Source organism: Myotis nattereri, assembly GCF_964212035.1.
Source record: "Myotis nattereri genome assembly, chromosome: 4".
NCBI classification, from domain to species: Eukaryota; Metazoa; Chordata; class Mammalia; order Chiroptera; family Vespertilionidae; genus Myotis; species Myotis nattereri.
The window spans coordinates 103924279-104128788 of record NC_138079.1 but is presented as its reverse complement, the minus strand read 5'-3'; the positions used below and the strand labels follow the sequence as shown (position 1 = coordinate 104128788).

Sequence of the window (204510 nt, the reverse complement as noted above, 5' to 3'; positions counted from 1 at the left end):
GGAGAAGCCGCACGGTGTGGCTGGGAGAGGAGAGGGGAGTAGGGGCCTGAGGGCGCTAGGCCGGCTGGGCTTTGTCAGGCGCCTGTCTGGGCTCTGACGCTGTGCAGCGGGACACGGTGGGCCGCACGGGCCTGTGGGAATCAGGAAGTGGTGCCCTGGGGTGGGGGGGTGAACCAAAGAAGCTCCTGCCCCCAAACCACAGGAGGTGCAGCCCAGGGCACGGCTCGAGGGCTGCGGTTCCGCTGCATCGCCCCTTCGCCTGACTGCGGGCAAACCGCACGGCTGCTCCCGTGGACGGCCGGCCTGGGTCTGGGGACAAACAGCCGCGGGGAGCATCTGTCGGAGGAAAACCAATCCTCGCGTGGGATTTCCTGCGTGGACAGACGGGAAAGCACAGCCGACCTCTGCCCTCCCCCACGCCCCGCCCCTGCCACCCTGGCAGTGCCTCCCGGGCCACATTCCATCCTGGACTGACACTGTCCGAGCCTGGCCTTGGGGGAGGCTGGCGGCCAGAGGCCTGGCCAGGACTGGGGGCGGCGGGGCCGGCACCGCGGAGGTGGTGGGGGCTGGACTTGCTCCGGGCCGGCCAGCCCGGGCCACGGCCCCGTCACCGGCGTGCTGGGGGGAGGGCGCCTCTGAATGAGGCCCCCGTCCAGCACGATGTGCACCTTCAGCGGCGACGCCCACAGAGCACCGCCCGGGAAGGGCTCAGTGTTTGGTGGCTTCATTCGTTCTGTTGTTATGATCACAAATATGGCTCCACAGGCTGTCCCCTCCGCAGGGGCTGGGAGCCTGGGAGTGGTGTCATCAATGCCACACGTGTCTAGCCATGCAGACAGCCCCACGGCTCACGGGGACACGTGGCCCATTGGGCACAGGCCCACCTGCCTCCTCCAGACCCGACCTGGGCCTGTGGCCTGACTCGATGCCGGGCTTGGGTCCCAGGGCCCGGGAGAGCCCTCTGCATGCCCGGGTGGCTGGGGCCTGACTCCCAGGGGCACAGTCCTACCTACTCTGGGCCCCACAGTGTCACCTCATCCCCTCCTGCTCCCCATTCATCACCTGCCTCGGTCTTAGGGGTGCAGGCTCAGGTGCATGTGGGCTGTGAAGGCAGGGCCAGCGAGGGAAGCAGGCCAGTGTGAGAAGTCGGGGCTGGTGGGGACTGCGGTGGTCTGGGCTCAGGGAAGTGGGACTCGAGTTGCCAGACCCTCCAGTTTCTCCAGAGACGTGGGGGTGGGGGAGGGGGGGGGACCTGCACAGACCAGCACAGCCTGCGAAGGCGGAGCCACCAGACTGTGGCCTGCCCTTCATCAGAGGCTGGATGGGGCGCAGCCTCAGAAAGGGACCATCCTGGCCCCAGGAGGGATGGAGGTGAGGCCTGGGGAGGGGTGTGGGCAGCTGCCACCTGTCGGGCTGCAGAAACGGCTTGGCGGGCTCTGGCTCCTCTGAGCTCGGGGTGCCAGTGCAGAAACCGTCTGGAGCCAGACAGACAGACAGAAGCAGGCCCTTCACACTGCTGGACAGAGAAAGCAGGCCCCCAAGGGGACAGAGCCTGGGAGAGGGTCCTCTGGGAACCCATGCCTGCTCTTCCTTGACCTCTTGTCCGCTGTGGCTGGTTCATCCCCAGGAATCCACGCTGGGCTCGCTGGCACCCAGGCCCGGCGGCTGCAGCTCTGGGCTAATTTACACGGTGCTCATGGCTGGGGCGGGATGCAGGTGCGGCGGGGGAGCTCGGCCTCCCACCAGGGTGAAGGTGGGCCTGCCACCTCGAGCACGTGCACATCACCCACTGACCCCCGCCTCTCTGGGGCTAGGGGGCAGGGCGAGGGTCCAGGAATGACCTTCCTCCTCTCACCCCCTGGAGAGCCGAGGAGGGTGAGCCACAGGCGGGGCTGCAGCCTCCGGGGCCAGGGATGAGGGCAGGTGGGAGCTGGGTGGCGGGCGCTGCACAGGACTTGCCCCCAGTTTTGTGGGGCACCCGGCGTTGGTTTGCTGGGTTAAGTTGAGCCGACATTTAAAAGTCAGACCTCACACTAAAAAGAAATGAAACACCGGTGTTTCTGGCTTCTCTCAAAAACCTCGAAGGCCCGACATTGCTGGGCCCTTGGTGTGTGCTGCCCTGCGGACCAGGCCTCCCAGCGAGCTCTGCTCCCCGACGCCCGGGCCAAGGCACTTGGCTTATTGTGCCTTACTGTGCCGAGACTTACTGTGGCTGAGAAGTGGGCGCCTCACTCGCCTCCCTCCCCACAGGAAGCGTCTCCCACCTACACAGCCCCGGAGGGAGGAGGGGGGCTCTCCCACGCCAGGTCTGGGCAGAGCAGGCCCCGCTGTCGCCCTAGGAGCTCAGAGGGACAGCGGGCAGGAGCGGCTGCAGAGCCCCTGCCATCGTCTGTCCATGGGGTGGGACGAACCGAGGGACTCCCCTCACCCTGGCACAAGGAGCAAGGCTTCCTGAGGGCCTCTTACCCTCGCCAGGCAATTGTTGGCGCCCACGCCACAGTGCAGACGCCCACCCCTCACCGGAGCCTTCTTCCCACTCAAGCGCTGCGCTACCCAATGCCAAGAGCTGCCACAGGCAGGGGAGGGGGCCCCAAGTAGGAGGCCGCGAAGCAGCTCTGGTGTGGGCTTCCAGCACCGCGCCGAGGTCGACTCTGCGCCAGAGGCCGGCTTCACCGCCGCCTCGCTCTCCCCTGGCTGTCTCGGGATTTGGGCCGGGACTAGTCGCCTCAAGGCTGTGCCTCTGTGCTTCAGGATCCTCATATAAAAGGAGGGCCCTGCAGTGCCCACCAGGGAGCTGCTCCATGAGGTGGACGGTTAGAGCCAGGCACGGAACACCGCTCCCCACACACAGGCTCCTATCCCCACACACGCACGGGCTTTTCTCACCCAGCGCCAGGCCCAGGGCCCCCGCTCGCAGGTGGGGAACGACGCTCAGAGAGGGACATGCCCGCGCCACGGGCCAGCCTTCCGTGGACTCCGGCTCAGCTCCTGGAGGCAGCATGGGCCACCTCCGACCCCAAGCCCAGTGTGCCAACGTGTTCTTAATAACATCTCTTATTGATTTTGCAAGAGAAAAAAAATAGAAATTTATTTTAGAGCTAATGCCTGTCACAGCGGTTCTTTCCTCCGAAATTGCATGGTGCACACAATTACTATAAACATCAGCTGAGGCCCAGGGCGAGTGTGCCGGGTCTGGGCAATGTTCCCGGGAATCTGACCTGTGCCCGTGCCTCGGGCGCGGACGGACGCGGCTCCCTGGAAAGGCCTGGCACGTCTCGGGCACTGAGAGCTGGACTGATCAGCCCAGCGGCGTCAGCTCTCCTGGGAGCCCGGTCCCAGAGGCGCGCCACGTCTGGGAGGAGAGCAGAGAGATGGGGCTTGGAAGCTACAGAAATGATGGATTCTCTTGGGGAGAAACAAGTCCTTATCTGCACATGGACCCCGCGCTCCGGATGAAAAGCGCATTTGCACAGCTGCCCGAGGAGGCCGCGAGGCTCGGGAAGTGTCTGCAGGCTCGCGGTTGCATAGGAACGCACTCAGTACAGTAACGCGGCCGGGCCGGGCGCCAGGAAAACAACGGATTAATATTGGGAACGAGAAATTACCCACCACTGGGAAAGCAATTAGGTCCCTGATCCGAGCTCGTTACATAGATGGAAATAGATGTGCTCCGGGCTCCGCTCTGCGGGGTGCAAGGCACGTCTCCAACTCGCGGGAAGCCGCTGGAAGAGGGAGGAGCGCGGGGGCCTGGGCAGCGAGAACCCCACTCCTGGCTCCGGGGCGGGCCATGGACCGAAGAACCAGCGGGAGAAGCCTGCAGACTCCAGCCGGGCAGGGCGCTCCAGCCGGGAGGGAGCGGTGAGGCTCTCGGGAGCTCACGGGGACGGTGAGCCTCTGGGGCTGCGGGTGGGGCCGGCCCTGGTCCTCCGCTCCCTGCCTTCCAGCCAGAGGCTTCTGGATGGGCCCCCGCTGCCCCCTGGGTCTGCAGCTGCCCGCCTGCCGGTCCTATCTGGCCAGGATGAGGGCCCGGCATGCCAGGTGGGCCCGGCTCTGCACGGTGGGCCCACTCCCTTCCTTTCCTCAGCGACACGTGCCTTTGGCCAGGCCCTTCCAGCTCGCCAAGGGGGCAGCCTGCAGGACCAGCTCCTCTGAGGGATCTGTCCCCTCCCGCGGGCCCTGGCGGGATGAGTGAGGGTGGCAGCAGTCCTGGCTGGACATGAGGGTCCAGGGAAGAGTCCACCCTTCCAGGCAGCTCTGCCAGCCCCCAAAGGAGGCAGGCATGTGCCTGGGGAAGGGCTGCTGGTGGAGCCCCCGGGCACACCTCTGGAGCGCTGGTCTCTGAGGCCTGGGCCCTGTGCTGTGCTCAGCCCGGCTCCAGGCTGGATGGAGGCCTCCCAGCCCACCTCCCTGTCCCGGCCCAGCCAGACCTGGCTCAGGAAACCAGGACGGGGCTGAGTGGATGCTGCCTGTTTATGGGAGAGCGGAAGGCCCTGACCCTCCGCCTGTCACCCGTCTTTTCCAGGCCCTCCCCCCTCGAGTCCCTTCTCCTCGGGGCTCCCTCCGCGCCGCAGCTCTCTTCCGGCGCTGGGGTCGGGCTGCACGGAGGCCCGAGGGGGACAGGGTGCTGAGCAGGGCCCGTGACGGAGCCCGGGCGGGCTGAGGACCAGCGCTCCCTCCTCCCGTCAGCACCGCCGCCGTCTTGCTGTCTCCTCGCTCAGGCAGGTTTTGGGGCGTAAGGCTGTGGAGGGAGAGCACAGGGGGGTCAGGGTACCCAGCTCCCCCCGAGGGCTGCCCCACGCGCTCAGGCTGAAACCTGAACCGCCTGCGTTTCCACCCAGGGCCCGTGGAGACGTGGGCCCTCCTGAGCTCCCAGCAGCCTCGAGCCGGCACTCCTGCACACGGACCCCACTGGGCAGGCTGGCCACCCCTCCAGCCTCTGCCCTGCTGTTCCGTCTTCCTGGCCAACCCTGCATCTCTCAGGGTGCGGCTCAAACACCACCTCCTCTGAGAAGCCCTCGCCCCCTGTATCCCCACGGGCTCGCCATGGCCCAGGGCGACCCCTTCGAGAATGCGCTTCTGCCCTTCACGGCCTTGCCCTCTGCACGTGAGGCCTGGGTCCCGGAAGCAGTGCCAGCCAGGAGGGGCCCGCAGGAGGAAGGCGCATGGGGCTCGGCCCCGCCTCCTCAGCCCCTCCCGCCCCCAGCCAGGCTCCCGGGTGGGGAAGGGGGTCTGAGGGCAGGCAGGCGCCAGAGGGGGTGAGGCCGGCGACTCCTCCCTATTCAGCCCGGACCCCCGAGGGGGCTCAGGCAGAGGACCGGGCGGACCTGGGTCGACGATGCTCTGCTTCCTCTTGGCGTTGGTTACGATCTGGTTCTCGTTCATCATCTGGACGTCCTGGTCCTCCACGTGGCCGCTGCGGAGGGAAGACGGAGACGGTCAGGCCAGCCGTCCTGCCCTCTTCTCGGCAGGGCGGGCGGGGCTGCGGGCGGCTCGCCCACCTGATGGCGGTGTGTTTCTCCTGGTGGTGGGTGTCCACGTCCTGGGTGAAGAGGATGGTGTGGTAGGGCACCGTGGGCTCGCACGTGGGCAGGATGCCCCCCACCAGGTGGCCCACCATGGCCAGGATCCCGTTGTACACGAGCAAGTCGTCCACCAGGAGCTGACCAGAACAGAGGAGGGGCTGGCGGCGCGGCTGGCAGGGCCCCTCCCACGCGTGACTGGGCGAGGGCGCGTCTGCACAGACCTGCCTGCTGCGCCCTGGGGAAGGCACAGCCGCCAGCCGCCTGCTGCCGAGGAGCTGAGGCTCAGGGGCTGAGCGCCTTAGCACGAGGCCGCGCTGGGCAGCCCCAGGCCCGCTCTCCCCCACCCAGGCCCCCGGCACCGACAGCTCCCTCGGTCGGTCGGACTGGGGAAGAGGAGAGGAGAGAAAAGCCTTCCGTGTTCAGGGTGAGGGTTCCAGGCCCCGGGAGGGGGTTTGGGTCCCGGATGGCTGGGAGGCCTCCCTGCACGGAGGACCTGGCATCGTGTCTAAGGCTGCAACAGAGAGCAGCCAACGGAACCGCATCCCACGATAGCTGCCGGCGGCCTCATCACCAGCCAGCACAGTTCTCTCAAAACCCCGCCAGTGAGCACTCACGCCAAACTCCTTCACCCCTCGATGGGGTGTCTTCGCGTAATTCCACAGTTTGATCATCGACACGGTGGTAGGCAGATCGAAAATCACATAGACCCGGTTCACCTGTTGGGGAGGAGCGCAATGAACAGGCTTGTTTGCCAGCAGAGGCTCTGGGCTGGGTGGGGGCGCCTGGGCTGCTCGGCCACGGCGCACGGGTTCCCACGGCCTTTCATCTCCTCGAAGCCCATCGAGAGTCAGGTCACGTGTGGCTGCGTTTACAACAAAACGCTGAGCTGGCTCGTGGAGGCCTGCTTTCCTGGGCTGGCGGGGCCCCCAGTTAAATACCGCAGAGAACTGGGCACCCTTCCCTTGCCCGCAGGTCAGGCCAGAAACAGTCTGGGGCAACGAGGCCAAGGCACAGGCCTCGACCCGAGTGAGGAGCGCTGCCCGGCCATCAGCATGGCCCGACCGTTCGTCCTCCCCGATTGCGAATGGAAAGCCAGCGGACAGGCCCTGAGGCACCGCGGGGTGGTTTTCAGTACCAGCGTCTTTGAGTCTCTGTGGGGAGTGGGGAGGGGGTGGCTCAGATCAGCGGCAGAATCAGCTCCCCTCCTCCCTTCCGAACAGACTCTCAAACACCAGGGGCTCCTTGGAGGAGAGAATGAAGCAACGCGCACCCAGCGGGCCACAGGCTGCAGGCTGGTTTGGCCCTGTGCTCAGCCCGTGGCCGTCCTCAGAGTGGAGGTGAAAGACTAGGGCACTGGTCACGCTCAAACTGGCAGCAGGCTGGGCTGCCTGGGGCACCTGGTGGCCGGGTCTAAGGGTGATGGTCTCTGCACTCCCCTTTGCAATGTGGGGCTGGGGCACTGGCCTCCACTCAAGGGAAGCTGATGGACCCTTGATGGTGGGGGCGCAATTTGGGGGAAGGACCTTTGGAAAACCTCCCTCCCAGAACTGAGAGAAAAATGTACCCCCTTATCCTCCTGCCCAACTCCAGGGAGTGGAAAGGGGGACGTGTCGGGAGTCGCAGGGACACGCAGACGCTGCTACACATCACTGCCCCGGCATCGGGCCCTGCGGCTGAGGCTGGCGGGTGCTAAACCCACCTGTCCCATCCCCTGGCTGCTCTCCTCCCTCCCTCCCACCACCATCCAGGCCCCCGTGGGCAAAGCCCACCCCAGGCTCTCCATCAGGCATTGGAGCTAAAGGGTCAGGAGGCTGGGGATGAACGTGGCCTGGAAGGAAGGCGTGTCCCTGAGCCCAGGGACAGGAAGCCTCCGTCCACCCAGGGCTGAGAGCCTCCAGGACCTACCAGGCCAGGCAGGATGGGGGCCAGCCACATGTGCCGGCCGTCACTGGTGTCATTCACTCGGTCGATGAGCTTGTCAGGGGTCCGCACGTCCCCACTCACGCCCTCCAGGGAGTTCACGCTGTCGGGGAAGGCAGCGATGTCTGAGGAGGCCTCTAAGCTGCCATAACGCAAAGAAATGTACTCGGACCTGCACCACCCGCACGCATGGCCGCCAGCCTCCATCACACTGTGGGCTCGGGACCGGCTGGCAGGCAGAGCAGCAGCCAATTGGACAGGTTCTGGGGAGATGCGAGCCTGAGGCTGAGGGGAGCGGGGCGGAGTGAGGATGGGAGGCCCAGTTTCACCAACTGCTAGAGGAAGGAACAAGCTACGTGGCTGCCACTCTGGAGAGTGGAGGGCAAACTCTGCAAAGGGTCTGTCTTGCAAGGCGACGGGCCACGGCTGTGCCTGTGCGGACCGTGCAAGGCTGGAAGGACTGGAGGGGGCCTGGCTCGGTGGCAGCCGCTCCCTGACAGGCATCAACTTGGGGCCGGAGAACCTGATTCCAGCTCTGGCTCTGCCCTTCTGACCCAAGGTCTTGGGCAAGTCACGGACGTCTCTGGGCTGGCTCCTCATCTATAAAATGGGTATAACCTTCTCCAAGTCCCAGAACTGATGCGAGGATCTCAGAGACACGGGATGTGAGCTCTCGCAGTAAAACCATGGAACCTAATGATCAGAACCAGCAAGAATCACTTATCCCAGGTGAGGAGGATGGTGACACCAGGGAAGGAGAAAAGGATGCCACTGGAACCCAGGGGCCCCAGAGGTGCAAGGCAGGCTCTGGGGTTTGACCTGCCCTGGCAGGCCCCTAACTGGGGGTTGTTGGGATCACAGGTCAAAAGGGGGTCAGGAGGGTTCTATCAGAGAGACATGGCAGCTCAGTATCAAGTGCACGGTCTCTGGAATCAGACTCCCAGCTCCACCACGCACTGGCTGTGTGACCCTGGGCAAGTTACCCAACCTCTCGGTGCCTCAGTTCCTCATCTGTAAAATGGGAACAACCCTCACTTCACAAGACTGTTGTGAGGGCCAATGAGGTACCAAGCGGCAAGCCCTGGCACGGTGCCTGGCACAGAGGAGCCCTCAGTAAATGCTAACATTGGGTTTGGGGGCCTGGTAGGTAACAGTAAGGACTGAGGGCTGAGATCAACTAGAAGGACGGGTCTGGGGGAACGGTAGCAGATATTCGTGTCCGGCCCCCTTCACGGTTCATGACTGTGGCCTGACACTGCCAATTTCTCAAGAAGAGCTAAAGATCGGGATTTTCATATGAAAACTAATTTTTTAAAAATACTAATTTAAAATAGTGAAAAACTCATTGGGTAAATCCTTGTGTGGCATTCCATGATCACAGGGTCCCAGGGTCAATACATTCAGGACACACTGAGTTGAGCCCAGTGTGACAGGTGGCTCCCGACAGGCCTTGTCAGAGCCTTTAGAACTCCGAGGGGCCTGCAGCTGGGGGCCCCGCCCCATCCCCGCCACCGACCCTGTGCTGTGGAGCTGCTGCGGGGCCTGGTCAGGCATGGCTGGAGCTGCTCGCTGCTCTGCCCACCCCCACGGGCAGCACCTGACTGTAGGCCGAGCCCACAGGCACGTTTATTCCCAGGCCCGGCTCCTACAGCGACATTTCCCTCCAGTCAAGGCTTCTGCTCCTTCTGCTCCTTCCGCCCTCCACGCTCCCTGCAGCTGGGCGGAGCCCTCCTGCCCAGAAAGGATACTGTTTTCCGACAGAGGGATCTTCTCGCCCCGCTCATCGTACAGCTCGAGGCCGGTGAGGCCGATGTAATAGGGGTCACCCCAACTGGTCAGGAGCTGAAACTGAAAAATGACTGGGGCGCGCTATTAAGGAAAAACAGGCTTGATTTCGCGAGATCAAAGGAAAACAATGACAAAGATAACATAGGGATATAATGTTTTGGTTTATACAGATGAGCAAGTGTGTGTGTGAGTGTGTGTGTGTGTGTGTGTGAGTGCGTGTGTGTGTGTGTGTGAGTGTGTGTGAGTGTGTGTGTGAGTGCGTGTGTGTGTGTGAGTGTGTGAGTGTGTGAGTGTGAGTGTGTGTGTGTGAGTGCGTGTGTGTGTGTGAGTGTGTGTGTGTGAGTGCGTGTGTGTGTGAGTGTGTGTGTGTGAGTGTGTGTGTGTGTGTGTGTGAGTGTGAGTGTGTGTGTGTGTGTGTGTGTGTGTGGTGTGTGAATTAAAACCTTTCTCCAGGCCCAGGAGATGAGGAGCAGGAGGGGACAGTGCTCTCCAGGGAGCTGGGAGGGTGGGGACACATTTGTGTCACAAACTCATTATATGGTGCTGAACAAACTGACCAGGCCTCACACTGCCTCATGCCTCAGTTTCCCTGACTGCAAAGTGCCAAGAACAGAGAACCTGTTCCCTCCTGTCCGTTCAAGGATTCAAGGACGCGGGCTGTCCCGGGGAGGAGGGCACATGAGCTTTACAGAGGATGGGCCGTGACAGGGAGTGCCCTTCCCCCGGCTGCAGGCCTGGCCCCCAAGCCCAGGGTGTGCGGAGGGCGGGAGAAGGATACAGCCGCAGGGCATCAGCGGAGCCTCATAGTCCATGCTCGCCCGCTCCAGGCTTTTTGTGTTGAGCCTAAGGAAACACAAGACAGCAGAACACAAGGGCTCGAATGGCTGGTCAGCGATTCCGTCGTAGACTCTGAAGACAGACGGCGGTAGCATTCCGGGGGCGGTAGCATTCCGCAGGGAGCTCCCATTCTACTGGGGAGGCTCGGCCACAGCCAATGTGGGCACAGGCTTGACTGACATGGACTCTTCTATGCCTTAAACTACCCGAGTGGCGGTGCTCACATCCCCAGTGTGAATGAGGAAAGCGGAGCTCAGAGCAGTGAAACCTCCTCCCTGCTCAAGGCCACACAGCTGGCAGGAGGCAGAACTGGGGTGTGACCCGAGGCTGTCCAGTTCCAGAGTTCTCCTAACCACCCCACCTACTGCCCCTTGTGCTGAGAGCTCAGTGAGGCACCCGACGGGCCCCGGGTGGAGAGGGGGCCACGGGGTGGAGAGTTGGACATGGGTGGGAAGGCGATGACTGAGCTATGGAGAAGGAAGCCGTGGGAAGAGTCAGAGCCATGCCTTCCCAGCACAGGGGCAACAAGAGCAAAGCCCCTAGGTGGAAAGGGGCTGTGGGTGGGTGCTGTTTGCCACAGGAAGCAGCCGGGGGCAGGGTAGCTGCAGTGGAGAGTGGGGGCAGGAGGGCAGGGAGTGGAGGCCGGAAGGTGGGCCGCACCCTGAAGGCTTTGGCTTCTTGATCCTGAGCAAGTGACTTCACTAGCTGGGCCTCAGTTCCCACATCTGTAAAATGGGCGGAATCGTCTCTACCTGAATGAACGTGAAGCATGTGGCACAGAGCAGGTGCTCTGGAGGGAGAGCCCTCTCCTCCTCCATGTCCTCCCCACGGGCTTCTCTCCCTGGTCTCAGCCAGTGCACTCCGCCTGGCCTGGTTTCCCTCATTTCAAGGGCAATGTTATCATTAGTGACTGTTCCCAGTGACTGGCCCAAGAGGTGGTCCCAGCTACCGTGCAGGGAAACTCATTTTGTTTCAAGAACTTGGCCCCTGGCATTGGAACATCAGGGGGTTTAAGTGAGTGGCCTTAACGTGGCATTTACAAATGGTTATGAACTCAATGCAGCTGAGAATGGGGCCAAGAAATCCCAGTGAATCCATGAAATGTTAGGCATTGTTTTTCTCTGAATCTTTCTAAGTCAGGAACGGAGAGGCCAGAGCAGGGAGGCCTTCCCTGAACCAGCCGGCGGGCATTTCTGGAGCCAGGCGGCTGGGGTGCTCTTTTCCCAGCAGGAAGCCCAATGAAGCATTTAAAATTGCCAGCACTCCAGCCTGCGAGAAACCCAGACACCAGACAAGGTGGGTACATCCCACAGGCTCCCGGAGAGGCTTGGCTGCGCTTTAGAAACAGCCAAGTTGAAAAGCAATGCGTTTGATCACCATTTCAAACCGCTTTAGGCGGACACTTCAGAGCGCAGGCAGAGCCCACGGCGGGCAGAGCCCACGGCGGAGGGAGGGTGTGCGGCGCGCTCCTCACCTCTGGGCCGGCTGGGGCCGGAGCCGAGCCTGCAGGTAGTCCACAAAGAGGATTTCTTGAGCAAAATCAAAGTGGCAGTTGCCGGGCCCCTTGCGGATGAGAAAGCCCTCTGGAGGGGAGACGCACAGGCCGTCCAGGGAGACGTGGGCGATTTTGGCCTACAACACAAAGCAAGGCCGTGCCTGCAGGGCCAGCGAGGGCAGCAGCGTGTGCTCTGTCCCCCACGCGGCTGCAGCTGGAGCTGCTGTTTGTGACTCAGAAAGAGCTTCCTCCCAGGCCAGTCCACACTCCAGTGGCAGCCCTGCTGTGCCCGGCTGTGCTGGGCGCTGGGCAGAGAGCAGGAGAAAGGCAGGTGAGGCCCTGCCCCAGTGGACACGTCACCGTGGCCGGAGGTCGTACGACATGGTGGTCAAGGGCATGGACTCAGTGCTCTGCCATCCTTGCCCTGCCTCGATGTCCTCATCTGTTAAATGGGCTCAATAATGAGTCACTTATGTAAAGTGTCCAGGAAGGACAGGCCTGGCACAAACAGGCACTGCACTGCTCCTTCCATCAGCCCTGGCGCACACCTCACCGCGGCCCCTAGCTGTCCTGCTAGGGCGGTGTCCTTGGTGGTTTGAGTCCGCTTTGGTGGCAGAGCCCCTAGCTGGACCATCTCTCCCTCTGCCCCGGGGCCTGGCACGCAATGGGTACTTACTAAGAGCATGCTGAATCAGTTGGATTTGGGCCAACAGGTCCCCCTGTTCTCGGCCAGATTTTGCCAGCCAGGAACCCAGCAGTAAATCTCAAGGCCCCAATGGCAGGGTGTGAGGTGGCTCAGCTCTGAGTGAGCAGAGGGGGTGATCAGCCAGCACCCGCCCTCCAACCACACATTTTGGAATCCAGGCTCCATGGCACCTCACCCCCACCTTCATGGTTAGCTACATGGGACCAGCTGCTGACCGAACTGGTGGAACTCCTCCCGGGAGCTCCGGGAGATGCCGCAGGCCCCTCCGCGCAGAGGGGACGCCTGTGCTCCTGGAGCCCCTCGTCCATCAGCATTAAGGGAGCCCCATATGCAGTCGGTAGTCACAGGCACATAAACCTGCGAAGGGCAGGGTGACGGCTTTGGCTGGATAAGAGGGCCCGAAAGCTGTCACCCTATCTCCATCTGCTTTCTTCAAACCTGACTCCCACCCGCCCCGGCGGGACCTGTGGCCCCGGCCTGCAAACAGCGCTCCCACCCCTGCCCTGGGCTGGTTCAGCCTAAGGGAACGGGAGCAACCAGCACCAGGCCTGGGTTAGCTGGGGCCTCGAAAGAGGAGGCCTCTCTTCGGCTGGGCTTGGCGCTTGCAAAAGCCTAGGGCTGCCAGGTGTGCCCCGTGGAGAAAGCCACCGAAAGCGAAGCTGGCCAGAGAGCAAAGCAGAGGCCCAGGATGACCCTGTCCTCTTCCGGGGCCACCATCTCCTCCAGGAAGCGTCCTTGACTGCCCCAGGCACTGTCATTCCCGGGTGGAGGGGGTCTTTTATCGCCTCCTCTTAGCTAAGGGCACTAGAGTTCAGAGAGGCTAAGCATCTGCCCAAGGACTGGAGTGATGGAAGCCAGGCACCAGGAGCCCAGGCCTGGCTCTCCCCCCGCCAATGGCCCACAGCCAGGTGCCCTGGGGGGTGGCCATCCAATTGTTTTTTGGGAGGCACAGTTCTTTTTTCTTTTTTAAATATATTTTTATTGATTTTAGAGAGGAAGAGAGAGATAGAAACATCAATGATGAGAGAGAATCATTCATTGATTGGCTGCTGCCTGCATACCCCCTACTGGGGACCGAGCCTGCAACCCAGGCATGTGCCCTTGACCAGAATTGAACCCAGGACCCTTCAGTCTGCAGGCCAATGCTCTAGCCCAGGGGTGGGCAAACTTTTTGACTCGAGGGCCACAATGGGTTCTTAAACTGGACCGGAGGGCCGGAACAAAAGCATGGATGGAGTGTTTGTGTGAACTAATATAAATTCAAAGTAAACATCATTACATAAAAGGGTACGGTCTTTTTTTTTTTAGTTTTATTCATTTCAAACGGGCCGGATACGGCCCGCGGGCTGTAGTTTGCCCACCCCTGCTCTAGCCACTGAACCAAATTGGCTAGGGCTGGGGGACAGTTTCCACCGCACTTGCCCCAGGATCTGCCCTCTGCGACAGGGCCCATCTCCCGCCTCCCACGGTGGCCACATGGCACTGGCACCGAGCATGGTGGGGGCCAGACTGGGAAGCAGAGCTCTGGGCCCAATGTCCCCAGGACGTGACTCCAGGTCACAGAAGGTCAATGGCAAAGCCTGATTCACTCAAGAGAATGCAGAGACTCAGGCACGGGGTGAAGCACAAGAATGTGTTTTTTCTCTGACTTTTAAACGTGCTGAACCTGAGAGCGCGCCTACACAGACAGGGCGGGCGGGGAGGGTTTGCAGCTGTTCCAGAGACAGCGCCGGGGGTTGGGCTGCCACCACTGCGGTACCCAGTCCTCCAGGCCCCCCGGGTCCTGCTGAGAACTCTGTGGCAAGCAGGACGTGGTGGGAGCCCAGACCCAGGCTCGCAGGCCTCAGGCCGAGTCCTGGCGTTGTGAACCTTCGCGTGGCAAAGGGTGATGACCACCCTCCTGAGGAGGCATCGTCCTCCTCGACACTTCACAGACGGGGACGCTGAGGGCCAGGAAAGCGGCCACTTTCGGAAGGTCACAGGGGTCAGGGTCAGAGTGGAGATTCAGACTCCGGGCCCGTGACTTTGGCACCTGAGCTGCGCGGCTGTATGATCCGAGGTGAGTAATCACCACGGCGTCCATAGCGTTTCCTGGTTCACACAGGTCACAAGCCCGTGGGGGGCACGGCTGCTCTCCCTGCGTGCGGCGGGGGCCTGCAGCCCACGGGCGTGCGCTGTGCTCAGGACCCTGGACGAGCAATCGGACCTTTCCGCACCTCACTTTCCTGAAGGACGAGGGGAATATGCCTGCCTCAGAGCTGGGGACGAGCGTCCAATGGAAGGATGAGTTCCCGAGCAGCCCTCGGCCAGGGCCTGGCCCACAGCCCCCGGGGAACAGGGAAGCACTGACCACCAGCGTGAGGGCTGGGCCCGAGGACCCCAGAGCCCCCAGAACAGACAAGGCGCCCGTGTCCCGAGGCTGCCCAGGCTCTTTAGGCTGCGTTTGCTGTCTGCAGGAGGAAGAGACCACAGCCTGCTCTCCCTGGCTGAAACCCCCATGGCCTTTTGGAAAGTTCTGGAGGATTTATGCTCCTCTCTGGCAGCCACGCCAGCCATTCATCACGGCGCCGTTTCCTTGGCCGTGGGCTGAGCGCGGCCACCTGCCCCCCTTACCCCTCGGTAGGTGTCCTCGGGAGATTTATTGTAGTTCCAGAAGCGCAGGCCCGCGATGCTCTCTGCTCTGTCGAAGCGGATCGTGACCACGTGGTCCAGCCCCGGCGAGAAGGGGATCAGCCACATATGCTCATCCTCCATCGTGATGTTGGCTCCATCGATTAACCTGCACGCAGCAGAGGGAGCGGTGAGGGGGGTGGCCAGCGCGGGGTCGACACCCTCTCACCGCCCACTGCCCCCCTGCCCGCCAGGAGCCTGCCTGGCTGGGGTGAATTCAGGGACGTGAGCCTAATTAATCAACAGTGAGGGGCCACCTCTCAACTGCGAAATGAGACAGAAGAAAACAGGAAGAGAAATAGCAGCTTGTGCTGTTTAAGGTGCGTGGAGCCATCCTCCGAGTTTTTTAAAAGGGGGCAGATGTGCCATCTTCCAGGACCCTCCAACCCCGTGACCCCAAATCTAGTTCACCTGTTGGAACGGCTGTCTGCACTAGACATGCGTGACAGTCTCATTGTTTACACTAGAGAAGGAGAACCGAGGCCTCAAAGCAGGGGAGGGTTGGTCAGTGCCCACCACGAGGCTGCGCAGCCACAGGGGGGAGGCGGGTGCAGCCACAGCGGGGAGGCGGGTGCAGCCACAGGGGGGAGGCGGGTGCAGCCACAGGGGGGAGGCGGGTGCAGCCACAGGGGGGAGGCGGGTGCAGCCACAGGGGGGAGGCGGGTGCAGCCACAGCGGGGAGGCGGGTGCAGCCACAGCGGGGAGGCGGGTGCAGCCACAGGGGGGAGGCGGGTGCAGCCACAGCGGGGAGGCGGGTGCAGCCACAGCGGGGAGGCGGGTGCAGCCACAGCGGGGAGGCGGGTGCAGCCACAGGGGGGAGGCGGGTGCAGCCACAGCGGGGAGGCGGGTGCAGCCACAGCGGGGAGGCGGGTGCAGCCACAGGGGGGAGGCGGGTGCAGCCACAGCGGGGAGGCGGGTGCAGCCACAGCGGGGAGGCGGGTGCAGCCACAGCGGGGAGGCGGGTGCAGCCACAGCGGGGAGGCGGGTGCAGCCACAGGGGGGAGGCGGGTGCAGCCACAGGGGGGAGGCGGGTGCAGCCACAGGGGGGAGGCGGGTGCAGCCACAGGGGGGAGGTGGGCGCAGCCACAGCGGGGAGGCGGGTGCAGCCACAGGGGGGAGGCGGGTGCAGCCACAGGGGGGAGGCGGGCTGCGGGCGGCAGGGCCCCGCTCTTCCTGCTGGAAAATGAGGAGCAGGCCCAGGAGAGACTGCGCAGAGGCAGCACGGTGGCGGTGGCGCCGGAGGGGCGGAGGCGAACATTCCCTCTCTGAAGGCTGTATGGACTCGGGTGTGTTTAAGAGTCTGTCCCTTCTTTGTTGTGCTGGGAGGGACATGGAGCCCAGCGTGAACCTGGCAGCTCGGGGGTGGGACAAGCTCAGGGCAGGTGTCTCGGGGGAGCTGTAATCTCCCCCCACCCCCATCCCCCACCCCGTGTGGGCACCGCGGGGGAACTTCCTGGCAGGAGGAGCCCCAGCCCTTGGTGCTCCCCGCCGCTGCTCTGAGCTTGTCATCTTGCTCAGGCTGCTCCGTCCGGGCCAGTGTCCAGTTCTCCTGCTCTGACATCCTGCCTCATCCTCCGCAGCTCTGCCCGACTTCCCTGGGCACCCAGGCCCCGCCCTCCTCCTGTGGCTCTGGCCTGGGGACCGGGGCCTTCCCCTCACTTTCTGGGCGACTTTGAAGCTCTGCCCTGTCTCCTGTGTTGGATTGGATTGGATTGGATTGATCCTCACCTGAGGACATGCTTCTTGATTTTTCAGAGGAAGGGGAAGGAGGAGAGAGAAACATCAATCAGCTACCTTCCCATATGCTCCCCAACCAAGAACCAAACCTGCAACCTAGGTATCTGCCCTGACGGGGAATTGAACCCACAACCTGTCGGTGTATGAGACGATGCTCCAATCAGCTGAGCCACCCAGCCAGGGCTGTTTCCTATATTTTAAAATAAACTTTTATTTTTTTTCCTTTTCTACATTTAAAAATTTTAGATTTGGAATAAATCTTATAATCGAACCGTTCATCCAAGGAGGTAATGTTCTTTGCTTTTTCTCTAAAAGGCGGTTATTAAATTGATGGATGGTGTGTCTTACAATTGCCAGCATCTTAAAACCGAGGAAATTCAGCGATTTAACAGTGGGGTGTTTGTGGAGTCAAGCTGACGGAGGACTACACCAGAGAACCTTCTATTTCCTTCCCAAAGCCATTCCCTCTCTGTCCTAGGCCTGTGGCTGCCTCCAGAGCAAGGCTGCTGTCCAGTTCTGAGAGGAGAGAGAATTGCTGATGCATTTACAACTGATGGGTGTGGGAGGGCCATAGACACCCTCAAGGATACCCAATGGCCCCTCCCTGCTCTGCCCACCAAACAGCCTTGAACCAATGACCAACCCACTAGCATGAGCATCCCTAGAGGCCAGATTATGGTCTCTAAACACCATTTTCCACTAAAGGAACCAGTGGCTGAGTCCATATCTGGGACAAGATGAGTACACCTGAAACTTAGATAAGAAAAGAATTTTTAAAAGAAATACATAAAATGAGCCTGGAATAACCTGTTATGTCAGAAAGCAGGGAAGCTGCTAGATCACCCGGCCGGTGTGGCCCAGTGCTTGAGCATCCACCTATGAACCAGGAGGTCACGGATCGATTCCCGGTCAGGGCACATGCCCGGGCTGCAGGCTCAATCCCTAGTGTGGGGCGTGCAGGAGGCAGCTGATCAATGTATCTTTCTCATCATTGATGTTTCTCTCTCTCTCTCTCTCTCTCTCTCTCTCTCTCTCTCTCTCTCTCTCTCTCTCTCTCTTCCTCCCTTCTTCCCTTCTATTCCTAAAAGATCAATGGAAAAATATCCTTGGGTGAGGATTAACAAAAAATAAATAAGAATAAATAACTAAATGTATTAAAGGATGCTAGAGAAACAACTTGTTGTTTTGAAAACTAAGAAATAAAAGGAATCAAACATTTAGACTGCCTTTCCTGTTTGAATTATACCTCAGAGTAAACAAGTAATTGAGGGAAAATTTCTCTTTATTGATGAAAAAAAGAAAGATAGCATCAGTGTATCACCTGCTTGCAACCTGAATAAATTAATGGACCTAGCCACTGAGCTTCACAACCGCAGAGAGCCTGACAACCACAGAAGGAAATGAACAATGACATCTACACCCCCACAATCCAACCTCAGTCTGATCAGGCCTCTGGATCTAAAGAACATTTTATAGGAAACACAGGACCAGGCAGGGGAGCAGCTGTGAGCCTCCAGCCATGGGATTCACTGTCCCTGTTCTATGATGAGGAAATCAGGCAGGGAAGACAGGATCAGTCAGTGCTTAAGTGCATGGGCATTGCTCTCCCATACCTGCACTCTAACCATGATTCGGCTGGTCTGAGTGACCTTCAGCCAGTTTTTAACCCTCTCTCCCTCAGTTCACAGGGGTACCTATCATATTATTAAATGGATGGATATCTGTAACCTGCTTAGCACCTGGCATTTAACAATGGCTAAAAAAACATGGCAACTATAATTTCAGTTATTACTATTATTACTAGAGGCCCGGTGTATGAAATTCATGCACTGGGGGGGGGGGGGGTGTCCCTCAGCCCAGCCTGTGCCCTCTCACAGTCCAGGAGTCCTCAGGGGATGTCAGACTGACGGTTCAGAGGTGGGAGAGCTCCTGCCACTGCCGCTGAGCTCGCCAGCCGTGAGCCTGGCTTCTGGCTGAGTGGTGCCCCCCCCTCCCCCCGGGGGGAACGCACTGACCATCAGAAGGCAGCTCCTGTGTTGGGTGTCTGCACCCTGGTGGTCAGTGTGTCATAGTGACTGGCCATTCCGCCATCAGGCCGAAACCAGCTCTCCAACATCCCCTGAGGGGTTCCGGATTGCGAGAGGGCGCAGGCCAGGCCAAGGGACCCCACCAGTGCATGTTCAGGACTGGGGAGGGACATGGAAGGCTGGCCAGCCAGGGAAGGGCCGCGGGAGGGCTTCAGGGAGTGTCCTGCCCGTCTCACTCAGTCCCGATCGGCTGGACCCCAGCAGCAAGCTAACCTACTGGTTGGAGCATCTGCCCCTGGTGGTCAGTGCACATCATAGTGACTCGTCGACCGGTCGACTGTCTGCCCCCTGGTGGTCAGTGCACATCATAGTGAGCGGTTGAGCGGCCTTAGCATATCATTAGCATATTACGCTTTAATTGGTTCAATGGCTGACTGGATGACTGGACAGTTAGCATATTAGGTTTTTATTATACAGGACTAGAGGCCCGGTGCACAAAAATTTGTGCACTTGGGGGGGAGGGGGGTCCCTCAGCCCAGCCTGTGCCCTCTCGCAGTCTGGGACCCCTCGGGAGATAACGACCTGCTGGCTTAGGCCTGCTCCTGGGTGGCAGAGGGCAGGCCCAATCCCTAGGTGCAGCCCCTGGTCGGGCTCAGAGCAGGGCCAATTGGGGAGTTGGGGTGCCGCCCCGTCATGCACAGAGCAGGGTGGATCAGGGGGTTGGGGTGCCGCCACTCTCACACTCAGGGCAGGGCTGATGGGGAGGTTATGGCTCTACCCCGTCACACACAGAGCAGGGCCCGTGGGGGGTTGGGGGTTAGGGCGCCGCACCCTGTCACACACAGAGCCGCAGGGCGATCAGGGGGTTGGGGAGCTCCCCCCTATCAGGCACAGAGCAGGGTTGATCAGGGGGTTGGGGCGCCTTCCCCTGTCACGAACAGAGCAGGGTGGATAGGGAGGTTGTGGCCCTGCCTCCTGTCACACACAGCCGCAGGGCGATCAGGGGGTTTGGGCACTGCCCCCTGTCACGCTAATCCCGGTGCCGGGAGGCCTCGTGGCTCCGCTGATCCCAGTGCTGGGAGGCATATTACCCTTTTACTATATAGGGTAGAGACCTGGTGCACGGGTGGGTGCCGGCTGGTTTTCCCTGAAGGGTGTCCTGGATCAGGGTGGGGGTCCCACTGGGGTGCCTGGCCAGCCTGGGTGAGGGGATGATGGCTGTTTGCAGCTGGTCACACACCCTTCAGGGTGGGGGTCCCCACTGGGGTGCCTGTCCAGTCTGGGTGAAGGGCTGAGGGCTGTTTTCAGGCTGGGGGTGACTGAAGCTCCCAACCGCTCCTTTTTTTCTTTTCTTTTTTTTTTTTCTTCTGGGCCAGCATTAGCTTTGAGGCTTGGCTCCAGCTCTTAGGCCTCCACTGCTGAAAGTAGGTTTCTGGCCTTTGCTTACAATGTTGCGATCCTGCTGGCTGAAGCCTGGCAGACTAAAGAAGGTTTCTGGGGTTTTGTTTAGCTTCTATATTTGTTACATAGTTGCTTAGAGTTGCAGCTCAGAGGCCAGCAGTGACAGGTGGGGAACGTTGGAGTCCTCCGTCACTGAAGCAAGCAAGCCTCATGTTAGTTTCAAGCTGCCTGGCTGCCGGCCGCCATCTTGGCTGGCAGTTAATTTGCATATTGCCCTGATTAGCCAATGGGAAGGGTAGCGGTCGTACTCCAATTACTATGTTTCTCTTTTATTAGATAGGATTTTTGAAGAGGTCAAGAAACTTACTGGCTGGCAGGGGCAGAGCCAGGATTTGAACTCTCATCCCTCTGACTCCTGGACTCCTGTTGGCAGGGCCGGGGAGGGCAGCTGCCCTGAGGAGACAGTGCTCCTCGGCAGGTTAAGGGCCCCATGGATCACGGCTATATGCCAGGCTGTCCTCTTACTGACTTGACCCAACCTGGGTTTATGAAACCTGACAAACGCAGAGGAAAGTGCGGGGACCTCCTCGGCAGTCACCTTCCGTCTCAAGGAGGGGACAGCTTGCTCTCTGAGAGGCGAGGCCGCTCATGAGGACAGGCAGGGCCATCCCTGCAAAAGCTCCCTGAGCAGCTGCTGTGCTCGTGGCCGGAGCTAAGCTCTGCCTGGAAGCAGGAGAGCCGGCCTCAAACCCAGCCTACATCCGCTGTGCGGTCCCAGGGTGCCCTCCCTTTCTGAGCCTTGGGTTCCTTAACTCTAAGATGAGGTGACCAGACCTTGGGGGTGGCTGGGGGTTGCTGTCTGACGTTGGAATCTCAGGTCTAAGATGCAGGACAGGCCCTGCTCCTGCTGCCATGAGTTAAGCTTCCTGCAGACACCTACTTGTCCAGGGTCCGGGAGTCATCCGTGTACTCAGGGAGGTCATTTAAGTCCCTGGGGGAGGCGGAGATCTGGTGTAGGCTGATGGGCAGGGCCTGGCCATCCTTGCCCACCACTTCCAAGCCCGTGAGTCCCAGGTAGTGCAGGTCCCCCCAGGAGGCAGTGAAATTCAGCTGAAGGCCTGAAACAGGAAGGAAAGTGGTGTGAAGGAGGAGCCCAACATGGAGAGGAGGAATGGTCCTCAGCGCCTGCACCGGGCCAACTGGGAAATGCAGACACAAACGCAGTGCCCCCAGGATCGCCCCACCCCTTTCCTCAGGGGGCCTGGGGCTGGGATGCTGCTGACAGTTCACAAAGTGTTTGCGGGGGTGAATGGGCCAGTGTTGTTTAAACCTGTGCAGCCCTGGGTCCTTTCTCTACCCCTCAATCCTGTCACCCCCTTGACGTTTATCAGCGTAGAGTGGCTTCCCATGATGCTTGGCCAACAGGCCCTGCCCACTTGGCTTCTCTTTCTCTAACCTCATCGTGCACCAGGAGCTCCTGGCTCCACTAAGATGGCATCCGTCACTCACTTACTCTTCTCTCCTGCCAGGGCCGCTGCTCATCTCTCTCTCTGGACCGCACATGCCTGGCCCACTTGTGCTCGTCCTTCAGACCCCAGCTCACCTCCTCAGGGAAGCCCCTTCGACTACACTGACCTCCATTCACAGCTGCTGAGTCCCTGTGAACTTCCCCTTCCACGCCCTGGTCGCACTGCGATCTTGTGACCCTTTGGTTCAATATGCCAGACGGTTAACTCAGGACAGAAACCCCATCTGTTTGCTTTGTCCCCAAAGCCCTCCACAGTGCCATTCAGTACAGAGTGATTAAACAAGTGTGAATGAGGCGGCGACATCACTAAGCCACACACTGGGAATGGATGTTTTATGCAAATAGGCTGCTATCATGAGGACTCAGGGTAAAGGAAGTGACCACTTCCACCCTTTGCCCCGCCCCACCTGCTCCATTAGAGACCATGTAGATTTTACCAGGACCTTCTGGGCACTTGCGGCACAATGGCTGCGAATCGTCCACTTGCCAGAAAGCTCCAAGCAAATGCACCTCTTGGCCGGGCCTGTCGGGCTTCTGGCTGGAACTTCCTTCCTTACTGGTCTCCCATGAGGGTGGGCCACGCCCCGTGAGCTCCGCCACCTTGGGGGCCTTGGAGCCCACAGCAGCCTTTGGGTGGCTGTGCTCAGAAGACCCGCACTCTCTGCAGCGTGTGCAGAACGCCAGCACTGCAGCGCCGGGGAGAACAGCCTGGCTGTCACGGTCCCCCCGTCCGGCTCAGGGGAGGAGGTGGAGGCCAGGGAGGTCGCCGGGCATTCCTGTGAGGCCCAGCCAGGCCACCTCCCTGGAGCTCAGCTCCTCTCCGACGCCCGTCATTTCCAACGTGCGTGGTGTCACTCGGCCTCAGACCCTCCTGCTCGCCATGGGGCCAGGGTAACTGAGCATCTTGGGGTCAGTGAAGACCGGTGACCAGCACGGTACGGGCACATGGCAGCTCTCACAGCGCCGCGGCCTGCAGAATGGCCACAGCCCCCTCCCTTCCGCCCCCCCCTCCCGCCCCCGCCTCTGCAACGCGACTCGGCCGCTCCCCCAGCCAGAGGGGGAGTCTCTTCCGCTCCTTGGCCTGGGCCGGGTGACCCGCTTGGCCTGGGAGACAGAGCAGAGGTACTGCAGGCAGAGGCTGCAAAGCACGCGCGCGCTGGGGCTGTCCTCTCTCCACACTTGGGGTCTGGCCACAGGCAGGAGACAGGTGAGCCCCGGCGCCCCTCACTCTGGCCAGCAGCCTCCCAACTGCAGGACACGAAGGCATCCTGGATCGTTCAGCTGCCAGCCCACTGCCAGCGGAGCCGGCTCATGAGCAGGCCCAGGAGATGCCGGCCAAGCCAGCTCAGAGGACTCCCAGCCACGCCACGGATACGCTCCCCATCGAGTCTGTGCTCAGATGCCCTCTCCCCCGAGAGGCCCCCCCTCCTGAGCTCAGAGAGCACCACGCCCTAACCAGCGGTTCTCAACCTGTGGGCCGCGACCCCTGAAAATACATCCTGCATATCAGGTATGTACATGACGATTCATAACAGTAGCAAAATGACAGTTATGAAGTAGCAACGAAAATAACTTTATGGTTGGGGGTCACCACAGCATGAGGAGCTGTATGAAAGGGTCGCGGCATTAGGAAGGTTGAGAACCACTGCTTCTGCTCCACCCTTTGTCACAGCACCTGCCCCTATCTGACAGTTTTACTGTCAGGGTTACTTGCTATTTGATCTGATCAGCCTTCCCCACTAGGACAGGAGGCAGCTCCCTGAGGGCGGGAACGCCATGGACGCTGTGCACTGTTGTACCCCTAGAGCCTAGAACAGTATCTGAAAAACAGATGGTCAGTGAGGGCCTTTTTCTTTTGAAATAAGTGCCTGACTGAAGAGTAGGTCTCAGTGGATACCTGCAGTGAGTGAGTCAACCTCAAATCATTGCATTCACCAAGTTCAGCGTTAATGATAAACAGATATTTACCGATCACTTACTATGCACCAAGTCCTGCCCCTGGAACTGGAAATACAGGGTAAACACAGAGCAAAATCGCTGTAGGAGCTTCTACCGCAGTGAAGACACCCAACAAACACCTAACAAACCAATAAATACGATCGTTCCTGAGAGCGCCGACCGCCACGGGATAAATCAGAGAGAGAGCTGGGCGAGGCAGTGGCTGGGAAGGGGCGGGTGGTCAGGGAGGGCTTCTCTGAGGGGCGACGTTCGAGCTGAGGCCTGGGGATGGAGGAGGCTGCCATTCTTCAGCATGTCTGGAAGGACATTCCCAGCTGAGGACAGAAGGGTCACGGCCCTGGGATGGGAGCCACTCGGCCAGTGGCTGGAGCCAGGTGACCGAGGGGGGGTGGGGAGCGACCTCAGAGGCGCTGGCACACGTGCTTCAGGCTGGGCAGGGCTGGCCACGCCATGGGGTCCGGGTTCCCCTCTGCACTGGGGAGCGGGGGAGGTCCGGGTTGAAGCAGGGGCGCCCACGTGCTGTGATCTGCATCTCAGAACGTGACTCGGTTGGACCCTCTAGGACAGCGGTCGGCGAACTGCGGCTCGCGAGCCACATGCGGCTCTTGGCCCCTTGAGTGTGGCCACGAAGTTTCAATCGCACTGTGCGTGCGCGCCCGCACGTGGTATTTTGTGGAAGAGCCTCACTCAAGGGGCCGCAGTTTGCCGACCACTGCCCTAGGAGACCAGGGAGGAGGCTGCTGGATACGGATGCCCTGGACCAGGTGGTGAGTGGTGACAGCAGGGCACAGGGGACGGGTTCGAGTCTGCTTTGGGGACAGCACTGCCAGATTCTCAGTGGCACGTAGGGAGTGGGGGGAAGAGGAGATGCTTTTGACCTGAGTTCCAGAGCGGCTGTGGGTATCCCTCCTGAGACGGAGGCGGCCTGAGGTGGAGGAGGGAGCAGGTCTGGGTGAGGGGAGCAGTGCCAGGGACCAGTGCCAGCCCCTCTTGTGAAAACAAGACTTGGCATCCCAACTCGCCCTTCGTTTGCCTGGAAGAGGCTCTGCGAGGCCATCGGATGCAGGGCTGCTTGCCTGTCTGAGCTCACAGCCATGCTCGCATCCATTTTCCTTTGGTGTACCCATCAGTATTTATATACGTGGAAATTAATTTTGTTATTTCTCGTCCATGTTTCAACTCTCCCAGCTCCTTTCCTATTCATCACTGCTGATATTTGCAAAATGTCCAAAAAGCATGTCATCTGCAGATTTGCAAATCATACATCCCTTTTCAAAAACATTAACAGAGCCTGGCCAGTGGCTCAATGGTTAGAGCATCGGCCCAAGCACCGAAGGGTCTAGGGTTCGATTCCCGGTCAAGGGCACACATCTGGGTTGCAGATTCACTCCCTGACCCCGGTCTGGGTGAGTATGGGAGGCAACCAGTTGATGTGTTTCTCTCACATCGATGTTTCTCTCTTTCTCCCCCTCCCTCCCTTCCACGCTCTTTGAAAAGTAATGGAAAAAAATATCCTCATGTGAGGATTAACAACAAAAACATGAACAGGACTGGCCGTATGTACCAAGCCAGTATACACTGGCTGGTCCAGGGGTCAGGATTTTGGCAGTGAGCAGGAAAGCCCAAGGCTCAGAGGCGGGAGACAGACAGCAGGGCTCGGGCGTGCGGAGGGGGCTGGCCAAGGGGTTCTGCCTCCGGGATTGCACTTTCCTCAGCAAAGAGGCCTCGGAGCCCACGCCAGGCAGCTCCCGAAGCACCACGATCACGTTTCTGAGAAAGGTCAGGAGCTGGCTCAGTGGGAAAGACATTTACAGACGCATCTTTGGGGAAATCACCAGATGAGGGGGACAGAGGCTGCCCCTTCCGTCTTCTCGTCACTGCACTCTGACCGCCTCTGGGGCAGTGTGGGTGGCTGACCCTCAGCATGGGCTCCAGGGACGCCCTTGGTCCAGGCCTGGCCATGCGCGGTTTCCATCTCACACCTCCCTCCCTGCTCCCTCCCCGTCCTGGGGAGCCAGTGATTGGTTTAAAGATGTTTGGGCATGTGATCCAAGCCAGGCTGAGCAGAGCAATTCTGGGAGTGCTGACGTCTGACCCTCACAGCTGAGTCCCTCCACTTATGGCTGCCCTTGGCCTTGCCCCTCCCCAGGCAGCCCATGTCCAGGGACATGCTGATATGGGTGTGTAAAGGCCTGTCTCCTCACTCAGCTCAGGACAACGCCAGGGCTGCCACAGCTCAAGCTCCCTGTGGAGCTGGCAGAGGCCTCCATGTGAGTACGAGGCTCAGCTTCTCCTCTGCCCCGTCCTGCTTCCTGTCCTCCCCAGGAACATGCCCCAGGAAACTCCACCCCAAAGTCTGCTTCCTGGGAACCCAGTTCAGTCGGCCCTCAACCGACAGGGACGGAGAGGGAGGGACGGAGAGGGAGGGCACGCTGGGCAGAGGGCACAGCTTGAGCGGGGGACAGGTGGGGGTTCAGAGACGGGTGTGGGGAGGAGGACCGGCTGAACCTAGATGTCTGGCTTCATTCGAGAGATGATGCAGAGGGGGTGTGACCGAAGTTAACTGGGAGGAATGAGTGCTCAGGGGGCAAGGAAGAGCAGGGGAGGCTGCAAGAGCAGGGGAGCCACGAGTCTCGGTAACAGGGACCCGGAGGGAGGCGTGCGCAGCCCGCGGCCACCTCTGGCCTGAAGATCCAGGATGCCGGCAGAGGGCTGGCCTGTGCGTGCGTGGAGGAGGAGGGGTGGCTGCAGGGTCACATGGGAAAAGACGAGAGAAAAAGACAGTGAAGCCCAGATGGGATTTGCTCAGAGGCCACCCACCGGCAGCCAGCTGGCCGATACACATGTGTTTTGTTTGGCTCATTAGTTGTTTAAAAATATTATAAAATTAGTCACCAACATTTAAAAAGCTGAAGATTTCACATAAAAATCCAAATTTCTGACTTCTCAGAAGAACTGGCAGCTCCCGCCTGGTGCAGGGAGCAAGGCGGTGTCTTTGCTCCTGCTGGTTTCAGCCCGCTGGCCGCAGGGACACATCTGAGCAGACCCTGTCCCAGGGGCCAGGACGCCTGACCCCCGAAGGCCCTCCTTCCCCTGGCACTGCCCAGGACAGGGTACTCACAGATCCCGTGGTAGACGCCCGGTTCCGGAGTGGTGACTTCAGGCACAGGGGCGCTGGGTGGCAGCTCCACTTCCGGGACCTGCACGCCGGTTAGGGGAGAAGCAGAGGCAAGGGGTGACCCACAGAGCTGGCTGGCGATGTTTCCAGCTGCTGCTGCCCACCTCACGCCCCAGGGAAGTCCCCGTGTCCCTTCTTGTGTTTTCTGTCTCTGTGGAGGTCGTGACTGGTAACATGAACAGGCCCAGGAACCCTCGTGTGTCTGAGTCCTTGCCAGAAGCTCTTGCTGGTAGGGGAGGAGTTTGACGCTACCAGGGAAGGAGCCATCGATGTCTGTCTGGTCAGCTAGAGGGAGGCAGGAAGAGAGGAGAGGAAAGGAAGGAAGGGAAGAAGGGAATGAAGGGAAGGAAGGAAGGAAAAGAACTTAAGCTACAGAGCGTGGTTCTGGGCCTGGGCATGTGCATTTGCAAAGCTCCCAGGTTAGCCCCTGGGCAGCCAGCCCAGGTGGGCAGCCAACCCTACTTCTTGGGTCTCATGTGTGAACTTTGCTCATTAGACCTCTCCATCGTAAGTTCGGGTAAAAGTGCCTTCACTACTTTACAGACAGGAAAGCTGCGATGCAAAAGGAAGTGAAGTCCAGATCTCAGAGTCTGGGTAAACGTGACGGTCCAGCCCCAAGGACGACCTGATGAGCGCCAGGCCCTGCCCCTAGCAACAGCCTCTCCAGGCCCAGTCCAGCCATGAGGAGGGAGGTGGGGAGGGCTTGTCAGGAGCACCCCTGACACAGCCAGCCTCAGGCCACCAGGAATGTCACTGCCCTGGTTCCCAGATGCCTTCTCTTGCCCTCCCTGGCACCCTGCCCTCCCCTCCTAGGACGACCCCTGTGGATGCACTGACCTTAACACTCTCTAGGGGTGTGACCCTGATGCTGCCCCCGCCCCGCCCCCCCGCCCAATGAGCGCAGGTTCTCCTCTAAGATGAGAGTGTCCCTCCCTGCCCCTCATGGGCTGGGTTTCCGCACTGGGAAATCATGGGGCACATGAAAGGTCTCCTGGTCAACTCCCAGCTGGACCCACGGATCAAATCCAGACAACAGACATGCTTCCTGGCCCACCAAGGTTTGAAAACATTTGAGTCACTTGCTAACATTTTTAAATTGGGATATCCTATCTAATAAAGAGGAAATATGCAAATTGACCATCACTCCAACACACAAGATGGCCACCACAAGATGGCCAGCAGGGGAGGGCAGTTGGAGGCGATCAGGCCAGCAGAGAAGGGCAGTTGGGAGGGACCAGGCCTGAAAGAGAGGGCAGTTGGGGGGGGGGGGCAGCCTGCAGGGGAGGGCATTTGGGGAGGACCAGGCCTGCAGGGGAGTGCAGTTGGGGAGGACCAGGCCTGCAGGGGAGGGCAGTTGGGGGCAACCAGGCCGGCAGGGGAGCAGTTAGGCGTCAATCACACTGGCAGAGGAGTGGTTAGGGGGTGATCAGGCTGGCAGGCAGAAGTGGTTAGGGGCAATCAGGCAGGCAGGCAGGCGAGCGGTTGGGAGCCAGCAGTCCTAGATTATGAGAGGGGATGTCCGACTGCCCGTTTAGGTCTGATCCCACTAAATGGGCAGTTGGACATCCCTTGAGGGGTCCCAGATTGGAGAGGGTGCAGGCTGGGCTGAGGGACACACACACACACACCCCATGCACGAATTTCATGCACCAGGCCTCTAGTTTTTACATAAAAATTCAGATATCTGGCTTCATTGGAAAAAAATCAGAACAATTGTCACCACGAGCTGGCAGTCTTGTCGGGCAGAGGGGCAGCGGCCTCCCTTAGAGGCGGAGGCTCACGCACTGAACACCCGGCGCCAACAGACCATGCGCTGCACTGCGTGGTCATGACCTGTGGTGGCCGGAGCTGTCCTCTGCTCCTGGATGTCCCCCTCCCCCCGCCCCCTGCTTGCGGGGCCTCGAGGACACCCTGGAGACCTGGTCTTCCCTCCATTGCTGCTCTTCCCTTGGCCTGGCCCTTGCTTTGAAGGTCATCTTTCATTAAAAAAGCACAGACTTTAGAGTCCTGTGTTGAAGGTCTAACCCTGTCACTCTCCCGCTACGCGCCCGGGGCATGACCCTTAGCCAGGCTGAACCTTGGTCTCCACACCAGCGGTTGTCAGGAGGGATGCACAGGGCTGGCTCACAAGTCACACGCAAGAAACAATCGCTGGATTGTCATTATTTTAATTCTAAGTCTGCCTCTTAAAGGCATTTCCAGTCCTCCCATCAAAAACAACCGAGAGATCAAAACGCAACCTCAAGCAGGAAGTTCCCGAAGACCTTGAATGACAGAGGGGACACAGCATGGATTTCTCCCAGCTTTGATTAAAATCTGAATACTTTCTTTACTTTGGTGAAAAAAAAATAAATAAATGAAATAAAAATCATTAGAGAATGAAATATGACACCCAGGACTGAAGACGAAGTGGAGAAATGGGAAATGTCAAAACAGCAGCACCAGCGGCGTAAAGAGATCCATCTTCATCCTCCTGCTCCTCTCCGGCTGGCAGTCAGGGGAAACCTCTCCGGGCGCCCGCCCGCCCGCCCGCCCGCCGCCCGCCCTCCTACCTGGGCCCACAGGCCGGCCTGGGTGTAGGGCCGCTCCTCCGTGCCGCCGTCCGCGGTGCTGGGCCTCTGCAGGGCCTCCTCGCACGGCAGGCTGCACGGGCCCTCCGTGTCCACGTCAAACGTCTCATCCGAGCGGAATATGGCCTCGAGAATGTCATCGTCGGTTGTGAATAAGATTGTGTCTCCAAAGTGCTCTGGCGCTGAAGGGGTTACCAGGAAGACAAGGGTCAACTCTCCTAAATCCCACTGAGCTGTGGGTCAGGGCCCAGACCCATCAGCTCTGCCATAAACCCCGACCACGGACAGTTCTCCATCTGTGCAGGGACGTGGATTCTTCACATCGGCAAATGGATCCGCGCACCTGAGCCCCACACAGGTCACAGGTCTAATGAAGGGACCTATGCGAGGAGAATCACTGAGATGGGGCCTGAAACACGTGTGGGTGGGCACCAGAGCAGATGCTGTGGGTGCTCACAGATCCCTGCTGACCCCCGGGGGGAGGGCTGGAGCCCTGCTGGAAGGGCCTGGGCGTTCGGCCCCTAGCGGGGAGCCTGCAGGGCTCCAACCCCCAGCGCTCTGCTTCAGGCAGGACAGACCTGCAGCCCTCGGTCAGGCTGCGGTGGCTTCCCCTGACACCACGTGCTCAGCTCCCCCTCCATGTCCTGTACCCCTCCCTGCACCGGGCTCTCCTGAGAGTGCTCCCTCAGTCAGCGCCTCGCAGGAGGGTCCCCCTTTTGGAGTTTAATGAGGTCAGCGCCTGCACACCCACGCTGCAAAGGCGGCGAGCGGGCCAGGCCTACGAGGGGAGAGACCCATCACCACTGGCAGCCTGTGGGTTTGGTTTTCCCTCAGAGCCTCAGCGAGCAGCAGGTAGGGCTTCGGGAACATCCTTACAGACATACTGTACCTCCCGTCAGGGTTCCGGAGGCCTTGGCGATTTCTCCGTTAAAGATGCACTGTGCGTCTAACAGGATCTCGACGTCCCTCACGCCGCGGAAGGAATGGATCCGCGACTTGTTGTAATTCCAAATCCTGACCAGGGCAACGTGGCAAGGGTGCGAGAAGTCGATGGAGATGGAGTGGGACTGGCCCGGCGTGAAGGGGGCCAGCCAGACGTGCATGTCGTCCTGGGTCCTGTTCACCCCGTCGACGAGGTTGCTGACCACTCGGGGGTCCTTCCCATAGGCTGGTAGAACGTTGATGTCGGGGGGGTCCGCTTGGATGCTCGCGATTTGCACGGGCTCTCCCTTGGAGCTGAATATTTCTATTCCGTTCAGGCCCACGTAGTGCCTGTCCCCCCACGTGGACTTGATGTCAAGGACCAGGTGCCGCCCGTAGGGCAAGACGGGGATTCTAAAGTCGCTGGGGTCGCCTGCGTCTCTGCAGTCGTCTGGCCCCGCCCGGGGCTCCGGCTGCTCCCTGCCGGGGGCTGGCTGGGCGCCCTGCCGGCCACTCCTCTGCTGCTGCAGGAACTCGTCCAGGATGTCCCCCTGCACCTCCATGTTGGAGATGCGCCCCCGGTGGGAGCGGTCAAAGGCGCTGAGGGAGCTCCAGGACTCCTGCAGCGTGTGCTCCTGCTCGCTGCGCCACTGGGGCCGCGGCGGCGGCCTGGTGCACCAGGCATCCTCTGAAGAAAGGGCACAGGAGGGGGGAAGCCCATTAGTGACAGGTGTGGAAGTGGGACCCTAAGTGGCTCTCGGCTGGGTGGAGCCGCCCTCAGGGGAACATTCTAGAAAGCGGTGAGGCTGCTGTTGGCTGTCTCAATGCCCACTGACCCTCCTGGCAGGGCTGTTAACACCCGCACTGCACTGGACGGTCCGGGCACAGAGCACGGTCTCCTGTCACACACATTCAGGCTGGTAGAAAATTGTTTCCGGTTCTCAAGTCTGGAACCTAGCTGTTTTACAAAAAAGCAAAGTATTTTTCAATCTGCACTGAATTTTCTAAGCAAGCAACCTCATGCACATCAAGGGAGGCCTGTATGGTTGTGCTGGAGCCTTTGCTGGAAGTTTTCCCACTTCAGAGCCTCACACAACCAGAGCAAAGCCGCTGCCTGTGGCCTCAGAGTCAGCCACCCAGGAGTCTGCGCCTCGGGCTACCAGTCACGTGACCTGCACCGAGTTTTCAAACTGCTTAGTGACAGGCAAAAGGCTCGGAAAAGAAGGTAAAAGGAAAAGAGCCAGCTGTGCCATTTTAAATGATGCCCACCCTAGTGTGGGCAGCTTGCACTGACATGCGAGTGTGATCTTTCGGGGTGGGAGTAGGAAGGGCTTTTATTTTCTTCCTTGTCACCTTATCTTCTGAGTTCCCTACATGTATTATTTTTATCATCAGAAAAACGCTGAAACAACCCAGGTGCATTGCACAGCGAGGACTTTACTTCCACACACGGCCTAACTGGCTCCAGGAGCCTCAGCCGTGCCCAGGGCTGGCGTCTGAAGGCCCCGCTCCCCTCGCAAAATCTAAGAGCCCAAGTGCACATGGAGCAGGGGCCATCCTCGGGGCCATGCCATGGCTAAGTGCCACCTGAGGGTGTCATTCTGGAAAAAACAGCAGCTGGCACTGGCGTTCTGCTTTTTCTCCTTTCATACGGTGCCGTGCCCTGCACTCCATTTTCTGCCTGTCTCCTCGGGGGCCTGGCCCCATCAATTACCGCTTCCCTCCAGAATCTTCAATCACTCCTTCCCCACCACTGCCCTCTCAGCCTGCAGACAAGCTTAAACCTCCGCCCTGAAGGCAGAGGGAGGCCTCGGATCTGCAGTGGCTGCGCCCATCCCCACCTCCCATCCCCTGCGGCCTGCTTTCTCTGACCAGTTACTGTTTTGCTGCCTCAAACTCTTTTTCCCCTTCTCTAGGAACAGCACCCTGACTTTCCCCTGGGGATCCCCCACCTGCAGGCCATTCGGATCAAGCAAATGTGTACAGCATCCTTGCAAGCTGGGCTCATGAAAGGAACCCAGGGAGAGAGGGGCTTTCCGTGAACTGGAGCTGCTGAGCATGGACGGAGCGGCGCTGTCTGTGGCCACCTTGCTGCCTGTGGGGGGCCGGCCTGAGAAGGAAGCAGGGCAGGAGCAGGGCGATGCGAGGCTCCTGGTGGCATCACTGGGGCCCTGGGACCCAGCTGTGTCAGAGGTCGCATGCCTGGTGGCTTTCCATCCCTCCATCCATGAATCCCACAGCCCTCCACTGCAGTGGTGCCCTCTGGGTTCACAGGGACCCCACGCACGCAGTCTTCTCTCAGTGCTCGCTCCAGGCTGCTGTCCGAGGCCATGCTCCCCTCGGGCCCAGGAGACACTGTGCTGCCAGGTTCTCCATGTCCTGCCCGCAGCTCCTCCCACCTCCCCACTCCCCATGTCAGGCTTTGGCTCCCACACAGGCACTGCCCAGTGTCACAATGGCACCCCCCCTGCCCTAGGCACCACCATCCAAGGCCCCTCACGGGGTCCAGACATGTCCACACTGTCAGTTCAGACTCCATGTGGCTAAATATCATTTGTCATTATCCCCTGAGTGCCATTATCTCTGCCACGCTGGGAACAAGGAAAATCAAAGAAAATCCAACTCCTCACCACGCCCCAGAGCCCCGAGTTGGCCCCACTAACTTCCCCAACCGCTCTCCCACCCTCTCCCACGCCCTCCTGCTCCAGCCACGTGGCCCTCCTCCCTGTGACACACCAGGTCACGTCTCGTCTCAGAGCCTTTGTCCTTGCTGTGCCCTCTGCCAGGAATGCTCTCTTCTCAGATCCCCAGGCAGCTGGCTCCTCTCATCACCTTCCTCGTGGAGAGGCCTGCTCTGCCCTGCTACCTGCTGCGTCCCAGTGCCTGGCACAGAACCTGGCACGAGGAAGTGCTCAGTAATGTTTGCCAGCAAAGGGAAGGACAGCTGGCATCACATTACACCTGTGTTCAGACCTGGAGGCTGAGGGACTCCCTCTCCACCTGTCAGTTCTCCTGCACCTGTCCTCGCCCGCCTTCCCATCTGCCATTAAAAAAGACCCAGGAGTTTCCTCCACCCTTTCCCAGGCGTGAGGCTTAGCACCTGCAGAAGGGACTCCCATATGGATCATCAGTGCTCCGCTAACTGTGATTTGATTTCCACGGGCTGGAATGAATGGCCTGGGGCAGTATGCAAGGGCACTGAGGAGACAGCACCACGTCCTGTGTCAGGGCCTCGCCTGTGTGTCTGCCTGGGTGAGAAGGAAGGCAGGGCTCTGCTCTTACCCCATATCTGCTTTCTGACCTCTGCTCCCCAAGAGGTACCCCTGGGTTTTAAAAGCAGAGAGGTATAGACGCTCTGCTAGACCTCGCAGATGGGTCCACCGCTGAGGGCTGGTTCCCCTCTCTGCAGGAGAACACTCTACTCCCAAGTCCCTGGGGTCAGGGTGCTGCTAGGGTCAGTGTGTGGTCCTTGGTCAACCCCACCTGCAAGTCTGAAGGGCAACAGAAAGCTGCTGCTTCGTGAGTCTGTAGTCAACAGAGTCTGGGAGGGACCACCAATATGAGAAGACGGGACTGAAGATGCAAAACTATTCCTTGGTTGAGACTAACATGAGCTACAGAGTTCTGCACTTGAGTTTATAAAAATCAATGGCACCACCATGAGGCGTATGCTAATTGCTACTAAAACAGGAAATGAGAAAGTACGTAGTGAGATATAACAGAGCCATGTTTATTCTCGGTGAACTGCCCTCCAGTTGTAGCTGATGGAACAAGGAGTGGACACCTGACCCGAGTCAGCCAATCAACTTCTCCCCTGAGACTATGGAGCTGGCTGCTGGCGAGAGAGCCAGAACATTGAGTCGCCTAGGGCTGCCAGGCCATTTCCTGCTGTGTGCACAAAGGCAGAGAAAGCCGACCCTAAGGGACGGGGAGGGAAAGGGCCAGCGGAAAGCAGCGGCAGGGCCTGGACAGACAGGGAGAAGCTTCCTTGGTGCTGGCCAGCGTCCTGGCTCCTCTTCCCAATCCCATGCGGTGAGCAGCTACACTCCCTGCCTCTGGGGTCTAGGAGCGCCTCAAGCATTCGCCAAATAACACCCCCTTTACTGCTCAAACTGGGCTGATGGGATTCCATTCACCTGTAGCCAACTGACCCCTGATAAGGACACTTCCGAAATGCTGATGTCATGACAGTGAGATGCTCTGTTGCACAAAAGAATCTCCAGGCTGTTTATGGAGCCAATTCCAGGCCCAGGGCGGAGTCTGGCAGTCATGCGGCACTGGCCCTGCACCTTCCCTGAGGGCATGGCATGGCTTTGGCTCTATGTAATGGGCAATTTAAGATTTCAAAGCGACTTTCCTTTTTAGCACGACTGGTTTAACAAGCATTAAATCTGAAGGGCTCAGTTCTTAATGTGTCACTGAGCCAACCAGTGAAATGCCTGGAAAGAAATTAAAGGGAGACAAAGTCTTCCAAACATGGGCACGTTAGAGTAACTCCCAGAGGCTCTGTGGGTCTGTTTACCAGGGAGGCTCGGAACTGCCTGGCTCCGCTGGGTGGGGCTGATGATGGCCGCGGAAACAGGGCACGTGGGGTAGTGATTCAAGCACGGATGCTGGAGCAGGACACGGGTTCATATTCTGCTCTGCCCTTACTGGCTGTGTGACCCGAAGAAAGCTGCTTAAAGCTCGTATCTCCTTTAGCTGTAAAAGGGGCTGGCAGGAGGGTGCATGAGCTGGTCCGAGTGCGGCGCCTGGTTGAGAGCATGGCGCACTGCAGCCTGCGCGTAGCCATGCAGCCATCCCACACGCGGAGGACCCACCACGAGCAGACACCTGGGCCTGAGATCCCATCACAGACAAGACAGTGTCTGCTCTCAAAGAGCTCCCTGGCTCTCCTCTCCTCTCCCACTCCGCTGGCCCCGACACCCAGCACTGGGTAAGTCTCGGCTGGGAGCCCCGCAGAAAGACACGCAAGTATTACGGACTTGCTCCGTGTCCTAAGTGAATGTCAGGGTCTGAAGGAGGCCCACACTCGTCACATTTCTAAGTGGAGGCCTTCGGGCTCTGTCTGCTGGCCAACGATGGAGGAGAGGCTGACGCGACTCACGCAAACATACATACAGGTGACCTTGAACACCACTTTGCACTAGGCGAGTCCCCTTACATGTGATTTTTTTCAGTAAATACGTACAGCACTTATTTCAGTAAATGTATTTTCTCTTCCTTATAATTTTCTTAATAACAGTTTCTTTTCTCTGGCTTACTTCATTGTAAGAAAATCTACATAATACATGTAACATAAAAATATGGGTTCATCGCCTGCTTGTTATTGAGAAGGCTTCTAGTCAACAGTAGCTGACAATAGTTGTTTTGGGAGAGTCAAAAGTTATGTGGGTTTTCGACTGCACAAGGGGTCAGCACCCCGAGCCCCCGAGTGGTTCAAGGGGCAACTGTACATTGGTTTCACCTGCAGATACACCATGAGGTAGAGTCACAGAGTGCGGGCAGTGCCAACGCCTTGATGGTGGTGACGATAAAGAGCAGCAGCTAACATCTCCTGGTGCGCTTGTGTGCCAGGCACTGTGCCAGGCACTGCACATGGGTGATCTCATCTGATCCCCAGCACCCATGAGATGGGTATTACCGGCAGCATTTTACAGATGAGGAAACTGAGACTCAGAGAGGCTCCAGGCTTACCCACGATGTGGGTTGGTGTGCTCCTATACAATGTGGAGTGGGGTTACATTCAGAGGACTAGGGGTGAGCCCTGCCTTGGTAGGTCCGAGTGCTTTGTGGACAATAAAGGACCGACAAGCTAATGTTGAAAAATATGGCTGCCACTCGTGGAGCACTTGCCATGGGCCAGGCTCTGTTACTATTGCGAAGCCATCGTCTTACTCCTCACAGCACTGGGAGGGGTGCTCATCCCCATTTTCTAGACAAAGCTGCTGAGGCAGGGAGTGTGCAAGGGCCTGCTCTCTAAGTCCCAAATCTACATGTAGCGGAGTTTGAGTTCAAATGTTTTGACATCTTGTTGCTATGCTACACTCCCAATAGCCAAATCTGAGTGGAAATATTCAGAAGTCCAGACTCTGGACCCTCCTTTCACAGCCTTAGAGATGATCTACTGCAAAGTTCACAGAGCAGCAGATAAGTCACCAATGGTGAAAATTAGGGAATAGTCTGATATATTTCTGATTTCTCTTAATAAAAGGAAAAGAGATCTGGCACATTGGCCTTGTAGTCCTGAAAGCCAGAAAGAGCCTGAGTGAAGCAGCAGCTGCCCCCTTTAGTTGGGCTTGTGCACTCCAGTTAGCCACAGTCCTCACCACTCCCTAATGCCTTCCAAAATCCAGGCAAGTGTCAATTGCTATTTATCATCATACTTGCATTATTTTCCTAACAGTACAGTTAAGAATAAAGTGAAGTAATTAGAGACCAATGTCTACAGAGGTAGAATAACCAGGTCTAGGTTGGAAAAGTCATGTATTGAAAGAAAAATGAGCAAAGGGACGTATCTTGGTGGCAATGACAAATATATCTACGAGTTTAACAGGCAAAGTATGTCTTGCCCATTTCACTCATTGCTGCCTCCCGTGTGGGTCCTGAGACAGTAGATTTGTGACCCCTGGTTAAGAAGAACCCCTCACTTTGCAGATAAGGAAACTGAGGCTTGGGGAGTTGAGTGGCTGGTGCCAGTCAGCAGCCTCCTGCAGGGATGATGAGACCCAGTCAGACTGCCCCCCGAGCTTACCTCTGCTGGCTGGTTGCCCATCACCGTGACTGCTGCTGAGGGCATCCTTCCGGGCCCTCCTCCCACTAGCAGGGCGCTCCCTGTTGGAGGGCTGCTCAAAGATGTCAAAGTCATCCCTGCAGACGTTGGGGTTCACCCTCGGGGCTCTGTCCTCTGAGATGGCATTCCGGCTGCTGGCCCGCCCTGGCTCGCGCCTGAGACCTTCATCCCCGGCCTCCGCAGGACCCTCCCTGAAGACATCCTCGTCCTCTGGCACAAGCCCGTCCGTCCCATCCGGTGGCTTCTCAGGACACAGCCAGAGGGGTTTGGGCTTCCCGCCTCCCTGCCTCCTGCCTTTCCCTGTGCAGGAGGGTTGTAGCCAGGCGGGGGTTTTCCCTGGTGCAGAGACCTTCCTGCCTGGGAGGTTTTCCAGCTGCAGAGTCTGGGAGAGCTCCTGGCCCAGCGGAGGGCACTCCACTGGGGGCCTGGGGACAGGGGCACGCTCGCCCCCCACGGAGGTTGGGGCTGCTGACGAGCTGACATCGTCCTCTAACTTGGACAAACTGTCTTTTATGCAAACAGGAGAATTCATCCTTTCACCAAATAAAGTTCCTGGTGAAGAAACCGCCACATCCGCTGCCACTCCGGCTGGCTGTGAGCCAGTGGCGCTGAGCTCCTCGTCCCCAGCGGCGCCGGCCATCCTCTGGGCACCTCTGCCTTCTTCCGAGGGGGCATTAGAGCCGCTCTCCACCCCCTCAATCTGCTCATTTCTCAGGCCGACTGGGATGCTCTGGTTGGCCGGTGCCTCCCCACCTCCTTTGTCTAACTGGCCATCAAAGATGAGGCTTTTGTTGACATAAAGCTTCACGTTCTTCGCACCAACGTCAAGATCCTGGAAACACAAAATTTAACAAAACAGAGATGCGTGGTGTCAGACTGATGTCTCAAATTTTAAAGCAGAAGATGAAGAGAAATTGAATGCTGGAAACATGGGCTTTGTGAAACCACAGCACTGGGATGTTAAGCAAGGCTCAGTCCCCTTCCTGCGTGAAGCTTACACTATAAATCAAAGGACCTTCACAAAGAGGTGCTTGATGGGCTCTGTCATCGTACCTCCCGCTGGGACATCTGTAACTGCCTGCTAATTAGTCTCCCTGCTTCCTGTCCTGCTGCTCCAACCTCCACCTCCTGCTGCCAGGGAGGTAGTTTCCTGCCAGAGCAGATCTGGCTGTCACCTGCCTGGTGAAACCCTCGGTCTTCACTGCCGAAGGCGGCTTCGCTCCAGTACGTCCCGGGCCTCCCGGGTCCTGGGCCTCCCGGCAGGAAAGCCTGCCGCGCACAGCCAAGGCACACCTGGCTCGGTGGGGTCCTGAGAGCAGCGCCGAGATAAGGACTCTAGTGCGGGCTGCTTACTTGGTAAGGCGCTCCCAAGAGTCAGGGCCCGAGAAAACCCCCAAAAGGCACTTGAGCTGGTCACTGCTGTGGGCAATTGGGCTCTATTCCACTGGGGACCTCCGAGGAACCCACAGAAGGCACCTGTGTCCCTCCAAAGGCGGAGGCTGGGCGGTTATCTAATGACTCCCTTCCCTGCTGCTGGAGGTTGCCTTGGGCACTGTGGCTTGGGAAGTCCCTCCCCTCCTCCCCCTGCAGAAAGGCAGAGCCTGCCCGGCTGTCCCACCTGGGCTGCCCCGTCTGGGCTGTCCCACCTGAACTGTCCCACCTGGGCTGCCCCCCCTGGGCTGTCCCACCTGAACTGCTCTACCTGGGCTCCCCCCCACCCCCCCCGGGTTGTCACACCTGAACTGCTCCACCTGGGTTGTCTCCCCTGGGCTGTCTCCCCTGGGCTGCTCCACCTGAGCTGTCCACCTGGGCTACTCCACCTGGGCTACTCCACCTGGGCTGTCCCACCTGAGCTGTGCTGAAGGAGAGTCCAGGGGCTGTGGTGTGGGCGCTGCATTGTAATAGGTTCTTCTGATGATTCCTTTGCACAGGAATGTGGAGACCCTCAGGCCAGTGGTATGAACTCTAAACCCCATCAGCATATGACAGAGGGGTCCCTGGCTAGGCTTCCTGTCTCCTTCTTCTCCCCAGCACTTCTTTGTTCATGCTGAGAATGAAACCACACCTCTGCCTGCTACTGCCCTGCCATCTGCCCTTCTCATCAAAACATTTCTGAAAAACTGCTTGACTGAGGAATATAACACATACCTCACACAGAAAACAGTACCTTTTTAAAGTGTACAACTTGATAAGTTTTAACACATGCATAACCCATAAATCATCTTTCCAATCAAAATAATGAGCACATTACCCCCAAAGTTTCCTTGTACCCTGGGTAACCCCCCAACCCCTCCCCAGCCAACCACATATATCAGTTTGCATTTCCTTTTTAAATAAAAGGAATCACACACTATGTACTCTTCGTGGCCTAGCTTCTTTCTTTCAGCATAATTACTTGAAGATTCATCCTTGTTTGCCGGGAGCCGGTCCATGCTTGCTGTTTCAAGGGACCTGGCATATATGGCATACTGTTCTTAATATGTTTGCTCACCTTCTTGGCACTATGTGTTTTAACCAAGGTCTCTGAGAAAGGTTGTTTCCCCAGGTAGGGATTTTCCCCTGAAGTTAGGGAGGGAATAAAACCTCTTAACTAAGTGCCAGGTGGGTAATTAATCACTTTACCTACGAACAATCATGCTTAAGCTACATAATCTTTACTCCCTGGAATGGAGATAAGAAACGCCCTAACCTTTGGAATAGAGATTGATAGGATTGGAATCAACTGGTATAAATACAGATGTAACAAGACAGAACTTAGAAGACAGAACCCACACAGAACCTAGAGACAGAAGAACTTCGCTGGAGAGAACATGGCAAAAGATCCTGGACAGAAACTGGAGACAGAACCTAGCGAGAGAACATGGCTGAAGAACCTAGAGACAGAACCTGGCTACAGAACCTGGATAGAACATGGCAAGAGAACCTGACTAGAACCTGGTGACTGAACCTGTCTGGAGAACCTGGAAAACTTGGCTGGAGAACTGGCTACAGAACCTGGCTGGAGACCCTGACAAGAGAACCCGGCTATGATGATCACCAGAACGCTGCCTCTGTGTCATTCCTTCTTCGCCGACTCCGTCCACACCTTTGGGGACCCCTGGACCTGCTGGGGTTGGACCCCAGCACTTGTTGTATGAATTAATAGCTTTATTCCTTTTTCTTGCTGAGGTACTCCATTGTCGAGGTGCCCCACCATTCTTTTGCCTTTACAGCAGACCCTTCGAGCCACTGTCCCGGCTGCTCCTCCCCCCCCACCCCACCCCACCCCTGTGGCCCCGGCCCCGCTGCAGTCGGGCCTTTGCCTCCATCTCTGCACGAACCCACCTTGCCAAGGGCACCAGTACCTGGGTGGAAACTTCCCGTGTGTCTGGGACGGTTCGGATTTACCCCGCTGTCCTGGCCCAATCATTCACAGAACCCTCTTTTCACTCAGAGTGTCCCGGTTTGGACGGTCAGTTTTAGGGCCAGCAGGTGCCAGATCCACCGGGAGCGCTCAGGCTCAGGCCGAGAGCTGTCAGCAGCACCTGTGCCGGCGCCGCTCCTCCAACCGAGCAGTCTCCTTCCCCAGCTTGCAGGCCAACCCGGCTGGGGTTCCTGCCCCCCTCAGCCTCCCTGCCCGGGCTCCCCTGCTCCCCCCTCAGCCTCCCTGCCCGGGCTCCCCTGCTCCCCCTCAGCCTCCCTGCCCGGGCTCCCCTGCTCCCCCTCAGCCTCCCTGCCTGGGCTCCCCTGCTCCCCTTCAGCCTCCCTGCCCGGGCTCCCCTGCTCCCCCCTCAGCCTCCCTGCCCGGGCTCCCCTGCTCCCCCCCTCAGCCTCCCTGCCCGGGCTCCCCTGCTCCCCCCCTCAGCCTCCCTGCCCGGGCTCCCCTGCTCTCCCCTCCCCGCCCCCTTCAGCCTCCCTGCCTGGGCTCCCCTTAGCTGGGCCTCGAGTGGCTGGTGGGTCCTGGGCCTCAGATTCCTGCTCTCTCACTAGGTGGTCTCATCCAGACCCAAGGCCTTAAATACCATCTTTGTGTTGATGACTCGTGATCATTTTCATCTCTAGCCCTGACTCTCCACCAAGCCCCTAGTGACCATGTGACCTCTCTTCTAGGATATCTAATGGGTGTCTCAACCTTAACACGACACCCCACACAGAATCCTTACCTCGCTTTCCCAAGCCTAGTCTTCTCCCATCTTAAAAATGGTGGCCCCATTCAGTCAGTTGCCCACAGCCCAGGAGTCCTCTCTGACCCCTCCTGCTCGCTCACTCACACGGCCAGGGCCCAGGGTCCCATGGCTCTAACCTCCACACCCCTCCAAACCTGACCTCTGCTCCCTGAGTGTGCTGCCTCCCCGCCAGGCCACCATCTCTCCAAGAGGTTCTACCGTAACTGCCAGTGGGCCCCCCTGCTTCCACTCCGCTCCATCACCGCGAACCCACCCCAGGCACAGGCTTCCTTCTCTACACAGCAGCCGGTCTTTCTTTATAAAACAGCTTATCAGGTCATGGTGCTCCCTGCTTAAAGCCCCTAATGATTTCGTACTACACATAAGCTCCACCCCCTCCAGTAAGGCCTTCCGATCTGGCCCCTGCTGACCCCTCTGACCCGACCCCTGTCACTCTCCCTCCACTCCCAACACACTGATCTAGTTGCTGCTCCCTGATCCGGCCAACTCATTCCCACCCCAGGAAGGAGCATTGCCCGGAATGCTCTTCCCAGAGCCCTGCAAAGCTGGCTCCCTGTCCTCACAGAGACCTTCCCTCCCCTCCGGCCCTCTCTATCTCAGCATCCTGCTCTATTTCCTTCCGGTCTCTGAAATGGTCTTATTGCCTTTTTACGTTATTTATTGTCTCCTCTGCTCAAAGTTAACCTCCAAGACACCAGGGGCCCTGTGCCATCTTGTCCAAGGCCCAGCAGGCACCCGACACACAGTAGGTTCTCAACAAGGACAGAGAACAAACACAGAGGCAGCGTGCTCTCTAACAATGTCCTGAAAACAGCCTGCAGAGACGTGGTCCCCGCTGGCGTCACTCCCGGCCACTCTCCATCTGCTCTTGGGAGATGGAGCTGAGAGCCAACAGGTGCCCATCTACAGCACCCAGCCGCTCTGAGGGGAGGTGGGCAAGCTCTCACACTGGGCAGCGCCGTGGAGGCTTCAGGGCGAGGTGGAGTGAGACCCAGCCAGCCTGTGCCGCACTGGCCCGGCTTCGACCCCCTGCTGCAGGACGGCAGCTGCTATTTGCCAACTGTTGAAAGTCGCGATTCTCAGAGCACCGCTTCCGCCTTGATGTGGGTGTGCGCTCTGCCTACAGAGGCGCAGAGCAGGCGCGTGATGGGAATTAATCAGGGAACAGCTATCGGAGAAGGACAGCACGGGCAGCTCTCAATGACTAGTTCCGCAAAATTACCACATGGAAACATCTGGCAAGACAGAAACACTCGTTTAGAAAGGAGCTGGGTGGAGGGAGGCCTTCCATCCAGCACAGGCATGAGGTGGGCAGCCTGGCTTTCATAACGGAGTCTGGCTTCCAAATGGGCTTGTGTCCGTTCCTGAACCATCTGGAGCACCATCTGACCTCCAGCGCCTGCTGCTTGGCTCCCGCCAGGAAGTGTGGCTGAGAAGGGGCTGGGAGGGAAGCAGGCCTGGGCAGGGGTGCAACCTCCCATGCCCACAGGGCCAGGCAGGGAGGCGAGAGGTGAGCTAGGGAGGAACCAGAGAAGTGTGTGCCGTGGGAAGCTGGGAGGCGTGTGTCCGGCCTGATGCTGCTCATCTCCGCAGTTTCCAATGTCCTGCAGGCCTAATGAGCCATGGCGGAGGGTGGGTTTGGCCTGAGTGGGATCCTAGGAGGGGAACAGGTAGTGGTCACTTCCCTGGTGCCGCCAAGTGGAAAAACGAAAAGGCTGTCCTGTCCCACAGTCCTCAGAACCACTGCACACAGGGGAACAGGCCCGTCTTACAGAGGGAGACTCTGAGGCTCGCCCTCCCTGAGGCCACACCGCCCGCCCTGAGGCCACTCTGGCTGGCACACCTGAGGTCTCGAGGTCTCGCTGCTGCCTCCCTGAGGTCATGCTGGGCCTGGAGGGGCCTCAGGATGGCCACCGGCAGGATCACCTGCACCCAGGGGGACTCAGCCCCACTTATCCTTTTAATCATTCCCTGGGGACCAGCTCTCAGACCCACACCCTGGCTCCCTCCTCAGGCCATGAGGCCATCGCTGTGGGCACGGGGTGGGAGTGTACATGCTGTGTCTTTCCAGGCCTTCCCTCCATCTTCATGCATGTGCTGACGGAGCTGTCATCTCATCCCCCGGGGCTAGAAGCATGGACAGGTTCGTGCATGTACCGTGGAGAGCCAGGGCGGAGGACATGGCAGGTCCGCACCGCAGCCCCGCAGTAAAGCTCTGTACTGGCGATGTCTTTGGAAATGAAGGAGGGGGAATTCTCTTGCTCCTAAAGAACCAGCCTGCTTCCTGCTTTCCAGTAACCAGGACTCAGTCCCGACATGTATGCGTGTGCATGTATGCACGTGTGCGTGCACATTTGTGTGTGTGTGTGTGTGTGTGTGTGTGTCCTTGTTTCCTTGGCACTGACAGTTCCTTCTTGCTTAATGAGAGCTATTGTTATGCCTTTGTTGACACTGCCTCGGAGTCCTTTTGCCACGGATTTTCTAAAGGACATTGTGGCGGGGGGAAACGGGAGCATCTTCCTGGCCCATCCTGCCGTACCCTTGCTTGCAGTTGACCAGAACAACCAGGTGGGACAGTAGGGCAGTTTTAATACAACAATTGAATATTATTTTGATCTAAGACATTTACCGACAGGCCACTCTCCTCCCTGGCCCAGTGTCAGTGAGCACACAGCTGCTCAGCAAAGACTGATGGGCACAGTTCCATGGCCACAGCAACCCAAGCGAGGTGTGCACTCTGCACTCACCAGGTCCTTCCCTGCTCCGAGGGCGCACACCTGCCGGACACACAGCCGACAGATCCCAAAGAAAACCACTTGCAGCAAAGCACTGGCCGGGCCTGACTGCCCGCCAGGGAATGTCCGTTAAAGCAAGCCCGTCACGTGCGGCTCCACCTCGGGGGTCACGCACAGCCTCGGGGCCATCCAGGCGCCCCGCACTCCGGCTCTGTCACAGGCTGGACCCTACTGGCCGCTCACAGGGAGGACACGAGCTGCTGGCCTTCACTGCTCTGTGCCCAGAAGTGCTGGCTCCGGAGCAGGAGGACCTGGCGTGGGGGGCTGACTGGGAGGGCCTTACCCTGCCCATGGATTTATCAGGGCCTGGGGGACTCTGGGGAGTGAGCTGCTGCCCAGAGAGCCACCCTCAGGCCTCAGGATCCGGCTCCTCCCGGCCTCCTTCCTCATGCTGAGTCAAGGGTCCCCTCTGGGCTCTGAGTTGGGCTGGCAACCTGGGTCTCTGCACCTGTCACCCGGCGAGTGTGCACACTCCCAAGCCTGTCTCCTCTTGGATGAAGACCCGCCAGAATGAGGGGCAGGCCTATTCCTATCCACACTGAGGACTTGCTCTGGGACTAAACTTGTTCCATCCCAGAGCATCTGAACTGGAATGTTGTTTATGGGGAAAGACCTCAATGACCTTTACATGTCCCCTGGGAGAAAGACCAATGAAAACAATCCTTTGTGATACAGAAGCCTGGAGAAGATGGGGAGACACTGGGACACCTGACAACGACCTGTAAGCTACTTCCTGCTGGGCTCTGGCCAGCCACTGGGAGGTCCCAGCCCCACATCACAGACTCAGGGCAGGGCCTGTGATGGGGCCGAAGGGCCTGGGTCACCAACTGAAGGCCCAGCGGTTGAATCTACGCCGGTTTGGCCCGCAGAGCAGTTAAAGACGTCAGAACTAGTTGATAATATCCAAAAAGTGAGGCCTTTCACCGAACAATGTGCCCTACTGGCCTCTCTTGAGAATTTTGGCCACCTGGCATCACGAGCCAGTGCCGAAGTGCCGAACGATGCTGCCCAGGCAGGGCACAGCTCTCCAGCGACCACATCTTTCTCCATGGGAAGGCAGGGCTGTGTGGTCAGTGCCCGACTGACTGCCTGGGTGATGTGAGCAGCAGTGAACCCCTCATCTCTAGAATGGAGCTGATCGCAGTGCCCACCTCAGAGGACACCGTGTGGAATGAATGAGTTGAGCTATGTGAAGGCCTTCAAGCACCACCTGGCACATATGTGTGCTCAAGAAATGTGAGCTACCATCACTGTCTTATACCCAATCCACTGCCGGGGTGCATGTACCTGCTAAGCCTGGTTGCTCAGGGCTAGCATGGCCAGGAACCCTGCTCCCCCAAAGCTTGGGGCAGCAATCTCCCCAGTTCCTGGTGAAGGCGCAGCAGGCACAGGAAGAACCCCATCCACTCTGGGGTGGGGCCTTGAATTACTCTCACTGCCTTAGGTCAAGACTCCTCTAGATCTGGTCTAGACCTCGGCATGCAATTCCTGCAATTTCATTCAATCCAACATAGACCACATGGCCCTCTCAGGGTCCCCGCCTGTGTGGGATGCAGAAGAAAGCAAGTCCACACTAAGGGACCTGGCCTTGGGGTGCAGGGGTCCTGGCCCTGAACAGCCAGGCTTGGCAGGTACACACATCCAGGCAGTGGCTTGGGCACAAGATAGTGACAGCAGCACTTATTTCTTGAGCACATGTTATGTGCGAAGCAGTGCTCAAAGGACTTCACATGTCTCAGCTCATTTATTGAGGAGTCTACGCTAGTCTGTAGAACATGGAGTCACAAACGCAAATGCTTGTGGCACCACAGCCGTGGGGGCGCGGGGACTGTGATGAGCTTGAGAACCACCACACGGCGAGCCCAGAGTGGATGCCATGCTTGGAGTGTGGCCAGCTCACCACCAGCCAGTTTTCCAATGTTGTCAGATGTCTCACACGCTGGACAACATGGTGAGGGCCAAACGAGTACATCTCAGGAGAGACTTAGCCAGGGCACCCCAGAGGTCATGGGAGGCTCAGGAAACAGGCACCCCAAGCCCAGAAGGGTGTGGATGGAGATCCCAGAAGGGCCTGGGGCAGACAGGGTGTGCGGGAGCTTGTGTGTAGAGAGTGTCTTAGCAGAAACTTGGCGCTTCCAAAGGCAGGTGTAACAAGACGGCTGGCACTCCAGGTGCTGGGGGTGGCCGGAGAAAAGCACGGAGAGAAGAGTGTGGGGGCCGGAGGGAGACACAGTTGCCTAAGTCCACTGGTTGGAAGAGCCAGAGAGCCAGTGCTGGGCCGTGCGTGCAGGGCCCAGGTGAGCATCACAGGGAGAGCTGACGGGGTGTAAGGACAACCGTGCCCTGCGCTGAGGGGTGACAGGAGCGGTGGACGGTGGCTGTGACTCAGCTCCACCTAAGCTCCCAGGTGTGCACGTGGCCTGGCGTCGCCAGACCTTCCCGTTTCTCAATAAAAGTAAAACTCCATGTTGTCACGTAAAGCCTCCCGATATTTAAATGTTGGCAATTAACGAAAAGGATTTTGGAGACGCCACGTGAGCCGGCTGGAGTCTGAGAGCTGCCGCTGGAGGGCCGGGCTCAGCCTGGGCGTCATGGTTTTCCCAGGGTGCCCGGGAGGCATGTGCTGGCAGGGGACTGCGGCCACCCCAGGCACCCTGCAGCCCTCGCCACGCTGACCCACTGAACTGTACTTTGCTGTCGATCCCCCGTCCCGTCTGCCTGGGAGTGAGCCTGAGGGGGCAGCCCGGTGTCGGATACGGGCCCAAGCATGGGGACTGATAACTCTGCGGGAAGGGAGGCCCTGAGCATGAGTGTGGGGAGCGGGGAGACACGAGGCCGCTGCCTGCAGTGATGAGTCCCTGCCGGGCGGAAGGCGGCGGGGAGCGAGGAGCTGGGTTTGGACGGAGACAGGTTTGGACATGGAAATGACAGAACTTAGGGCTGGCAGTGAGGGGCGAGAGGGGAGGAGGATTCAAAGATGGCAGCCGGGCGCTGCTGCAGACGGCAAAGGAAGTGGAGGCCAGGAGGGGCGGGGGGGTGGGGAGGGGGGCCAGTCCCTCCGGGTGTTTATCCAAACGAAATGAATCACTGTTTTGAAGAGATACCTGCACTCCCATGCTCACTGCAGCACCATTTACAACAGCCAAGACATGGAAATAGCCTACGTGACGGAGGAATGAATAAAGAAGATGTGACATACAATAAACATGTCTATGTTTATCTAAATGTAGGTGTATACATACATACGTACACATGCACATGTACACAACATGGAATTATTCAGCCACGAGAAGGAGGAAACCCTGCCATCTGCAACAACATGGACAGGCCTTAATGGCTTCACGATTAAGTGGAGTAAGTTAGACAGAGAAGACAGGTACCGCATGATCCCACTTATATGTGGGATCCGAAAGACAAACACAACAAAAACCACACTCATTGATACAGAAAAAAGATGGGTGGTTGCCAGAAGCAGGGCGTGGGCGGTGGGGGGACAAATGGGTGAAGGTGCTCAAAAGGTACCAACTTCTAGTTACAAGATACATGAGTCCTGGGGAGGCATGAGTACACGGTCACTACAGTTAATAATACTGCAGCATATATTTCAAAGTGGCTAAGAGAGTAGATTTTAAAAGTTCTCATCACAAGAAAAAACATTTTTGTAACTATATGGTGGTGGATGTTAACTAAACTTTTTACGGGAATCATTTTACAATATATACATATATCAAATCATTACACTACACACCTAAAACCAATATAATGTTATGTGTTAACTGTATCTCAATTAAAATAAATAAGAAAATGAAATGCAGTTTTTCAGTAGCCCCATTTCAAGTTCTCATATCATTGCAGAAAATTCTACTGGGCAGCGCAAGCCAGACCACCACGACATGGCACAGAAATATACCACCAGGGAAATTAACATGCATTCCTTCATTCATGCATGCATCTTAAGTTACTTACTGAGCACATTTCTGTGCATAAGATACACCCTGAGTGTCCGTCCTGCCTCACTCGCCGTGCGGCCAGGCGGAGGGGCATCCGAGGGTGATGCCGTGGTGAAGATGGTGACAGGTGCCTGCTTACTGCAGGCTGGTAGCAGGTCACGAGTAGGTTGTTACAAAGGCAAGTGGATGGGTGGTGGGAGCTGCGGGAAGCCCCCTTTTTGGACGGTTATCACATACTATCAAAGGGAGACAGATGTCACTCTGCAGGGGACGCAGTGCTGAGAAAACCAGAGAAAACCCAACAGACCTCAGCTCCCTGCCAAGCTCTGCCACTTGCCACTCACTAGCTGGGCAAGTCACTTAATCTGGGGAATATAAAAATCTGTGACAAGCCTATCTCACATCCTCCTCCTGAACCAAGGCAGACATCACGAATCACTCATGCACCTTGTCCTTGATGAACCAGATCTTCCTTACGACAGGCAGCCATTTCCAAGCAGAGTGGGCAAAAGAGACCCCGTCTCTGCCTGCTGGGACCTCACTGAGCAAGCCCCAGATCTCCGTCTACATGGCGGGGCCTGACAGCACGGACCTTGCAGAATTGTTGGGGTTCACTGAGGTGCTGAGGCATCAGATGTTCACTGCGTGCCTCGCCCCCTGCGCCAGTCTGCACACGCAGCCCTGGGAGAGGCAGCTGTGGCCAGCAAGGACAGCGGTGTGCTGCCTTCCGGCATGGATCCGAGCCTCCCGCCCTCCTCTCCCCTCAGGCCCCTGTCCTCTGGGCCAGCTCTCTCTCACTGAACCACCGGCCAGCAGAGGGGAAAGGTGCCCATAAAAGTTAGCCTGCGGGCGTAGGGCAGTGTGTATTCTCTAGCACCTTCTTTTTTATATTCTAAATAAGCTGTGGCTGGATTAGCTCTCGGTTCTCACTTTTCTTCCTTGGATTCCATACACAAAACACTGTATTAACAAGCCATGTCTCCCAGGCTGAGCTGTATTTCCATGAACTCTCATTCTGCCTCCCCTAAAACACACAGTAACAGCGTGCTCCGGAGAATATGACATCAAGCCAACCTCAGCTGCATTCCTGTTCGCGCTCTGCCCCCGTTTGTTCTGGCAGCAGGTGGGTGGGTGTGCCCGAGGTAGCGGCGCCTCTGCCAGGGACTGCGCCTGCCACACTCCACTGTGCGTGGGATGCCTGCACCTCTCATCCCTCCAGCCCACAGCTCTGCAAAGCACCCGAACGCCACTCCGATGCCTGCTCCTCTCCTTTATGCTCAGCACACAGGGAGGGCTGAGTGCAGGTTAAAGGCGCAGGCCTTGCCCAAAGGGACCAAGCTTATGTGCTCTGTCATCCAGCACAGAAAATCCTCTTTGTTGGGCCTGAGATACATATTCAGCGACAGGGCTGAGCAACAGGGCGCGGGCCTGGGCAGCCAGCAGTTTCATTGCCCATTCCAGAAGATGCTGAGGACCACCGGCCAGGAAGCACCCAGTGGACTTGGTGTGAGAGGACACGGACCTAGGTGCTAGGTGTGCGCTGGGGCCATGCCGTGCTGGGGCTGCATTTAGGGTCTGGGAAGAGCCCCTAAGCATGCGGGGTTGGGCGGGGAGCGGGAGATGGGGGGGGGGGGGGGTAGGCCAGCCTGTGGGGCAGGGGAAGCTGACACTCTCACTGCAACTTCCTCAGTTATTCCAGTGGTTTGGACTTTCCTTAAATTTTAACTTTAGGTATTTGTTTTTAAAAACTCCAAGACAGGAATCAGAGGAAGCTGTTACTTCTCTGGGCAGCGTCGTGGGTGAACAAAGCCTTGCACACATTTGTTTTCGAGGGGGCTGGCCACTGGGTGGGAGTCTCAGCAGGAAGCAGTAGGAGGGCGGACAGGAAGGAGGCAGAGGCACAGACCTCTAAGCAAGCTCGCAGTCTCTCCTCTGGATATCAAAAAGGGCAGGACAACTGCTTATCATTCCTGGGGATGAACACATTCATTCATCTGACAACCATGCATGTCTACTTTGACCAGAGCAGTGGGGAGATGATGCAGGCCCTGCTCCCAGGGGGGCCCCCGGTACTGCGGGGGAGCCAGGCATCGATCCTAGAACAAGGTGAGGGGGCATAGTCGTGAGGTCCAGCGTAGTGCAAGGGTCAGGCTAGCTGCCTGGAGACAGTGACCATCTGGGTTTTTCAGGAATACGAGCCGAGGCAGGCATTTGGAGCTGAGCAGGATGGGAGAGGCCTGGGTGTATCTAGCATGGAGGTTAGTGAAGAGCTCAGGTATGTGCTCCCTCAGGTACCTTCCCTGACCTCTCCCAGCCTGAGGCAGGTCCCCCGCAACGTGCCCCAGGGTTGACAGTGTGGGGCAGGCCAGCTCCAGCCCAAAGATGAGTTAGGTTTGAATTATATTGTGGTTTCAAAAGAATTTAAATTAGCTACTGACATTCACAAACCAGAAAGGCTCATAGCAAAATCTGATTCCCGGCCTCCTGGAAATGCTCAGAAGACACAGCAGCGCTGGCTGGCACTCCTACATGGCAACCATTAGTTGAAGGTCAAAAGGGGCCTGTATGTCTGGCCAGCGTGGCTCAGTAGTTGAGCATTGACCTATGAACCAGGAGGTCACAGTCGATTTCCGGTTAGGGCACATGCCCAGATTCTGGGCTCAATCCCCAGTGTGGGGCATACGGGAGGCAGCCAATCAATGGTTCTCTGTCAGCATTGATGTTTCTATCTCTCTCTCCCTCCCCCTTCCTCTCTGAAATCAATAAAAAATATATATATTTCTTCAAGTGGCCTGTGCTTGCCAGTCTACCACACTCCCCACACTCCCCACCATGCCCTAGCATTCTTCTAACAATATTGAGGCTGAGTTCAGAGTGGGGTCCCATTTAGCATCTCACTTGTCCTATAAATTGCCTTCTAGTGGAAAGGGAAGTAGGACAATTGTCATCCCCATCTCTATCATAAGAGGGGGAAGAAAACAGGCTGAGGGTTCCCATCCTTCCTCAGCCACTGAGCTCCCACCGAGTCCCAGCAGCTTCTGTCTGAAACCCTCGCACCTTGGGCTCACCGTTACCAAGGTCTTTGTCACACTACACTATTCCTCATTTATGTGTCTGCCAGCCGTCAGATGCGGAGTTTCTCCAGGGCATGACTGTGTCTGACATCAGAGTCCTCACAATTGATCATAAAGCTTGATGGCCCCTAGTTATGTGCTCAGTAGTAAATGTCAAATGAAGGGATGGATGCAAATGGATACATGAAACACAGTCCAGCAGAGAAAGGTGAGGGCCTGGGAGTAGGGGTGGTGGGAGGGCAGAGGAGAGGAGGGGTTCTGAAACCAGAGGGGCAGCAAAGCACAGAGCAGGGTGCACGCACAAGGAGCACTGGCACCTGGGAGCTGGCTGGACACGCCGCAGTGGGGGCACTGCCCTCGGCCTGTGGGGTAGACCCTGCTTTCTAGCAAGTCCCACGGCAGTCATCATGGATTACAGGGTGAGAAGAGCTGGCTAAGCGAATGGGCCTGGAGTCCGACCTCAGGGGTTCAAATACTTACTGTGACGCTTACTGGCTGTGTGACTTGGGCCATGTTACATAAGCTCTCTGTGTGTGTTTCCTTATCAGTTAAAATTGAGCCTCAGTTGGTATTTTTCCAGTTCCCCCAAAGGGTGGCTTGAGTACCCCTTCCAGACCTCTGAGCGCAGACTCTACCCCGGGTGGCTGTAACACCCCCACAGGCACTTGCCACCCCCAGCAGGGCCTCCTGGCACCCATTTCGCAGTTTCAGGAATCAGGCTATTCGGTAGCACTAGGTGCTCCCATCAGCCTAATGCCCAGGGAGGCATCAGAGCCTGGTACTTACGCCATCAGCTGTCCAGTAGTTCCAAACCTTGATCCTGGCCAGACCAAAGGCATGTAGCCTTCTCGTGTTGCGGATAACGAAAAAGAGCTGCAGTGGCGGGTGGAAGGGGCAGGTCCACAAGGAGGAGTCTTTCTTGCTCTGAAACACAAGCAAGAGCGGGGAGCAGTCAGTACAGGTCTGCCCAGGTGCACCAGCAGCGACTCCACCCTAATAAAACCCCAGAGAGGGCTGAGGGCGGGCAGCCAGGCCCCTTCTCTTTCACCAGGTTAGGGAAGTTTTCTGCCATTATTTCTTCAACCACGTTTTCTATCCCTATCTCCCTTTTTGCCTCTCTGGCACACCTACTATTCTAATATTGTTACATTACATGTTGTCCCACAGCTCCCTTAAGCTGTCCTCCTGTTTTTTTTGTTTTTCCTCTTTGGTTCTCTGATTGAGTGACTTTTTTCAACTCTGTCTTCTAATTCGTTGATTCGATCCTCAGCTTCCCCTAATCTGCTGTGTATTCCTTCCAATGTGTTATTTATTTGTGCCATGTCATTCTTTATTTCTGTTTTCATAGTTACTCTATCTTTTCTCAGGCTGTTGAGCATATTTACCATCATTTTTCTGAACTGTATATCAGATAAATTTCTTATCTCCATTTCGTTTAGCTCTTCTTTTGGAGAATTCTCTTGTTCTCTCACTTGGGGGCTGTTTCTTTGTCTCCTCATTGTGGCTGTCTGTTTGGGTTGGTGACTGTGTATTAAGTAGATCTACTATGCCTCTCAATCTCTAGTGCAGGACAGTGTCAAACACTGTTTCTGACTAATTAGATCAGGCAAAGACTCAAAGCCCCCAGAGACTGCTTCTGCCTACAGACTGGGAGGATCCTGACTTGAGTGGCCCCAAGCAATCATCCTCAGGTGTGGTGAGAGAGGTTTTTTTTTTCCACAGGATGGGGCAATTGCTTCTGCCTGGAGGCTGTTATTCTCTTAATGGTCCTCAGAAACTCTGCACTGTGGCACAGGGTGTTTTCTAGTAGGGTGGGTCAACTGTCCTCCCCCCAGGCAAAGCTGCCTGTATAGCAAATGTCTGCATGAGAAAGATGACACAGAATGAGGGAATGACTCAGCACAGGAAACTGGGGTGTCTGCCTTCTGAGCTCTTACCCCAGAGCCCCCAATTCTGGCTTCTGCTCACACAGCTCCAGTCCACTCTGCCCTCCCTCTGCCGGAGCACAAGATAAGTGGCTCCACAGGAAATTTTGTGCGTTGGCCCTTTAAGAGGATGCCTGAATTTCCAGCCATCTCTCCCTGGCAGACAGCAACCCCACTACTTCTCACAGCCAGATATTATGAGGGTACCCTTCTCAGTTCTGATGCTCTCTGCTGGGGGCCCAGCTTGGGGATTAGACCCCAGAGTTCTCAGTGGCAAACCCCACAGCTGAGAAATCTCTCTGGAACTTCAGTTGCTGTCTGTGGATGCCCGGTCAGCCCTTTCCCCCCTCCGCCCCTCCTATCAGACTCTACGCAGTCTCCCTTCTCTACAGAATCCCCGGGTGGGGGTATGTCTCCAATCTCTCCCCACCCGGACTGACCCTCACCCTGGCTTAAAGCTGCCACTTGGGCCATCAGACTGAATTTAAAATGCAGGGCTTGGCTGTGCTTGGCCTTGAGGAAGCACTGAGGGCGGGGCTCTAGAGGGAAGGGCAGGATAAGAGCCACCACTTGCCTTATCTGATAAATCTCGCAAACAGAGTTTTATTTTCTCTTGTAAAACCCTGTCAAATTAAAAACATTTTAAAATAGAAATCAACTGGCTCAGGCATTTGTTGGGATGGGGCCGTGGCACTGAGCATGGGAGTCCTTCTGCCCCTCTCAGGACCCCAGAGTGCCCCTTCCGCCAGCCAACAGCCAGCAGACCTAGGCCACACACAAGGCCAAGGGGCGGAGAGCAGGAGAGCCTCGCTGTCATTCTCCTTCACACCAACAAAATTCTGTGGTGAGTGCTTTCAGTGCAGGTGGAAAAGCCAAATCAGGGGACTTCTCTCAGCTCTAGTGGCCTCTCCTGTCTCTTCCAATCCCCGTGCCCTCTGTCCAGACCAAGCTCTCAGCTGCTCCCAGACATCTCCACGCCACTCAGCCTCTTCCTGTCCTCCTCTCGCTGGGAATTTCAGCTCAGATGTGCTCTTGCCCCCCTGCCCCCCGCCCTCGAGGCATCGCTCTCCCTCCAGGGGTGCCTGCGGCTCCCTGCAATGCCCCGAGGCTAGCCTTCCCCTAGGGGCCCCCCAATGACCTGCCTTCAGGTCCATGGCCCTCCCCCCCCACTCAGCTGGGAGCTCTTTAAGAAGGAAGTGGCCGCCTCAAATTCACTACAGAACCCTTCACATTCAGCACAATTCCTTGGCACATCATAAATGCCAAAAAAACTTTGTTGAACGAATCAATAAATGGATAAGTGACATTTACCTCCTAATATCAGTCCTCTCATTGAAACTTTACAAATACTGTAAACTGAATTTGGCCTACACAGCTATTTTATTTGGCTCATGAGTGTTCTAAAGAAAAGGCACATTCGCTGCCAACAGCTGATGATGGGGAGGATTCCGCTCCTCAGGCTGCATTCCTGCTTCTCTGCAGACTTGAAAGCGGGGGTGGCAGCACGGGGGCCTGACACCCGTAGGCGTAGGCGGTTGCTCTCTGCAGACCCAGTCCCCACCACTCCCTACGTTTCACACCTGCTTCACTTCCCTCAGGCATTTGAATTTAGGGTCTCTGCTTAGGGGCTGAACAGCTGCCAGTCCCATGCGTCTGTAAGCCAGTCCCATGCGTGTATAAGCCACCACCACATCCCTGACACTGGCTGAAGTTGTCCCTTTTATTGATAGGAGCATCGCCCGGACTCCTGTCACCAGGACCGAGCCTGCTAAGTGACAGAGCCGGGGAAGGAGATTGGCTGGCTGGGTTTCGCCGGCCCCAGGAGGTGGAGGCCGCGCTCCAGCTGCAGCGACGGACAAAGGCGGCTTGTTCCAGTGACAACAGTGCCTTTCAGGAGGGCGAAGGCTGCTTTTGTTGAGGGGGAGAGATGAGTTCAAGGGGTTCTGACTTGTTCTGGCAAGTTTCTCAAGCTTTGCAAGGACTTCCAGTGCCCTGGCGGCTGCGAGGGCTCAGGACAGCACGTCAGAAATCCAGGGGGTGGTCTCACCCCTTCGCTGAGCTGGGCCTAAACTGGGTCACTGCGGCGGCTTGAAAAAGGCAGACTGAGGCTGGCTCTCAGGTGGGCGCAGCGAGAGGGCTGCCACTGCTTCCCTCCCTTTCTGTCAGCAGGAGGAACAGCAGGAGCGCCAAGCGGGAACCTAGTGCTCAAAGTTGGAGAACGCGAATCCAGAGGGAACTCCGAGCCCCGTCAGCAGCCCAGCTTCTGATATTTCCTTTCACAGAGCGGAGAGGAGGGCTGGCGGGGGCTGCTGGCGACTGACCCAGGGCGCGCTGGGCAAACCCCGGGTGCCTGTCAACAGGCAGAGCGGCTGCGCCCGCCCATCACAGGTGGCGAGGCCGGCAGCAGGGGAAGCAGGGCCCCGTCGCTTCGTGCTGCTGCTGCTCTCTCACGCCTGGGAGGCGAGTCTCCGGCACACACTGTGCCCGGTGCACTCTGCCAAGTGGTGGAGTGCGGACTCGTCCCAGGCTTTTCTTCATTAATCCGTTTGTCTTAGTCTGGATTCCCCAGGAGCAGACCCCGAGGCAAGGCTTCCAGTGGAAGGCGTTTATTCAGACGGAAGGAGATGAGTGGAGCATGGGGAAGAGAGAGGGGAGAGGCAGCCCATAGTGTGTTACCAAGCCAGCCACTCCTGTGGGCCCTGGAGCTCGGCCCACCTGGAGCCTGGAGCCTGGAGCCGTGTGGAGAAGCTCAGAGGGACTCCCCCACAGGACAGGGTAGTGGGGTGCTCTCTCAAGCTTGCTCTTCCCCACCAGCTGGCACCTGCTGCATGTGAGGCAACCTGGGCCTTAGAGGCCAGAAAAATCCTCCTTCAGAGCAGCATCGGTGCGGGCGGTCGCAGCAGACTGAGTGCCCCGAAGTGGGAAGGGCAGGGGACACGGCGGGGGGGGGGCGGGGGGGGGCGGGAGGAGCCGAGTCCGGTCCACCAGGTCCCAGCTCTGTGCTGGTAGGGGAGGGAAACAAGTGAAAACACAAGAAAAAAACACAGCATGGATGCATTTGATGATGAAAACAAGAGAGAATTATTAATGGCCAGTGGAAGGGCTATTTTAGAATGCACGGTCAGGGAGGGCCTCCCTGAGGAGGTCACTTTCTAGCTCCAAGACAAAGGTGCTTTCTCTTCCAGCTTAACCCAATGCAGACGCACCCGCCCGCAGGGAGATGCCGACGGCCCTCGGAAGTCAGCCCAATTTCATAAAGCACTGCAATCAAACAGGAACAAACTACTGATATACACAACAGTTTGGATGGATGTGAAGGGCATTATGCTGAGTGAGAGAGTCAGTCTCAAAAGGTTACATACAGTAAGCTTCCATTTACTTAGCATTCTTGAAATGACAAAACGGACAGGGAACAGATCGGTGGTCGCCGGTGTTAGGGACAGGTGTGGGGAGATGTGACTAAGGGTTGCACGGGAATTCCTCTGTGGTGATGGAGCCATTCTCTACCGCAGTATGGTGGCAGTTATGCAAATCTGCACGTGATCAAACTGCAAAGACACACACACACACACACACACACACACACACACGAGTGGATGGAGGTCTGCACATTATGCCAGTGTCAACCTCCTGGTCTGACCGGGGTCTGTGATTACAGATGATGTTATCAGTGGGGAAGCTGGGCAAGGGCTCCTGGGACGTTTCTATTCTTTAAAAAAAAAATTGAGATACAATTCACATATATAAATCACCACTTAAAAAAAAAAAGAAAATCATCACTTCAAAGCAGCAGTTCTCAACCTGTGGGTCGCAACCCCTTTGGTGGTCGACCGACCCTTTCACAGGGGTCGCCTAAGGCCATCCTGCATATCAGATATTTACATTATGATTCATAACAGTAGCAACGTTACAGTTATGAAGTAGCAGCAAAAATAATTTTATGGTTGGGTCACAACAGGAGGAACTGTATTTAAAGGGCCAGAAGGTTGAGACCCACTGCTTTAAAGTGTACAATTCAGTAGTTTTTTTAGCACATTTATAAGGCTGTGACACCATCACCACTATCTTTTTCCACCGAACTTTATCACCCCAAAGACACCCTGTACCTTTTAGCAGCTGCTCCCCATTCTGCCTCCCCTGAGCCCATGGCAATCACTCTCTGTCTCTGAGGATGTCCCTATTCTGGACATTCCTGTAAGTGGAATCATACACTACGTGCCTCGGTGCCTGGCTTCTTTCACTTGGCATCATGTTTCCAAGGCTGCAGTATGTGGCAGAACTTCATTCCTCTTATGGCTGAATAATATTCCATTGTGTGCAGACACCATGTTTTCTTTACCCACTCATAGTTGGTGGACATTAGGGTTATTTCTACCTTTGGACTATTGTGAATAATGCTGCTGTGAATATATGTGTACAAGTTTTTGTGTGAACATGTTTTCAAATCTCTTGGAGATATATATCTATATCTATATCTATCTATATCTATCTATATATATATATATATATATATATATATATATAGAGAGAGAGAGAGAGAGAGAGAGAGAGAGAGAGAATTACTAGGTCACATATTAACTCTACATTAACTTTTTGAGAAAATGTCAAACTATTTTCCCCAGCGACTACACCTTACTTTTTTTTTTTTTTTTAAATCCTCTTTGGAGGATATGTTTTCCCCATTGATTTTCAGAGAGAAGGGAAGGGAGGGAGGAGAGGAGGACAGAGAAACAAGTGATGTGAAAGAGACACATCCTTCAACTGCCTCCTGCAAGAGCCCCGTTGGGGGCCAGGGACTGAACCCACAATCAAGGCACGTGCCCTTGACCAGGAGTTGAACCCAAGACCCTTCAGTCCAAGGGCTGGACACTCTAACTTCTGAGCCAAACCTGCCAAGGCTATACCTTACTTTGACATTCTCACCAGCAAGATATGAGGGTTCCAATTGTTCCACATGCTCATCAATACTTGCGGTTTCCCTTTTTCTTTTCTTTTTTTTTTTTTCAAACCATAGCTACCTTAGTGAGTGTGAAGTGATGTATCTTTGTGGTTTGGATTTGCATTTCCCTAATGACTAGTGATGCCAAGCATCTTTTTATGTGCTTGTTGGCCGTTTGTATATCTTCTTTGGAGAAATGTCTATTCAGAGTACTTTGGCTATATTCTAATTGGGTTGTCATCTTCTCATTGTTGAGTTTAAGAGTTCTTTACATATTCTGTATACTAGACTTCTTATCAGATATTTGATTTGAAGATACTTTCTCCCAATTTTATAGGTTGTCTTTTCACTTTCTTGCTGGTATCCTTTGAAACAAAAATGTTTGTAATTTTGATGAAGTCTGATTTATCTATTTTTTCTTTTGTTGCTTGTTCTTTGGGTGTCATATATCTAAGACTCCATTGACAAATTCAAGGCTATGAAGATTTACACCTGTGTTTTCTTCTAAGAGTTTTATAGTTTTAGCTCTTATATTTAAGGTCTTCGGTTCACTGAGTTAGTTTGTATACATGGTGTGAGATAGGAGTCCAACCTCATTCTTTTGCAAGTGGAAATCCAGTTGTCCCAATAGCATTTGTTGAGAAAATTATTCCTAACTGATTGAATGGCCTTGGCACCCTGTTGAAAATCAATTGACTAGAGATGTATGTGTTTATTTCTGGACTCTCGATGCCATTGACTTATACCCATCCTTATGCCAGTATCACACAATCTTGATCACTGTAACGTGGTAGTTAGTTTTAAAATTGGAAAGTGCAAGTCCTCCAAATTTCTTTCTTTTCCAATGTTGTTTTGGTTATCCTGGGTCCCTCAAATTTCCATATGTATTTTAGGATCAGCTTGCCAATTTCCACAAAAAAGACAACCGGAACTTTGATAGAACTGCCTTGAATCTGTAGAAAATTTGGAAACCATTGCCATTTTAACACCATTAGTTCTTCCAATCCATGAACACTGGTGTCTTTTCATTTATTTAGGTCTTCAATTTTTGTTGTTACTATTTTGTACTTTTCAGTGTAGAAGTTTTGCATTTCTTTGGTGAAATTCATTCTTAACATATTTTGCTTTTTTATACTATAAAAATACAATTGTTTTCTTACTTTCCTTTTCAGATTGTTCATTGCTAGTGTATAGAAATACAACTGATTTTTGTATATTGATCTTTTATCCTGTAAACTCGCTGAACTTAATTTTAGCTTTACCAGTAATTTTTGTAGATTCATTAGGATTTTCTATGTATAAGACCACATCACCTGCAAATGTGGTTTTACTTCTTCCTTTCCAACTTTTACTTTATTTTCTTACTTAACTGCCCCCGGTGGCTTCTCCAGGGCGGCGTTGAACGGAGGTGATGAGAAAGCATCCTGGTCTTGTTTCTGATCTGGGGAACGCGTTCAGTCTTTCACATTAAGTGTCACATTAAGTGTGATGTTCGCTGTGGGTGTTCACAGATGCCCTCTGCCAGGCTAAGGATGTCTCCTTCTGTCCCTGGTTTGCTGACTGTTCTTATCATGAAAGGGTGTTCATTGTCAAACGCCTTTTCTGTGTCTATTAAGATGTAATGTGGTTATTTTCCCCTTTAGTCTATTAATACGGTCTATTGATTGATTTTCATATGTTGAACAAACCTTGTGCTCCTGGGATAAATATTTTTTTAAACTGCCAGATTCAACTTGCTAGTGTTTTGTTGAAGATTTTACATCTATATTCATAAGAGATGTTGGCCTGTAGTTTTCTTGTGAAATCTTTGGTTATGGTATCAGGGTAATACTGGTCTCATTGAATGAGTTGGGAAGTGTTCCTTCCTCTTCTACATTTTAGAAGAGAATGTAAGGAACTAGTATTAATTCTTTAGTTAGTAGAATTCACCAGTAAAGTCATCTTCCGGCAACTCTTCAAGCAGCTTCTCTTCTGAACTCAGCCCTCACTCCATTACCTCTGTCCGACTCTCAGCGGCCCCATCACTCACAGCGATGCGGCCTGAGCAAGTCACCCATCTTCCCTGAGACTTGCTTTCTTCCTTTAGCAGATGTGGAGAGTGACCCAGGGTCCATGGGAGGATTAGATGAGGGGTGTCTGGCTGGCATACTGTGGGTCATTAGATTCAACCCACAGGGAATCTAAGAGGCAGTGTGTTCGGTAGCCCTGGGCCTGGCACACGGGACGACATCAGGGAGACCTCAGGCCAGTGCAGTGGGGGAACCCAGCCCACCTACAGCTGGACCCAGAGATCCAACAGCCAGGGCAAGACAGCTGGCTATGTCCCAACCTTAGGCCCAAAAGAAAACAGCCCAAACCCACAAAAACCACGGCTGGAGTTCTCACTGCTCTCACACAGCAAAGCTCATCAGCCTCTGCTAAACGGAGGAGAAGGGAGAGCAATCGTCAGAATCGGTCCCCGCCAAACTCAGTGATGCTTTTTATAGGCCCTGGTATGCTCTGCTTCGCACAGCAGCTTCCCAAATGCCACTGCTTTGGGCAAAGAGGCTTTGGAGAGGTGGCAAGGGCTGGGGCTGGCACACATGGGAGCCTGGGGACTTGAAGCAGCAAGCAGAGCAGGGCGTGCGAGGCCAGGGCACCCATGTGGCTGTGACCGAGGGGACTGTTTCTTTCAAGGTTCAGGGTCACAGAGCTGCTGCTCTCCAGGAGGGTGCAGACACCACGGTCCCAACCTGTGGAGGTTGGGGCCTCTCGGCCCTCCAGCATCTGTCCTGCCTTTCTTTCAGTAACAACCCTGAGCTTCTTCAGGGAGGGTTCCTCCTCCCCTGGGGCATCTTGGTTGCATTGGCATCAAGGTGGCCGGCCTCCTAGCCAAGTTGGTCCACCAGCCTTCCTTTCCTGGACTGAATTCCTCAGGCAGAGTGATGACAAACCAACTATCCAATTAACCAACCAACAAAACACTGCCCATCTCCCCCCAAAGACAACCAAACAAACCCTCAGTGCACATGCATCTAGAACGCTGCCTGGAGCTGCCATGACTATGGCCTCTCCTCTCCTGGTCTGGGAGCAGTGAGCACACCAGCTACTCACAATTCAGACAATAAATTGTTCTTTTGAGAATTTGCTAAAATGAGCCAGACTCAGTTTGTTACTAGAAATTAGGAATCAAAATTAGGAATCCATCTACGCCCCTCCCTCTCATTTTACAGGGGCAAAGAAACAGACTTGGAGAAGGTGCCAAGGCCACACCCGGAACTCTAGAATTGGGGGTTTCAAAGCCCCCTTCTTGTTTCCTTTAAAATGGGAATAGTCATACCCACTTCTTAGTGCTATTAATACTGTTAATAATAAAACACTGCAAACACTGACAGCTGATTTTTGGAGCCTTAGGAAGGTCCAGACCTGGTACTAAGCTCCGAATATTCACATTTGATCCTTACAACATTGTGTCAAGGTAGGTACTCTTATCATCCCCATTTTACAGATGAGGAGACTGAAGTAGAGGTGAGGTGAGCTGCCTGGTGTCACGAAGCTCAAGTGGTGAGCTGGGAAACCCTGCCTCTCCGCTCCTCGAGCCCGTGCACTCTTAGGTCTAAATCAGGTTGCGTGGCCATGCCTGACACAGCAAGCACGAAGCACGTGGTGGCTGCTCTCAGTTTCCATACTTTTTTACATGTATGTGGGAGGACATTTAAAAGGTGCAAAAGAGCACCCAAGGGAAAGTCTTCCCGTGGCCCCTGTCCCTTGCTCACCCGTTTTGTGGCCCAGAGGCACCTCTGTTCCCAATTTCCAGCCCCTCCCAGAGATGGATGGGAGGCACAGCATGGCCAAGAGGGCGCTGCCGGGCATCCTGTCTCAGGTTAGCTCACAGCCTCGTGCCCATTTGCAGTGGCAGGAGGAGAAAATGCCAGTGATGTTTTTTTTAAACCTGTTAGATATTTAAAGACAAGGAACGTTCCCGTTTGTTGGGTGCATGAACTCCACGCTCTAGGGAAGCAGGACGGTGACGGGGTGGGCCTGGGCCTTGCACCAGGCTGGCTGCAGGATGTGCACTCGGCCCCACCACCTTTCAGCTGTATGACCTTGGCTAAGTCAAAGCCCTCTCAAAGCCTTAGTTTATTTACCCACAAAACAGCCCCGTTGACCTCAATAACCTCTGAGGTCCCATGTTTGGTGGTGACTGTCTTAAATTGCAAGAAGGAGAAAAGGGCTGAACTGGCTCCTCATCCCCTCTCCCAAGAAAACCCCGCAGAGCAGAGATCTGGGAAGAGTTTGGGGGACAGTATGGAGCCCCCCACCTTTGCCACAGCTCCTTCCCACGTGGCCCAAATGAGCAACAGGGGAGACTGCACTGTCCCCTGCTCACACCCCACCTTTAGCGAGGACACCTCACGGGCAGAGAAGATGCATCCCAATGCAAGGCCAAGCCTCGCTGCAGTGCCGCCTCCACTTACAGCCAAGTTCCTGTTGACCAGCTGGCCCAGGTCCCCCGGCATGTCCGCGTTACGGATATCCACGTCATGAGGTGACACGTACAGCTTTGTGTTGTCCAGGTCAAAGAACTCGACTTCGGTGAGGCCCACCCACGACAGGTTGCCCCAGTTGGACAGGATTTCCATCGTCACGTAGATGGCATCTTTCATCTCCTCTGCGTTCACCCCCAGCTTGTCCTTAAAGGAGAGAAACATGGTGCCAAAGGTGAAGCATGGCAGGCCGACTCCAGCCCCAGCACCAAGCCACAGCCCATCCACCCTCCGTGCCTGAGGGTAAGAGCAGCACCCTGTACCTACAGTTACTCTGCACCTATGTTACCGTGAAGGTTAAACAAGCACAGATTTGTGAAGACCGAATCACAGCTACTGTGTACGTGGGCACCCAGTGTTTCCTGCTTAAAAGGCAGCATATTTGGGGGGGGGGGGGGACTTATAATTAATTTTTTTATTTTTATTAATTTTATCCTATGCTGGTTTGTAAAGAAAACTTTTGGATTTATGTTCATCTAAGAATATAATTCCTTGTAACATAAAAAAAAAGGCAGCATATTCTGTCTGAAATCATGCATGCCTCTTCCCCACTACATAGGCATGTCACAACTGCTGCTGAATTGGGCAGGCCCCCCCACATTCATGCTGAAGCCCTAACCCCAGCAGCTCAAAGTGTAACTGTATTTGGAGATAGGGCCTTTAAAAAGTAATTAAGTTAAAATGAGGCCATTAGAGTGGGAATGCATTCTGACCGATGTCCTCATCAGAGGAAATCTGGACACATGGGAAGACATCAGGGATGCACAGAGAAATGCTCATGGGGACATGGGAGGAAGGTGGCCATCTGCAAGCCGAGGAGAGAGGCCTCAGGGGAAATCACACCTGCCAACACCTCGCTCGTGGCCTTCCAGCCTCCAGAAGTATGAGAAAATGAATCTTATTTAAGCCACCAGAGTGTGGTATTTGTTAGGGCTGGCCGAGCAGAATAACGCAGTAGGTAACACAGACCTGGACAAGCCACTTGACATCTCTCAGCCTAACTGAGGAATCGGAGATGACTCCACCCACCTGCCACCAAGACTAAGTGAGATACGAGCCCCAGAGCAGACCTGTCCCAAGTCCTGGCCCTGTGTGTCCATCCCCCCCATTTCTCTCCTTCACTGGTTGTTTTTTTCAAGTAGGCAAGGTTCATCTTTATTTACTGATAATCCTCACCTGAGGATATGTTTATTGATTTTTAGAGAGAGAAACATCAATGTGAGAGACACTGATTGGTTGCCTCCTATACACACCCGACCACTGAGCCCCAACCTAGGTATGTGCCCTGACAGGAAAATGAACCCACAACCTTTTGGTGTGTGGGGTGATGCCCCAACCAATTGACACACTGGCCAGGGCTCTCCTTCATTGGTTTTGCTGCCTGCCTCCCTCGTGGGCAGGCTGTTTGGTCTGAGAGGCTGCATGGATGCCCCCAGTAAACGGCCACACTGTGGAATGGCCTCCTGAGGCACCTTGGGCACCCAGAGCGCCGAGTGCAGTGCTGGTGGCCATGGATCAGTCACTCGTAAAGTGATGCATCCCGTGTGCACATGCCCCCTGGTAATTAGCGCTGGTAATCGGCACTGGTTCTGTGAGCAGGGAGCTGAGCAAATGAACAGCAAATGTTCCCTACTTATTTTTTTAATTAATGGCCAGCGACATGTGCTCTGGCTCTCAGTATGTGTTTGGAGGAGCCCTGATTGCCTCGCGATAGGGACAAGGATGGGAGGGAGGGAGGTCGGCTCATGGCTCCCAGAAGGAACACGGGCGTTTTTATTAGCTTGGCACACAGACCCACAGCCTCCTCCTCCTGTGCCGGCTTCCTGCTCCTGTGCCGGCTTCCTGCTCCTGTGCCGGCTTCCTGCTCCTGTGCCGTGCAGGGCCAGCTGAGCCCTCTGCTGCCCTGGGCCCGAGTCCAGGCTGGATGGATGGTGATACACCTAAGCTGGCCTGGCTGAAGTGGGGGCTGGGAGGTTAACAAGCTTGTGCTTGTGAGAGGCACTGCCAGGTGAGTGGTGCGGGAGGCGGTGCGGGAGGCGGTGCGGGAGGCGTGAAGGCATAGCACTGTGCACCCTGGCTGTTGGCTGCAGGGAAAAGGGCCAGAGGGGTAGCTGGATCTCACACCCAGTGCAATTTCAGCACAAGCTCCCGCAGGGAGTTTCCAAATGAAGGAGCTGAAGGGCCTATTAACTGAGGAAGTGTCACGACTTGTCAGTGCTGCAACTCCACGGCTACTCCTGCTCTGAATCGCGAGATTTAGGTCCCTCCAGAGCAGTGGTTCTCAACCTTCTGGCCCTTTAAATACAGTTCCTCCTGTTGTGACCCAACCATAAAATTATTTTCGTTGCTACTTCATAACTGTAATGTTGCTACTGTTATGAATCGTCATGTAAATATCTGGCATGCAGGATGGTCTTAGGCGGCCCCTCTGAAAGGGTCCTTTGACCGCCAAAGGGGTCGCGACCCACAGGTTGAGAACCGCTGCTCCAGAGCGTCTGAGACCAACACTGGTCTCACACCCCTTACAAGGTGGTGCCAGATACACAGCTGAGACTCGTCCGGGAGGGTGCAGGGCTTTCTGTGGTTGTGAGTCTTGCATTCGACTTTGGGAGACTCTGTGTTAAGTAAGACTGGTGACCACCAACCAGATCAGAGGGGCTTGGGTACAGGGAGGAGTGAGGCGATGAGCCAGGACACTCACCTACTGACACAAAGGAAAGAACTCCCATTACCTGCCTCCCTGGGCCCCTCCTGAGCAGCGGATGTCCCGCTCTGTGTCTGCCGTCACATTGGACTGGACGAAGACTAATGTCACCTCTTGCAGTTACCTTGCAGCCTTAACATTTTCTCTCTGGGTAATCTCCATAATGATGATTTCCATCCCTTTATACTATTGCATTATGCCGATATATCACACTTTCCTGATTACCTCCATTATTAAGACACATTTATGTTATTTTTGGGTTTTTTCCTCATTTTTCTCTACTTCCAATAACTCAGCAGCAGACACCTTTGTGCCTCTGGCTTTTTATTGCTGCTGAGTGACTTCCCGGGGGAAGGAAGGGGGATCACTGGGCTGGGAGACAAGCATTTCTAAGGCTCTTCCTCAGTCCAGCCCGTCTGCTTTCCCAGAGCGCCCCACCGTCTCCGCTGCTGCCAGCAGGGCAGGCTGCCGGCCTCTGTAACCTTGCCAGCACCAGAGGTTGCCATCAAGGTCATGGATTCACTTGGATGTCCTTGGGACATGCAGGCTGCTCTGACCTGCATTTCTTGGTTACCAGCGAGCTGGACCTTTTCCTTGGGGCTCACGTGCTATTATATTTCCTCTGTGTGGAGAGGCTGCAAGGCCTTGCTCGGCCACACCTTTGTCTGTGTGCCGGGGAGGAGGGGACGTGCACGCGGCAGAAAGACGCCGAGGTGGCCGCCGTCAGAACAATCCCACGGAACAGAAATGATCGCACACGGGCCCTGCCAGCCTCAGCTCCAGGAGAGGCAGTGAGGGCACTTACGTCCCTGCGGGCTCGTTCTCACCTCTGGGGCCAGCACCTGCTCCTCAGCTGGTGAAGCCACCCGGCTGACATGGGCAGAGTCGCTTTCGATGGCCCGGAGGACTTCCAGAAGCTTCTGCTGCTGCCTGAAATGGGATTTGTTTTAGCAATCAGGTAACACATGCTACACACAGAGGACATTCCCACCAAAGCCCCACTTCTGTTCTACCTCAGAGACGTGGGACAACGTGAGGAGAAGGTACAGTTGACCCCTGAACAACGCAGGGGTTAGGGGCACCAACCCCCCAACACACGCAGCTGGAAATCTGCTTATAACTCTTGACTCCATCCAAACTGGACGACAGTCCCTCAGTATCGGTGTGGGACTGGTTCCAGGATCCCTGCAGATGGCACACTCCGTGGTGCTCAGGTCCCCCATATAAAACGGTGTGGAACAGTGTGCGCGCTCGGCCCTGCATCCGCGCACGCCCAGCCTGGATCACAAACACTGCTTTCCATCTGCAGCTGGTGAATGCATGATGCAAAACTCAGGGTATGGAGAGCCAACTGTATATTTATTGAAAAAACCCACGTATAAGTGAACCCATGCAGTTCACACCCGCGTTGCTCAAAGGTCGACTATACTCACCCCACATACAGTTCAAAGCTGCACACGGGATGTTTTCCTCTATAAATAACCACAAAAGCAGTGATGAGACCAGTTAAATAAAAGAAACCGCGTGGGGCAAGATGGCCAGCTGAAGCTTACTAGTAACTGGTAAGAGTCTACAACAGGCCCTGGCCAGTGGCTCAGTGGTTAGAGCGCCAGCCTACACACCAAAGGGTCCTCCTGGATTCAGTCTCAGTCAAGGACACATACCTGCGTTGCAGTTCAATCCCCGGCCCTGGTCGGAGGTGCAGGTGGGAGGTAACCAATCAATGTGCCTCTCTTACATCGATGTTTCTTTCATCCTCTCTCTTCCCCTCCCTCCCCCCTTCCTCCCTTCCACTCGCTCTAAAAATCAATGGGAAAAAATGTCCTCAGGTGAGGATTAACAACAACAACAAAAATCTATATAACAGGGGTCCACAAAGGACAGCCTGCAGCTCAGATGCAGCCTGTGGCCTGTTTCTAGATGGCCTGCAAGCTAAGAATGGTTTTTACATTTTTAAAGGGTGGTTAGGACAAACACACAAAAGGTGAAAAGCCTAAATTGTTGGCTATTTGGCCTTTTACCAAAAACGTTTGCCAACCCCTGGCCTAGAGTCCACTCTGCACCTCGGGTTTCTGAGGCCCCGGGTTCCAGACCCAGCAGTGCTGTCTGCAAACGCCCCACGCGTGCTGTGTAAGGCTGCATACCCCTCGCCCCCAGCCGGCACGGGCACGGGCACAGCCACAGTGAGCAGGCTCCGCACGGTGCCCGGGCATGGCTGGGGGCCAGGGCGTGCTTGTGAACATAGGCTCAGCCTGGCGCAGCTTTCAGAAGATCAATTTTGCCTGAAAACTAGAGGAAAGCCTTAATTCTGATAATGAAACCTGACGGTTCCAATAACCGATGCTGCATGTTAATGGAGCAGAAGAACAAACGTTAACAGAGAATAGAAGGGTGCCGCTTTGGACCGCCAGCCCCCGCCCCACCCCAGGCCATCTGGGAACAAACTCAGCACCGCCCCCTGTGGGGGGTCTCCCGTGGGAACCTTTGAGGAGGGTGGAGCATTACCCAGCTTGGACTGAACTGAACAAGCAATGAGATGTTTGCCTGAAAGAAGTCGTCACTTTTGCGTTTAGGGCTAGAGTGGGGGTGAGGGCGGGGACAGTCTAAAGGAGCAGTTTTAAATGGTCTGGAGTAATCTAGGCCCTCCCAGCTGCACTGCCATTGGTTTCCTGTTTGGGTTTTGAAGTCCTCGTGGTAAGTACCTGCTCCCCAAAAGGCCGATCCTGTCAATGGCTGCGCTGACGGCTCTGGCTCCCCCTGCCGCCTGGGATGGTTCCTTCGTGTTGGTCTCCATGGTGATGGGAAGCAGCTGAGGATGGAAAGGCTTATTAAACAGATGTCTGAGGTGACACTCCTGGCCCAAGATACAGCAGAGCCATGGTCAAAGGGACATACTTCTCAGGCCTCCAGTCCCGTTGCAGGAAGCAGGGGACAGGAGGGAGAGTGACAGCGTCTGCCCAGGCTGATGAGATCAAGCACCCCTCCCATGAGCTTTGCAAAAAGACAGGGATGTCAGTTTCTATGATCTGGGAAGTCTCAGGAAAGGATCTGCTTCAATGAGATATTGAAAAATTTCTCGTGTGCACTCTCTCTCTCAGGCCCGTGCCTTTCCCCCTCTTCCTCCCTCAAGGTGCGTACCTTTCCTCTTTGGCCCTCTCTTACTCTCCGCCCTAAGTTCCAAAGAGCCTTAAAAATAAATTAGATCCTGGCCGGGTAGCTCAGTTGGTTAGAGCATTGCCCCACACGCCAAGGTTGTGGGTGTGATTCCCAGTCAGGGCACATACAAGAATCAACCAATGAATGCATACATACATGGAACAACAAATTGATGTTTCTCTCTCTCTAAAATCAATAAGTTAAAAATAAATTTCGTTAACACCTTTCCCCATCTCAACCCCTGTTCTATCTGCGACAACGTAATGGGACTCCATGGAGAATTCTAGTAACATCATTAGGCCCTTTCGCCTTTCCCCCTTTGTCATGTATCATCTAAACTGGAGATGTGCTCTGCTCTCTATCTGCAAATGCTTCCAGTCACTGGAGGCCCTGCGGGTCAGCGGTCAGGTCATCCGGGAACCTTGGAGCACAGGGTGGGTGGGCAGTGTTGCAGACCTGCCCAGACATCAGCCAGGGACAGTTTAAGTTGGCCAGGAAACAGCAGAAGTGAGAGGGATACAAAGAGAAACCTCCACAGTGCTCTCGGTGCTGCCTGACACCATTCTATCCCAGTTGGATGCTGTCTCCTCTCCTACCCCCACCTCCCCCCAAACCAGGCTTCTTCCTGATCTGCCAACTCATCTCACTTCAAAGCTGCTCCCTGTTCCTCCTACTTGAGATGCTGTTTCCTGTTGCTGGCTGGCTCCTTCCTCACACACAGGGCTCAGCTCACATGGGACATCCTCCAAGAGGCCTCCTCGGACCACCTGCCGGAGGGAGCCACCATCCCGTACCCAGGCAGCTTTTGTCATCTCCCTGAAGTCACCTGTTTATTTATGGCTTCATTTGCTTGTAGCCTGAAAGCTTCGCCAGGCCAGGGGCTAATCTGATCTGTATGCTGAGCACACAGCACAGACTGGAGCACAACCTAAAAGACATTCCCGGGCATTTTATTAATTCCCGCCCGTATTTGCCGAGATAGGTCTAATTGACCTGGGTAGATAGGGCTATAATTTATTTACTCAGAATGCCAAGATCTGTTTTTGGTGTTGTCTTGTCAGGAAATAGAAATGTAATAAGAAACTGGAGGCAGCAGGCCGAGCTGAGCCCCTGCAGCCAGGCCCTGCACCCAGGAGGACCTGCTGGGTGATGAGGAAAGCTCTCTGGAGCATCAGGTGCTGTGGGCATGGGCTTTGCTGTTCCTCTCGGGCCTCCACTGACCTCCGGGCTCTCCTCCTGTGCCTTCAGCAGACCAGTCCACGGTTTTGCTGGCGGTTCCTCCACGCCCTGGAATGATATAATCACATGACCTGAGGTCAGACAAAGCCATCCACTGTCTGCACCTCACTGACAGATGAGGGTGAAGAGGGGCAGGGGCCGTCTTGTGATCTCCTACACACAGACACCAGGAAAGGACTGAGCTCCAGGAAAGCAGACAACAGGTGCCGCTCGATGACTGTCCCAAAGAACAGGCCATGGCGGAGACTGCGAAGCAATGGATGGTGTGGACGGGCTCCGGGCTTGCAGGCAGGCAGACCTGCGCCCCTTCCAAAGACACGGCCTGAGTAAGCCACCTTGCTTCCCTGGGTGCCATCGGCACCTCTGTAGATAGGGTAATGAAACAGTGCTGCCTGTTTCAAGGTTTCTGTGAGCATCCGTGGGACAAGCTAAGGTCAAAGGTTTCAGCAGCCGAGTCAGAGAACATGCTTCTGAGAAAGGATGGGTACACCGAAGCACGTCAGGGCCTCTGGCTCCCAAGGGGCCCTGCTCACCCCACTGTTACTCCTGCTTATGGCTCAAAGCCCAGGGCAGCAGGCACAAACTCCAACCCTGTAGGGCCAGGGAGGTTTTCTGAGCAGGTGAAGCAGGCCAGGAGAGGACCGCCAGGGTGGGGAGGCCCAGAGGCCTGTCAGGCTCATGCTCTGGGAGTGACATCTTTCCAGAGAAGCCAGGGCTTGCCGTTTACTCCATCCTTTCTCTTACCGACAGTTTGCAACCCTAGTCTAAGGTGGCAGGCTTGCAGGGAAATCGGCAAGGATGAGAGGCATATTGGCATCCACCTTGGGCTTTCTGCAGGAAACGGAAAACGGAAGGTGGAGGAAATGGAACCTCTGGCAGGCGGTGAGGGACGATGCAGTAAGCAATGCATGTGCAGGTCAGTGTGAGGTCAGAGATGCCCACACATCACTCTCCTCACATGCTCTGTGCCAGCCCTGCTCGGACACATGCTCCCACCCCCACCCCCCAAGTAGCAGAGTCCTCCTAGGTCCCCTCCCCCTGCCGGGGAACACACTGGCACCTGCAGCTGGCTGGTGGGGGGCTCGGCCCTTCTGCTCAGGATCGCCCTCTGCAGGGCTTCATTCTCCACCTGGATGGCTCGGAGCACAGCTGATGCGTCTTCCTGCGGGTCCTCAGCCTGGAGCACCGGTTTTCGGGCTGCTGATGGGAGTCTCTCCCGTCGGCTCCCAGGTCCTGGAGGCAAAAACAGGGGGTCTCCCTTTAGATTCATTCTCAGAGTGCAGCTTAAAAACTATCAGACTCAAGTTGAGAACAATCTATGAAACAAATGTCAAGGTCATGAAAGACACAGACAGCCTGGAGAGCTGCCACATTAGAGGAGACTGGCAGGCATGCCACTGGAGGCAGGGGCCGTCCTGGGGCTGCACTGGGGGAACCAGCTGTAAGAGCATCGTTGTAGCAAGGGGAGGAATCCAAACCTAGTCTGTAGCTTAGGTAACAGTATGATCTTAATGCTAAATTAGCCTAAATTTCAACGTAAGTGTACCGTGGTAACATAAAATGAACGCCCCTGTTCTCAGGAGAAACAGCCAGCCCTCCGCATCTGCGGTTCCACATTCGCAGCTTCCAATGTGTACTGTTTAGCTGGCCTGTGATAGCTGCTTCCCTACTGAACACGCTCAGGCTTTTCTCCTTGTCGTTATTCCCTGAGCAATAAGAATAATAACTATTTACGCAGCACGTACAATGTGTTAGGTATCATAAATAATCTAGACATCATTTAATGTCTACAGGAGGATGTGCATAGGTTATATGCAAATATTACCCCATTTTATATAAGGGATTTGAGCATCAGATTTTGGTGTCCACAGGAGTCCTGGAACCAATCCCCCCCCAGATACAGAAGGGCAACTCTGCATACTGCAGTGTTTAGGGGTAAAGGGGAATGATGTATTTTTTAAAATCTCAAATGATTAAAACAAAAACTCACACATACATACACAGCAATTATAAAGCAATTGGGACCAAATGTTAACAACTGGTGAGCCTGGAGGAGGGGCTTATGAGAGGTCATTTGTACTATACTTGCAACTTCCTTTAAGTGTGACATTATATCAAAATAAAAAGTTATTAAAAATTAACCCTCTAACAAAGTATCTATAAGGAATAATACATAATATCATGGAAAAGGATGAATATTTATTTATTTGTTAATCCTCACCAGAGGATATGTTTATTGATTTTTTAGAGAGAAAGGAAGGAAGGGAGGGAGGGAGGGAGAGAGAAAGAGAGAGAAACATCTATGTGAGAGAGAAACACTGATTGGTTGCCTCCCCTATGCTCCCTGACTGGGGGTTGAAACTGCAACCTAGGTATGTGCCCTGACCAGGAATCGAACCCACAACCTTTTGGTGAATGGGACAATGCTCCAACCAATGACCCACTTGGCCAGGGCAAAAGGATGAATATTTTGAAATATTTTTGCTTTATTTTGTTTTTGCAGGAATAACAAGAATTAGAAAAAAATTACTCTTCAATTTAAAAAAAATAGTATTGCAAAGGTACAGTTGATTTTGGAAGTTCCAATAGTGGAAAATTGGTTTCATAAAGTATAAAGTGATATGCAAAAAGCGTCCAATAAGACTGGTTGAATAAAATAAGTTATGGTACATCCACCTAATGGTGGAGTACTATGTAGCTGAAAAAAAAAGCATGCTAAAATATCTACAGCATAATATGATGACTTGAATTTGCCTCATAATCATCTGGGGAGTAGAGGAAATGAAAGTAGCTGGTAATGAACACATGTGGCTCACTAGAACATCCTCTCAATTGTTTATATTTGGGTTCTTTCTATGTTTCAAACAAACTCTCCACTTAAAAATAGAAATGCTTGCCCCGGCCGGTGTGGCTCAGTTGGCTGAGTGTCGTCCTGTGCACCGAAAGGTTGTTGGTTGATTCTGGGTTGTGGGTTCGATACCAGGTAGGGGGTGTGCATGCAGTAGGCAGCCAATCAATGTTTTCCTCTCATGTCAATGTCTCTCTCTTTCCCCCTTCCCCTCTCTCCAGAAATCAATTTTTTAAAAAAGAAGATCCTTCAATTATTTCTTAAAACAAAACTCAACATATTTCTATTGGGATCTTGAGAGAGGCCCTACTGAGTTTATTGAATGCCACTCTGCCAGGTCTGTTCTTGGCACTGGGGACATAGCAGTGATCAGAAAGATCAAGACCCCCCACCCTTGGGGAGAGACACAATAGCTAGAGAAAGATAAATAGTACAGGGTGATAGCAGAAAATGACATGGAAAAACATGACAAGCAGAGCAGGGCAAGGAGATGGGGGTGCGGGGTGGAGGGTGGGCGTCAGGGAGCACCAGGGAAGCATGGCCCAGGTACCAGGGCAGAGCGAGAGGCCCGTGGTGTGTCCGTGGGGCAGCAAGGCACCTCGGGCTGGCGCAGCGGGAAGGCCAGGTCACACAGGGCCTTGGAGGACGTGGTAAGGCCATTCCTGAGTGCAGTGGGCAACCACGGGAGGGTTTGGAGCAGGGACGACCTGAGCTGACGCAGGTGGAGAACAGACTGGAGGGAGGTGAGGGTGAGCTCAGAGAGGCGGTCAACGGCCGGCGCAGCTGTGCAGGGGGGCATGGCCGCAGAGGCGGAGGGCTACGGGGTGCAGCTTCTGCACCTCCCAGAAGACAGAGCCAGCAGGCTTTCCTGACAGTGTCAGTGAGGCTCGGGGGAGATAGGACTAAAGGTGACTGGCTTTGGGCCTGAGGAAATGGACAATGGACTTGCGTTCAGATGAGCTGGGGAGGGCTGGGGAGCAGGTTTGGAAGGAGCGGGGCTCAGGTTTGGACAGGCAGGGTCCGGGATGAGTTGGCATCAAAGTGGAGCTGCTGAGTGGGCACAGCGGGCGCCATATATATATATGACCTGGTGTAAGGCTTGTTGGAAAGCAGCATCCTTCCAGCCTCATGACCTTGGGAAACCATCACTGCTGATGACTGGAGATTCCTCTTGGAGCACCTGACCTCCTCTATGCGCTGCTAGAACGCTGTGTCTGATGAGAGTTCAAGTAGCAGCATAAGGGTGGCCCTGGCAGGGGAGGGAGGGGGCACGGCAGCTCCACGGGTGACATCCAGTACAGCCAGGTGCTGGGTGATGGGACCATGGGTTTTTACAGAAAAGCCAAACTAAAATGGGGCACTACCAATTTCTCCCAGGCACCCAGGAGAGGGGCTGTGAATGCAAACGCCCAGGCCCTAGAGGCAGGCACGCCGAGTAAGACTGAATGTGGGGCTGGGCCGCCCTCAATAAGGAGCCAATGCCTGGCTCTGCCATATTGGCCTGTGCTCCTGGTGTTGCCACTTTATTTTTTCAGGAAAAGCTCAAATATGAAATTTTTGTGAAACCCCCTTAAGTTTTATTTGTTCATAACATACTCCGGTTTTAAGAAGCATGATCAACAGAACCCAGGGGCTGGTCTAGTACAGCCCAAGCTGCTTCCCCAGGGGAAGAGGGCGGGGGTCAAGGGCACCCACAGGAACCCTCGAGTACCCATGGCGGGCTGGCCTGCGTGCTAAGCAGCAATGGGCCATTTTCTGACTTTGATGGACTCTGTCATTGCCCAGTGCTGCTCTTGGGGACAGAAAAGTAATGAGCTGCTTGCAAGGTGACCCGGGGATTCTGCTCAGCCGGCTGAGGCTGCGGTAACTTTCCCTGCTTGCCCTTCTTATCAGCTCCTTGGCCTGCTCTGCACTAGAGGGATGGAAAGGTAAAGAAACAGGGCAGGGATGGTATGAGCTACAGGCACCCGGTTTAACAAGCTGCAGGAGGCGGATCCTCAGTGAGCGAAACATGGTGGGCAATAGGGTGCCGAGGGCTACACTGCGGTCTTCCTCACTCGGGGCAAAAGGAGATCCGGCGCCTGAAGGAGCTGGGAGGCCAGGAGGAAGGAGTGAGGGACACTAACAGACTTGGTCCTGAGCTACAGAGGAGCAGGGCTGACCTCCTGCACTGCAAACACACGACGCCCAAGGGGAGCTGAGCAGAACCCCCTCCCAGCAGCGCGAAGGCAGCAGGACACCAGCTCTAGACCTGACCACGCTATGGGATGCCACGCTGCTCTGGGCTCAGGGCTACAGAGGTGGGTGCAACAAGCACACACTGTCTTCACACTCACAACCATGGGCAGAGACAGACACGGTCAGGCAGGTGCACACAGGACGTGCCAGCAGGTGGTGAGTGCTGGGGAGAGAGACAAAGCAGCCAGGAGGGAAGGATGCGGAGGGGAAGGAGACACTCAGTCAGGGAGGTGACATCTGAGCAGAGACCTCGAGGCAGTAAGCCTGAGCACACCCCTCCGGAGAGGCTGTTCCAGCCACGGGCACAGCCACGGCCCTGAGGTGGGCAGAGGTGGGCTCAGTGAAGAGTGAGGAGTGGCAGGGGAGCTGGAGCGAGGGACGAGGGAAGCGCAGTGGGCAGTGAAGGTGGAGAGGTCTTGTTCTCCTGCGGCCATTTAAGCCCACAGGCCTGACACTGCTTCAGGAGGCCACGCCCATCTTGCTGATGGGCACCTGGCATCATGGTTTTTGTCAAATGAACGATGGAAAATGATTCCAAGCCCAAACCTTGTCAATCTCCGTATGTGTGCGTATCACCAAAGCATATTGTTTCCTCCATCACCTGATCCTCCAGAGCAGCGATTTTCAACGGGTGTGCCACGGCACCCTGGTGGGTCACAAGATTTCTTAAAACATGCCATCCTGACTTTGAGTCAGGGGCACAATTTTCCCTTCAATTGTCAAATAAACAAATGACAACAGCTGTCCAGTGTGAATGAATCAAAATTATACTTATTTTAGTCATAGTTTTGGTGTGCCGCAGAATTTTAGTAATTAGCTTATGTGTGCCATCAGGAGAAAAAGGTGGAAAATCCTGCTATGGATGATTCTGTAAATAAGGGACTGAGATCCTGTATACAGCTAAATGAATGTGCAGCATTGACATTGGGAGCTGGGGGGAGGGGGGACAGGAGAGCTCGGGCAGCACCTGAAATTCATGAGCTCCTTCTCCATTTCCGGCATGGCGCACTTTAAATCAGTTTACAAAGATCTGCGTGTGACCTTGGCCTTTGTACCGCCCCCAGGTGCCCCAGTGCCCGGGGCTGGGTGGACAGCTGCCTGGGGTCACCACCTGTCCTTGGCCCTGCAAGCCCACGCCGCCTCTTCTGGGAAGGGACACCGCGGAAGGCGGTCTCTCCCAGTGGACCCAGCTCTGTCCGCACAAACCCTTCTGCTCCGGCGTCATTCGTTTGGGAGGGGAGCTCCTCCGGCAAATGATCATCGGGCGCTGCCTGTGCCCTTGGAGTCATATTATGCTAAGAAGATGCTTTTCAAATTAAATCACCCTTTCTCCAAGCGAAGGTCAACTCCGCAGCTCGGCTGCCGGAGCTCTCCCCACCCGCGGCTTCCAGACGTCTGTCCACCGGCCGCGTCCGCCTGAACCACTTTCCGGCTGACCGCCTTGTGCTTACTGTGATCCTCACGACACACGAGGTGACAACACTTCAACTCTTTGTGAAGCTGTCCCTGCTCACTCGGGCGAGCCATTTGTGCAGCAGCTTGAGCACACCAGGGGTGGGGGGTGGGGATTTATTCTCATCCTGGATCTAGAGGGTGTGCATTTATTCACACAATAAATTTGTGCCACCACAAAAGCCAAATTGCACATTTTAATTTATCCCAAACCACTATTTTCTGGTTGAAAACCATCCCCCTGCTGTTCATGTCACTTTCCCTTCGCTTCACTGGGACTTGGCCTTGTCTCTCTTGCAGAGAAACAAAGAGCGTGTCATTCAGGAGATTTACCATGAATACAACACATGTCACCAAGACAGGGGGACCGGGGGCTGTTGGTCGGCTGACCGGCCAGGTGACTTGTTCCCGGCCACCAGCTGTGACTCGAAAAGCTCAAATTCAGAGTCTCGGCCAAATCACCTGGAAATCCACTGAGACAGCAAATATGAAACCAGTGAAAGAGTCTAGCATAGAGATCATAAGCCAGAAGTCCACAGGCCAAAACCAGCTAGCAGATGTGTGTTGTGTGACTTCTATGTGTGTGTGTTTTTATTGGAAATAGATGCCAAGAATTTTTAAAAAAAGAAAAATTGGGATTCCTGGCATCTCTTGAAAAACCATTCGATCTGGCAACCCTGACTGGCATTCCCGTGCGACGGTCATAGGCTGGAGCTGGGTAGCAGTGCCCCTTGAGACAGTGGACCCCCAATCCCTGTTGCCGCACACCTGTCGGCCTGGAGACTACTAGTATATGCAACGTTGTGTGGCAAAAGGTCCAGGGAAACAGCTGAGCAGAAAAGCCTGAAAGGGAGTGGCAGGAGGAGCCCTGTTTTGTCTTGAGATGCCCACATTCTCGTCTCAAATCCAACTGGGGGGCGGAAGCAGTTCACACCCGGGGACAGCTGTCCACCACGGTCCGTACTGAGTGCTGGGACTCCAGAGCCTCCGTGCATTTCGAGATGGCTCCGCCTCCTCAGAAAACGTGCTTCTCCTGGTGAAAGAGACTGACAAATGGCCACCCGTTCCTGGCCTCTGGACGCAGGCCGCCCTGCACGGTGATGGTGCAGCCTCTCCCGCCAGGAGATACGGTCAAGTTCTCTAGCTGGGTGCCTTCCTGATGCCTTCCTTTGGCCAACAGGCCGCTGGCAAATATGACCAAGCAGGATCTTTAAAAAGCACATACACACTGGGCGTTCCTCTCGCGCTGCCCCGAGACCGCCACATCCTGGATGATGAGACTACATGGAGCAGAGACAAGTCTCCCAGCTGAGGTCCTGGGCCGGCTGGGCTGCCGGACGGAGGGGGAGGCCACCCGAGACCAGCCAGCCCAGCCACCCATCAGCTCACTGCAGAGCCGCCAGCCCACCTGCAGACCCTGAGCAATGCCAGGGCTGTTGTTTTAAACCACTACATTTTGGGAAAGACGATCAGGCAGCAATAAATAGCTGATACACACAGCTTGCAAAGGCCTGTGTTCTCATCTTTAAAGCTTCTTTGGCAACCTCTCCATGGGCAGGTACTGCCTGTGATTCTTAACACCCTTCTGCTGTCTCTTCTTCAGCCCAGGAATGCACACAATTTTCAAGGAAGAAAATCAGGGCTCCCACTGCCACCCAGCTAAATGACTTTTTAAATTTATTATTGATTTCAGAGAGGAAGGGAGAGGGAGAGAGACATAGAAACATCAATGATGAGAGAGAATCATTGATTAGCTGCCTCTTGCATGCCTGCTACTGGGGATTGAGCCTGCAACCCAGGCATGTGCCCTGACCTGGAATCAAACACAGAACCCTTCAGTCCACAGGCTGACACTCTATCCACTGAGCCAAACCAACTAGAGCCCGACTAATGACTTCTACCCTTTCCTCCTGGATATCCCAGTCTTCTGCTCCATACCCTGCCTCAGAAGAATTTGTAGCAAAATGTCATGTGCAGTTAATTTTTATATGAAACTAGAGGCCCGGTGCACAGATTCATGCACCAGTGGGATCCCTGGGTGTGGCCTGCAGGGATCGGGTCGCGGCAGGTGGCTGGGGGGGAGCCTGAGCCTGGGCCTGGTGCCACGCCACTCCCACTCATCCCAGCCCCACGGTGCCTGCCGTGGGCTCATGCCCAGTCAATCCTGATCAGGAGAGGCTTGCGGTGGCCGGCCATGAGCCCAGCATCTGGCGCTCATCGGTCAGCTGAGCAGCACTCCCACTGTGGGAGTGCATTGACCACCAGAGGCAGCTCCTGCATTGAGCATCTGCCCCCTGGTGATCAGTGTGCATTATAGCGACCAGTTGAATGGCCGCTTAGGCTTTTATATATATAGATGAACAGCAGTTGCTTCTGTCTTTCTAGCAACAATGACTTTACAGCATCCAGGTTTTCCTTCAGGGAACCCCCCCCCCCCCCCCCACCACCACCACCACTGCCCAACACACACACACACTCTTCTCAGTCTCTGTGGTGAGGATAGATCTGACCCCACTCCTGGCCCAGCCTGGACAATGAGAGAACTTCCTCCCACTGACCACGGAGACTGGAGACGGCTTGGGGGAGAGCTGGGTCTTGAACTCTGCTGGGACAATTAGGGAAAGGAGCAGTCTCTTTCCCTGAGCGATGCTAAGCCAGTGAAAGGAGCCTGGGGCCATCTCCAGGCTATGCCTGAGACTAGAGATGTGGTTCTCAAAGTGTGATCCCTGTAACATCAGTACCACCTGAGAACTTATTAAGAATTAAAATACATAGGCTCTGAATTAACAATCTGTGCTTTAATTTGCTTTGCAAAAAACTCCTAATGCACAATTTAAGTTTGAGACCCACTGGGCTAGAGGAAAATAGAGGTAAGTGATAAAGAAACAGTTTCCTAGTGAGAATCATCTGAGCACCTGGATCCCACCATGCCTGAGGTCAGATCTAGAGTCCTGGACTTTCCAGGTCTGTGAGCAATATATTTTCCTTTGTTGCTTCAGCCAGTTGGGATTTGTCACTTGCTATTAATAATGAACACTGACAAATATAAGACTCTGGACTTGGTGGAATGGTCCTTCTGGTGCAGGTTTTCCTGGGAAAAATGCTAACTGCAGGCCTGTCAGGGTCTTCGAATTCCCTCGCACTGAGGGGAGTTACTTTATTTCTAGGGTTGGCATCTTGTCTGGGAAAACTGGTTCAAATATATCACTTCTCTAGAGCACTCTGACAACTTGGACAGAAAACTTTCCACATTAAAGACTGCTGTTCTTTCTCCCTCAACAACATAACAAGTCTCTAGAACAGCGGTTCTCAACCTGTGGGTCGCGACCCCTTTGGGGGTCGAATGACCCTTTCACAGGGGTCGCCTAAGACCATCGGAAAACACATATATAATTACATATTGTTTTTGTGATTAATCACTATGCTTTAATTATGTTCAATTTGTAACAATGAAATTGGGGGTCACCACAACATGAGGAACTATATTAAATGGTTGCAGCATTAGGAAGGTTGAGAACCACTGCTCTAGAAGTTTCTTGGGAGGCTTATGGACAGAGACCAGAGTAATGCAGCACATGAGGCCTTTTCATTAGAAGCAGGGACGATAACAGTGATAAAGGAATTAAGCTCTTGTGGAATTGCATCATATGCACATTTAACTGACACAACTCAAATTTATCACCGTGGCCAGAGAAAAGGGGGCAAGGAGAGAAATGCCTCTTTGAGGAGTGCAGGCAATTGGTTACATTTCTGGTAATGGCAGGTGCGCTAACCCTGACCAACTCTAGCACAACTAGAAAAGTTGGACCAAATATTATAACAATCTGTTTGAAGGCATGGAAAGCAAACAGGGCTGTAACAATTATAAGGACAACGCAGGCTGGAGACGAAACTAGAGAGGTGACCCAGCACCTGGAAGGTTTCCCCTTAAGGTACTGCTGATTCTGAAAAGAGCTGCCACAAAGCTGGGAAGCTGAGAAGCCCAGGCGACAAAGTCAGGGCTAGTCTGAGAGTCAGGGTGCCTGGAGAGAGCCAGGCATGAAGGGCACAGAACGGTTAATATTGTGTGCAAATCCAAAATACGACTGACTGTGTAAAATAATAAAGGATGATGATGGCATCATCTAGCGAGGTTTACAATGTAGAGAGAATTAAAATGCATGACAATAACAGCATTTCAGTTGAGAGGAGAGTAAATGGAGTTTCAGAGCTGTAAGGTCCTCCTCTTGAATGAGAAGTGGTAAACTTGCTAATTTAAAGTAGACTCTAATAGGTCAAGAATGCATGTTGCAATCTCTGGTAATGACTAAAAGAATAATAAAAGAATGTGTAACTAACAAGCTAATAGAGTGGAAAAATAGGAATAATATAAAGTAATCAGTTCAAAAGAGGGCAAGAAAGGGAAGAAAAAGAAACATAAAACAGGCAAAACAAATAAAAAGCAAACAATAAGATAGTAGATTTAAACTCAAATATATCAGCAATTACATTAAATATAAATGGACTAAATGTGCCCATTAAAATGCATAGATTGTTAGAGAATAAAAATTTAAAAAGCATTAAATGCTGCTTAGAAGAGAAAGTTTGAAAGTGAAAAAATGAAAGATACGCAATGTAAACACTAACCAAAAGAAAGCTGGTAGACTTTAGGGCAAAAAAGTATTACTAGAGTGAAAAAGAGACAACACATGGTGATAAAAGGTTAAGCTCACCAGGGAGAAGTAAAAAGGATGATTTTTTTACGCACCAAAAAGATAACCCCTACTGATGTAAGGTAAAGCATGTAGGCAGTCCAGACTTTGCCTGGAAAAGGGTGAGCTGGTTTGATTCCTCTCAGCAAGTCTCAGGTTCCTTATGCCTCTGGAGATGTCAACATCTCAGTGCCCTCTCAGCATAACGCCAGTGTTTAAAAACACCCATTTTCCCTGCAACCCAGACCCTAACCGAAGCTGACTGCTTCACCTGGGGCTCGGCCGGGAAGCTGTGATTGTTTCCACCCTGGAGGAGAGACGACTCTTAGGCTTGCTGAGAGAGGATGTGTCTGTACGGTGGTGTCTACACGGAGCCCTGTGTGCTGCACTTGATCAGCAGCTGGGTTTTGGCCACCTGCACTTTCTGTGACCTTTAGAAACTAATCCTCACTTTACACGCGGCACCACTGTAATCCCTTTTCAGTGTGAGGGTGTGACAATGCTGTGGTTTTCAACTTTCCTTTCTTCAAATTTGGCTTATGTTGGAGCCAAGTATACTTAACAGATAAAGGCTGAGCCCCAAACCCCTTCAAAATGAAGACTCCACTTCCTCAAACAGTGTCCTCTTTAAGAGAACAGATGGACAAACTGCTCTAAGAGCCAAGTACTAGGGGCAACTGGCAATCTTTTTATACGAGATGGACCAAGCGACATGCATTTTCATGTGAACGCATGCTCCTTTGCCAGGCTGGCCAGGAAGGTCAGAGTCATAACCGGGACCCCCTCACGCATCCGTGTGCTCATCTTATTTTCTTTCTCACGTTTTTTCTTCACCGTCATCTCCTCACATACTTGTTAAAGTCTTGCACTACATACCATCTGGAGAAAGGCAGATTATAAATGAGTTAATTAAGTTCTACTTCTCAAAATGCTGCTTATGAACATGTGTTAAGAGTTGTTGTGTCTCCACCAAAAGATGTTGAAATTCTAACTCCTAGTGCCTGTGACCTTATTTGGAAATACGGTACTTGCAACTGATCGAGTTACGATAAGGTCATCGGGGTGGGCTTTAATCCAGTATAACTGTGTCCCCATAAGCGGGGGAAACGTGGACACAGAGACAGATGCGCACATAGGACAGTGCCACGTGAAGGCTGAAGTTACGCTGCCACCGGTCACTAGGACAGAGACCATCAACAGATTCTTCCTGGTGCCTCAGACGGAACATGGCCCTGATGACACCTTGCTCTTGGACTTCTAGCCTCCAGAACTGGAGATAATAAGATCCTGTTGTTTAGACCAGTCACACTGCGGGCCTTCGTTACAGTAGCCCTAAGAAACTGATAAAGTATTCCAAATGCTTTTAGTCGATGCAGGGCTTAACTTTGAAAATATTAAGTTACATGTTCATATTAATGAGCATTAGAAAAAGCACAACACATGCCCCAAGCCTGTGTTTAGGTGTGACTGCGGGGACTAGGCCGATGTGGGTGCGTAGTGAGCACTCGACGTGTTAGCTGGCTCAGGAGGGCCAGCGGAGAGGTCAAGGCCGGGACTCTGCAGCCAGGTCTGAACACTGGCTTCACCACTTCCTGGCTGCCCTGAGCCTGGGTTTCCTCTGGACAAGGTGTTGACAGCAGCAGTTCCTACTGCACAGGTTGTTTGATTAACTAAATGCAAGACTGCATTTGCCGGTACAGAGCACGGCCTAGGAGCTGGTTCGGAGCTTTGTGCATGCTGGTTCTTCATTTTATTACTCAGACAGGCCAACTTTGGTGGTGGAGGTATGCCATGAAGGACGAAGTCCCAGAAAGCCCAGCAGGATGGCGGGCCACTACCAGGCTGCTCCCACATACCTCGGTTCCATTTCTTTTTAACAACTTGTTTGGGAGGAACTTTCTGAAAAGCCACTTTTATTTTTCACAGAGTGAACACCAGCAGTGCAGACTGGTGTCTTGTCACCTTGAGCAGCGGTCAGTGGAGCCAGCCCAGGTGTAGCGCAAACAACGTCACAGGGGACTGCCACCCACACTCTCCACTGTGGAGCTCCGAGAGGGACCTGCCCTGCAGCTTGCCCCGTGGCCCCTTCTCGCTCTCCTTTCCAGCTCCCAGATCTTCGCCTGATCAAAACTGACCGATGTCAAATTCACCAGATTTACCTGACACCTATTTACAAACACGACAGCTCTTTAACCTTATCAGCTGCTGTGGCCTTGGCATGCCCTTGTCCACATGTCACTTGGACAGTGAGTCCCTTCCCACCCTACCTTCCTCAGGCCCCATCAGGCCTCTTTCTAGGCTCTGGCTCTTGCCAAGAAGTCCCCAGGAACCAGCTTGATCCTCACTCTGCCCACTAGATCCCGGCTCTCCGTGGCGGTGGGTGCGAGGACCCTGCCCTGCCTGCAGGCCGGGTTTTCCTGCCATTCCCGCTGGCCCCGGCAGGGGCAGCACAGAGACCAGAGGCCCAGCCTGCCTGCAGGTTCAGACCCAGATCCCAACTCCAGCTGCTTGAATCGCCCTTGCTGGTAGCACAGACTTAGAACCCTCCCCAGCCGAGTGACAAGCCAGGGCCCCACATCACAGCCAAGTCTCAGCAGGCTCCCCACCACCCAGGTTCTTGCCCCAGGTTGTTCAGGATAAAATGTCACAACTAGTCATGCTGACAATGGACTCCTCAGCAAGCCCATTACTACCCAGAGTCCAGCCACCGGTGACACGCAGAGCCACCACTCTCTCCACCCTGCAGTGGTCTCTTCCTTGGTCACCCCACGTCCACCCTGGCTCCCGACAGGCCACGCGTCATGCAGCAGCCAGAGGGATCTTGTTACAATGTAAACCAGGTCACGGCAGCCCCATCTGCAAAGCCACAGAGGTCTGCCTGGCACCGAGTCCCTCTGCTGGTCTCAATGTGTGCTCTGGCCCCTGTCCACCTCTGTGACCTCATCTCAGCCACCCTCCCCTCACTCCCTGTGCTCCACCCTCCAGCCCTCTTTCTGATTCATGAGCTAATTGAGCAGCTCTTTCCTACCTCAGGGCCTTTGCACAGGCTTTCCCCTCTGCAAAGGGCTCGTCCTTGAAATAATTCAGGTCTCAGCTCAAGTCTTTCCTCCTCAGAGATGCCCAGCCATCACCCCGTTGCTGTCTTGGTAGTATCATCACTACCCCACCTTCGTGATTGTTATCTATCCCTGCCCACTGACACATAAACGCCATGAGAGCAGGGTCAGTGTATTGCTCACTGGATCACCAGGGCCTGGACCAGGGCTGGCACAGAGTAGGTGCTCAATACCCAGGTTCCTGATGAGGGCTGAGAAGATGACAACCTGTTGCCAACCCCACCCAGGAGTGGACTGGGCGGAGCTGGGGCACGCCCTAACCTACAGCCCCAGGCCTGGGCCCTGAGGCCCAGCCTCACTTGCTGGCCCTGTCCATGCACCAGGGCACACCCCCGGGACGCATGCTGCCAGCCCCGGACTGCTACCTCAACTCCCCAACCCAGGGCTCCGTGTACTGAACCGAAAACCTGCAGCTTTAACTGTGCTTGAGTCACAGTTAAGCTTGCCAGGAGCTATACACCCAGGTGCCTCCAAAGCCACTGTGGCCCCCAGGCAGGCACCCTTACAGAGCTAGTCAGAGCCTGGAGCTTGAGGCCTGGGTGTGAATCCTGGCTTTGCTGTCCTGTCTGTTACTCTAGGCCAGTGGTCAGCAAACTGCGGCTCGCGAGCCACATGCAGCCCTTTGGCCCCTTGAGTGTGGCTCTTCCACAAAATACCTGCTCTTCCAGTCAGAGAAAGATAAATACCACATGATCTCACTCATTTGTGGAATATAGAGAACAACATAGACTGATGAACAGGGACAGATCCAAACACAGAGAAACAGTGATCAGACTATCAATCCCCAGAGGGAAAGTAGGGGAGGGTGGGGGTAAGGGGAAGAGATCAACCAAAGGACTTGTATGCATGCATATAAGCCAAACCAATGGACAAAACGGACAACAGGAGGATGAGAACATGAGTGGGGAGGGCGCGGGGGGGAGGCTGGGGGTTAATGGGGGGATGAGGACACATTATACCTTAACCAATAAAGAAATTTAAAAAAAAATACCGGCTCTTCCACAAAATACCGACTTCTGCGCATGGGCCACGAAGTTTCAATCGCACTGTATGTGCGCCTGCACGTGGTATTTTGTGGAAGAGCCACACTCAAGGGGCCAAAGAGCCGCATGTGGCTCGCGAGCCGCGGTTTGCCGACCACGGCTCTAGGCAAGTAACTCTCATGTCCTCAGCCCCGGTCTCCTCATCTGTGAAATGGGAGAACGGTTAACAGTCTCTATAAGGAAGTTGTGAGAGTTTGCTGCCCGTCACCCACTCCCTCTGCCTCTGCCTCTGCCTCTGCGACAGCACCAGTGTCTCCTTCACAGAGCCTCCCGGACCTAAGCCAGGCAACGAGAAGCAGTTCCGAGGCTTTGCTGACAGTTGTGAGAACAGTGCCAGCTAACCCCGGAGCCAGGTGCTCCTCGAAGCAGTCTATCTCCCCAGCCCTTCAGTCCTATAGCAACACTGGCAGGAGGGTGTTATTGTATCCCTGTGTGGTGGAGGGGAGAATGAGGCCCGAGAGGCTAAGGAGTCTGCCCAAGGTCACGGAGCTAGACGGTGGAGGGCAGGGTTTGCACCAGGTGGTCAGGCTGCAGTCGGCCATGCTAGTTTCCGCCAGGGTTGCTGGGCTGGTGGGCTGTAAGCCCAGAGCTGCTGGTGGCATCGCACCACCCCTGTGAGCTTGTCAGAGAATGAAGGGCATGGAGAAGAGTGCAGAGCCGAGAGCTGGAGAGGGGCAGGTGCCGACACTTTAACCACCTGGATCTGGCTGTGCCTAAGCATCACCCACATATGGACATTGCAGTTACATGGGTTGATATGGACCCGGAAGGGGAACCTTTTTTCTGCCAAGGGCATATTTATAACATCATTCGCAGACCATACAAAATTATCAACTTAAAAATTAGCCTGCTATACTGGGTCAAACATTTAATTAACTCACCCCTAATGCCTTGGCAGGGCCAGGCCAAATGGATGCTCCCCACCCCTGATACAGACTGCCTTTTATCATCTGCCATCTAAAGTGTCTTGTCTTGTTCAGTCCTTTCTCCCAGGTGGGTTCTGGGTTGTGATAGGGTGACTCAGAGAATGCCTGGGTGCCGGCACTCAGCCAGAGTGCTGGACTCAACACCCGGAACAGCCACAACCCGAGGGAAGGGAGAGTGTGTACGGCCCAGCTGCCTCGACCCCGGAGTGGAAGCAGCGGCCGATGTGGGGGTTTGTGCTCAGCCCTGCCCCCAGCTCCCCAGCCAGGTGGCACTCCACCGCCCGGTGAACTTGCTGGTGATGAAGCCAGTTTTGGCTCCTTCCCTTTCCGTCCCCTACCAGGAGCCACCTCCCAAATAAATGACTTGCTCTTGAATCCCCATCTCGGAGTCTGTTTCTGGGGGAATCCAAACCAAGACAATATTGACACAGCATTGAACAGATGCTCACTACGTCAGTGGGAGCTCTGCTATTCCCACCCCCCTCCCCCCACTTCCATCTGCCCTGAGCTGCTGGGAAAAACTCCAAGCTCAGGCCCCAGGCTTAGGTGCACGGCCCACCTCCGGACCATGACTGTGGGGGAGGGGCTGGTTCCCACCAGCGGGTCCCTGGGCCTGTCCCTGCAGGAAACAGTCCCTCCAGCTCCCTAGTAAACATGAATGAAATGACACAGCCACAGAGGTCAGGGCCCCTGGCTCAGCCTGTCTAACAGGGCTGGCTGGCTGGGGCTGGGTTGTGCCCAGGGCACCCCAGGATGCCTTGAGGTCTTTGTGATCCTTTGGTCATAGAAACCAGAAGCAAGTGCCGCCTCCCCACCACCCAGAGCCACTCCAGCCACTGGATTTGACCCCGGGTACCAGGCTGTGATGATCTCTCTGCAGCCTCAGTGTGTGCAGTCTGCTGGTTAGGGACACAGCAGTGAAGTTACTCCACCAGCGATGGAGGCCTCCACCTGCCACTTTCCAGCTGTGTGAATCACCTGCCCTCTGCCTCAATTTCATGTCTGTGAAATGGGGACAATCACAGGACCTACCTTGAAGACTAGTTACAGGATTGCAATTTACTTATATGATCTGCTTACATAAATTACATATATAATTTACTTGCATATGATATAACCATGGGCTTGCGACGGTGGCTGGGTCACACACTCAGTATAACCTCTCATTTCATTAGCAGAGCAGCAGACTGACTCTTCACCATAAGCTCCTTTGCACCTTTAGAACTTACTGCCCTTTGCATGTATTTTTACCCACATAAAGTAAGCAAATTAACTGAAAAATAAATTTTCAATTATAAATTTCCAATTTCTTGTCATAGAACAAGAAAGTGGGTGTGATTTTTATGTGTTCACTGGTCTGGGCCTCGGGGAGTCCAGGTATTTGGTCAAACATTACTCTGGGTGTTTCTGAGAGGATGTTTTTCAAGGAGATTAACATTGTAATTGGTAGAATAAAGCAGATGGGCCTTCACGGTGTGGGTGGGCCTCATCCTACCAATTGAAGGCCTGAATAGAACAAAAAGACTGACCCTCCCTGAGGAGAGAGTCTCCGGCAGACTGCCTCTGACTTCCTCTGCAGCACGGGTCCGTCCCGCTCGAGGGCCTCTGAACTACAACATTGGTTCTCCCTGCGACTCCAGCCCCCCAATACACCCCGCAGATGTGACTGGCCAGCCCTCACAACTGCATGAGGCAATTCCTTATTCTCCCCCTCCCCTGCCGCCCCATAGGTTCTGTTGCTCTGGAGACCTTGACTAATAATACATTTGCAGAAGGTCAGCTCTGACCCTGGCAGAGGGTAATGAGCCAGGCCTCTGGCATCACCACACCCTACTGAGAGTGACCCAGGCCCAGGCCTCGCCCTGCTCGGGGCCCCCAGAATTCTTACTTGAACATGGCCTCTCCCGGTCTGGGAACACAGTGGGGGGCTGGGGAGTCGGGGTTGGCTCTCGTTTGCTGGGAACGAGGGCCTCCGCATTGTCGTTTCGCTTAGCAGACAGATTCCTCTCCTTTTTATTACCTGTAGGAAAACAGTTGTTTAGACGTCAAACACGGTGTGCACGCAGAGTTGGGACATTCTGCTCAGGCATCTGTTTATTTGTTCGTTCATTTATTCATTCAACCAATGTTTACTGAACCCGACCCCCTGCCAGGCACCATGCTAGCCTGGAATCAGAGATGTGGATAACACAGACAATGAAACAAGTTTGCTGAGACCACCATGCATTTTGGCAAATAAATGAAATATTCTAGGACACACACAGGCTCTCAAATTTTAGCATTTACGAGTAGGTGTTGGGTTTAACTGGCAGCATGGCAGGTGAAATAATGGTGCAACCGAGGCCCCCAGAGCTGGAAGAACGCAGCAAAGCACACATCACAGCCTGCGAGGGAAGGATGGCTGGACGGAGCAGCGAGCAGGGCCAGGCGGAGGGCTCCACGACCAGGGCGTGAGGGCACGCAGCCTGCAGGACGGCAGCCAGGTGTGCAGCAGACATTGAGGAGGGCCCTCCCAGGTGGCTAGGATGTCACCAGGGACACGAGGCTGGGGAGGGAACAGCAAGTGCGAAGGCCTGACAGCTGGAAGGCATGTGGCAGGTGAGCGGCTGGGGCCTGGGCTGGTGAGTGGACAGCAAAGGGCCATGGGCCACGCTTTAGAGTCAATGTTTCCCAAAGCGGGCACCTGGACCACTGGTGGGACAGGAGATGATTCCAGATGCCACGTGGACAATGTTTTAAGCAGTTATATGCCTGAATGTGTGTGGGAAAAATGTAACCAACATATCAACCCTTGATTTCGTGAGCATTACTGCTGGAACCATCCTAGAATTATAAAGAAAAGAAAGAGAAAGGGGGTGGGAAGGAGAGAAGAAAGGTCCTGGTTAAATAACAGCTGACATTGGAACAGGCGGCTTGTGGAGATGGCAAAAAATTGTGAAGAAGGTTTGCAAATGGCTCAAGTTTAGGGAAAAGGCTCCAGGGCCTCAGAGCCAGCCAAGAGTCGGAGCAGGAGGAGGGCATGCTCAGGACCACCGGGCGGAAGGCAGTGGCTGAACAGCCCGAAGCACAGGCAGGGGGAAGAGCTGGCACTGGAGGCAGGACCCCTGGCCTGGAAGGCAGGAGACCTGGGAAGTACCTACTGAATGAGGAGCGACAGGTACCAGCAGAGGAAGTCCTGGGGCTCATGGTGGCCCCAAGGAGAGGGAGTCCCAGGATCAAGGGTCCCGCAGGGTCTTGGGAGCTCAGGGAAGATGTTGGGGACTATGTGGAGTAGGTCAGACTTGCCCTCACCCCTCCCCGCTCCCCTCTTGACTTCAGAAGGGCCTGTGTTTCTCTGCACTTTTGCAGTAGCTGCTCCCTGTTGGCCTGACATCCTGTGCCAAGGCAGTCCAGTGTGTGACAACGCACTGTCCAATGGGGCAAGACAAGGCATGGAGAGGGGCAAATGCCCACAATACTGGCTCCCCAAGTGCTGAAAACACGCTGATGACGGTAAGAGCGACAGGCTCTTGAGAGCCCAGGCACCATTAGGTCCTTGGCACACGTCTCATTTGCCCCCCAGCCATCCTAGCAGATAGACCATGGGCAGCATAATGGCCCCCAAAGACGGCCACGTCCAAGCCTGGAACCTGTGAACATGTAAGGTTACATGGCAAAGGAGAATGAGCCGGGCTAGTCCGCCACGTTAAGATAAGGCGATCATCACAGATTATCCCAGGGGACACACTGTGATCACAGGGGGGCCTGGAAGAGGAAGAGGAACAGTTCAGCTTGGGATGAAGAACTTCTGAAGACAGTGGTGATGACTGCACAACAATGTGAGTGCCTTAGCAGCAAGCTGCTCCTACAAATGATGCAAATGGTAGATTCCACGTTACGTATATTTGACCACAATAACAACAAGCACACACACGCACCCCCCCCCCCCCCCACACACACACACGGGAGGGGCAGCAGAAGAGGAGGTCCAAGGGAGGTGTGACTATGGAAGAAAGGCACAGAGAGGCAACGTTGCTGGCTCTAAAGATGGAGGAAGGGGCCTGAGCCAAGGAAAGCGGTGGCCCGTGGAAGCTGGAAAAGGCCCGAAACAGGTCCTTCCCTGGAGCCCCTGAGGGAACACAGCGCTGTCGACACTGTGATTTTAGCCCAGTGAGACTCACATCAAATTTCTGACCAACACGACTGTGGGACAGTAAACTGTGTTGTTTTAAGCCTCCATGTTTATGGCAATTGATTACAGCAGCCATGGGAAACTAGTACTATCACAGAGCAGGGCTCTGAGGCCAAGCCATTTGTTCAAGGTCAAGCGATGACCCAGCATTGACCAGGTCTGGCTCAGAGCCCTGCCCTTAACCACTTTATTCTCCATCTACGGTCCGCCTCCTCTCCACAGACAGTCCTGCAGACACTGTGGCCAGGGGGTCTGCCTTAGCCATCAGGAGTCTAGAAAGGATATTTCCCAGGCTCCAAGGACCCAGGCTCTTGGAAGGGACCTGGGATCACTCCTGGCCTCAACTGTACCACGCTCCCTGGCCCTTCTTCTATCCTGGGGTACACCCGCTCTCCCCTCTCCAAGCCCTCTGTGCTTGCTGCTCCTTCTGTCCTTGGGTTCACCACGCTCTCCCCTCTCCAAGCCCTCTGTGCTTGCTGTTCCCTGCATGGGATGCTGTTCCCATGGCTGCTTCCTCCTCCTCATTCCTGTCCCAGCTGAGACACCCCAAATTAAGGATCTTGAGATGGGGGAGATTATCCTGGATTATCCAGATAGGCCTGACGTAATCAGGAGGGTCTTTGTAAAAGGGAGGCAGGAGGATTAGAGTCAGAAAGAGAAGATATAAGGATGGAAGCAGAGGTCAGGGAGGAGGAAGGATTAACATTTGAAGGAGAAAAGGGATTCTCCTCTACAGGCCTGTGGTCCTCCTTGGCCTGTGGTCCCCCCCCGCCTGTGGTCCCCCCATCTCAATCAGTGGCCTGTTTTAGCATCTTCACAACTTCAAGGCTCTGAATTCCTAAGCTAACCCAGCCCTCTCCTTTCCCAGTTATCGGAAAATAACCTCTGCCCTTCTCTGTGCTGCTCGCTCACTGCCTCCACTCACAAGGACAAATGGGATGGGAGCAGGGGCGGGAAGCCATCAGGGCTCAACCCTCCTCCCTCTTCCGGCTGCCCCACCGCTCTCAGGGCACACAGCCTCCTGCCGCCAGGATGATGTCGCCATGGTCGTCGGCCAACACCTGTGTGGTAGGGGTCTGCCTGCTTCGGGGCAGTCCCAAATAGCCACCCATCCAGCTCTTATCAGTAGGAAAGGCAATAATTCGCCCTCCTTGTGTCAGAGCCCCGTGCCTCTCTCTCATTTGTCTCACACTCAGAAGGGAAACCAGAGGGTGGGGGACTTACGGGCCCAGCTGTCACTTTGGAGCCATCTGGTTTATTTGTTTAGCCCAGCGATTAAGAGCGCAGGCTCTGGGCTCAGAGTGCGGGAGACTGGATCCCACTCTGCCCCTTCTAGCTGTGACCTTGGAAGCTACGTGACCGCTCTGTGCTTCAGCTTCCCCGTCTGTAAAACAGGTACTTTCCTTGGGCTTGTGGTGCAGATTAGATGGAGGACTAAATGTACAGCCCCAGGAATAGTGCTTGGTTCATGTTAATAAGAACTCGAGAAATACTGGCAATTGCTATTTCTGTGCTTTCCCTGCTAGGATGAAGAGCTGTAGGAAAAGGGACTGGGCCAGCTGTCCCAGCACCCTGCCTGGGAAAGATGAATGTCCAGTGAATGAATGAATGAACGAATGAACGAACAGCCCAGAACAAGCACATCTCTCCAGGTTCCGGTTGACTGGCCCTGAGTACAAGCTTAGGGCTAGTTCAGACTCCAGCCCCACGTTGGGGTCTGCAGAGACCTGAGAATAGGCCCTCGGCCTCCCTCCTGCTCCTCTCAGGGCATCTGCCTCCTGCTGGGGCTCAGGAAGAGGTGCTGATGAAAGGGGCAGGTGGGGTGGCAGGAGGACACAGCAGGCCCCTCTGAGCTCACAGACAGACATCACCGTGGTCCATGCAGGGCCTACCAAGCAATCTCATTGTGAAAACTGTAAACTGTCAAGAAAGTAAAGTTCCCTCTTTGTTCTATCCCCAGGACCCCTCGTTGCCTAGGGTCCACCGGCTCTCCCTCCGGGGCTGGTCCTCACACCTGGAAGTGACTCTCATGCCCGCCCCCGCCATTTCCAGGATGGGGCTTGGTCAGCCTCCTGACAGGTCCCCCCCTCCCCGCCCTCTCCACCTTTCCCCCTCCCTCAGCAACATACCCAGTGGAGCACACAGAAGCATCAGGAGGCTTTAGGTGGGCCCAGCTCCTTCATTTGTTTGACAAAGATTTTCTGAGTGCTGGACTGCCCCAGGTGAGGGTAAGAGCAGGCCTGTGCCCTAGCAGAGCTCACAGGGCAGGGGAGAAAGACAGCTGGGTCAGCCAGCCCCGTGCCATGCTGCTGCTGTGGGAGCAGAGGAGGCACCAAGAGTAGGCCGTGCTGGGAGTGCAAAGAAGGCTTCTCGGAGGAGGCAGCCTCTGAGCTAAGCCTTGAGGGGAAAGCAGGGAGCCCGGTGTCAGGGTTCAGAGCGGAGAGGAGAGGAAATGTGGTGATTTAGTCCCAGGGAACAGCCCACGAGGGGTCTGCAGGTGAGACACACATGTCTGAGGGACAAGCGTTCTCTCTGGTGACATCAACCCCTGGGTGTGGCTGCCTGTTACTATGTTCCCCCAAAACCTCCTATGTTCAAGTCCTAACACCCAGCACCTCAGAACGTGACTGTGCTTGGAGATGGGGTTTCTGAAGAGGTCATTTAGGTAAAACAAGTCAGTCATGGTGGGCACTAATCCAATGTGACTGGCGTCCTTATAAGAAAAGGAAATTAGGACATAGACACACATAGAGGGGCAGCCTTTGAAGACACAGCAAGAAGACAGACGTGTCTGGCCAAGGGGAGGCCTCAGAAGGCCCTGTCAACACCTGGACTTGTAGCCTCCAGAACTGGGAGAAAATAGGTTCCTGCCTCGGTCTATGGTCCCCCGGGACTGTAGTCCCCCCGGCCTGTGGTCAACCCGGCCTATGGTCCTCCCTGGCCTGTAGTCCCCCTGGCCTGTGGTCAACCCGGCCTATGGTCCTCCCTGGCCTGTAGTCCCCCCGGCCTGTGGTCTCTCCGGCCTGTGACCTCCCTGGCCTGTGGTCCCCCCGGCCTGTGGTCCCCCCGGCCTGTGGTCCTCCCTGGCCTGTAGTCCCCCCGGCCTGTGGTCTCTCCGGCCTGTGGTCTCCCCTGGCCTGTGGTCTCCCCGGCCTGTGGTCTCCCCGGACTGTGGTCTCTCCGGCCTGTGACCTCCCTGGCCTGTAGTCCCCCCGGCCTGTGGTCTCTCCGGCCTGTGGTCTCCCCTGGCCTGTGGTCCCCCCGGCCTGTGGTCTCCCCGGACTGTGGTCCCCCCGGCCTGTAGTCTCCCCTGGCCTGTATTCCCCCCGGCCTGTGGTCTCCCCTGGCCTGTGGTCTCCCCTGGCCTGTGGTCTCCCCGGCCTGTAGTCCCCCCGGCCTGTGGTCTCCCAGGACTGTGGTCCCCCCGGTCTGTAGTCTCCCCGGCCTGTAGTCCTCCCGGCCTGTGGTCTCCCCGGCCTGTGGTCTCTCCGGCCTGTGACCTCCCTGGCCTGTGGTCCCCCCGGCCTGTGGTCCCCCCAGCCTGTGGTCTGTCATGGCAGCCCGAGTGGACTAATACAGTGGCTGATTCACACATCCCCCATTTCTCTCCCTAACTTCACACATGCTGCCCCCCTGGCTGGGCTTGAAATCTGGTTCCTGATAGGGCACCCCAGCAGGAGGAGCAGGAGAGGCCGCCAGCTGCCAGCCGAGGTGGAGAACAGGACTGCAGCAGGCAGGCCCGGCCGGTGCCCCACTGCGTTTCACTCTACTTTCCCAGGTCTTGTCTGAAAAGCCTCCTCTGTGGACAGCTGTGGTTTCCGTCTGCCCAGCATGCTCTCCCCGTCTTCAGATCTGCCTTGATTTTCCTTTGGAAACTGTTGTCAGTGCATGTGGTTTGGATGGTGATAACTACACCCATAGCTGGACTGGCCAATCAGAGCCACAGTAACGGGCTCAGATGTGGCCCACTGTGGGCTTCAAATCCAGGGCTGGGACTTTTGCTGGAACTTTTAGGAAGAAAAATCCACTTTCTGATGGAGTTGCAAAGCCATCAGAAGCAGTGTCTCAATTCTGTGTCTGTATGTGGAGCGCCTACCTCAGGACTGTACCAAAACAAGACAAAGAGGGCAGAGGTGAGAGGGATGAAGGGAAGGAGAAGGAAGGGAATGAACAGAGGAGGGAAAGGCAAAGGAGAGAAGAGAGGGGAGTGGAGAAGAGGGAAGGGAGGGAAGGGCAGGGAGGAGGAGAGGAGAGGAGAGAAATGAGTCCTGCTAAGCCCTGGACTCCTCCGTTCTCCAAGCCAACACGGTCCCTTTTGCTTGGCCCAGTTGACGTGCAGATGCACAAGGCAGCCCCCACACTGCCAGGCATGGACCACCTGGAATTTCAGTGTCATCTGAGGCCTTTGCCTCTTGCAACCAGCAGAGACCTGACTGATACAGCTCCCTGGCCCGCGGGACGGTCTATCCAAGCGGAACTCACAGTGTGGCTGGAAACTTAAGTCCGACTCTTGGATCCAGAGACACCAAAGACAAGGAAACACCACACAAGACAGAGCTCACCTTTGGAAGCCGGGTTGAATTCCAGCACCACGAGGGTGTCTGGGCCGCGGGAAGGGTGTCCTGCCATCTCCTGGTCGTCAGGAGCATCCTCCTGCACGGAGTCCCCCCTGGAAAGAGGGGTGCCATGTCTGGGACTGCTCCCCAGGGCCTGGTCCTCAGGCTCCGGCTCAGAGAGCACATCCTCTTCAATGGAGTCATACTCGTCACTGGAACAGTCCTTTTGCTTCCTTTGTAGATTGACACTAAGTTCTAGGCTTTTTCTTAGCTCCTGCCAAAGGTCAAGAAAAGTGAGAAAGGAAATATGTCACTTTGATAAAATCATCTGAAATAGATCTTTAAAACCAAAGAACTATCCCCACCAAACTAACATTTACCCAAATCATCTCAACCCATGTGTTGTCATCACTTTGAAGACGAGAAAACAAAAGGCAGGGACACACAAGCAACTCTGAACAGAACAGTGTTTACAGTATTAACTGTGCTGTTCACATGCCTGGCATGCCACTAAGAATGTGTGCGCATGCACACGTGCATGTATGTGTGTGCACGCGTGTGTGTACATGTGTGTGAGTGAGAGAGAGAGAGAGATGGTTTGGGGCTTGTTAAAACAGATTGTGGGGTCCTGCCCACAGTTCCTGCTTCGGTGGGTTCTTGGCAGAGCTGAGAACTTGCATTTCTAACAAGGCAATGCTAGTGCTAGCCCAGGGACCGTATCTGAGTATGAAATCCCAAAGGCTCCAGATGAGCCTGAAATTCCAGATGGTTAATGTCTGGTGCACGGTTGTGGGGCCTGTCCTGTGTACTGGAGGATGTTTAGAAGCACCTAAATGTCACAATATTTAGTACTTAGCTATTACTGCTTGACAATTTTTTAATGTGTTTTGTCTCACAAGATTGCAGATTTACAATTTTAAGGCCAAGAATTAAGACAGGAGTGATCAAAAAATGTATCAACAAAGCCAGGATACTTTTGAAAAAGAATATTACTACATTTACACTGGGAGAAAAAATGTAAAATGGACTATTTGGGCAAACCAGTATGTTTGGTTAGCCTAGCTAGACCACCCCTGGAGCCAGCATAGCATCTAACAGACGTGGGAGAAAAGGAAAGGAATGAATAAAGGTTTGGTGGCTAACAGTGGCTGGGGTAGGCTGAATAAGACTCCCCAAAGATGTCCAAGTCCCAATCCCTGGCCCCATGGCTCAGTGAGGGCCTCTGAGGAAGTGAGAAGCACTGCGTGGAAAACTGATTGTCTTAGAAAAACCATCCTACACAGACCAGGGACAAACATGCACATTAACGTGCCGCTGGTGAGAAAGGGAGGAGCATGCTACTGGGAGCGAGAGGAGCGGGAATCTTATACGGTGGCAGGATCGCAGCGGAACTGTGTCCTACATTATGTGGTAAGTGAAACACTGTAAATGATGGGCTTGGATAGTTAGCTGAAGAGATTTCCAAACCAAGTGTTGAAGATGCAGTCTGGTTTCTTCTTGCTGCATAGGAAAAACTGTGAGAGGAAAGAGATAGTCTGAGGGGAAAATTATTAAGTAAAAAGGGATAGGATGATTTGGGAAACTCTCATTCTATTTGGGTTGAAAAAGACATTAAATTAGGAGATTCCCTGTCAAAAAGCAAGCTCTGGAGAGGAAACCAAGGGTGTGACTCAACAACCTTTGGCTAATATTGCAGAGGAACCAAAGTTTAGAGCATTCAATCACACTGCGGGCTCTTTGAAGAGATCAGACATGGGCTTGTGGATCCCTTAGCTATCTCAGCCGGCGCCAGGAGCAGAGATGGGATTATCCAGGGAAAATCTATGAAGGAACTTGTTGTCTAATGGAATGAATTCTAGAGGCATACTAGGAGACCCACATGGTTTCTGAAAATGTCATCCAGCAGAAACACTGCCAACTAGAACCGAATGAGAGGGAGAGAGGAGAAAATAAGAGAAGGCTGTCAGACACCCAAAATTCTACAGGCAGGAAACAGGCTGATAACACGACTTCGCTGAAGTACATTTACCCTTCAGGAAAGAGGAAGGATGACTCCAAGAGTGGAGCCACGGGCCCAGAGGCGGGAGCCCTGAGCCACACAGAATTATTCTTGGGCCTTGAAACCTCATGGAGTTGGCCCAGTGGATTTCAAGATGGCTTGGGTTTGGTGCCATCTTTCCTCCTTTCATTTTCTCCCTACTGTGATGGGAATTGCTATAACTGCTCTCCTGTGCCCGACCCACCATTGCATTTAGGAGCAGATAACTGGCTTTCCAGTTTCACAAGAACACAGATGGAGAGGCATTTGGCCCTAATATTGGTTACACCCAGAACCTCACCCATACCGATCTGGATGATAAAGAGGAGACTTGGACACATTTGGGGCTTGAGTTGATATGGTAATGGTGAGGCTTCTGGGAAGCTTGGGATGGGATGAATGCATTTTGTATTTAAGATGGAAACAAATCTTTGGTGGCAGAGGAAAGACTGTTGTAGGCTGAATAAGTGGCCCCCAAATATGTCCACATTCTAATCCCTGGGACCGGTGAATACCCCTGTACATGGCAAAGGTGTTAGGGCAGAAATAGAATATAAGAAATATTCATCACACTCTGTTAACCATGACTGTTTTGTTCTGAGTAAAGAAGGCACATTCTAACCTGGTTGGGAGTTGCTCACCTGGAAATGCAGCCCATCCTCCCCATCGGAGAGCTGCTTATTATCATGGAAAGATTAACAATCTTGCCCTAGCCAGTTTGGCTCAGTGGATAGAGCCTCAGCCTGCAGACTGAAGGGTCCCAGGTTCCATTCACGTCAAGGGCACATGCCCAGGTTGTGGGCTCGGTCCCCAGTAGGCTGCAGGAGGCAGCCAACCAATGATTCTCTCTTGTCACTCGTGTTTCTCTCTCTCTTTCCCTCTCCCTTCCTCTCTGAAATCAATAAAAATACATTTAAATATGCATATGTATCTCCTTTATATAAAAAAAGATTAATAACCTTGTTGCAAAAACCAGAGCCGTCAGCCCTTTGAAGACCTCCAGCCCTTTGCATATTGCCAGTGCTTTGAAGACCCCCAGCCCTTTGCAAATCTCCATCCTGCATTACCTGCAAACTGCCCATTTGGCATACCCTTTTGCCTACTTCCCCATGTGATCTTTGTCCTTCAACCCAATATAAACAGCTGGCTTATAGGGAGGTGCAGACCAGATTTTTGTGGATGACCTGCTGCTCTCCCAAACCTCCAGTAGGAATGGAATAAACGTTCATACATGACTCAACCCTGTCTCTGCTGAATTGGCTCAAATAGTGACAGGCAGCCCAGACCCCCTGGTTGTCCGGTTACAAAGGGACTTTGCAGATGTAATTAAATTAAGGATCTTGAGATGGGAGAGATTATCCTGGATTATCCAGATAGGCCTGATGTAATCAGAAGGGTCTTTGTAAAAGGGAGGCAGGAGGATTAGAGTCAGAAAGAGAAGATATAAGGATGGAAGCAGAGGTCAGGGAGGAGGAAAGATGTTACACTGCTGGCTTTGAAGGAGAAAAGGGATTCTCCTCTACAGCTTCCAGAGGAATATAGGTCTGCTGACATCTTTTTATTATTATTATTACTAGAGGCCCGGTGCTCAAAATTCGTGCACTTGGAGGGAGGGGTCCCTCAGCCAGGACTGCACCCTCTCGTGGTCCGGGAGCAATAGGAAACGAACAGAGCTGTCTATCTTTTATACCTTCTCCCTCCCATTCTGCCCAATACCAAGTACCATGGTAGTTACTGAGCAAACAGAACGCTGCCTGGCATGTAGTAGGTGTATGACAAATATTTTCTAAATGATTGTTTTATGTGGGTGACTAGATAGTGGCCATAAGAAGGGTGGAGAGGACCCACGTGCCTTAGAGGTGGCATAGTGATGAGACCCTTAACACGTTACTAATCCTCCAATCTGCATTTTTCATCCATAAAAATGGGTTAACAAATCCCTGCCTCACAGAATTGTTTAATAAGTAGTGGTCTGAATCGTGGATTATTTTGCCGCCCAGAGCATATGTGGCAATGACTAGAGAAGTTCTGGATCACAACAGGGCAAAGGGAATGCCAGTGGCATCTAGTAGGTAGAGGCCAGAGATGCTGTTGAGCATCCTAGAATGTACAGGACAGTTGCCCACAACGAAGAACTATCTGGCCCAGTGTCTAGTGGTGAGGTTGAAAAGCCATGCACTAAAGTGAGCACATATTCATGAACAGCATTAAAAAAGACAGTAACAAGGCCTTCTGGCTGAGGGCATTGAGGTGGTCCATGCAACCTTCCTGGAAGCCAGACTGAGGTCATGGCTCATGTCTTCAACGTCTGACGGCAGTGGGGAGGTCAAAGGATTTCCTGCTCCTCCACAGGAAAAGTGAGTTCCTGGGTGACCTGAAGTTTAACAGCTTCAGTTCTAGGTTCTGCACAAGTGGATGCAAGGCCAGGTGAGACAGCAGGGGCAAGCCTCTCTCTGGAGCCCCGATATGCTCGCCGGTTACTGTGGAACAAAGCAAGGAAATGGGCGCCAGCTAGCTGGGACACTCCTCGTTGGGAGACGGCTGTCACTGTCCAGGAAATCCCAGCCATCCCGGGGCCCACAGTCATCCTCCCTGTTGTCCAAGGCAGAGTGAGCCCCCAGCATAGCCAGCTCCAGGGAGGATTTGGGACATTAGGATTCTCGAACCCATGGCCAGCTGAGCAGGCTCCCTGCAGCCTCTTCATCATCGTCACAATGTTGCAACCCCACATTTTAAGTGACTGAATTTTTGGAGTCCCCCCCTAACTGGAGGACTGAGGCCTAGAGCCTCCAGGCAGCGGTTCTCAACCTGTGGGTCGCGAACAATGAAAATGCATCCTGCATATCAGATGTTTACATTACGATTCATCACAGCAGCAACATTGCAGTTATGAAGTAGCAACGAAAATAATTTTGTGGTTGGGGGTCACCACAGCATGAGGAGCTGTATGAAAGGGCCGCGGCGTTAGGAAGGTTGGGAACCACTGCACCTGCTAGAGTGATTGAATGGCAGAGCCGGGCCTTGTACCCTCGGCCACTGCTCCTGCTCCCTCTGGATTACCCAAGTGTGAAACTGACTCTCCTGCATTGCCATGGCCCTGTCAACCGGGAAGGCGATGTGGCAAGTGCCATTGTTAATGGACCGTTCATGCAGGCATGCTGCGGTGCTGCGCTGGGCGCTGATGGGGTGATGGGGAATAAGGTGGCAAAGCCGCAAGCAACCACTGCCTAAACAAAAAGAGACGGCATTCCAGATGTGGCCAGGACTGTGAGGAAAGGGACTGACTGGAGATGGGCGGAGAGTGGGTGGGCGGAGGGAGCCTGAGGAAAGCTGGCCAGGGGAGGCTGGGGGACAAAGAGCCTCCCAGTGAGTGTCTGGGGCCCAGTGTGTCAGGCAGGGGGGAAGCAGAGCCAAGGCCAGCAGGTGGCAGTGACCGGAGGGTGGTCCATGCACATCAAGTGAAGGGAGGGCAGGGAGCAGGGGTCACCCAGGGCATGGCTTTGTAGGCCTCAGGGTAAAGTCTGGACTTTGCTTTATGGACATGAAGAGGCCACTGAAAAGTGCTAAGCAGAAACATAATGTGATCTGATTTCTGTTTCTACAGATCACTATGGTGCTTGGATACCAAGTTGGCGCCATGGTGGAGACAGGGTGAACAGTTGCAGCTGCGGCAGCAGGTGGAAGATGAAGGTGGGAATGGGAGATGCATTTTGAGATGTATTTTGGAGGCAGAGATGACAGAAATGACTGACTAGAAATTAACCATACACACACACACACACACGTACATACATATATATATATAGATACTCTTTAACCAAGCCCCTCTAAAAACGTATCCTCCACTCGTAAGTATATAAACACTGTTGGGCATCTTTATAATAGAGAACGATCCAAATGCTCACCAGTAAAAGATGCTTAAATTAATCACAGGCAGGCACTGATGGAGCCTCGGGCAGCCCTTCCTGAGAATGAGGTAGATCATGTCCACTTTCTCAAAAATAGTAAGATACACATTTAAGGAAAGAGAAGCATGTCATTATAAACCCAATTTTAAAAATAATTATTAGTTTCTCTGCATAAGAAAGCTCTGGAAAAATCATCATTAAACTATTAACAATGTTCTCTCTGGGGGTGACATTATGGGGACTTTCTTCCCTACTTTGTTTTACTTAATTTTTTCTTATAAGCCTACTAGAGGCCCGGTGCACAAAAATTTGTGCACTCGGGAGGGTCCCTCAGCCTGGCCTGTGCCCTCTCACAGTCTGGGACCCCTCGGGGAATGACCACCTGCTGGCTTAGGCCCGTTCCCTGGGGGATTGGGCCTAAGCTGGCAATGAGACATCCCTCTGGCAGCCCGGGAACCCTCGGGTGATGTCCACTTGCCAGCGGGGAGCAGGCCTAAGCTGCAGTCGGACATCCTTAGCGCTGCTGTGGAGGCGGGAGAGGCTCCCACCACCACCGCTGTATTGGCAGCCATCAGCCTGGCTTGTGGCTGAGCAGAGCTCCCCCTGTGGGAGCACACTGACCACCAGGGGGCAGCTCCTGCATTGAGCGTCTGCCCCCTGGTGGTCAGTGTGTTTCATAATGACCAGTGATTCCCAGTCACTCTGCTGTTAGGGTCAATTTGCATATTACCCTTTTATTATACAGGATAGAGGCCTGGTGAATGGGTTGGGGCCGGCTGGTTTGCCCTGAAGGGTGTCCCAGATCAGGGTGGGGGTCCCGCTGGGGTTCCTGGCCAGCCTGGGGGAAGGGCTGAGGGCTGTTTTCAGACTGGCCACACCCCCTTCAGGGTGGGGTTCACCCCTGGGGTGCCTGGCCAACCTGGGTGAGGGGCTGATGGCTGTTTGTAGGCTAGCCACACCCCCTTCATGGTGGGGGTCCCCGCTAGGGTGCCTGGCCAGCCCAGGTGAGGGGCTGACGGCTGTTTGCAGGCTGGCCACAGCCCCTTTAGGGTGAGGGTCCCCACTGGGGTGCCTGGCAAGCCTGGGTGTGGGGCTGATGGCTGTTTGCAGGCTGGCCACAGCCCCTTCAGGGTAGGGGTCCCTGCTGGGGTGCCTGGCCAGCCTGGGTGAGGGGCTGATGGCTGTTTGCAGGCTGGCCAAGCCCCCCAGCAGGGACCCTTACCCCATGAGGGTGTGGTCATCCTGGGTGAGGGGCTGATGGCTGTTGCAGGCTGCCACAGCCCCCAGCCACCCAAGCTCCCAGTGGAGGCTGGCTGGAAGCAGGTATCTGGGATTTATTTAGCTTCTATAATTGAAACTTTGTTGCCTTTTGCATAGGCCACAGCCAGCCAGAGCAGGCGGGAAGCTTGGCTTCCTCCATCGCCGGGGCAACCAAGCCTCCTGCTTGCTCCAGCTCCGTGGCTGCCGGCCGCCATATTGGTTGGGTTAATTTGCATATAGTCGCTCTGATTGGCTGGTGGGCATGGCTTGGGCGTAGCGATGGTATGGTCAATTAGCATCTTTGTCTTTTATTAGTGTAGATTCCCAATTTTATAATTAGAAAATAATGATATATTTACATTTATGTTTAAATCTTGTCCCAACTCTTGCAAAGAAATATATTCCCCACAGTAGCGGGAGGGACAGCAGTGGAGGACCCTGGGTCCCCAGCCCGGGACACATCTGTCCCCAAGGGAGTGACTCAGACGCAGCGAGCAGCAGCACCCGGCCCCGGAGGTGACGGAGCAGTGTCAGTCTGACTTCGTGTATCCAGTGGAGTGGTCCAGACTAAAAAACAACAGGCCACCAATCCAACAGGAAGAAACCCAGGAAATATAACCCCGTGAGCCCGTCTCAGAAAAAACCTCCCGGATGACAAAATCCAAACGATGGCGGTGCCATCAGAATAAAGAGCACAGCCCGGAGCAGCGGGTGCGGACCTGGTGGTGGGCGTGGAAGCTGGTTAGAGACGGAGTATCCTAGACAACTGTGCACATGTGCGTCACGGAGCAAACTGCAATGTCAAAACCCAAGCCCTCAGCGTAGCTAATGGAAACCAGAAGAGGGCAGGCGGCGTGGCACAGCCCTGCCTCATTTTCCGAGTCAGTGAGTCAATTCAAATCCCTCATGAACAGAAACAGAGTTTAAAAAGATGGGCAACTCTGACTTCAATGTTTCTTTCATAATTTGTTAAACTGGTGAGATATTTTCAGAAAAATCTCTTGTAACAAATTTCAGTTTCAATAATTCCCCATTTCCAATTTGATTTTACTTCTGTTCAATTAATACAAATTTAAATGCCATATTTGTATTTACAAAATATACTTTAAAAAGAAGCCTAAATTCTGCATGGCTGGCATCTTCTTCACAAAAGAAAATAATACGTTTGCTCATACCGGAGGAGCAAACCTTAGGAACCTCTGCCCTTATAATGCCCGTGTGGTCTAGAACCTTCTGTCCCGGGCGGAGGGAGACGAACTAAGGAGCGACATGCCCTGGAGAAAGCGCTCAAAGCCCTTCCTTCCAGAAAGATGAGGACCTGGGTGCAGGCTCTGAAAGCCCACTTGCCGAGACTTCAAAGGGACCCCGGGCTGCAGCCGCCACCAGCTGCTTTGAAGCTGCCATCCAGAAATTTCTCTGTGAAAAGTAAGTTTATAGCTTTGCTTTACAGCCCTGTTATGTGCAATTTCAATATTTAGTGTTTAAAATGTTAAGTTAAAGCCCTTTCAACAGAAAGTCCTCTGCAAGGAGCCCAGGTCAGAAATGTGCTGGAGGGAGTGGACGATGGGACTGCACACAAGTTGGACCCCTGGTGGAGAGCCAGGGAGGGGGCCGGGGAGGGGGTTAGGGAGGGGGTCAGGGAGGGGGCCAGGGAGGGGGCCGGGGCTCGCCACTGACTGAAATGCAGCAGGGTTCACTGGCCAGTGGATCCGTGCCTCTCATGCCTGACCTGCCTCGTTCTGCTGGGCCAGGGAAAGAGCCAACCTGGGCAACCATAAAGCTGTTTGCGATAACAGTGATAATAACTATAACACCACCAGCAGCAGCCACCAATTACCAAGCTAACCTCTCTCCACACCTTATCCCATGGCAGCTGTTCACCACCCCAGCGGTGTCCTTTCTTACAGGCCCAGGGCACCTAAGTACAGGCCCAGGGCACCTAAGTACAAGCTCAGGGCACCTAAGTACAGCCCCAGGTAACAGGGCTAGCAATAGCAGAGCCGGTTTGGATGAATAACTGTCCGACTCCAAACCCAGGCTCTTTGCCACCTGCCCACATTTATTCCTTTCCTGGCACCTGCACGTTGGAAGCAAGCGGTCTCTGAGCAGGAGGGAAGTCAGGGCCCAGTGACTGTCCAGGACTTGCATGGAACTGATGAAACCTGCTGGTAACAGCTTTGGACAAAGCTGCCTTGAGGCCATTAAACGTGTTACATGTGGGTTGTTAGTAGATGAAGCATTAACCCTCTGACTACCCTCAGAAAGGGGACAGCGAGGTGTAAGTGGGTTCTGGGCCTGGGTTCTGGGCCCACTCCAGCTGCTCTGTGTCCCCCAGCAAGTCTCTGAGCTCAAGCCCCACCTCAACTGTGGGAATGGGCCCTGACAAGCTGACAAGGTTGCTGAAGGGAGACAACGAGATGACAGCCGTGAATCAGTGTTTCAGGACTGCTCTTACAGAGGTCTGGTTTTCACAGCAAGTTTAAAAGTGAGATGACAGCATTTCTTCTCTGTTTCTCAGATCCTATTGACTCTGCCCACAAGAAGATCAAGTGTTTAGAGCATGAAGCGCAGCGGGTACTTTGACTGTCCCAAGAGGAAGCAGCAGTCCCCAGGGAGCTGTCACTGGCCTGCAGCCAATACCCCTCCTCCCTGCCAACCCCCAGCAATGTCTCTCATTTAGTTGGCAGTTTTATAAAAGTGGGATCTGAATGCCTTTAGCCCAGCATGCACTGTTAGTTGCAATAATCCCCACTAGCTCCTATTGCCTTATATGAGCCATTTTACTCATGTATATTAACCTGCCTGGCCCAGAAAAGATTTTCACCCTGCACTGAGGGGGTATAGACTAACTTGTTCTCCTTTTCATTCATTCATTATTCAACAAATGTTTATTGCTGAATGTATTTGTCCCCATTAGCAGGTCTGACTGCTAAGTACTCGGACAGAGTAATGAACCAGACAGATAGAGTCCTTGTTCTCATGGAATTTATAATCTGGCAACAAAGACAGCCATTCTGGAGGAAATTACAAGTAGAATGAGCATCAAGAACCTAACTGAGGGCTTAGCAGCCCATGCCTCATGCCCGCTGGCTCCTAGATCACAAATTTCCAAAGATAAAGTGACTTGAGACCTACCTTTTTCATTTAAAGCTAACTTTATTTATGAAGGACCTTGGAGCAGTCTCTTCCATCCCATCTCTATGAAGAAAAAGCATCCTGGTCTTAGGCAGTGGCGTGATGTAAGAGCAAGGACATGCACTCAGCACACTGAGCTGCCTGACTGTTACCCGGCTGTGAGGCCCCGAGTGCCTCACCTCCCTGTCCAGAGCTGGGATTGGCTATAGGAAATGGAATGGGGATGGTGAGATAGAGACCAAACAATAAAGAATGCTGCTGGCAGATTAGAAATTCTGAGGAACTCCTGAAAGACAGAGGCAGAGATCACAGGGCATTCGTTGGGGCTACTTTAAGGCTGCTGGCTCCCGGCTGCATTAAGTACAGAGGTGCTCACCCACCGACTGAAGCCTAGAGTGTGGGTACTGAGCCAGAAGGCAGGACAATGCCCCCCACAGGAGATCACCATCCCAAAGGCAGACTAGGAGCTCCGAGACCTGGGCGGGAAGATAAGGTGCACAGCTTCCAAGAGCCTGTTATGCCCCGACTCCACAATCACCAGAATGAGCGGAGGAAGTGGGATTCTCAAGAATGAGCACACATCTGGGAAAAATCAACACCCTGACTGATAGCCACCAAATGAATAAAAGAACAAATACCCAAAGAAAGAGAGTTAATAGTATAGAGGAAGACTTTACAACACAGAACATTCAGATCCCTGGAGAGATTTAAGAGGACCTTTCATCCATGAAAAAGAAACCACTAGAGATCTTAAAAGCTCAATCAAAATCAAGCCAAACAATTTTATAAAAACACAGTACAAAAAGACAAAAAGGAAGTTTGAAAGAAAAATTAAGTCACTTGCAAAGACAGATCTGGGCCAACATTTGTCCACCAGATGCTCCAGAGGACAGAACAGAAACAATGGAAGACAGTAATGATCTATATATATAAAAGCCTAAGTGACCGTTAACAACCGAACGAGCGGAACGACCAGACAACTGCCGGTAGCTATGACGCACACTGATCCAGACCTTGCTGCTGGGGCTCTCACAGCCTCGAATCTGGTTCACCTGCACCCCGGACCCAGACAGGAGGGAGGAGGGAGCCCAATTCCTCACAGAATCGGCCAATGGTTAGCTTGCTGCTGAGGCCAACCTCCCTCGGTCCCTCCCCCTGGCAGGCCAGCCCTCCCAATCGGCCCAGATCGCCGGCCAGGCCAAGGGACCCACCCATGCACGAATTCGTAATAATATTAGTAATAATATTATTATTATTTTCCAGTGCTAAAGAAAGACACAAGCCTTCATATTGAAACGGTCCAGCTACTATTTTAAATGGGACAAAGATAATGACACTGACATTCATATGAATAAAAGGCACTATCTACTAGAAATTTTAAATATATAAAGCAAAAACAAAGAAATATAAGGGAAAATTGACAAGTTCACAGAAATCAACCGGATTAAACAGAGAAAAATTAAGTAGGATCTATTGCAGTGGTTTGCTAATGAGCATGAGAACTTCCCAGAAGTCTTATGAGAAATGCAGAATCTGAGCATTCCAGATTCAAATCCGTGTCTCTGAGAGGGGTATGAGAATTCACATTTTTAATAAGCAGCCCAGGTGACTCTGATATGAGTAGTCTGGGACCATACTTTAAGACTCACCAGGGTAAATAATTCAATGAATCGCTGGGCTTAATAGATAGATTGAGAACTTTGTACCAAAAAGAGAATTATTATTCTCTTGAAATACCATGGAGCATTTATAAAAATGATCTGGTAGACCACAAACAGAACCTCAGAAATGTCCAAAAAACATTCTCTGAAACCAAACAAGCCATTCCCTGATCATAAAGTAGTAAAACTAGAAATTAACACAAAATAAAACAAAAATAGATTAAAAAAAAACTATTTACTTAGAACATTTGTAAAAAAAATTCTTCTAAATAAATAGAGGAGGAAAAAACCTAAAATCACAAATTAGAAACACATGACAATGAAAACACTATATAAATAGCAAATTTGTGGGATAAGAACAAAGCAGTGTTCAGAGGAAAATTTATAGTCTTAACACTGATATATTAGAAAACAAGACTGAATATAAATAAATTAAACATTTAACTTAAGAAGCCAGGATGGCCGAAACCGGTTTGGCTCAGTGGATAGAGCGTCGGCCTGCGGACTGAAAGGTCCCAGGTTCGATTCCGGTCAAGGGCATGTACCTGGGTTGCAGGCACATCCCCAGTGGGAGATGTGCAGGAGGCAGCTGATCGATGTTTCTCTCTCATCGATGTTTCTAACTCTCTATCTCTCTCCCTTCCTCTCTGTAAAAAATCAATAAAATATATTTAAAAAAAAAAAAAAAAAAAAAAGAAGCCAGGATGGCCGAAACCGGTTTGGCTCAGTGGATAGAGCGTCGGCCTGTGGACTGAAGGGTCCCAGGTTCGATTCCGGTCAAGGGCATGTACCTGGGTTGCGGGCACATCCCCAGTGGGAGATGTGCAGGAGGCAGCTGATCGATGTTTCTCTCTCACCGATGTTTCTAACTCTCTATCTCTCTCCCTTCCTCTCTGTAAAAAATCAATAAAATATATATATTAAAAAAAAAAAGAAGCCAGGATGTGTAGTGGGAGTGGGATAGAACCAAAGCAATAATTTAAACCAAAAAGTTTACAGAAGAATCAAGATAAAAGTAGAAATGAACTGAAAGAGAAAATAAGAAATGAATGAATGACAAAATAAAATTTAAAAAAGCAGCCCAGCCTGAGTGGCTCAGTGGTTGAGCATCAACCTACGAGCCAGGAGGTCAGTGTTTGATTCCCGGTCAGGGCACATGCCTGGGTTGTGGGCTTGATCCTCAGTATGGGGCGTGCAGGAGGCAGCCAATTGATGATTCTCTCTCATCACTGATGTTTCTATCTCTCTCCCTCTCCCTTCTCTCTCTGAAATCAATAAAAACATGTTAAAAACAAAATAAACAAAGTATATGTACTCAATCAAAAGCTGGGCACAGTTTGACTGGATAGATGGAGAGAGCTTTTCATATTCTATTCAGTTTATTTCTGAATTGTTAGACTCTTTCCTAATGCGAAAGCACTCATGTATTAGATGTTATACAAAATTATGAAAAATAATGTAAAAGTACCTAAGGTATTCCATATAGCCAATAAATGTAAGAAATAAAAGACAATATTTATCCCAATATTGATTCACAGGTCATTCTTTATTTTTATTAGGATGAAAAAAGATGCTGTAGTAAGTCAGATACCACCCGAGAGCTTCACTTACAGAAGCGCTCTATTGGGTGAAAGGATCACCACGTCTCTCCCTCCGGACCTGCCTTTCATGGGCATTTGGTGCTTGTTCAGCATCGTTCCACATGAATCATTCATGCACATCACTGAATTATTCCGTGTGCTGTCTGCCTCTCCTGCCCAGAGCACTCCTAATGCCATCCGCCAGGCTGTCCTTCAATCCGAGCTGCCCAACTGGGCATCTCTGGGTGCATTCAGGGCACCACGCCCTTGATGGCTCTGGGTACAGAGGGGCTAATAACGTGCCACTGGGAAGGAGAAAGACCTCCTCTTGTCGGGAACCAACAAGGCTTTCATTGAACCAGAAGTTTCAAGCTGATGGTCTGAAAGCCAAATCTGGCCATTTTCTATCTTTGGTCCACAGAAAATTGTGAATTTTTTACCAACATTAAAAAAAAAAAAAGGCGGAGAAATTGAACACAAAGAAACCCAGATACTTGGCTTCTCTTAAAACCAGAAAGCCTCGTACCACGGTGCCCGTCTCCCCATGATGAGTCAGCCGAGCTGTGTCAAGACTCTTCACGGCATCCCCGGCACTCAATGCCAGGGCTGTGCTTGTCATCCCGCCGGCCTTGCTCATGTCGCTGAAAATATCCATCTTAATTGGCACCGTGTGCCAGTGATCCCAATATTCCAGGACCCAAACTCCACTTCTCAAACTGATTCTTCTACCCCAAGCAGCAAAAGAATTATTTGTCAGGTTATGTTTCCTGATTCACAGTTTGGAAAATACTGTCACTGTAATTATAACTCAGCGATGTGATGACTGAACTCAGCTTGTGTGGGCTGCCCAGGGTGCCGAATCAACATCTACACCACACCTCACTCATTGATTCACTCAATTATTCAATCCGCTTGCTTAACAAAGATTTATTTGCACACTAACTCTATGCCAAGCACTTTTCCAAGGACCAGAGACAGAGCAGGCAAAGAGACAGCACACATCTCTGCCAATATGAAGCTTAGATCTAGGGTAGAGAGAGGCTATTTCAAACCCCACATATGTAACTTATAAATGAGCTACAGGAGTCCTTGGATGAGTGGGGACTGAATATTCTACTCCTATGGATTTTGTAATCAGAAATAGGGTTGCCTATAAACTCAACCTAGGATTTACAATTTCAGAGCTGACAAGCACAGGAAATACCTAATCTGCCCCTTTTTGTCAAAGGGGAGGCAATGGGGCCTCTGAGAGTGACTCACAGAGTTTACAGAAAAGCTCCAGGCTTGTGAGACTTAGGCACCTGATCTTTTTACTCCCTAAAACAGGAGTGACAAGCTCCAACATCTCCAGAAGACGTAAACCAGCAAAGTGAGTTCAGAGTCACCAACAGAGAGTGGTAAAGAACAGAGCAAACAGGAGGGAGCATGCTCAGAGTAAGTTTTTGATTCAAAATAAAACAGCAATAATCATGACCACAGCACAACACCAGGCCAGTCAACGATACACACTGTGAGTTGAAGCCTGGTCCTTGTAGGCACGGGTCTGGGCCTTCCCCATTTGGTCACACACTCTTCCACTCATCACTATGTTTCTATCCTTATCTTGAATTTGAGCATAATTTTTTCAAGTCATAACTAGTAAGAATCCTCTCCTACAGGCCCGTTTTCTCCGGATTATTTTTTTTCTCAAGTTGAAATATGTTTTTAATGTGACCAAAGTGAAAAAAAAATGAAGGGTTCATATTCATTTCCTTGATTTAATAATGTCTTCATATAATAACACAAAATTAATTTTCTATTTATCTAAAATTAACATCTTTAAATAGTCAAAACCTAAATAAAATAATTTTCCATGAAAATATTTTTAAAAGATATTAAGACTTCCTTGCTTTCTTAAAAAAATATGTTGCATATAATTTAGTCTTTTCTTGACACTAATAGTCAATATCTGGATAGAAATTGATCTGTACCACAGGAGATGCTGTCTAGAGCTATTATGTTTTTGTATCTTTCATTTTCTATTCTTTTAAGTGCCATCTCCCACCCAAGATTCCAGATTGCAGAATATGAATCTAAAGACAAGGGCAGAACCTCTCCCATCCCCTCCTGGCTTTTGTAAACCTCAGTGGATTTTTGTTGTTTTATTTTGGTTTTTTTTTTTTACTTTATTTTTACCTTGATTGTATAGTGTAGGTGAGATTTTAACTTTGAATTTTTAAATCTCTTTTCTAGTCCCAAATCCAAGCCACAACATCCAAATTATCTCCAAAACTGCTTCCATTTGAACTGGACTCGACTCATCAGGCCTCTGGTTCAGAATCACCGGGAGTTCTTTGGTTAAAAGTACAAATTCTGGTAGCTTAAACATTAGACCTAAAATATGCCTTTTAAACCAATGCCCTTCGTGATTCCTGTGCATCTGAAGCCTTGAGATCCACAGCCCTATCTTCTCCTTGAACTGCTGCAAATGTTGCTACAAATTATCGTCACGTGGGGTGCTTCATGCAAGGTACAATGCCTGAGCCACAGCCAGGCTGAGAACCAGGACCTCTGGTGGTAGGACCTGGGCATCTGGGCTTGTTTCATTTATTTTTTCTTTAGTACTTTCTATTTTGAGCTGGCTGTGTATTTCACGCACCATTTGTAAGAACAATACACGCAGATCTCATGTACGCTGCAGCCAGTTTCCCCCATGGTAACACCCGCGTGACCACAGCACAATAGCACAATCAGGAAACCGGCACGCATACCACCCCACTCAGCTTTTCTAAACGAGCTCTCCTTTCTGACTTTCCTCTGTGTCTTCCTTTGCTGATGCTTAGCTCTACTGAAGCTTTAAAAAAAGTTTTTATTTTGAAAAAATTTAAAATAGACAATTGATCAGAATAGTATAATACCCAAACCCCTTCACCTACGGTCACCAAATGTTAGCATCTGGCCCCATTTCTCCCTTTCTCCCTTCTCCCTTTCCTCCTCCTCAATAGGTAAACCTGTTCTTTACTCTGGCCCACTTATGCGCTAGTGTAGACAGCATGGCCGCTCACGCCTGCGTGCTCCGGCATGTGTCTTCTGAGAACAAGAGCCTTCTCTATATAACCACAATAGAATTACCGAATATGGGAGACTGGACATCACTATATTATTTACAACATAATGCACTTAATTTTCAATTTCTCTGAATTTCCCAAAACTGTCCTTAAATTTATAGCAATTCTCCTCCCAGGACCCCACATAGAGTAACTGCGACGTCTCTGTACCCTCCTTTCGTCCAGAACAGCCTTCCTGTCTCTCCTGCAACTGATATATTGGAAGACTCCAGGCCAGTTTTCTGTGGATTGTCCCTCAATCTGGGCTTATCTGGTTGTTTCCTCATTGAATTTCATTTTTGAAAAACATTTTCATCAACATTCCCAGCAATGAGGTCACAGGGGAGAGGCTTGGCAGAGGAGAGGTCTTCTCAATCGTTGTTTAACACAGTTAAGCATAACTGATGGATGGCCCCCTCTGAACACCTTGCTCCCAGGCAGAATGTCAATACTATTTACCACAGATCGTGCCCCTGTGGAGAGCTGCGCATTTTCAGAAGCAAAACCAGGTCAATGCCTTTCCCAGCTTGTAATCCCAAGGAACAGGAGTCCTGGGCTCTGGGTTTCCAGACTGGGCTTCGCTGAGGCCTGGGCGAGCAACATCATTTCTCTACTCCTCAGTTCCCTCAACTATAAAATAGAAGGAAAATACCTAGCACTTAACTCACGGGGTGATGCAGTGATGGATGGTACACACCCAACACAGTGCTCGGCACTTAGTAAGTGCTCATTTAATGTGAGCCTTTACTGTGATTATTTATTTATTTATTTATTTATTTAGGTTAATTCTCACCTGAGGATATTTTTCCCATTGATTTTTTTTTTTTTTTTTAAAGAGAGTGAAAGGGAGGAAGGGAAGTGGGAAGGGGGCAGAGACAGAAAGAGAGAGAGAAACATCGATGTGAGAGAAACACATAAATTGGCTGCCTCCCACACGTGCCCAGGCCGGGGGCTGGGGATTGAACCTGAAACCCAGGTGAGTGCCCTTGACAGGGAATGGAACCCATGACCCTTTGGTCCTTAGGCCAATGCTCTAACCACTTAGCACACTGGCCAGGGTACTTTTTTTTTTTTTAATAACATCATTATTTCTCTTAGAAATATTTTTTCTGATATATCTCCTCAGGCAAGGACAACAAAAGAAAAATAAACAAATGAGGCTACATCATTTGTAGAAGGGGGATTGAGAGACTGGATGAAAAGTTAAGAAGTATAAATTGGTAGTTACAAAGTAGTCACAGGGATATAACCTACAGCATAGGGAATATAGTCAATAAAGTTACAATAACTATATATGGTGCCAAGTGGGTGCTGGAAATACCAGGGGGGACACTTTGTAGAGTATATGATTGTCTAACCACTATGCAGTACATCTGAAACTAATGCAAAATAATACTGAACATAAGCTGTAATTGAAAAAGAAAATTTTTAAAAATAAATCTATACTTTATATGAAAAGCAAAAAAATAAATAAATAAAAATACCACTAAGCCAAATCTCTTGTGTATTATTTTAAATCTTCTGGTATGTTGGCCAGAGTTCTTTTGTTAGAGCCAAATCCTGTTGCTATCTGTAGTTTTTCCAAGTATAAAAAAGAATCTCTCGTGGAGCCCACCCTCTGGCCCAGCTGCTGGGCTACGGAAAAGACCCTGGCCCTTCATGGTAAGGATGCAGGAAAGCCGTCTTACCATTACATCCTGGATAGTTAAGAGGATCCTTGCTTTGTCCGTACTGCTTGGAAGGTTGGAATGTCCATGAGCGTTCTGGAGGGAGAAGAAGTTAACATCACAGGGTGTGGTGCCGGTCGGAGGTTTGGAATCCTAGAGACAAGCAGAGAGAACTGGGTATGGTAACAGCAACTTGTGTCCCTAAAGACATGTGGGGCCTCCATTCTCTCTATTGGCCTCCACGCCTCCATCTCTCTCCTCACGAAGCCGTTCTCTGCTCTCACTCCCTCAGCTGATCTGATCAAACTCACCCCTGCTCTACCAGCACCACTGGGGAACAAGCCATTGGGACCAGGATTCAAACTCGGGCCGCCAACTTCCCAAAACGGTGCCCTGAGCTGCGTGGGGACCAGCACAGAAAGATAGCCACACACGTTGAGTAAAAATGGCAGGATTATCAAATAGTATGAAAGGTATAATCTTATTTACGTAAAAACAACAATAAAAAGCAAAGGGGGGAAAGGCACTCACTCAAAGGTTAATTACATGGCAATCGGAAACAGAAGTACCCGAGCAATGGAACTGCCCTCAAAATGCTCCCTCGTGTTTCCAAGGCTCACCACTGAAATTAATGCGGACTGAAGGGACCGCCCGGGAGCCCTGCTGGGGACAAGGTGATGCGCTGCTTCACTGGGGACGCTTGGTCAACAGCTGCCTAAGCCCACCCACTGCCAACTGGTGGGTGAGCCGCCATGGGCCACGCAGTCTACGTCAGGGGCCGTGGCAGGCCTGCTGGTGGCACGTGGGTTGTAACGGGTCTTGAAGTTGTCTATATGTATCAGTAAGTAACGACTTTAAAACACTAAATTGCAACTGTGGACAAATATCCAATTCACCCCACTCGAGGATCGAGGATCCGGAGGATCCGCACAAGGAAAAACTCAGCGAAGGATTCCAGAAGATGCATGCTTTCCTGTCGCCTGTCCTGCTCTCAGGGCCTGAGAACTAATCTTGGGGAACTGCACTCACTCAGTGGGAATGGGCCAGAGCAGGCACATTCCAGAAACAGCCTCCTCTTGGATAGAATGACATGTGCAGTTTTTAGTCTGCAAGGCTGCACAGTAATGATCTCTGGACAGTGAGATTATGAACGAACTTTTATTTTCTTTAAACACTGAATTTTTATATTGATTATGCATTATCAGGGAAAAAATATCTCAATAATAGAAATATATATACATTTAGCTCCATTCCTATTACTTAACATATTGTTTGCAGGTAGTTTTTATCGCGCACTAACAGGTGGCGCGGGCCATTTTTGCTAATTTTTTGCGCAAATGGCAACGTTCAGTAAAATTACGATAACTTTAGTTTACGTATTTATACGTTACCCGCATTCTACCGCTAGTCTATAAAAAACGTATTAATACGTGTCCCGCGCTCTACTACAGTGGTAGAACGTATAAATACGTAAAACGTGTAAACATGTTTCCCGCATACAATGTGTTAAATGAAGCCAACATCATTTAAATGGAGCCTTATCATCCACTGCAACATGACTAAGACCTGCGGCTTTGGTCGAACTCTCTAGAGCAGTGGTTCTCAACCTTCTGGCCCTTTAAATACAGTTCCTCATGTTGTGGCCCAACCATAAAATTATTTTCGTTGCTACTTCATAACTGTAATGTTGCTACTGTTATGAATAGTAATGTAAATATCTGATATGCAGGATGGTCTTAGGTCACCCCTGTGAAAGGGTCGTTCGACCGCCAAAGGGGTGGCGACCCACAGGTTGAGAACCGCTGCTCTAGAGAGAGGGGCCCCCTCTCACAGGAGTTGCTAAACTGCAAACAGAACTCCCCCGACCCCCGACTCAGAGTAGAACCCCTCGTCCTCACTCCCCGCAGCTCCCAAGTCCTATGTGGTCTGAGCCTTGGCTACCTCTCAGTCCTCACCTCCCCCCCACCCCACCCCTGGGTCACTGAGCTCCTGCCACCCTGGCCCCTGGCTCAGAGCCTCCACACCTGCTCTCTGTGCCCGGAGCGCTCTTCTCCAAAGGGCTCACTCCCTGGCTTCCACGAGGCCTCTGCTCACGTGTGACCTCACCAAGGCGAAGCCCCGCCCAGCACATCAGGCAGCAGCCCTGCCAGCTTTCCCCTGATAAGCGCCACCACATCAGCTCCTGGCAGGTGACATACTTGCTGACTGTTTTACCCTCAGTGCCAGGCCCTGTGGTGAGGACTGTGCACATGGGAGCACAGCTCCGTATAAAGGGGATTGGTGCTCCTCAGCTTGCTGGTGCGTAAAAATGTGGCTCCCAAATCTTCCGACTTTTCAAGAGAAGCCCCAGCTTCAGACTTTGACATGGAATTTCCTGATTCCTAAATGTCAGCTAGTAATTCACACCTTGGAAAGCACCAGGCAAGTCAACGGGGTGGCGGCCAACGGGGCGGGTCTGCAGCACACCGGCTGTGACTCAGAGCCGCCAGAAACTGAAGTTCACGGGGAAGTGCTGGAAGGTGAGCGGCTGGTGTGTCTCAGCAGCGAGGTCAGGTGAAAAGCACACGCAGACGTGCGTTTCCTTTGAGCCATTTCGGGCTGCACTGCGCACAGGGTGAGGTGGCCGAGTCATCCAGCCACACGCTTTTTTTTCTTTCCCTGTTCAGATTGCAGCTCCTATGGCTTCTGCCTTTGCCGAAAACCGGCGCTGCCATTTTACTCTGACTTAGCAGGAGAGTCACTCCTGACTGTGAGGCCTACGGAGTGCCCCTCACGGGGGAGGAAAGGAAAGAAAGACGCAATCAAGCACTCAGAGCGGAGAAAATTCAGGGCTGGCAGAGCAGGGCACTGCCGATTCGGAGCACGCGCTCACGGGAATGCTAATGGGCTTAATCGCTTGTGAGGGACAGGCTGCCGTGTTTCAGGGAGCTTGGGAGCTTGCAGAGGAAGGAATACATGTTCTTATAACAGGAGGAACCAACTGGTCAAAGGAGAAGAGGGACCTATTATGCCTCTTGCTCGAAGGGCATGTACGCATTCTGTGACATGTGCTGGGGCTGGGGCTGGGCTGGGGCTGGGGCTGGGGCTGTAACAGACGAACTTGGCTATAAACCAGCCAGTCGATGCAAAAGCAAGTGAGTGAGTGCTTGTGGGGTGTGGGGTGTGTGTGTGTGTGTGTTGTGGGAGGTAGGTGTTAAAGGCAATAAAGTCCACAATTTTGCTCACTGTAAAATTCCACTTCTATGGCTGGGGTAGAGAAACGAGGTCGTTGGTCATTCGGTAGAAAAAGACTCTTTTCTGGGAAGGAAGGAATAATAACAGAAAGTGCCCCGACAGCTGCTGAAGCACTGAGCCCAGGGCACGCCTACCTGTGGGTGACCCCCGGAAGCATCCTTTGAAGTGACAGTCGTGTCCCCATGTGGCTCAAAATCTTCAGAATAGTCCAGAGGAGGTTCGATATGGAGCCGCGAACCAGCTTCTGTTCTGATCTGCACAGATTTCTACACAAAAATTCAGACCATTTCAGATAAGGTAGAACAGACACCTGGATGCCCCTGGGGCGAGCACGTGGGGGCTGGCTGCAGGGTGTCTGTGCACAGCTGCCTGTGGTCCTGCACGCTGGCCCAGCAGTGCCTCCGGGGCCACCCAGACGGCTGAACCCCAGGCCACCCAGACAGCTAAAGCCCCCCTCTGCTCAAAAGTCTTCACCGGTTCAGGAGAATATTTTAGTAACTTTTTAGCTTAAAATAACTTATCCATAGAATTCTGGATGTTAAACTTCTCAAATAGCTCTGTGATCAAATGCTTAGGAAACCTTGGGCATTTTTCTTCAAGACTTCTCAGGGCCTTCAATGTGCCCCTCCCCCACCCGCCACACACACTTGTGGAAATCCTAAAATAATCACAGCGAGCAACGTTTCTCACACGTTCTGGGCCACGGAAACTGTGTGGTGGGCCTCTCTTCCTCCCAGCATTCCTTGGGTCATTCTCTGGGAAGCCCACTCGGTGGTCTGATGTGGCTGACTGCGGCTGTCCCCCAGTGTCCACATCCCCTCCTCCCCTGCAGCTGGGAAGCCGTGTGAACACTTACATCCTGGCCAGTGCAGGGGGCTGGGGGAGGGGTGTGTGTATCTGAGTGGTGCCCCTGAAGGGAGGGCACAGCATCCCCTGGCCAGCTGAAACGTGGAGGTGGTGGTGAGAGCCGAATACTGAAGAGGAAGCAACATCGGGAGGACGGTGGAGCAACAAAAGAGCTCATGCCTGGGTTCCTCCGTGACCGCTCGGGGCAGGTGGCTGCACCGCTGACCTGTCCTGTCAGAGCGACATCAACCCTGGGCCTCTCTGCTTTAGCAGCCAAACCTGTACCTAAGCCACGCACCTGGCACGCAAAGCTCTCTACAGCGGCCCAGTCTCTTTCCTGCCCCGATTCCAGCGCACAGAGTCACGCCCCTGACAACTGGGCCACACGGAACTGCTGGTTTTTCAGTCCAGCATCTCCCCGTTCTTATTTCAGGTCCACTTCCCTTGCCCCTAGTCCACCCAAGGCCCAAGGGCAGAGATGGGACTCGGGCCTGATCAGGCAGCCCATTCTGCCCCACCACACGCCCTGGCCCCTGGTTCAGGGGTGGGAATGGACCTAAGGCAGCCGGTGAGTAGTTAGGAGTGCTGCTAGAACTGGGGGAGCAGGTGCCCCCTTCCCCGGTGCTAAGCTAAAGGGAGGAAGACACAAGCTGCTGGGACATCCTGTCCCTAATGCAGAGACAGAGAGCGGAGAGAATGAAGCAGAGTCCTGATGGGTTTGTTCAGACCCGAGTCAAGCGAAGACACTGCTTTCACCCCCAACCCCACCCCCCAGTGCTGGCATGGAGCAGGCAGTGCGGGGCTAGATGGGCAGGGCCGGGTGGAAGCGAAGGGCCCAGGGAGCAACAGCTAAGGAGGTGCTCCCTCTCAGGTGCCCTGCACGCACACAAATCCAAAAGGGAGGGTCCCCTTCAACTTCAGCCCTGGACCTCACCCTGGTGCGGTGCTGGTGCTGAGAGAAGGGGCAGGTCCGCGGAGCAGAGGGAGAGTGACTTAGACCACGCATTCCCTCACCCGCGGCGTCAGAACCGTCCACGCGGTAAGATTCAGCTCCCCACAAGCTTAGTGAACCAGCTATCGGCCTGACGAAGCAGGGCCTGAGGTCGGAGCCTGCGTGGCCTGCGGGCGGGCAGCGGTTAGGACAGGACTCCCATCTCATCCACGCCCACTGCCCTCCCCCATCAGAGCTCTCGCGCTAGTGCACTTCACCAGTGCAAACCGTCGCCAGGCCGAGTGCATGGGGTGCGTTTACTTGCTCCTTTAGTCCTCACGGTAACCCAAGGGGGAACCAGGCACAGGTCTATAAGCCACCTGCCCGAGGTCACACAGCTGGGGGACCACAGAGCCTAGATTTGAACCTGAGCAGTTCGGCTCCAGAGACGGGTGCTGAGCAATGTTTCCTTTCGAAAGTAAAGGTCTTAGGCTCTGACAGCCATACGGTCTCTGTCACAGCATTCAACTCTCCCATCACAGCTCGAAAGCCGCCGCGGATGACGCCTCACAAATGGGCATGGCTGCGGCTCAGACACTTTATTTGCAAAAACAGGCTGTGGCCAGATCTGGCTCAAGAGCTGGTGTTTGCTGACCGACCCCAGCGCCAAACCGCCACGCTGTACAGTAGTTCCTCCTGATCACAGGGGAGACGCTCCAACCCCCGGCGATGCCTGAAACTGCGGAGAGCGCTGAGCAGCTGTGTGCTTTGTCATTCTGTGCACACACACCTATGATGAAGTTTCATTTATAAATTAGGAACAGTAAGGGTTTAACAATAACTTGTAATAAAATAGAACAATTATGACAATAGACTGTAATAAAAGTTACGGGAATTATGGAGTAAAGTGAGGGTCACTGGGACACAAGCACGGTGGTACGTCCACAGTGGATCCGATCACCGAGACGCCTCGTGACTAAGAGGCAGCCGGTCACAGCACGAGGTGCCGGACAAAAGGATGATTCATGTCCGGAGAAGATGGAGCCAGACAGCATGAGATTTCATCTTGCTACTCAGAGCACTGCACGGTTTAAAGTTAGGAACTGTTTATTTCTAGAATCTTACATTTAATCTTTTCGGACCCCAGGTGACCACGCAGGGGCACGGAGAATAAACATGCCCAGGCTGTGCTTTACAGTGGCCTTTGGAGAACAGAGGGAAATTAAAGAATTCCCTGAGACTCCAACACTCAGAAGAGGAAACAGGGACTGAGCTATCGATCATTAAAGCAGTGCGGGCGCACATACAGTGCGATTGAAACTTCGTGGCCCATGTGCAGAAGTCGGTATTTTGTGGAAGAGCCACACTCAAGGGGCCAAAGAGCCACATGTGGCTCGCAAGCCGCAGTTTGCCAACCACTGATTAAAGGAAAAGGTCTTAGCGAGAGTACAGGGCCTGAAGAAGGCAGGCGGGTGCCACCTGCCCGAGAGCAGGGAGGTGGGAGGCGTGGAGCGGTGGCCACGGACACTTTGCTCCCACAGGAGGTCCCGTCACTCGGCGATGCACTGGCTGTCTCTGGAACCCTGCTCTCCACTCTGCCTGCAGCCTCACCATTTTGGGCTCAGGCTCCAAGTGTGGCCTCGCTGCCCCCCGGGCTTTGCAAACTCACTCTCAGAGCATTTCCTAGCGTCAGCAGCGGCGCCCTTGGAGGTGAGCCCTCCGCGGGATAGGTAAGCCTGGGCTTTCCTGCCTAGGGCCAGGATGAAGCTGTAAAAGCCTTGAATTTCATCACAGAGATGGATTTTCCATGACACCTTCAAAGAGAGGGTGCTCCTCCCTCCTCCCCAGGAACCACTCAGTAACTGTCCAAATGCTGAACCCGTGCAAGAGAGGAGGAGGAAAGGGAGGGGTGCATGCGGGAAGCCTACTGGGCACGTGGCCCATCCAGAGGCACAGCCAGGCCCCACCCTGGGTTCCTGCTCCTTTACCTAGAGAGGGAGGGCTTGGACCAGGGCCTTGCTCCTCCACATGCCAGCACCGGCCTCCCCTGGGGATTTGAGAAATGTCGAATTTCAGGCCCCATCTCAGAGCTGGGAACAGAATCTCATTCTGACCAGACCCCAGGTGATTATGTGCACACGGAAGTTTCAGTAGCGGGAGGCTGAAGAGGCTTTGTGGTGGTGCTGTTGTTTCCGTCTGTCCAGCATGCGTTCCCTGGTCTTCTGGTGAGAGCACCCTGGTTTCCTTTTGGTAAATCCTCCCCTCCCCTCCCAGACCCCAGTTCAAGTGTTCCCATGGAACGGAGACCAGGGGTGGGTGGAGCAAGTGACCCAGGCCTGGCCCATCTGAGCATTAGATCCCGCTGGCCCACAGTGACTGGGGGATTGGTTCAGGGGAATAGCAGGGTGACAGTGTGAGTGGGGAGCTGCTGGCGACCATCTTGGTACCACACACGGCAACAGGGGAGAAGCAGACTTGAAAGATGGAGAAGAGCCCTGCTCCACTGTCTGAGCACCTGGATCCAGCCATGCCTGAATGGGGTCCCACTGGCAAGTGAGAGAGCTGGAATTCATGCAGCTCTGCTGATCTCACCTGAATTATAAATGTGAGAGAGACCTTCCACATTCTAGGAGAAGCACTCATGTGCCTTCTCTCTTCTGCAGCTCTCTCCTCCCCCTTTCCCCAGACATACCACTCTCCCTTCCCAGGAGCTTGGCACAACTGCTCGCCCGCCAACATGTGAGGAGACAGGTTTGCAGGAGGTATTAAGGCACTTAACCAGCAAGTCCTTACTGAGTACTGTCTGCATACATGTCAAGATACAAAAAATTTCAAAACCAATGCCCTGGCCCGAGGAGTCACACAGAACACATAGCAGGAGGTGTTTATGAAGCAACATGTGACACAACTAAATGCTGAGTGGGTACCAGAGAGGGGAATAAATAGTCCCTCCATCTGGCTGGCACTCCCACCTCAGCCCCAGGAGGCATCTCTGCCACCCGTGGGAGGTGGAGGGCGGCTCTGCCCACATGACGGGCCCACCTCCCCATAAAGAGTGCGAGGCTGGCAGGTTCCAGCCCCAGGCACACCAACTCCCTGCCTCCCACCTTCACGCCTCCCAAGGATGATGCCTGGCTGGCTCTCTGCCTCATACACTGCTTTACCCCCAGTGGGCGTTGCTAAGCAGCTGCTCTCTCCTGCCCACTTGCAGGGCTCAGACTTGGGTAGAGCTTTGCAAGCAATCATAGACCAGGACAGAATTTAAAAGCCCCAGCCCCAAACACCCGTGTTCCAGTCTACCAGCCACTCCTGGCCCGCCATGCTCAGCGTCACGTGAGTGTCAGCAGCATTGTAAGGTATGCACTAAAGCTCACTGTCAATTAGAAGATCAAGGCCGGCCTGCAGGGTGGTGAGGCTGTGCAGTATCAAATGGCGCCCTCTAGAGGCAGGAGCGCTCTGAAGACAATGACAAAGGCAGGTTTGGGGTGGGGAGTCATCTACCTTATTTGATATGTTCTTCCTGGATTTGTCTGATCTCTTACAAATAATAGCCCTCGGCACTCGGTGTCATGCAAGGCCGCTGTAAAGGCCGACGCTTTACGGGCTGTTTCATTCACTGTCTTCGCTGCAGGGGTTTGCAAAACTCAGAAAGGAAAACAAAGGAAAGGGCGCCCCAGGCTTCACAGGTCCACCGTGAGCTTTCCTGGGGGCGCCTGAGCTGCCCGCCCACAACAGGAAGCCAGGTACACAGCGGAGGGGGCAACGCCACCGCTGCTGTAATAATGGCAATGAACTTGCTTTCCCGGCCTTTCAGGAAAGCCCACCCCACCGTAAATTGCTGGAAGGCCAATCCCTTCACTACCAATTTAATGCTAAGAGCCGATGACTTTCATCAAATCTGACAACATTTTAGTAAACGACAGCTCTGTTGATTAGGCTGCTGTCCACCCACGTATTACAAGGCCGGGGAAGCCATAAATCTTAATCCTCGGAAGCAGCAGAAAGATCTAAGGCCAAGAAGTGTGTGTGTTGGGGGGAGGGGGGGCAGTGCTGGCCAGGGCCCATCTATCACCACCAGGGCTCCACAGGGCAGGTGGCAGCTCGGAAGCCCAACAAAGCAGCACCATTCACCTGGCTGGTTCCTCAGAACTGGAATCCCAAGAAGGGTTTCGCGGGTGCCGCTGGGCAGCCTCTCGACCCCCAGTTAGCTGACTCTGTGACTTGGTGTCCAGGGATCCTCTGGCCGGTGAGCCCGAGGCAGCCCCTTCCAGCAAGGACAGCTCTACCCAAAGTGCTTCGTAGCTGCTGGGCAAGACCCTAAGAAGGAAAATCTGTCCTGCTCGAGAAGGTTTGGGGCTTGGTCAGTAGAAAGGGGATGTGTGACTCAGAGTTTAGGGGAGACACTGAGAAAGACGGGCAGGGAAATAGGTTGGAGAGGCAGGGATGCGGCTGGGAGGAGGTGGAGCCAGCCAGGTGTAGACTGTGACCACTGTGTCCCTGCTGACCAGCCAGTGCAAAGGCACAGGAGCCACACCTGTCCCTCCTGCTGGTACGGGAGTAACTGAAGGGCTGGGCAGGGCTGTGGTCCCTCTGCTGAGGGGGTGGCTTTTGAGAACTGGCCACCTCTAGCCATCGGAGACTCTGCTCCCTTGACCCCTGGCTGCCTCCAAGGACAGTGGAGCCCATTCAAAAGGGTAGAGAGACCACCTTCATCTCTGTCTTACACACCCGAAACCTGTCCCCTCGAACTCCCTTCCACGGAGAACTTGCTTCATAACGCCACCACTCAGGGCCAAAGGAGACGAATCCAGTCTCCTCCTACGACAGTAACAGTGCAGTTGGTGCATCCAGTTCATTTAGGGCCTCCTTTGTGCACTGGCCACCAGCCTCCTTTCAGCCCGACCCCACTTCCTGGTGTCCTCACTGTGCCACTCACCGGGCACTCGCCCTCCAGACCTTCCCTCTCATCTTCAGGGGTCAGCTCCGACGTGGCCCCTGGGAAGCCTCTGCAGCCACCCTCTCTCGAGCACCTCCTCCCCCAGACACTGTCATCTCAGTGCACTCTTCCCTCTCTCACACGCTTGTGTGTTTGCTTACGTGCTTTTCATCCTTGGCCTCTCCACCCACGCCCCGTAAGGCAAGCTCCAGGAGAGCGGGCCTGGCCTGCATCACTCACTGCTATGACCACAGTACCGACAAGTGTCCAGAATTTAGGAGGTGCTCGTAAGTGATCACAGAATGAATGGAGGACCGATGCGTGAGGAGTGAGGAGCCCTGGTGTCCCCAGGCAGGCCGCCCTCAGCACTTGCCCTGCACTGACTACAGCAGTCATATATTTTACTGATGCTTCCTCAGTGCCGGGCGCTGCTTGAAATGCTCGCCAAACATTGGCTCATTCCATCCTCGTTACCAGCCCTGTGAGACAGGTACCATCATCAACCCTACTTATACTTCAGAAAACAAGCACCGCGAGGTTTAGCAACTCATCTAGGACCGTGCAACTAGTCAGTGATGCAGCCAAGGCCTTGAACCTGGGCATCGGGGTGCCGAGTCCATACTCTTAACCACTTCTCTGGACTTGTCTGTCACCTGCTGCCAAGGGCTCCTACCTGAAGCACAGGCAGAGCCCCCGCTGATGGCCCACCTGACACACTGTGAGCACAGCTTTCCCAGCAGCCCTGGGAGGTTTCATTGACGAGGAGCCCAAAGTTCAGAGAGGTCACACTGTCAGCTCCAGGGCACATAGCTAATAAGGAATTTGTCTGACTCCAAAGCCCTTTCCCTCCTACTCCTTAGGGGTCACAGGTTCAAATATCACACAGAGCCAGGTGTGAAACGGAAAGATGTAAGAGAGCAGATAACAAAATCCAAACTCCACTGGGCCTCAGCTCTGGGACCCTAAGGGAGCGGTGAGGACTGCAGCAAACCAGCGGGCTTGTCCCCTAACCAGGCAGACCGCTCCCTGGCTCCCACTGGTGGCTGCCTGATAGGAGGGGGCCCAGCCTGGGGGCCCGATCTTTCCATTTTTCTAGAGAAGCAGGAATAGAGCTTCTTAAAAATTACATAAAATCTTTTGGCCCAGCCAGTGTGGCTCAGTGGTTCAGCATGAGCCCATGAGCCAGGAGGCCACGGGTCAATTCTCAGTCAGAGCACATGCCCAGGTTGCGGGCTCCATCCCCGTAAGAGGTAGGCAGGAGGCATTCCTCTCCCTTCCTCTCTCTAAATTCAATAAAAAAAATTATTTTTAATTATGTAAAATCTTTTTAATTTAAATGTTAGCAAGGGACTAAGTCTTGTTAACTACGTGAGTTTGAAAACACGTTATGGCTTGAAGTTGTTAACTCGGAGTCCACCAGGCTGGTCCTCCGCGAGTTTGAAAACAGCGGTCGCATCTCCCTCCCGGTTGGCAGTTCCCACGTCCTCACGGTAAGGTCTTCCAGGGCGGGAACAGAGCCTTATTTGATTTTTTATTTTTAACTCCAGAGCCCCGCCCATGGTAGAAATTGTTTGTTAGATTAATGGACGATTTCTTTGGTAACATGGCTCTGGTCCACTCAGCACTGCTGAGTGCTTCCTGGGGCCTATGGCTCTGAGGGGTGGTCCCAGAGCACTGTGCGGGTGGTGCAGCGTTGATCTGGTCAGTAATCGGGGGGAGAGGGGGGGTTGACCCCGGTACCCATTCCACTCTCTCCTAAGAGGCCTTCCTGTTCAGCAGAGGCGGAAAGCTAGACACTGCGCCTCGCCAGACTCCCTTCAGCTGGGGTTCTGGACGCGCCTCAGGTGAGCCCATCAGATGGCCTCACACCGGCAGGGAAAGCAGAAGCAAGGTGAGGCTGTCTGTGCCCAGCACAGTGGTGGAGGGGTGGATCAGTGACAGAGGCGACGGGCTTTTCAGCAACATCCCACCCTGGCTCCACAGGGCGTCTCTTCAGCGTGTTGCCCTAGCAAGCACAGCCTCACTCTGAGGCCAGCGGCTGTGGCTTCTTCATTCCTGGGTCACAGCTAAGGTGACACATCCCGGTTGCTGACCCCACCCCTTCCCTACTGTGTCCCAGGCAGCAGCTTTTCTGGCAGGTCTGGCTGAGATGCTGAGTGCCATTCCTGGAGGCCCAGCTCAGAGCGCATCCTCTGCCAGCCCAGGGATTTTGCAAGCACTTGATTCCCTGCATCACATTCATTTCTGATTAAAAGGGCCTGAGTGGTCTCTGTTGTTAGGCACTGGCTGACCCCTCACTGATATGGTGCAGAAGGACAATTACAGTGTTCATGGCATCAGGGAGCCAGGAAATTAGCCATGATGAGGCCCTGTGAAGTGTGGGACCGCAGGGAGAGACTGGGGGGGATGCTAATTAATCCGAGGCCAAGTCTTTTAAATTGCACGTATTCTGGGGCAGCCATTAAGTCACAGACAGGATGCAAATATGGCTCCTGATAATAGAAGGCTCTCGGAACAACTAGAAGGATGGTCTGAAGTGGGAAGTGGAGAAAGACCTCATTAATGAGAAAGTAGCATTCATTGCTCGGAACAAAGGAGCCCTCCAGCTCCCCCCCCTACAGGCCCTGCTCCCTGGCACTGGAGCTGCCTAGCAAGAACCCCCTCCCCCATTTAGTCAGAGCCCCACCAATGTCTCTGCAGAGAAGCGGAGGGCCACTGGATTTGGAGTAACAGATCCAGGGTTGAAACCTCAGCTTACCCTTCTCCCTCAGTAGCTGTGTGACTCTGAGCAAGTCACCTTACCTCTCTGGGCCTCAATTTCTTCAGTGGCACAATGAGGACTTACAGATCTACAGGGTTATTGTAGAGATGGGTCAATAAAGTATATGAATTTACTCGTAGATCCATACATATAGTACAATGCAGTACTTCCCAATCTTGGTGAGCACAGGATTAAAACGTATATACACACCATTGCTCAAGCCTCACCTCAGATCAAATGAGTCAGAATCTCTGGGGGTGGAGCCTGAAAATCAGTATTTTAAAAACTCCCAGGCGATGTGAACGTGCTGGTCAGGTGTGAGTAACCGCAAGGTAAGGTATAAGGACTATATGGGCAAGAACACTGAGCTTGGGGCCAAAGCTCTGGGTTTGAGTCTCGATTCTGCCCTTTCTTAGTAGTTGACCTTGGAAAGCTCACTACCTTTTCTGAACATTCATCTCCTCAGCTCCCTTAAAAGAGGAAGGACATTGAAAGTTACCCTATAGGTCTCCTGTGAGGGCAAAGGAAGGAGTCACACGGGAACTGAGTCCACATCTGGTACCAGCAGGGGCTCAAAAATGCAAGCTCCTGGCAGCAGCAGCCTCAAGGCAATCAAAGCGGCATCTCAGGTCTGTGGGGCAGGTGCTGTCTTTTCACCCACTGCATGCCTGGCATCTAAGGCCGTGCCTGACACATAGCAGGTGCTCAATAAAAAACAGCGAGATAAACGAGTCATCATGACAGGGCTGTGAGTCCCACCTGTGATAGCCCAGACGGGAAGATCATGCCGAGAGAGAGGCCAGAGGATCCCCTGGCCCTCTGCCCTCCAGAGGCCAGTGCCACATGCAGAGAGGGCAACGCTGCCGTGAGTGCCCAGCCAGCCCACCCACTGCCCACCGAGATTCTCAACGCCCCGCCAAGATTCTCAACGCCCTGCCAAGATTCTCAACGCCCTGCCAAGATTCTCAATGCCCCACTGAGATTCTCAACGCCCCGCCGAGATTATGTTTCCGTTCCCTCAATAACCCCACTCCTTATTCTAAAGTGTGAGCTGGGGCCACGCTCTTGACCTGGTGCCATCCACGGCGCTGGGCTTTGCTGGGGGCTGTCCGTGAATTTCGTCTTAAAGCTTCTTCAGCTTCTCGAAACAGGGTTCTTCGTCCATAATCTACACCAGAGATGAGAGAGGAGAATCGGTGAGGCACAGGTGGCAAGTTCACGGTGATGTCAGTTTCGTAACTTACATTTAAGTACACATCAGTGTGCCCACAATCGTGTATGTGAAGTTATTCACTGTAGCACCATTTGTAGCAGCACAGCATTAGAAAAGCTAAATGCCCAGCAAAAATGGAATAATAGTAATCTATAATAAAAGCATAATATGCTAATTAGACCGGACATCCTTCGGGATGTCCTTCCTTCCAGACAAAGCCATGGCGGGCGGGGCCAGGGCCAAGGCCCTTGCACGAATTTCCCGCACTGGGCCTCTAGTATGTATAATAATTTACAGCCTAATGGAGCAGGTCTATATACAAAAGGAACACTCTCCAGGGATAGAAGCAGGATACAGGACAGTGTGCACAATAGGCCAGCATTTGTGTAAAGAGGGGAGCGGGGGCGGAGAAGTGTGTTGAATGAGTGAAGGTACTGCCGGTGGCCCCAGTACAGGGACTCCTGTTATCTGCCCTCTCTGAAACCTGGACTCAGAGAGGCCTGCTTCTCCTAAGTAGCAGCAGCTCGCCAGGTTCCTTTGCCATGAAAGCTAGAAGAGTCATTCCATTTTCCTCTTTGCCCTGAGGGCTAGGAAGCTCATGCTAAACTCCAAAATGAATTGCAGTAACTCTCCTCGGGAAGGAAGCTTTCAGGACATCACTTTCACTGTCTATTAATGGCTTGGGATTTTACTGTGCCTGTGGTAACAACACAAATCAAGATTACTGTGTGTCAGAAACATTCCTTCTGCCATTTAACCTTCCTGGCAAGCCTGTAGATGGGCATAACGATTCCCATTTTACAGAAGAGGAAACTGAGGGTCAGGAGGACCCAATTGCAGAGGTCTCAGAGCTAGAAAGTGGCAGAACACGGTTCAAACCCAGCTGTGCCTCATTCCAGCTCCTCTTCTGTACTATCTAGTGCAGCCGTGGGCAAACTACGGCCCGCGGGCCGGATCCGGCCCATTTGAAATGAATAAAACTAAAAAAAAAAAAAAGACTATACCCTTTTATGTAATGATGTTTACTTTGAATTTATATTAGTTCACACAAACACTCCATCCATGCTTTTGTTCCGGCCCTCCGGTCCAGTTTAAGAACCCATTGTGGCCCTTGAGTCAAAAAGTTTGCCCACCCCTGATCTAGTGCAACTCGATACTATACTAGCCTCCCAGGCAAGGCAGCTTTGAAGGGCACCCTGGCACCCCACGGTCAGGCACCCTTGTTAGTTCGATTTTTAAAGATAAAGAAGCAAAGGCTTAGAAAGGCAAAATGGCTCTCCCAAAGTAGCATGGCCAAGTGGGACCTGCCTCCATGTGCTCTGCCACTTCACTCATTCAGCCACGGAGTCATTTTTGGTGCCTGTGTTGGGCCCGGCCACTGGGTTAGCTGCTTTCTATTCTACTTCACAGACTTCCTGTGCTTTTACTAGAGGACACAAGAAGCCGCTTAAAGTGTGCAGAGTATGGAGTAACTACATTCAAAAATGAACAGTGGAATCAAAACAAGACACTTCGAGTGAAAATCAGGTATAATCAACATTCTCTTAGGCATTTCTTTAAATTATAGGCACTTGAGAACTGGGAAGTGTAAAAGCAGGAATCACTGCTCTGGCCCCCTTTGCCCTGGGGCAGTGGAGGCCAAGACTAGTTTTAAAAGAAATAAAAAAGGATTTCTCTCTCTCACTCTCATGCTCTCTCCTTCTGGCCAAATGGGTATAGTTAACTTGTATAGGTTAACTAGTGGTTTGCTGGTAAGTTTATGTGCTTAAGATGCAGCCCCACTGCTTCTAATGAGTTAACTGTTGCTTGGACCAAGGGCCTGGGCTCACCCTGTGGCCCCTCGGCCTGCGAGGCACTTCTGGAGACGTGGGAGTGGACGGCTCTCCGTGGCGACGCCTTCAGCTCCGAGTTGGCCCCGTTGACGTAGACGGAGAAGCCCTGCTCCAAGTGCTCCAGCCTCAGCTGCACGGGGTCCTTGGCTTTCAAATGCTTTAATATCCTGGAAGAGAAAGGATCCCTGATCCTCTTACAGGATCTGGGCCACCCCCACCCCCATGCGGAAACTGAACTGCTGCTCTGATCATCAGAGGCTGGGGTGGGTCCCCAGCTGCTCACAGACAAACAGCCTGGAGGAAGCCCATTACACCCAAGGGGAAGCAGGAGGAAGACTGTTTCCCGCCCTGCAGGGATGCTTCCGATTCCATTCTGAGGCTCAAGTGTGCCCACCTTAGCAACAAGCCACAGTGGCTGAGACAGAAAGCGGGCACGCATGCGCACTGCTACCACACAGCCCGGACTCCCAGGGACCATCCCAATGCCATGCATTTCCTCTTGTGGGGACAGCGGCCCTCGGTTCAGTGTGTAAGCAATCGTGGATTAGGGTCGGAGCCTTTGTGAGAGATTTCACAGAACACACCAAGTCAGAAGCCCCCCAGCCGACCAGGCAGGCTGGTTTTTTGCTTCAGTAAATAAATGTCCTCTCAATCACTCGCCTGATATGTCAACTGTCATCATTTTATATTCTAATGCAGTTAAAAATATATCAGTGCAGGCTTTTGTTCAAGATTAATGATGTGATTATCACACTCATATAGGCTAAAAGGCTCTTGGCCTGAGCATGGCCGGGTGGGTCTCCAGTTCAGGTTTTGATTCAGCTTTCTCTAAAGGCCAGCTCACACCTCAGGCCTGGTCCTTTCCCGACTCCTGTGCCACAGATGGTGTGCATGTCCTCTTCGGCCCCTCCAGAGCTGCTCCCACCTGACACTAAACCCTTCAGTCTCATGACAAACCCCCTCATGTACTCCTATCAACTAGACATCAGCATAAGAGGAAATACAACCAACCAACATGGCAGCAGGTGACTAAATAAGTTCCTCCCAAACTAGCAAAATGTAAATTTTAGAAAACAATAGTAATCACATATAGGGAGGTACCATATGCCAAACTCTGTTCTAAACACTTTATACCAGCGGCTCTCAACCTGTGGGTCGCAACGCCTTTTGGGGGTCGAACGACCCTTTTACAGGGGTCGCCTAAGACCATCGGAAAACACATATATAATTACATATTGTTTTTGTGATGAATCACTATGCTTTAATTATGTTCCATTTGTAACAATGAAATTGGGGGTCACCACAACATGAGGAACTGTATGAAAGGGTCGCAGCATCAGGAAGGTTGAGAACCACTGCTTTATACCAACAGTTGAGTCGCATTATTCTCGGTAGTTACATTCTATAAAGTTGCTGCAAACCCTGAATTAGCAAACAGTGAACACAGCTCCTAGGGGAGACACAGGTTTGGTTCCTGCGAGCCGCTGGTCAGTGTTTTTACCACTGAGCAATACATAACCTTGCTGTATGCGTGTTTCTGTAGGAAGGCACCTTATTGAATACAGAATCGACTGGTTAACATTGAACTCAAGGCAAGCAGCACTCACACTCACGCCTGGATGAAGCTTACCTAATGTGTATTTTCTCTGAAAGAAACATCAGCCTTTTCATGCTTAACAACACTAGAGAGCACTTCAGCGCTATGCCTGAGGCCTGTTTAAACAGCGGGATCACCGACAACAAGCACACGCATGTGGAAAGCGCAGCCCTAAGGATACTGCGGAGAGGACCCTGTTCAGTGTGAGAGCCGACACAGAAGGCAGGGTCGCCTCCTTCTACCCCTCAGCTGACAACGTGCAACTAAAATTTTCTGCCACTCTGCAAATGTCTTTGAATTACTGTAAAAGCACTGAAAGTATTGATTTTGGAGTTGCAAATAAATTCTAGCGAGCAGATGAATTCACAAACATGGAGTACTGTGAGCCATGAGGATTGGCACAACCATCTAAGGCAGTGGTTCTCAACCTTCCTAACGCCGCGACCCTTTAATACAGTTCCTCATGTTGTGGTGACCCCCAATTTCATTGTTACAAATGGAACATAATTAAAGCATAGTGACTAATCACAAAACAATATGTAATTATATGTGTTTTCCAATGGTCTTAGGCGACCCCTGTGAAAGGGTCGTTCGACCCCCAAAGGGGTCACGACCCACAGGTTGAGAACCGCTGATCTATGGAGTAATTGCATTTATTATCCCCATTTAACCCCTAGAGTACCGGGGAGCATGATCTCGCTCCTCCTGTCTTTCACCCAAAGTGCCGGGAGCGCTATCGCGCTCCTCCTGCAGTGTCATTATTAGATGCCAGTAGTTCACTCTTTATTGACAGATGGCACCTAAGTGCAGATTACTTATGATGCTGAACGTTTGTAGTTCTAAAATTGACCACTGGCATTTATCTGCCTAATTTTTTACAGGTACTACGATTTTATGAAGTTTACTGCTGTAAAATCAGCAAAAATTCCTTGGCAATTTTAGCATAGTTCCTAGGATATTGGTTGGTACTCAAAGGGTTAATAGATAAGGAAATGGAGGCACAGAGAGGTTAAGTAACTGGCGCAAGGTCACACAGGTGGTATGGTGGTGTCAGGTAGGAAGTGAGACATAAGACATGGGGTCTGCCCTGGGGTCCTGAACCGGGGCCGGACCAACATTGCCATCAGACCGCCAGCAGGCAGGTTCAGAGACAGGCGGTTCTTGGTGCAAGCTCAGAGGAAGAAGATATGACCTCAATGCCAATGTGACCTTACTAGGGCCCTAAACTAATTATAATAAAATTTGCACTTCAGTTTTGACCCCACCTCCTGTGGGCTTCTCTGTATACATTATGGGTAAGGGCATGCCCAGAAAAAATATAGTTTCTGTCAATCATCCCTGAATGCAAGTCAAAGTCTCCACACAGAAAATCCCTCTTTAAATCCCAGGAGTTGAGGGCCATGTGCGCTCTCCTCTCTCTCTCCCCTCCCCCCCCACCCCCCACCCCCACCTGCTCCTTGCTTGGAATGTATGTTCAATAAGCCCCACTTGTAACTGATGGGGGTTTTCATGATTCAGCTTTACTATTGCACCTGCTTTTGTATCCCGTGAAATGAGTTAAATTTTACACCCAAAACATGAGCTAAAACCACCTATGCTCTTACAGTACAGCTGTTTACAGATTTTGTTTGCTTTACACCTCTTCATAATCTTTCTCGAGAATGGAGAATACAAGTATGCAAAGTTTCTTTCAGGCCTACAAAAATAATGAATAGATGCCTCATAAATGGCCGTAACACTTAATTATCAAAGTTTTATAATTCATTATTAGTTAAGCTGTTTTAATATTTTCAATTAAAACTGACAGTGCAAGCCTAAATTTAAACATAAATAAATAAATAAATAAATAAACAAACAAACAAACAAACCCCATTTTGCTTTACTTTTCTTTTCATTGACCTTAAAATCCTTTCTGCATCGATGAAAAGAACCAAGGTCCCAACCAGTGACCCCAGTCGGTAACACTGGCAGGACTAACATGCGAACCTAGCAGTCTGGCTCCAGAGTCTTCACCAGACAAGGACAACTTCTACAGGTGGTGGGATGACGTTGAAACCAGAAAATATCACAGACACTGGTAGCAACTCACAGAACCTTCTCAGAAGTAATATAAAAATACAGAAAATGCGACACCCTTGGTCTTTGGTCAGTAAGTACATTCTGGCAAACGGTTCCTGATCAGTCATAACAAACCCTGAAAGCAACCCAAATGTTCCTGTCCAAGGGCAGGAAAGTGGAACCCGGGCCCCCATGCAACCATTATAATTATGAGGAATCTGTTGAAACTTGGGCTATTGTTGGGATCTGTTCAGTGGTGAAAATGGCAGAATAAGAATGTACATATGTGTTTAAGTGCAAAGTTGGAAAAAGGTATGTTTGTGGACCCAGAATGGAAGGTGATAAATATAAAAATTACATCAGTTGTTAAGGTAGGGTGGTGGCTTTATGGGTGATTTCTTTCTTTGTTCTTAACTGTTTCTTGAGCTGCTACTACATCCATCTTTTCAACCATCGTGGCAGGAACATTTATTACAGACGCTTATCTCTTGTCAGCGCGGAAGCCTGGGAGATGCCTGACGGTCAGGCAACAGCATAAAACAGAAGGAAAACACAAGTAACCAGGAGACAATTTCCAAGCACAGCAAGAGCCGCACTCTCTGGAGCCAACAGCCACGGGGCTCCCTTGGAAAGCACGGGCAGTCTCCGGGGAGAGGGCCACAGGGAGCCCTTGCCCTGGGAGGCCCCAACATGGGGGAGGGGGCTGAGGGGGGGAGGGGGATAGGGGGTCAGAATCTGACCACCTGGCAGAGTGCCTGCCTCAACTTCCCTCTGGAGACCACGCTGACTCCTGATGCTACCTTAATGGTTACGGCGGCAGCCCGTTCCCCAGGAGCTGGGGCTGGCCCTCCACGGGGGCCTCTCTTTAAGCAGGATGATTTATGAAAATGTGGATTTATGAAGCTGATAAATGAGGAGATAATTATTCAAACTGTAAAAGGAATCGCTAAAGGAACTCCTCTGCTGCAGCTGAGCACATCAGTAATATTCACTGGATCAAAGAAAAATGGTTTTAAAAAAACTGATAGACTATTTCGCATAAAAAGCTGCCCTAGGTGAAAGGAATTCAAAACAATCAGACTGATTCCTGCCCTTGGCGAGATGGAGGCCCTGGCCCTGCTGCCCAGTCCCTCTGCTCTCTTGCAGGTCTGGATGGTCTCACGTAAGGCGCAGTGTCTGTGCATCCCTCTACTCTCCCTCCCGCCCGTCAGGATTCAGTCCCTGGGCTGCAGGTCCATGCTGAGTACCAGGGACAGTGAGGGGCTCTCTCCAGACCTCTTTCTGGAACAAGTGGCCCCAAGGAACTCCAGGCTTAGCAAGGAGGGAAGGCACAGGTGCGCTTCCTAACACAGCCCCCGGTACCCAACGCACAGCAGGCATCATTTCCATTTTATCCCGTACCGGTCATTTGTACAGAGAGCTTTTCTGTGCAGAAGAGGAAGTGGAGACAGGGTGTTATAAGGAAGTGACGGGGGACACGACATGCTTGATGGCTTGGGGGTCGGGCACAGGCAGGGACCCAGGTGAGAGGACTAGCCGAGCTCAAAGAGCGGGCAGTGTGCTGCTCATGAACCTGACTGGGCTAGGACGGAGCTATCCCCGTCTGAGCGCGGAGGTTGCTGTGTGACGGTGGACTAGCCCAAAGGTCACCTGAGGGTCAGGCATTCCAGGTCTCCCGGATGCCAGCTCAGGGAGAAGGCGTGTTTAACATTAAAATGATGAAGAGGATGATGCAGAAATCACACTTGGGTGGAGGGCTTACTAGGCACCGCCAAATACCTTGTCTAGCTTCCTTCCTGGCCCTTGGATTTAAGTCCTCCCATTGGTCTGTTTCATAGGTGAATGTGCCAAGGTCAGAGAGCCAAGGAAGCAGCCAGGATTTAATTACGGTCTGCAAGGCCCACGCCTGCCTCCCAGCGCCTTTCAGCTGTTTCTTGTCCCCTCACCAGGTTTCACGCCACAGGGCGCTGAGCAAGGAGGGTTCCCAGAGGAGCGTCGCTCTCAGCTGAGGAGTCTTGGAGGTGGTGGCGTTGGAGTCCAGCCTTGAAGCATAAAGCAGAGAGCAAAGGTGCCAAAGCCTGCCATTCCTTCCTGAACCTGGTGGCCTGGGCTCTGGGACTGGTTCTCCAGGACATCACCACCCCAATCCACGTGGGTGGAGGTGGCGCAGTGTTGAGGGCAAAGCTCTGCACTGGGGGCTCCGCCAGTGCCCCGGCTGCATGACCTGGGGCACGCCCTCAGGTTCCTCTTCTGTAGAATGAGACCAAGAATGCCCACACCTGTCTGGTTGTCAGGGGATGAAATGGGAGGCCAGGCTGAAGCTCCAGCTCAGAGCCCAGCCCGTGCGAGGCCCCCACTGGTCGCTGGTTCTCCCGTTCCTTCTTTTTGCCTGAATCTTCTCGTCAGGCAGTGGGCTCACCTCCCACATGGGCAGGTTTTCCTCTAAGTTTCCCTCAAAGAAAAAAAGCAAATAATGCCGCTGCTGGATCCCTGGCCCCGGCCCCGCTCCACAATGAGAGGTGCGTGTTGCAGCCCCCTTGGCTGTGAGCTTCAGTCCCTCCGCACATCTCTGCCCTCTGATCCCTCTGCTTGCTCTCTCCTGAGTCCCGTTGGGCATGGTTACATCTCAGGAAGGTGAGTGACCACACACTCAGTGTCCTCTGGAGGGTTTGTGCAGGGTGAACGGGTCTCTCCTAGAGCACATGACCGCTCTGTGCTCCTCCAGCATAGTCTGAGTGGCCTGGGCCTCTCCTGGAGCACACGGTCTCTGGGTGCTCCTTCCCGCATACTGTAGGTGGCCTGGGCCTCTCCTGGAGCACACGGTCACTGGGTGCTCCTTCCCGCATACTGTGGGTGGCCTGGTCCTCTCCTGCAGCACACGGTCGCTGGGTGCTCCTTCCCGCATACTGTGGGTGGCCTGGGCCTCTCCTGGAGCACACGGTCTCTGGGTGCTCCTTCCCGCATACTGTAGGTGGCCTGGGCCTCTCCTGGAGCACACGGTCACTGGGTGCTCCTTCCCGCATACTGTGGGTGGCCTGGGCCTCTCCTGCAGCACACGGTCGCTGGGTGCTCCTTCCCGCATACTGTGGGTGGCCTGGGCCTCTCCTGGAGCACATGGTCGCTGGGTGCTCCTTCCCACATACTGTGGGTGGCCTGGTCCTCTCCTGGAGCACACGGTCGCTGGGTGCTCCTTCCCGCATACTGTGGGTGGCCTGGGCCTCTCCTGGAGCACACGGTCGCTGGGTGCTCCTTCCCGCATACTGTGGGTGGCCTGGTCCTCTCCTGGAGCACATGGTTGCTGGGTGCTCCTTCCGGCATACTGTGGGTGGCCTGGTGCTCCCAGCTGAGGCCTGCGGAGTTCCTCCAGAGCAAGGGCTGTGTGGTAGACACCTGTTCTTCCTGCCTGCCTGCCCGGCACCTCTCCCCGACCTTCCCACCATAGCCCTATAGACCCCCTACTTCCTGGGAGTAGTTCCTAGTTAAACCACTCCTTACTCCACATGGTGTGGGTGAGCTCGCTCCACCCCAGCTTAATGGGTGTCCAAGGAGTGACCAGTCAGACCATGCCACCTCACCAGGCAGAGAGGGTGATTAGCTCAGGAATGAACCTGGGGCCCCAGCCTGACCAATGGGAGCCCTTACCAGCACTTTTGTGGAACTATTAGGAAGGAGGTACTCTCCCTTCCTCAAGGTAGGATACGAATGTGGGGTTTCCAGTGGCGGCCTTGGCCTCCGTGAGGGGCGTACCTGTCTGAGATGTCTCCAACATGGGAAAACAGAGCTAAGAGATGAACAATGACTGATTTCAGTGATATCATTTTTTTAAAATTGATTTGAGAGAGAAAGGGAGAGGGAGAGAGAAGAAAGGGGGGGGGGGGGAGAGAAACATTGATATAAGAGAGAAACATTGATCGGTTGCTTCCCACCCTGACTGGGGATCGAACCCACAACCTTGGCATATGCCCTGACCAGGAATCAAACTGGTGACTTTACGGTGCATGGGATGACATTCAACCAACTGAATGACATAATCTGAGCACCAGGATCCAACCATGCCGGAAGCCAGAGTATCATCCTGGGGTTTTTTATTTCATGAGCCAGTAAGTGTCTTTGTTGCTTAAAGTCCATTCACCTTGGGTTTCTGCACCGTCCAGTAGGAAGCACGAACAGTGTGTCTTCCTCAGCACACGGTTCCTCATGCTCGTGGTAAAGCGAAGCACTGAGAAGGCGCAGTGAACAGAGCGAGTAAAAAACAATGTTCCGGGCAGGTCTCTCCTGAGCTCTCACACCAATGATACTGCACCCCCGCCCCCCTCTCAGGTCACAGGGCAACCCACACAGCAGCCTGGGTTTTCATCTCCCTCTAGGCCAGGGGTGGGCAAACTTTTTGACTCGAGGGCCACAATGGGTTCTTAAACTGGACCGGAGGGCCAGAACAAAAGCATGGATGGAGTGTTTGTGTGAACTAATATAAATTCAAAGTAAACATCATTACATAAAAGGGTACGGTCTTTTTTTTTTTAGTTTTATTCATTTCAAACGGGCCGTAGTTTTGCCCACAGCTGCTCTAGGCACAGTGTAAAGCTCAGAGGCTGGTTTCCTACCCAGTCAGATAACCAGATTTCTAACTTCGTAATAAGCTTAGAGCCCCTGGCTACCCTGGCAGGTTTCTCTCCTCTTGATTACAGTGGGGCCTTGACTTACGAGTGTCCCGACTAACGAGTTTTTTGAGATACGAGCCATCTCTCGGCCGATTTTTTGCTTTGAGTTGCGAGCTAAAATTCAGGTTACGAGCCAGCTTCATATACCCCACCACTAGTTGGCGCAGCGAACGTCACAGTGAACGCCACAACATCAGCCCAGCATCACGTGTCTCACTCGTTCACTTTCTGATTTGACATACGAGTAATTTGAGTTACAAGCTCCGTCAAGAACAAATTAAACTCGTAAGTCAAGGCCCCACTGTATTTATGACAATGTCAAACAAAACATCATTAAGAAAGTACAGCCCAGCTGCACCACTTCCTGGTTGTATGGCCTCAGGCTAATTGCACACTGCTCTGGTCTCCACTTCCTTGTCTGTAAAATGGGTGCAACAACTGTATCTGCTTCATCAGGTGGGTAGTGTGCAGACAAAATGATGACGATGGGGGCGAGGTGACAGGGCGAGGCGCCTGGCATGCACTGGCCTTCCAGAAAAGATGCCTTTAAAGCAACACTGATGACGGCTCAGGTGCATTCCCCTTTTTTCTTTTTAGGTGTTTCTCTTAGTTCTGCCTTCTAATTTCCTGTCATCAAGCCAGCTCCCTCTTGGTGACAACACAGCTCCCAAATTTTATGGCAACTCAGTTTTAATATTTTTTAATTGCCTTTGTGCTGCAACCTGGCCACTGGATATTCTCCTACACACTTATATTGGCTGGTACCTCTTTGAGCATATACTTATTGATCCCCGATTAACAAGAAGCAATTTGCTCATATGACACTCTCCTCCAAGAGAAGGCACATGTATTTAATTAAACGATCACCCAGGTGTCAGGGGCACCACCCAGCCTGCCAGAAACTGAGTGAAACAATCTGCTCCGTGGCATTCATGAAGGTAGAAGGCCCTTACGGGACTCCTGGGCACAGCCTTCCACTGCTCCAGCTGGAGGTCACCTGCGGGGAGAGGGGGGACCGAGCACAGAGCAGCAGGAGGCATTTCTGGCTGTTCCCATAGTTTTCTTCAGAGGTTCCCACTGGAGGAGGTAGGGCCTCACCAGGGAGCACCTGGATAGGTGGGCGGGTGCTGTTGTCATAGATACAGGGGGTCTTAATAGAATTTAGTAAAGGGGCCAGTGGGCAGGAACACTACACTCCTACAACACATGGGACTCTCTTTCACATAGAAACCTGTCCCCTGAGACATGCCACCAGGGCCCCAGGTGACAGGCACCAGGAGTCCAGCCAGTCAGAGAAGGGCTGAATCCACCTTCAGGATGACAAGCCCTACACATCTGGCCTGCAAGACCCAAGCTTATTCCCAAAACACAAAGGCCCAGATTAGCACCCAGTCCCTCCCCTCCTGTAGGTCTGTTTTAGGGGCCTGCACCACTCTTCCATTTGTTTTGCATTTTCACTGGAATCCATTACTAACATTTAAAACACAGGAGGTTTCACACCACAAACGCAGATTTCCGGCTTCTCTGGCAACCGTGGAGGCCATGGACCCTGCCCCGTGTTCCCAAACAACTGGCCTGAGCTGAGCACTCTCCCCACGGAGCTGGCTTCGCTCACTGCCTGGCCCCTGCTAGCATCTGAGTTTGCAAATCCAGCTTCCTGCAAGGCCCCAGCCTGAAGACAGATGGCAGGGAACTGAAGGTGAACTTCCAGAGGCGGCACACGTTCGCAGCACTGAGGACACGACGCCTCTTTTGAACCAGACCCCAGTGCTTTGACCGCGGTCACTAAACACTGCGTCCACCGACTGCCGGCTTTTTCAGGAACCAGCACCCCAGAGCCCAAATTCATACTGACTTAACGTTAAGTGACATGGGGACCAACTTCAAACACAAATGCACAGTGACTCCACCTTTACATAACAAGGCATGATTACAGGCTCAGATTTCCCAGGCCCCGCACAGCCTGAAAGATCACAGCCTGGGCTCTTGCGGTGACTAATGCACAGGCCCTGCCAAATCCCAGCTTTTCATTACAAACCCACCTTCTCCCAGAACAGAAACAGGGAGGCAAGAGATGGCACTTACACGCCGAACAGTTTGCTACAGCTCAATCAAAAGTGCAATTAAGTCAGTGAATGGAGAAATAGGAGCTGGCATTGCAGAGAATACTCCCAGCCTCCGAGCGGGGTGACTGCATCCCCCTCATGTGAACCAGCGCCTGCGTGCTGTTGATAAATCTAAATAGGGTTCTTATTTGGCTAATATTAAGGGCTGCCGGCGAGCGGCTTTGTCTTACCGGTTCCTCTGCTGAAGCAATATTAAATACTCATCATGTTTCTCATCAAAGTCTGTCACCATGTCCTTAGTGTAACCCTGAAATGAAGAAACAGAGCAGTGTGATATGGGGAAGCAGGGAAGCATTCGCTGAGGCCGGCGAAGTGCACAGGAGGTGGATAGGCAGAGGGTGACCTTGACGCAGGCGTGGCTCCCCAGGCGCGTCACTCAGGAGCCCCAGAGCCCCAGAGATTGTCCGATGTCCCAATGGGTTGTGAACACACACAACTAATGATCTACGAAAAGGAGAAGTCGATTCCCCAGCACCACCGTTCATTCCTCCCATGCCCTACAAAATCAAGGTCGTGGACAAGATCTGAGCTTCACTCTTTTCTCTCACTTGTTAACTTTTCTCAAAGTTATAACCAGATGCAACCCAAGTCAGTTGACTAAGAAGGGGGTCTCGTTTTTCTCTTGCCACCTCAAGAGAAATGCAGGCAACAACTCAGTTATTACAAATACCTGTGACCCAGAGAGTGAAGGACCCTTAGGAGCAGACATGGGGGGATCTGTACCTGTCCTTTTGACAACTGGGAACCATTCAGCCCCTCCTTTCAGTCCACTGGCTGCCTTGGATGGCCTTGAAAGTTCTTTTCTTCTCCTCTAGGATCACATGACCTGGGCCTTGGCCTAGCCAGTCAACATAGTGCTTCCCACAGCCACAATGATTCACTGGTTTAAGGTTGAGACATGGCCAAGCTGGGCCCTTGAAAGACAGCCCTGGGCTTTGCTGACACTCTCAGGGAAAAGCTGCTCTCTTCCCACTGCAGTGCGAAACTGATGAGATGCAGGTCTGCACTACCTGAGAATGAAGTCAATAAGGACAGCAGGTCTGAGAGATGGAGATTTCTAATGACATCATTTGAGCTCCTGGATCCACCCACGCCTGAAGAATTTAGTTATTGCTTTGCAAGTTTCAGCTGAGTTTCTGCCATTTGCAGCCCAAAGAATTATGTCAAAAATCATAATCTGACCATATAATTTCATAGGTATAATTAACAATACTACACGTTTAAAGTGACATATAAGTATACTAGTAAAATTTCCCATTATAATCCTATATAATAAAAGCCTAATATGCAAATTGTCCCCTCAGGTGGTCATTTGACTGGGAGACAGGGAGTTCAATCAGTTGCTATGACATGCACTGACCACCAGGGGGTGGTGCGGAACATGGTGGGCCTTCAGCAACGTGGCACTGGCAGTGGGTGGCAATGGAGGCACTGCTGGCCCGATGGGCCCCAATAAGAGTGGGACTGTGGTGGGATGGTGGAGCAGGTGAGCGGGCAGCGCCAGGCCAAGGTGGGTGCTAGTCCCCAGGCTGGGATGGGGATCTGGGGATGAGTGGCGGTGACTAACCTCCCAGGATCCCCCGGGTGGGGGGCTGCAATCTCTCGCCGGCTACTTGGGGGCAGGGGTGACAGGAACAGAGGTGCGCTGAGAATGCGGGGTGTCTGCAGAGCTCGCTCTCACTCCCTCTGCTACCCTCCCCTGGGATGCCAGGGCTCGCACAGAGGAAGCCCCCACACTCAGGTGCCGGGCGCCTGCAAGGAGCCGGCCCTGCATCCACGCAGCCTCTTCTGGGTGAGCCAGGCCACAGCCGCTGGGACCACAGGGGCTGGTTGGGCTCCCTGGGTTAGCGCAGAAGCTGGTCTGCAAGGCCGACCGGGAGAAGCAGGCTGCCACCTAGCTTCTCTGCAGCGCTGCTGGGCGGCCCAGAGGTCCCGCTGCGCCCCGGCCTGCTGCGTTCAGGTGCACTCTCTGCAACTCTGCGTGGGGACTTGGCACCATGACTCAGGTGGAGGGGGGTCCATGGGGGCCTGGGGGCCCAGGTGCTGCCCAGGGTCCAGAGATCAGCTGGGACCTGTCCTTCCACACCAGATGCTCGCGCTTTGATCACTGGCCAAGCCTAGGAACTGCACCCATGCATGAATTTCATGCACCGGGCCTCTAGTTTGATATATATTCTTCTAGATGTTTTTCTTTGTTTATGATATACATATATACATATTTATAAATACACACACAAACCCATCCTTTTAAACAAAAATAGGATCACACCATAAACAATTCTTTGCAATTTTCTGTGTTCCTTAAATAACTTTTTGCCAAGGAATGGATTAAAAAGACAGTATCAACTTGATTCTAGTCACAAATTATAGGGATTAAGTTTTAAATGGCAAGTAAGATATCTGTAATAAAAATGCAATTGTGTGAAAATCCAAATGATTAACATGGGTAGGAAAAAAAATCTCTGTTGTTCTCTTCTTAACTTGTCAAAATGTGGCTTTAACCCCATTATTCCACCAGAACCCTACCCAAGGATGACTGAAACCTCAACCAAATGTAACAGCTCTCTCCTTCCTCATCCCATTCAGCTGCTCTGTGCCCTGGGGCACTGCTGACCACTCCTGGCCGAGCTCTCCTCTACCTTCTGCAGTTCCGAATGCGCCTCCTTCCCTCCCAGCCTTCTGCCTGGGCCTCGCTGGCTACCCTTCCTCCGTTGGCCTCAGATGTGGATGGGCATTGTCCATCTCACCTTTCTGGGCCTCTCTTCCTCTGTCTTTACTTCTCTTTCTGATCCCAAAGAAACGGGCTGTGGAACCCAGAGAGTCACTCCTAGTCCAGGGCTGAGGCTTAAGGACACTGGGTTGGGAGGAGGCTCAGTTCCTTCCAGAATAACAACATGTGTGTTATGGGGACAGTTTATGCAGCATTTCCATATACATGGTTCTCCTTTGATCTGCACAGCAGCCCTTGAAGTAGTTATTATTACCCCACTTAAGATACAAGGAAACCCCTTCAGGCATCTTCCAGGAACTGGGATCCTCCTCCAAGGCAATTTACATAACCATTTTGAAATATTTAAATGACCGCTGATATATTACAGTATGGGATGAAACAGTCTATGACATTTTTAGATGAAATACGAGACTTCAAAGAGATCTCAGCTTGTGGTGGGCTGTCCTGGGCCTTCACCTCATACCCTCCAGAAGGAAGACGTCATCAGAGACTTGAAGAGCACAGGCATAAATTCAGCCAAACTTTTACCAGCCTGCACCTCTCAAATGCTAATGTGCGCACCAATCACCTGGGGAAGGTGCTGAAATGCGGGCTCTGATTCAGTGTGTGTGGGGGAGGGGCGGGGCGGGGGCGCGGGAGGCTTTTCTAACAGGCTCCCAGTTTGAGTAACAAGGCCCTAGATTAGTCCTTCTTATTCCCCACTATTCACAATACACCCACCTCAAATAGGATGTCTTTGGACTTGAGCTGGGAAGAACTGCCAGCTTTGGAGTCCAGCCTGGCTCCAAGCTGCAACAGTGCCATTAGTTTCCTCATCTGTGACATGGAGGTGATGACAGCACCTGCCTGGGTGGGTTTTCCTTCCCCTTCTAGGGAGAATGTGGACTGCACGCAGTCACAGTGGACAGGGCTAACTTAGCACAGTACCTGGCACCTAGAGAGCTCCCAATGAACATTGGGTACATTCACATTTACGGAGTCCATTATTTAAAAAGCACTACCCCAGCCCCCCCTCACCCCCACCCACACTCAGTCCTTCCCTAATGCCTTAATCATTCTGCTCCTTTTTCCAGAAATCCACTCCAGCCGTCTCCAGTCTCCACCCAAAACCTCTCCAAGGCCCAGCTAAATTCTGGAGGTCTCCATGAAGCCTTCCCCTGACATTCTCAACTCCATTCTCTTCAGCTCATTCTGAACCCCTGCAATCCTATATAATAAAAGCCTAATATGCAAATTGTCCCCTTTGGTGGTCTTTCAACCGGGAGTTCGACCACTCGCTATGACATGCGCTGATCACCAAGGGCTGGTGCAGAACATGGCGGCATCAGTGACACGGCGCTGGCAGTGGGCAGCAGTGAAGGCGCTGCCGGCCCCAATGGGCCCAGACAACAGCGGAACCATGGTGGGATAGTGGAGCAGGTGAGCAGGTGGCACCAGGCCAAGGTGGGTGCAAGCAGGGACCCAATTGTCCTGCCAATGGCCCCGCAGACAGCGACCAGCAGCAGCAGCGGGGGACAAGGCCACCATCTGGCTCCCAGGTGCTGAGGGAGCCAGGCAGGGGGCCCAGCCCCGACTGATAGCCCCGCAGGCAGGATGGTGGAGCAGGTGAGGGGGTGGCACCAGGCCAAGGCAGGGTGCCAGGCAGGGCTGCGAGGTGGGGCACAAGCTGAGGCCCGATCTCCGCAGGCCACCCTGAGGAACCCCAACCATGCACGAATTCATGCACTGGGCCTCTAGTTAGTAATAATTATATACAATGTGGAATTGATACCATTGTAATAACGTGGTTATCAATTAATAACTAGAAAGGAACAAAGAGAAGCTGCAATTTAGACACATGCCCAGTAACTTCTGGGTGATGTGGGAAGGTGCTTGTCTGTCAGTCATACCTGGGAACAGGTTATTGGCCAGAGTAGGCGTGTAGGCATGGCCACTGAAAGCCCAGGAAGATTTGATATTTAAACTCCTGAACAAAGGGAGTTTTCTCTCTTTGTGCTTTTGGGGCACCTGGCCCTCTCGTGCTCCCGGCCCTCTCATTGCAGGGAGCACGCTCCCCTGCATTCGCCCACATGGTGCACAGCCATGTGGACGCCACACACAATGGACTAATGGACGTTAGCCTGATGCTACATGGGACCCAGCTCCACCATGGACCGGAAACTCTGGACACTGGCTTTGCTTCTGGCTTTGCTGAAGCGCCAGCTGCATATTCTCCAGGACTGGTTTAAGGGCCATGGGACTTTGGAAACTGAGGGGTATAATTTCACACAAATAAACCTTCCTACCACATCGCATTCTCCCATGTGAGTCTTAGAAAATTCTCTTTCTCAAGACATTGCCAGAACCCAACCCCCAGCTCCCAGCTCCCAGCGGGGACACACCCCACTTCCCACTAGCAACAGAGGAATCCCACCCGTGCAATCCTCCGGTCACAGAATAGTGTGGCTAAGTGCTAAGTTGGTACCACTTAACTGTATATATTGCTCACTAATTATCTGGGGATTTGGAGACTTGGGGCGTCATCCCTGATCTCTGCTTCTCACCTTCTCTGAGCCTCAGTTTCCTCATGTGTAAAAAGAGGGTACTAATAAGGGCAACCACTCAGGGCGGCTCTAAGGGTTAGGAGAGTGGAAGTAATTTAGGGCCCTTCTTTCTGGTTCTCCCTTATAATCCCAGCCGGAGTGTAAATCCCTGTGGGTGAGAAGGGGCCACATACTAACCCTGACAAGCTCAGGGGAGGCCTGCATGGCAGCCTCACAAGCTCAGAGACCTGAAGTGACCACATAGGATGGTCTGAAGTGAAAACTTTTTAACTAAAAGCAGTTCTTGGTGGGTAGTCATGTTGTAGGGCAGTATTTTTCCCTAGCAAAGCCCGTCTGTTTGCATCTAGGATAATATATCTGATAAGCATGCCTTTGCAATAACAAAATAATTTCCTCTTTCCAGACCCCTCAAAACACAGCCATGACACCAAGGGGAGACCACAAACGCCCCTCACTGTTACCGTTATCGTGTCAATTGCTGACTGTTAACTATCCTGTACCCACCTATGTAAAAGGTCATTTTACTTTTTATCTAATCCCAGAGGTCCTCCCCTCCTTGCTTTCTCCCGCCTCCCTAATCTATCACCAATGAATTTCATGTAACCCACTTACACCTCTTGATTGTAATGTATAAGATAAGGTGCGAAACTGCCATTTTCCGGAGCATTTTCTCAATCCGTTGAGGTTTTGCTTCCCAGCAATTGTCATCAGTTTGGCTCAAATAAACTAACAGGTTTGGGTGTTCCTCACGTTGACACCCTGGAGGGTGGGACTGTGGGAAAGCAGGGGGGACATGCCTGGGGAGCCGGTCCTGGCTCACCACACCCAGCTCAGTGACGACAATGCTGAGGCTGACTCAGCACCAACTGGGCCAACCCTCACCCCACTCTGGTCAGACACCACCACTGCCCCTCCAGCAGGCACTCTTCCCTTCACTGAGACTGCATTTCCCTGGCTACAAAGTGGAGGCATTAACACTTAAAGCAGCCCAGAGAGGCGGGAGAACCTTGTAAAGGGCCAGATTTATCACCACGGTCCCGCAGCAAGCATTTATCAAGTGCTTACTGTGGGGCTGTTACATATGCAATGAGGATTTAACAAAAGTTCGGACCCAGTGTATATTCAGATGCCAACTTGCCAGGAGGTTGTACTCAACCACCAGTCAGGAGCTGCTCTGCAGGACTCTGGCCCCTTCCTGTCCTGAGAGGTAAGAGTGGCACCCCCTGCTGTTGTGCACCCAGTCAAGCACACACACACTGGCCAGCGTCCCCAACATTGGGGATGGCCTGCTGGGAGTTCTGGAAACACCCACTCGATTGACTGCACAAGGGTATTTTTCTGAAAGTCCATAACTTTTATCAGATTACCAAAGGCATCTGAGACCAAAAACAGGAGACAAATGATTATAATAAAATGTATAAAATGTGATGCCAAAGATCCGAATGAGGGAACTGGGAAGGCCCCCTTGAGGGCAGGGCCAGCCCCCGCCCCCACCACCACCATCCTTGGGAGTCATCTTCGAAGCCTGGCTCACTCTCCCACTCCACATTCAATCCATCACCTTCCCGTGAAAATTACCATATATCCCACATCTGACCACCTCTCACCACCTGCCCCTACCACCCAGGCCAGGTCCCCTCTCCCACCCGCCACTCCTGCGATCACCCCTGCAGTCTGCTCTCCCTGCTACAGCCAGGGGGTCCCTGTCATGCTCTTCTACATGGATCCTCGCAGCCACCATGCCCTGCACTCTGGGCCTCCACTCACAGCTCTGAGCCACCTCCCACCACCCCACTCCAGCACCCTCAACACCCAGCACCCTCAACACCCAGCACCCTCTACACCCAGCACCCTCAACACCCAGCACCCTCTACACCCAGCACGGCCCCACGTCAGGGCCGAGTCACCAATCCGTCTGCCTGGAGTGCTCCCCTTCCAGGGAAACAGCCAGATTCCTCACCTCCTTCAAGTCTTGCCTCATCTCACCCGAGGTGCACACACACACACACACACACACACACTCCCAATCCCCACTGACTTAACACCTGCGTTCCCTTATTCATATGCCTTCCATTACTCGGGCTGTCCCCTGCGCTAGAATGAAAACCTGTGAAGGCAGGAACTGTTGGTATTTGACCACTTATGTATCCCAAGCCCCTGGGCAGTGGGCATTCACTAAAAACTGGCTGAGTGAAATAAATAAATAAATAAATAAGACATTTGAACTAAGATTTTAAAGTTGAAATGTTTTCTGGGCAACAAGAAAGGGGACGGGCATTCCAGGCAGAAGGAGCAATACGGCAGAGGTCTGTGGGCCTGAAAAAGCTCGTACCGTTCATGGCCAAAAGTTGGGTTTGACTAGAGTGATGGGTGCCAGGAGGTGCCAGTTAAGCAGGCAAAGGGTCTAGGAGTTCGCATGTGACGCAGAGGCCAAGCCTTTCTGCCACAAGTGTTATTCTTCTCATCTGTATCCATCCCGATGCTGGCCCCAGAGACGGGGCGGAATTCTATCAAAGGCCGTATCATTCATTCTCTCTGGGGGGAAAAGAAACGGAATCGGAAAGAAACAGCAAGAATCAGTTATGTCTAAAGGAGCCTGGCAGAGTCTGTATTTCAGAAATCACGTATTCCTCTGAGGCCAGAACATTGGAATTCTCCTAAACAGGCTGATTTAGTGAGTGCGGAGCCCGAGCTGCATAAAGGAGCAGCGGAGGGCGGCCTCGGTTTCCAGGGCTGGCGAATGTCTGTGTCTCGGGACCTAACCTTGCCGGTGTCAGCCCCACAGAGAGCAATGCCTTCAAGTGCTTTAATGAGGCTGGGGACAACTGTCCCGGGGTCCCGCCACACCCGAGGCACTCTGCCTCCCCCTCCCAAAGGGTCACATCGTAACTGAGGGACAACTTATGAGCAATAAATGAATGCGCCATTATCGGGGCCCCGCTTCAAGCCGCCTTCACTGCCATTTATTACACTCTCTGTGGGTCTTATTGTGAGTGCCACAAAACAGGATCGCTGGCTCCACTGTGGAGAGGAGGAAACTGAAGCTTTGAAGCTGGAGCAAATTGCACACAGGCCACAAAGCATCTACGTGGACAGTGGACATCTGTTGTGTTTGTCAGCATCTATTCACTTTCTTCTGGTTACACCACCTCAATTTTCCTTCGGGAAACCACCTCCCTCCACTCTCAATCCCTGTGGTGGGGGTGGAAGTAATACTGCCTGTACGTGACCTAACCCTGGCCAACCCGGGTATTCCGTCTCCCTGGCCATGTGACAGGATCAGGGCTAGGCATGCGCCCCAAGCTAGGCCAACAGACAACTCAGGGGCTGGTTGAATCTGCTGGACAGTCGCTCTCCCTCTCCCCTTGGAATATGAGCTGGCATGAGCTGAGAGCAACTAGGGGCCCAGCCACTAGAGCCCAGGGCCACCACAAAGGAAGTCATTTTTATCAACGGATTAGGTTCACCATTACGAACATCCTTATATGTCCCAGGGAGAGATAAGTCCCAGAGGGACAGACACCAACACAGGCAGCGGAACTGAGGACAGAGACAGACAGACCAGAGAGCAACCACATCCTCTTAACTGCACCCGTGTTTAGCTGCCTCAAGCCAGCACTGTCTTGGCCTTTTTGTCATTGTTAATCCTCACCTGAGGATATTTTTTCCATTGATTTTTAGAGAGAGTAGAAAGGAAGAGGGGAGGCATTGATGTGAGAAAGACACATCAATTGGTTGCCTTCCACATGCCCCCTGACCTGGGCTGGGAAATGAGCCTACAACCCAGGTTCATGCCCTTAACCAGGAATCGAACCCAAGACCCTTCGGTTCATGGGCTGATGTTCTGAGCCACACCAGCCAGGGCTATCTTGGCCTTTTTATTTTGTTTTATTTTTTAAAATACATTTTTATTGATTTCAGAGAGGAAAGGAGAGGGAGAGAGAGATAGAAACATCAGTGATGAGAGAAAATCACTGATTGGCTGCACACCCCCTACTGGGGATCGAACCTGCAACCTGGGCATGTGCCCTTGGCTGGAATCGAACCTGGGACCCTTTAGTCCACAGGCGGACGCTCTATCCACTGAGCCAAACCGGCTAGGGCTACCTTGGCCTTTTTAGTCACAAGAGTTAATACATTTGTTTTTTTTTTACTCAAGCCAGTAAAAACTGAGAATTATGGCATGCGCTGACCACCAAGGGATGGTGCATGCGCGCGTTTGTGTGTGTGTGCGTTTGTGTGTGTGTGCGCGCGCGTGTGTGTGCATGTGTGTGCGCGTGTGTGTGTGTGTGTGTGCGTGCGTGTGTGTGTGCGCGCGCGCGTGTGTGCGCGGGTGTGTGTGCGTGCGTGCGTGTGTGTGTGCGCGCGCGTGCGCGCGCGCGTGTGTGTGTGTGTGCGTGTGCGTGTGTGTGTGTTTTACACCTGAGTGAGTTCTCTGTGGTACAGTGGTAGAGCTAATACTCAGGACTCTGAACCCAAAGTCAGTGCCGTGTCCGAGGGCTCAGAGAAGCACTTAGTAGAGAGCTAAAATGTTACCTTAATGAATGTTCTCAGTGGTGGCCCTAGACCCACAATTACAGACGATCCAAATGTATCTTAACAGAAAAAACTCCTATTCTTCCAAACTCTCCCTCAGGGTCAACTCCCCTGTCTTCCCAGTGCGTCTGCCCCCGTGCTGTGTAATAGTCTTTAATGCATGATGCAAGTTGAATGAAGAAGTATAGTTCTGAGTTGGCCTTTTACTGCTTCCGCTGACAAATCAGATGTACTCCCATCCCCAAAACAGGGAGGATAAATACTCTGCAGTCAGTGTGCCTACACAGCAAACAGCCAAGCAATCAAGACCTAAAGAACAGCTGATACTACCCCCTAGAGGTGGAAGGAAACACAAAACACTGCAGCAAAGATCCCAGTTTCTCAAGCCCAGGGTCGCCGTGGTAACAGTCACATGCCCTGCACACACCAGACAGAACACCAAGGAAGTTGGTTTCTTCTCAAGTACCTTAGACTCACATTATTACTACGCTACCCTGACAGGTACCCATACATGCCTGAGATTCTATACTTAGTGTCAGAGTTTGTAGAATCTCTATGCAGATCCAGATTCTAGGATTTCCGCCTGGACTCCACGGTGCAGGCTATATACTTAGAAAATGTTTTTCTCACACAGCTATCTAAAATATCATTTTCAACACATATCTGTCAGAAAATAATTAACGTGTCTTTTGAGTCTCAGAAAAGTTTTCTTGTGCAATGTGTATTATAAACTATCTTTTAGGCAGGCAAATATAGATTTTCTCTTTTTAAAATCTTAAATGAGTTTAAGTCAAAAAGAGACTATATATTAATGCCATAAATGGAAAATCACGACCACGTGCCACAAACAGAAGGCAGACATAAATTCCGACCCAGTACAATGGCACATGCTTCATGCCACCCACACTGGGGAACTCGGGGCCAGAGCTTCACGTCCCCGCAGCCCTGCCAGCTGGGCAGCGCTGACTCTATTTTGCAAATTCATCCGTGTCCACTCAGTATTCATTGGACACCTATTCTGGGGGACGCAGTGAGCACATCACAGTCTCTGCTGCCATGGCCTCACATTCCAGTGAAAGGAGACAGGCAATAAAAAGAAGTACATTGGTTGTATGTCAGACGGCGCTAAGTGCCACGGAGACAAGAAGAGGGAGTGAGGGCAGGAGGGAGGCGCTGTTAGCGGGGGGTCAGAAAGGCCAGAAAATGACACTGAAGGAAGTGAAGGAAGAGAACCCGGTGGGAATCCGGCAAAGGTGGCAGGAACGGCAAGTGCAAAGGCCGTGAGGCTGGAGCAGAGAGAGCGAGGCGGGGAATGGAGACAATGGGGTGGGACACGAGGTGGAGACTCTAAGGAGGCCAGGAAGCCCGTGCAGGGGTTTGAGGGGACCTGACATCATCTCCGCTGGGTTCTAAGTGAGTCAAGGTGGGCTGAGGCTGACCCCATGCTCCGGCCCTCCTCCCTGAGAGCGGGGGATGGTCCTCAGGCCTGCAAGGAACCTGGAAGCACATGTGACGCATGACTAGCCTCACTGTAAGGAGAAGGCATGTCGGCTCCCGCTCTCCCGGGCTGGCGCTGAACTGATTTAGGGCTGCAGTTACCTGTCAGAGCCTCTGAGTCCTGCAGGACCGGCCGCTTGGCCTGATGGGAGGAGAGGCAGCCTAGGTGGCATTCACCTCCTCCACCTCCACCTCCCCCCTCCCATTGCAGTGAACTTTTCCCTCTAAGGACAAGCTGGTGGCCTGAACAGACACCTCCCCTCTCCACAGGGGCAAGCAGGGCCCTTCCTGTTTATTCCACAAATATTTCCTCAGCTTCTCCTATGGACTGGACACTGAGCTAAGGGACAGACTAAGACGAATGCAACCTGACTCCACCACCCTCTCTGACCTCATTTACACAGACACACACACACACACACACACACACACACACCACACACACACACACACACACACACACACACACCGAACCCCTGGCCCCCGTAGCCCTCTGGCTGCTTCTCAGAGAAGCCATGTGCCTTCCTCCTCTTGTTGTCTCCCCACCTCTGGGCAGGTGTGGCCCTTCCTGGGGCCTCTCCTGACTGCCCCAGGCCTCGTGGCCTCCTCACTCTCTGAAAGGATCTCTGTTAGTTGGTGGTTCCCCACCGGGATGCCAGACCCATGGGGCAGGGCTGTGCTAACTCCCGCTGCTGTATCTCCCAGCCCCGGGCAGTGCCTGACACACATCCGGAGCTTACAAATATCTGTGGAAAGGCAGGAACGAGGAGGAAAGAGGAAAGGAAGGCAGGAAAACAAGATCCCTGTTCTCAAGGAACTTAGCGAGGAGGCCACTGAAGACAGTGATTCCGATGCCATGGGGGAGGTGTCACAAGAGGAAGTACCTGTGCTGGGTGGGGACACAGTGCACAGGCGCCTGCCATCAGCTGAGGATCGTCCCCTCTCACCCCGCCCTCACTGACCATGCGGTCCTTTCCTCTCTCCCTCCTCGCCCACCTGCCCTCCTTTCCTTCCTACCGCCTTTCGGGTTTACTGCGCGCCTCCTACCACACAAGTTAATCTAGGGGCAGAGAGGGGAGTGTGCTCCAAGCGAAATGGATGCACATGAGCGTGAGCAGAGTAGGGGAGACAAAGGGGCTGGCGCCAGGGGCAAGGGGAGCAAGGGATGACACGGGGCTGGGCCAGACCAAAGCCGCGTGGGCTGCAGCAGGGCGCTGTCCCGTAACCCCAGACCATGGGAAGCCACTCTGGGTTACTGGGGTAGAGGGTGGACGTTGGGATAGAGTGGAGGTGGCCCAGAGCGGGTGCTGGGGAGCAGGTAGGAGGCGGCTGCGGGTGTTCAGACAAGAGGTGCCGGAACCTGGAGGAGGCAGGGAGGATATTTTTAAGGTGAAGGCACAGGACTTGCTAATGGCTGGAAAAAGGAGGCAAGGGAGGGGAGGTACAGGGAGTGAACCCAGAGTTTCCGGCCTGTGTAACTGGCAGTCGGTGATGCCATTCTCAGAGAGGCGAAGGCTGGGGAGAAGCAGGGCTGAGTCTGTTTGGGGCACTTGTGTTGAGACTTGGAGGCACACCCTAGAGGAGCAGCTCAGGGGCTGGCATTGGATGTACAGGTTTGCGGTTCAAGGCTTCATGACACTGGTAAGATGCCCCCTCTTCCCTGCTTCCCCCACCCGACTGCGTGGTGCCCTCCCTCAGCTGTGTCCAGAAGCATCCGCACACACCGCTCTCTGGGGGGTGGGGGTGGGGGGGCACTTATCAAAGCCACCTGGACATAGGCCTAGGCCCGGTCGTGGATACTGAGCTAGGCCCAGGTCGCTCGCACCCCAGCTGCCGGGTGTGGAGGTGGCTGGCAGCTCAAAGCTGTGTCCCTTCCAGAAAGCCTGTCTATGCCTACTTTCTGAAACTGGTGGATGCCAAGGGTGCAAAGACCCAGGCTTCTTGTCTCAGCTGGAAACACCTCTGAAGGGCCACTACCCCCAGAGCTCCCTATGGGATCATCACAGCCTGCATGGAAGTTCAACTCCTGCCTCTGCCCAAGCCTGCTTTCCCCACCCCCACGGAGTCCTCCCCCACCAACCGCCTGCCCGGCTGTCTCCAGCCCAGAGCCGGCTTCCTGGGGACTAAGACAATAGGTCTTTCCCCCTTGACCACAGCTCCTAGGCAGTGCTGACTCTCAGTACATCAAAGGCCATCGACAAATGTATTTTGAACTGAATGGGCAATCCTACTGGGCCAGGACTTCCCACAGTGGTCCTGAATTCAAACAGGACAGACCCAAGTCCCGAAAGTACAATGAATTCCTTGGACCACAGACCCCAATTTTTTAAAAAATTTATTTGAGAGAGAAACATTGATGCAAGAGAGAAACAGCAATTGGCTGCCTCCTGCATGCCCTGCCCTGGGGAACGAGCCCACAACCCAAGCTTGTGCCCTGACCAGGAATCGAACTGACGACCTCCTGATGTATTGGATGACACTGAACCAACTGAGCCACTCGGCCAGGGCCAGACCCCAATTTTAAATTCTGAAATCTGGTTGCCATGGAGGTATGTGACATCGGCCCTCAATTCCTGGGTCTTCGATCAATAGCTGAGCAGCGAGTGAGATGGTCAGGACTCAGCTATGGAGCCAGGAGCCAGGGCAAGAACCCTGACCTGCTGGTGTGAGTGGAAGAAGGTACCTGTGCCAGGGTTTCCTCCACTGTCACACTGGACTGATGTCCTAGTGGCACTATTTACAACAGCCAAAAAGTGGAAGCACCCCAAATGTCCATCAAAGGATGAATGATAAACAGGGTGTGGTATATCCGTACCAGGGAATATTCTTTGGTCACAAAAAGGAATGAAGCGCCCACACAGTACGGATGACCTCAGAAACATTCTATTAAGTGAGAGAAGCCAGACACAAAAGGCTACGTATTATGATTCCATTTATATGAAATGTCCAGAATAGGCAAATCCATGAGACGAAAGTAGATGAGTGGCTGCCGGGGAATGAGGAGCAGCTGCTAACGGATCAGGGTTCCTATATGGGTGATACGTTTGGAATTAGACAGTGGTGATGGTTGCACAGCATTGTGAATATACTAAATACTGTTTAACTGTACACTTTTAAATGGTGATTTTTGTTTTGTGTAAATTATCCTATCCTATATAATAAAAGGGTAATATGCAAATTGACCAAACAGCAGAAAAACCGGTCGCTATGACGTGCACTGACCACCAGGGGGCAGACGCTCAATGAGGACCTGGCCCCCGGTGGTCAGTGCGCTCCCACAGGGGGAGTGCTGCTCAGCCACAAGCTGGGCTGACGGCTGCTGAGCACAGCGGCCCACCTCCTCGGCAGCGCTAAGGATGTCCGACTGCGGCTAAGGATGTCTATCAGTCGGACATCCCCCGAGGGCTCCCGAACTGCTAATGGGCACAGGCCGGGCTGAGGGACCACCCATCCCCCTAGCCCCCAAGTGCACGAATGTTGTGCACCGGGCTTGTAGTATCTTAATTCAAAATGCAAAAAAGGAGGGTAATGATTAAAAGAATCTACCTTATACACATAAAACGATTATTAAAGCACTGCCTGGTGTATAATGCATGTTCAGTAAGTGTTAGCAACTAAGATGATGTTGATTAGAAATATGCAGAGGTTTTAATCATGATGGTACAACATCTGAACTCACAGTTACCCTAGAGCCAGCTCCCTGAGCTACCCGGAGGCATTTTATGCCACAAAGCTAACACCACCTGAAATTCACACAAAGAAAAGATGACATGACTTTTTTAAGGATGCAACTTCCCTTTTCCCCGAGTAGGAAGAGGCTGAGCTAGCCTGTTTCTGGGGAGAGCAGCTGGGGGTAGGACTTGCTCTGCCTCCAAAGAGGGGCTGCCCTCACACCCTGGACACAGGCCCGGGCTGGTGACAATCAGGACCTGGTTGCGCACCAGCCCTTGAGCGTCATCACGGTGGCAGGCAGCGAAGGCTATGAGGGCGCTCTGCCAGAGAAGGGTCTGCACTAATAAAAACAGCGGTTTTGCCATGTCTCCGCTGGCGTGTTTCTCCAAAGGGGATGGCTTCCAGCTGGCGAGGAGGGCTAGGAATAGAACCGGGCTGACAGGGGAGAGGCCGGGTGCAGGCTGCAGGAGACGGTCCTTCTTCGGGCTGAGGAGGAAGAGCAGGGGCTGGGAGTCTCTTCCAGCCCCTAAAGCAGCCTGTGTCCTCGCTGAATGTGCGTTCTTAAGAGCGGAACAGCAGCCCACAGATTCCACCATCTCTCGGTCTCCTGCTTGCTCCTTCCAGCCCACAGCCCGCCACTGGTATTGGCTCTAAGACACAGCTCTCCTGGCTTCCCTCATTAAAAGCCTGCAACGGCTGGCTGGCGAGTGAGGTGACAGAGGCACTTTGGGGAGCAATGTGGCAGCATTCACTAAAACAAGACAAAAGCAGTCCCCACACAGCTCCCATGTCCTCTGAGCCAGCCATGCCGCTCCATGGAATCTCCTGGAAAGACGCACACAGGTGCCGAGGAGGAATGTACAAAATGCTAAGCCTCCGGCAGGAAAATGACTAAATGACCCTAGGTCTGTCCATACCTGACTGTAATGAGATTTTTTCTTTTCAAAGGCCTAGTTTATTTTTAACACCCAGGATGGACTTCGTATAGTTCAGGGAGGTGAGGCAAGTTACATGTTACAAAATCAAGTTACAGAAAAACACAGTCATCATGACCTCATTTTGTTAAAATACACACACACCAACATACCACATATATTTCAGGGGCACATTTGGGAACACAGATGCGCGGAGAAAGGTCTGCAAGGGTGCGTGCCAAGCGCGTGCCAACAGTGCTTCCAGGAGGGGCAGACCGGGCTTCGGGAGAGGTAGGAACTGGCAAAAGGGACTTGAGGCTTACCTAGAAGCTTAGAAATAATGTTCTTAAGGAAGCTGCTTTCACGTATTACTGTATAGCTAATGACCTCCACCTACCCTACCTCCCTTTCCAAAAAAGAAAAAAAAAAAAATCGGTGGCTCCACATCCCAGACAGACGCAGCTGGACAGGCTTCGCCCAACCCCAAGTTCCCACACCCAGCTGTCGGCTCCAGGTCTTGGCAGATTTGAAGCTGAAGCCCTGATCTTCCTCCCACACCTGCTCCCACCCGCTTTCCCATCTCAGGGATGACCAAAGGCTTTCTGGTTGCTCAGATCCTCTCTTTTTCTCCCACCCACATCCAGCCCAATAAGTCCAAGTGGCTCTACCCTCGCGATGCTCAGGACGCAGTACCTCCTCTGCTCCCCCCACTGCCAGCCACCCCCTTCTCCGGGGGTTCTGCCACCGCCCACAGGGCTCCGCTCTGCCCTCACACATAGCCAGAGGGAGAACACGCACTGCTAAATCGGGTCTGTGCTGGCCCTCACCCACTCGTGCTCCCGTGGCTCCTGCCTCACGCAGACAAAAGCCCAAGTCCTTACCCAACCTGGCTTTACCCTCTGTCCTCACCTCCCACCACCTTACCCCTCATTCCCCATAATTCAGCTACACAGGCTATGCCCCCAAGGTCCTTGCTGTTCCCTCTGCCAAAATGCCCTCTTCCTCTCGCTTCCTTGCCTCTGCTCACCGGCTCAGTGAGGCCTCCTGAGGGGCCATGTAACATAACAGCCCCCAGCACTCCCAGCCCCCCTTCTCTGCTGTACTTTTTCCTCTGACACCCTTATAATTTACTTATCTGCTTAGGGTCCGCCTTTAACCACTAGGACAGAGCTCCGAAAAAGTGTGGGTTTGTATCTGCTGTGTTCACTGTGGAATCTCCAGGAGCCAGGGCAGGGCCCGGCACACGGCAGGTACTTGAAGATATTTGCTAAGTGACTGCCGGAATGAGCGACGTTTTCTCTATGGGGCCCGCCTGCATCACCAGCCTCCGCGACCCCCGTTCGCTCCCACACATACTCTTTGCTTCTCTCACAATGAACGACTTGCTGGTCCCTCAAACTGGTATATGCCCAGGTGTCTGCACCTGTTTATCTGCCCGGCCTTAGCTATCCATTAGCTTCAATGTCACCTCCTCCTGACACCCTGGCCAATCCACCTCCCACTCCCTACTCTGCTGGTGAGTTGAAGTTCCTCCTCTGACTCCCGTACCTCCCCACTGTTTCAGGACTCATTACTCCCACTGTTGGTAGAATCAATTCCTCGGAGCTGGCCACATGAGGTTGGCATGTTTTTCCTCATTGAATCATCACAACAACTGATAGAGCACAAATTATTATCTCCATTTTACAGTTGTGGAAACTGAGGCACAGAGTCGCCAGTGAACAAGTACAGAGCTGGAATCTAAACCTAACTTCACTAGACTCCAGTTCGTGCTTATCCCCTGAAGTGCCAGCAGGGCCCTCCACAAAGCCGGGAGTGCTGTGATGGCAGGGCCCAGGCCTCTGCCGAGTCACCAAAGAAATCAGCAAACCGGCCCAAAGGTCCCCAAGCCCTGCTCTGGGCTGCACGGGGTGAAGGCCCACAGTGGGTCCTTGAGCTCCCGGCCTGAGACGCTGTCCAGCCCTCACCGACACCACCACAGAAGCCACACTGGGACAATGTAGCCCTGCAAAAGGAGCCGAGCGTGAATAACATGAGCTTCAGCAGCAGGCAAAACCGAGAAGAAGTCCTGGTTCCTCTACTCACTAGCTGTGTGCTCCGAGCCTCCCCGTCATTTATAAAACGTGCTGCTGGACTCTGGGCATCGCCCTCCCCATGGCCGCAGGTCAAGCACTGAGACTCCTAGAGGCCAGTCCAGACAGCTGTCCCACCGCTGCCCACAGGCGGCTGGCCTGGAGCAGGCACCTGACCCAACAGGGCCAACAATCCTGGGGGATTTGGACTAAAAGGCTCAGGAAGATCTGACTATTCTCTCGAAGGGAGGAACGTGAACTCAGGAGTTGCTGGTGGGACGATTTTCTGCCAGGAGAACTGAGAAACAGAGAAAGCGGGTTTGTGCCAAGTGAGAGTGACACTGATGCTGACAGGCATAAAGGTAAGAGCCAGAGAGAGGACTTTCCAGGAGCCCCGAGGACCCGGCACTGGTTCACCATCTTGAAACCATTCTTAACATGTTGACACCCAGACGCATCACTGCCCTCGGATTCTGTGAAGCACCCACTCTTCAGAGCCCTCTAATGCAGTAACATAGTCCCCCTCTCCCAACGCGGATTGAGGTTGTGTTTGTTTAACTGTCCCAAGAATACAAAGACTTACTTTGAACTGTTATGGGAAATAGAACTAATATATGAAAACCGCTTACCTCAGTGCCTGGCTATGGTAAATAACACCCAACCCATGGTTGCTAATAGCATCATTATAATCAAGCCACAAGGACATGCTATTACAGGAACTGCACAAATCAATCATCTTGCCCAGTCATCTAAATAGCTCTTCCCCCCAAGGGTGGCACACCATGGTTCTGTCTTTGATCCCATCCCAGGCCATAATTTTATCAATGGCTGGATCTGGCTGTGAAAGGCTATTCATTCTGTGGATGACATTCAAATGGGAGTCACACAGAATAAACTGAATGACGAAATCTGGGTTTAGATCACCTGCTACAGGCTAGAGATGGATGAAAACAGCTTGATAACATCATCACAGCCGAAGTAAAGGTCCTATACAAGGAGAGGCTCTGGAAGGAAAGTCTGGCTCGAGAAAGTCCATGAGAAAAGGCAGGGCTTTTAGCTAATGTGCTCAGTATGGGCTAACAGGTGTGGTGTGGCTGCCACACTCCCACCCCACAGCACACACAGTGAGTATGTTAGAAATTCTGCCAGAACAGAGAGTGGAGGGGAACTAACATGTTTTAGCACCTACTGTATGCCAGGCTGCATATTAAACACTTAGCACACTGTTTCAATTGGTGCTCCCACTCGTCTATGAGCTGGGTGTTAGGATCATTATTCCCATTGGACAGGTGAGAAAGCTGAGGCTTAGATAAGTGAAGGGACTTGACCGAGGCAGTAGAGAGCAGTTAGTATTTAAACCCAGTCCTTTCAGAAAGTACACCCATCCCTACATCCTACATTGATCAATTCATAGTTGGAATATTCAGTTTGGTTCTGACACAGTGTATTTTTAGAGAAAAATGAACTTCACCAGGAAGGTGACAACTCTAACAAGAAGTCACCTAGAGACGGATTCAAGTTGGGAGGACCAAGAGCAAGTACACACATCAGCCTCTCCTTTCCAAGTCCACAGAAATGACCATTTAAAATCCACAGAGGATGGAAAAATAGGGAGGGTGCCATTGGCAGATTACAAATGCTGAGAAATCCCTGAGAAATGGATGCAGACAGAAATGGAGGAATGAAAAGAAATAGTCCACGTTCAGAAGTCCGGAAGGAGTGCTGTAAAAAGGGAACTTATGCTCCAAGAATTTGTCTTGGGCTGTTCCAAACCTGCAGTGGACACATACTCCAGGGGCAGGAGGGCGCCTGAGGTCAGAAGCTGAATGACGACGTCCACAGGGACCCCAGGAGGTGGCCCTTTAATCCACACAGCTAGTAGGAGATGTGACTGGGGGTCAGAAAAGCAAAACTTATCCAGAAGCCAACGGGAGATCCCGTGCTCGGAAGACAAACTATGAGCGCCACCCTTCTTGCAGCAAGTTCCCTCCCTCTGCCCACAGTCCCCGGCAGAGAATTAGAGTGAAAAGAAACAGCACTGACAGAGAAGGAAACAGGAGATCACAGTACATGGAAGAGGACATATTTACAAATTACTAAACATCCCTGGAAAACTCACACCATGAAAGATAGGGACCAACTCAACAAACAGAAGAACTAACAACCAAAGAAACAGAGACAACAATGCAAGCAGAGATACTTTAAACATGTTTGATAGTCCCAGAGGGATAAGAGAGGATACTGACTCCCACAAACAAGAACAGCCTATTATGGGAAAGAATTAACTAGAAATAATAAATGAAAGACTTAATCATCACCAGGCAGGTGTGGCTCAGTGGCTAAGCATCAATCTATGAACCAGGAAGTTATAGGTTAAATTTCTGGTCAGGGTTGTGGGCTCAATCCCCAGTAGGGGACATGCAGGAGGCAGCTGACTCTCTCTCATCACTGATGTTTCTCTCTCTCTCTCCCTCTCCCTTCCTCTATGAAATCATTAAAAAAAAAAATTTAAAGATTTAATCATCAGAATAGAGAAATTAAAAGACACTGAACAGCAGAATATAGATACAGAGAAAATCAGTGAGCTGGAAGATCAGACAGAAGCATTTACCCAAAACACAGGAATAAGGACAGAGTACTACTGGCAAAAACATAAAAGCCTATTAATATCCAAGCTTTAGGGAGTCAGGCATTCTCAGATATTTTTGGTAGGATTTGTAAAATATTAGGTTTTTCCTATGAAGCTTTTTCCAGATTTCTTACCATATGGGCCAAAAAAATCCCTATTTTTAAGCCAAAGGTCAACAAATTACTGCCTGTTTTGGTAAATAGTTTTACTCGAACACAGCCACAATCATTTGTATATTGACTATGACTGCTTTCGTGCTACAACAGCAGAGCTGAGTAGCTGTGACAGAGACAGCATGGCTCCCAAAACCTAAAGTATGTATTGTCTGTCCCTCTACAGGAAAAGCTTGCTGACCCCTGGTTTAGGCCATTATTAGTTGGGTTTTCTGTTAATTGCAGCCAAACGCACTCTCAACTGAAGCAATGAATAGAACTGTACAAATGGGAAAAGGTCGAGGAAGATGAACATCCAGTTGGTAACTGGTTATTTCTAGGGAGAGGAATGAGATTGAGATTGGAGTAAATTTGAAGGGGAATTTGTATTTAATGCACAAACTAGAAACTTTCAATGACAATGAATTCAAACTATTTTATAATTTAATTTTTCTAATATAAGGATAATTGCAGGTCTATACACTGATAAAGAATAAACTGCCCGGCCGGTATGGCTCAGTGGTTGAGCATACACCCACGAACCAGGAGGTCTCCTTTCAATTCCCATTCAGGGCACATTGCGAGCTCAATCTCCAGTAGGGGGCACGCAGGAGGCATCAATGTTTCTCTCTCCCTCTCCATTCCTCTCTCTCTCAAAAAATCAATAAAGAAACATTTTTTAAAAATCAGTAAAAAAATATATCCTCAAGTGAAGGTTAACCACAAAAAATAAACTAATGATACTTTTAAAAATATGGATGAATCTCAGAGATACATTTAATTTAAAAAAATGTACTTACTCTGTGAATCCTAATTCTGAAATATATGTAGTTGCATTTTTAAAAAAAGCTAGAAGAAAATATCAAAACAAGTGATAGTGATGAGCTAGGTGGTACGATAATGACTCATTTTTTCACCTTCCTGTGTTTTCCAATTTCTCTACACTCAGCATGCATTAGTTCTGGAATCAGAAAGAGATGAAAAAGGTCTGATGCACTGAGATGGGTGCCTCCTGGTGTGAACAACACCAACCCCGCCTCCCCCAGCTACCCCAGGTGATGGAACATGGAGTGGGCAGGACCCAGTGGCGGCACTTGATGAATAATAATGGCATATGCTTAAACAGGTATGGTTCTAATATTTTATATGTATTATTCTTTAATTATCTCACCCCATGGAAAGATATTATATTTTCAGCTCCATTCTTCAGACAAAGAAACTGAGAGGTTATGTAACTTGCCAAAGACCACACAGCTATTAAGTGGTAGAGTCAGGATGCAACCCAGGCAGTCTACCTGGACCTTTTCCCTGCCCTTGACCACTCTTGCCATTCCATCTCCCAAGTGCGAAGCCTTCTCCCAGGGCACCAACAAAGCACAAGCAGCCCCAAGAATATTTTTTTAAAGAATTTAGGTTTCTTTAAAAAAAACAAAACTATCAAAGTAGTCATCCGGAAAAATAACTTCAGGACTTATTAAACTTCCTTACACTTACTTCAGAGGTTTTGTTCTGAATTACATAAGGGGGGGGGGGGGGGGCGAGGAGGGGCCTATAATCTCATCAGAGGCTTCTAATCAGAATCCAGCCATCACTAACCGCATTTCGCGGGGAAAGGTGAGTATCAAACTGTGGGAAACCAAGCTACCGTTTATCTGGTGGCCATTGCCCTGGCCTCTTATTCACCTGCCCGAACCTGGGGTCCCAGGAGTACGGGGTTCCCCTCTCCCCATGGAGCTCTGAGCAATAGAAGAGGGAAGGTGGCCTGTATCAGAATCCACGGAGTCCCGAGAGGGGCTGGGCTTGTGTTTATCTCCCCAACCTCAGTGAATCTTCAGATACCTGGGGAGAAAGGACCGCTGACGCCCATCTTACAGATAGAAAACTGAGCCTGGGGATGGTTAAGTAGATCCCGAAGGTCCCCCAGCTGCCTCCCGAAACCATCCACCCGCTCACCACTGCGCACCAGTACACAGAACAGAGTTTCAGCTCGGTGGCCCTGCACTGTGGAACTGGGGCGGGTGGCCTCATGGCTGAGCCCAGGTTTCCTCATTGCAAGGTGAGAGTGTATTGCTTACCTCACAGGGTCTTGTAGGATGGACGGGAAAGCATTTTTTAACAACTGGGCTACTGTCAGTGTAACCACTCCCACTACCAAGTGGCAGGGTGGTGGACAGCTGTCGGCTATTGTCTGCCCACCATTCTTCCACCCTTCTTCTTGTAACAGGATCCCGATGGTCCTTTGGGAGAAAACCTCTTCCTTACCATGTGCTTAATTCAGGGTTGACCCCACCCCAGCCTTGTCTTCAGGTGGGTGCACAGTCACCGGCTGGCCAGGAGTCTCAGTTCGAACACTCACTGACCCTGTAGTGAGGGAGCTGCTCTAGCTTTCTGGAGTCACTGAGAGAATTATGACAGGAAGGAGAGGACGAAGAATCAGCCCCTGTCACCTCTTCAGCGTTCACTGCATGTCAGGCAATGTTCAGAGCACCCTAAGAACCTGAGGAGGAGGTGCCACTATTGTCCCCATTCTACAGATGCAGCAACTGAGGCTCCGAGGCAGTTAGGCACTTGGGTAACTGATGAGCCAGGATTCAAACCCAGGCCATGTGGCTCCAGAGCCTGTGCTTTCTCCCGCGTGCTACATGGCCTCTGTGCAGAAGCCTGGAGCTGCTGCGGCCAGCGGGCGCCAAGAGAGAGCAGCCTGCTGGACAGTGGCCTGTCATGGAAGAAGGCAGAGGGAGGGTGCTGAGTCAGAGCACCTGATCCAGCTGTGCCTGCTGTGGACCAGCCCTAGTGAGGCCACCACTTCCCATCTTTGCTGCAGCTGGTTTGAGGAGGGCTTTTGTCACTTGAACTGTCCGAGACAGGCTTATGGACCCTAATGAAGCTGAAGTCACAGAACCAATGGCTCTTGTCAGACATGGGGACCACAGAAGTAACAGAAGCCCAAAGAGGGGAGCATGAGTATGCGAAGGTCAGCAGTGGTGACTTGGGACTGGACCTCACATGGCCTGACTCTCATGGCCCTGGCCGGGCTCCTGCAGAGGTGACCCCGCCTGAGGGGCAGTTCTCACAGGCCCACTGTCACCCAGGAGACATAGCTTTCACGAGTAATCCACAGGAACCTCCTTTCCTTAGACAGTATCATTCTCTTTTCTAATGACAGTCTGTATTCCATAAAGTGATTTTGGGGGTGGGGAGGTAAAGGGAGACACTTTCAATGCAATTTCATGCCTAAGATTCAAGGATACAGGAAACTCTGATGATGCTCTGCTGAAGGGCACGCTGCCGAGCCACAACAGGCTCAGGAAGGAAAAGCTGTCAAAATTATCTCCTTCTGGTCCCAAATTGGAGCTCTCTGATCGGGGGTTTTCCTAGAGTTTAATCTTGTGTGGGAAGCTAAGCTGGTACCAGGAAGGTTTTAGGCATGTCAATCTCCTTCCTGGCATTTTATCCGAAATTGGTTGTTTTTGCTTCATGGCTGGCGTCCTGGCCTTGCCGCTGTGCAGCTCAGGTGATGGGGTTATGTCTGCACATAGCATCCTGTAGCTCCCAGCCTGGCTGCAGCCTGGAGTAGGCTGGTGATTCAGGGACAAGTCATTCTGATGGGAGGGCTTATATACTGTTTCATCAGCCCAGTTCGAGTCCTGCTTTTCTTGGAAAGACTTCTCGCCCACCTCTGACTCTGAAGGTATTAGCTTTTTAAACAGGCTATTCTGGCCTTGCCAGCCCTGAATTACAGTATTCATCATTATTGAGCAGCTAGAATGTGCCACTGCCGTACCAAGCACTTCATGGACATTAACTCACTGAGCTCTTCCCACAAGCCTGCGAGGCAGGCTCTGTAGGCAGACCCCTACTCTCTCCAAGAGGAAATCGAGTCACAGACAGAATAGGCAATTCTCCTGAGTGAGGACACTGGCCTAGGACCCAGGCTGTTTGGTTCCGGGGTTCCAGGCTCAACTGCTTTGCTGCACAGCTTCTAGCCCTGCCATGTGACTGATTTGCCTGCAGAAATCAGTTGTCAATGTTACCAGGACCCCCACCCTCCAAATGCTCAAGGCTACAGAGACCAGGACTCAAGAAGCGGAAAGACTGACAACACTAACTTTACAACTGGGAACACATTTGGCAGCTGGATGTAAAATGGATTTCATTCTTCTCTGCCAGAATGTGAACTAAAAGGAAAAGTGCAGATGTGGAACGTCAGCTGTCATATCAGGCAGGTCCTTGTAATGCAGCACCATCAGCTTGCACGGTCTTTCTCTCTCTCTTCCTTTCTATTTAAATTTTTAAACAAAGCAGTTAAGATCTTTAAATATGGAAGAAGCAGCTCCTGACTCCCCAGAAGGCTAAAGTGACAAGAACACTGAAATAAGGAAAGGGAAGAGCTCCCTGCTGGCATGTTAGTGGGCCCTGAAACTTACGGTAAGTCACCAGGTTCCCCGCTCCCCCGCCCTCCGCAATTAGCCACATGCTGAGAGTCCATGAGAGATGGTTTTCAAAAACCAAGGTGCTGGACATGCCCCCAGTCCTTCTCAGGACAGTGCCCTGCGCCATGCCCTGCTCAGACAAGTGGACTAGGGAACAACGGGGTGGCCGATGAATGGCTCTGGTGTGTGCACCTCAGCCAAGGGCAGCCCCCCATGAATCTGGCCAGGATTCTACAAGGGGGCCTGGACAGAAAGCTCTGCCCCTCTCGTGCACTATTAGGAGACAAACAGAAACATCAGTATTAAAACAGCACATGCCCTCTGATCCATCCATTTCCGCTCTTAAGAATTTAACCTTTGACTCTTCCTGCATATGTGCACAGAGATGTCTGCTCTAGGATCGTCTTTAAAGTGCTCTTACAGCAGCCAAAGACCATTAATAGCCTAGACAGTCACCACCGGGAACCAGCAATATATTTATGGGCAATCCTTTATCTGCAATTACTTAGCAACAAAACTGGATCGGAACTGACATGAAATGTATAGTCTTTTTTTTATGCCACTTAGTATGAATATTCATATTTTCCTACAGATATATTAACGCATTTGATTACAGAGTGCTGTCCCGGGCCATACTGGGACGGTATTACTTTATAACTTTACTAGAGGCCCGGTGCACAAAAATTTGTGCACTCGGGGGGGAGAGGAGGTCCCTCAGCCCGGCCTGTGCCCTCTCGCAGTCTGGGACCTCTCGGGAGATAACGACCTGCTGGCTTAGGCCTGCTCCCGGGTGGCAGAGGGCAGGTCCAATCCCTAGGTGCAGCCCCTGGTCGGGCTCAGAGAAGGGCCGATTGGGGAGTTGGGGCACTGCCCCGTCATGCACAGAGCAGGGCAGATTGGGAGGTTGTGATGCCACCCTCAGTGACGCTCAGGGTAGGGCCAATTGGGGGGTTGGGGCACCGTCCCCTGTCACACTCAAGGCAGGGTCAATGGGGAGGTTGCGGCGCCACCCCCTGACACGCACAGAGCAGGGCCAATCAGGGGGTTGGGGCGCTGCCCCCTTTCACGCACAGAGCAGGGCCCATCAGGGGGTTGGGGCACCGCCACTCTCACACTCAGGGCAGGGCCGATGGTGAGATTATGGCTCTACCCCATCACACACAGAGCAGGGCCCGTGGGGGGGGGGGGGGTTGGGGAGCTCCCCCCTATCAGGCACAGAGCAGGGCTGCTCAGGGGGTTGGGGCCCCGCCCCCTGTCACACACAGAGCCGCAGGGTGATCAGGGGGTTTGGGCGCTGCCCCCTGTCACGCTGATCCCGGTGCCGGGAGGCATATTACCCTTTTACTTTATAGGGTAGAGGCCTGGTGCATGGGTGGGGCCGGCTGGTTTGCCCTGAAGGGTGTCCTGGATCAGGGTGGGGGTCCCCACTGGGGTGCCTGGCCAGTCTGGGTGAGGGGCTGAGGGCTGTTTTCAGGCTGGGAGTGACTGAAGTTCCCAACCGCTCCTTTTTTTCTTTTTTTTTTATTCTGGGCCAGCTTTACCTTGAGGCTTGGCTCCAGCTCTTAGGCCTCTGCGGCTGAAAGTAGGTTTCTGGCCTTTGCTTACAATGTTGCGAATCTGCTAGCTGAAGTCCGGCAGTATTTGTTACAATGTTTCTTAAACTGCCCGTTCAGAGGCCTGCAGCCGCAGGCGGGGAACGTCGGTTTCCTCCAACGATCCTCCGTCACTGAGGCAAGCAAGCCTCATGTTAGTTTCAAGCTGCCTGGCTGCCAGCCGCCATCTTGGCTGACAGTTAGTTTGCATATCTCGCTGATTAGCCAATGAAAAGGGTAGCAGTCGTATGCCAATTACCATGTTTCTCTTTTATTAGTATAGATTTGGCCCCAAAGGTTTCAAATAAAGGATTATGTTCCTGTGCATTCACGACCGAGTACTATGCAGTCATAAAGAAGAATGAAGTCTGTGCGTGTGTCCTGCTATGGAATGCCCTCCAAGCCATGTTGGTATGTGAAAACAAAATCCAGGAGCAAAGCAATGTGCATTGCATGCTATCATTGTGTTAAGAGGGGGCTGGGGCAGAGAAGGTAGATATGCTCTGCATAGAATATTTCTGGAAGGACACACAAAAATTTGATTATAGCAGTTGCCTATTGAGAGGTGTAAGAAATGGACCTCTGTGATCCATTCCAGCATGGTCAGCTTCTGATGGAATTTGCTGAATTTCCCCAGGGCAAGCAGAATGTGGGGAGGAGGGAAGAGGATGTAGGAACAAAGAACTGCATGTGGGCCAGCATTATGGTGGAAACCCCCCCAGGGGGTCTGCCTCAGCTAGACAGGGCAGGTGGAGTCAGCTAGAAAGGCCTGAGCCCAATTTTTTTAAATAGCCCAATGGGAGACGGCAAGACCTAGGTGACATATGAGGAAATGGGTGACCTCATAGGACTCAGCCAATGAGGAACCGGAGGAGGGACTAAATAAATAGGCTGTGTTCCCTGGCCCACGTGTGAGCCTGTACAATGGACGTCCACTCTCAAGAGTGTATTGAAGTCTCATTTTCACCATGCTCTGTTTCCAAGACCATCATTTGAAATTTGGACAGGTGGGCATTTCTCACAGAGGGAAATTGGGTGCGGGGGCTGGTGTCAGGAGCCCTCTAAATACCCTTTAGTATTGATTAGCCAGATCAATCAGACTCTCTCTCTGGCCTCTGGACTGGAGAAGGAACAACTATTAGAGAGGTGCATCAAGACAACAAGGCGCAGAGACGAGACGGGACCAGAGGTGTGTCCACGCTGGACGCACCCTGGATCCCGGACTCCCTCCTTGGATGTGTTGCCAAGATCCAATCTCCTATTTTGTTTGGCAGATCTGAAAGGAGTCTCTGCTTAATAGCAGGAAGTGTTTATGTGTGCACATGTGTGTGCACGTGCATGCATGTGTGTGCATGCAAAAGGAAAGCTAAATCCTCCTAGGTGGTTGAGTTAAATGACTTTTGCAGTCCTCTACAGAGTGAGCCCAGTAGATGAGTGTGCTGTCAAGAGGTTTTTTCCGCATCTCCAATCAGTTACAAAAGAAGGCAGTCCATCATCTCAGGCAGCTCTGAGAGAGGTTTGGGGGGTCAGGGGACAGAGCTCACTTGGCTGGGGCCCACTTGCCTGGGGGTGCTGATGCAAGGGAGACCCCTTTAGTAATAAGTACAGTTGTGCCCCTCAGTGCTTGAGCGTTAACCTATGAACTAGGACAGTGGTCGGCAAACTGCGGCTCTCGAGCCACATGCGGCTCTTTGGCCCCTTGAATGTGGCTCTTCCACAAAATACCACGTGCGGGCGCACACGTACAGTGCGATTGAAACTTCGTGGCCCATGCACAGAAGTCGGTATTTTGTGGAAGAGCCACACTCAAGGGGCCAAAGAGCCGCATGTGGCTCGCGAGCCGCAGTTTGCCAACCACTGAACTAGGAGACCATGGTTCAATTCCCAGACAGGGCACATGCCCAGGTTGTGGGCCCGATCCCCAGAAGGGGGTGTGCAGGAGGCAGCCGATCAAGGATTCTCTCTCATCACTGATGTTTCTCTCTCCCTCCCTCTCCCTTCCTCTCTGAAAGAGATTCTAAAAAAAGAAGAAGTACAGTTATGCTGCCTCTTCCAAGGACATGGCTCTCTCGGTTAAATACTAGACATTCTAAGGAATGGTGAACATTATGTAACTAACATTATGGAATCTTACTCTGGGTCAGGCACTACACCAGGTGCTCCAGAACACTGCAGCCTTTGCGCTGCAAACCAGTCGCCATAGTGGGTGTTATCAAGTGAGGAGAGGGGTCAAGAGACTCGTCCAAGGTCACATGACTGGGCTGGCTGCAGAAGCACCTGGTGGGGCTAATTCACAGTTGCCTCCGTGAGTAGAAGGACGTGTTCCCAGTGCCGTACCCACAAGCCCCGGTGCCGTTGGGCACCAGTGTGAACACTGGGCAGGGGGGTGATGAATAAAGATTTCTTTCTCCTCTGTGGTTTCCTTTCCTTTAAAAACACTGCATGATAAATTTACTTCCTAACGATTTCTGAGTAAACTACAATGGCCACAATTTCAAAATCATTAATAATTCATGACTAAGGGCCATAAACACTATATAATCTCCACAGGCAGGAACCGTGAATACTTGTTGAGAATACTTTTACCAGCTACATGGAAGTCTCTACCGACTTGAAGCCAACCATCAAAGACACATTTTTCAGAAATGCTTCTAACCCTTCCGAAGCCACAGCTCAAGATGCCTCTTCCAGGAAGTCTTCTCTCCCTCCCCCGCACCCTGGGTCTCCTCTATGATGTCTGCCATCCTGAAAAGGGGGGTCCTCCAGCCAGGCCGGCAGGGCATGCGCAGGGAAGCACCTGGGGTTAGTTACCACCTGTAACCCCAGCTTCTCATCACAACCACTTGGGGAAATTAAAATACTCGGATGCCTGGATCACTGCTGCCAGAGATTCTGCTTTAACTGCTCTGGAAAGAGGCCTGGATGTCAGGGTATAGAAAAGCTCCGGGTGATTCTGTGGCCAGCAGTGTTTGTGAACCACTGCCATTAAGCACTCAGCATGGGGCCTGCAATGCAGCTGCTGAAACCCATTTGCTGTAGAGCAGAGACAGGGCAAGGAGGCAGCCTGGAGGGCTCTCCTGAAAGGGGCACATCCTCAATAGCAGCCATGGCCATTGTTGCCATATAGGAACAAGGACCTGTTGTCATTCTCCACTTTCCCAAAGAAGCCAGAAGTGTTCATTTTTACGTGAAATCTCCAATTTTTAAATGTGGACACCTCATTCTAAAAAACTGCAATAGAGTATGGGCCAAATAAAACAATCTTCGGGCTGAATTGGGCCTGGAAAGCTCACTGAAAACAGCTGCCCGTCCTCCTTTGCCGTGTTGGCCCTTGAACACTCAGAAAAGTACCCATGGAAACCACGCGTTCTCCGGCCAAGGTGTAAGGAGGCCCATATAACCTCACAGCCCAAGAAACATGCCACATGTCATCCACCTGTTCTCACCAGCATGTCTTTTTCTCATCTTTCATGGGGACAGAGCTTGTCTACACCTGGCACCCTGTGTGAGGCACAGCGCATCAGGAGGTGCAGATTCCACAGACCGGGGAGGGTGGGGGGTGGGCGGGGATGATGCAGAAAGAGGAGGTAGATGGAAAAGGCCTGTTATGACATAGAAGGATGAACATCCTGGCATTAATTTCTTTCTCTTGTTTTTCTGACCAAGCAAAAGCCCTATTTGAGAGTCAGCACCCTCTTTTTCAGAGGGACCAAATATCTTTCAGGGTGAAAGTTGAATATTGTGATAAACAACCCCATTCTCTATTTTCCCTCACTTTCAGAAGAGGAGTGTGATCTGAAATGCCCTCAGGCAACTGATGTGATGGGAGTAGCCTAGCCGGGAAAGCGGCAATTAGGGGGGTCCTGCTGCCAGGAGGAGGGAGGGAGGGTGTTTCCACTGGTTACCGGCTCCCTGCTTCCTGGGGTCCCAGATAACTTCTTAATGTGGATGAGTGGGATGCTGTTGTTCCGTAACCTAAGACATCAGTTAGGTTTACACCATTCATTCCTGGCTGAGCAGGGCTGATCACCATCCTCAGTCACTTCGCAGAGGAAGACCAGGTGCGTGCAGGCCTGAGCTCCTCCCGTTCTTTGCAGGAGACGAGCACACCTGCGCCTGCTTCCAGAGAAATCTCCCTACCAGAGAGGAGCAGGAAAATCCACCCTTGTTCAGCATCTAGATTGCCCACTGGAGCTGACATTTATTTAGATCATTCCAGCAGCATCAAACTTCCCAAGTTATGTCCCAGCGCTCATTCCAGGCAGGTTGATCAAATAAGAAGAAAACCCACTCTGGCTGTTCTGGCTGCAGCTGAGAAAAGGAGGAGAGGATGAAAGTCACAACAAAGTAAATGGGGCGTCCAAACCCAACCTGCCTCCTCAGAGCTGGCTGAGGGGAGGCCAGCACAGAGGAAGCAGAGCCACGCGTACAAAGAGAAAGACCAAGTCTTGTGGCCATTTTTGAGCCCCTGGGCCCAGCTGAGCCTGAGAAATTCCCTTAGAACTGTGTCACTTTACAATCAAGAATGTTAGTACCCAAGTGTTCATGAATTTCAGGATTGGTTGATATTTATGATAAGCTATACACCTTCATACCCCTGCATCCATATGCCACTATTAAGACTCAAATTTTAACTCCCATGAGTTTGAGACCTCCCTGCGTAACCTACGAGTCCTTGCACCACTTCCCATCTCAGACTCAATGATCTTGCCGCTTTCCTATTCGTGTCTCTGTGACTTTGATCGTGCCCTTTACTTGGCCTGGAAATCTCCCACTCACCCTATAGGAGGCAGCCTACACATCGGCTTTTCTGCATAGTCTTTCTTAATAATCACTGGCAGAATTAGGTGACCCCCTTTGTGTATTGAAATTCTACTTTCTTTGCCCTTCTCTCACTATATTGGCACTTTCTGTATTATCATCTGTTGCACATCCTGAGATCAAGGACTGTCTCACCCATGCCTTAGTTCCCAGATGGTGCCTGGCACAGAGCAGATGGGTTCAGAATGGTAGATTTCAAGAATGGCCATAATATTTTGTAGATTTCCTCTCAAAGAAGTGAGACCTACTTCCCCACCCCTTGAATCTGGGCTGACCTTGTGACTTGCTTTGAGAAATAGAAAGTGGCAGAAGTGACCATGCCAGTTCTGAGCTAGGACTCAAGAGGTCCTACGCTTCCATTCAAACTCTGAAGTCTTGAACCTCCATGTGGCTAGCTTGCTGGAGGATGAGAGAACATTGGAGGAGAACTAAAGCATTCTAACCGATAGCCCTAGGTGACAACAGTGAGTGACAAATGCTTAAGTGAGCCCAGCTGAGGTCAGCAGAACCTGGCCCATCAGCAGATGCCCAGGTAAGCCTCGCCCAGACTGCTGACCCACAGAATTATGAATAAATGCATGGCTGTTTTTAAGTTGCAGTGATTTGTTACACAGACAAAGCTAACTGACACATTCAACAAGAGATTATTACCAACAAGTGACACTGGTTGATAACTCTAGTTACCAACTATTATTTAGTCAGGGATTCAAGCTTGGGACTCAGAGAGGAGAGCCAGGAACACTTAATCCCCAGCCTGCTCCCCCCGTCCCTTCAAGTAGCTGCCTCCCACCAGCCCTCGCCAGTGACACATTTACCTCCTTGTTCTCCCGAGAGCAGGACCGGCTTCTCTCAGCCTTTCGCAGAGTCTGACCTGTAGCAGTTCAAAAGCAGAACCAGAGATTAAGGCTGTTTTAAAACAGCTAGTTTATCACCACGAACGCTTTTTATTTGCAAACTGGATAGGCAAGAAAATCATAATCCAATGATTTTAAGAAAATGTAGCCTATTATTATGATGGGAAAATGGTATACTCTTGAAATAAAGCAACGGCAAGGAAATGCTAATTCACACACGTTACTTGACTTTAATGAACAAAGCTCAGCTCTTTAATCTGGAGCATTATCTGCACTCTGCAAGGGCCCACAGCCTCTCGTTTCCCCAGTCGAATTGCATTTTTATTAAATTGTTTGGATTATAAAATACTTTCAACTGTGCATACACATAACCTCTGATGTGCTGCGTCAAACCCCAAACTTGGACACAGGTGATGATACAGATGGGAATTAGCAGGAATCCCCGCATTTCACATAACGGGCAATTTCAGAGAAAATTGTTGCTTATCTCAGAAAACGGGAAGCCTAACACTGAAGGCATGCATAAATTCAACAGATCACCACCAGAATGTTTAAATAGGCTGTTCTAAATGCAGAGCTTTTATGGCAGCGTCCATTATAAAAGAATTCCTTAATGAAAAATTAATGGATTGCCTTGGTTTTAAAATAGAAAATGAGAGTCACTGCACATTGTCAAGGCGTCTCCCGAAACTGTCCAACCCCACCCTCGAGCGGCTCTGTGAGGATGCCGCAGCCACAGGCCCCCTCAGCCAGGAGCACAGAAGGAGGAGCAGGAAGGCTTAGTGATGACCTCTTGAGAGGCAAGAGGTGGGGCCCACTGGACATGGTCACGTCCAGTGGGTCTACACATGACCGGGGCATGATGGGGGCGGGGCTCCCAGCGGGCAATAAAGCACAAGGTGGGAGTAACATGTTGCTCTTTCTAAGAAGGTGAGAATAAGGGAAGAGCTAGAGCCCAAAGATGAACCTCTGGGCAAACTCTGGGGCCAATACTATTTAAAAGGATTTAGAAAAGAGACACCTGGTGACTTCTCAGGAGACCATGGATTAGACAGTATCATGGTTTGGGAAACATCGTTTGGGTTATCTGCCCCCTTCTCTGTTCTCCTCCCCATCCCCAGGGTGGGACCCTGACCCAGCTGCAGCCAATCAGAATCCCAGCCGCGGGAATTTGGAATTGGTTCTGAGAGACGGGTTAAGAGGGCCAGAGCAGGGTTATCTGTGTGTGAGCTTTGACACGGTGACCAGTCAGCCTTGGGACAGACTAAGAGAATGACAAGACAGAACGGACTTAGCTGAAGCTGATTGCATGCCTGCCTCTGTGGTCACAGAGAGCCAATTAGACTATTCTGTGTGTATTTTCTTTCTTTCCTTTTCTTTTTTTCCTTTTTTTGCCTTAAGACAAAGAACCCAGGATTTAGGATGAGAAAGAGCCTAGGAAAACATACCACTGTGGTGGGGGTGGCGATAGTTGCGGAGGTTGTAGGTGTGTTAGGACAGGGGATATATGAGAACTCTCTGTACTTCAGTTTTGCTATGAACCTTAAACTGCTCTAAAAAATAAAGTTGTTTATTTTTATATTTTTTTATTTTTAGAAAAGAGTCCAGGATATAGGGATCAAGTGATATGAGTTGTTAGGCCAATTTTATTCTAACTTCCTTACTCTGAGGCTCTGGGGCAGGAGCCAGGGTGGACGGCTCCCACGATCACTTGCTCTGGCTGTCAGAGGAGGGACACACCAGGTAATACAGGCCATGTAATGCAGAGCCAGGAGCTAAGGGACAGGTCTGGACCTGGAACAGGACAGAGTGGGCTGGTGGCCAGGGGACAGAGAAGGAGGTTTTTAGTATCGGAAGTAGTTCTGAGGCGAGTAAGATGCCAGCAGGGCCAAGTAAGGACCAGAGCAAGGGTAGGGAGCAGGAAGGAAGCAGAGCTAGGCCAGGGTAAGCATGGCGGACCCAGAGTCTAGCTGAGGTCCTTCCTGTGCTGGTCGGACACATGACTGGGGGCCTGGTCCAGTGGACAGCTAACCAGTTAGGGCGCCCTGGGTAAGTCACAGGATCCAACAGGATCTCTCTGGACCATATTTTCTTCCTTAGGAAAAAAAAAAAAAAAAGACTAAATTACCTCCGGGTTTGCTTTTCTTCTATAAAATTCTGTTTCACCGATAAGGAACAGGGAAAGAAACCACCATTAAGCTGGGTCATAAAAACAAAATATTAATACAAAAAACATAGAGCTTAACTACTGAAATATGAAAGCAAATCTCTTTACTGGAGTTAATTAGAAGCTTCTTTATTCATTAAATTGGAAAACAAAGTGCTTATTTTCCAATGAAGATAATTCGCTCTAATTACACGCATTTGTTATCTAATGCCCCTGTCCTCACACCACTGAGCCCCTCTCTCCTCCAGGTAACTCCGTGTGGACACAGCTCCTTCTTGCCAAGGATGGGAGGAACCAGATTACACCAGGCCCGTCTACTGCTGCTGCACTTAACTTCTCTGAGTATCCTCCTACTGAGATCGCATTTTATTCTCACAATTCAGGGAGCAAGGTGGAAGGAGTAACATTAACATATATGCTGCCTGCAAAATTAAGGGGATGTTCCTCTGCCTTTTGCAAGGTGACCTGCCAGATTCAGCCATGAAACAATAAATAAGGCCAAATGTAAATGATACCTGTGTACCTCACTTTATAAAACAGATGTGTGCCTGGGGAAGAGAAGAAAAGAAGTGAATGCACTGAATTTTTTAACTATAATATCATTCTCTCACTTAGGATTTCAGAGAGATTTTATCTGCCTCAGGATTTATTTTCAGTGGTAGGAAAACTGTGACATTCCATTTTACTTTGCTCTAGATGCAGATAATAATATGCATCGCTACCATTCAGAGGGGAGTTGTTGCTTCCTTGGATGTTAGCTTCTGAAGTCAGCAGGCAAGGGAAAGCAGCATCAAAATTACCCCTGAAGAGGAGCCTTACACCTCCCGCAAAGCACAGTCTCCAGAACACAGCCCTTTAGATCCATTGCTGCAGACTGGTATGCATGTGCAATATTTAATGTATATGGAAATGTATGCTACGTGATAAAAATATCATTTATGATATTTTTAATTAAACTATTCATATTGTAATTGCTCCAGTTTTCCTCTTGGAGTTGGAGGAGAGTAGCAGAAGTGGGGACAAGACTGGGGCATGTAGTTCATGAAAGTTAAATGCTGGCTTGCTGCACCCCCACTGTACTGGACACCTAAATACGTGCCAGCTTCATGTCCCACATCCTTACAACCACTCCTGTAGATCAGGGGTCAATAACCTTTTTCTGTAGAGCTAGATAGTAAATATTTTTTACTTTATAGGCCATAAGGTCTCAGGTACAACTAACTACTCAACTCTGCCATTGCAGTGTGAAAGCAGCCATAGACATCATGTCAACAAGCAGGTGTGGTTGTGTTCCAATAAAACTTTATTCATAAAAACAGGCAGCAGTGCCCTGGCTGGTATGGCTCAGTTGGCTGGGTGTGTTCTATGCACCGAAAGGCTGTGGGCTCAATCCCAGATGGGGGACATGCAAGAGGCAGCCAATAAATGTTTCGCTCTCACATTATCTCTGTCTCTGTCTGTCTCTCTCTTCCTCTTTCTCTCCCTTTCTCTCTAAACAAACAAACAAACAAAGAACTAAATAAAACAGGCAGCAGACTAGACTTTGGCCCACAGGCAGCAGTTTGCTGATTCTCGCTTTAGATGGACAGTATTATGCCCATCGCTACAAACCAATGATGAAATGACAAACAAAATGGGGGTGACTGAGCTGCTTGTTCAAGGTCACAAACACGCAGCAGGGCTCAGTGTGCTCCTCATCACCACCATCACTACCACATCCTCAGCATGAGCAGCAGCAGCAGCAGCACGGTCATCACCACCACCGCCAGGACCTCACCTTAATCAGAGTTTACTGTGTGCCCCTCATTGAGCTCCAGGCTAAGTACATAAATCAACTCCTTTACTCTTCACAGCTACCCTATGAAATAGGTGCTATTATTATCCCACTTATCAGAGGAGGGCACCCAGCCCCAAAGAGGTCAGGAAAGTGTCCAGTATCACCCAGCTAGTGAGTAGCGAAGCCTTGATTTGAATCTGGGCAGTCTGGCCCCAGGGCCTGCACACCTAACCACTAAGTACATTGCCTCTGTCAGATCTTTAAAGACAAGTACAAGAAGGCCAGAATGGGCTGGGGAGGGAGTCTGACTTAAGGATCTCTTTCTGTGGTGCACCTGTTTAATGTACTTTGGACACCTAAAGCAATTAACAAGGGGATTAGAAGAAAATGATTCCTCAAGGGCAAAGGGAGATGGAGCTCCCTACTGGCCAGATAAAGCCCAATGTGGAGAGGCAAACTTGGCAGTCACAACACACCATCCACTCAGGCAAATGCACAGCCTCGACCGGCAGGGGTGGGCTTTGGAGAATGAAGGTGTCAGTGGAAATCCTGCAGGCAGAGGGCCCCTGCAGGGACCTCCCATCACAGAGGAGTTTTGAACAAAGAATTTGTTTCTCCCCGCTGGGGTGATGGTGCTTCCATTACATTACTAAAATAATCTCATTTCTTCTGTTGTCCAAATAGGAGGGCTCGCAGTGCTCTCGGACTTATATGTCTATGTAATTTAATTTAAATGACAAATGTCCCACTGAGATTCCACTCTCTCTCACCTATCTGAACGGCAGAAACCCAAGGTTTGACAATATACTGTTGGCAAGAGCTGGGAAGCAGGCACTTTTGAGCACTGCTGGGAGGAGTACAAAATGGCACTTTCCCTTTGGAGGCTATTTCAAAGATATCCTCAAAGGACAAACGCATTTTCCCTTTGAGCTAGCAATATCACTTCTAGGAGTCTACTGTGAAGAAATGCCTCCACAAACAGGCAACAAATGCATGCACAAGGTATTCACTGTATCATCACTTACAACAGTGAACGTTAGAAATAACCTTTAAGTCTAAGAGTAGGGACTCGCTGAATAAATATGGTGAATCCACACAATGGAGTGGAATACTATGAAGTTAACAGTGGTTCTCAACCTTCTGGCCCTTGAAATACAGTTCCTCATGTTGTGACCCAACCATAAAATTATTTTCATTGCTACTTCATAACTGTACTGTTGCTACTGTTATGAATCGTAATGTAAATATCTGATATGCAGGATGGTCTTAGGCGACCCCTGTGAAAGGGTCATTCGACCGCCAAAGGGGTCGCAACCCACAGGTTGAGAACCACTGAGTTAGAAGAAAAAATAAGCAGGCTCCTTATACATCTTTTTTTCCCTTATATATCTTATAGATGATAATATGTTAAGTGAAAAAATCAAGGGGTGGAAAGTTTATATAGCATGCAATTTTTCTCTAAGAAAGAGGGAAAATAAGAATGTATACTCATATTGGTTTCATTGGTACAAAAAAACCACCTGGAAAGCACATGCACAAGAGTAGCTTCTCAAAGTATGGGTTTTTTTCCCTTTTTTTAAAAAAAAAAAAGATTTTTTTATTGATTTTTAGAGAGAGAAGTGAGAGGGAGAAAAACATTGATGTGACAGCGAAATATTGATCAGCTGCCTCCTGCATGCCCCTCACCAGGGATCCAGCCTATGTGCCCTGACTGGGAATCGAACTGGCAACCCTTCAGTGCATGGGATGATACCCAACCCACTGGGCCACACCAGCCAGGGCTCAATGTATATTCTTTATATTGATTTTATTTTTGCTTTATAAAAACATTCTTTATTGTTGAATGTATTACTATATGTCCCTCTTCCCCCCCGCCCATTGACCCCTTCTAGCCCACACCACCCGCCCCCGCCCCAGGCCTCCACCACCCTACTGTCTATGCATATATGCATGTGAGATCTTCGGTTGATCTCTTCTCACCGCCCCCCCCCCCCCATTCCTACCTTCCCTCTGAGATTTGACAGTCTGTTCAATGCTTTTATGTCTCTGGATCTATTTTGTTCAACAGTTTATTTTGTTCATTAGATTCCACATATGAGTGAGATCATGTGATACTTGTCTTTCTATAAGTGCCTTATTTCCCTTAGCATAATACTCTCCAGGTCCCTCCATGCTGTCTCAAAGGGTAAGAGATCCTTCTTTTTTACTGCTGCATAGTATTCCATGGTACAAATGTACCACAGCTTTTTTATCCACTTATCTACTGATGGGCACTTGGGCTGTTTCCAGCTCTTAGCTATTGTAAATTGTGCTAGTATGAACATAGGGGTACATACATTCTTTCTGATTGGTGTTTTGGATTTCTTAGGATAGATTCCTAGAAGTGGGATTACTGGGTCAAATGACAGCTCCTTATTTAATTTTTTGAAGGAACTCCATACTGCTTTCCACAGTGGCTGCACCAGTCTGCATTCCCACCAGCAGTGCAGGAGGGTTCCTTTTTCTCCACATCCTCTTCAGCATTTGGCGTTTGTGATTTGTTGATGGTAGCCATTCTGACAGGTGTGAGGTGATTCTTTTTATTTTAGAATGATTTATTTGGATCTATTTCCTATTCAAGAAAGTAAAATTAAAAATATTAAATGTCTAAAGGTTGAGTCAAATTTTAAAAGATATAATATAATGAAAAATGCTGTAAGCCTTCCCATCTGAGGTCTGAGAGGGGGTGGTCTGTGGGAGGGAGATGAAATAACCTCCATGAACCTTGGGGGCCCAAAGCTTGCTGGAAAGAGAACATAATATTTTCAGAGAACAAACTGCCTTCTGTTAAGAAATTAATCTGTAATGCATGAGAGATAAGAATGAAATGACAAAATGGTTTCAGGAAACAATTTCTTAGCTAAGCCAATAGGCTATGGTACCTGCTCATTTATTTGAGGGCAAAGTTTTGTTTTTTTAAACATATTTGTATTGATTTCAGAGAAGGGAGAGGGAGAGATAGAAACATCAATGATGAGAATCATTGAATGGCTGCCTCCTACACACCCCACACTGGGGATCAAGCCCATAACCCAGGCACATGCCCTCGATCGGAATCGAACCCAGGACCCTTTAGTCCACAGGTCGATGCTCTATCCACTGAGCCAAATCAGCTAGGACGAGAGCAAAGATTTTATGAAATAGCTAGACAAGATGAGAAATGAAAAAGAAAAGAGGAGAAAGAAAAGGGAGGAAAATTGGGGCCTGTTCTAATGGGTTGTCTGGAAATCATGGTTTCCTAGTGCTTCCTGAGCACTATACTGTAGGGTTTGCCCCAGCTAATAGCTCTTAGGATTCCCTGTCATGTGCAACACAAAGCCACCCAAGGTCACAGAGCAAGGAAGAAGAACTTGGGTTAGCAATGAGTCAGTCTAGCTGCTCAGACAGTGTTTGCTACACCCTGCTGCCTGCCTCTCCCTGCACACCCTGCCCCCACCTCCACAGGCCTTCAGCCCCATCCCAGCGTCCTGAACTTTGATCCTGGCTTCAACCTACAGCCTTTGCAAAGACAAATGTGGCAGAGTGAAGGGGGCAGGATGTTGACAGGGCAACCTGGAGAGCACCTGCCCAGCTTAATGGAGAATCACTATTTGGCTCCAGCCGCAGGTTTCCAAGCAGGGATGTGGGCTCAGGTTTGTTGGATTCAATTTTTCCAGAGAAGTCCAGTTTTATGAGGAAGCTTCTAATTTTTTTTAATGGGAAGTTTTTTTTAATTTTGGTAAGATTTTAAATTAATTTTTAGAGAGAGAAGGGAGAATGAGAGAGAGAGAGAGAGAGAGAGAGAGAGACATTGATGTGAGGGTGGAACATCTATCGGCTGCCTCCTGCACATTCCCTACCAGGGATTAAGCCCAAAACCCAGGCATGTGCCCTGACCAGGAATCAAACCTGCAACCCTTCAGTGTACAAGATGACCCTCAACCAACTGAACCACACCAGCCAGGGCAAAGATTCTAATTTTTAAATGCTGACAAGTAACTTAAAAAGAATTTGAAGCTCTGTACAGCCCCAACAAAACAGGCCTCAAGTTTCCAACCTACGAGGTAACTAGGCAGAAGACTGGAAAATCTCTGTCTCATCCCATTATCTACATATATAAAAGGCTAATATGCTAAGTGTCTGACTATACAACTGGTTGCTATGACATGCACTGACCACCAGGGGGCAGACGCTCAACACAGGAGCTGCCGTGATGCACACTGACCATTTACAGAGAAACGGCACCGCGGATCCGGCACCCACAAAGCAACACTCAGCTTCCCCCAAGTGGGACACAGACCCCACCACCACCCAGGAGCAAAAGCCCACCAAATCACAGCTGATGTTGCCAAGACCCCACGGCGAAAATGCAGCCCACAGCCCAGCCCAGCCTAGAAACGGTGGCTGTGGGCTGTGGGAAAACACACAGCAATGCCCAGCTTCCTCTCCCTAGCAACGACTACTTCCTTGTGTTTCTCCAGGAACACAACTTGCTTTATAGCCAAGTGGAAACATTTCACACTTTAACCAAATGTCTGTGAAGCGTTTTCCGGTGCCTCATCTCATTTGATCCTCACAGAAGTCCTGGAGTAGATAGATAGGAGACTCAGTGGAATCCTATTTTCTTTTCATTAGCCAGAAAATGGAGATTTAGAAAGCTTACTAGTAGAAACTTTACCCAACTGAAAAGAAGTAAGAAATGGTGGACGTTGAAAATGACTTCAGGTTTTCTCACTGTGCAGAATATAGTCAAACACTGCTGTAATTAAATATTTTATCCTTTCTTCTCCCTGTGTGATCTACAATAATAATGTGCTTCGTGCTGATATTTACTGCTGTGTTGCTGACAATTACCTGAAAGAGAAGTTGGGGTGCTTCATTGGGCTGGAAAAAGTTTAGCTAAAACAGAAAGCAAGCCTAATTATGCAAGTTTATTCTATACTAGAGGCCCGGTGCATGACATTCATGCACTGGGGGGAGTCCCTCAGCCTGGCCTGCGCCCTCTCGCAGTCCAGGGGATATCCACCTGCCGTGGAGGTGGGAGAGACTATTGCCACCGCCGCTGTGCCTGCCAGCCATGAGCCCAGCTTCTGGCTGAGCAGCGCTCCCCTTGTGGGAGCTCACTGGCCACCAGGGGTCAGCTCCTGCATTGAGTATCTACCTCCTGCTGGTCAGTGCACATCATAGCGACCAGTCATTCCACTATTTGGTCAATTTGGATTATAGGGTTTTATTATCTACTAGAGGCCTGGTGCACAAAAATTTGTGCACTCAGGGGGGAGGGGGGGTCCCTCAGCCTGGCCTGTGCCCTCTCGCAGTCTGGGACCCCTCGGGAGAAAACGCCCTGCTGGCTTAGGCCTGCTCCCGGGTGGCAGAGGGCAGGCCCAATCCCTAGGTGCAGCCCCTGATTGGGCTCAGAGCAGGTCTGATTGGGGAGTTGGGGCGTCGCCCCCTGTCATGCACAGAGCAGGGCAGATCAGGGGGTTGGGGTGCCGCCCTCTATCACCCACAGAGCAGGGCCGATCAGGGGGTTGGGGCGCCGCCACTGTCACACTCAGGGCAGGGCCAATGGGGAGGTTATGGCTCTACCCTGTCACACACAGAGCAGGGCCTGTGGGGGGGGGGTGCAGGGGTTGGGGCGCCACACACAGAGCAAGGCCGATCAGGGGGTTGTGGCCCCGCCCCCTGTCACACACAGAGCCACAGGGCGATCAGGGGGTTTGGGCGCTGCCCCATCATGCTGATCCCAGTGCCGGGAGGCCTCTCGGCTCCGCTGATCCCGGTGCTGGGAGGCATATTACCCTTTTACTATATAGGATAGAGGCCTGGTGCATGGGTGGGGCTGGCTGGTTTGCCCTGAAGGGTGTCCTGGATCAGCGTGGGGGTCCCCACTAGGGTGCCTGGCCAGCCTGAATGAGGGGATGATGGCTGTTTGCAGCTGGTCAGACACCCTTCAGTGTAGGGGTCCCCACTGGGGTGCCTGGCCAGTCTGGGTGAGGGGCTGAGGGCTGTTTTCAGGCCGACTGAAGCTCCCAACTGCTCCTTTTTTTCTTTTCTTTTTTTATTCTGGGCCAGCTTTAGCTCTGGCTCCAGCTCTGAGGCCTCTGCTGCTGAAAGAAGGTATCTGGTTTGTTTCAGTTCTATAATCGAAACAATGTATAACTCCAGCTCTGAGATCCCGGGCTTGCTGAAAGCAGGTTTCTGGGGTTTTGTTTAGCTTCTATATTTGTTACAATGTTTCTTAAACTGCAAGCTCAGAGGCCGGCAAGGCAGGCGGGGAACGTTGGAGTCCTCCGTCACTGAAGCAAGCAAGCCTCATGTTAGTTTCAAGCTGCCTGGCTGCCGGCCGCCATCTTGGCTGGCAGTTAATTTGCATATCTCGCTGATTAGCCAATGAGAAGGGTAGCGGTCGTACGCCAATTACCATGTTTCTCTTTTATTAGATAGGACTAGAAGCCCTTTTCATGAAGATTCACGCATTAGGCCTTCCTTCCCCTGGCTGCTGGCACCGGTTTTCCTCCGGCACCCAGGACCCAGGCCTTTGGTCCGGCCGCAGCGGAGAAGCCAAGCCTCAAGGCTAGGCTTCTCCGCTGCATCCGCAGCAAGGCTTGGCTTCTCCGCTGCGGCCGTAGCAAGGCTTTTATTAGTGTAGATACTAAAGGCCCGGTGCAAGAAATTCTTGCACCAGGGGTGGGGGAGGGGGTTTGTGTGTCCCTCAGCCCAGCCTGCACCCTCTCCAATCTGGGACCCCTTGAAGGATGTCCAACTGCTCGTTTAGGCCTGATGGAATCGAGCCTAAACAGGCAGTCGGACATTCCTCTCACAACCCAGGACTGCTGGCTCCCAACTGCTCACCTGCCTGCCTGCCTGATTGCCCCTAACCACTTCTGCCTGTCAGCCTGATCACCCCCTAACCACTCCCCTGCCAGCCTGATCAATGCCTAACTGCTCCCACCATCCCGATTGTCCCTAACTGCCCTCCCCTGCTGGCCTGGTCACCCCAACTGACCTCCCTTGCCAGCTTGGTCGCCCCTAACTACCCTCCCCTGCCTGCCTCGTCACCCTAACTGTCCTCCCCTGTAGGCCTGGTCACCCCCAACTGCCTTCCCCTGCTGGCCTGGTCACCCCTAACTGCCCTCCCTTGCCAGCCTGGTCGCCCCCAACTGCCCTCCCCTGCCAGCCTGGTCACTCCCAAATGCCTTCCCCTGCAGGTGTGGTCTCCCCCCAACTGCCCTGCCCTGCAGGCCTGGTCACCCCCAACTGCCCTCCCCTGCAGGCCTGATCCCTCCCAACTGACCTCCCCTGCAGGCCTGGTCCACCGCCAATTGCCCTCCCCTTCTGGCCTGGTTGCTCCCAACTGCCCTCCCCTGCTGGTCTGGTCACCCCTAACTGCCCTCTCCTGCAGGCCTGGTCCCTCCCAACTGCCCTATCCTGCTGACCTGATCGGCCACAACTGCCCTCCCCTGCTGGCCATCTTGTGTCCACATGGGGGTGGCCATCTTGTGTGTTGGAGTGATGGTCAATTTGCATATTACCTCTTTATTATATAGGATATATAAAAGGCTAAGTGTCCTTCCAGTAGCTATGACGTGCACTGACCACCAGGGGGGCAGATGCTCAACTCAGGAGCTTCCATGACATGCACCGGCCATTTAAAAATAAGGACCCAGCACCAACAAACCAACACTCGGCTTCCCCGAAGTGGGACACAGGCCCTGCCACTGCCCCAGAGCGACACCCCACCAAATTGCAGCCAACACTGCCAAGACACCCTGGTGCAAAATGCGGCCGACAGCCCAGCCCAGCTCGGAAACGGTCACTGTGGGCACCGGGCAATGACATCACGTAGCAACACCCAGCTTCCTCTCCCTAGCAACTAGCATCCTTGGAGTTTCTTCAGCCCAGGAACCCGACTTGCTTCATAGTCAGGTGCAAACATTTTACAGTTGAACTAAATGTGAAGCATTTTTCCGTGCCTCATCTCATTTGATTGTCACAGAAGTCCTGGAGTAGGTAGATAGGAGACTCAGTAGAATCCTATTTTCTTTTCATTAGCAAGAAGCAAATTAACATATTTTTCTAATTAATTTCCTTTCAATGTGCACAAATCTGTGCACTGGGACACTAGTATAGAATATATAAAAGGCGCCAATCACACACGTGTGTTTCAATCAGTCATTGTCGATCATGAATTTGGTGGACACTTCTATTATAGAGAAAGGGCAAATAGCGATATTAAAATATTTATTCTAATTAATTTCCTTTCAATGTGCACAAATTCATGTACCAGGCCACTAGTTTCTTCACCTCAATGCATGGGCCCTTTTATTGGGGTGGGGGAGCTCTTTAAGGAAATCTAATCATAACAACAGAAATCTATTAGACAAAGAGCATGACTGTTTGGAAGCCAGGTAAAGGTTGGCTCTAAGACACAGTCTCCTCTTCAAGTCCCCACATGCACCTTCAGGCTGGTTCTGGGTCTTTAAATTACTTCTGTCTTCTGAAAGCCTGGAACAATATCCCCGTCACTCTTTCTTTGCATTTCCTGTGTAACTCAAATTCCCAGGGCCCGGTTTACTGCCAAATTACCTGAGATAAACAAGTCACACTACAATCTTCTTTTCTTTTCCAAACCTAAACAACAGCTGGCAGCTGGAAATGGTTATTTATAACCTGTACACCAATACATGCATTTGCTGGGTTTAGAAATGCTTAGCCGTGCATTCTGTGGCCGGCCTAATAGATGAGAGCCTGGGACAATGCTATGCAGTGGCTAGAGGGTAGGCTATGGGGTCAGCCTGTCTGGCTCAGCCAATCATTACCTGTTTGGCAATCCTAACTGTCCGCATTCCATTACAGCAAGAATGTCAAATTCATGGCCAGCAGGCCGCAAGCCTCATTTATTTGGCCCATGTTAGCCTTTGAGTTTAACATGCTTGCATTACAGTCGACTGTCAGGGCTAAGATAGTACATAAGAAACACTCAGACTGTGCATAGTAGGCACTTAGCACTTAGTAGTTCCCTCTCCCAGAAACAGCTGACTGGTTGTGGATCTCAGCAAGTTCTGTTGCACTCTGGTACCGTCCACTCCTTGCCACCATCCCTCCATGAGCTGTCATCCTTTTCACCAGCCAATTGGTGGGTCTCTTGCCTCCACTATTGCTGGGCTTTCCCCACGGAAGCCATCTAAAACTAAGCCTGCATCACTTGTCTGCTTGACGCACCAGTGTTTCCCCGCCCCCTGCTCACTTTCACACACAGTCCTGCTCCCTGGACTCAGGATTCCGGCCTGCCTCTAGGCCTTTGCCCTCATCCTCTTGGTCTTCTCACCAATCAGATCTCAGCTTAAAGGGACTTTAAGCACAGCACTTAACATCTGTTTCTTGTTGATATGTTTGTGGTCTGTCTCCTCCACTAAAATATTTGAGAAATCAGAGGCTGCTGTCTGGGTTTTTTATCACAGAATTTCCCACACTTGGAACAGTGCCTGGAATGGAGTAGACATCAGTAGACCTTTCTGGAACAAGGGTTTGCCTTCACAGAACCGATAACTGAGTGTATGAACAAATTTCTGAATGGACAATGCCGGAAGGCACAGGAGGCAGGATGACCTCTGGAACTGCTGGAAAGACTTCCTCTTCTCTCACAGTGTGCTTTCCTGACCCTACCCCCTGCTCTTTCTGGGATGGTGAAGCGAAATATGACACAGTAAGTTTAATGCACCATTGGAGATAATCGAAAAATATTGATTTCTTTTTTCATGTGAAATTAAGTAAATACCACACCTCTGTAATCTAATCAATGGCCTATGTGACAACATGCTTCCAGGCCAAAATGTACTTTGGTCTACTTCTGTATTCACCACACAAGATCCCAAACCCATTCCCACTTATACCCCACCCAACCTCATCCTCCCATCCCAGCTCCCGACAGCATACAAGTGAAGACACTGCATTTGTGAAAATACAGGATGTGGCAAAAGTAAATTTACAGTGGTGAGTACAGGCAACACAGTTTATTCTTACTATTATTTATTACTAGTAGCCCTGCACACGAATCCGTGCGCCAGTAGCTCGCTCCGCCCTCTAGTAGCTCTCCGCCCACTGCCCCCCACTCCTCATAGCTTGCTGCCCTACCCACTCCTGTAGCTCTCCCCCACCCGCTGTAGCTCGCTGCACCCACCCCCTCCAGCTGATCCGTGATCCAGTAGTTACGCGGTCGGTAGTTATGTAACGACCATTTGCGCATTACATCTTTATTATATAGGATATTACTTTCCACACGCACACTGTAAACCTTTTACTCCACCCTGTATGTGTGTATGTGTATGTGTATCCAAAGTAAAGTGTCTTCTGAGTATTTTCACCCTACCCCTCAAAAATAATCCTGCCTAACCTTGGAAAACACAAGAAATGGCGCATGAGATACCCCTGGAATCCTAAGGAAAGAGATGTGGTTTTTTTCTTGTGATTTGATAGCTAATTTTTACTGAACCTATTAAGTGCTGGGCATCATTCTAGGGTTTTAGATGAATGAATTTATTTGATTCTCAGCCCTGTGGGAAGGTCCTACTATTAATCTCCATTTTACAACTTAAGGCTCTCGGCACTGAGAGGTAAGAGTCCTCAGAATTCTAACCCACTCAGTCTGATCAATAAGCTCTGCTCCTTCCACTCCTCTCCAGAATATGGCTCGGATGGATAGCACCAAAAGAAAGGGAGAGAGAGGGAGAGAGGGAGAAAGCAAGACAGAAGGGAGAGATGAGAGAGGAGGAAGAGAGAAAGAAAGGGAGAGAATAAATGAGTCTAATTCTCTGCCTTGGTTTGTCACAGTTCTAATTGGAAGGTTTAAAATGAAATCTCCATCTCAAAGGAATCAAGCTCCAGAACTTCCAAGGAGCGTGCTCATTGGGAGGAAGGCTTGGCAGGTGCGGGGAGGCCCCACTGGACTGAACGGATATGGGTCAGTTCTCCTTCTCCTGGGCTGCCCATCGGGGACACTTCACTCTTCATGCCTTGGCCTCCCCCCACCTGCCAATAACAGTGATCAGACTAGATGTAAAGGCTGAGTCCAGCCCACAGACATTTGTCTGGTCTCCATAATGGTAAAATATACATATATTTTTTTCCAGACAATAAATTTCACTTAAAATTCCTGAGTTCTAGATTTTTTGAAAAGTAAGAAACACAGAAAGATCTGGCCACACAAGGCCTGCATTCCTGCCTGGGAACAGTTGCCAGGAGCTGAGGACAATGGCCTGCCACTCTGGAGCCCCACCCCACAGGTTGTCTCCCTGCCAGTGAGGTCAAGTCCAAGTTGCCATTCATCAGCAGATCTGAGAGGTTTTCTTTCCTTACAGAGAAGATGAAAGTGACAGCTCATGTGCCCTTGTCTCCAGCGAGAGTGAGAACCTCCACCTCCACCACTCTCCCTGTCTTGCAGCTGACACTGACATATGGACTGTGAGCCAGGCCTTGGCGTCATTTATTAATGCAACGAACTCTCACAACCCCAGGAAGAGGATAGAGCTAGTATCTCTACTTATAGATGATGGAGAGATGGGAAAGAGTACATTTCAGGAAATTAGTAGACTCTCAGTGGGGGTGGGAGGGGACAAGAAGAGATTAGCCAAAGAACATGTATGCATATATGCATAACCCATGGACACAGACAATAAGATGGGGAAGGTCTGGAGTGGGGTGGGGGTTGGGTGGAGGGGGACAAAAATGGAGAAAATAGAGACATCTGTAATAAATATATATATATATATATATATATATATATACACACACACACACAATAAAATAATAATTAGTTAATTAAAAGAAATTAGTAGCCAATAGATTTATTCACAAAAATAAAGAATATTCCCAGGTATGCGAAGTGTATTTAGGCACTGGAAGAATCTGGCATAGAGCTGCATACCGAAATAAATCCGGCCACTGCAGTCATTTGTATTACCTGCCTGCTCCCTGCAGGCTTCTAACCTGTGACCCCTGCATGGGATCCCTGAAATACATCAGTCACCACAATGGATCCTGGACTAGATGTCAAGTCCCTTCCAGCTCTAACTTCTGTGATTTTAGGTGGGCTCATAAAACGTATCTAATTAGTTTGGGACTCCTTGGAGCAGAAACACACACAGAGAACTGCAAGTTCACTTAGACTTTAGAAAAGAGTGGTGGTGCCTGCAGAGCTCCTATGGTTGGGGACCAGACAGCTGTGGTGGTCCAACCTCCTGCCAGGTGCTGCATTCACCCATAACTGTCCTGTCCTCAGAGGACATGTTAAGTCAGGGCTGTCTCCAGAGAATCCATCATTGAAGGGTGGTCAAGGTACTATCAGGTTCCCAAATGAGGTGTGAGACAGGCCAGTAAGCCAGGCCCAGTGGAACAGGGAAACTGAGACAGACAACTGAAGGTCACCTCCCCAGAAATAACATCTAAGCCTCAGTTGTATTTCAGCTCCAGTCTCAGAAAAGCAGCAAACAGAAGTGTGTGTGTGTGTGTGTGTATGGGGGGGGGGGGGGGGGAGCACCACCAGGACCTGCTGTAATGAGTAACAACCCTCACACTGACCAATCAAGTGGAGACTACAACCCTGAAGGAGCATTCCTGGAAAACTGATGAATATTCTGCTGAAAGCCTTTCCTCAGAAGAGAGAGAGAAAGAGAGAAAAAAGCCTCAAGACAATGGACCCACTGTGCTCTCCCCCTGGGGAGCAGCCCCCACCATTTCCTTCCTCTCTTATTCCCCCACAGGCCTGCATCTCCTAAACTCTAAGGCAGTGGTCCTCAACCTTCCTAATGCTGCGACCCTTTAATACAGTTCCTCATGTTGTGGTGACCCCCAATTTCATTGTTACAAATTGAACATAATTAAAGCATAGTGATTAATCACAAAAACAATATGTAATTATATATGTGTTTTCCGATGGTCTTAGGCGACCCCTGTGAAAGGGTCGTTCGACCCCCAAAGGGGTTGCGACCCACAGGTTGAGAACCGCTGCTCTAAGGGTTCCCAGGAGACTTGCAATCTGGGGAGGGATGGGCAGCAACAGCTCCCCACAGGCTAATCTCTTGACCCTGTTCCCAAGGCCCCATTTTCCTTGACTTCCCAGAGAGCTAGGGCAGCCCAGCCTAGGCTCTCCTGCTGCTTCTATGCTAAGCCCTTTCTGGTTTTACTGCTACAGCTTTAATAAACATTCCCTCACAGTCACCTGAACTCATGTTGTGATCTTTTCCTACACAAAGCCAAGAACCCACACGCTACCGGCCACCCTGGGTCAGGGCTGCTTTTCAGTAACAGCAGGACAAGAGAGTGACAGTGACTTCACTGGGAGAGGAAGGGGGGGGAGGACAGGAAGGTAACTAACTGATTAGCAGGAGAACAGATAAACACAGAGGCTGTGGGGAATGAGGGGGGTAGCTAGGGCAGGGCATGTTATTAGGACTGGATTGAATACTCCACCTGACAGTGCCTGAGGCACTGAACTTGTCCACTAGAGGAAGAGGAACCAGTCAGGTCTCTGGAGGCTTGGCCTGGAGACTTGGCTACAAGGGCCTTTTCTCTGTCTGCTTTATGGAGACTGGCCAACAATTCACTAAGGGACGAATGGGTTCATCTCCTTTCTGGTTACGATGTGAACCCAGCAAACACTCATGGACCTCTCCCTGTACCTGTCCTTGGGCCAAGTGCCGGACATACAAAGGAACAAGGGTGGGTCTCTAGCCTCAAAGAAGAAGAAAGGCAGGAAGCCCAATACCTGCGATAGCACGGTGCATGAGGAGCTCTGGGATCCTGCCATGTAGGAGGAAATAATTCTGCAAGCATTAATTCATTCTGCACCACAATCCGCGGTGTGGAGGTGGCTTGAAAGAAGGGTGGCAGGGAACACATTACTGGCATGGCAGGTAGTTGGGAGAGACTATGATGTGCCTAAGAGATAGCCAGCTTGACAAGGTGTGTCGTGCAGGGTTTGAAATCTCAGGTGCCTGCAGGGCCGGGACAATATTCTCAATGCAAAAAGTGAGCACTTGATAACTGGCACCACCGGTCAGAAGAGGCCAAATTGTCATTACAAGTCAACTACTAAGGTGGCCACTGTTCAGTGCTAAGGACCTGGGCTGTGACGGAAGGCAGGCCCACTGGGGCCAAAGCACCCTTTTGTCTGGGGACTGAAAAGGCCAGGCTTTAATGGGACATCTCTATTTTTTTTAAATATTTTATTGATTTTTTACAGAGAAGGGAGAGGGATAGAGAGTTAGAAACATCGATGAGAGAGATCGACCAGCTGCCTCCTGCACGCCCCGCAGTGGGGATGTGCCCGCAACCAAGGTACATACATACCCTTGACCGGAATCGAACCTGGGACCCTTGAGTCCGCAGGCCGATGCTCCATCCACTGAGCCAAACCGGTTCGGCTGAAATCTCTATTTTTAAATATAGAAAAACACAGCTATGGACCCAGTTCAGCCCAGTATAAAAACTCTGGGCATGAGTGGGTGGATGACTATTTAAAGATGAGATTGGAGACCAGAAGACCAACTAAGGACATGGGCAAGGGGGGACAGCTTCCCCAGGAAAATTCTCCACTTAAATGTGCTACGTTCACAGGGCAATTGTTAAGACTACAAGAGTCAGGCTGTGGGACATCAGATTCATCCTGTGGCACTGGAGACAACTGGTACTTTCTTATTCTGACATAACGTGCTCTGTAAACTGCTCCAAGCTCCCCCTTCTCACCCTATTGCTCCTTCTATCCCTTTCCTACTTGGAAATAAAGGAGCAGCCAGGGTCAGACCTGAAGGGAGCGTGCCCTTCGCTAGTAAACTATACTTATTCTACCAGCATAAAGGGCAGGCCTCACCTGCACACTCACTCCCGGATGTGAGAACCTGGCCACATACTGGCAGGGACGGGGCTGAGACAGCTCTGCTGATGAATACTAGCGTGTAGACTTTACTCAGCCGAGTCCTGGTTCTGCTGCCTATTAGCTGCGGGGTGCAAAATAGGCACAATTACAGTAAGTATCATATTGCGCCATCTCAAGAATTAAATTGGATCCTCTGTGTCAGGAGTGGTCACTTTTCTTGTGAAGGGCCAGTTGGTAAACATTTTTGGCTTTGTGGGCCATATGGTCTCTACTAGTCAACTCTGCTACTGAAGCATGAAAACAGCAATAGACCATTTACATGCATTTGTAGGCAAATGGATGTAGCTGTTTTAATAAAACTTTATTTTTTAAAAAATATATTTTATTGATTTTTTGTAGAGAGGGAGGGAGAGAGATAGAGAGTTAGAAACATTGATGAGAGAGAAACATCAATCAGCTGCCTCCTGCACATCTCCCACTGGGGATTGTGCCTGCAACCCAGGTACATGCCCTTGACCGGAATCGAACCTGGGACCTTTCAGTCCGCAGGCCGACGCTCTATCCACTGAGCCAAACCGGTTTCGGCAATAAAACTTTATTTATAACACCAGGCAGTGGGCCAGAGTGTTATCTTCTAGGAACTCCCATGTTGGGTTGCAGTTAGTTATCTGTTTATGTCTGGCTTTCTCACTAGTCAATGAAGTTCTTAAGGGCAGAGAATCCTATATAATAAAAGCCTAATATGCTAAGTGTCCCATCGTACAGTCGGCCGTTCAAACCAATCAAAGTGTCATATGCTAATGATATGCTAAGGCTGCTCAACCACTCACTATGATGTGCACTGACCACCAGGGCTCAGACGCTCCAACCAGTAGGTTAGCTTGCTGCTGGGGTCCGGTCAATCAGGACTGAGTGGGACGGGATGGACACACCCTGAAGCCCTCCCGTGGTCCCTCCCCGGCTGGCCAACCTCCCACATCACTCCCCAGTCCCAATCATGCACTAGTGGGGTCCCTTGGCCTGGCCTGCAGCCTCTCACAACCCGAGACCCCTCGGGGGATGTCGGAGAGCCGGTTTCAGCCAGATCCCACAGGCCAGGCCGAGGGACCCCACTGGTGCACAAATTCGTGCACCAGGCCCCTAATACTATTTATCACCTTTTTTTTTCAGATTAAAACTAAAAGACAAGTATAGCACAGTATGGCACCCATGAAGTCCATAGGAATTTTCAAAATTGTCTAAGTGAAAGGAGTTTAGAGACAGGAAAGGCAGTTTTAGGGAAGGAGGGCCCAGGGGAGAGGAATGCATACATGACTCCAACACCCCAGTTTATTTATAAGAATGTTACAAGATAAGGGGAAGAAGAAGAGAGGGACACCGGGTGGGCTTTGAAACTTTGGAAGTGATACCATGTAAGGAAAAGAGTGGAAAGGAGACAATTAGGAAAGCACGGGGGACATAAAATGGGGAAGGGGTCTAATTAGAATGTAGAGTATATATACCAAGAGCTGCCAGCATTTTAAACCCATAAACAGAGACTCAGAGGACTGTTTGTTTGGGGGGTATTTTTCCCATCTTAGAGAGACAGAGAGGGCTCTCCTATTTGGGGGACCCCTTCCTGGGGGGGGGGTTATATATGCTTGCAATAAACTTCCACATTTTTGCTAAAAATCTTTTAGTCCGTGAATTTTTTTTTAATATTTTTATTGATTGTTTACAGAGAGGATGGGAGAGGGACACAGAGAAACATCGAAGAGAGAGAAACATCGACCAACTGCCTCCTACACACCTCCCACTGGGGATGTGCCCGCAACCAAGGCACATGCCCTTGACCGGAATCGAACCCGGGACCCTTCAGTCCGCAGGCTGACGCTCTATCCACCGAGCCAAACCAGTCTTGGCTAGTCCGTGAATTTTATTCTTCAAACTTCATAGAACAAGAACCCACAATGAGAGAGTCCAGTTTGCCATTCCGCATATCACAAGTTCATACTAGAGCAGGATTGTAACTTCAAATGCCTCTGGGGCCCAGCCAGGTACCAGATGCCATGAGGGAAACCAGTTAGGCAGGTGCTGTGGCGACCTGGACAGTGTCCCTCCCTTCTCCACTCTGCTCCAGCTGTGAGGGAACTGAGGCCAGGCAGAATTCTAATTTGGAGTTAACAGACTTTATTGATATTTTAAAGAAAATACCATAATCAGTTATTTATGGGAAATCTCCCAATTTTTCAATGTTAAGAGCTAATTCAAAAATGTAAAGAACAAAACATATGGGCCAAATAAACATGCCTGTGGGCTATATTTCAGCCAGAGGCTCCCAATTCGTAATATCTGGCATAAAGAATTCATTTTTAAATTTGCTATATCTCTATTTTTGAAGGATTAAAAAAAATTAACTTATATATAAAAATAATCAACTGCACAGAAATGTTTGAGACTGGTACAATGAACTCCCATTTACCCTTCACCTGGATTCAATCTTACTCAGCTTGAAATCTCTGCATGCCAGCGCCCAGAAGGCACTGAAATGTTGAGGAGTCCCTGAATGAATGCCCTGAGGAAAAATAAGCAAAACACTGTGTGCCGAGTCCCCTAAAATGACAGGGTGGAATGAATGCCGAAAATATCAAGAGGAAAGAAATGAATCAGATTCAAGATGGGAACCAAGGAAGGAGAAGAGAACAGACACAAAGACTACATGGACCACACATTTATTTTGCCTGCTGGATGCCTGCTTTGTTTTATTGGTTTTTGTTTTGTTTTGTTTTGCTTGGCTTATTTTGTGTAGTAAGAGAAAGAGACAAATCCCCAGTAGTCCAGGTAAAAACCACACAAGAACAGAAGAGACCAGACATGCTGACACCATGCTTTCTATAAAACCTTACTGATTCAACCGTCACCCGTTTTGTAGCTTGGGATTATTTATACAAGCTAGGCTAAATTTCATCTGCACATTATTAATTCTTTGAGAGAGTTTGCTAAGCAAATGAACAGTATAAACAGGGAAATGTTAAATATTTGCTCTGGGGGGGAACAAAAGCAAATGAGCAGCTTTAAAATCCTTTGTAATTATATTGATGTGCTGAACTTTTGTCTAATTATTATGTTCCTTGAAAACTGAGTAGAATTTTTTTTTCTAAACCATCTCGTACTTTTAAAGCACTGGAGGAAATTTGACTTTAACATAAAGGTGAACATTTTCACAGACAGAAGACTCACACATTGCCAATTTACCTTCATGAAAACAAAAATATCAAACATTGTTTTTTCTTTTAAACAAAGAGCGAGCTAATTATGAAGAATATTGTTTTGCTAGAGCAGTGGTTCTCAACCTTCCTAATGCCACGACCTTTTAATACAGTTCCTCATGTTGTGGTGACCCCCAACTTCATTGTTACAAATTGAACATAATTAAAGCATAGTGATTAATCACAAAAACAATATGTAATTATATATGTGTGTTCCGATGGTCTTAGGCGACCCCTGTGAAAGGGTCGTTCGACCTCCAAAGGGGTCGTGACCCACAGGTTGAGAACCGCTGTGCTAGAGGCTTCATCAGATCCCCTCCTCCCTCTCCTGCCAGTGGTTTGGAGGAAGTCTGCCCATTTGCAGAGAGCGTTAGCTACCATGTAGGAGCACTTTTTATATGCTAGACTTGCTGTTCAGTGCATTCGTGCATAGTCCCATTGAATCCACAATGAGAGACTCACCAATGGGTTACCAAACAAAACAATGTAAACTTCATCATCATCTCCACTCTATTGACAGGAAAACTAAAGCTGAGAGAGGTCAGGGTAACAGCTGAGATTAAAATTCAAGGTGACTGGCTATATGGCCCCCAAAACTACCTGCTTTACATCACAGTGCATCACAGAGCCCAAGGCCAAAACCAATGGGCCAGGAAAAAGGTTGTGGTAAAGGTCTGTTCTAGCTGTGTGGCTCTAGAATAGGGCCTATTTTTCCCTTGCACACTCGACCAGAGCAGAGCCCTAATAAGGCTTATCTAGTTGGCTAGAATCACAACTCATCAAAGTTTGTCCAATAGATATGTACCTATAAAAAGGTATATAAGTCAAAGTTTTAAAAATGGAAATGGAAAAGGGGATCCTTTGAATATCAAATCTAATCTTAGGGCAAATACTTTCTTAAAGACAACACAGTTTTTCCTTTGAAACCAATGTGAAAATGAACAGGTTCCTCCATTGGGGCATAACAATGCTATAGGACAGCAGTTGCCAAAAGGTGGTCCGCGGACCACTGGTGGTCCATGAGGTCCGAAAAGTTGGCAAACAACTGTTCTAGGAGAGCTGAGATGATAACAATTAGAGATGATTAAGCAGACTTCTTGAAAATGGTTTAGCAGTGTTTCTCAACATGTGTTCCACTGATCCTGCGAGGAAGAGAGGTTCCCAAGCACAAAACAATTTTCATCATAATTCTAAGACTTTTTCACTGTGTTGATCATTTGTACTGATGATGCAAAAGCAACAGTACGTAAAACTGCTTGTAGCCTAAAGTGGCTACAAGGCAGTGGCACCAAACTGTACGAGTAGTCATTGTTCTTTACTTACATGTACTCACAATAAAACAAACAAAAAAATCACTTTTACTTATGGTGTCCTGAAGAAACAGTAGAAGTTGTCTTATTACATCAGCCCATGAGTACACATTTTTAAATATTTTGTATGAAAAAATGAGAAGCACACTTAAAGTATTTCTGCTACAAGCCCAAATACAATGGCTGATCCCAGAAAACACTTGCATGACTGAGTTGCCAGCTGAACTAGCCATACATTGTATATTGTATAGAATGTCATTTTTTTTTATTGCTTAAAGTATTACAAAGGGTATTACATATGTGTCCATTTTATCACCCCGCCCTAGACAGTCCCCTAGCCTCCCCTATTCCCCAGTGAGAATGTCATCTTTAAAGAGATCCAAGATGGTGGCAGAGCAGGTAGGAGCTACACTCACCTCCTCCCAAGACTAAACTGGAATTACAACCAAATTATAGAATTAATCCTGAATGACCAACTGAAGACTAGCTGAGGAGCAATCTTATAACCAAAGATTTACAGAAGAAGCCACATCAAGACTGGCAGGCAGGGCCCACAGGTGGGGTCAGGGGCAGCTGAGGGTCTGGAGGGATATCTTAGCTATGGGGGGGCAAAGCCAAGCTCCCAGTCTAGAGCACCAGAACAAGAAAGAGGCACCCACGTAACATCTGGCTGTGAAAAGCAGCAGGTTTCTTTTTGCCAGAGAGAGTTGGGAGTCCACTAGAGACATAGGCACCCTTTTAAGGGGCCAACACATCAAATTTAATTCACAGACACTCACCCTGGGCTTCTGCAGAGGGAGGACAGAGCAGACTAGTGTGGAATGAGGAGTCTGTGGTTTGTGGCTCTGGAGAGAGAGCTGAAGGGACAGCCACCGGAATCCCTGTGCTGAGTCATTCTCCCACACTGCACGAGCCGTCTTACTTGGGTGGAGCACTCCCCTCCATGCAGCATCAGCCTGCGGGAAAGCAATAGTCTCACCCATCCTCTGGACTCCCTCTCGCCCCACCTTGTGGAGCTTACGCCCTGCTGCGGAGTCAGCTGCCTTGGCCAGGGTGTAGAAGTCTGGGCAGACTCACAGGGTGTCAGTGACTGAGTTGTATGGCTTTGAGGCAAGAGCCATTCCCCTACTTTCCCATGAACCTGACTGGCACTTCCCCTTCACAGGAGATCCACTAAAGCCACCTTCAGGCTATGGCTCCAGGGGACCCACCCACCCAACTGCCAGTGGCTCCGCCCTGCCAAGGTCAAGACAAAATCCAGGAGAGACTGAGTGGTGTGGCTGTGGGGCAGGGGCCACACCCACACCCTTCCCCGAAGCCTGACCAGCACCTCACCCTCATGGGGGATCCACTAGCTCCATCCTCCTGACGCCCAGCAGCCCCACCTTGCTGAGCTGTCTCCTCCCAGCAGGATCTGGGACAGACTATCTGTGTGGCTCTAGAACTGGGCCTATTTTTCCCTCCCACACTCGACCAGAGCAGAGCCCTCCCTTCACACAGCCAAATCTTGGTCTATTTGGGACTGATAAACTCTGCAGACCTCACCCTGACAACTCCCAGACACCCTGCCCCAATAAAAAGGTGTGCAAGGACCTAACGGGTGGCAACTAGACTTGGTATACCTGAGGATATTTACTGAGGGGCCTCAGACCCAGCACTGGCACCAAGATTGAATCTGTATCAATCTGGTGAACTCAACTCGCCCCTACTTGTTGACTTACTGTGAACCTACCTCATGCAACTCAAGTACAGCCAGATGCTCGTTCAGTGACTGAGCCTAGCAGGCAGCCAGCAGACAGAAGCAAGCGGATCTAGGGGTGCCTTGGGACCTCTGCTGATCTGTTCTCAGGCCCAGTGCTGGAAAAAGCTGGCCTTGGTGCTCATCTTGGTCCTACTCATGTGCCCTCAGGCCCAGCAGAGACAGCCACAAACTATGGATCACTTGTAAATCCAAAGAGATTGCTAAGGGCCAGTCACAGGCAACATCTTACATTGGCCTTCACAAGAGTCCCTCCCAAGAGGCCCAGAACCGACACACCCAGTGGCCAGCTTCAGACAACATCAGAGCAAGATCCAATAAGCTTCACAAGCCACATATCCAAAGAGAGATCACAGCAGGCACCAAACCATGCTGTGGCGAATTCCACAGGTGTGGTGAGAACCTGTAGAGAAGCTCAATACCATGGCTGGTTTGAGACTCATAATCAGTAAATCTCAGGGTTTATCCCACACACGAACGGGCCAATAGCAATCAAGACTCAATTACAACAGGTGAGCCCACATAACCCACACAAGGGACATTCCTGGAGTACCCAGCTCAGGTGATCAAGGAGACTGTACCACTGAACCCCACAGGACACCTACTACATAGGGCCACCCTGTGAACACTGAGAGTCATAGCAGATCTATCTAATACACAGACACAAACACAAAGAGGCAGCCAAAATGGAGAGACAAAGAAACAGGTCCCAAATGGAAGAACAGGAGCATTCTCCAGAAAAAAAAAAACTAAATGATATGAAGACAAGGAGTTTATCATCTATGCAGTTCAGAGTAATGATTATAGGGATGCTCAAAGGCATGAAAAAGAACATAGAAACCATAAAAAGGACCAGTCAGAAATATGGGATATACTAGGAGGAATAAGCAGTAGTCTTCATGAAGCAGAGAATCGAATCAGGGATTTGGAAGACAAGGCAGGAAAAAAAACACGAATAAGAGCAGGAAAAGAAAACAAGATTTTTTTTTTTAAATGAGGATAGTTTATGGGATAATGTTAAGTATAACAACATTCACATCATAGAAGTGAGAAAGCAAGGGATCAAGAGCCTATTTGAAGAAATAATAAAAACTTCCCTAACCTGGTGAAGGAAAAAGACACACAAGTCCAGGAGGCTGCGGTGGGCACAGGGGTGGGTCTCCGCCCATCCTCCGCGCCCCCGCCCGGCCCCTCCCACCACGGCCCCCAATTCCCCATCTGCCAGCAGCCCCGCTCCCACCACCACCACTCCCATCCACTGACAGCACCGGCCCCACTCAAACCCACTGACAGTGTGGAGCAATTGGGGCCAGCACCAGCAGCGGGTGTGAGCAGCGGCTGCTGCCCTGATAGCCCCTCAGGAGCAGGGGGAGGTGGAGAAGCCCTGAGGGGCAATCGGGGCCAGCAGCCACCCCTCGCACCCGCTGATGACGCTAAGTGATCAGAACTGGAACTGGGTGCCAGCATCGAGTACGAGCAGGACAAGCAGTGGATGTGAGAGGCAAGTGCCAGCCCCAATTGCTCCTCAGGAGCGGGGGAGGTGGAGAAGCCCTGAGGGGGTATCAGGGCCGGCAGCTGCCGCTCGCACCGCTGATGGCGTGGACGGGATCATGGCGTGTGAGAGCAAAGAATTTTCAGTAACCACCAGAGGCTCGCCTCATGACAGCGACCAGCGCCCCACCTTGGTCTAGCACCCCCGCTCACCTGCTCCCCCATCCCGCTATAGCCAACGCCTGCCATGTTCCGCATGCACCCCTTGGTGGTCAGCGCACGTCATAGCAACCAGTTGTTTGGTTGTTCCACCATTCGGGCTATTTGCATATTAGGGTTTTATATCTAATGTAATGAAAGACAAACATGCAAATTGACCATACCTTTGCTATGCCTTAAGCCATGCCCACCAGCCAATCAGAGAGACTATATGCAAATTAACCCAACCAAGATGGCGGCCAGCAGCTATGGAGCTGGAGCAAGCAGGAGGCTTGGTTGCCCCAGTGATGGAGGAAGCCAAGCTTCCCGGCCCGCTCTGGCCAGCTCTGAGCTCCACTCAAGGCAACAAAGTTTCAATTATAGAAGATAAATAAACCCCAGATACCTGCTTTCAGCCGGCCATGGCCACAGAGCTGGAGCGAGCAGGAGGCTTGGGTTGCCCTGGCAATGGAGGAAGTCAAGCTTCCCGCCTGCTCTGGCCAGCTCTGAGCTCCACTCAAGGCTACAAAGTTTCAATTATAGAAGGTAAATAAATCTCAGAATTTAAAAAAAAAAGGAAAAAAGGAGAGGCTGGGAGCTTCTGTTGCCGGGGGCTTGGCCAGCCTGAAAACGGCCCTCAGCCCCTCACCCAGACTGGCCAGGAAACCCAGTGGGGACCCCCCCACCCTAACGGAGGTGTGGCCACCCTGAAAACAGCCGCCAGCCCCTCACCTAGGCTGGCCAAACCTCCATGGGGTGAGAGTCCCCACTGGGGGGGGCTTGACCAGCCTGCAAACACCCATTAGCCCCTCACCCAGGCTGGCCAGGCACCCTAGTGGGGACCCCCACCCTGAAGGGGATGTGACCAGCCTGCAAACACCCATTAGCCCCTCAACCAGGCTGGCCAGGCACCCCAGCGGGACCCCCACCCTGATCTGGGACACCCTTCAAGGCAAACCAGCTGGCCCCCACCCATGCACCAGGCCTCTATCCTATATAATAAAAGGGTAATATGCAAACTGACCCTAACAGCAGAACAACTGGGAATGACTGGTCACTATGACACACACTGACCACCAGGGGGCAGACGCTCAATGCAGGAGCTGCCTCCTGGTGGTCAGTGTGCTCCCACAGGGGGAGCTCTGCTCAGCCACAAGCCAGGCTGATGGCTGCCAATACAGCGGTGGTGGTGGGAGCCTCTCCCGCCTCCACAGCAGCGCTAAGGATGTCCGACTGCAGCTTAGGCCTGCTCCCCGCTGGCAAGTGGACATCACCCGAGGGTTCCCGGGCTGCCAGAGGGATGTCTCATTGCCAGCTTAGGCCCAATCCCCCAGGGAACGGGCCTAAGCCAGCAGGTGGTCATTCCCCGAGGGGTCCCAGACTGCGAGAGGGCACAGGCCGGGCTGAGGGACCCCCTGTCTGAGTGCACAAATTTTTGTGCACCGGGCCTCTAGTATATAGATAATGAACTCACATTATCTATATATATAATCCCATTTACCATTACAACAAAAAAATTAAGATACCTAGGAATAAACTTAACTAAGGAGGTAAGAGAACTGTACTCAGAAAACTACAGGAATTTGAAAAAAGAGATAAAGGAAGACATAAACAAATGGAATAATATTCCATGTTCATGGATTGGTAGAATCAATAATAATTAAAATGTCCATACTACCCAAAGCAATCTATAGATTCAATGCAATCCCTATTAAATACCAACAGCATATTTCACAGACCTTGAACAAAGTCTCCAAAAATTCATACGGAATAAAAAAAAGACCTTGAATAGCCATGGCAATCCTGAGAAAGAAGAACAAAGTTGGAGGGATCACAGTACCAGATATCAAGCTATATTACAAATCCACTGTTCACAAAACTGCGTGGTACTGGCACAAGAACACACATGTAGACTGCCGGAAGCCGGTCCATCCTTGCTGCTTGACACAGTCGCTGCAGGAAAGAAACATCTGCACAGCATATGTTTCAAGGGACCTGGCGTATATAGCATACTGTTCTTAATATGTTTGCTCCCCTTAGCGCTGTGTGTTTTAACCAAGGTCACCTCTCCGAGAAAGGTTGTTTCCCCAGGTAGGGATTTTTCCCTGAAGTCAGGAAGGGGATAAAACCCCTTAACTAAGTGCCAGGCGGGTAGTTAATCACTTTAACTACAAACAATCACGCTTAAGCTACATAATCTTTACTCCCTGGAATGGAGATAAGAAACGCCCTAACCTTTGCAATAGAAATTGGCAGGATTAAAATCAACTGGTATAAATACCGATGTAACAAGACAATAAACACCAGAACTTCGCTGGAGATCCAGACCAGAACTTGGCTGGAGATCCTGGCTAGAGATCCTGGCTAGGCTGCTGATCAACTGAACGCTGTCTCCGTGTCATTCCTTCTTTGCCGACTCCGTCCACACCTTTGGGAACCCCTGGACCTGCTGGGGTCGGACCCCAGCAGTAGACCAATGGAACCTAACAGAGAACCCAGAAATCGACCCAAGCCATTATGCTCAATTAATATTTGACAAAGGAGGCAAAAGCATACAATGGAGTCAAGGTAGTCCCTTCAATAAATGGTGTTGGGAAAATGGAACAGATATATGCAAAAAAAAAAAAAAAATGAAACCAGACCCCCAACTTACACCATACACAAAAATAAACTCAAAATGGATAACGGATTTAAACATAAGATGGGAAACCATAAAAATCTTAGAAGAATCCATAGGCTTCAAAATATCAGACATATGTTATAGCAATATCTTTACCGATACAGCTCCTAGGGCAATAGAAACTAAAAAGAATATAAACAAATGGGACTACATCAAAATAAAAAGCTTCTGCAAAGCAAAAGAAACCATCAACAAAACAACAAGAAAGCCCACTGTATGGGAAACATATTTGTGAATGTTATATCCAATAAGGGTCTAATCTCAAAAATTTATAGGGAACTCATACATCTTAACAAAAGGAAGATAAACAACCCAATCAAAAAATGGGCAAAGGATCTAAACAGACACCTTTCGAAAGTAGACATACAGAAGGCCAAGAGACATATTAAAAGATGCTCAAAGTCACTAATAATCTAAGAGATGCAAATCAAAACTACAATTAGGTGCCATCTCACACCTGTCAGAATAGCTATAATCAACAAAACAACAAACGCCAAGTGCTGGCGAGGATGTGGAGGAAAAGGAACCCTCATGCACTGCTGGTGGGAATGCCGACTGGTGCAGCCACTGTGGAAAACAGTATGGAGTTTCATCAAAAAATTAAAAGTGGAACTCCCATTTGACCCAGTGATCCCACTTCTAGAACTATATCCCTAGAAAACAGACACACCAATCAGAAAGGATGTATGCACCCCTATGTTCATAGCAGCACAATTTACCATAGCTAAGATTTGGAAACAGCCTAAGTGCCCATCCGTAGATGAGTGGATTAGAAAACTGTGGTACATCTACAGGATAGAATACTATGCTGCTGTAAAAAAGAAAGAGCTCTTACCATTCACAACAGCATGGATGGACCTGGAGAGCATCATGCTAAGCAATATAAGCCAGTGGGAGAAAGATAAATATCACATGATCTCACTCATTTGTGGAATATAATGAACAAAAATAGATCCAGAGACAGAGAAGCATCCAACAGATCAAACCTCAGAGGGAAGGCAGGGAGAGTTGGGGGGGGGGGGTATGTAAGAGATTAACCAAAGAGATTTGTATGCACGCATATAAGCATAAGCAATGGACACAGACACTAGGGGAGTGAGGACATGTGCTGGGGGATGGGAGTGCTGGGGAGAGGTCAAGGGCGGGGGGAAGGAGACATGTAATACTTTAAACAATAAAGCATTAAAGGGGGCGAAGAACAGACAAGCTATGGTTATTCAGATTTGGGTGGTTTGGCAAACCCTTTATCAAATACAAAAGTAAACCTTTCACTTCAGGGAAACAACTGACAATATCTGTTGCTAATGATAAAATTCAAGCTTTCAAGCGTAAACAAATAGAAAGCTTGTTTGTACTACCTTGAGTTTAATAGCATCCCAACAGTTAAACTCTCTTTACAAAAATGAGATAGGTGGTGATATTAATGAATGTGTTTTTGATATTATGTAATAATATGCCATTTTATACTGTGTAATGAGATTGCCAATGTAAACATGTGGAAGAACTGCATAAATCACCAAAGTAACATTTTCCAAATGACCAATGCCTAACTTATAAAATCATACATGGGTAAAATTATCCAATGGAAAAGCAAGACAGACAAATGGATTTTAAAGTAACAGAGCACAAAAAAGTTAAGCAGAAAAGGCAATTAAAATATTCCCTTACCACTGTATATCTGTGAGACACCTGATTTTTCATATACATCAGATAAAATAACAGCACAACAGTCTGGTTGCTGAAGCCAAAATGAGAGTCTAGCTATTTTCTTTTTCTTTTTTAAAAAAGTATGTTTTTATTGATTTGAGAGAGAGAGAAGGGAGAGGGAGAGAGAAACATTGATGTGAGAGACACATAGATCAGCTGCCTCCCACATGAACCCTGATTGGGGATCAAGCCCGAAACCCAGGCACGTTCCCTGAAGGGGAATCGAATTGGAGACCCTTCTGTGCACAGGACGATGCCCAATCAACGAAGCCACACTGGCCACGGCAAGAGTCTAGCTATTTTCTGTTAAGCCAGATATTGGAGAAATTTGGGAAAATGTAAAATAATTCCACTATTCCTGCTAATGGGGGGGCAGGAGGGGGATGGGAATATAGCTGTTTTTAACTAAAGATATTATTATATTCAGAAGTAATGGGTTATTTTTAAATTAATTAATGTTTAAGATTTCCTCAGCTTTAATTTCTGATACGTTAAATAGCACAGATATACATAAACAAAGCTCTTGAGGTAAGGGTATAAAGGCATCCTGAGACCAAAAAGATTTGATGATTGTTCCATAGCAATATTATACTGACCTTTCCATAGGGCAAGTTGGCAAATGACATTTTATACTACCTCTGAAGTACAAAGGGCAAAGATGTCTTCTAAGCACATAACAAGGCCGTTAATTAAATTTTTTCCACACTGCATTAAGTAGATGTCACAAAGGAACCAATTCACCAGAAGTGAGGGGCAGTGGTAAAATGAGAAAAATGATCTGGATTCCAGCGCAGACCCTACTGGTCTCTCCAGACATTAGCCTTCCCATCTACAAAATGAGATACCAGCGTAGCCTATTTTCAGATTGCTTCCAATGGTCAATTCCAGGGTTCTAATCAGGGACCCTTAGATGGTGGCCCACCGCTGCATCTGGCCTTCAGATGGATGGGCCCTCGTGGTGTTTTGAGAGGTGCCCCCAAGAAAATAATTGGCAGTAGCCGAGTGAGAAGCTTCCCTTTCAGAAGGACTGCTTTTCAGTCACAGCCCAATCCAGCTCACTAGGCTTGCCCTTGCAGATATCTGCATTTGCAGCATCTGAAATGAAGGGCCTCTAAAGCAAAGCCCCTTCCAATCCTCAAACTGCACAATTCAGCTCCGGAGACAGAGTTTGGGTTCCTTTCTCACTCTGCCCCTTGCTGGCTGGCTGGACGGGGGCAAGTTAGTTATTTAACTTCTCTGAGCTTCAGTTACCTCATTTGCAAAATGGGATTAACAACACTCAACGCAAAGGGCTATTACGAAGCTTCGCGAGGTTGTTGCTTGCCAGCACTAACAGAGTCCCTGGCGCTGAACATCATTATTAACATCGAGGCAAAGAAGAGAGCATTCCCCGGTCTCCGCCCGCCCCTCCCTTACCAAGTCCCGTTTTCCAGTAGGTTGACTGCCCGCCCCATGAGGAGGTTGCCGCCACACCAACTCCCATATCCCACAGGTGCACATCCTAGGACACACAAGAGCCTCCTCAGAGGTTGACTTCTTTCCCTACCCAAACCCCTTCACTGAGCCCCCGGCCAGTCCCGGGTTCCTACGCGACCACAGCTCGACAGAGGCAAACACTGACCACTCCCCCAGCCTGTCTCCCCATCCCGGACCACTAAGGCTTCCCTTCCCTCAGACCCGAGACCACCTTGGGTCTGGCAGTGGTGGTCCAGGGGTCTGTAGCTTGGCATTCTGGCC

The 204510-nt window shown here is 52.0% G+C and overlaps 1 protein-coding gene across 2 annotated transcripts; it reads right to left on the bottom strand.

Moving 5' to 3' along the window:
- Positions 1-3065: 3065 nt before the first annotated feature.
- Positions 3066-139338, bottom strand: KATNIP (katanin interacting protein; the record flags this gene model as incomplete). Of its 2 annotated transcripts, XM_081090459.1 has the most annotated exons (27): positions 3066-4738; positions 5325-5413; positions 5499-5659; positions 6137-6238; positions 7428-7567; positions 9191-9301; positions 10009-10073; positions 11542-11699; positions 14882-15047; positions 21044-21221; positions 26712-26790; positions 29321-29520; positions 30228-30947; positions 37014-37884; positions 51824-51961; positions 62359-62574; positions 65959-66061; positions 67834-67940; positions 69509-69574; positions 70587-70759; positions 87729-87860; positions 94574-94841; positions 112924-113055; positions 116271-116402; positions 126681-126778; positions 128653-128822; positions 139268-139329. In XM_081090459.1, the coding sequence occupies 27 exons, from the start codon at positions 139327-139329 to the stop codon at positions 4683-4685; spliced, it is 4893 nt and encodes a 1630-aa protein (XP_080946585.1). In that variant the 3' UTR covers positions 3066-4682. The 2 variants fall into 2 exon arrangements, with proteins under 2 accessions (XP_080946585.1, XP_080946586.1); XM_081090460.1 differs by lacking the exon at positions 112924-113055 and having other exon boundaries at positions 139268-139338.
- Between the last annotated feature and the right edge of the window lie 65172 nt (positions 139339-204510).